Here is a 251,336-nt window from a genome sequence, read left to right as displayed (position 1 = left end):
GTGTGGCATGTATGTGCATGTGTATGTGTGGTGTGTATATAATGTGTATGTGTGTGTGGTGTGGTATGTGTGCATGTGTGTGTATGTATGTGGTGTGTGTATAGTGTATATGTGTGTGTGGTATGTGTGTGTAGTGTGTGGTGTGTGTGCATGTGGTATGTGTGTGTGGTGTATTTGTATGTATAGTACATGTGCATGTGTGTGTGGTGTGTGTGTATATGTATGTGTGTGGTGTGTATATATGTGCATGTGTGTAGTGTGTGTAGTGTGTGTGTATGTGTGTGGTGTGTGTGCACGCATGTGGTATGTGTATCTATGTGTAGTGTATTCTCAGAGGCCAGGGGTTGACATCAGGTGTCAATCACTCTGTGTTTGGTTCTTGCTCTCCCGCTGACCTAGAACTCTCTGATTTGGGGGGCTGACTGGCCAGCAAGCTTCAGGGGTTGTCTGGCAGCTTCCCCAGGGCTGGGACTATAGGTGTGTGCTGTTTCACTCAGCCCTGTTCCTCACGCCTGCACGCTGAGCACACTTAGCTGGTGGAGCCCTCTCCCTAGCCTCCCAGTTATCTTTCGGCCGTCGTCTTTACCCCGCAGCTTGGTCCTCCATTCTCTCTGGTCCACTCCAGGTGCCAGCCCTGTCTCTCCTGATCCTGCACCACACAGGCTCTCCCAGCCTCCCAGCCACCCTCTGCCCAGCTTCCAACCTTCTCTAACTGCCTCGCCAGAGAGGGCTTTGCCACACTTATGGTGGTGTGTGCCACTCTCTTGTCCCCCACCACAGGCTGATGACCACGGCTCCTCCAGCTCCACCCCCCCCCCCCGAGAATCGCCACAACGCCTCTTAGAGGCAGAGCAGCATGAGAAGACGTGGCCCCAGTGCCAGCTCTGTCACCTGTTTTCTGGCTGACCTTGGATGAGGGACTTAACTTCTCTGTACTCAGTTTTCCTGTCTAGAAAATAGGGGTAAATATCTGGGTGTGGGGGCTCACATTTGCAATCTCAGCATTTGGGAGTTAGAGACAGGAAAATCTAGAGTTCAAAGTCAGCCTAGGCTACTTAGTGAGTTTAAGGCTAGCCTGTGCTAGATGAGACCCTGTCTCTGAGGAGTAGGAGAAGGAGGAGAGGAATCAGGATGGGGAGGAGGATGAACAGGAGGAGGGGGATCAGGACGGGGAGGATGAGGGGGAGAAGGAGGGGGATGAGGATGGGGAGGATGAGGAAGAGGAGGGGGATCAGGATGGGAAGGGGAGGGGGATCCGGATGGGGAGGGGGAGAGAGTGCAATAATAGCCTCCAAATCCTTGTGACCGAAGGTTAAATGAGATGGTTGTGGAGAGTGCTTAGCACAGTGATTGGGTGCTTAGCACAGTGATTGGGTGCTTAGCACAGTGACTGGGTGCTTAGCACAGTGACTGGGTGCTTAGCATGGCGCTTCTTTACCCGTCAGAGACTGGTCGGGAAAGACTGAGAGACCGATCCACCCTCCTCGTAATTGCTCAGCAACACACAGCAGCGTCTGTTTGACATTCCCCTGTCTGCACCCTGCCTTTGCCACCTCGGCCCAATATTTTGACATCTTAACAAGCACCCTTAACTATTTCCAGTGTCCCGAGGGTCCATCAAAACTTCTCAGCACAACCCTGTGTTGTCTGTCCACTATTAGGTAACAAATCAAACGACCTTGAGGTCTGTTGCCTGAAACAGTTGTCTATTCTGAACCAGTTCCTGTGGCTTGGGAGCCCGTCACCATGCTAACAGGCCTTTTCTACTCCTTGGCAGAGAGTTAAGGTGTCCAGCAAGCTCGGTCTGAAGCTCCCCTGGGGAAGGGTAGGCTCAGGGCTCCCACGGCTGCAGACAGTTAAGTTCTGTGTGGCTGAGGACTCATGGCCTCATTTTGGTGCCAGCTGCGGACTGACAGCTGGGGACTCCTGAGCTCCTTGTTATGTGGGGTTCCCCAACATGGCTGCATGCTTCCTTATGGCCAGGAAGGGCAGGAGCTGCTAGCAAGAGGATCCAGTCTCATACAATGAGCACACAGTCACATTTGCACACACCCATTTACCTGCTCGCCTTCCTGTATTCTGTTCGTCAGAAGCAAGGGGCAGACACTGCCCAAGCTCAGGAGGATGGACCAAATGAGGGCTCAGCTCACACTGAAGGATTGGGCCACACGAAGTAGGGATACTAGGTAGCAGGGCTGGTGGGTGACCGGCCCAGCTCTTTATTTCTGCCTGGGAGGCCCTCTGTGTTCCAAGATCTCCCCTCTTCCTCCTCTTCTCTCTCCTCCTCATTTTCTTCCTCTTTCTCCTCTTCCTTTCCCTCTTTCCTCTTCTTCTGGTTTCTCCTTCTGCCTCTTCCCCTCCTCTTCCTCTCCTCTCCTCTCCTCTCCTCTCCTCTCCTCTCCTCTCCTCTCCTCTCCTCTCCTCTCCTCTATCTCCCTCTCCCTTCTCACCCCCTTCATCCTCTTCTTTGTTCTTTTTGTGTTTTGGAAACACTGTCTTACTATGTTGCCTGGGCTTGACGGTCCTCCCGAGCCTCTCCAGTCCTGGGATTACATGCTCAGCATTCAGGTTCCACTGTGCATGCCCCCCCTTATGCTTCTAGAGCTTGTTGCACCCCAGTCCTGTGTTGGGCTCTGGGGTAACTAAAATGCATAGCACAGTCCAGTCCGCCGAGTCAACGCCTCCAAAGAGCTTTTGTTCATCCGTATAACCTGCCACCTCGTTCTGTTGTCCCCACAAAGCACTGTTTATACAAACACTTCTGTCTCAATAGGATCCCAGCTTCCACAGTGCCAGGTAACTCTGGGTCAAGGTCAGCTCTTGCTTTGAGTCTAGGCGTGAGAACAGAACTCTGACTACCTGCTGGGTCCAAACTGGACTGTTTTTGTTTTGTTTTGTTTAGGTTCATCAGTGAGGAGTAATCAATTTGTTTCCAGAAGCAGGCACAGGTCTTTAGGTCAATGAATCTAGGTGACTAGGCCCTGCTTCTCTCTGTGATAGGGCAGCTTTTCCTGGGCGCAAGGAGCAACCGTCGACAGCAGGGTTTTATTTTCCCACTCAGAGTCTGGAATTGCCATCTGCAGCTGCTCAGCCCCACTTCCCTTTTGGTCCAGAGGGAGGCATCCTGGTCTCTTGGGCTGGGCCTCCACTGGCTAGGCTGCATCTGGGCCTGAAGTGGGATGACTGGACAGACAGATCTAACGTGAGACAGCGCGATTTCCCTGAAGGGGGAGGGGAGTGGGCCGGGACTTCCTGGCAGTGTGACACTAAGTGCAGAAAGGCAGAAGAGTGATGTGCAGGCAGGGGACAGACCCAAGCGGACTCTGCGGGCCCACTCGTGTGCTCATCATGTTGAAGGGGGGAATCTGGGGAAAGTCACACGGTAAATCGGGGTAGATGGTCCTCAGAGTCTGCCTCTCTCGTGCTGCTGTATCGCCATCTTAAGGCTCTGCAATGTATGATTCCTGGTTTTACGTCATCCTTGGGAAATGAGATGGAGCTGAAAGAGCTTGGGTGGGGGCAGGCCTTAGTTCAGTTGCCTTCTGGAGTTGCCAGGTGTCTATGCTTGGACAGGTTGGGACTTTAGGTACCTAGTGGAGGTGGATGCCGATGATGCAGTGGGATGGTGTGTGGGAGCTACCAGGTTACATTCTAGTTAAAAACAAGAGACAGTGAGTCCCTGTGATAGGTTAGGGTCAAAGCCCGGGCTCTGGCTAGGCCCAGCCTTTCATCCTCCAAAGGTCAGTTAAAGCACTAGTTAAAGGCTGAGAGAGATTCCCTCTATGTAGCTACATTGGGAAGAGGAATCCTCATCTGTAGATCTTCAAATCTTGAGGATATTCAAGAGCCAGACAATACTTAAGAGTGTGACTAGGCTGGCTTGTGGGGTCCTTCTCTACTTCTGATGGTCTCTCCAGAAGTGCAGGGATTCAGGACAAACCCACAAGCCCTGTCTTCCTGAGAAGGTGCTCCCTGCAAAAGCCAGAGGGTCTTCTTGGTAGCCGACGTCTCATTAACAGAGACTATTGCTTAAGTTACAGCTATACTTAAACCCCACACCACCCTGTGGCCCTGGAGGAGGGCTGAGATGGTGAGGGTCCCCATGGCACCTGAGATCCCATAATGAGGCATCTGGATGACATGTTGGGGCAGAGGTAGATCCTTACCTCTTGGGTTGGGGACAATGGACGTCCATATTTGGCCTTGCTGAGCAGTGTCCCAGCTTGTCACCTACCCAAGAACACAATGCTTGGTGTTGCATAACAGACTTTCCTTGGAGCCCGAGGGAGCTGGCTGGTCTGATTCAGGTGTGTCATGGGATGAGGGACTGTGCCCTGCTGCCAAAGACCTGTCTTGGAGGAGGGAGAGGTAGACCTACCCTCCAGGAGCAGAATACTCCCAAGGTCAGAATGCTCCTCACTGCCAGGGAGGAGTCAACAGCCTCTTTGTATTCCACAATGGGAAAGAGGATAGTGACTGGTGGGGGTGGCTGCCCCGGATGATACCCGTAACAGGTTCCTCGTAGAAACAGGATAACAGTGGTTTGTCTAGGGGCAGAGAGGGTCGAGCCCTGTTCTGAGAATTGGGGTGCAAGTTAATGGACCAGATTCCCAGGCATGTTGAACTCCTGAGTCTGAGGCAGCTCAGAGTTTGCAGCACAGCTCCCAACAACCAGCCAGATCCCGAAGCAGGTGGAAGATTTCGTTCAAGGACTGCGGGAGAGAACCGGAGCTCACAGTTGAAAGACACCCTCTACCCAGCAGACCTTGGGGCCCAGTTTTCACTGGGACTGGATCATGGGCATCTGGCCTTTCATGTTATTGCAGGCATCTCCAGGGGCTGCCTCTCCTCCACCCCGATTTCCATAGCTGTGTTTATCATGGCACCACTGATGTTACCATAGATGTCAAAGTCAGAGCATGACCCTGGCAGCCCAAACATGCCAGGCTCAGCCACCCTCCTCAACAGGCCAGTTAGACAGATAACTGTGAAAGCAGAGGAGATTTGTGTGGTCATACTGAGAAGAGGAACACATAGAGGGCTAATGGATGATCCCCCACATGTCCATCTTTGGGGTCCTGATAGGAGGTTCCTGTTTAAGTAGAAGGCAGAAGGCGAACATAATTCAGAGCGGGTCAGAGTGTGTTCCCACCAGTCACTGATCTGTCTCAGTGAGTTTGCCAGACGTCAGAACTGTGTGAGGTCTCTCCTGGGAGACACACCCTCCTCTGGCTGTCACCCAGTTCCCAGGCCTATTCTACCCTCAGCAAGAGATTCTTGGGAAGATTAATTTCTTGGGGTTCATTGTTTCAAAGGTCTGGTAGCCCCAGGCAGGAGCACACATATCTCTCCTTAATTATCTTTGCTTCAGCTAGGATAGTTACTCCATGCGTGCGTGTGAGAATGTGTGTGAACATTATAATATTATAAAAAAGAGATTATATAGAGCCCAAAGTCATTGCCAGTGTCAGCCAGGCTTTGGAACCAGATGGAGTCAATCTAGAGCTCCGTTAAGTGTTAGGGGGTGTTGGTATCGGTGATCTACAGCTGGGAGCACCTGCCTTCAGACAAGACAGTGGGACCCTGACATCCCCTTGACTACCACATAAAACCTTTGGAATATGTTAGCAGGCAGCTAGCTGTCACCAACCCCAAAGCTTAGAACGCCACCACCTGACCTCATCTGAAACCAGAACCGTTTCCCTCTGTGCTGTGGCTCACCTACTTCATGTCCCCACCGATGTATTTGTTAAAATGCCTTGATTTACGGCTTTTGTGCTGTGACTATAGATGCTAATGCCATCCATTCTGTGCTGAACGTGCCTGTCATGTTGGGCAGCCCTAGAGTGCATTCCCAGGTTTCAGAACCAACTGGACTGCTGTGTGGATGCCGGAAACCAAAGACAGGCTCACTGATAGAGCAGCCAGGGCTGTGACTGCTGAGCCATCTCTCCGGCTCCCTTACTGAACTCAGATCTGGTGGCAAGCTCTTATATTTGAGCCGTCTCTCTGGCCCTGAGACTCTGGATACACGCATTCTCTCTCTCTCTCTGTCTCTCTCTGTCTCTCTGTCTTTGTCTCTGTCTCTGTCTCTCTCTGTCTCTGTCTCTCTCTCTCTCTCTCTCCCCCTCCGTCTCTCTCTCTCTCTCCCCCTCCGTCTCTCTCTCTCTCTCTCTCTCTCTCTCTCTCTCTCTCTGTCTCTCTCTGTCTCTCTGTTGTCTGTCTGTCTCTCATCAGCAGTTCCTGTGTTTGAATGTAGCATAAGCCAGTATGACTTTGTCTGTTTAGCTTCTTGCTGGGTCTCAGTGTACCCCCTTCTCTCCTGGAACAGGAGAGCACTGACTTTTTATATAGAGATGGAGTTGTAGTTGATTTTGTTTTGCTGTAACAATGAAAGAAGAAGTTCCGTTAGCTCCTAATTTTGTTGGCTGGAATAGCCGAACAGCCTGGGACTGGTGTCTGGTGTAACATGGAGGGCGGTGAGGAGGAAACAGCCGTGTGGAGGAGGGTCGGTGCCTGTGAGTGGCCTCCCTTTGTATAAACTCAGTCTTGTGAGAGCTAACCCAGGCCCGAGAGGACTTTCTCAATCCTGTCACCTTCCCCTGTGCCCTACTTCTTAAAGTCCTCTGCCTCTCAGTATTGTCATATGGAGAGTCACACAAATCTTTGGGGGAAGCACAGGCAAGCCACATCCCCACACTAGCCAAGGCCGGGGGAACCTTTAGCTCACTGGACCCTAGCCAAGAGTAGGTTTGGTGTTGTGATTTGAGTGAGGGTTGTCCTCCAGAGGCGCATGCATCTAACCACGTGCTCCCCAGTTACTGGCACTTGGGGTGATCGGGAGGATAATGGCTCCCATAGGCTCATATGTTTGTACACATGGTCCCCAGTTAGTGAAAGTTTTTGGGAAGGATTAGGAGGTGTGGCCTTGTTGGAGGAGGTGTGTCACTGGAAGTGGGCTTTGAGAGTTTGAAAGCCTACGGCCTACGTCAGGCCCACTCTCTCTCTCTCTCTCTCTCTCTCTCTCTCTCTCTCTCTCTCTCTCTCTCCCTCTCTCTCTCTCTCCCTCTCTCTCCATGCTGCTTGAGGATCAGGATGTCTGTTTTCCACCATGATGATAATGGGCTAGCCCTCTGAAACTGTGAGCAAGCCCCCAGTTAAATGCTTTCTTTTGTAAGAGTTGCCTTGTTCATGGTGGCTCTTCACAGCAACAGCAGTGGTTAAGACAGTGGTAGCTCGGGGGACGTTTGGGTGTGGCCTTGCTGGAGGAAGCATGTCACTGGGGAAAGGATTTCTGAGCTAAAAGATTCCCGCCGTTCCCAATGGCTTTCCCTCTGCCTCCTAGGATGTGAGCTCTCTGTATCCTGCTCCAGCTGCTATGTCTCTGCCACCTCACCTGGCCGTCATGATCTCCCGGGACCAAATGCTGAAACAAACACTTTTTTTATAAGTTGCCTTTGTCATGGTGTTTTACCCTAGCAATAGTTAAGTAACTAGTACAGGTATCAGCACACACTGTGCTGCTCAGGGCGAGAGTTTGAGCTCGACTCCCCATTGATAACAGAACAGACCGGTTTTCTCTCTCTCTTCCCCTTGTCTCTCTTCATGCTTCATTACTATGCACGTGTGCATGTGCACGTGTGTGATCATTATAGTATTATAAAAAAGAGATTATAAAGAACCCAATTGAACCCAGGGCCTTGCAATGTGAAACAGGCATCCTAACACTGCATTACACCTTGACCCCACTGGTAATATTGGGGGTGAAGCTTTCTCTTCGCTGGGCTCCATGACGCCAACAGTGACAAGATACTCCACTTGCTCTCCTCACAGCCTCAGTCGGTCTCATTGCTGCTGGGCACAAGCGGACATTCCTTTCTCAGGGAGGCCTCATTGTCACCAGAGATGGAAGAGAAACCAAATAGTGACTACTCCTTCTTGCAATGCCCTTTTGGGTTTCAGTGATGCTGACTGGGACTGGAGGTTCAGTGTCCCTCTGCACCCAGCTGACATCTGAAGAGGAAGTGGAACTCTCTGGTGTCAAGTCTCTCACTTCGTACCGTCTCATAAGCTGTGGCTGTGTGGCAGCTGAGGTTCAGGTCCCTGCTCCGTGCTGCTACCTTTTAGGGAAGTTGGAGTGCTGCCTGCTTCTGCCAGGCAGAGAGGGGACTGTTAGCGCCCTGCTCTGTCTTACCAATCTCACCTAGCATGATGACCCGACTATGCCTGACTTCAATGAAAGGAGAGGGTGGGTAGAGCACTCCTCTCAACCCTAAGTGGTTCTGCAGAAACCGCCAAGGGCAGGCTGTGTTTGGCTGGAGTAAGGAGAAGGTTGCTAACATTTTCTATTGTTAGGCCATTTGCCCCCTGATCCTTAGGCCACAGGGACAGGCTTTTCTTAGAATTGCCTGCCTGTTCCTGTTAGCAGCTTTGGTTGGAAATTTCTGTAGTTTTCTGCCTAGGAGATCTAAGAGGCAATGAGAGGCACCAGCGGACTTACTGTGGGAGTGTGTTTCTTAAGTTCACCTTTTGGGGTCTTCCTAGTCTTGCATTCTGTTCAGGTTTTCTGTTATTAAGGAGAAGACGACAGGGCTGGAGAGATGGCTCAGCAGTTAAGAGCACTGGCTGCCTTTCCAGGGACCCTGGGTTCAATCCCAGCATCCATAAGGTGGTCCACAATTGTCTCTAACTCTAGTCCCTTCTTCTGGCTTCCATGGATACCAGGCATGCATGTGGTACACAGACAAACATGCAGGCAAAACACCCATGCACATGAATATAATTAAATACATAATTAGCCTGGAGAGGCGATGACGACTCCATCAGGTGGAACTAGAAAGCCACGCAGTTGTTTGCCGATGAAGCAGCTTTCTCAACCTTGGCAAGAGAAGCTCCTCAATGCAGAGACTCAGAACTGGTGAGAAAGGGTGGTGAACCTCCTCCAAGGCTCATCTCACACCGTGGAAGGTGGGGCAGAAAGAACATAAAAGCTGGAGGATGGGGAGCCGGCCTGTGAACTGCTGTGTTCTGGACCTGACATGTCTATCACACGCGTGAACTCACCAGCGGCTGTGGTTAACTGCACACGAGCAAGGCAGCAAGACCAGCGAGCATTCCGACAGGCAGCACTGAGTGGACTCAGTGGGATACCAAAATGAATGAATAGGAGCAATAAATAAAGAGGATGGCAGCAGGAGAAGGCATGCTGAGGTTCCTGGGTGGGGGGGAGAGGGGAGGTGGAGTCACAGGTGGATGTGATCAAGCTACACGGCCATTCCCAGGTTCAATCATTGGGTGGGAGGATCCACAAACCTGTTCTGTGCATGGCTGTGCTTTGTGAAGAGATACAGGTTACAACCAGGCATAAGGAGAGATGTACACACAGAGCTAAGTCTGGGGAAAGCCAGGTGGGAGTGGGGACTGGGGGCTCTCGCTGCTCTCTTCCAGGTGAGTCTTGCGGGCAGTGCTCGCTTCTAACAACCACCCGCAATAACGCACAAGAAGCAATCCAACCACCCGCCTTGCCTTGGCGTGGCAGCTAGCATTGGTCACCAACTTAAGTTTCAGCCACTCAACCAGCAGATACTACGTGACCCAAGTCACTTAGGGAGTCAGACAATGCGGTGATCGAAAGATCCCAGGGTGAACAAAGACACTCAGGCGGGACCTTTCAAAGTCTCCAAGGGAACTTTCCAGAAGACGGAGGCAGAGGGCCAGCTCCCTCTTGGGGCAAGGCTGACCCTTGCTTGGCAATGCTGTTCAGCTTGACATTAGGTGGAGCTGTTTGGGAACGGGTAACCTCAACGGAGAAAACCGCCTCCACCAGATTGGCTTGTGGGCAAGCCTGTCGTAGATTGTCTTGATTGATGGCTGACAGGGGAGGGCCTACCTTCCTGTGGGCGGTGCCATCCATGGGCTGGTGGTCCTGGGTGCTATAAGAAAGCAGGCTGAGCAAGCTATGAGGCGCAGACCAGTAGGTAATCAGCTCCAGGTTCCCTCAGTGCCTGAGTTCCTGTCCTGACTTCCCTGGATTGACTACAAACTGTGGTGATATAAAACCCTTTCCTCCCCAGCTGCTAGAGTCACGGTGTTTATCACAGTCATAGAAACACAGACTGAGGCATTTTCCCGGCGTCTATAACATCCTTTGTGTTGCTTGTTTGTGTACACCAGGGCAAGCTCAAGTCACACCTAATGCAGTTTGTGCCCAGCTTGCAGCCCAACACAATGAAGCGCACAGCGGCCTTGGGTGTAGAAACAGTACCACAGGCACGCTCCACAAGGAAGTGGGTGTCACTTTACCTCGTGCGTGCGTTTGCCCAACTTTGCTGTCCGATCTGGGGCCGCCATGCGTCTACTTAGCTGTTATCCCAAGATGTCGTCAGTAACCCGTGGGGGAGAAGCTGCGGCCCTGGACCTGGCTGACTTGTACAGTACATACATGTACAGCAATACATGCACAGCAATACATGTACAGTACATACATGTACAGTACATACGCGTACAGTACATACATGTACCGTTGTCTTAGTTAAGGCTTCTGTTGCTGTGATGAAGCACCATAACCAATGGCAACCTGGGGCGGAAAGGGTTTGGTCTGGTTTTCCCGGTACAGTTACATATACATTACATATTTATCATATACAGATATATTTATACATATACATATATTTCCTGATACAGTTACAGATACATATATTTATCATCCAGAGAAGTCAGGCAGGAACTCAAGGCAGGAACTGAAACAGGCCACGGTTACTGGCTTGCTACCTACCCATGGCTTGTTCAACTTGGTTTTTTATCCCCAGGACCACCTGCCTAGAGGAGACACTGCCCAAAGTTGGCTGGGCCCCTCCCACACCAATCATTACTCAAGAAAACATCCTACAGATTTGTCTACAGGTAATCTGATGAAGGCATTTTCTCAACTGAGGTTCCTCTTTCCAGATAACTCTAGCTTGTATCAGGTTGACAAAAACCAAACACACACGCACACGCGTGCACACACACACACACACACACACACAACCAGGACAATTAGATATACTCCACTCTTATTTATCATATGCATTGATTACACCTAACGGTCCTGGTGGCTTTCCTGGTTCCAAGGAGAGCTCATAGCCACAGGGAGACTGAGAAGTCATTGTGAGTGTATGGGGGAGGTGACCTAGCTTAGCCAGGGTGGAGACCACAGTGGAGGTCTCAGGTCCTCTCCGACAGCTCACAAAGAACCCGCCAGCCTTCACCGACTGCCAGTTTCGCAACGCCACGGTGCTTCCTTGAGCATTTTCAGTCATCCGTCCAACCCGAGACAGAAAAATCAACACTCTTTGCACATTTTACCTTGGTCCTATTCAGAGCAGCAGCTCACACATGTTTATTGCGTGACTTTCTGGGGGAACGTGGTGGGCTGGACCCTCTCAATTAGCAATTAGGAAAATGCCCCATAGACATGCCTGCAGGCCAACCTGATGGAGGCAATTTCGCAATTGAGAGTCCCTCTTTTAAGGTGTGTCTAGGTTTGTGTAAATGCAACAAAAACCAATTACAACACAGTTCAAAGCACAGCCCTGCATGTGAGGGAGGCCCAGCGGCAGGACTGTGAGGTGGCTAGGCAGTCACGTTGTGCCCACATTCGGTGAGAGACTGATGTCCACTGCTGCTCAGCATCCCCCTTCTCAGCAGCCCAGGGTCCCAACCCGGGGGATAGGACCACTCACTGTTACTTTGAATCTTCCCAACTCATTTAACCTAATCACGATGATTCCCACAGGCATACACAGAGGCTAGCTTCGTCTAGATAATCCAACATGGTCATGCCCAGAAGACTGTCTCCCAGCTGTTGCTGGCCAATATTAACTGTCACCAGCTCTTCCTTGGGCTGGTGGAGGGCTGAGGAGTATGAATTGCTTCTGAGCTGTCTTGAGGACGGGTTTTAGGTCCCTCAGTGACAGTGGACAGGACATGTGAGAGCTGGGTTGACCGGAAGGGACTCTGTGCTGTAGATTTTGCAGGGAAGGGGCAGCCTGGGCGTAGTAGCATAGAGCCTGGAGGATTGATGCACCCATCCTGCAAGGGGATCAGGCCAGGGCACCCACAGATATATATGACCCTGATCCTGAACCCTGTACATGTTCAGCCTTCTCATCTGGCTTAAAATTGTTTAATTCAGCTTCATCTCTGGAGGGTGGAAACTAATTAGCTATGTACAATTTTAAATCTATATCAGTCTTGTTAACTTTGGCCTGGAGGCTAGGCCCATCTGCCAATTATGTGGGTGACAGATGAAAAAGTAGGTGTTTTGCCAAGTTGTACAGCCCCCCAGAGGCACCATCCAAGCAGCCATCTGCGGGCTGTGCCCCAGGGATGCCATTTGTACAAGGGCTGGACTAGAAGCTTGTTTGCAGCAGGTACCCCAGGGGCAAGAAAAGGGTAAAGGGAAGTGAGATGAAAACCAAGTACCCCAGTGTGGCATTGCCCCAAGTCTGAGGTGGGCATGGGAGGTGGGAGTCTGTGGCAGGATCCAGAAGGTCATGTCACCCCTTACACGCTCCCTCCCACTTTATCACGGGTCAGAGAGTTGGCACAGAAGAGCCAGAGGTGACAGCATGACAGAGGGGTTGTCACTTCAGTGCGCTGAGATAGCTACTCTTCATTACTAACGGGGCTGGATATGGGCTCACCTAGGAGACACGTCCCATGATGGTGCTTGGCTGAGGAAAAAGACTCATCCCGTATGTGGGTGGCACCACCCCTGGGTTAGGGCCTGCGTAAAAAGCAGAAGCTGGCGGGAAACCGTAAGGCCGCTGCCTCACAGGCCTGCCTCCGTGGCTTCCCCAACAAGACAGACTTTACACCCAAACCGTGAGCCAAACAAACCCATCTTTCCTTCAGTTTTTTTTCCAGGCATTTTGTCATAACCGTGAGCAAAGTGATTAGTACAGGAGCTGTATCTCAAGTCCCTCTGGTCCACTTTCTCCACACTCGCCCTTCTCATCCCCATCTCTACACAGGAGCTCCTGATGAACAGCTACATGTACAACCTTTTGCAAATGTTGCTCTCAAGGGTCTTCTCTTTGAAGGGGACGGCATTCTGGGCTCCCTGGGTTTCCAGAGAGGGTTGGGGAGCTTTAGGTATTCTATTAGTGGTCCTGGGTTCTAGAGGCTGTCCCTAGTGGAAGCCCTGGGCAGTGTGACAAAGCCCCCACCAGGTGGCAGTGGCACATTGCTTAAGTCCCCAGGAAGCCACTCCACTGGTTCCTCTGAACACAGAAAAGCCAAGCTCGCAGCCATCAGGAAGTGTCATTGACTCGGTGACTCTGAGCCCTGGGAAAGCACCGGATTTGTGGATTTCCTCCTGTACAATGCAGCTGTGTCTCTGGTGGGTCTCCAAATACAAAACTAACTGGGTCACCACTATTGCAGCCAAGCTGTCTGGTACCCTTGGGGGTCATACTGTGTTTTTCTTTATATTTCTTTAAAATTAAGACTTTATTAAGAACTTAAAAATGAAAAATGTCACACAGCAAGATTAGCCAGGTCCAAACTTTAAATATCGCAACAACTTCCTCTGAAGTTAGAGTAGACGTGTTGGAGGTATGGAGCTTCATGTCGTATTTCACATGTCCGTTATCAATTCTGTCTTATGCACTTATCCACAGCCAGAAAATGAAAATTCCAGTGCAAAGTCAAAATCAGGAAACCATTATCTCTGTATCCTGTTCCATGACTAAGTACCCATCGCCTGCAGCCAGCCTTTCAGCACCTAGTATTTCTCTTTACGTTATCTGCACCCATGTGCACATTAGCTCACATAGATACAAACATTATGTGTACATTATATTTATATACAGATATGTATACATTGCATATTCAGGTTCATACTTTATTGAGGGCCTGTTATGGTTTAATTTATACCAAAGATTTTTAAATTGTGTGTATATGTGTGCGGGTTTGTGCATATGGCAGCCATGACCGAAGAGTCCAGAAGAGAGTGTTGGATAGCTCAGAACTGGAGTTACAGGTGGTTGTGAGCCACGCAGTGTGGATGCTGGGAACTGAACTGGGGTTTTCTGCAAGGGCGATGTGGGTTATTAACCACTGAGCCGCCCTTCCAGCCTGTCTAGACTTGTGCTAAGGACTCGGAAGACAGCTCAGCCAGTAAAGTGCTTGACACAGAAGCATGGCTGGATGAGGACACGATCTCTTCAGGGTGTGATTGAGGAAGTGCACAGCCAGAGGTATCTGAAAGAGTCCAGAGCAGGGAGAGAAAGCAGTAGGACTAAAAACCATGGCCAGTAGACTGAACTGGGTCATGGCATGCAGGTGGGGAGTGAGAGCAAAGGACCAAAAGAGAGGGGCAAGAGAGAGGAGGGCAAGTGGACCCAGAGAAAGAGGATCATGAGTGGAGGATCATGAGAGCAAAGAGAGCAAAAACAGAATGCATGGCCAAAATGGCAGTGTTATATCTGAATGAGGAGCTGGTGGAAGGGAAACCCATGAGAGGGAGAAGCTTGGGGTAAGGGGGCTGGTGAGAAGAGCTGAAGGGATCAGGTACTGGGTGAGCCCTGAGGCCCCATGCTCTTTGGTGTGCTAATAGGCACCACAGTTATCCATTTGCCCCAGGCTTCTTTCAGACCCAACAATGAAGACCTGAGTTTGACCCCCAGAAGCCACATTAGAATCTGGGTGTGATGGTGCACACTTACAATCCCAGGGCAGGGGCCAGGCAGGTGGAGGAGAAACTGTCTCATAAAACAAGGTGGTGGCTCCTGGGGAACAACAGCACCTGCCTTGTGCTGCACAGCTTAGCCCTGGAAACTTGCCAGGGGTAATGAGCAACTGAAGAAAGGACAGACGCACAGACATGTGCAGAGAAGCAAGGATCAGGTGAGCTGTGCCTGTCCTGATGGAGAAGCACCCACTACAGAATACCACAGCACACCCAGGACCTGAGTGCACAGCACCCACTACAGAATACCACAGCACACCCGGGACCTCAGTGCACAGCACCCACTACACAATACCACAGCACACCCAGGACCTCAGTGCACAGCACCCACTACAGAATACCACAGAACACCAAGGGACCTGAGTGCACAGCACCCACTACAGAACACCCAGGATCTCAGTGCACAGCACCCACTGCAGAATACCACAGAACACCTGGGACCTCAGTGCACAGCACCCACTACAGAATACCACAGAACACCAGGGACCTGAGTGCACAGCACCCACTACAGAACACCCAGGATCTCAGTGCACAGCACCCACTGCAGAATACCACAGAACACCTGGGACCTCAGTGCACAGCACCCACTACAGAACACCCAGTGTAGTGATTGGAACTGCGGGCTGCGTTCCTGCCGCCCAGCTCCTGGCCGCCCGGCTAGCTTATGCCTCAAAATAACAACACACAAATTGTATTCTTTTAAATACTGCCTGGCCCATTACTTCCAGCCTCTTACTCACATCTTGACTAACCCATATCTAATAATCTGTATAGCACCACAAAGTGGTGCCTTACCAGGTAGATTCTAGCGTACGTCCATCTTGGGCTGGAGCTTCATCGCGTCTGGCTTCTCTCTCTTAGGAGAGGTATGGCAATCTGCCTCAGAGAGGAGAGGCGTAGCATCTGACTGACCCTTCTAACTCACTTCCTCTTCCTGTTCTGTCTACTCCACCCACCTAAGGGGCGGTCTATCAAATGGGCCAGGCAGTTTCTTTATTAGCCAATGAAATCAACTCAAACAGAAGACCCTCCCACATCATTTCCCCTTTTTCTGTTTAAACAATAAAAAGAAGGCTTTAACTTTAACATAGTAAAATTACATATAACAAAACAGTTATCAAGTAAGAATTACAGGTACAATATTTATATCTACTTTATCTTTTATCATAACAAAGGAAAACAACTATAACTATCTATCTATTCTTCAACTCCATCAGAGACTCCAGAAGGACACAATATTACCTAGGTGAACAAGAAGTAAGCTACTTCCAAAACTCTAGAAATGACAGAGACATCTCACTGCCTGGACAGTCACCCAAAGTTCTTTTGTACTGTTGGGGCATCCATCTTCAGCCTACAGGCCCATAGTTTCCAGCAGACATTTCCATGATCAGGAAATTTCAAAGGTAGTTCAGTCACTATCTGCTGTGTCCTTCAGAATGTCTCGCAGACTCTTTCTTGAATTAGGAACCCCAAAGAATCATCTCACATTTAGGCAAGTTCAGCAGTCCTCTCTCATTGGGTTCTTTGTGTCCAGTTTCTGCCAACAGTCCAGGCAAGAGCAGTTTCTTGCCCAAGTGGCTATCAAACTCCATAAGGATCCTCTTCGATGCCCATCTTCCTCTTGAAGTAGATTGGTGCTGCCAGGAGCTGATGTGTCTCATTGTCATGAAAAGCCTTAAGTTATTAAAACATCTAAAATGCGATATTCTGTAGTCTTTGAAAGATATGAAGAATGCCTATGTAACTTAAATAAATCTCTATATAGCTAGAAAATCTAACTTACATGACTATAAGCTTTACTATTATCAATGATTATCCATTAACAACCTATATTTCTTAATTATACATTACATTTTTTAAATGAACTACACAATCACAATACCTTAATCAGTATCAGAAATATATATACATATAACAAAACTGACCTTAAATTTAAATCACTAAATCAAAATCCATATCAGTGCAAATTACTCATCTCCACATTATATCCCCCTTTAAATGTAAAAGAACACTTATAAACAATATTTGGGAATATGGACGTAGATATTTCTCCCCAAACTGCTTCCTGCTGAATGGGGACGCTGTTAATCAGATCTTTCATGGTGTAACCTGTGTGCCAGGTTCATCTCAGTCATCAGTTGGGTAAAGTAATTTTCTGAAGGTGTTCACAGCAACCTTTCAGGAGGGCGTGGTCTATCATACCATATTGGGATAGAAGCAATCCAACGGGTCTCATTTTCTGTAAAAATAAAAGAAGAAACTCTTTTCCAAAGTATCATATCCTTAGATCCAAATTCTGAAGTCAAGGTATTTTTAAAATGTCTATCTTGGATTAGTTCAGCAGCATTTATAAACAAATATCTTTTAGCAGCTGTTGCTCCTTCCTCAGCATTCAAACAATTCAAAGAGAGCATAATAGTATACAGCATCAAGATTCTTTGTGTATTTTCCATCTTTGTACGGCTTTATTTTCACCTCTATTTCGTTTATTTTTACTTTTTTTTTATTTTTTGACAAGTTCTCTGTATATCTTTGTCCTGGAATAACTCTGCAGACCAGGCTGTCCTTGAACTCTCAGAGATCCACTGGCCTTTGCATCCCAAGTGCTGGGATTAAAGGCGTATGCTACCACACCTAGAACTCACAGAGATCTGTCTGTCTCTGCCTCCCAGGCATTGGGATTAAAGGTGTGTGCTGCCACACCTTGAAGTCACAGAGGTCAATCTACCTCTGCCTCCCAAGTGTTGGGATTAAAGGTGTGTACCACCACAACAAACTACTTCCTTTTTCTTTCTCTTTTTTTTTAACTGTAAGAACTTTAACTTTTAGCCTGCATGTATTTTTAACTCACTGCAAACCATTTAGAGGTTTTCTTTGTCTTTGAATCTCTCTTTACTGTATATCTCTCTTTTTCTGACCACATGGGTCTTTAATTTACCAAGCAATATAGGTAGGATTAAAGCCATGACTTTGGTGGCTGGATCCAGCCCATTCCTTAGCTTTCCAGCCTCTGGCAGAGGTACTGCCTGTAGCCATGTTTATCACCACAACTCTGTGGCGGTTCAAGGTCCCTGCCAGCAAGCAAGCTGCAACAGTGTTAAACAACACTCAAAAGCTCCATAGTCAGGACCGCCTGCTTGAAAGAGTCAGAGTTTGCCCTGGTGGGATGGCCCAGAAAGCTGGCATTTTAAAACGGCACAGCTTTTTTCCTGCTACGGCTGAAAACCAAAAAACATTCAGCTTTTCATCAACACCATTTAAGTGTTTCGTGGCAGGACCTCTTAAAAGAGCTGCAAGATTTTGCAGCTAAAGCTGAGTCAGGAAGCCTCTCTTAGATGAGAGTGCTTTCTTACCTCTAGCAAGCAAAGCCAAACCTGAGAAATAGTTGCTACCAAGAAAACATGCTTTACTCTATTCTTTCCCAAGCTTTCTCAGGCTTTCTGTGGCTACAATTATCCACGTGGGCGCCATTCTGTAGTGATTGGAACTGCGGGCTGCGTTCCTGCCGCCCAGCTCCTGGCCGCCCGGCTAGCTTATGCCTCAAAATAACAACACACAAATTGTATTCTTTTAAATACTGCCTGGCCCATTACTTCCAGCCTCTTACTCACATCTTGACTAACCCATATCTAATAATCTGTATAGCACCACAAAGTGGTGCCTTACCAGGTAGATTCTAGCGTACGTCCATCTTGGGCTGGAGCTTCATCGCGTCTGGCTTCTCTCTCTTAGGAGAGGTATGGCAATCTGCCTCAGAGAGGAGAGGCGTAGCATCTGACTGACCCTTCTAACTCACTTCCTCTTCCTGTTCTGTCTACTCCACCCACCTAAGGGGCGGTCTATCAAATGGGCCAGGCAGTTTCTTTATTAGCCAATGAAATCAACTCAAACAGAAGACCCTCCCACATCAACCCAGGACCTGAGTGCACAGCACCCACTACAGAACACCCAGGATCTCAGTGCACAGCACCCACTACAGAATACCACTGCACACTCAGGACCTCAGTGCATTTATTACATTTATTGAGAAGGAGGGGTTAGCTAGTCTTTGAGGTCACTGCAAGGAAACAGTCTCAGGCTGCAGTCATCTTGGCAGGGCTAGGTTTTTTTTTTTTTTTTTTTTTTTTTTTTTTTTGGTTTTTCGAGACAGGGTTTCTCTGAAGCTTTTTTAGAGCCTGTCCTGGAACTAGCTCTTGTAGACCAGGCTGGCCTCGAACTCACAGAGATCCGCCTGCCTCTGCCTCCCGAGTGCTGGGATTAAAGGCGTGCGCCACCACTGCCCGGCTGGCAGGGCTAGTTTTGACACACATTGGTTAAATGTTAGTAAACTCTTGCACTTGGACCAGGGGAAGGCTGTTCCATGTCACTGAACCTCACCCAGAAGAAGGCTTTGCTATTTCCCGTGAGCTTGAAGCACTGACATCCTTGTCACGGCTGTGCCCATTCACTCAGGGCTTCCTCTGATCCCCACAAGCACCCAAGCATGACCTCTGTCCTCCACATGGGTGCACATACACACATACATGGGCACCTATACACACATATGTATCCATGCATACGCACATATACATATTTTTTAAAAATTGCTCTAAAATCTTTACACTGCATTCAGAAAGCACTGTGAACAGCTTTTGTGAGCATCCCAATATTCCAGATGGGGAGGCGGGGCCACAGAGAATTTCAGAACCATGTTCAACACCACACAGATGAGCAGAGCTGGAATCCAAACCAGGTGGACTGGCTTCAGAACCCCTCTCTTCTAAGCATCGGTGTCATCCATGGGAGTGACGCTGTCTCCAGCCTGCTGATGTCATTAGCAACAGCCGATGGCAGAGGCCCCTTTCCTGAGGACAAGACCACAAATTCAGAAGAAACATAAGGACAGATGCTTCTTCCTCAGGCCCTCCACAAACAGGCTGTCACCTTTCCACAGTCCCTGACATAGAGACTTGATGTCTACAGGCAGGCTTCTGTGAGACTCCGCTGTCTTGTGCCTGGGAAAACTGGCTGCCATCACTCCTGCTGGGTACACCCCCCGCAGGGTACACCTGGGAGAACTGGCTCCTACCATCCCTGCAGGGTACACTTGGGAGAACTGGCTCCTACCATCCCTGCAGGATACACTTGGGAGAACTGGCTCTCATCACCCCTGCAAGGTACACTTGGGAGAACTGGCTCTCACCACCCCTGCAAGGTACACCTGGGAGAACTGGCTCCCACCACCCCTGCAGGGTACACCTGGGAGAACTGGTTCCTCCCCCTCTGTAGGGCACTTCCACTCCAGACAGAGGGGGTTCCTACTGCTTCTCGTCCTGGGATATGAGAACTTGAGACCAGCATGGTTGACTCTCTTCTGAGGTTATTTTTTCTCTCTGTTCCCATCCTTCTACAGTGTAGCGCCTTCTCCTGGTGTGTTCCTGCCTCCTCCGGAGTCAGCTATTGCTGTGTGAAGGGGGGCAGAGTCCTGGTATCTTCAGCGCTGGGCTTGTCCTCTCCACAGGGGAGAGTCTTTCCAATCCAGGGCCTGCTCCACACTGCTCTGCATCTCTCTGGGTTCTGAGGCTGCTGATCTTGCCAAGGCCTGGGCTCTGGAGGCACAGGGGATGTGCCTAGTTTCTTTTCTGTTTCTGTGATAAACACCGTGACTCAAGGCAACCTGGCAACCTGGGGAGGAAAGGGTTTACCTTAGCTTGTAGGTTTTACATCCATTGTTGAGTGAAACCAGGGTAGGAACGCAAGACAGGAGTTTGCAGAAGAAACCACAGAGGAATGCTTACTGGATTCCCTGACTCGCCTCCCACTCCACCCCCAGGTTCCTCCTCAGATAAATCCCAGGACTACCTGCCTAGGGGTGACACTGCCCACAGTTGTCAGGACCCTCCCACACCAGTCATTAATCAAGAAAATGCCCTACAGACAATACAATGGAAGCAATTTCTTTAATGGAGGCACCTTCCCAGGTGATTCTGGGTTGGGTCAAGTTGACCCAGGGGTATAGGAGGATATGGTGCCACCCACGAACTCCTACCCAGAACTTGAGTGGTACCCCATGGGCTCCTCCACCTCCCAGAGCCTTTCACATAAAGACTGGAGTTCAACTTCCTCATCTTTCCAGGCCTGGACCCCCCAGGTCCAGAGGAGGACAGGCCTGTCCCAGAGCTCCTCATGTGAGCAACGACACATCTGGGTATTGCCTTTGGGGATGAGAAATGCAGAGCCACTTTAGAAAATGGCTTTGCGATGACGCAGACAGTTGACCGTCTGTGTGATCCACGGCTCAGGTCTGTCCGTCCTGTGGCTCTAGTTGTGACTTCATCAGGAGAGGTGAAGAGCCATGGGTACCACACAAGAAAGCCTGAGACTGGAGAGGGTGCAGGGACCCCTCAGGAGATGAATGGATCTGCAAATGGGGGCTTAGGGGCAACAGGCAGCAGGCTGCGGGCACAGGGACTGAACGCTGAGGGGGAGGACTGTTCCTTTGTAGTCCGAGAACACGGCAAACCCAATCTATGCTGATGGAAGCCATACAATGGACCATTGGGTAAAGGCACTTGTCCCCAAGCCTGAGAACACAAGTTCAACCCCAGATGTAGGTGGTGGAAGAGAACCAGACCCCTGCAAGTTGCCCCCACGTCTGTGTGCGCGCCATGGCTCACTTGTGTTCCCACCCACAATAAGTAAATGTAAAAAGCGGTTGCTTCAGGGCTGGAGAGATGGCTCAGAGGTTAAGAGCATTGCCTGCTCTTCCAAAGGTCCTGAGTTCAATTCCCAGCAACCACATGGTGGCTCACAACCATCTGTAAAGAGGTCTGGTGCCCTCTTCTGGCGTGCGGGCATACATGGAGGCAGAATGTTGTATACATAATAAATAAATAAATATTTTTTTAAAAAAGCGGTTGCTTCAAAGTGGGGAGAAGCGGTGGAAGGAGACTTGCAGCTCCCCCCACCCCGAGACAGGTTTTCACTGTGTAACTCAGACTGACTCAGACGTTTAAGATCAAGATTCCCCTGCCTCAGATTCCTGCCTTCTGGGATTGGAGGCATGCACTTGGCATCTGGCTCCTGACAATTCGACTAAACCTCAACCTTAGCCTTACCACTTCTTCGTCTGTCTCCCTCCCTCCCTTCCTCATTCCCTCTCTCCCTGTATCCCTCCCTCCTTCTCTCTCCCCTATTTCCCTCCTTGCCTCCTTCTCCCTCCCTCCCTCATTCCCTCCCTACTGCTTTCAGACAGTCTCATGGAGCCCAGGATGACCTTCGAACTTTCTACATTAGCCAGAGATGACCTTGAAACCTTGAATCCCTGATCCTCAGCTTCAGCTCCTGGATGCTGGGATGATAGACTTGGGCCATCACACCTGATTTTACTTCATACTAGGGATCAAACCCAGGGGCCTGTGTGCATTAGGCAAGCGCTCTACCAGTCGGGCCACATCCCCAGTCCCCGGGTCAGCTTTCTGAGGAAGCCTTGAGAAGCCACGCTTATTCCTTTGCTTGCTCTACCCATGGAAAGCCCAGTGGGAGGGTTGCTTCAGTGAACCTAGCAGAAGCTTGCTTTGCAATGATGAGGCATTCTGGAGCTGTCACATCAGCCCTGGCTGGCTTGCCTCAAAATCAAACATCCAGCTGTCTCAGCCACTAACTGGAGTTTTCTAGTGCTCACAGCCACACCCTGCAGGTATAGGCTGGGGATTCCGAGTATAGATTCAGTGATTGCCTAGCACACACGGAGCACCTGGGTTTGATCCCCAGTACCAAGTAAAACTGGGCGTGCTGATACAAATCTCTGATCTCAGTGCTTGGGAGGTTGACTAGGGAGGAGAAGAAATTTAAGGCCATCCTTGGCTACATATCAAGTTTGAGGTCATCCTGGGCTTCATGAGATACTGGCAGAATAAAATTTAAAATTATTCAAAAGCCAACTCAGGCTTTGGCTCCTGGTCCTGCTCAGATTCTCCCCAGGGTTTCCCAACTGTTGGAGCTGAGGGAGAACTCAGATAGGAGAGGAAATGTCCCAAACATGTCCCAGCATGTTCCCCAGCTGCCCACGGCACGGTTCTGTGATATCGCCAACACTCGTCCTTCTTCCTGTCCAGGCTTCATGTTTCCATGGCCACTGGGGCATTGCTTGTCACCGCTGTCAGATTGCAAAGGACAGGGGAACCTGGACCATCATCTGCCAGAAACTTGGCTTCCCAGAAGGGGGCCTGTCATCCTGTCAGTTCCACCTGTCCATGCCAAGTGTGGGCGTTGGAGAATCCCAGTCTGTCCTCCAAATGCTGGCGATCAGAACTGAGATGTGGCTGAGACGCTGGAGCTGGGAAGCTTGCTTTGCTCCAGCACGCTCACTTCTGGTAAATTGTGCTGCAATGTTCCTGCGTCTTCGTAAGGGAGCAGCTTCTGAGTTAATTGGAACTCACAGCCTGGTCTGTGCAGACATGGTCAGGGGACTGCAGAGACCCAAGGATGCTGTCACCATTTAACGTACCTCGAGCCTGTGAGGCAAGTGCTTTCCCTCAGCCACCAGGCTAAAAATGTACCAATTTGTCTAAAACACGGGTCTTAGTCACGAAAGAAAGTGAAGGAGTGATGGAGAGGAGCGTCCCACACTTGGCAAACTTGCGATGAGTTTGCACTTCCTGATTCAAAGTCACTGACATTTTTGGAAAATCCAAATTTAATTAAGGCGTTTAAAAAGATCCGAACTGAATCAGAGAGACTCGAGGCCCATTAGCATAAATCTCAACTAGATGGAATGCATTTTTCTGGGAAGATGGCTTTCGCTGGAGGCGGTGCGAGCGTGGGTTGGGGGAAGGGGCTAGTTTAAAGTCAAGTCACTAAGGTTGAACTGGGAAAGAACAATAACACTCTGCCTGCCGCATTCACCCCAACGTGGAGCTCACAGTCTGGGGACCAGAGTGGGTTTGGAGGCGTGGTGGGAGCCTTGAGGGCTGTGAGAGCAAAGCAAATCTTACTTAAAAGTCAAGTGAGCAGCACGTCAGAGCTTTGCTCCAGAGTCTGTGGCTGCCTGAGCCCTGCCCTGTTTGCCCGGGTGCAGTTCTTCTCTCTGGACTTAATGGACCCTCACTGCCATTCCCCCTGCTCTGAGTACAGTCAGGTGCTGTGGCCTTTGGTGTGCACTGGCTGTGGAAACAGTGTTTGGTTAGGTGTTTGGCTTGGGGAGGGACAGGATGCAGGGTGCAGCGAGGAACTCCTGGTTCTACATCCTTCAGCTCAGAACCTTGTGAAAGTCACAGGGGCTGAAGGAAGAAGCTTCAAGAGGAAGTCTGCTCTTTAAACAACAGCAAAAGATGTATCTGTATGTGTGTGTCTCTGTGTGCGCATCTTTGTGTGTAGACTGTGGGTACACATGTGCCATGCTATGTATGTGTGGTCAGAGCACAGTCTGAGATTTGGGTCCTCATTGTCCATCTTGTTGATACTGCAGTGTGGACCAGGCAAGTTGGCCTGACTCTCTGTCTCCCATCTTCCTCTAAGAATGTTCTGGTTACAGGTGTGTGTGTGTGTGTGTGATCATGTCTGGCTTTAGGTGAGTTCTAGGAACCTGGATTCAGGTCTTCACGCATTTGGAGCAAGCCTGTAATCCACTGACCCATCTCCCTACCCTCTGGTATATATTCTTAGAGATTTCCAAGGGAAGCTAGTGTCCTGCACCCCTGAAAGAAGCTGTCTTAGTGAACATGTGACCTGTGCCGCATGGCTGCAATTGCCAGATGTCAGGAGTGGTGAACACTTGCTGTTCATGAAAGCTATGAGCAAGGAAGGTTGCAGAAGGTGGGCGTGCCTGTCAACACTGCACAGCAGCCTCTAAACATCTATCCTAACAGCTGGGACCTGCATCTGAACATCTATCCTAACAGCTGGGACCTGCATCTGAACATCTGTCCTAACAGCTGGGACCTGCGTCTGAACATCTGTCCTAACAGCTGGGATCTGCATCTGAACATCTGTCCTAACAGCTAGGACCTGCATCTGAACATCTTCTATCTTAACATCTGGGACCTGCATATGAACATCTGTCCTAACAGCTGGACTTTCCTCTTTCTGCCACATCTCTGCCTTGGACTCACAAACATGTCAATGTCAGTCACCACAGTTGTGCACAGTAGGGACCAGACTGTCTAGATCCCGACTGTCCTCAGTGATTTCTGGCTTCCTGGTCCTTCAACTTGTTATCAAAGATGCTTTCTGTGTTTGAGGAGTGCCCACAGGACTAGAGGCTGGCAGAGGGAAAACATGTCTCAGCTGCCTCTGGGGTCGAGGCTCACGGCTAGAACTGAGATCTGGTTTCTCTGTTACCCACACCTGGTGTCAGCCTGGGCTGGAAGCTACCCATCTTCCCTCCCTCCTCTCTTTCTCTCTCTCCCCCCTTACCTGCTATCTGTGTGTATGTATGTGTTTATTTAGCATTCCTGGGGATTGAACCAAGACCTTGTGCATGCCCGGCTGGTGGTCATCACCGAGCTGTAGCCCCAGCCATCCTTTCTTTTCTTTTCTTTTTTTTTAATTTTTGAAACAGAGTCACACTCAATTGCCCAGGCTGCCCTTGGACTTTCTGCCTTCCTGTGCCCAGGAGTCTAGGATTACAGGTCTGTCCAGCAACCTGGCTAGTAGCCTGCAAATCCACAAAGATGGGTCTGGTTGTCTTGTCTAATGTGCCCAGGGCCTGTAGGGAGAAAAAACAAGCAGGATTTAAAAGGGATGTTTGTTAACTCACAGTCCCTAGGAAGGCTTATTTCTAAAAAGTCTACTTTGTAAAGAGTTTATGACCCTTTATACCTGTCATGTACACACATGCACACACACACATACACATGTGCACACATACACAATGCACAAATACAAACAGTGCACACACATGCATACATACTATACACATGCACACACAGTGCCTGCGCACAAACATGTACATACACTTGCATGTGGTGTGGGAAGTCCTTCTGTCTATGTGTTGCTTTTATTGGTTAATGAATAAAGAACTGCTTTGAGCCTGTGGCAAGGGCAGCACAGAACCAGGTGGGGAAAGTTAGGCTGTATGCTGGCAGAAGGAGGGCAGAGTCAGAGAGATGCCATGGAGCTGATGCCAGAGTCAGATATGCCAAAATTTTGCCAGTAAGCCACTGTCACGTGGCGATACACAGATTAATGAAGATGGGTTAAATTAATATGTAAGAGTTAGCCAATAAGAAGCTAAAGCTAATGGGTCAAGCAGTGATTTAAATAATATGGTTTCTGTGTGATTATTTTGGGCTAAGCAGCTGGGAACTAACAAGCAGCCCTCCTCCAACATGCATGTACAAATACATGCACACACATGCATAGACATGTATACACAAACACACACACGCATGCACACACACATATGTATGCACATATATGTGTTTTCACACATATGCACACTGCACAAACACAGACACATATGCATGCGTGCGCAAATACATGTACATACATGCATGCACAAACATATTGACACACATGCACATGTGTTTTCACACATACACAATACAACACACAATCTCTGAGGTGATTGATGTTCCTAAACCCAGAACCTTCAGTATGGTTCCAGCTGTGATTACAGCTACCCTAAGCTCTAAAGGGGCTGGGCTTCTGCTGGGCATTTCGTGATACATTTATCAAAGCCAGAGCTGGCATGTGACATCACTGTTGGCCACCAACCTGTTAGGGTCAGCTAGCGTCCACAAGGAGAGGACTTCCAGCAACATCATCAAATCCCAGCTCTTCGGTGATTCGTTCTCACAGACCCAACTCCCTATTAGACTGGAGGTGTTAGAGGCTTTTTAACTGAACTGTGTGGTGCAGCTTAGTTAGACAAAGCAGCTGAGAGGGGAACCAGGACTCAGCTCAGTGTCTTCCACTCTTCTTTATTCCCTTTACTTTGCAGGGACCCCCATCCCATAGCCTGGGATCATCCAGTCCATTCCAGTTAATTCTCTTTGGACATCTAAAAGTGTTCATCCACAACACCACAGATGCTTCTTACTGGCTTCACATGGACAGTGAAGTCCGGCCATTGCACCAGGCAATAGTCTTCTTCTGATGGTTAACGCAAACTTGACAGTCTCTGGAGTCATGAAAGAGACAAGCTTCTGGGCTTGCATGTGAAGGGTTATCCCAACTGGGTTAACTGAAGTGGAAATACCCTAAAAGTGAACAGTACTGTTCTCTGTGCTGGGGTTCTGGATTTAAGGGAGGGGAAGGATGAGGAAAGGTATGAGTATCCCCATCTCAGGTTTCCACTTCCCAAGTGCAGGTGCCTCAAACTGTGAGCCACATGACCCTTCCTTCCTTCCTTCCTTCCTTCCTTCCTTCCTTCCTTCCTTCCTTCCTTCTGATGCCTTTGTAGGCTATTCTCTCACAGCAACAGAAAAAGCACTTAATACAGTCTTCTGAGCCCAGCACAGTGGGACCCAAAGAGTTAAAGCTACAGATCAGGGGCACAGGGGAGATGCTGAAGGAGTTGTGGTCAGATTTCCTTGAAAGCAGCAACTAGGCCGTTCCCAGACTATCAGGCCTGGTTCCTTGATGTGGGAGTCCTCTCTGTGTGCTTTGATTACCATTAATGAATAAAGAAACTGCTTTGGGCCTGTAGCAGGGCAGAACTTAGGTAGGCAGAAAAAGCTAGACTGAATGTGGAGAGGAAGAAGGGCAGAGTTGGAGAGAAGCCATAGAGAGGCCTGAGGTAGATGCTGGAAACTTTAGCCGGTAAGCCACAGCCACGTGGCAATACACAGATTAAAAGAAATGGTTAAATTAATGTAAGAGCTAGTCAATAAGAAACTAGAGCTAAGGGGCCAAGCAGTGATTTAAATAATATAGTTTCTGTGTGATTATTTCAGGTCTAAGCTAGCCAGGTGGCTGGGAAGAATAAGCAGCCTTCACCAACAGTTCCTCTCACTTCTGGGCTCTCTTATTTTGTTGAGATGATGTGGGATTTGTAGTGAGGAGCTGTGGGCGGCTTCCTGCCGCCCTGCTCTCAGCCACCGGCTAGCTTAAAACCCGAAATAACAACACACAAATTGTATTCTTTTAAGCACTGCCTGGCCCATTAATTTCAGCCTCTTATTGGCTAATTTCTCACATCTTGCTTTAACCCATATTTAGTAATCTGTGTAGCACCATGAGGTGGATCACTTACCAGGAGAGATCTTAACCTGCATCCATCTCGGAGAGGAGAAGCATGGCAACTCACTATGGCGACTGCCTGAAGTGTCTGTCCCACTGCCTTCTACCCAGCATTCTGTTCTGTTTACTCCGCCTACCTAATTTTCTGTCTCTGAAAGGGCCAAGGCAGTTTCTTTATTAATTAACCAATGAAAGTAACATAGATAACTCTCCTCCATCAGGGATTCCCCTCTGTATGCTATGAATATGTTTTATTACCATTGGCTATTAAAGAAGCTGTTTTGGCCAATGGCTGGTAGAGTAAAGCCAGGCAGGAAATCCAAATAGAGATATATAGAGAGAGCAGGCAGAGTCAAGGAGATGCCATGTAGCTGCCAAAGGAGAAGGACATGCTAGAACTTTAGTAACCTTACCAGTAGGCCACAGTCTCGTAGCAATACACAGATTGATAGAAATTGGTTAATTTAAGATATAAGAGTTAGCCAGGAATATGCCAAAGCTATTGGCCAAACAGTGTTGTAATTAATCTAGTTTTGGTATTATTATTCAGGTCTGGACAGCCAGGAAATGAAAGAGCAGTCTCTGCCTATATTTTGTGTTAAATACAATCTCACAGACTCATCCCAAGATGGCAAGTCCCACTTCTTAATCCCACAAGTATAGCATTACAGGCTGGCAGGAGCAGAATGGATCAGAGAGCTCTCCTGGAATTCTCATTGAGGCTTATTGGTCCCAGGTAGATGCATCCCTGTCTGAAAACCAACCCCTGTAACTAAGGTAATGCCGTGTGCTGATTGGCTCAGCTAGAGGTCACATGCTCCAACTTTGAGCACAGAAGCTAAATGAGGGCAGATTGTGGAAGAAATGAGGGCTATGTCACCAGGGGAAGAATGAGGGGCCCATGAGGAGCCAGGCCAACAAAATTCCACCTCAGTCTCATCAAGGAAAGGGTGAAGACACAGGTTCTCATGTTTATATCCATCTCCAAAGAAGATCCATGTCTTTGAACAGATCCAGATCCACAATCCAAGGAACTGCTTGTTCTGAGATAATGGCAGAGAGACCAAACTAAATTGCTTTTCTCAAACTGAAATCTTGTATTCCTATTATCATTCTTGGTGTTTTCCATATGGAATGTAAGATTTTCTGTTTAAATGCCCCCCCCCACGCCTCTACCTGCTCAGTGCTGGGCTTACCGATAGACATGTACCACCACACTAGTGCTGTATTTGTGCTGGTTCTCAAGGGTCCCCAGAATTCCATACAGTGTGGAATCAGCATCCATCTGTGTCCCACAGCTTCTTGATTTGACCACAAAGGGCTGCATGTCCGGCTGGCTCCCGGCTCAGCTCTCACCCATCCGGCAGCCCTAGTTTGTCCACGCCGTAGGCAAGGCAAGGCCTTTTGGGAGCTACTTCCTCACAGTGACTCGAGGCCTCACACAGGCTCATATCTTCCTGCTGATCCCCAGCCAGGACTCAGTGTGGGCACTGTTGACACCAGATAATGTCAGTCTGCTGCTGCGGTGACCGGTGAGTAAACACAGGTGGCTGAACCACCGACTTCCTGAGCATCCACAATCAGAGATGCACGGAAGTTGAAACACGAGGAGACCTATGCCCTTGCCCTTTGCATGTGCTGGGAGATGAGGTGATGCCTGATCCATCCATGGTGGTAATCAGCCACCCCTCATTTCCCCTTCAGCTTGCACTGTGCATTTTAATAGGGTCCAAAACCTGTGTGGCATTTTGCTCCTTTTCCTCATCTATAGGGCTCAAAGGCTCGTCCAGGGTTGCTTAGAATTCTGTGTGCACACAAATCACTCTGATCACTCGCGTGAGAGAGAGAGAGAGAGAGAGAGAGAGAGAGAGAGAGAGAGAGAGAGAGAGAGAGGAGAGAGAGAGAGGAGAGAGAGAGGAAAGAGAGAGAGAGAGAGAAAAGAGAGGAGAGAGAGATATATTAACTATTTTATCAGCTCTGTCAGAGAGCTCTAGGACTGCCTGTCTTCATCTCCGGCACAGGGTTTTAGATAGGTGGTACCATGCCCAGCTATCACATGGTACTGGAGATCCCAAATCATGTCCTCATGTTTGCAAGGCGAGCATTTTACTGAGTGAGCACAAAGCAGCAGTAGGTGTGTACTTAAGGGGATACCCTCCGGGATCAGGAGGAAGGCCCCACCGCTTATGGTCTGGGTGACCTGGGTGGGTGACTGGATCCTGAAAGTATTATGTCCCCTATAAAACGGGGTAGAGGGAGGACCCTCAGGAAAGATGGTCACCGTCCCAGTGCCGTACAGCATGCCCCAAGATGTCAGCTTTCCAGATGTAGAGATACAAACATGAAATGGTGTAAATATGACTTCTAAAATTATTTTATATTTGAGTGGGGTGGGTGATTACACGTATGGCACACACAGAGATCAGAAGACAATCTCGGTCTTGGTCTTCAAGCCCCTTCCACCCCTTGCTTGAGACAGCTGTCTCTCATCGGCTTGGACTTCGCCATGTAAGCCAGTCTCATTGGCCCACGAGCTTCCATAGAGCTGTGTGTCCCACCATGGAGAGCTGGAACGAGAGGTGTGCCCTGACTTTCTTTGTCCTCAAAGACTCCTTTCTTCATGTTTGTAAGGTAAGTGCTGGACTGACTGAGAGTTCTCCTCAGTCCTAAATATGTTTGTTTTGTTTTGTTTTTTTTTTTACTCATGGTCTGTGGCCAGCAGTTTCTTTCCTCTTATGGGGTGTCACCATAGGAGGTAGTGGATTCTTGTTGGGTGTCACCATGGGAGGTAGTGGATTCTTGTGTTGGTCAATTAACTGAATTTACACTTTAGTCCTTGGAAGACTGTGTTAGAATAGAGCCATCAGGTAAAGTGTAGAATATTATTCTAAGATGTGTTGCGTTTGTTTACATTGTGGAACATTTGCTTAATGATGCAAAGATGTGCTGCATTCTTTTATGTTGCATTTGTTTAACTCTGTGAAGCTGTGTTATTTTACCTGTCTAAAACACCTGCTTGGTCTAATAAAGAGCTGAACAGCCAATAGTAAGAAAGGATAAAGGATGGGCAGGGAGAATGAATAAGAGGAGGAAAAGAGAGAAAAGAAGATAAAGGAATGAAAAAGAATCGATCACCCAGCCACATAGCCAGACACAGAATAAGAAGGAAAGAAAAGATGTACAGAAACAGAGAAAGTTTCCCCCAAACTGAAAAACTTAAGGGAAATGGACAATTTTCTAGATAAATACCAATACCAAAATTAAATCAAGACCAGATAAGCAAATTAAATAGACCTAGGAAAGAGAAACAATCATCAAAAGTCTCCCAACCAAAAAAAGTTCAGAGCCAGGTGGTTTCAGTGCAGAATTTTACCAGAATTTCAAAAAAGAACGAATACCAATACCCCTCAAATTATTCCACACAATAGAAACAGAAGGAACATTGTCAAACTCTTTTTATGAGACCACAGTTACTCTGATACCCAAACCACACAAATACACTACTGGGGAAGAGAATTACAGACCAATCTCACTCATGAACATTAATGCAAAAATACTCAATAAAATACTGGCAAATGAAATCCAAGAACAGATCAGAAAAATTATACACCATGACCAAATAGGCTTCAACCCAGACATGCAGGCATGGTTCAACATACGGAAATCTGACAATGTAATCCATCATATAAACAAACTGAAAGAAAAACCCCACATGATCACCTCATTATATGCTGAAAAAGCCTTTGACAAAATTCAACATCCCTCCATGATAAAGGTCTTGGGGAGAACAGAGATACAAAGAACATACCCAAACATAATAAAGACAATATACAGCAAGCCAACAGCCAACATCAAACTAAATGGAGAGAAATGTAGGCAGAGACTGTTCGTTCATTTCCTGGCCACCCAGATGCAAATAATCACACAAAACTATATTAATTATAACTCTGCTTGACCAATGATTTGGGTGTATTTCTAGCTAGCTCTTACATCTTGAATTAACCCATTTCTATTAATTTGTGTATTGAGACGAGGATGTGGCTTACTGGTAAGGGTCCAGCATCTGTCTCCTTCAGCAGCTACATGGTGTCTCCTGACTCGGCCTATTCTCTGTCTCTATCTCTTCCAGCCTCTCTATATTCTGCCCTGCCATAGGCCAAAACAGCTTTATTTGTTAGCCAATAAAAGCAACACATTATAGAAGGACATCCCACATAAGAGAAACTCAAAGCAATCTCACTGAAATTAAGAACAGGACAAGGCTTCAATATAGTACTTGACGTTCTAGCTAGAGCAGTAAGACAGCAAAGGGAAATAAAAGAGATACAAATTGGACAGAACTAGAAAAGACCATACCGAGTGAGGTAATCCAGACCCAGAAAGACAAATAAAATATGTACTCACTCATAAGTGAATATGAGACTTAAAACAAAGGAGAACCAGCACACAGTCCACAACCCCAGACAACCTAGACAACAAAGAGAGACATACACGGATCCACCTAGGAAGGAGAAAAAGACAAGATCTCCTGAGTAAATCTGGGGCATGGGGAACAGGGGAGATGATGGAAGGGGAGGGGAGAAGAAGGGAAGGGAGTGGGAAAATTGTATAGCTCAATAAAAACAATAAAAAAGAGGAAAAAAGTAATAAAGAAAGGTAAAAGCCCAGAGGCAAAAGGTAGGTGGACAATTTAAGTTAAGAAAAGCTGGCAAGAAACAAGCCAAGCTAAGGACAGGCATTTATAAGTAATAAAAAGCCTCTGTGTATGATTTACTTCTGAGCTGGATGATAGCCCTTCCCCCAGAGCAAAGAGGCAATAAAGTAAACAAAAACCAAAAACCAAACCAACAAGAGTCAAGCCTTTGCTCACCCAGAGCTAGTTCATTCATTTATGCAATCACACATCATCCTCTGTTTTAGGGCGTATGGGAAACTGAAAGCTCCTGCCTGATGCTTGTTTCTTCCATGAGAGGGGTGTAAGAGTTGAGGAGTCGGGGCCCCACCAGTCCATCTCACGTGGATACAGGACTCCTTTTCAGAGACACCACAACCAAGGCACGTCCTGTCTTCCTGTTTCCCAACGCCTCAAGCCTTCCAATGGACCGATCAATGTACCTTGGCGGGCTCTCCAGGTGAGGTGGCCCTGTGGTTTTTGTTTCCCCTCATCCCCTTTGTGATGTGGGCTCACAAGGCTTAAGGGATCGGAATGGCACTTCGACCTCCCACCATGCCAAATCGTGACAGGAATCCTGCCTCTTCCCTGGGCAGCATTTCTCTTGGCACAGCCTGATGTCTTTCTCCTTCCTGGCACTGTATTGTGGGTAGCTGAGGGAAGCTTTGTCCCCACATGGGTAGCGAGAAGTGTTCATAAAAGAGGGCATGTCCACCTCCCTCTGCCTTTCTTCAGGCTGCGAACACGCTTTCCTGCAGATGACCCTTAACAAGTGCTCAGAAGCAGTGGTGTCCCGATGCCAGGTCGATTCGATATTCTCAGCTCAGAAGCAGCACCACGGCTAAGAACGTTTCGATTTGAAGAGGAACGTGTGGCAGCCACGCGAGTCTCTTGGAGCTGCTGGGAGCCTTCAGCCAAAAGGGGTTTAGTCTGGAAGTGGTGGCTGCAGCATTGACTCTGGGGCCAGCGATGTCAGACTCTGATGTGGCTGTTGCTGTCATTTCCTCTTCCCTGGTGTCCTGTGCTCTCCAGCCCCCTCCATTCCTCCTGGTTCCAAATCTTCTGTTTTCAGGACATTCATATTCGGTGCGTGTGTCTTCGTGATCACTTAGGTTAAATATCCTTGGGGAGTCTAAGAATGGCCCTGGGGGATGCTGTTTGCTCATTAGGGTTGTGCAGTGTTAGGCTGTATCCCAGCACTGTGAATGCCACAGTTTGTACCATGGTGAGGACGGTTTTCCTCTGTCCCAGAGAGCAGATCTAGAGGGAAGGAAATGGCACCAGCACTTTCTCTGATTCCAAGGGAACCAGACTGAATCAGAATAGCCCCCCACACAAATGGGGATTTATTGTCTCACATAGCCAGCAAGTGATTTTTTTCTAGATTTAATTTGCCGGGGCTGGGGTTGGATATCATGTCATCACATACAGGTTTGGTAGCTTGTTTCTCAAAGTCAAAGACGATCTCAAACTGCTGATTCTCCTATCTCCTGCGTGCCCGGTGGAACCCTACGCCCTCCCCATTTCCTCGGCCCTTTGCTATGCCCCCTTCTGTGGGATTTATTCACCAGAAACTGTTTTAGCTGAAGGCTCACTGACCTTAGAGTCAACCGCACCCCACAGGAAACACTCATCTTGAAGGACAATTTTGCGTCCAAGGCCCAGGGATGACCCCATTGTTTCTTTCTGCTGCAGACTGTCAAGGTCTGAAGTGCTCCCTCTTGAAGCTGAAGTGTTCGCATGTGGCCTCCTCCCTCCATCTTCCTTGAACTCTGCTTACAAGAAAGGACGACCTCAAAAGGCCTGTATTGAAGCAGAGTCTTGGCACAGACACCTGTGGTGGGAAACCTAGGGCCCAGGACCAGGGTGTGTGTGCTGCTTGCTCCTTCAGAGGCCATGGAGCCATCAAGTCCCCTCCTATGGTGCTTGGACACCGTCATCCTGGCAGGCAGGGGATGGAGGTGGGTGTCAGGTTGACTGTCCCTATTTTGGCTGGTGATGGTTTTGCCCATTTTCTGAGACTTGCTGTGCCCATCCATTCCTGGTTTAGACTCAGAGACTTGTGCACACTGCCTCTACAGAGAAACTGAAGCATGCAGGGGAGAGCTAGCTGTCCTGAGGCCACACAGGCTGTTAGGGGCAAATGTAAAACCAAGTTGGCCCAGTCAAATCCATGCTCGGGGGGGGGGGGTTAGCATATTATTCTGAGTAATAAGCACTTCAGATTTCAAAGATCATTTTAGCTCAGCCCCTTTCTGCCACGACAGCCCAAAGCAGCCGTTAGACAATATTGTAAATGATTGGACATAGTTTTGCTCCAGAACCGTTACAGAACCATTGCAGAACCGTGGCAGGAACAGCTGGCTGTGTGCAGCTCCCGGGCTGGGTCTCCAGTCCTTGCCCTCAGCCAGGAGCAATAATGGTAGCATGGGGGCATGCTTCCCAGGATGCCCCAGTGACCTCTCTGTCCTCACCCAAGTAGATGAGGAAGTCTGCACAAACAGCAATGGGCTGTAGAGGAGGCAGAGGTTCTGGAAGCCAAGCCAACTAGAAGACTCTGCTCTCTCCTGAAGAGCTGTGGCCTCCTGACTAGAGGCTCTAGGGGTGTGCTAACCCAAAGCTGTTTAGAAGCATTGCAAGTTGCATACTGCTCTCTGATGTGGGTAGCAATGGATGCTCCTTCACCTTGGCTGTGGGGTTAATGGCACCAGACATCCCCTCAGTGCTGGCATGACAGCCAAGATGAGTGTAAGACTGAGGCAGGTGACTACTCACACGGGACACAGGCTGGTCTCTCTAGTTTAAGGTAGCACTGAAAACAAGTTAAGTGCTTTGAGAAACCTGAAAAATGCAGCTTATCAAGGAGTGCTTTGTGGGGCTGGAGAGATGGCTCAGCAGTTAAGAGCACTGACTGCGCTTCCAGAGGTCCTGAGTTCAATCCCAGCACCCACACGGAGACTCACAACCATCTGTAGCTGTAGATGGGATCAGATGTCCTCTTCTGGTGTGCAGACTGATGCACATGCGGACAAAGCATCCATATATATAAAATAATAAATCTTACATTTTAAAAAAATATTTTGTTGGAGGAGCAGATGTAGAATAAGTTTGAAACGTCTTGACAGCTCAGAAGGGAGGGTTAGGAGACGTGGATTGTCCTGTCTTTAAGTCACTGCTCCGCTTTAAAGCAATAGAAACTCCAACTCCAAGCGAGACACAGTATAGTATATAGTACACTCACTTGCACATACATGTACACACACATACACACATGTACTCACACATGTACATGCACACATGCACACTCATACAGCACTGTGGTTGGTAATGCCTGAAAAGAGACCAATGCTGAGAGCAGCTGATGTGCTTCTGGGTCTAAGCAGAAGCACTTGTGGCTGCTCTGTCTCTACCATCTCATTTTAAATCAATTGTGCAATTACCAGTCTTAACCGAGCCAGCCAAAACCACTTCCATGTTTCCAAGAGACCAGCTTTCCCTCTCTCATCTTAAGGTCGTTTATCTTTTGAAACCTAATGATAGCTCGAGCACTTTTTCATGTCTCAGGTTAGGTTGCCTAGGTCCCAAGAGAGAGCCTCCTTGATCCTGGGCCTTGTGAGCAGACATGTTCTACCCATGGGAATGCCATGGTTGGCAGAGTACTGTCCTGGAAAATGTGTCCCTGTCATAAGCCTTGGAACATCAAAATGTGTTACTAGTAAAAGGGATTTCAGGTATGATTAAGGCCAAGGGCCTCAAGATGAGGAGATGTCCCTGGAGTCTGAAGAGACCAGTCTAGTGGCATAAGTCCTCAGGACAGTGGAAGAGAAGGAGGGAGATGACCCGAGGGCTGAAGATAGCATCGTGTCATGGTGGGAGGGTGATGGAGGACTCTCATTGGTTAATAAAGAAACTGCCTTGGCTTTTTGATAGGGCAGGATTTAGATAGGTGGAGTAGACAGAACAGAATGCTGGGAAGGGAAGTTAGTAAAACACCATGCCTCTCCTCTCTGAGACAGTCGCCATGAAGCCAGCCACCAGGTCAGACATGCTGAATCTTTCCCGGTAAGCCACCACCTTGTGGTGTTACACAGATTATTAGAAATGCGTTAATCAAAATGTGAGGGTTAGCCAGTAAGGAGGCTAGAAACTAATGGGCCAGACAGTGTTTAAAAGAATACAATTTGTGTGTTCTTTTATAAGCTAGCTATAAGCTAACTTATAAGCTAGCTAGCCAAGTGGCTGGGATCCAGGCGGGAACGCAGCCTGCAGCTCATTCTACAGGAGGGCATATGGACTCACCCTTCATGGCTTTGGTGACCAAGCAGAGTGAGGAGTGGGGCAGCCCTCACCACTTACGGTGGCCTTCAGGGCAACAGCCCTCACCTGGTAACAACCATATTTTCAGGACACCACATTTACTGCCTCCAGAAGGATCTTGGCCTTGCCAGCACCCTGCTCTGAGTCTTCTGGGGCCCACGCTAGGTAACCATGACAAAAAGCTGGTACCGTTTCAGTGGCAATGGATCCCTTCCGTTTTCAGAACATTCTGGTTCACAGATGTCATAGAGAAGGTTCTAGAAGAGCTGCTCATGGAGCAGGATCGATGGTATAGAAGCTCTTGGGTGAAGACAAATGAGTTACTAAGGAATTGGCATCTGAGAAAGCCCAGGGGACTCAGTGCAGGCAGAGCACCTAGCCTGCAAGCAACGTGGAAGCTGCTGCTGAGCCCTTGGACACCCTGCTGGGCTGGTAGGTGGGCCTTGGTGGGTGGGACCAGGGACAGGCAGAGGACACCCAGCTGCAGAGCATGCTGGACAGCAAAGTCCCTTCTTGATCATCTGGGACAAGTTTGGAAGGATAGGCTTACTCGTTCTTTAAACAAGAGCTTTGAGAACTAGTGTGTATCAGGCACTAACCTCTGCGGAGAATGCAGCATCAGGCAAACTCTCTGCTTACCCAGCGCTTGCGTTCTGGTCTGAGAGTGAAGTCATAAGCAAGAGAGCAAATTAACCAGTGATTGCTGTTAGTGCGTATTCCAAAGTCAACTAAAGCTGCTTTTCATGATGGGTCAGCAACCAGGGTTGAAACCATGGTGGTTGGAGGAGTCGTGTCCTAGGTAGAAGGAGCAGCTGGTGCAAAGGACATGTGGTATGAGTGGCATGGTCGTGATGGAGTGGCATGGTTATGGCGGTAGTGGTGTGGTCATGTTGGAGTAGCATGGTCATGGTGGGGATGGCATGGTCATGGTGGGGGTGGCATGGTCATGGTGGGGGTGGCATGGTCATGGTGGGGATGGCATGGTCATGGTGGGGTGGAATGGTCATGGTGGGGATGGCATGGTCATGGTGGGGGTGGCATGGTCATGGTGGGGGTGGCATGGTCATGGTGGGGTGGCATGGTCATGGTGGGGTGACATGGTCATGGTGGGGTGGAATGGTCATGGTGGGGTGGAATGGTCATGGTGGGGTGGCATGGTCATGGTGGGAGTGACATGGTTGTGTTGGTAGCGGTGTGGCCGTGTTGGAGTGGTGTGGTCAAGGGAAAGTGTGCACAGAGCCTGTGGAAGAACAGGTGAAGAGTCTGGAGTGCCCTGGGGTCAGATTGCAGAGGTGCTCAGGAACCAGATCAGGGAACGGAACAAACCGTGTGTTGGGGGTGCTGTTGGAAACCCGTAATTAGTTAGACCTGGTGGTGACCTGCAGACAGGCATGTGAGGGCTGGGTGGGCTTCAGAACAACGTCCATGTTCCTGCCGAATCGGCTGCTGGAGGGAGGGAAATAAGAGCCTGTCTTTTACAGGTTGAGACGGGGCCTGGCCTGGGAAAGACTGACATTTCCTGAAATACTGTTTGCTCAACTGGAAAATGTCAACACAGGCTTTCTCTGCATACGAAGAAATTCAGTAATTAATGAGGACCCAGGGCAGGCAACCAGAACGCAGAACACGGCTATCTCCAGAGCTTGTAGGGCTTGCTGCATTGAAGTCATTTTCTCACAGTCAGGCCAAAAGTGTTTTCCTTTGTGCGACAGGCAAGGAGGCAAACACAGAGAAGTTGAGTGACTGGGCTAAGGTCACTGCTGGGGTTTCTGACACCCCAGCTCCCGAGTGGCAGAGCAGCGACTGGGGCCCAGGCTATCTGAGTACCAAGGCTGAACTTTCAATTGGCGTTCCAGATACTACGTCTTTCTTCGGAGACAGTGGACGCATTTATATCTAACTATACAGCTGGATTAAACAGATGTTTGCCACCTTTGCCCCAATTAAAGATTTCATCCGAGCTCTTAGTTCGTGATAGACGGCAATTTTATTCTCCAGAGGGCATTTTGCTTGTTACAGAGGGGACCAAGCCCTGTACCTACCTGGCCACATAGAGATGGAAAGAGTCATCTGTGGCTCTGGCTTGGGGTCACTGCCATCACGATGACAAGAACATGGGGGGACTAGTCTAGTCACGTTTGTAAAGCCACAAGGTGACTGCAGTCAGGAAGCAGAGAAGAGCTAGAAAGCAGGGCTGGTGTCACCTTGTAAAGGCTCTTTAACCCTCCAGAAATGGCACCACCAGGTGTTCCAAGGCTCCAATCCCCAAAGAGCTTTTTAGCCCAAGCCATGGCTGCGAGCCCCTAGTGTCAGAGAATGTAACCTGGAGGACGTACTTAGACACGTGAAGGGTGACACACAGCAGTGTGAGGGTGACTGTGCACTGGTCTGTAGTGACAGAGTGTGGGGACCCTGGGAAGAGGCTAGTCCCCGCTTTCCAGTCATATCTTCTGTTCTCAAGCACGGGAAACAGAATTCACTCTCTAGTGGTCAAGGAAAGGATGGTGAGCAGCAAGAGCTGGGTGGGAGAGGGAAGATCTCATGAGGACCGGTCAGCCTTCAGGGGGTCACCAGGGCTGGAGGCTAGAGAGCACCATGTGGGTGGAGCCCTGTGGATGGGGGAGGCCCGTGTTTGAGGGCACCAAGGTGAGACTCTAGTGGGCGTGTGGTGTAAGGGCGTGGTTCTTACAGACAGGCCTGGGCAGGGTGAACTGCGAGAGCTCTCAAGGGCTAAGTTGTTTCCTCTTGATGGAAGTTCAGTGGGGTAAAGCCAGGTCCTAGAGGGCTTGTACAACAAGGCCTGAGTGTGGCAAGGAGTGGAATACCAGCAGTGTCTCAAGGTGGCATCTTGTCCATGTTTGGGGCCATTGCTCAGTTGTGCTTGAAGATGGAAACATGGACCCCAGCGGGTGAAAGGTTAAGGGGGTCACCGCGGAAGTGGAGAAGGTGAGGTCAAGAACCAATTATTCAAGTGACCACCCCACCACTACGGACTTGGAAATAGAGGCACTGTGAGGCCAGTGTCTAGTCCTCTGGAGCTGTCTCCTGTATGGACAGCCTGGGACAAGGTCAGTGGAGGCTGTAAGACATTGTGAAAGGGTGAGGCCGATGGGGCTGTTGTGGGCTAGACGGCAGCGGCAGCGGAGGAACTAAGTCAACAAGGGGGCATGGTGGTGCTCCATGACGCACACACAGCGAGTTGTCCTCCTTCTCTCCCTCCTCCCCTTCCTCCTCTCTTCTCCCTCCTCCTCTCCCTCCTTCTCTCCCTCCCCTCTTTCTTCCTCTTTCTCTTCCTCTCCCTTCTTCTCTCTCTCCTCTTCCTCTTTCTCTCCCTCCTCCTCTCCTTCCTCTTTCTCTTCCTCTCCCTCCTCCTCTCCCTCCTCTCCTTCCTCTTCCTCTTCCTCCTTCTCTTCCTCCTCTCCTCCTCCTCTCCCTCATCTTCTCCCTCTGCTCTTTCTCATCCTCCTCTTTTCTCCTTTTCCTTTTCCTCCTCTTCTTCCTCTTTCTCTTCCCCCTTTCCTTCCTTCTCTTCCTTCTCGTCTCCCTCCTCATCCTCTCCTCCTTCTCCCCAAAATGTCCATAGTGAGTTTTCCTTTCGCAATAGACTGTACTGAATCGAGCGGCAGGAAAGGACTTGAGCATCCACATCAACTGATGGAACAAAATGGTAGGGCTAGAATCCAAGAAGCTACTGGGTCCTTCTGGAAGGCAGAGAACTTCTGGAGTGTAGTTTCCTCTGGAAATGGGATGTCTGAGTGAGATGATCTCAGGAGCCCATGCTGCAGGAGCAAAGAATCAAGGTGGGGGAGATCCCTTCATCACAGGCAGTCAGGTCATGCTGTTTTTCCCTAGAGGCCTTGAATCCCTCCTTCTCCAGTGCCTCTCTTTTCCCCGGGAAGTCCAGTGTCCCTGTGACCTTGGAAGGAGCTGCCCGAGACTGTCCATGCAGCTGGCATCCACAGCCCTGAGCCACCAGAGCGTGGAGAAGATGCAGGTGTACCTGACACTTCTGCTCATCAGCTACTTGCTGACTCCCATTGGGGCTTCCATCTTGGGGCGCTGTGTAGTGGCTAAGAGGCTTCGTGACGGAGGCTTGAATTATTTTGAGGGCTACAGCCTTGAGAACTGTGAGTAGGACCCTTGCAGCCCATCTCTCCTCACCTTGATCCCCGCTCCCCACCCTGCCACCCCTACCCTGCACCCAGCATTTTCTTACAACCCTTGCTGTTTCCCCTCTTAGGGGTGTGCCTGGCTTATTTTGAGAGCAAGTTCAACCCCTCAGCTGTCTATGAGAACTCAAAAGACGGCTACATTGGCTTTGGCCTCTTTCAGATCCGAAACAGTGACTGGTGTGACCATGGCAAGAACCTCTGCAGTGTGTCCTGCTCTGGTGGGTCCTTTCCTTTCCATCCCTCGGGGCACTGGAGGCTGCAGAGTCTACTGTTGGAGGGAACTGGCCTGGGCTGTCTCTAAAGCTTGTCCCTAGGAGGTAGGGACCTTGACAGGAGCATGCTGAGAAAGAGCCTGCTAGCCTGAGAAGAAAGAATGATGGGAACCAAGGCCAGACAGGCCCAGAAGGTGCTGGGATGGCTGGGATGTTGGAAGCAGGAGCAAGCCGTAGAACACACGCTGCTCGAGAGTGGGGAAAGATTGCTCTTTCTGGTCACCCATGCTGCAGCATTAGCTTCACAGGGGACCCATACTGTCACCATGACAGTCAGTAGTTGTAAGGAGGAGACAGGTACTGGCCAGCCCAAAAGGAGTGTATCTGCCGCCCTTAAAGGGACCTAAGAACCAGTGGCCTTGAGGAAGCAGCTGGCTAGGATCCACTCCTGTGCTCTGTGAGCTTCTAGGGACTTTGTTAGGTACTTCCCTAACTCCTTTGCAGGTATCAGTTCACTCAATGCTCACAGTGGCCTCTCGGGAGTAGGTATTGCTTCTCTTCCTGTTCTATAAACGGGCAAACTGGGGCCCAGAAGCAGTAAGTCCACACCCAAGGCCACATGGCTGGTGAGTGGAGCTGGAGCAGACACAATTGAAGTGGCTCCTAAGTCAGGGTTACACCAAGAGGCCAGGTGTGGTCTCCCTAATATCAGGTGTTTCTGCTGCCGAGGGTCTAAGTGTTATTCCCAGCACCCCCAGGCTTCATTAAAGAGAGAGCATTTCCCCCACCCTGGTTAATAGCGGTGGTCCAGGGTCTTCAGCTTCTGAGGGGCCTTCACCCACCCGCCTACAAGTCACTCTCCTCCCATGCCGCACCAGAAGGTCCAGAAGCCTCTGTCACCTCTCCACGCTGCCCTCTAAAGTCCCAGATTGGAAACCACAGGCCTTGGGTCCCCTGCCTGTGTCTTCAATGGCCGGCTGCGTGGGCCATCAATGAGAAGCGAAGTTGTGTGGTAGAAAGGCATGCTAACCGTCACCAAACACCACAGCATCATTCTGCTTCCTTCTCTTTGCAGCGTTACTGAATCCAAACTTAAAGGATACGATTGAATGTGCCAAGAAAATCGTGAAAGGAAAAGAAGGGATGGGCGCATGGTAAGTGTTGTGTCCTCTGCAGCTCGTGCTGGAGGCTCAACAAGGCTGTTTGGGGCCCTTCTCTGGCTGTGACCAGGTTCCCGACAGAAGCAGCCGAGGGCAGGAAGAGAGCCAATGCATCTGGCTCTCAGTTTGATGAGTTCAGGCTCTCGTGGCAGGACAGTCACGGTGGCAGGAGTGTGGGAGGTGGCCGGTCACGTCGTAGTCACACTCAGGAAGTAACAAGAGGTGAATGCCAGTTCTCAGCTTTATTTTCCTTTTGGTCAACCCAGGGCCTTTAGTCCATGGGATGGTGCTGCCCACACTCAGGGTCCCTGCTCAGTGGAAGCTCCGTGGAACACTATTCTGAAGACACTTAGAGGTGTGTGCTCTCGGTGAGCTTACGTGAGGGTGACCATGATGACTCAACACCGTGGCTACTGTGTGTGTGTGTGGTGTATGTATGGTGTGTATGTGTGGTGTGTGTATGTGTGTGTGTGGTGTGTGGTACATGTGCGTGTGTGTAGTGTGTGTGGTATGGTGTGGCGTGTGTATGGCATGTGTGTGATATTATGGTATGTATGTATGTATGGTGTGTGTGGTGTCTGTAGAGTATGTGGTGTGTGTGTTATATGTGTGTGGTATGTATGATATGTATGTGTTGTGTGGGTGTGGTATATGGGTGTGTGTGTGTGTGTGTGTGTGGTGTGTGGTACATGTGCGTGTGTGTAGTGTGTGTGGGATGGTGTGGCGTGTGTATGGCATGTGTGTGATATTATGGTATGTATGTATGTATGGTGTGTGTGGTGTCTGTAGAGTATGTGGTGTGTGTGTTATGTGTGTGTGGTATGTATGATATGTATGTGTTGTGTGGGTGTGGTATATGGGGGTATGGTGTGTGTGTGTGTGTGTGTGTGTGTGTGTGTGCAGTGCTAGAAGAGGCCAATGTGCTCCCTAGAGCTGGAGTTAGAGGCAACTGTGAGCTCTTGTGGTTGTAGGGAAATGAACTCTGGTCCAGTTTATGTTTTAACTGCTGAGCCAGCTCTCCAGCCCCTTCTTATTTATTTTTAATGCTTCCTTTATAAACCAGGGCTATTAAATGCTCATAATCACATCTGTGGGGGTTGTTTTCTTAGGATAGTCATTTGTGTTCTGACTTTGTTGACGGCATCTTCATCCTAGATGAGACCTAACAGTTTCTTAGAATCAAATCCCTCTGCCTTCTCTCTTGTGGCTTCTGGGTCTATGTAAACCCCCTTCTTAGAAATGTCTTTAAGAACCGAGGAGATGGCTCAGATGGTACAGTACTTGCCTTGAAAGAACAAGGACCCAAGTTTGATCCCCAGAACCCATGTTTTAAAAAATGTTAAGTATGTGACACACACTCATAATCCCAGCACTGGGAGGTAAAGATGGGTGGGTCCCTGGAACTCAATGGTCAGCCAGTTCCGGACCAATGGGAGACCCTGTCTCAAAAAATAAGGTGGACGATGACTGAGGAACAACACCTGATTTTATCCTCTGATTTCCATGTGCATACATACACACGTGCATGCACACTCACACACATGTACTTCTGCACACTCGTGAAAAACAGATGCACATGAATTTAAGGGATTTATAGCAGAGGCTTGACAAGAACTCCATGCATGTTTTCTCAGTATCAGAACACTGATGACACCAAGTAAGCCCTTGATACTTTGGCTAAGTATTTTTAAAATAGAATTTTTATGATTTTATCCTTTTAAGCTTAAATTTTGGATTCCTTTGTAATTAATTTTGGTATCAAAGCAATATAGGTGCTATGGAGCTTTAACTTCTGCTAAGACTGCTTATTGTTGTCAACATCATGAATCCGATTATGCAGTTTCATTGCTAACAGAGCAGATTGCACCGATGCTGGAATCTCCTTGTTAATGATAACCGTCTCCCTTCATACGTGGTCTGGGCTTTCCGATTAATTAGTGAGCTTGGCTGAGTCTGGGATTAACGCTAATGAGTTGAAGTTATCTTTGTTGTGTGGCACCGTGAAGCAGTAAGCTGGGCTGCGCTGGCTGTGATGCCTTATTGTCCAGACTCCTGGTAAGGCAGGCTCTAAGTAAGCTGACAGGAAGCCGTGGTTCCGCCACAGCTCAGACAGAGTCACCCTGCTGTGACATGTGAACAAAAGGAGAGGCAATCCAAAGTCCTGGAGAGCCCCCTCTACACCATTTGCCTCTGAGCTGTGAAGAGCCATGGGATTTCTGAGAATGTGGATGTGTGTGTTTCTGCTACTTCTTAGCTACAACAGGCCAGGGATCATGGCCTACTGCGGTTTCCCCTGCTGAAGATGAGTGGAGCCACGCAAGGCTGAGGAGCAGGAGTAGATGTGGGTAGGGACTTGGGTCCATATGTGGCCTTGCATTCGGGACTGGAATGCAAGGGGAAGGACCACTGAGAAATATCAGGAGATAAGGTTAAAGGATCAGTCAGATGCCCAGGAAGAATGACAAGGGGAAGATGTTTTAGAATCTGTGGAGTGAAGTAGGTACAGAGACAGGTAGAAGGAGCCCAGGGTTAGGACACACCCAGGACCTTGGCCTAGGCAAACTCTCTGAAGCTCTCTCAGAGGAATACCTAATATATCACAAGGCTGTGGTGCCCCAACTGGGTGGGGTTCCCATGTGAAGCAAGGGTAGTGTGGGCACACCATGGAGTAAGCACCTGCATCCACACCAGGGTGAGTACCAAAACCCACAAAAGCCTGAGGAAATGTGTCCACACTGGGGAGACACAAGTGTCCCAGGGCTAGGTATGAACTGTGTGTCTCTGGGGCCCCCAAGCCCTGGCTCTAAGGAGCCACCACTGACAACTCTCTGGCCTTCTGCCTGCAGGCCCGTCTGGTCCAGGAACTGCCAGTTGTCTGACACCTTGGAGAGGTGGCTGGATGGCTGTGATCTGTAGCCACCTGGGTGGACTTGCCCTACTTGCTGGCCATGTCTCGTGACCACGGATGTTTTCCTGTTTGCTGCTTCAATCCTCCAGTTATCTCACTGCTCGACAGCTCCGGATGGCAAAGGACAAACGTCCACTTCATCCAGGGGGGGCGAGGTGCAGAATAAACCAGCTCAATCTGGCCCGAGGTCTCTGCTGGCATTGTTTCATTTGAGTACTACGGCCACCGTCATTACTTACCGCTCACATGACTTCCCATTTCTGATTCTTAGAGTGTGAAGGCAGGGGTGTCCATCTTCAGCAGGGAAAGGAGGAAGAGGCACGGTGGAAACTGAGAGGAGCCGCAGAAGCAGGGGTGAGGGGCTGGGCAGACAGGGCTGCTTTTTTATAGCCAGCTTGGCCGGCCTTAGAATCAGTTGGGAGACACAGCTCTGCATGGGCCTTCAAGGGGTTTCCAGATTGGATTAACCGAGGAAGGGAGACCCCCCACTGAGTGTGTGGGCACCATTCACAGTGATTTCCAGGCTGAATAAGGGAAAAACAGGAGGGAACCCCTCTCTGGTCCACTAAGACGTGAAGAGCACCCACCTCACGGTCCCACCGTGTGGTGGACACTATACAATCAAACTCTTTTTCTCGGGTCACCATGATGAAATGGACGACCTTCCCATTGCAACTCCAAGGGGAGTCCTCCCCGGAACCTACGTGGCAAGCCAGCAGAGCCCAAGACACTCATGCCCTTCTATGGAAAGAACCAGTGTCAGTCATTCTTCTCTTGATGTCATTTCTAGAGTTAGAAATAACACATATGCTAATACGAGCAACAGGCATGCAGGTATTTACAGCTATAGCAATGTCAAGTCCTCCATGATTTCTGCACTACCGGTAGCTCTCTAACTACGTCTCTGTCGTAGTCGGTGTGGTGTGTCTGAGACGAGGCACCTCCATGACAATTCTGGTAAAGGAAAACATTTCATTGGTGCTGGCTTATGGTTTCAGAGGCTTAGCCCATTGTCATGGTGGTAGGAAGCAGGGTGCCATGCAGGCAGACACGGTAGTTGGGAGTTCTACATCCAGATCTACCGGCAGCAGGAAGAGAGACACTAGGGCCGGCTTGGACTTTTGCAGTCTCAAAGCACAGCCCCAGTGACACGATTCCTCCAAAAAGGCCACACCTAATCCCTCTCCAATAGTAGTGTCATTCCCTGATGGCCAAATGTTCAAATCTGATAGCCTATGGAGGCCATTCCCCTTCAAATCTGTGAGCCTATGGAGGTCATTCCTCTTCAAATCACCACAACCTCCTCCCCATGGGCCGTCTCTCTGGCCCTGAGACTCTGGATACACGCATTCTCTCTCTCTCTCTCTCTCTCTCTCTCTCTCTCTCTCTCTCTCTCTCTCTCTCTCTCTCTCTCTCTCCCCTCTCTCCTCCCCCCCTCTCTGTGTGTGTGTATTAGAGTTTTCTGTTTTCAACAATGCTATAGATAGGGTTCTGTGATTCACTTTTATAGAAAGAAATCAAACCAGAGGGTGTGGTGGCCCTAATAGTCCTGGTACCTGGAGGCTTGTGGAGAAAGATTGCTATGACTTGGAGGCCATCTTGAGCTCCCAAGAGATCAGGCCTCATGAAACAAACTGGCTGGGCTGTAGCTCAGTTTGTAACATGTTGGCTCGGCCTGCACAGAGCCTTGGGTGGAATCCCTACCACTGCGTAAAACCAGACGTGGTGGCTCCTAATGGGAATCCCAGCATGGCGGAGGTAGAGGCATGAGGGTCAGAGGCCAAGGTCAGCCTTTGCTACGTAACGGAGTTTAAGGGCAGCCTGGGCTGTGTGAGACCCTGACTCAAACAGGCCAATGAAAAAAAACACACACACAACAAAACACGGGTCCCCATGTTTATAACAGTGTCATGCACAAAGGGGTTTGTTTCCGAAGCGCGGTGGCTTATTGAGTTCTTCTAGAAGGCAGCGCGTGTGAGGCCTGGGGTTCTGAGATCCTGGGCTCATCTGGTGGGGATTTGGGCTTGGAGCCTCAGAGATATCTGCGTAACTAAAGTCCGGTTACTGTGGGATCCAAGCCATTAGGAGCTTGGGGAGAGGCAGTGGGGTTGAGGGGGGGCATCGGCTTCAGCGTGAAAGCCTCGGGCTGGTGAATGCTGCCTGTGTGAATGTGCACAGTTCATCTATCCTGCCCCTACTGTTTGAGCTCTCGGTTTTGTCCACTTTAAAACAGTCCAGGTTCGACTGTGCCTGCTCTGGGCACTCCCTTTTTCAAGTTTAAAAATGACACAAAAGGCACACATTAGATAAAGAAAGCTGGAAATATAGATTAAAAGGTTATTGAAAGTACCCCGCCCCCCCCCCTCGCACAGTAAACAGGTTTTCATTCCTGCACATTGGTCTGTAGCCCATGTTGAGAGAGCCTGGAGGTGTCTCTTTCCTGACTTTGGGGTACATACACACAAGCCCCTGTGTTTTTTTTCACTTGTAAGCACGGGCCACTATTAAATATTCTGTATAATATCTTGCTTTTCCGGTTAACAATTTGTAGAGTGATATTTCCAGTCTACATCAGAAACCTCAGCCCAGCTTTTAATGACCTCCCCCTATTCCATTTGATGGGCAATGTGCATAATCCTTTATTTCTATCCATTTAACCTACATATTAATTAAGCAGGCTGAGCAGACCACGGCCACTTCAAAGGCAGGTAGCATACAGCAGCCCGGCTTTTGTAGACAACCAGCTGCTTGTTTTCCCGAGAGAAGCAGCAACAAGTCAGAACTCTGGGGCAAACTTCCAGACAGGTTCAACGCTGATGGGCTGTCCTGGTCCTGCGTTTTCCTCAGACAGCATGATCCGTGCGGCCCACTGATGTCAGTGATGCTGGTTCCTGGGTTCCGTAGAAGCCTTTGAGACCTCGTGGGAAACTTTAGTGTTAGGCTTTGGACCTGGCACTGTTTCCAAGGGTGGGCTCAGGAGCGATAGGGTACCTGATCCCAACCCAACGCTGCTGCAGATGTCGGTGACCTTCGTGACAGCCTGAGATTGGCCATAACACTATCATCTCAAGAGGAAATCCAGCTGCCACCTCCTTCCAGGCCATTACTTCCAAGGCTGCCCGCTGTTCCCTAATGGCCTCTGTGTCAACAAGGGTGTGAGGCTCAAGGACAGAGCAAATGTTAGGGTATTGATGGGAACGGCGTTTCCCAACATCAGCTCCTGGCTTGGTGCCCTCAAGTTCTCCGATTCCCGGCCCTGGCTTACCACCATCAAAGCTCAATGTCACTGTCACAGAGTTCTGTCATTATGACTTCTAGTACCAACCATTACGAGAGCAATCCCAATTCACACACTGCGTGGGACTCTTCCCTCACCCATATCTCCAAACTCTCAAAACCTTAGATGCTGGATATGAATTATAACCATCTTACAGGTGGCAAAACAGCCTTGGAGATGTGGGATAACTTGGCTTTAGTCCAGTAGTGATGGATGAGTTGGGCATCTCCTTAGAACTCATGCCCCAATACACCTCTCCCCAAACCCTGCGACTGTTATCGGTGCTAATTCTCTCTTTCCCCATTTCTCTTTCTGTGTGTGCCTATCAGTGTTTATGTGAGTGCACAGGTGTGCATGTGAAAGTTCACGAGCGTATACATGTGTGCCTGTGCATGGGATGTGCACGTGTGTGCCTGTTCATGGGATGTGTGTGTGCCTATTCATGGGATGTGCATGTGTGTGCCTGTGCATGGGATGTGCATGTGTTCCTGTTCATGGGATGTGCATGTGTACATGTATATGTTACAGACAGCCTTGGGTACTGTTCTTGAGGCATGGTCATCCTTTTTTTAGAGGGTTTCTCAGTAGCTTAGAACCTGTCAAGTAGGCTAGGCTGGATAGCCACTTTGGCCCCAATTCTCAGTCAGAGCAGATGGTATGGCGACACCATTTTGAAGGAAGATGTGAGTTCTACCTTTAGGTTTCACCGTCAACAGAGCAGATTGTCACTTTTTATGAGATACCCCATTTATGTGTCTACACCTCAAAAATAAGAGTTCACACAGCTTGGAAGTGCTCATAGCTCCAGTGTGTGCTGGTTCGTAGGAAGCTGCCCCTCTCCAGCCTTGTCAGGAGCCATCGAGGGACTGGTGTGGTCCCAGCAGTGGCTCCCTGGGGCAGCCTCCGCTCACAGTGATGACTGGGTGTCAGCCTGGAGATCAGCTGAGTCCTGTGTCCCCTGCACAGAAGCCAGGCTCCCAGCGGAGGCAGCTTATTTCTTTTTATTTCTCTTCGTCACTTACAGAGTAGTCTGAACTGAGATGCACAAATTTCTTTGTATGAGATCCATACTGGGTGGTTTATGAAATTTATGTCATGAAGTCCATCATCAGGTCCGTGTGAAGCAGACATTTGGAGCCCAGCATTTCCCCACCTGGGGCAGAGTAATTAATCTGAGTCTCACTTACACAGTCTGCAAAATGAGAATCATAGTCACAACCTCCCATTTGGGTGTGCAGATTTGATGAAGCACTGTGCTGTGCCCCCCCCCCAAACTCCTGAGACTCCCATCTTGTCAATTTGACTGGATTTAGAACCACCCAGAAGACAGAGCTCCGGGCATGTCTGTGAGGGTGTTTCTAGAGAGGTTAACTGCCCTCTGTGAAGGCTGCACCATCCCATGAACTGCAGTCCAGAACTGAACAGACAGGACGGGGAAGCAGTGAGCACAAAATTCCTTCCTCCCTGCTTCCTGGTTCCTCAAGAAGTGAAGTGAGGGGTCAGCGAGAGCCATGCCTGCCCTCCATGCCCACCTCACCACCATGGGCTGGCTGCACCATCAAACCATGAGCCCAAACAAACCTTCCTACTGTGAGTTTCCGTCAGGTGTGTGGTCACAGTGATGGGGAAGTAATTAGCACAGTGAGGAAAAGGAGACTTTGGAGATACAACACAGGGACCTCATGGGCACTCTAGAAGGACCACGGCTGAGTGGCAAGGGCAGTCATGTGCCTGTGGCAGCAGAGATCAGAGTGGTCCCCTCTTGGGCAGACTGGAAGAGGGGGAGAGTGTGCAGAAAGGCTCAAAGTCCAATGAGCCAAGGCTCCTGGATTCTCATCCCCAATGGAAGATAGTGCTTTCCTGACGCTGATGGGGGCTTCTTATGGAGCAACAGAAGGTGTGCACACCCATGCTTGTTCTCAGTACTTCATAACTGTGACTTCCTGGGCACCTGCTGTGGTCAGACTCCAAATACACCCTTTGGCAATACGACCCTTCCACGGCACCAAGGCCTCCCTAGGATCCGCGTGCTCTGGGAACTCAGCTTCCAAAGCGGCAGAGATGAGAGGTGGGGCCTTGTAGAGGCTCTGTTGCCATGAATGGACAGGGCGTTTCCCTGAAAGTGGGCGTGTGATGAAAGCAAGCTCTCCTCCACTTCCACACATGGCCTCTTGCTCCCCTTCCTTCTCAGTGAGAAGGCCCTGGGCAGGCTGACCATCTCTCCCCCCCCCCCCAATAAATCCCTAGTGGTTGAAACACCACATCTCAAGCATTGTGTCAGAGCAGAGGAAACAGGCTGAGCTGTCTTCAAAAGCGGAGGGCTTTGAATGAAAAATGTCCCCATGCTTGGTCCTCAGCTGGCTGTGCTCTTCTGGGAGTTGCTGGGGATGTTACCGGAGGCCTTAATTGGTACAGGTAGGTCTCTCAGATGGTCTCTTGGAAAGTTACAAAGGGTCCCTTCCTCTATCCATCACGAGGTGGGTGGGCCCCTGCCACACCTGCTACCCTGTCGTGGTATTTGGCCTCACTGTTAACCTGTAACCAATGGCGCCTTGCGCTATGGGCTGACACCCCGAAACCATAAGCTTAAGTGATCCCCCCCTTAAATTGCATATGTCAGGTATTCTGTCACAGTAACGTGGCAGCTTGATGGACATGACATCATGGTAAAACTGGGAAGACACGGGTTCAGAGTTCTGACAACAGAGCCCACACAGCTAGCGGGTTGTGAGGGGAGACTTGAGGCCCAGGTCTCTCCATGCCTCCTTCCCATCCCTTTCCCCAGACCTCCCACAGAGCCAGAGAAGATCAAAATCTCTTCCCTGCCAGGAAGAGGATTCATATACCCGAAAAGAGAAAAACAAAACAAAACTGTGCAAACCCAGGGAGAAACCAGTTTAATTAAGTTAATTTGTTAAGGACTTGTAGTGAGGGACATTTAAATTAGTACAGTTCATTTTCTTTAATTATTCATTTTTCCCCACTGAGTTATAGAAGCTCATACTCTAAAGAACAGAACAGGGTTAGCTGTGAAAATCAGAACCTCTTCATTCTCCTCCTCTCAGGAAAACAACAGCCCCATCTGACTCTTCTGCAGCTGCAGAAGGAGCTTGTTTCCAGCTGCAGCCGTCAGCTTGGTCGGATTAACAAGAGTTAAAAGCACACACTGCTCTTGCAGGGGGACAGTCTGAGCTTGATTCTCAGCCTCCACACCGGACCCCTTGCCTCACACTGGGCCACTCGCAACTGCCTGTAACTCCAGCTCCAGGGGATCTGACGGCCTCTTCTGGCCTCCATGGGCTCCCGTGTTTATATACATGCCCACACATACACATAAATATAGTCTAGAAAGAAGCACTGAAGTCCTTAATGAGAGTGTTTCTCAGTGACTCTGAAGCCACTTGGCCTGAGTATTAACTGAGCAGGAAAGAATTTCCTTGGACGTGAGTGGTCCCATCCACGAAAGGAGGAGAGGAAGCCCGCTCAGCACTCAGCACCCCCCTTTCTCTGCTTCTTGATTCCCTGTGTATGCATCTGCCACCTGTTCCCCATGTCACACGTCCCCTTCCCTGTCCCTGAGCCAGAACAGCCCTTCACAGCTCAGGTAACAGCTGTGACAGGAGAAACTACAACAGTTGGGAACAGAAGTCACTTGAAGAACCTCCTGTCTCTCTCCAGGGGACTGACCATCCTCTTAGGGTCCCCACATCAGAGGAGACAGATCATACCCTTAGGGTGCCCACATCAGAGGAGACAGATCATACCCTTAGGGTGTCCACATCAGGTTTTCTTTCACTTTCTGCTTGGAGAAATCTTCATGGTGCCTCTGCCCCTCAGGTCTGCACTGTATCCTTTCCTTGCCCACACCTGCCATGCTAGAGATGCTCTCTGTTCCCATGCCCTGTCCCATACCAGAGGCGACCTCTGTCCCCATGCCCTCACCCTCTGTTTCCAGACCTTGTGTCTTGTTCCTTCTGGATTGGCTCTCTCATGTTTATTTATTTATTTTTTTTGTTTTTGAAACAGGGTATTTCAAAATATGTAGCCCTGGCTGTCCTAGAACTCGCTTTGTAGACCAGGGTGGTGTAACTGGAGGTTTCTTTCCTGCCCTCCAGTTCCCAAATAACCATTCTGAGGCTTAATATTAGTTACAAACTGTTTGGCTTATTAGCTCAGGCTTATTATTAACTAGCTTTTACATCTTAAATTAATTCATCTCTATTAGTCTGTATTTTATTATGAGGCTCACATTTTGCTGCTGGCATTTATTTCCCTGACTCTGCCTTCTTTCTCCCTGTCTCTCTGCTTGGATTTCCCTCCTAGCTGAATTCTGACCTGCCATAGGCCAAAGTGGATTCTTTATTAACCAATGGTAATAAAACATACTCACAGCACACAGAAGGGTACCCCACATCAAGATGGTTTTGAGCTTACAGAGATCCTCTTGTCTCTGCCTCCCAACTGGTGAGACTAAAGGCAGGTGGCATGTGTTTTCCTTGCACTTAGGAATGGTGGTGCCTGCCTATGATCCCACTGTGCTTTATTTTCTTTGAGTTTACATAGTTTGATGGAGACAAATTAATAATTAAAGGAAACGAACTGCACCAATATACCTTTTCTGCAATAATGCTTAACAAATGAACTTAATTAAATTTCTCTCTCGGGATTTCTGTAATTTTTTTTTCTCATTTTAAGTAAATCAATTCTGCTTCCTATTAAGGAAAAGATACTGAACAGGGGACAAAAGCATCACTAGTTCCAAGCCAGCCTGAGAGACAGTGAATTGAAGGTCAGTATGAATTTACATAATGAGAAAAACAACTCCATGAGACAGGGAACAGGGACTATGGCTCACCTACAGAGCACTTGCTCGGTGTGTACAAAACCCACAGGTCAAACTCCATTGCCACATAAGCAACCAAATGACAACACCAATTGTCCTGTAGCATGAGGGCCTGATTGTTGGGGCTTCTGTCCTACCCAGTTCCCACAGCCAGCAAGTCCTAAAGAAATCACACAGAGAGTCTGCATTAGATATAAACTGATTGGCTTATTGGTTCAGGCTTTGTATTAGCTCTTATAACTTATATAGCCCATTATTCTTATCTATGTTAGCCACATGGCTCGGTACCTTTTTCAGCAGAGCAGATCACATCTTGCTTTTTAGGTTGTTGAGATAGGACTGCAAAAAGAGCTTCCTTCTTCCCAGAATACTCCTGTTCTCATCGCCCCACCTCTACTTCCTGTCTGGTTGACTCACCTATACTTCCTGCCTGGCCAATCAGTGTTTATTTAAAACATGATTGACAGAATACAGACAATTCTCCCACACCATTGTCCTAAGTTATTTCTGGCATTGCCCCTCCCCCCCCCCCCTTCAGAGATGCCTGGCTAGGACTTCCAAAGTAGGCGAACACATCTGGCTTTACAGAGCGGCAAAGAGGGCTAGGTCTAGACTTTGAGCCATTTAACTCTTAGCCACACCATCAAATACAATTGCTGTTAGCGTCCTGGAGCCCCTGTAGGCTCCAAGGTTTAATTCAGGCTGCATCTGGGTGACGGCTACCAGCTAGCAGAGAGGTAGCTTGGCACACAGCTGTCATTTCCCCAGGTGTGGTCATCACTGCACCTTTTCCTTAAACATCTATGTATTAAAAAGGGTTCTTTATTGCTTAATGGTTAAAAAAACCCTGCTCTTCCAGAGGTCACAGGTTTGATCGCAGCACCTACTTGGTAGCTCACAAACATCTGTAACTATACTTCCAGGAAATCCAGAGGCCTCTTCTGGCCTCCGTGGGCACTACATGCAAGTGTGCATGTTAGGTTTCAAACCTGGGATGAATGGCTGAGGTATCTATTTAACATTTTTTTAGAAATATTTTGTTTATTTATTATGTATACAATATTCTGTCTATCTGTATGCCTGCAGGCCAGAAGAAGGCACCAGACCCCACTACAGATGGTTGTGAGCCACCATGTGGTTGCTGGGAATTGAACTCAGGACCTTTGGAAGAGCAGGCAATGCTCTTAACCTCTGAGTCATCTCTCCAGCCCTCTATTTAACATTTTAAAGCGGACACCAACCACCAGGTTCTCCCAGCATCCCTCAGTCTCTATCTGTTACATGGCCTCCCTGGCTGGAAGACCCCACCCCCACCCTAAACTTGTCCAATAATCAACTGTTTTGGTTGTTTGCTTTCTTTGTACCTTCGGGCCTCCTGGTTGCTGCACCTGGTTTCTCCCTCTCTCCCCTCTCCCTCCCCCGCTCCTCACATGGCCCCAGTTCAGGGTCCTGTCCACTCTGGACTTCCCAGCTGTCCCTGCCTTTCACACACATCTGCAATAAACTTCCTCCTAATAATACCTAGACGCGGTCATGTTTTCTTTCCTTTTTATTTCTTTTTTTCCCATTCGGTACATAGACATACATGCAGGCCCAACACGCATACATGCAACGTTTTTCTCATGACAGGTTTGATGGCAGACGAGTGTGGCGTGTAATCCCGAGAAGAACGAAAGCCTCACAAACGACGACCTGTGGACAGCCATCTCCACTCTGAACCAAGACCCTATGTCTGTAATGACACATGTACATGTGAGTGCACACACGTGAGTCCCATACTGCTGGGATAACATGTCTTAATAGTAGAGTATGGAATCTCTTTCTAAAACTGTTGAGCAGAGGAAGAGAGACAGCAGGATATGGCACAGCCCAAGCCACAGAAGCCAGCCATAAATATTACCTGGCACTGTCAACTGGAGTCTTGGGACATTCAGCACTGGGCATCACACCCAAACACTTGATGTGACTCACTTATGTGTGGGTCATGTATATGATTCAGATGGAGTTGGGTCTGGATGAATGCTTTCATCTTTCTGTTGCTTTTTTTAAAATTAGGTCTGTATTGATATTCCTTTTCCCCTCTAGAATCTAATGGGCCCAGGATATTTTGCTGCATTTAACATTTGGAGAGTTTCAAGTGCTTGTTAGGACAGAGTGTGGTCTCACAGACTCTCCCTTTCCCCATAGAAAGCTCCGTTTTCTTCTCAGGACCTTTTGGCAACTTTGTGCCATTTCAGATTTTCTTCTAGAACACTCCAACTTACCTCATCAGTGAAATCTTGTCCCTTCCAGGTTTGCCGCCATTTTAATGTTGACTTTTTTCTTCTAACTTAATTGGCTTTGAGCACTCTACGGAGTCGGTAAGGAAAAGAGCCTGGCTCGTCCCTTCATTGTGTTGAAATGGAATTCTGAAAAGATTTGCAGGCTTAATTAATCCCTACGAAGGAAAGCTTCTTTAGATGGGTGAATATTAGATGAAAATCTGGCAGAGACTGACCTGGGCTGCACTCGGAGTGCGGATGTGCAAAAGGAAAGGGGCCAAGGAGCACTATGCAAATCAGAAGATCCCAGCATGGCTCATTATATCAGTGAGCACACTCTGAGTATTCTCCTCAAACGGGGCATCCACGTCCGTGTATCCAGGCAGGGGCTGCAAGAACATCCCTGGGGAATGCCATCAGCAACAGCAGCTACGAGTGATGTCTGCAAGGAAACCACCCAGCCAGCCAGCTCCATAGTAAACCTTAGGGCTCCAAAGAAAACCCACCCAGGTGGCTTCTCAGTGTCCCTTTCAGATGCTGATACACAATGACAGGCAGTTGTTGCTGCCTCCCAGGTCTGTGGGCCACCTGATCGGAGGTGTGTTCATCAGGATGTTGGCTGGAAGCTGGGTTCTGGTCTGCTACAAGGAACAAAGTTTTTCCCATGACAAAGGCAGGCAGGTCAGCCAATCACCACATGTGTGTATTGAAGGAAGGCCAGCCATTCACATGTGTGTATTCAAGCCACTGTCTGTGCCACCCCTGATGACATCCCATTGACCAGAGTCAGCAACATGGCTGGATACAGAGCTGAGGGTAGAGCAGTTCATGGGTGAAATACGGCCAAGGTTAGTCGTGTGGACAATCTAGGGTTTGCACCCAGTTGGTCCTGATGTGAAGGCGCTGTAGCAATGGCAGCAGAGAGAGAGATTTGCACAACAAATGCTCTTTTTCACAGTTCTGGAGATGGGCACGAGGAAGATGGTGTCTGCTGCAGGCTTCTGGGCTTGCTGAGAACTCCCTCACATGGAAGGTTTGTGTGTGCCCACCCAGCACAGTGCACCCAACAGAGCCGGGGAGTGGAGAAGGGAGAGAGAATTCATATGGCAGGGTGTGTATGCTTGCCCACTGCAATACACCCTGAAGAAACTAGAGAGAGAAGAGAGAGTTCACATGGCAGATTGTGTGTGCTTATCCACTGCAATATACCCTAGAGAGATAGAAACAGAGCTAGGAGAGAGAGAGAGAGAGAGAGAGAGAGAGAGAGAGAGAGAGAGAGAGAGAGAACTCATATGTCAGGGTATGTGTGTTCACCCAGCACAGACAGCTGAGGGAGACAAAGGGGGAGGGAGAGGAGAGGGAACCAGACTTCACCTTTGTGTTTATGGTGACTAATCCCATCATAGATGCTTCACCTTCATTGCCTAAGTAAACCCTAGAGAGACTCTCTTTCCCAGTACCATCACATGGGAGATTAGAGAGTAAAATCTGGAAGAACACAGAGATTCGATCCATAGCACAGCCTGAGTGGGCCAAACTGGTCTTTCTCTGAAGGGTTTAGGGTTTTGTAATGAGAATCTCAGAGGACAGAAGACAGGAGGGGTGAATCTCTTTACCGGCATGAAGGGGAAACCTTCTGGAATTCACCAAATACCATGTGACTAGAAATAAATCAGTGAAGAATGCTACCAGGAAACTCCAACAGCTCACTAACACCTTCAGCAACGCATCAGGATACAAGGTTAATTCAAAGGAATCAGTAGAGAAACATCACCCTTCACAATAGCCGCAAATAACATAAAACATCTCGGAGTAACTCTAACCAAGCAAGTGGAAGACCTGTATGACAAGAACTTTAAAGCTTTGAAGAAAAAAAATTGAAGAAGACACAGGAAAATGGAAAGATCTGCCATGCTCTAGGGTAGATAGAATTAACACAGAAAAAAATAGAAATCATATAAAAAGCAATCTACAGATTCAATGCAATGCCTATCACAATCCCAGCAAAATTCTTCACAGACCTCAAAAGAGCAGTATTCAACTAAATATGGAAAAGTGAAAAACCCAAGGTAGCGAAGACAATCCTGCACAATACAGAAGCTTCTGGAGGCATCACAATCCCAGATTTCAAACTCTACTACAGAGCTACAGTACTGAAAACAGCCTGGTATTGGCATAGAAACAGACAGGAAGATCAATGGAATATTGAAAACCCAGATATCATCCACGAACACCTGATTTTTGACAAAGAATCGAAAAATATAAAATGAAAAAAGAAAGCATATTCAACAAATGGTGCTGGCATAACTGACTACCAACATGTAGAAGAATGCAAATAGATCTATAATCTGTCACCATGCACAAAACTCAAGTCCAAATGGATCAAAGACCTCAAAATAAAACCAACCACAATGAACCTCATGAAAGAGAAAGTGGGAAGTACACTTGAATGAATTGGCACAGGAGACCACTTCCTAACCCCAGTATCACAGACACTAAGTACAACAATTTAATAAATGGGACCTTCTGAAACTGAAAATCTTCTGTAAATCAAAGGGCACAGTCAACAAGACAAAACAGCAGCCTACAGAATGGGAAAAGTTCTTCACCAACCCCACATCAGACAGGGGTCTGATCTCCAAAATATACAAAGAACTCAAGAAATTGGTTACCAAAAGAAGAAACAATCCAGTAAAAAAAATAAGGTACAGAGAATTCTCAACAGATGAATCTAAAATGACCAAAGACACTTAAAGATATTCTCAACATTCTTATCCATCAGAGAAATGAAAATCAAAATAACTCTGAGATTCCATCTTACACCTATCAGAATAGGTAAGATCAAAAACACAGATGACAGCTTATGCTGGAGAGGATGTGGGGTAAAAGGAGTACTCCTCAATTGCTGGTGGGAGTGCAAACTGATACAGCTGCTTTAGAAATCAGTATGGCAATTTCTCAGAAAATTAGAAAACAACCAACCTCAAGACTCAGCAATACCACTCTTGGGTATATACCCAAAAGATGCTCAATCATACCACAAGGACATGTGCTCAACTATGTTCAAGGCAGTATTATTTGTCATAACCATAACCTGGAAACAAACAACCTAAATGCCATCAACTGAAAAATTGCTAAGGAAAACGTGGTACATTTACACAATGGAGTACTACTACACAGTGGAAAAAATAGTGACATTTTGAAATTTGCGGGCAAATGGATAGATCTAGAAAATATCATATTGAGTGAGGTAACACAGACCCAGAAAGAGAAATATAATATGTACTCACTCATAAGTGGCTTTTAGATATAAAGCAAAGAAAAACTAGCCTACAATTCACAATCCCAAAGAACCTAGACAACAAAGAGGACCCTAAGAGAGACATGTATGGATCAAATCTACATGGGAAGTAGAAAAAGACAAGCTCTCCTGAGTAAATTGGGAGCATGGGGACAATGGGAGAGGGTAGAAGGGGAGTGGGGAGGAAGAGGTGGGACTGGAGAAAAATGTATAGCTCAATAAAAACAATAGAAAATAATAATAAAATAAATGAACTGGTGAGATCACCCAGCAGGTAAAGGCATTTGCCCTAGGGATGAGTTTGATCCCTGGGTCCCCATACAACAGAAAGAAGAGAAAGCAGACTCCTAAAGTTGTCCCATGACTTCCACAGGAACACTGTGGCATGCATGTGAACACCCCCCCCACTCCACAGGCATATCACACATTCACACACACACCCTATACCACACACCACACCACAGGCATATACACATGCATACCTCTCTCTCTCTCTCTCTCTCTCACACACACACATGTACATCACATGTATCACATACACACACATTGGGAAAACGGGGTCTTTGAGAGATGACTTGGTGATTAAGAGAACTTGCTGATCTTATATAGGACCAAGGTTTGACTCCACGGCAGCTCACAACTGCCTGCAAGTCCAGTTTCAAGGGATTTGACTCTTTCCGGTCTCTGTGGGAACCTAAACGTATGTAGTACACATATAAAAAAGCAGGTAAACATACATACACATAAAATAATATTATTTAAATCTTTTTATTAAGTCAAGTGGTGACAGCAGACAATGTATATTTTTTTTTCAGCAAATGCCTTTTGCTAAGCCAGTGGGGCCTCAGGGCATCAGGCATTTGAGTATGGCTAAATTTCAGAGTTCTGCGCTGCCTCTGCATGAGTTATTGTGACAAACACACATGGCCCCAGCAATTGATGCTTGATGGAGCCCAAGGCACTGCTGCTTCTGCACCAATCTCAACACCAGCTTCTGGGATGCTGAGATTCCACCCCCACCAACAGAGCATCTTCCAAGTCTTGTGTTGCTCAGTCCCCCATGTGAACAAGCTCATAAGGGTGGGTTTTTCTACAACCCCCCCGCCCCGAGGCCCTTACCCATCTCTGATAGATCTAAGGGAGAATGCAATCTTGGTCACATGCCTCACATCCTCTGTTCTAAAACAGAGATAAAAGCCAACTGGAGCTGAGTCAGCACAGCAGAGACGGGACCAGCAAATGTGAGGTCCCCCTCCAGCCTCTAGCTGGCCTTGCTGACCTTGTGGGGTTCAGTTGAATTTACCTAATAAACTTACCTCTTTCTTCAAACTTGCCTGGATGGGATTTTTTTCATTTGCCTCCCAAAGAAACCTAATACAGTAGGGCTGGGAAGATGGCTCAGTCAATAAAATGCTTGCTTAACAGACATGGGGACTACAGTTCAATTCCCAAAACCATAGAAAAATGTGTGGCTATGCAACTTGTAATCCCAGGCCTGATGAGGCAGACAGGGAGGGCCTGGGCTTGCTGGACCGCCTGCCTAGCCCACTTGGTGAGCTCCTGGCCAGTGAGGGGCCCTGTATCGAAGAACAGGATGAGTGCTGGAGAGACTGCTCAGTGGTTAAGAGCAGCTGCTAACCTGGGTGCAATTCTCAGCACCTATGTTCACCAGCTCTCAACAGCGTGGAACTCCAGCTCCAGGGGATCTGACACCCTCTTTTAGCCTGCATAGTACCAGTAATAGTAACTTAGACACACACACACACACACACACACACACACACAAACACACACACACATTAAAGTAGAAAACCTCACACTGGTATACATGCATGCTCTTGCACATGTATGAACACACACAAAGAGATCTAATAGTTTTTTTTTAAGCCAGCAAATGGCTTGCCTTAAGGACATACTATGGCTAATGGAGTCTCAGCGCACCCCATTCCATTCTACCCTCTGCCTCTTGGACCACACACTTGCCACTGGAGGCCAGCCTGCTCTGGGAGATGGCCATGCGGCCCCAGGATCCTCCAGCCCTTCACCATCTCATTTACATTCCTAACGCAATTGCTAGGCATGATACACAGGGAGCCATGGCCAAAACCGCCCAAGATTTATTCTATTCCATAGTTCTGGAGATTGGGGGTATTTTTTATACATCCTTACTGTCACTGAACAATTCAATACGCCATTGTCTAGGCAACAAAATTCTCCTCAATTAGATTTTAAAACTAATATGGCAAAGAACTTTCCCCCTTCCTTTCCAATGATATTAGGTAAGTAAGTCCTGACTGAGAGCTTACTGATGCTTCATGGACCTTCAAGTCAGCTTCTCTTTGCAACAGTTCCATGTCCTGCTGTGTGTGTGTGTGTGTGTGTGTGTGTGTGTGTGTGTGTGTTCAGGGGCATGCCTTTGGGAATGTCAGAGGTTAGCAATTGATGTGTCTTCCTCAGTTGCTCTCCATCTTGTTTTAGAGAGAGGGTCTCTCACTGAACTTGGAATTCAGGGTCTCAGCCAGGCAGGCAAATGAGGTTAGAGTTCTGTGTACTTTTCTGCTGTGGGGCAATGGTCTGTACCCTGTAACTTATATTTTAAATAAATGCTGATTGGCCAGTAGCCAGGAAAGAAGTATAGGGTAGGGTGACCAGGCAGGAAGGAGAGGCGGGGCAATGAGAATTCTGGGAAGGGGGAAGCACAGTCTGGAGTTGTCACCCAGATGCAGAGGATGCAAGATGTGACTGCCTTGCCAATAAAGGTACCAAGCCACATGGCTAACATAGAAAAGAATTATGGGCTAATGTAAGTTATAAGAATTAGTTAATAAGAAGCCTGAGCTAATGGGCCAATCAGTTTATAATTAATGCAGACCTCTGTGTGATTTCTTTGGGACTTAATGACTGCAGGAACCAGGCAGGACAGAAACCTCAGCCAACACTTTTTCCTACCCCCTGCACTCCTTCCTAGCTCTGGGGCCCAGGTGTGTGCCCCTGTTCTTAACTTTCCCTTCAGTGCTGGATGCCTGAACTCAAGTCCTCATGCTTGCAAGGAGACATTTAACCGTTCACCTCCCAAGCCCTATGGCACTCCTTGAAATTGCTCATGAGAAGAGCCCACAGCCACAAAGGGCCCACAGCCACAACAGGGTCCATATATGAGCTTTTCAGAAGTGCTCCAGCAACGGATATTGACTCTGTGCATATCCACAGGCTCCTTGACTCATTGGATCCTTTCAACATCTCACCAGGAGAACATCAGTATGTTTTGAAAGCTCAGAAATCAGTCTTTGAAGTCCCAGAAGTTACCAGATGCTTGATTACACATAGCCAGCGAGGGAGCTGAGAGCGAGCTAGAAGGAAATGTAGTCATTTCCAGCATCTTGGCAGTTCTAGTCAGACAGACGAGCTCATCTTACTCCCTGAGGCACCCCATAGCGTCTCAGTAAACACGAACTTAGATGCTGAGTCTCAGTGTGCAGTGTGGCATTTGACAGGGCTGTGTCTCCCACAGGCAGGGCCCCATGATTCCCACAGGCAGCCTCTGCCTCTACCTCCTCTGGTTGCCTGTCCAGGGCTTGTTCATGGGTCTGAGCACTGTCATGAGCAGATTTCATGGCTTAAATCTCAGGATAATTTTTAGTTCCTTCCCATACTCCTGGGGGGCTCATTTAGTCACCTCTGTATGGGTAGGAACTTGACTGTGGCTGTACTTGGGGTGGGAAACAGGGAGGGCCTGGGCTGGCTCAGATGGTGCTTGTGGGTGACAGCTGAATTGTGATACTGTAATGACAGTATCCACTCCTGACTGAGTTCTGCACTCAACCTTAACACTGTGACATCATTAAATCTTTACAACAATCCAATGAGGAAAGCACCTGCTAGTGATAAGGAAATGATTTTTTTTTGTAGAGGGGAACCAACTTCACAAGTTCCTGAGGAATGCTGGCTTTTGTCTGCCAGAATTGAAGAAATAGAGTTTCCTATGGCCCTGACATCTCCTCCTCCTCCACTAGTGGTGTGGCATCATGGGCCCTCTTGCATTCACTACAGGATGTTAAAGGGCCCAATTTTATGCAGACCTCATGTAGGTGGGCCACAGCTGCTTTGTGTCCAAGATGGCAGCATTGTACAGATTCCTCCCCACCTGTGGCCCTTCCGTTCTCTCTATCCCCTCTTCTGGAATGTTCCCTGAGTCCTGGAGAACAGCTCTTTTCCCTTGCTTTACAGCCCCGAGGTTAACAGCATCTTAGGGTCTCTGTCACCACACATGAGTCTTGGTGTGACTTCAGTTCAAAACGACACAAAGAGCAAAATGAGTGGCAGTTGCGTGGCTCTCAAGAAGTGGGACTTGTTAAAATAGCAATAATGAGAATTATCATTATAATAATGATAGCTATTATTATCCGTTAACACATTTCTGAACCCCAGGAAAGCCCTAATGGTAACGTCAGAAGTTCCTCTCCTGAGTGATTCTCTGCTAGCATGATGACAGGCTGGTGTCCCATCTCATTACATGAAGCCACAAAGCCCAGCGTTTTCTTTTTCATAGTTCTGCCTGCAAAGCTGCTATCCATTCAGATCTGACTGCAGCAGGAAGTCCACACTTGCTCAGCCCGAATCCTGCCTGATGTTCTATCCCTGGCCTGTAAGGAAGCCCCTTGTGTCTAGAAAACAGTGAGCAGGTCTCACCCACACAGCCCCAGGTTGGCCAAGGTTATCCCCACAGAGAGAAAGCTCACTTCCCACATGATAGTTTGAACCCAGGGACCCAGGGTCTGAGGGCTCCAGAACAGCTGGTAATGAATGTCTACCACCTGACTCACTTCCTGTCTTCCAAGGGATACTTGTGTAGCTCCCGACTCGGAGGTTTTATGTCCTAGTTCTAGCCCAGAGTCAGGCCAGGAGCATTAGGTCTGGTTATGCTGATGGCACCAAAGACTCCCACCTTCCATCTCCCCATGAACATGGATCCTAGGTGACCCAGTGTCGGAAGAAGTCTTTCCTTTCCCACCTAAGCTCATTGAACAGATGCAAGAAACAAGCTGTTCCAGGAAGTGAAGCTTCATCCAGCTCCATGGTGGACAGGAGTTGGTAGACATACCATCCATCTCCCTGGCCCTTGGCGGGTACCTAACTACAATGCATGTTCCACTCAGTCTTCCAGGGCATCCCGTGGGGTTGGGGAATTAACCACACATCACCACCTCCCTGCTGCAGCTCCACGGTAGACATCTCCTCGCACTTAGGCTAAGACTGTCTCCCTTCTCACCCAATAAGAGACTGTTCACTCAGGTTTCCTGGGCTTCAGCCACAGTCCTGCCTCCTGCCGGCTCACTTAGAGGCCTCGGGGCCACCAAGTGACAGTCAGGATCTGAAGGGCACCAAAAGTCTTGTCCACCTGGTCATATGATCTGCCCTTGATATCTTCTGCCCTGGGTCTCTGCCTTGCCGGATTGAGCTTTGCTACCAGGACAGAACTAAGCAGTTGCTCCATGCTGTGTGTCTTCACATTGGAAATGTGAACAAACGTCTATTTTATTCACCCCAGAGAGCTGTCGGCAACAGAATGAAGAAATCGTTTTACCCGAGTCTAGCTTGGTGACCCAGGGAGTACTGGGGCTACCTCTAAGAGCATGGGTGACTCACAGGCAGATAAATCAGTAAAATCTCCCTCCTCAGCAAGAGTTATGAAAGCTACATGCTGGAGCTCCTGTCCCCTCCAATATTGCGGCGTTGTGGCTTGTATAACGTTTGGGTAGAGGCCTCTTAAGTCTTCTAAGTTTTCAAAGCTTCCTTATTGAGTTTGTTACCTTCCTGGGACTTAAGTTTTATTTACTCTCTGAGTCTTCTGGTCTTCCCGCCTCTCTCCAGGCGGGAGTGTTTCAAGTTGGAGGAAACACCTACCTAACACTACAAGTAAAAGGCAATTACCGCTACATCTATCATCGCTAGAAGAGGCAGGATGCTGTAGCTCAGGGACTGAGTATACCATGACAGCCAGCTCAGCCCACAGAGGCCAGCAGCGCCAGTATTTTAAGAATCCTCCTGAGCACGGGACGAGCAGTCTGTGTGACTGTGGAGGCTGGCAGCAGGGATGGTGTGCAGTCCTCACCTCCAGGCTGTGTAGGAAGGTGAAACATAGTTTTTCAGCCTGGAGGCTGTCCTGCTGGCTATCCACGAGCCCACAAACTGCTGGATCCCTGTGAAGAATAGAAAGCCAGCAAGCTGGAGAGTTGACTTCTAATCCCCATCCCTCCCCTCTTGTGAGCTTATGTATGTGGCTTTCTGTGTTCTCGTGTTAGCACTCAGCTCCGTGGGTTACTGAATCCAGGAGCATGGACTGAAATGGTCCCATCACCTTCACAGAAAGACTGACAGATGCTTATCTTGAAGATTTTTCTAATGATCTTTGGTCTGTGATTGAGCTCAGACCCAGCAAATAAAATGGTTGCCACATCCTGTCACAGATAAAGGAAACACAAGACCAGTCACAAATATTCTATGTATATTTCTATTACATATGAATATTTCTATATATACATATGTATATTTCTATTACATATGAATATTTCTATAAATATACATGTGTATATTTCTATCACATATTCTTCTGGATCAACAGTCTAGAAGAGCTGGCTACTAATTTGTCCACTGAACAGCTAAGAACCCTTTAAAGGTAAGGTTGGGTCTAGACCCCAAGCTCAGTGTCATGGCCATGGAGTACACAGTATGGGAACCTGGATCCTTAATGTCAGGAAATGTCACTTGATGGATACTGGAGAGGGTGACCAACAAAAACTTGGGCTCTCTGCTTACTCTGAGCTGGCCTTGTGGGGTTCCTGGCAGTTGGAGGGAACTGCAGCATCACTGGAGAAATAAAATAAACAGCATCCAACCTTGCAATAGCAACTCCCAGTACCACAGAGGGCTTGTAGAGCCCCAGAGAGAACCAGGCCAGGCTTCCTAGAAGAGGCAGCATTGGGAAGGTAGCCAGGAATTTAGCAGCTGGAGTCAGGGAGCAGTTACTCCAGGCAAAGGATAAATGCACATAGTTCTTCCAGGGAGAGAAATGGGAACAAGAATTTGTGCTGGCCATAGCCAAAGCTACGTGAAGAAGGGGAGGAGGAGGTCTGGGAGAATCTGTTGAGAGCAAAGACTCAGATGAGGAGCAGTGTTGTTCATGAGATGGAGCAGGAAGCTTCACCTGCCGGTGTTCTGTGTTACAGGCAGCAAGACTCAAACAACGTAGAGAAAGGAAAAAGAGACAGCAAGCAGCAATAGTTTACCAGTCTGGAGCTGCTGCAGGGGAGCTGCTTGACCAATAGCTCCCCACCACTCAGTGGTTTGCAACAAACACAGTTTCTCATCCACAGGCTTTCATGCTAGCTGGAATTGCTCTGATTTGGGCTTTATTCAGGTCTGTACTAGGTGTCCGTCTGTCTATCCCTCTGGACCAGGGCACCTGCGGTTTCTAAGAAAGGAGCTACCAACTATACAACCAGGGCAGTAACCCAGGAGGACTGCAGTGTTTGATGTGATCTGCATGTTCCCCTCTCTGAGAACCCTCGGCTGCTCCAGCTCTTTCTCAGCCTGACCCTATACCCTCTCATGATTGACAGAAGCAGAGCCTCCTTTAGGTATAAATATCCTTTTCCAACTTCACACTGTGGGACCTCTTGAGTGGATTTACACATTCCTGTTTAGATCCCATCACCTGTTAGTACAGGGAACAAGGCTTTCTAATGTCCCAGAAGCCACCCCCACTCTGATCTGTATCCAGCCCCTGCTCCCACTGAGAAACTGGGGTTCCCCTGGTAGGACACATGGGCTACCTTAGATCCCAGCATCTCATTTGGGACTGTGCTTTTGGCTGCTCCATGCTTCAAAACTAAAACTTTTTATTCCAACCAGTGATTTTCCTCTTGGCTAGACCTGAGGCTTCTGTTTCTATAAGCAGAGCCCTGGTTGCTAAGCAACAGCTTCACTCTGCATCCTGGAGGCAGCCTAGGCAGCGAGGAGCCGAAGAGACTTGAAGCTTCCACTAGAAAAGTAAAGTATGAAATGCAGGGGAAGTAAGACCCTATGTTAATTGGAGAGTTACATAACATCCAGACACAGTTCTGCCAAGACCAGTAGGATATATTTGAGTGCAGTTATTAAAATAGGGGGGAAAGAGTGGGGCGGGGAGTCAAACAGACAAATATAGCTGGCTCCTTTGATCAGGAGAGGAAACTTTTAATTATGTAGCTCTTCTGGGCCTCATCTATCAGATCTGCACGTTCATTAGCCTCTGGTCATTAGCAGGACTTATTAAAACAATTAGATCTGCCGAGAATTGCAACCCTCAGCATCTCTGACAGCTGCACCAGGAATTTAAACTTTTCAAAAAACTGAACGGACGCTTTTGCAAAACAGCGAGAAATAGATGAACAAGTGAAGAATTCAGAGATGATTCACAAAGGGAAGGAAAAAGGAGAAAAAGATTACTGGGGCAGTTCACTAAAACCACAAGGGAAGGTGTTTCTCGTGTGTCAAACAGTAAACATCTCAAAAGAATATACAGGATAGCAAATAAATACACACGGAAGCTGGTGTTTTTGATGCTCTCACAGGCAGACAGAAGGCCTTTCTAGAAAGAAATTTGTCCCAGCCTAAAAAGTTTTAAACATATCCATACCTTTTATTTGAATAATGTGGTACTTTCATTTACAAAGAGGCCCGCCAAGTTTTTGACAAAAGGAGAGAAATTTACAGAGGGATAAAAAAATAATGTGATATTAGCTAAATAAAAGAAAATAGTTTATTTATATAATATGTGTGTGGTGTGAGTGCCTGTGCATTCATACATTATGTGGGTGTGCATGTGAGTACTCACACCTGTGGAGGCCAGAGCTCAAGGTCACGTGTCTTCTACTGTTACCTGCCACTGTGTCTTTTGAGGCTGGGTCTCTCTCTCCTCTTTCTCCCTCTCTCTAAATCCAGAGTTAACAGATGGTCTAGACTGGCTGGTCAGTGAGCTGAAGGGGTTTGCTTGTCTCTGTACCCAGGGCTAGGGTTACAGATGTGCAAAATTATGCCTGGCTTTTACATTGGTGTGCAAGTTCTGAACACAGGTCATCTTGCTTGTGCTGCAGGCATTCTACCAACTGAGCCACACTTCCTTGCCCGGGAAATCATTCCTCGCAGATAAAAGTGTTCCCAAGGTCATGAAAGGGACTAGGGAGCGGCAGACCTTCTGCAGCTCTTCTCTGTAAATGAAAGAGGAGGGAGATATACTGCAGAGAGCACCATGTACTGGAGGACTTTTGGGGCATGGTCAGTATCTCAGTGCCCCTCTGATGAGGTCCCCAGCCCACACTCCTTCTTCAGGTGCAAACCTGACATCATTAACAAGTGGTCCAGACAAATCAATGGTGGCAGTTTCCACTGCATCCTACAGAAGTTGCGACATTCCCTGTGACCACTGCAGCCAGAAACCAAACAATAGTGGGGTATGAAAGAAGGTTCTAGAACTCAGTGTCTGTGCTAGAATGTGGGGTCTGTCATTTGCTGAAAGTGGCCTTATATGAACTATCTCTTTGGTTCCTCAGTTTTCCTGTATTGTAGATGGAAATGTGCCTGTCTCTTGGGATTCTTGTGAAACCTGTGACATCCTGTGTTCTCCACCTTTGAGGAGGCTCAGTTAACTCTCAGGGACTGTAAGCAAGTTACATTTTTTCTTGTATTTTTTAAATATTATATATTGAACAGGCAGTACTTTTTAAAATTTATTTATTTTTATTATTAAAAATTTCTACCTCCTCCCCACTTCCATTTCCCTCCCCCTCCCTTAGCTCCCCTCCCCCTCCCTTGCCAGTCCAAGGAGCAGTCAGGGTTCCCTGCCCTGTGGGAAGTCCAAGGTCCAACCCACTCCATCTGAGTCCAGGAAGGTGCACATCTAAACAGACTAGGCTCCCCAAAAGCCAGTACATGCGGTAGGATCAAAACCCAGTGCCATTGTTCTTGGCTTCTCAGTCAGCCTTCATTGTCCGACACGTTCAGAGAATCCGGTTTGATCCCATGTTTTTTCAGTCCAGGTCGCGCTGGCCTTGGTGAGCACCCATTAGACCAGCCCCCCAGTCTCAGTGGATGGGCACACTCCTCACGGTCCTGACTTCCTTGCTCATGTTCTCAGGCAGTACTTTTTTGTAAAAATATTTTTATTTTCAAGTCAGAGCTCACCTGTCTTAAGCCCTGAGTGTGAACAGACGACTATCCTAGGAAGCTGTGGGGTAATGTACTAAGGAGTGCTTAGTCTGCCCAGAAAGGGTATTGACTGTTGTGGAATATTGCATTAACTGTGTAAAGATGTGTTACATTTGTTTATGCTGCATTGCTTATGTAGGGATGTGCTGTATTTGTTGTGCTGCATTTGTTTAACTAGGTGAAGGTGTGTTATATTTGTTTGTTTCATTTTTTAACTATGTAAAGATGTGTTACATTTGTTTGTTTCATTTTTTAACTATGTAAAGATGTATTTCATTTGTTTATGCTGCATTTGTTTAACTATGTAAACGTGTGTTACATTTGTTTATGTTTCATTCCTTTAACATGTAAAGATGTGTTACATTTGTTTATGCTGCATTTGTTTAACTGTGTAAAGATGTGTTACATTGTCAATGGAAGAATGGATAAAGAAAGTATGGAATATATACACATTAGAGTACTACTCAGCTGTAAAAAAAACAATGACATCTTGAATTTTGCATGCAAATGGATGGAAATAGAAAACACTTTACTGAGATAACCCAGACCCAAAAAGATGACTATGGTATGTACTCACTCATAAGTGGATTCTAGACATAAATAAAGGACATTGAGTCTATAATTTGTGATCCTAGAGAAGCTAAATAAGAAGGTGAACCCAAAGAAAAACATAGTTATCCTCCTGGATATTGGAAGTAGACAAGATTGCAAGTCAAAAGTTGGGAGCACGGGGGTAGGATGGGGTGGGGGAAAAGAAGATGGGAAGAGAGAAGGGAGAAGGGGAGGACTGGGGAGAGCTTGGGGAATGGGATGGTTGAGATGGAGGAAGTGTGGATATGGGAGCAGGGAAGTAGATATCTTAATTAAGGGAACCATTTTAGGGTTGGCAAGAGACTTGACTCTAGAGGGGTTCCCAGGTGTCCAAGGAGATGTCCTCAGCTTGTTCCTTGGGCAGCAGAGGAGAGGATGCCTAAACTGGCCTTATCCTATAGCCACACTGGTGAATATCTTGCATTTCACCATAGAACATTCATCTGGCGATGGATGGAGATAGAGACAGAGACCCACATTGGAACACTGGACTGAGCTCCTAAAGTCCAAATGAAGAGCAGAAGGAGGGAGAACATGAGCAAGGAAGTCAGGACCGTGAGGGGTGCGGCCAGCTGGACTGGGACTGAACGAGCATGTGATCAAACCGGACTCGCTAGAAATAATGGCTAGAAATAATGGGCCAGGCAGTGTTTAAATGAAGACAGTTTTTGTGTAATTATTTCGGGTGTAAGCTAGCCGGGCAGCGGGACTCGACCTGCTTTTCCCTTTCACAACACAAAACAACTTGTTTTCCTGTGTTTGCAGCTGCTCTGAGCTCGAGACCCTCAGGAGTTCCTGATGGCAGGGGAGTGGTTTCTGGTGGGTTTGGCTGGGGCATGGCTATCAGTTAAGGATCCCTATATAAGCTTCCCTGGAACACAATAAAGAGGACATTCTTGTTTCAAGGATGACCCGTGTCTCTGTCTGTGTGTCTTTGTGTGTTTAAATCTCCAGGCCCCTTGCCCGCTACAGGCGTAGTACACGTAGTACAGGCTCTACAGGACCATATTACACATAGTAGTATGGACTGTACAAGCCTGCACAGTTCAAAAGCCAGCGTTTGTCAACTGTATTCACCGATGTTTATTATACCGTTCTCTTTAGTCTCGGATCCTAAAAACAGAAGTTCTAGGCTAGGGATGTGACCTAGCATGTGCCAGGCTCTGGATGCCCTCCAACACATTTATTGCTAGGCATGGATGGCACTTACTCATGTAAATCCAAGGAGGCGGAGACAGGTGGATCTCTGTGAATTCAAGGCCAACCAGAGTTATATAGTGAGACTCTGAGTCACAAAAAAATAAAACATAAGCAGCAATTCCTCATTATTGTGGAGGATTGGTTCCAGCACCCCACAGGATCCATAGATGCTTTTATATAATCATATAGTATGTGTATAGACCCCACCTTATATATCAGGATCCATGGATGCTTTTATATAATCATACAGTATTTGTATAGATCCCCACCCCTTATATCAGGACCCATGGATGCTTTTATATAATCATACAGTGTTTGTATAGACCCCACCCCATATATCAGGATCCGTGGATGCTCTTATATAATCGTACAGTATTTGTATAGACCCTCCCACTTCTCCTCATGCATCATCTCTGGACTGCTTATAATGCCTACTGTGATGTAATAATAGGTAAATAATTGTTCAACTGTATTGCTTGGGAAATGATGGCAAGGGAAAAGTAAACAGGTATTGTAATATGTATGTTACTTTTCATTGTTACAGCATTGGTACTTAACAAAGTAACAGTGAGAAAGTATGTGCTGAATTTGGTTCATGGCTTTAGGTGCAATCTATTTTGTAGCAATAAGGATGGCAGGAGTAAGATGCAGCTGGTCACATTGTGTCCCAGTCAGGAAGCAGAAAAACATTAGCCATCACATTGCATGTTCACATACATGCATGCTTGTGTGTTCAGTAAGTCACTGTTTTCAAAACACTTTCAATTTGTGTTTTGTTGACTCTTAGGGATACAGGTCACTGACTGTACTCAGGGTTTAAAGACCTGTCTACATGTATGTCATAAGGAGGTAGAGGGAAGAATACGGAAACATTTGATGGTATTGTGAAAACAGATTGGAGATGCATCTAAAGTGTATAGAGGATGAAGGGGAGGAGGAGGCAGAGGAGAAGGAAGAGGACCAGGGGCAGGAAATCAATTCCCAAACTCCCGACTTTCAGTGGACATCTGCAGCAATAATATATTTGTGTATATAATAATATCTTTGTGCATTGCAATAATATATTTGTGTATTGCTTTGAAATGACAGCCATTAGACCACAAAGAAAGAGCGTCATGAGCCAAGCTCAGTCAAAAGGCTTTAAAGTAGACAAAAAAAGGTCTCATTTTCAGAGGGAACCGTGGGATGGATATGAGGTAGAGATTCTGTGGCGGATAAAAGGGAAGGGCCTGTTGGAGAAATAGATGAAGCGGGTTGTAAGCTGGAACCACTTTAAGCTAGAGTTAATATTGCTCATCTCCACCCCACTGCCCAAAGGAACACCTGCCTTAGTGTCTGGGGCTGCTCTCAGTGCTGAGCCCCACAGATTGGAATGAGTTCATCCAGGCAGAGGCTGCTGGAGATGGCAAAAGCAGAGACGAGCCAGACGCCCTATTTCTGAAACCCGAAGAGTTGGGGGAGGAAGGAGGACAGGGTGAGAACATCCTCACCCAGCTTGGATCTGCTGCTGGGCCTATGGTTTGGGGACAGAGATGAAAACATAATCTGCTAATCAAGCCAGCTCTCTGAAAGGCAGAGCTGTTTTTTTCTGGTATAGTCATCAGAAAGAGCACATAATGAGCGCAAAACAAAGGACCTTTATTTTTTCATTCACGCCTTAATCATCGTTTTGAGCACAACGCCTGCTTGATGTAATTACAGGCTCTTGCTACTGAGAAGCTGTTTTCCTGGGGACACTGGATGCCACTTCCCTGCTCAGCCAGAAAGCTGGCCCAGCTCTGTGAGAGACTTCTGAGTGTGGAACGCCTCTCTCCCAGCCTCAGTTTACCCGGATTACTTCCAATCACTTGGCAGCGGGCAGCTATGAGCAACCCAACTTCATCCAGCCACTTTCCAGAGTGTTCTCTCTAGGGGAAGCGCCAGTGACCCACTGCAAGCTCAGCCAGGTGTGTTTCTCCATTGCCTCCCCCATGCCCAGGGATCTCTCCTTTAGCCCCTATGTTTCTTCCAAATAAACCTCTTGTGCTCAAATCTTCTCAGACTCAGACCTACTGTGTAGCTTTGCGCTCAAGCCGCCGGCTCTTTGATCCTCTGAGGCAATCTACTCCACTCCAGCCCTTGCTCAGTCCACGGCCTTCTTGACCTGGCTGCAGGTTGCCCCCTGCTCCCCGCAGGGTTCTGCATTCTTTGAGACTCTGGGGACCTCTACAGAAATAGGGTGTTCAGAAGCCTTTTACCCTGAATCAACTATAACATTTTCTGCTTTCATCTGTGACTTCATTGTTAAAAAGCGTTCTGCTACCAAGCTGGTAGTCACTGAGTGGGCCCTAAACTCCCCTCACGTGGACTTCTAGTTTCAATGAATTGTGCTTGTTGGGATTCTGGGCTTATAGCCTGCACCCTTTAGAGCTTCTTGGGAGATGTCTGCTGGCCTTGTCCCTTAGCCTCAACCCGCGACCCTAAAGCTGCCTTCCCTTCCTGCTGCCTGAGTGAGGAATTAGTGACTGCCATTTATGACCTTTGACCCATAAAGATATGTTTCTCCCCGTTTTTTAATACTACCCTTTCAGAAGCTTTCTGTCTCCTTCCTGGTCAGCCATGGTTCCCTTCTGTTATACCCACTACCATGATGCCTTGCCCAAGCTCGAGGGCCTAGATAACCAGGGCCTGGACCCTCCGAAACTGTGAGCCAAGACACACCCACCATCTCTCCTTTCAGCTGGTCTCTTGGTATTTTGGTCACAATGTCAAAAATCTAATTAAAGGGTGCTAGCGGGCATGACACTGAGGCTCGCCTCTTCCAGACAAAGGCAAATGGGCCTCGGGTCTCTAGGAGGTCTCTGGAGCGCTGGCTGTTCCAACAGTGGTTTTGACTTTTGCTAAGAAACCATTCAGAGTGATAAACCAGGGCAGAGTTTCCACCCTCAGCTTTACCCTTGTCCCGGAAGCCCTGAGATAAGCCTGTGTCTTATCACACCATTTAAAAACCTGTCTCTCCAGTCAGAGGCTAACAGCTGTTGGCAGATAGGGCTTGATCTGAGCAACGATTTTGCTTCAGAAGAACCAAAGTCCCCACAATTTGCATTTTGCCAGGCTTCATCCATAGTGCCTGGGGCTAGAGACCTTAACATAGGCTGCATTTATCAAAGGCCTGTGGGAACTGATTATCTACCCAGGGAACATTCCCTCCCACAAGAATGGACATTTATCATTGACCTTGCCCTAGACTGTTCTAATTCCTACGCAGTTTGTACCCTGAAACAGGCCATGATTAGAAATGTATCAAATTATCTCATCACATCAACTAGGAACAGTGCACACCCAAGGGTTCTGAGGATGGGGGCGCACCGCTCAAGACATGGGGGGGGGGCCCTCGTCTCTAGTCCTCTGTCCATTGCTAGCTCCGTGTTTCATACTGTGTTGTTTGCGTTTCAGACTGTAACATAAACCTCTGGGAAGACAACTCAACTGGTAAAGTTACCATGCAAGCTGGGGGAACATGAGTTCTAGCCGCAGGAGCCATGTTTAAATGTCGGACTTAGTAGTGTATGCACTTGTAAATTCAGCACCGGGGAACTGGAAACAGGTAGATCTCTGGGGCTTTCTGGCCAGCTGGTCTCATCAAACTGGTGAGCTCCTGGCCGACGAAGACACTTGTCTCAAAAGCCAAGCGGCATGGCACTTAAGGTTGATCTCCGGCCTCTCTGTACACGCGCACACATAGATGTTTACACACATGCACTCACACACAGCACAGATTGGACGTCTTTCTTTAGAGTCATGTCTATCCAAGGGCAGAAAACACGTTTACCAACCTAAGGTAATTCTACCTGTCCTCATTTGAATCTTTTTTATATATGTTATCAATTAATTCCAAGTTCTTCTTTCTGTCTGGAGTGATAAGGAGACTCGGGGCCCCCTCCTTCCCATCCCTCATGTTGGTGCTGGAGAAGGCACATATTATATTTTTATGATGTAGCAATGAGGAAGGGTTAGGCCCTGCCAGCCTCCTCAGAACTGCTCCCTGCCCCTCCCACGGGAGTCTGCTGTCTGAGCTATGGCTGCCATTGCCTGGTGTGAGTGCAGGGTTGGGGATGGAGTTCCTGATGGTCAGGAGGCCTCTGGTTAGGAGGTGCTGTGGTTTTTATCTGAAATGTGACCCTGTTTTGTCTGGAGAGTCATTTATGAAAGGCATGCTTCTAGTTTCAAATGAATGGTTTTATTAAGCAGGTAACAAACAAAAGAACAAAGAGCAAGCAGCAGGTAGAGGACGCCATCAAACCGGGCACTTCCAGAAACAACCAGGGAGCTGACATCTGGGGCTGGGGAGATGGCTCATTTGGTAAGGTGCTTATTGTGCAAGCAACAGGAACCAAGTTCTATCCCAGCACCTGCAAAAAACAAAACAAACAAAAAAGGCATGATCCCAGCAGATCCCTGGGGCTCACTGACTAGCCTGGTAGCCTGTTGAGTGAGCTAAAGATGGAAACAGAGACACTGCCTCAAAACAGGTGAGGAGAGCCTGACAGAAACACTGGGCATTGAACTCAGGGACCTCAGGGGTCTACCTGCACCCTGGGGAACATTCTCAGTTCTTAGGGTATGAGTGAGAGGTAGCAACTCTTGGTTAGCTTCTTCTCTGTTCTTCAAGCTACAGAGTCCCTGGAAACACTCCCCTGGTTGCTTGGGTACAGCAGCATCTACACCTGTCTTCCTGGCAGTGTCTGCTTCCTTCCAGGAATGAGGCCTTCAGGTCGTTTGGCCTCTGCTGCTTCCCAGCTGGATAGCAAGAGGCTTTTGCTGTTCTGAATCTTGCAGGTTTTGCATCTCAGTACTTAGAACTGCTTTTGGGCTCTTGATAAACAAAACCCAATGCTGCCTTTTTAAGGAAAAGACCCAGTGTTTCCAGTCCACAGTGAAAATGAACAACGAATACCCTGGAGGGATGTGGAAGTCAGGGCTGGGATCTCAAATGCATTATGACTGTTTTCCTCCCAGCCGGAGGATCTGGGGAGCAGCTCAGAATTCTGCTTACACATAGTAAGCAGCCTCCAATAAGAGAGGAAAGGACCCGAGTCAATGGAGAGAAAACCAGTACATCACCCCTAACTGGAAGGGGATGCTGTGTCTTCAGCAGCTAGTAGCTGAATCTGAGCAGGGGGAGAGGACGGGACCAGGGGTGGGAGCGGGAGGGGGCAGGGGAGAACAGCGGGAAATGCAGTCCTTGGGAACAAGAGAGACACACACACTAGTTCATGATGTTAGATCAATTCTGAGAAATTTGGGGTACAGTAATGGCAGTTTGGCTATGCTGAGATGGTACACACAGTGTGACTGACTAGTGGAGTCATAAGTGTCCCCGAATTTGCTGTAAAATAAGGAACAGATGTGGGTGACGGTGATGAAGACTTAGTCTAATATTGCTTTTTCTGCTTTTATAAATGCTTGAAATTTTCCACAGTGGAAAGTTAAAAGGAACAATAAAATACCCATTAGACTATCTCAGCTGGCTGGCGGCTGTGGCTCATTCTGTAAGTTGGCTTCAAAATTTCACGATGTCGGTCAGGGAGGGCGTCATTCTGCTCTCCTCAGAACAGGGAGGACCAAAACGCTTACGGAGAGACTGACAGACAATGCAGAATGGCTTGATGAGGGGCTAATGGAAACAGGGAAGAGACCCAAAGTCTCTGAAGACAGCCTAGCTCTGGGGTTGGAAATCTCCAGCTTCCGACCTTCTCCTGTTGGCTTCAGAGCTAAAGGCTTGGTCTGTGTCTGTGGTCCAAAGTGGTCTTGCTAGAAAGGGTCAAGAATTTAGCTCAGTATCCAGTGAGAATTTGATTGATTCCAAGACTGATTGATGATCACCTGGTGGCCCCCAGCCAGTGATTGAGGGGCTCGTAGACAGGAGTAGTCTAAAGACGAGCAAGCTCACTAGGTGTGGACCCTTCTCTGCGACACACCCCCCACACCACACCCACCATTTACCTTAGACTCGGTCAGAACTGCCCAGAGCAATGCCTGGGAAGGCCAGTTCTCTGCTCCTTTTAGATTCTGCTCTTAACATTTTACAGCCAAAGTTTTATGAGAGTGGTTTAGAGGAGAAAGTCTTTTATTCTGAAGCTGCCTAGGCCCTGCAATGTCTGTTCTTGCTGCAACCCCCACCACACCCCCTGCCACCACTGCCACCAGAAAAGCAAATCTGTCAAGAGTTTGAGGTCAGGGGCTGGAGAGATGGCTCTGGTTAAGAGCACTGACTGCTCTTCCAGAGGTCCTGAGTTCAATTCCCAGCAACCACATGGTGGCTCACAGCCATCTGTAATGAGACCTGGCGCCCCCTTCTGGCTTGTGAGCACACATGGAAGGAATGCTGTACACATAATAAATAAATATTTAAAAAAAAAGAGTTTGAGGTCAGCCAGAGCTACAGAATAAAAGCAAACAAGAGTTGAGGAAGGAGCTTAGTTGGCAGTGAGACTGCCCAGTATGCATGAAGCCCTGTCTGAGCTCAACCCCAACACCAAATAAAACTGAATGAGGTAGCTTACACCTGTGCTCTCAGTACTCAGTGGAGGCAGGAGGATCAAAAGTTCAAAGTCTCCTTCAGCTGCACAGTGAATGAAAATGAGGACACAACTTCTCCCAGGTATGGTTGGAGAGAAGTTTTTAGTGTGTGTGTGTGTGTGTGTGTGTGTGTGTGTGTGTGTGTGTGTGTGTGTATGGTAGAGTTCAGCCAGTGGTATCTGGGAGGGGCAGAGCAAGAGAAGAGAAGAGAGCCAAGAGTTCAAAGAGGTCAACAGTGAGCCAGCCAAGAGCCAAGAGACTCACAGCTGAAGTGGAAGGTTTATAGGCGCAAGGTTTGGGGAGTGAAAGTCCAACCCCTGTGCTGGAGAGGTTTAGAGTATGGGGTGGGGGGGATGAGGAACCATGGGTACTGAGTGAGACTTTGGGGGGTTTCTTTGGGACCTTACACAGTGAGTTAAAGGCCATCTGGGCCTGCTGGAGCACCTGTTTCAAACAAATCAACAAAACCAAACCAAAAACCAAACAAACAAAAAAGCTAATCGCAATAAAAAGCAAATCAAGCAATGAAAAGAGGCCGCCAGGCTCCTGCCATTTCCTTCCTCCTGAGGAAAACCTCAGCTCGCCTTTGCAAGGGCTGATTCTCAGGCTCACTAAGAGCCAAACACGGTTCTGAGTTCTGGTGGCACAGTCTCTCGCATCGGCCCTTCTCAGAGAAACATGGGAGGCAGCACACTGAGCCACCTTGTCGTCTCCAGCCATTTCCACTCAGTTGCTACTGCACCGTGTAAGCGCCTTACTGATGTACAAATTAACCCGCCCTCTTCCCAAAGCAATGACAGTCAGTTTTCAATTTGCAATCTTCAGGCTTTCCCATGCAGCGTTTAGTGTTATGATGAAAACCTGTTTAAAGACATCTTGGGTAAAGTGGCAATTATTAGACATGTGGCTTGTGACTCAAGATCATTTTACACCTTATAAACAATGGGGTTGGTCTCACCACTGAGCACTGTGACTCTGAGTGTTCCCATGACAACAGTTGCCTTACCAAGTGTGACCAAGTACTTATTGCTATGACGGATGACATATGGAGCCTTGACAAGAATGGGCTCAAGAGGGATCAAGATCTCGATCCCTGTACCCTTTCCTTCCAGCCTCAGCTTTGTTAATGGAAAATAGTTCAAACACTAACTTTATAGTGTCTTTATTTCTCTTCTTGGAACTCAAGAACAGCTTCATAGACACTCTGGTTGTCCACAGAAGCTGTGTAGAAAGTGCCTGTCTGTGATTAGGAGGATCATATACACTTTCTTGTCCCTGCAAAACCTTTGGAAAGGGAGAAAATGCATCTTCTGAGAACCCACAGCTACCTTTGCAAAGCAGGCGAGAAACATTTTTAATTGAAGTTCTGGGGGATTCCCAAAAGCCAGAGAGCAAACAGGACCAGGCTGAGAATGCTAAAGCCCAAATCATGTAGAAGAGGATGTTGCACAGTTTGAGGAGCTGCAAGTTTGAAGAGGAAGCTGAAGATTACAGAGAGGTTCTAGGTGGGACACGGCAAGAGGAGCTGCCCTTCTTCTTATGCCTAGGAAGGTGACGGTGCAGGGGTGTGGATGACTCAGTCAGAGACATGAGCACCCTTTGTGGTTGTGGATCCAGTAACAAATTGTGACCCATGCTGTGGGTTGATCTTTCTGTACACTGTGAATATGTATTTCTCTCATTGGTTAATGATAAAAGCTGTTTGACCAAGAGCCAGGCAAGATAAGGTTAGGTGGAACAATCAAATTCAGGACTCAGGGAAGGAGAGGCAGGAGTTGGGGGAGATGCCAGCCAGCTGCTGGAGGAGTCAGATGTATTAGAGCACAGCTAAAGCCATGAGGCGTGTGGCAAAGCATCAAGTAGTAGAAATGGGTTAGTTTAATGATGAGAGCTAGTTATTAATAAGCCTGAGCCGTTTGGCCAAGCATTTTGTAATTAATATTAAGTCTCTAAGTGACTACTTAGAAGTGTCTGTGGACAGGGTGGGACAGAGAAACCTCTGTTTACAGACCCGTACATCCAGAAACCTAGACATTCCTCACACAGCTACGTGTGCCTCACCAATAGTGATGGGCTGTGGTAACACCAACTGACATATAGACAAACTCCAATGAAAACATGAACACAAAATCACAATCATAATATATCTGAAAAAAATCAAGATTCTAAGAATGATACTGACAAACAGAAGAAGAAACCACCAAGGAGACCAGCCAATCAAATATGCTTCAATTAAGATTGGAGAGTTTCACACCAAGCCTGTGGTGATTTGATGTGGGAGAGTCTTCTGTTTGTGTTGATTTCATTCGTTAATAAAGAAACTGCCTTGGCCCATTTAATAGACCAGCCCTTAGGTGGGTGGAGTGGACAGAACAGGAAGAAGGAAGTGAGGTAGATGGCTCAGACAGTCGCCATGCCTCTCCTCTCCGAGATGGACGCAGGTTAAGATCTCTCCTGGTAAGCGACCACCTCGTGGTGCTACACAGATTACTAAATATGGGTTAATTGGCCAATAAGAGGCTGAAACTAATGGGCCAGGCAGTGTTTAAAAGAATACAGTTTCCGTGTAATTATTTCGGGTGTAAAGCTAGCTGGGTGGCTGGATGCAGCCCTGCTGCTCCTTCTACAGTGATTTGAATGAGAATGGCCCCCATAGGCTCATATGTTTGAATGCTTGGTCCCCAGTTAGTGGAACTTTTTGGAAAGGATTAACAAGAGCTCCCTTGTTGGAGTAGATGTGTCACGAGGGATGGTATTTGAGGGTTCAAAAGCCCACACCGGGTTTAGTGTGCCTCTCAGCCTACACCTTTAAGATTAGGTGTGAGCTCTCTCTGCTATTTCTCCAGCACTATGCCTGCCCCTCTGCCACACTCCTTGCCATGATGAAAACGAACTAATCCTCTGCAACTGTAAACAAACTCCCAATTAAATGATTTATTCTGTATGTTGTCTTGGTCATGATGTTTCATTGCAGCATAGATAGGCGACTAAGACAGAAGTTGGTACCAGGAGTGGGGTATCCATGTGACAGGCCTGACCATGCTATTTGGTATTGGGATGTGGATTTGGGGACTTTGGCTTTGGAAGATGCTGTAAGTGTGGCTTGATGAGCCATCTTATTAGGTACCTGGAAGACAGTATCGCTGAGGGTAATGAGGACTATTCAGACCCAGATCAAGAGTTTTTAGAGGGGCATAATATTAATATTAGTAGCTGGGATACAGACCATTCTTGTGATAGTTTTGCAAAGAATGTGTCTGTTTGTGCTCTTGTCCTAAAAATCTTCCTGAGGCTAAATTAACAGGTTTTGGACTAATATCATTGGCAGAGGAGATTTCAAGGGAGTCTAGTATTGACTGTGTCTTGTGGTTTTTGGTGATGACTTATGCAGGTTTACAATGAAAAGGAGAAAGTGGGGCAAAAAGAAACACAAATGTAGAGTTTGAGGAGAAGAGGGGAACCAGGGAATGTAGTACTGGGGCCAAGTCTTATGCTTGAGAGAAGGAAAAGTTTAAGGAAATGTTGATACTAAATAGAATAAAGGCACAGCCCACCCAGATAATCCTGCAAGAGTCTGAAAGATTTCCTAGGCTCAAATAACAATAGAAAGAGTACACACATACAATTCAAGAGGGGGCCAGTTTCAGCCCAAGCAGGCAGAAGAACTTGACAACTTCAGCATCCATGGTCTGGGTTTAGAGTCAAGAAAGATACAGGAAATGAGGTGTGGGATCTTCCTCCAAGGTTAAGGAAAGCCATGAGGTTAGATAAGTATGTGGCTGGTAAGTCTCTGCATGGAAGCCTGGAGAGGCCATTTTGCAGAATTGTGAGGGTAAAGCCTAGATTGTGCTGGAGACTCCAAGATGTTAGAGATGCCAGAGTCTTGGGATTCCCACCAAGAAGAGCTGCAGACCCTGTGTGGAACTAGCCCAAGGGTTGCAGTCAACAAAGTTGAAAGGAGTTGGAGATCTGAAGAGCGCTTTGACATCAGACATGGAGATGCAGAGTGTAGAGTTTGCCCTGCTAGTTTTAGGTCTTGTTTTGGTGCAATTTCTCATTATTCCCCTTTCTGCCATTTTCGAATGGTAATGTATAGCCTGTACCATTATATGTTAGAAGTATGTAATTTGCTTTGTAATTTTACAGGGGGGTTGCAGTTAAGAGATTGCCTTGATTCTCAGAAGAGGCTTTGAAATTTGAACTTTTAAGCAGTGTTGAGACTGTGAAAGTCTATGGGAACTTGTCTAAGTTGGACTGAATGCATTTTGCATTATGATATGGCCAGGAGCCTATGGTGGTCAGGGAGTGGAATGTGGTGGTTTGAATGAGAATGGCCCCCATGGGCTTGTTTGCTCACATGCTTGGTCCACAGTCAGTGGGACTGTTTGAGAACGACCAGGAGGTGTGGCCTCATTGGAGGAGGTGTGTCACCCAGAAGTAGGCTTTGAGGTCTCAAAAGCTTACACCAGACCCAGACTCTCTCTTGGCCTGCAACTTACAGATCAGATGTGGGCTCTCAGCTACTGCTCCAGTGCCATGACTGTCTGCCCACAGCCACGTTCTTCACCATAATGATCATGGAAGAATTCTCTGTAAGTCTAAGCAAGCTCCCAGTCAAATGCTTTCTTCTATATCTCTATATAGAATATATATCTATATCGCAATAGAGCAGTAGCTAAGATGAAGCCCAAACAAGTTACTAAAAATAAGAGCTAATTATGCAATACCCCAATGGTAATGGTATATCCTAATGCTGAGCAGAGGAGAAACAAGGCTGAAAAAGCAGATCATTGAAGAAAGAAATTAGGCAGAGGGAATCCACCGTTATAAAGGGCAAAATGACTCGGAGATTAAACGTGAAAGAGAAATTGAGATGTGAATCATGATGCTATGGGTTAGCAGCATTTTATGTGGGTGCTGGTGCTTGGCATCTGTACTGCCAAGTGTCTTTGTGTGTCAACTTGACACAAATTAGAGTCATCAGAGGAAGGAGAGGAGCCTCAGTTGAGGAAATGTCTCCATGAGATCCAGCTGATCAATGGGGGAGGGCCCAGCCCATGGTGGGTGGTGCCATTCTGGAGTTCTGTAAGAAAGTGGGCTAAGCAAGCCAGCAAACAGAACTCCTCCATGGCCTCTGCATCAGCTCCCGTCTCCAGGATCCTGCCCCGTTTGAGTTCCTGTCCTGACTTCCTTCAGTGATGAACAGCAATGTGGAAGTGTAAGACTAATAAACACTTTCCTTCCCAGCCTGCTTTTTGGTCCTGGTGTTTCATCTCAGCAATGGAAACCCTAACCAGAACAGCATTCTAGGAAACAAAGTAAGGGCAGCCCTGTCTATTCTTACTCAGTGTCATGGTGCCACTGAAACTGAGGAAGAAGCAGGGGCATGGCTGTGACTAAACCCGACCTTGAGTTCTTGCGTGTTTGGAACTGGTCTGTGGGAGGGATTTGGGAGGCTTTAATGTTGGGTAAAGATGCCCTATATTAGCTTAGAATACCAGAACGCAGACAGGAGTGTGTTTTATAGTGTCCTCTCAGCTGCTTTGACAAAACATTCTCAACAAAAGTGACTTAGGGAAGGAAAGGGCTTATTCAGTGTGTAATTCTAGGTCATGGTCCATCATAGAGGGAAGTAGTCAGGGCAGAAACCTGAAGGAAGACCTGTATGCTATTCTTCTGACCAGGGAACTCACAGCCAAAGAAGCATGGCAGGAAGCATAGAGGATGCTGCTTGCTAACTGGCTCAAGGAAGCTCACACCCAGTTATACATTCTAGGACCACCTGCCTCGGGAATGGGGCTGCCCCTAATGGCCTGAGTTCTTCCACGTCAGTTAACAGCCATGACAATTCTCATAGACAAATCCACAGGCTAATTTTTATCTAGGGAATTCTTCAACTAAGGCTCACCTCTAGAGCAATTTCTAGGTTGTATCACATTGACAATTTAAGATAGATGGGAGAGAACGAGAATACTAAAGACTGCATTCATGCAGATGCAGATGGGAGCCAGGACTGTACCGGAAGCAGAACTAGATGGCATTTATGTTACATGTTGTCAAAGAACTTGTCTATATTTTGGCCTGTGTCCTGAAAATTTGAGTGAAGCTGAGTTGAAAAAAAAAATAATGGGTAAGTTAATTTTGCAAAACAATATCACAGCAGTTGGGTTGTGGTGTGGTTGTTGCTGGCTGCTTTTATCTGGGTTTACAGTGACAATTGGGAGTAAAGAGCAGAGCGGGATTTGGAAAAACACCAGTCTGACTACTGAAGAAATGAGTCAGTGTGTGAGTGTGTTCGTCACAGAGACTGGTGCCATTAAAAAGAAACCTAGCACTTTCTATAGAGGCAACAGGAAACTGGCCAGACCCACCCAGCATAGGCTCAGGGCTGTGATATGAAACTCACTGTTGCCCAGGCTAGCCTTGAACTCACGATCTGCCTGCTCCAGGCTCCTGAGGGATGGGGTTACAGATGTCCACCACCGCATTCTATCTTGTCAGGTGGGAACTTGGGGGAAATTGTGTGAAAGGCCATCGTCTGCTACGAGAGACAGGAGCAGACTCACAGGAGGGTGGATCACAAATCCCTCACTGGGGAGATCAGAGGAGAAGCCACAGGAAGGTTTCGGGTGGAGGGGTTGAATTATACATTATTACAATTCTGAGGCAATGGCTGATGAATGTCACTGAAAAAGCATTTCAAACACAGCTGAGGTTCAACCCAAATGCCACCCAACCAAATCAGCCCAGGGAAGAGCAATTCCAACCACGCTACCTCCCATTTCGTTGTTAAGTGGCTTAAAATGTGTGGAGCCAGTGTATTTATTTCTAACTACATGGAAGACCTCTGTGTCACCCTTTGCTTACAAAACCTGAGAGTGCTCCTTGGGGTGTAGGGACTTCTTAGAGCAAACACCACAGTGGCTTCGAGTCTGCCTTCTCTTCATTCCTGTTTCCGTGGGCAGAGTGCTGGGGAGAAGCAAGCACAAAGCCGAGTCTAGTGGACAAAGGAAATAACGTTGATGCTCATGAAAAATTCAGTCCTAATTATACCCTGCATGTCAGCGGGCTTTGTGAGATTGCGTGCCCAGGGTGTTCATCTTGTTAATAGTTGCTGGCCGTGGGGACTTATTTCCGTGCCATTCGTAAAGCCTTTGTGACGGACCAGCCGCTTACGTCAGCCCATAAAATTATAAAACAGAAAGAACATTATGGTAATTCTTTGGGATTATTTCCATGTAGTGTTTGGTCATAAGACTAAGACTGCCTCTCCTCTTGCTAGCCCTGAGCCCTAGCACAGAAATGAAACAGCGAGCTCAGCAGGCAATCTTAGAAGCATCTGAACCAGGGCTGAGAAACAGCTTAACCCCAAGCCAAGGTGTCTGCAGAGCCGAGCTCTTTGGAAGACTCTGGGGGGAGGGAAGAATCTTTCTTTGCTTCTTTAAGCCTCTGGCACCTCCCAGAACCCCCTGGCTGCTGGAGAGATGCTCACCTCCTGTTTTCACACGTACCCCCTCCCCTCACCTCTGTGCTGTGGTGTCCTCTCCTCTTCCTATAAAGATGTCGATCACGGGAAGGCTTGAACTTGGGACTCTTATTATGTTCCGGGGGTTCCCAGTGGGCATGAACTTTGAGGGACACTATCCAGTCGGGAGGCATCTCCTGCCCCAAACTTGCCCCTCCCCACTGTGTTTTACTCAGTGTCACACTCTCAAATGTCATCTGGAGTCTGGGTTTCTGGATTCTATGAGCCCAGAGATTTGTTTGTTTGTTTGTTTCCTGGATTCTTCCATTTTCCTCACTGTGCACACACAGTGAGCTCTGAGTTCCACAGGCACCGTCTCCTGGACACTGCTCACTCATCCCACCATTCATCCCATCTTGTCCATCCCTGATGTGGGAGAGTCTTCTGTTTGTGTTGATTTCATTCGTTAATAAAGAAAGTTCCTTGGCCCATTTAATAGGCCAGCCCTTAGGTGGGTGGAGTAGACAGAACAGGAAGAAGGGAAGTGAGGTAGATGCCTCGGGCAGTCGCCATGTCTCTGCTCTCTGGGATGGATGCAGGCTAGAATCTTCCCGGTAAGCCACCTCTTGTGGTGCTACACAGATTATTCGATATGGGTTAATCAAGATGTGAGAGAATTAGCTAATAAGAGGCTGAAACTAATGGGCCAGGCAGTGTTTAAAAGAATACAGTTTCCGTGTAATTATTTTGGGTGGAAAGCTAGCCGGGTGGCGGGACGCAGCCCGGCCACTCCATCGACACATCCCAGCGGTCACTGCTGAAGTTCACGCTGTCTTCCCCACCACGAGATCACTGAAGGTTTCCTCACTACCAACCCTCAGCACCTAGAGCGTTCTCTGTGAGTCTTTCACGTCTTTCTTGGGCTCACAGACCTTTAATGGCTCTGAGTTTTCTCTTAATCAGCTCTAAACTTCACTGTGACCTAAACTTTTCAACGTCATCTTCCAAAACATCAGCGTTGCCTTCGGACGGCAGATCCGCTGTGACGACCAGGAAGGTGCTGGGTCCAAAGAGACCATCTAGGATGTTAGGGCTCCCAGCCCGTCTGTAAGTGCAGAGCTCTGAAAATATGTCTTAAGACTGGACTGATCTGAGTGGATCAGCATGAAGGCCACCTGGATGAGATGTCAATTAGTCGTCTCAAATGGTGCTGTGATTGGCCTATGGTTTGTGTCACTCAGCACTGATATCCAATCAGCACAAGGCTATGATCAGGTGGCCTCTGGACTTTGGAGGAAAAGTGAGACAGAGTGGGATGGACTGACTGATGACAGTTGTCCCCCACAGGGCAGCTACAGTTTCTGCAGTTTGCACAAACATCAAAAGGTTTCCCAGGGGCAGCAGTCAGCAGAGGCTGTCCTTCCTGCACGAGGGCTCCATGTCACTGTGAGTGTGCTGTAACAGAAGCAGAGACAAGCGTGCTTGTGACATGCGTCAGAATTTATTGAACAGCAATAAATTCACAAGCTTTGTTGGCTTAGATGTAGTCCTGGCTATTGGCAATCACAGATTCTAATCTTAATTACTTAATTCTAATCTTACTTGCTAGATTTGGCTCTCAGGTCAGCACGACATCTCTTACTGTAGTATTTGCTGCCTATATAATATGCATTGCTAAATATATAAATGGTACTACGAATCACCATATATGTACATATATCTCAACTTCTAGGAGTCTTGACCAGGTTAATTTTCTCTGCTAGTTAAAGAATTAAATGTCAGGAAAATTCTCAGTAGCAATGGAGAAATACAGCAGACAAAATCAGCCGGCAAAGAAAAACTTTTATTAGGTGTGAGGACAGACACACACACACACACACACACACAGAGAGAGAGAGAGAGAGAGAGAGAGAGACAGAGCGAACGCTGGATTTTTCATTGTCCTCTAAACGAAGCCAAATGCTGCCCTATAAAATGAGTCCCCGAGCCACACAGTACGAAATGACTTGGTGGGGGTGTCAAAGACTGAGCCCATCAGTAACTGAACTGTTCAAGAAGGGGGGACCTTTAGCTCCCCACATCGGCTGCCAACTAGGGCCTCTATCCAGAAGACTAAGTAAGAGTGGCTGAAGATTGTGGGCAGGAGAATGCCGTGACCAGGGATTCTGAAAGGGACACTACAGCAGAAACAGCACCAGTCCTTACTTGAAAGCCAGTTCACTGGGACAGTTGGATGTCCTCTGGATTAGCTGGGTGACAGTCTTGACATGAGGGGCCCTTCTCTCCAAACACCAGACCTCTGTTTGGAGAAGGTGGGGGTGTCTTCTCTTCCAGCAGGGGGGCAGGCCTTCTGTCCTCTGGGGCATTTCCAGGTCGTGCCTAGTTCCCACAGCTGCAGCTGGGGCTGCCTTTCCAGCCAGGTAAGCTGCCAGCTGGCCCCATGCAGCAGCCACGTCCCCTTCAGAGACAGCACAGAGCACAGCCCTCAGGCTGGAGTGAAGATAAGGCTAAAGAGGTGCTCCTTCATTGGTCAGCAGACTGTGGAAGCAAAGGACCCAGGAAATTAGGATTTGCCGTGAAATCTGTGCTGGCAGAAAGAAAAGGCAGAAATGCTAACAGCTGGTGCCGACTGGAGGGGGATCCTGTCCTCCAGAGAGTTCCTGCGGTTTGACAACTTGTCAGACACCTAGCAGGAAGGAAACGAGCTGAGACAAGGATGGTGGGCTGGGAGGAGCCCTCCTCCTTCCAGGATCTCTTCGCTTTTCATTCCCCTTGTTCTCGATTTGAGACCTGAACCACGCACTCGTATCCCTGAGGACTTGGAGGCGGTGGCTCTGGGCCTCTTTGGTCATCTTCCCCATGAATCAAATAAACATTGAACAAATGTCCTCCCTCTGATTTTCATAAGTAACTCTCTTGCTAATTGACTTTGAGGATGGGTGGACAGGCTACCGGGGTCCAGGTTCTGACTCAGACCCCCAGGAATGAATGAAGGGGCTGGTGGAGTCTGGGGGATCAGCAGAAGGACCCACAAGTGAGCCTGAGGCTGAGGCGGGGACTCAGATGCCAGCCTAGGGAGCACCGTCAAAGAAAGGGCACCGTGGCACGGAGAACAGGAAAGTCAACGTTTCCAACACGCTGGGATTGTGGGGCGGGTACCGACAGGGAAAAGCTGGGCCACACAGAAGTCAAATGTTTCCAGTGTCTCAGCCCCTGTCCCTGGGACTCATGGCGGTGAGCGTTTCCCTGTGACCCCAATAAGGATGACCACAATGGCAGATCTTATGTTTTCTGAGCAGGGAAGGGGGAGGTCAGGCCTCTAGGTGGATCTGCAGCTTTGACCTTCTATCGTAGCGGAAGGAGATCTTCAGAGGGGTTCCTGAGCAATTTTCCACGACTCCTAATGACACTAACTTGTGACTTACCAAGTGTTCTCATGAGGAAGATCTGCAGTCCCCACGATGGAAGCCAAGGCTCCCCTTTGCCTTGTAGTCTAGCTACTATTTTTGTCTTTTTCATTATGTATCTCCCCTACGTTGCTAACTTCAACCAGACAATAGATCACACGCTTATAAAATTAATTCCTGGGCACCGCTGTTCTGCTGGTCTAGGATAGCACCTAAGATCTTGAACAGCTGTGTGAAAATAGGAATGACCTCTGGTCAGGAACGAGTATTAATGTTAAAGTGGCCAATGCCAGCCCCCCTGAGCTCCTGCCCTGGGCTTTCCCAGATCCTATAAAAATCCTGTGTGTGCTTTGATTCGGAGGCTTCCTGACCTCATGCTCTCTCTGATCTACCTCAGTTGACTGAAGTCTTTATATTCTCTATTGCAGTGTTCCCAAAATAACTTCCCTTTGATACCTGATTCTCAGGAGGAAACGTAAAAAGAAAAAATATCTGGAATGCCATTTGGGTTGTCTACTCTTAAAACATCCTTTGTGTAGCTGGCTAGGAAGGCTAGGCATGGATATATATATATATATATATATATATATATATATAGATAGCCAAAGATAGCCTTGAACTACCAATCCTCCTGCCTCCACCTCCCCGGGGTCTAGGATTATAGGTGTGTGCTGCTATGCCCAGCATGATCTGCTTTCTTTGAAGCAGTGCACGCACCTCCAACTTAACGAGGAGAACAGGGGTGGGGGAAGGGGACACACAGGTAGTAGATATTTCTCTCCTTCCTTCGTTTTCTCCCATGTGCTCCATGCTGAGGTGAGCAGCCTGGGGTTTGAATTTACCGATTGGTTTCCATTCCCTGTGGCCAATGGTGGGGTCAGTACCTACCCCATGGCTTTGATAGGAGTGGAGGACAGGTTGCTGTTGGTATCAGGGAGAACATGGCAGCTTTTTGTGACGTTCTTGTCAGCCCCTAATGATTGTACCTTTCTTCTCCGGGCTCCCAGAACACATTCTGCTCCGTGGTCCTTCTCCATAGACCGAAAACTTCTGAGCTGAGGAGCCTGACTCATTCATCCCTGCACCCCCGTGCCTGAGAGACAGCGCTAAAGGAAGAGAGATCGAGCGAGTCTCTCCTAGGAACATCATGGATTCTCTGTACCTGTCATGGGTGAACTGCACACCGATGGTGACCGAGGCCTGTGCACAGAAATGGAGTAGAACTGACCTGTGCACCTCAGCAAAATCAGAGCCATTCATTGAGATGCATGAGTCAAAGCAAATTGGAAACCACCAACGCTCAGCATGTAAAACCGTGGACTTGAGCTGCAGAATTGGCCAAGACTCAATAAAGCAAAATCACAATTGAAGCCATCCCAGAGAAGTAAAAACCGGTGTGCCCTGTGATGCGTGTGTGACCCCCTCACCAGCCGCTTTCCCCTTATAAGCAAATGACTTGTGAGAGGAAGGATTTATGTCTGCTCATGATTTCAGAGTGTATAGTCCATCGTGGCGGGAAGGCTTGGCGGGGGACAAGACTCTTCAACTCCTTCATCTTGGTGGATCAGGAAGCAGGAGGGGGAATCTGGTGCTCAATTCTTTCTTCTTTTCCTATTTTATTCAGCCCAGGACCCAGCACAAGGGACAGTGACGCCAACACCCAGAGTGGGTCTTCCCTCCTCAGTTCAAACTCTCTAAGAACACCCTCCCAGGCACACCCCGAAGTGTGTCTCCCAGGTGACTCCCTCAAATTCAATCAAGTTGACAATGAAAGCTACCATCACAAGGTCCCTCCTTGTTACCACCCAACATAATTTAGAAATCATCTTAAACTTTCAAGTAGAGACCTGGAAAGATAGCTCAGTGGCTAAGAGCACTGCCACTCTTCCAGAGAACCCAAGCTTGGGTCCCAACACCCACAATCACCTGTAACTCAGGCTCCAGGGGATCCTGTACCCCCATGGCCTCCCCCAAGCACCCACACAACAAGTGGCATATACTCACACAAACATATATATGTACACGTACACACACACACACACACACACACACACACACACACACGTTTATCAGTACGCCATCCCACACCCTGAGCCAGAAAGAACCCAGAACAGCAAATGCTGACTTGTCTAGGGTGGGTTGTTGTGGGGTATTCACCAGAGAATTCTGTTCAGACATGGATTTGAGCCAATAGAAAGCCTTTATTAGCCAGATGGTGATTCTATTGGGTGTTTGGGATCCCAGTGTGGCACTAAGCCTTTCTCAGGATGAGCTTTTAAGCACAAAAACCATGTTCTAGGTTTACATACTTCTGTTAACAAGAACAGTTAGCCAGAAGTGAAGTTACAGAAGCCAAAAAGCAAGGTTAGTACATCTAGACACTTTCCCATAACTATGGACTTTAATGGAGTATGTCCTTTTGTTTCCATTTTGGCTGGTGGTGCTGTCTGCGTGCTGAGTTCTACAGCCTGAATGGCACTTCCATCACGGAGTCAGTTGTGTTAAGGTCTGGGGCCCTGTGCATGGATGAAGGGGCCAGAGACAGGCTCCAGGAACTTGGCAACCAAATCTCTAGTTCATCCAACTTGTTGTTAAAAAAATTCATTACTATTAATAATATGAAACTTCTTGAATATTTAAACCAATAACACAGCAAAATGGAAGCAGTGTTAATTAGATACAATTAGGTAGTAATTAGCATTTCTATAATGACGTCTCCAGAGATGAGGTGGTAAGAAACGCAAGAGGGTAATGAACTCGTCTGCTGAATTACTTGGCGCTCTTGGCATCATCCCGGTGGGCAGGGTGTTAGACACGTGGGAAGAACACTGATGCTGGTCCAAACAGAAACATCAGAACCAACCTAAAAATGCCAGCATATCATTAGACAGCGTGAGATGTTCCATATCTACTTTTTTCAAAATGGGGTGGGGCTTATTGTGCCCAAGAGGGCAGCCACAGGTCTTCATGCCTGGCACACAGACAGCATCAATATAAGGGCAGTTGTGGAATGAGGAAGTGGGTACATTGTTAAGTGTTCAGAAGTAAAGAATACATGGAACAGAATTGTGCTTCTTGTCTAAAAGGTGATATAATGACTTCAGATATATTTATTTTAATATCTGTATAAATGAAAAAAATATTTGAATGTGTCTTATGTAACTGCAACCATGGTTACTGCCAACAAAGAGACAAGAGGATGTCCATGGTCACTGCTGACAAGAGATGGAAGGATGGCCGTGGTCACTGCTGACAAGAGATGGAAGGATGGCCGTGGTCACTGCTGACAAGAGATGGAAGGATGGCCGTGGTCACTGCTGACAAGGGGATGGAGATGATGGCCAGGAGATTTTTCACTCCAGAAAAGAGTGAACCAGGTTACCAAAGAATAGGGGCTCAGAGCACAAATGGTACAGTCAACACATGGAGCCCTACATCAGCACAATCACTCTCTTAGAAGACAATTAACTTACATGTTCATTTCAAAGATGAGATGATTATGCAGCTGATAAGCTCCTGCCCCTAGGTCCTGCTACTCATTCAGTAGGAGGAGAGCAAAGACTCTGGTTGGTTGTCTTCTGGCTTCCATATGTGTTGCACAATTTCTAATTGGTTTTAATAATAAAACCTGGCATCAGATACTAGGGGGTGAAAGCTGAAAAATCAGAGAATCAGTGCAGCCAGCCACCAGTTCTCACCTCTATGAAATCCTCAGACCAAATGGGGTACCCTGTCTCAGACTGCACTGAGCTCCTGCCTCCTCCTGCCTCCTCCTGCCTTATATTCTTCGCTCTGCCCAGTCATAGCCTCCCTAGTGCTGGGATCAAAGGAATGAGATACCAAGTGCTGGGATTAAAGGTGTGTGCCACCTCAGCCTGGCCTCTACGGCTGACTAGTGGCTCGCTCCACACTCTGATCCTCAGGCAAGCTTTATTTGTTAAAACACAAAATATCTCCACACATATGTGTGCGATGGCATGTGTGCTCCCCAACACAAGTATGGTCATAAGAAAATAAATAAAATGTGTGTTTTTTAAAGTAAAAGAAACCTTCAAATGGGTTGTAGCTGATTTTTGTTGTTTTGCTTGTTCGTTCGTGACAAGCTCTCATATGTACCATGCAGACCTCAAGAGTGCTATGTAGCTACAGATGACCTCACCCTCCTGCCTCCAGGATGAGATGCCAGGTGTGTGCTACACACCCAGAATTGAGGCTGTTACTTTCTCGGACACTTTCTTTTCATTTTCTAAGATATCAACAATGCAGACGTGTTACTTTATCTTGTGTAGACCTACAGTGGACTTGACCCTTCTACACACATATGTCCATAGGACAATCCAATGCAGGTACTTCTCCAGCTGAGGTTCCCCCTTCCTGGGTGGCTCAATTGTCAACTGAAGCTAGCTATGGCATTACAAGTAAACAGGGTCCCTTTGGAGAGAGAAATTCTAATCTTGTTTAACACATAAATGGGCATTTTATCCAAATGCAGCTAAATCCTCAAGTAGCATGAACAACTCATCAGAGACAAGATCTTCTAATCTCTCTAGAGCATCTGAAGGCCATGGGGTCACTTCTCTGTTTCTCTGTTGCTTGGGAGGACCCGGAGGGGGCATTTACCAACATGGAAGCCGACAATTTTGTCTTTTGTTAGCAGAGAGAGAGAGAGAGAGAGAGAGAGAGAGAGAGAGAGAGAGAGAGAGAGAGAGCCATTCTCATCAAAGTTTGAATCGACAGCAGACAGGGAGGGAAGGTAGATGTTGGGTGCCAGGTGTTGCAAGAAGTCCAAGGGTGCTTAGGAAGGGAACTTATTAAGGGATGAACTAGGGAACACCCACACTCACGGATACAGTGGGAAGTGACGTCATTGCCTCTTTGTCTACCATGAAAAGATGGAGAAGGCTCTGGACAAGGTCACCGACCAGCAAATCAGAAGTCTTCCACGTCCAAGCAAGAGAGGGCACCACCCACCCACCCCCCGCCTCCCCGCCTCCCCCCGTTCCCCGTGCCCCCCCTCCCCTGTCCCCCATCCCCCACCCTGCGCTCTATGTGCTAGAACCCAGTTTGCGAGCTTCGGGCAAGGGGCTGGAGGTTGAGGAAACACGCAGAGACAGACCTTCGCTGGTACAAAAGCCCTTCTTTAATAGCACCATGAAGGCTTAAATACCCTGCAGTCAGTGGCCAACAGGTGAAAATCCCATCCTCTGATCCTCTAGGCAAAGCACAGCTTTTAGTAACTTCAATTAGAAGGCTCTAGACAGGGAAGAGCAGCTGAAGGCCAGGACTCAATTGGTCCCAACAACCCCCCACCCCCACCTCCATTGTTATCCTGCCAGGTATCAGAGAAAACCATGCCCACAGCAGGTCACCCACAGCAGGTCACCTCCAAATGTCACTGGCTAAAGGGATTGAGCTCCCACACCAGCTATCCTCATGAAGTTTGAATCTACAGCAGACAGGGCAGGAAGGGACTGGCGGTGGCTATTCTTCCAGAGGATCCAGGTTCAATTCCCAGTACCGACATGGTGGCTCAAGCCATCTGTAACTCCAGTCTCGAGGCTTTTGATGCCTTTTTCTGGCTGCCTTGGGCATCAGGTACGAAGGTGGTGCCCAGACCTACACATGAAGACAAAACACCCAAACAAATTAAATAAATATTTGAAAAGATCTGGGCTACCAGCCAGCCTTTCCCTGAGCCGTGCTCGGTGCTTTCAGTGAGTCTTGGAGTTTAGATAGTGTATTTCACATACAGAGAGGGTACGAGCAGAACAAACCTTAATGGAATGAGACACTACTGTAGAACAGGCTTTAAAAATATATATATGATCTATACAATATGTACACACATATTCTATTTATATGTATTATACATAAATGATCTCAGTGACAAGGAGTCCCAGGCATGAGCTGGGCAGACGGCTCAGTGGGTCAAGGCCTGCTTCACAAGGGTGAGGACCTGAGGTTGAGCCCCCATTCCCCGTCAAAGCCAGGCACAGTGGTGCATGCTCACGACCTCCAGTGTTGAGGTGGAGGGAATCCAGGTGGCCAATGAGATTCCTGGGATTCTCCCGTTTCTGCTCAGCTCACTGAAGAGGGTCAGGATTGCAGATATGTGCCACCAAATCCCGCTTTAGGAAGATTCTGGAGATCTGCACTCTGGGGCACCTGACCCACAGAGCCATCTCCCAGCCTCCAGATATGTTTGTTTGTTTTGTTTTTATTGTGCTGGTCCCCTCGATTATATAAAGCTCTGTGGTGTTTATAGATATGGAGTCTTTGTCATTCCTAACGCTGTTCATGGTTGTATTCTCTCATTTACTCTTGACTGAACTCGTCGCAGCTTCTCTATTCTATGCTCCTCCAAAAGAAGAACCAAGCGAGAATTCTGGGAACGTCGCTTCCCAGGAGGGTGCTTGCCTAGCAGAGTGTGCGAAGTCCCAGACTCAATGCCAGTGTCTCGGGGAAGGTGCTGGGAGCACGGAGTAAGAAAAACGTGTTTACACGGATCCTGGCTCTGGGTATTTGTGTCTCCTTTATATTCATTTGATTTACTTCTGGGATCCTTTTGATACTCGCTTCTAAAATTTTGATTTGAAAGCTGAGTTCATTTAAAAAAACACAAATCCTAATAAACATATCAAAGTGATGAGGTTTTTACGACATTGGCTCAATCACATGGATTTTTTTTTATATATAGTACCTCTTGTTCATTTATGGGCAGCCCATAAAACCTATTTCCTTAGAGCACTAGGCAGAGTGCCCGTCTCACAATTAATCCATAAGTCCACTGTAATTTTTTTCACTTCAGTTGGGGGATTTTGGAAGGACTATTTTCATCCTGAATGAACGAGCAGGCCTGGGCAGCTGGAATTTTTGTTTCTCATCATTTACTCCCTGTGAGGTTTTCCTTCTCTCGAGTTAACATTCGCTTTGAAGTCGAAAACCGCTCTTTCTTTTCCCACAGCTGTTTAGAGGAAATGCCTCTTTTTAAGTTGGCTGCAAAATCTTTATATAACTGTTAATTAATCAGGCTTGATGACTATGATTCAAATGCTTCCAGACTTTATGGTTTGCGTATTAATACCAGATAGAGATAAGCTAATCTCTGTTTCAAAGCTATCACTAAAAAGCAAACGACCTTCCAATCCCTGGGCTTGTCACAGCTGCTCTTCACCTTTTCCCCCTTATCTGTGGTCAACAAAGGTTGTATTGATCTAGGAAGGGCTTGGCCAGGGCACTCTGGAGGCCCTGTTTCTAGCTATAGGTCTGTAGGTCAGCTGAAGTGACTAGTTGACTCTGGACCCTGAAAGGTTTTGGAATTCAAGGAAGACACTGAGGCAGATTAATTTATTGGAAGAGTTTTTAGCACTGTGGACAGACAGACAACAGACAGACAGACATCAGTACACTGGGGGCTCTGATAAGAGTTAGTTTAGGCCCACAGGCAGAGTGGGGCCCTTCTTACAGATCTCAGAGGCAGTGAGAAGGAGCATGCCTCGGTGAGGTGCACACACTATATGGAGAAGGTGTGCCCATCCGCAGCGCTCTGACGTCCTGGAATCCAGCAGCCTGAGATCTGTGAACCTTCTTGAGGAAGCAGGAGGGGGACCCCTCATTCTGTCAGCATATGGGCACCTGAGGGATCTCCTAGGAGTCAGAGAGTCACAGGTGGGTTCTCCCTTCAGAGGGGGCTGTAGAGCAGATCACACGGCAGGGCTACAGCCCACACTGTGGTCCAGGAAAGCACTGAGTCCTTGTCTGTCTCCTCCTGTCTCCATCTTCACTTTCAAACCTTAACTGTGAATATAAACAAGTCCTGGCCCTCCTAGGCCACGCCATCTAACTCCTTGCCAATCACTGGAGAGGTCTGGTCTCATTTCGAAGGGTGGCAGAGCTGGGTGCAAGGGAAGTGACCCGGTGGGGTTCTCAAGTTTGGTGTCCCACACAAGCGGGGGAACCCGTGGACACAGGAAGTCGTGGTAGGATTGACACCAATCTAAAGGGAGAGGCCAGGAGAATCCAGCTCAGACTGTCTTCGGAGAGGGCTGGGAGGTGTGGAGGAAGAGACGCCACAGGGAGAGGACAATCCAAGTCAGCAGGAGAGAGGAAGCTGGTCGTGGGCTCCAAAGAAGAGCAGAAGGAGGAAGAAGGCCTGTGATGGCCAGACAGGAGAGTCAGGATGGTGCCATCCTGCCTGGCAATGAGGAAGCCAGCCATAACTCTGCTCTAACAGGAATGTGGGCACATAGATCAGACCTCAGTGGGCGAGGAATCAGCAGAGGCGAAGCAGTACCAGCTCTACAGACAGGGAGAGAAGGACTCGAGAGACGAGAGACAGGGAGAAGAAGCCGAGGGTGAAATGGTAGATATTGGCCTGGGCAAACGCCCTCGCTAACTGCCCGCAGGCTGAGGAGAGAAGACTCTCCTTGATGGGACTCCAGTTTCAGTGAAGCTTATAGTGCAGGGTCACAAGCCTGCTCAGGGGTGGGGTCTGCATGCACACTGGTACCCAGGGACCTTGCGTTCTGTTGCTTCACACCCTGAAGAAGAGGGGAGAATCCCAGAAGGGCGTGCAAGGCTGAGAAGGACTGGAATCCCTGTCCAGGGGGAGAGGAAGCCAGAGTCGAGGAAGAAGTGGAGGATGAAGGCAGGGTGCTGGGGTAGAGAAGGCCTGGGAGGCAAGGGGAGGTGGTGGGGATGCCTTAGGACAACTTCAGCCAGGAATACACCTGGGGACACGGCTGGGGACACCTGTAGCTCAGGCTTCTCTTTATATCCAATGTCTAAAGTAACAAACAGCTCTCAGGCTGCTTTCCCCAGAAACTGGGTCATGCTGCTCACTAAAATAGCGTCAGCCTGGAGGAGCACGGGCAGGGGGGTGCAGGGGCCTCGTATTCACAGGTCCCGGCCCAAAATATTTCTCTCTAGGGATAAGAACTTATATAAGAAACAGAAAATAGGAGCACAGCTGTACAAGTGGTAAAAGAATGTGAAAAAGTTTCCTTCCCTTTTCTATAGTTTAACTTTGTGTTTTGGAAGAACACGAGTTCATAAGAATGCAAATGCATAAAATCTTTAAGTAAGACAACATCTCCCCACCAATAGTTTAGGGAAAAAAATGTTGCTGGACCAGATGGCTCAGGAGGTTGAGGAAAAGGATCGCTGTGAGTTCAAGACCAGCCTGCTCCACAAAGTGAGGTTTTCTCTAAAACAACAACAACAAAACAAGGGGCTGGGAAGAATGGCCAGCCAGTAAAGCGCTTGCTGAGCAGGCCTAAAGACCTGAGTTTGAGCCCGCAGAATCACATTCAAAACAAAAGGCTGGATATGTCGGTGCACATTTGTAATTCCAATGTCGAGGAGGCTCCCTGGAGCAGGGGATGAGCATGGAGGCCACACTGGGCTGTGTCTTCATGACTGTACACAAATGTATTTGACCTGGTCGTTCCACATGTGGGAGAAACACACATCTGACAAAGGGAAGAGCTGCCCAGTGATGGGGACATGATACACTGGTAAACAGAATTCCATCGGACTACAAAATAAAGTGGATAAACATGTGTTCCCCCAATCATGCTGCTAAACATGTGTTCCCCCAACCACATGGATAAACATGTGTGTTCCCCCAAATCACGTGGATAAACATGTGTGTTATCCCAATCACATGGATAAACATGTGTGTTTTCCCAATCATGTGGATACCATGTGTGTTCCCCCAATTACGTGAATAAGCATGTGTTCCCCCAATCACATGGATGAACATGTGTGTTTCCCTCAATCACATGGATAAACATGTGTGTTCCCCCCAATAACATGGATAAATATATGTGTTTGCCCAATCACGTGGATAAACATGTGTGTTCCCCCAACACAGAAAGCTGAGAGTGACCAGGTTGAGAGCCAGGATTGTTGCATACTCTGGGACATCATCAGTAAACATCAAAGCAAACCCAGAGTCACTTACTTGCATGCTTATAGCTGCACCCAAGGTGCAGGAAGGAAAGGAGTCATAGGTTAAGAGAGCCAGCTTGCAATTTGGCTTGATTGGTATCTCTGACTCTGTGGTGAGACTAGATTACGTGTGTCACTTGTGTGCAAGGGGTTCCTCCACTATAACAAAATCCTTGAAGTGGCCAACTGGTAAAGACAAAAGGTAAATTCTGGTCTGGTTCTCATGAGGTTCCAGCCTGTAACTGGTGAACCCTCTTGCTTTGGCTCTGAGACCAGTCAACACATCCCTCACAGTCAACACTGTGAGGTTCTCACATCACAAGCCATGGAGCACAGGGAACACAGAGGGGGCATGGGGTGTGTAGACCATTTTGAAAGCAGGATTGGCCCCCAGTGACCTGAGAATGTCCCCTGAGGTTCTGTCTCTCACAGGTTCTATCTCCTGATCTCATCATCTTGGGGACTTTGGGGCTTTGGGGACTTCAAGACCCAAACTGTAACAACTTTGTGTATGTAACAGGTTTTTGTTTTTTTTTAAGAGAATGACTGAGAATTTCATTTCTTTTTGAGACAGGGTCACTCATTAAATCTGGAGCTTGCTGATTGGCTAGATGTGCTTGCTGGCCAACAGGCTCTTTGACCTACCTTCCCTGTGTTCCCCCCACAGCTGCCTTTGACTGGAGGCTGGGTCCCAGATCAGGCTGTCATGCTGGTGTATGAGGCACTTTCCCAACTAAAGCTCCTCTCCAGCCCCCTCAAATGTTCCCTTATGGCATCTGTGTTTCAACTTCTGCCCAAGGAAGTTCTGCCTTGCTCTAAATTTAAGAATAATTTGTGTGTGTGTGTGTGTGTGTGTGTGTGTGTGTGTGTGTGTGTGTGATTGATCATTTAGGTTTAAATTTCCTAGTCATTTGAGTTATTTTGGTAAGAACTCAGCCTTTTCTTTCCCAAACTCTTAGACAAGTATTCTTACATGGCCACATGGTTCATTTTCGCGTTGCTTCATGATACCAAGTGTCCGACCCAGGATTAAGGGGGGGCTACAGAGCAAGCTCCAGTGGGAGTAATGAATGCTGTGGGGTCAGCTGGCCCACGCTGACACAGATGGCGGCCAGCTTGTGGCAACAGTGTGACATCCAGTATCTTGTAGCCTGTATCAGTCCAGCCTCCTAGCTCTCTGCAGAAGGAAAGTGGGGCCACCTTCTCCACCCTCTTTCTCTTCCCCTTCCCCTTCCCCTTCCTCTTCCTCTTCCTCTTCTTCCTCTTCCTCTTCCTCTTCTTCCTCTTCTTTCTCTTGTGAGAAATTTCTCTTGAGCCAACTTGCAACTCTGCTGAAAAGGAAATTCTTCGGTTGGCTGACAACATAGGGTTTGAAATGAGGAAGACATGATCTGGCTTAGGAAGCATCATGGCAGCAGTGGTGGCAGTGGTGGAGATGGCAGCCGTGGTGGTGGTGGTGTCTGTGTGTATTTGTATAGCCCAGAGGCCAACCTCACCTCTCATTCCTCAGGTACAAAACATTTATGTTGGGACCAATTAAGTCCTGGCCTTCGGCTGCTCTTCCCTCTCTAGAGCCTTCTAATTGAAGTTACTAGAAGCTGTGCCTAGCTTAGAGGATCAGAGGATGGGATTTTCATCTGTTGGCCATTGACTGCAGGGTATTTAAGCCTCCATGGTGCTATTAAAGAAGGGCTTTTGGTACCAGTGATTGAAGGTCTGTGTGTCGGTCTGTCTGCGTGTTTCCTCAACCTCCAGCCCCTTGCCCAAAGCTCGTGAACTGGGTTCTAGTACATAGAGCACAGACGGGGGCCACAGTGTGCAGCACATTTATAAACTTATACAGGGTCTCCGCTGTCCTTAAGCTCTGCCCGCGAGTCCCAGGAATCTACCAGTCCCTTCTCTCTAGCTCTGGGACTGCCACCATGTGCCACCATGTGTGACTTTTAGAACTGAGACTTGAACCCAGGTCCTTATGCTTGTGCAGCAAGCACTTGTCCAACTTTTGCTGAGCCTTCTCCTCAGCCTGCTCCTCCCACCCTGATGGGGGAAGCCCTCCTGTATATGTGTTGCTTTTACTGGTTAATAAATAAACTGCTTTGGGCCTATAGCAGGGCAGAACAGAGCTAGGTGGGAAAAACTAAACTGAATGCTGGAGAAAAAAGGCGAAGTCAGAGAGTAGCCTGCCAGAGACAGACACCAGACAGAACCTTGCTGGTAAGCCACAGCCATGTGGCAATACACAGATTAATAGAAATGGGTTAAATTAAGATGTAAGAGTTAGCCAATATGAAGCTAGAGCTAATAGGCCAAGCAGTGATTTAATTAATACAGTTTCTGTGTGTTTATTTCAGGGCTGAGCAGCCCGGAACAAATAAGTGGTCTCCTACAATACCACCTCATCTTTTTTCAATACTTAATTTCAGACTAGAGAGATGGCTCAGTGGTTAAGAGTGTTTGTTGCGTTCCCAGAGGACCCAGATTTGGTTCCCAGCACTCACACTAGGCAGCTTACAACAGTCTGTAACTCCAGCTCCAGAGGCATCTGATGGCCTCTTCTGGACTTCATCAAGGGCACAGGCACTCGTGCGTGAATACCCTCTCCTCACAGCTACCCTCCTCTGACTGCCACAGAGAGGCACGCACGTTAGGGCTGATGGACTTTCATTATTGTTCTAGAACACTCTGCTTCTGACACTGTGTGCATTGAGTGTTTTCTGTGTCCTGAAGGTCCCTGTGCGCGGCCTGCTTGTCCCACTCCTGAGGCCTGCCACAGTCACTGACCATCTTGCTGCCTCTGAATTCTGATTCCCCAGCGTACAGCTTCCTCGGGCCTTTGCCTTATGAATGTGGGGTGCGTCTTCTCCGTGTCTTTTCAATAGTTTAAGGAAAGATCCTCTCAGGGTCCCACGTTGTCTTTGTTGTTGGTGGTGTATGTGTGTGTGCACGCACACACACACCTGTCAGTGGAGGCCAGAGGCTTCAATCGTTCTCTCTCTCCTTCTCCCTCTCCCTCTCTCCCTCTCCCTCTCCTCTCTCTCCCTCTCCCTCTCCCTCTCCCTCTCCCTCTCCCTCTCTCTCTCTCTCTCTCTCTCTCTCTCCCTCACTCCCTCCCTCTCTCCCTCCCTCTCCCTCCCTCCCTCCCCCCCCCCCTCTCTGTGTGTGTGTACATGCTGGTGGTGTGAATTTATTTTACCAGCTGAGCCATCTCCCCAGTCCCTGGTGCTACATCTTTTAAATCTTTCTTCATCTGGGGTCTCTACTCCTTTTTATCCTTTTATGACACTTTCCAAAAAAAGACCCAACAGGGTGTCTTTCTGGAGTGTCCATCCTCTGAGATTAGGTAAAATTAGGTAAAAATCTTAGCAAGATCCTGCTGTTGACATCATTATTTCAAATTGCACAGTGCCAGAAGGGCCATAAAATCTTGTGCTGTGGTTGTTGTTGTTCAAAGTGTGAGCTTACTTTTAAATCATTTTTAAAGCATGTAAGACCTAGAAGGAAAATGTTAAAAGGATATTAATGCTCTATGATCTAAACTTTCAACTCCAGGAATTACACTTTAAGGAAATAATAAGCCCAGTTATGAATATTTTTGTCACTCAGATGTCCAGCAGTCATGATGTGGGTCTTCCACTCTGTTTCATGAGCATTTGAGTAGCTCTTGAGTGTGTGAAATCCTATGATCGGTATGGGAACCCACAGACCTACCTGATGTTTGCCTCTCCTGCCCACTTCCCATCATTAATGATTCCCATTTCTCCCCCAGTACCAGTCACCTCCCCAGATGAAGACGCACCCATAAATTGATTTCCAGTTCATTTGACATTAATTTCTGATACAATTGCCATGTGACATTATGAAGGATAAGCACAGAGGGGCAATATATATTGATCCTTGTAGGCCTGAAACATGGAAAAGTCCCAAGATATGAAAGATGGTATTTGTTTAATGACAGAATTATATCTACCACATTTTATTGCCTGGGAGAGGATTTAGTGGCATTGAACATGCTTTATTTGAGCCTGTAAATAGCACCAGTATTGATGAAGCCTTCTTGCAATAGAGATAGCCTAAGATTACGGTAACAGTAGATTGTATTGGTCCAGATGTTACTCTCAGACTACTGTTGAGCAAAGGAAAGTGTGTGACACAGACCGGTGTCAACCACAGCTGACCCCTGTCAGCACAGACACCCTGAAACAAGACAGACCTTGGCTGGTTAAGTTCAATCGTATGGTTAAGTCCTTACGATTGGCCTCTCTTCAACCGTTACACCTTCTTCACAACTGAGGCAGACCTGGAGGAGAGTTTAAGTTGCCTTTTGTCCATTGATCTACCATTAGACCAAACCACAGCCAATTCAAGCCACAATGCTAAGAATTTGTCTTTGTGTCTTGAGGGAATGCCTCAAGAGCTAATCCTACCATCTCTACCATTCATTTACTTCACCAGCTGGAAGCATTAATGTTTAAAAACATTCTTAAATGCTTGGTGGCTCCATTTAAACTTAGTCTCCCTCTTTCTTGTCTTGCTGATGGTCTGTCCAAGATCAAGCCCTGTCCCTTCTCTGCCTTTGCTTCACACCTTCTTACCTCCATAATGCATTCAGCTCTCGTTGGCTAGCTGTTTTTCCTCCCAGTTTCCCTGTGGCTCACTCCTCAAGGAAGCAGTGAGGGACGCGTCTAGGAAGTTACAGCTGGGCAAAGGGGCTTTCGCCCCAGCTCAGCGGGCTCAAGGGAGCTTCCCCGCCCACTTGCAAGAGGCGGCAGCACTGTCCCAAGCTCCTGCTAACATTCTCATTAACGAAGTAGGAAAAGAAAGCCCACAGCGAAGGAAGAGTGAGTTACTGCAGACAGCAGTGTTGGAGAGAGAAGAGGCGCGCCAAAGGAGTTTGGGGAGATGCAGTACTTCTCATCTTCACTGTGGTGATGGCTTCGATGGCATATGCAAATACCAGAGACAGCCAAGTGGAGCATCTTAAATTATGAGCGATTCACTGCGCTTTAAAACTTGATGAAGTGTGTTTTAAGAACGATGAACTCTTAAATTTCATCAGGGCTGCCATGGCCTCAGAACCCTTGGGCTTCTCATTTGCAAAGCAAATTGCTCTGGAAGCCATGGGGCGGGGATCCTCACACAAGTCTCCCTCTGTAACTCCGTTCCTTGTCAGAAGCCTGTTCACCACCAGTGATGCTTGGAGAAATGAACTTGATTGCAATTCATTCTGCCATGTGGGGATCACACCGTGACCTCGGTGATGCAGTGTGCTCAGGACAATGGACGCTCCTCAGTGAATGTACCAACAAGGCCATTGTTCACTCTAAGTGTTTATTGAGGTGAACTGGGATTACCAACTGTTTCCTTCTTGATAGAACCCCAGCTGAGACCTAGAGCTCTCTCCCCAAAGTTAACCCTCATCAGTCTTCTTCCTCCATCCTCTTCCAGGGACAGTGCTGGAGAGACGGTAAGATATTACACGGTCAGCTTCCAGAGACAGTGCTGGAGAGACGGTAAGATATTACATGGACAGCTTCCAGGACCTCCAGAGCAAGGACTCAGATGGCATTCAGCTCCAGGAGCTGAGGGTGAACACAGTGTTCACATCTGAGGTGCTTCTCTGACCGAGTGTAGGGCTCTGGTTGTCATCATAACCCCTCTCCGCACCCGGGAAAGGGATTCTTCTGCTGGCCAGCTGTCAGAACAAGGCGGTGCAGACCTCAGAGAAGTCTGGCTTCAGATGCGATTGAATGCAGTGGGAATCTGGTCTAAACAAGAAGCACGGTATTAGAATTTATTGACCACTGAGAATAGGAAATCCAGCTGTGGCTCTGCATTCAGGCATCCTGACTCTGTCCCTGCCTCTCCCCATCCTTCACCCTCTGTGATGTCCACTTTGATGGAGAGATGATTACAATTGCCTCTGTTTCCCTCCCCTCAGGGTTAATCTATGAAACCTTACTGAAAAATTCTGATTGGCTCTGCTCTGGTTATGAGCTGATTCTGATTGGCTCTGCTCCAGTTATGGGCTGATTCTGATTGGCTCTGTGCTGGTCATGGGTTGATTTTGATTGGCTCTGCTCTGGTTATGAACTGATCTGTGACCTAGACCACAGAAACCAGGAGAATGGATGCTATGGTTGGATAGACCCAAGTTCTAGCCTTCCCTTGTGTCTAGGACTGAGAAGGTTACTAAGGGGAAGTGGATAGGGCAGCAAACCCTAGTCACATAGATGGGTTTTCCCAGATTGAAAGAGACTCTAGCAGAAAAATGGCAAGCAGGGCTGGAGCAGGATGGCTCAGTGAGCAACATGTGAAGACCTGAATTCAAGTCTCAGAAGCCATATAAGAAGGGGATAAAGCCCCAGATATCTGCTTATGATCCCACACTGGGAAGGCAGATATAGGTGGATCCCTGAGGCTCACGGTCCTGCCAGCCTCACCTAGTTGGTGAACTCTAGACCAATGAGAGACCCTGCCTTAAACAAAAACAAGATACAACACAAAACAAAACACAACCCAAGATGGATAGCAGCAGAGGAACATATGCCTCTGGCTTCCACACATATCTACACACAGACATGTACCCACGCGCACACACTCATACACACACACACACACACACACACACACACCTCTTTAAAAAGGAAAAAAACAGAATGCATGCTGGGAAGTTGTCACAGTCCCCCTTGAAGAAGAGAAAAAGCAACTCTAACCAGCAAGGCCGCTGTTTGAAGAAAAGGTGGTTTTGCTGTCACGGGCTGGTCACAGGGCTGGCCTTCCCTCTCCTGGGTGGTTGTGACTGCTCTGCTGGAGGTCACTGCCTGGCCTCTGCCACACTATCTTGTTTAGGCAGCAGGAGAAAAGGCCTGAAGGCCATTGGCAGCCAAGTCACTGGGCCAGCTTTTAATATATTCAAAGTGGTCAGAAACTGACCTTCATGGGAATAAAAAAATAAATCTCACTCACAGTGGGGAGGAGCATTGGTGAGTGGGAAGCCATTATCCTGTCCTTGGCCTGTGAAGCCTTTGTGTACGGGGACACGGGGACACAGGGAATAGTCAGGATGGAGAAGGGCACCCTCTTCACCTTCCGTCAGGTGACAAGTCTCCGTCCTCTGAAAGTTCACAGTCTTGAGGTTCCTGCTCCTCCTTCCTTTTTTGCTCTTTTGCCCAAGGGAAAGGACATTTTATCAACTCCCCTGGGATTCAAAAGCAGGTCTGGCCATCCCTTCAAGAAAGCCTGACTTTTAGCACCAAACTTCACATTGCCATGGTCCTCGGTCTGCCTTGTACTGCTGCTTGCGGCTCTGTGCAAGCATTTTAATTTCTTGGAGTCTCTTTTCTGAAGGGCGAGCAAAGATAACCAGACTTGAAGCTGTTGAGAAACACTCCAGAAAATGACCTCAGATTTTATTACCCACCCACAAAAATCTGAGCCTTGTGTTCAATGGTTTTTCAGTGGTAACCCTTACCAGCGAGAGCATGTGGACTGTCTATCTGAGGCTGTTCTGACACCACACACAGGAGTAGCCCATTTCTCCGCACTCTGATGCATGTCCTGCCTGGTTCCTTGTCAATGGCATCGAGATGATAACGAACGAAGAAAAAGAGAACAGCGGTTGTGTGCCTTGACGGGAGAGATGGCTCAGTGGGCAGCGTCACCTTGGTGAACTCTGTTTCGATTCCCAGAACCCACAATTGGAAGAAAACAATCAACTCCTAAAAGTAAGTTGTCCTCTGACCTCTCTCTATGCCTCCCCCCAAAATGAACATCATCATCATCATCCTCATCCTCATCATCATCTTCACAATAATAATAATAATAATAATAATAATAACATTTCTCAAAGAGCCTGGAGAGATGGTTCAGAGCACTTCCTACGCTTGAGGAGGACCGGAGTGGGGGTCTATTACCCGTCAGGTCGGGAACTCACAGCCCCGGGGAATCAGGCACCTGTCCACGGGGGTCCATTACCACCTGTGCACATTAAGAAGTCCTGGGAAGTGCACACGCTGGGGTTTGTGTGTGTATTCCGCCCCCAATGGACTTGTTCTCCATCCACACTCACATAGAAGGTATATTCTCATTCCTCACGGTGATTCACCGCTGGTTTGTGGGGACATTCAGTCACGCTTCGCCCCTTACCTAGGGGATAAGGACATGACTTCCTGAAGTTAATTCTACTGTAAAAAGTAGGAAAGGACACCCACATGCAGGGTCCTTCCCTCTGCCTCCTCAGCGTCCTGATTGCAAGTTGAGCCATGAATTCACCTCTGGGTTGCTGACTGGATTCAATTAGTTTTCCTTGAGTTTCCAAGCCTATTGTTAAGATTATTCTGAACTGACCTCTGTACTGGAGGCCTCAGGCTGGGGCCTTCAGCCTAAGTTTACTGATACATATTGCTGGTCTGTAAATATGCAGCCTTTCTGGGTAAATCTTAGTTTCAGTTATATATTTTAAATTTCCCTTTTATATTTTACCTATCACTCTTTGGAGAGGAAGGAAATTAGTAAAGGGACATTTTATAAAAGAAAATAGAAACCTGATGTCCCTAACATCATACAACTCAAGAACCGTAATGAAAATGCCAGGAGCATGAAGTGGAGGCCCCAAGCCACAGCAAATAATGCCCTTCCTTTCAAAAAAGTTTTATTTATTTGTTTATTTATATGTGTGTGTGCATGTGCGTGTGCACATGTGTGCATGCTATAGGCATGTAGGTACCCATGAAGAGGCCAGAAGAGGATGTCGGATGAGCTTCCAGACACAGGTCCTAGGCACTGAAATCAGGTCCTCTGCAAGAACAGCGGTAGGCTGTCTCCCCGGTCCAGACAATAGCCCCTTTTATACTTGGCAGACTCTAGAGGTTCTTTTACGGCTACCTAAACAAAGACAGTCTCATCCTGTGTATATAAAACAAATCTACAGTTGGGGTAACAGTTAATCAGGAACTGAATTGAAGGCAAATTATCCTTCTCAGGGGATGGCCTGTAGCATGTATCCTTTATGTGAATGACATTGATTTTGGGTAAATGTTGACAACATTGGCCAAGAGCTTTTGAGATGCCCAAGTCACCAAAGATGTAAGCTACACACCACTGTCTGTTTCAGGAACAAGACAGAAAGGAACTCAGGGATGCACAGCACAGCCCCTGCGCTGAGCTGGCTCCAGCGCATCTGCTTTTAAAAATACAATGCAGTAAAAAGATAGCCCAAGGGGAACTGGGGCTGTTGCAGGATGCAACAGTCTTCCAAGCTCGCAGCCGTCACCTTCATCAGAGCAAGCATGACTCCTGGCAAGAGACCGTTGGCTGCTGTGGTTACCCCACAGAAGAAAGGGGTGCAGAGGGTCCGTTGGACCCTCACCTGAAATTCCAGCCACTGCCTCTTACACTCCCAGCCAGTTGTATGCAATCCTGCCCTAGTGGGTCATGGTCTTACAAGGAGTATAGTAGTAGGTGGAAGGTTAACTGGAGGGAGGACTCCTTTTGTTGAGGAAGTCATTGTCCATGCTGGGGCAGGACTATTCAGTGGTGCAGCTGCTTTGGGGTCACCCAAACTCCTGCAATTAACCGCCTATGCATTGGTGTGTGTGTTTGTTGGGGAGGGGGGCAACTCCAGGGATCTTTCTTTAACTACCCTTTACCTTTCCTTTGAGATGAGGTTCTCTCTTTTAGGCCTGGATCTTCTCTGTGTAGGCTGTCTGCTCTGTGAATCTACCTGCCGCTGCCTCCCCAGCACTATGACTGTGTGTGCCACCACATCAAGCATACATAGATACCTAGATAGATAGTAGAGATAGATAGATAGATAGATAGATAGATAGATAGATAGATAGATAGATAGATAGATGGATGGATGGATGGATGGACGGACGGACAGATAGATAGATAGTTTGATCAGTTTGTTCCTCTAAAGAGCCCTGACTAACTCAAGCCCCATCTGAAAGGATACCAGAGTGAATGACCAAGACCAAGACAATCATGGGTCAGCCAGTCTCAGCAACTGTGAAGGGTCATAAATTGGAGCACATGCCCTTGCTTCAAAATGCGAAAATGTGATATTTTTACAATGATAAAAATCTGATAAATGCGTCACATCCACACATGCACACATGTGCACACACACACACTCCTATGCCATAAAATTGTTTCCAGAGGAAACGGTGTCCTCACAAAAGGCCTTGTAATTGCTGTCCCCCCCTGACAACTTCAAGCACACTTCACAGGCCCATCTCCATCCGTCTGCTACTTGACCTAGTTTTGCAAACTGTGCTGTCCCCAAAGCACGCGTCTCATAAATGGAAGTAATTAAAGTGTGGGCACTCTGAAGGACTCCCTCTCCACTTAGCTCACACCCTGCTGGGGGTCGAGAGCATCCTGGTCCCGTGTCCTTTCCGTCAGGAATGATGTGGCAAGGTTCACGATCTCAGACTATGTCTGCTGGAACTGTCTGCACTGCCAGGATGAAGGGAGAAAATACCATTCTGAGCTCTCTTGAAATCAGGACCAGGGCAATTCCAGGACCTTAAGCTGGGTCCTGTGGGAGCCACACTGGCTATGATGTTGTATTTCCTGACTCTCAGTCCTGCAAACATACTGCTGAAGAAGGCTGCTTGTTGGTTCCTGGCTGATCAGCCCCGAAATAATCACACAGAAACTGTATTATTTAAATCACTGCCTGGCACATTAGTCTTAGCTTCTTATTGACTAACTCTTGCATATTAATTTAATCCATTTCCATTAATCTGTGTATGGCCACATGGCTGTGGCTTACCAGCTAAAGTTCCAGTGTCTGGCTCTGTTGGGGCTCCATGGCTTCTCTCTAACTCCACCTCCTTTCTCCCAGCATTCTGTTTAGTTTTCCCTGCCTAGCTTTGTTCCCCTATAGCTCTGCTATAGGCCCAAAGCAGTTCCTTTATTAACCAATGATATTCACAGTATACAGAGGGGAATCCCACATCAACGTACAGAAGTGATCCAGTCAGAGCTGAGGATGTCAGCTAGCACATCTGATGGCTTTAGAGACCCCATTCTGACCTTAACCCAGCACTCAGGCCCCAACACCTGCCGAAATGCGAACAAAGGCCTAATCCATCAAAGACCTTGTCCATAGTTCCAGAATCCAGGAAAGCCACTACATGTATTAGCCTTGCCTTTTGGCTTCTGTAATTTCGCTTCTCACTAACTGCTCTTATTAACTGGGGTGGTTAACCAGGATGTGATTTTGTGTCTAAAAGACAAAGGACAGTGGGACCCAGGGCTGAATGACTTGGGCAAGTTCCCCGAGCAGTTGCTGGCCACCAATACAGACTTTCTATTCGGCCGCAAGAGTGTCGGTGTGTTCTCTTACATGTTAAATTTGAGGACAGTCTGGATTACATCAGATCCTGCCTAAAAACAAAACAAAAAACAACAAAAAGCAAATTAACCTGCTTTTTAGTTTAATTTTTCTAACGTGCCACCAGTTGGGGACCAAGTGTTCAAACGCATTAGCCTAGGAAGGACATTTCTCGTTCAGAATTCAAGACCAGCCTACAGTGTAGCCTCAGGTCAACCCCATGGAGGAAACGGGGGTGGGATGGGAGCTGGTACCTCAAGTCTCATCAGGCACTGGTGGAGGGCAATTCTGGGGGTAGGGGAGAGGAATCAATTCCCCAAACTTGGAATTTCCCTCTGTGAGCCACAGCAGGTTCCTCCAAACAAAGAGAGCACGGGCAGAGTCATGAGGTCATGGGAGTTGGGTGGACCCACAGGGGAGAGAGCTGTGATAGGTCACACATAGGCCCCAAGACCTCTAGAGTTCTGAAATATGTCTGCGTGTGGAAGGCAGCTCCCCCCCACTCACAGTGTGCTGAGGTTCTTTCCAAAAGCTGGCGGCAAATATTCATGGGTGGAGAAAGAAATGTAGCCACATCTCTGAAGCCAGCAGCACCTCTCTCAGGATCCTTTGGGCCCATCTGCGACCGCTCGAGGCAGGCAGACTGCCTGTAAATCCTAGGGCTCCGGCTGCAAACTCGCCTACTCCTGGCTCTGGATCTTCTCGGCGGTGGCGCAGCACATGCGTCTCCTTTAGCAGCCTGGCTCCTCTTGCCGGGATGAGACTTGCCAAAGAGGAGCTACGCTCTCACTTCTGCTCTTTGCATCCGTAATTTCGAGTTAAAATTAGTATCTTATTATACAAAGGGTCGTCCACCAGGAGCCTGAAGTAGCCAGAGACTGGGGAATGTTAGTGGACTTGAGGGGCTGTGTGCAGTGTCCCCCTCTTCGTTTGCCTCAAAAAAGTCCGAATGGAGAATGAGTAATTGGGAACCCTGGGATGCGTTTGTAAACCTGAGACCTTCCCAAGACCTGAGTTCTTCTCCATCCCCTGAGCGTTGTTTTTTTTTTTTAAAAAAAATATTTATTTATTTTTATATATGCAATATTCTGTCTGTGTGTATGTCTGCAGGCCAGAAGAGGGCACCAGACCTCATTACAGATGGTTGTGAGCCACCATGTGGTTGCTGGGAATTGAACTCAGGGCCTTTGGAAGGGCAGGCAATGCTCTTAAGCACTGAGCCATCTCTCCAGCCCCCCTGAGCATTGTTTTGACATCAGACTTTCTTCAGATGACCGAACTTGGGAAAATGGCTAAAATGCAAACTCTCTCATCCCCCAAAGCCCACCATTTCTTGTCATTGATAACATAGTTCTCACCTCATGAGTGACCATGGCTTTGGAACATGGATTCAGGTTGCCCTAATTCTCTCAGTATGAGACTCTGGGAACATTCGGATTTCTTGGGGTCCATTATATCAAAGTTTAATAGCCAAAGAGGGGCCTGTGTCCCCCTTTAGAGTATCGTCATCCCTGCCAACACCCATCCCCACGAGGTCCTCAGTAAAGCTCCCTAGGATCCTGTCTCCAACCATTAGTCGTAGGGTCTGTTTGGCAAACTAAGGCAAGGACCAAAACTATAAAAACAACAGTCTTGTTCAAAGACTGAGTTTCTGTTTTTTTTCCTTTTGACTCCAAGCTCTAAGCCCTTACATAAGAAACACAATCTGGCAGACAAAAAACAATTCTCTCCCTCCTCTGCAAGTCCTTGGCAGCCCTGGGCATGGCAGCCAAGAGCGCCTCACCCATCTGGAGCCAGGATGCTTCCGCCATCCCCACCAGCTGGTGAACCCTTCCTCTATGGCTGCCAGCTTGTAGCAGTGTGTGGTGCTCAAAGCAGGTTCAGTCCTGCCCTAAAGAGGAGCCTAGCTTGCTAGGTATAGGACTAGGGTCTAATCAGGCCACGCCCACCTACCGTGGTCTTTCTCTGGTGCTGTAAAAATCAATGGAAAATCCCCTATCAGCGAGACTCAGACACCCTAACATTTCCCCAGGTGCCCAAGTTCTAGGAGAATGGAAGACACACTTATTTAATTTTCGCTTCCTTAAGGAAGTTTATAGGCTGGGGCTTCCAGCCTCCAGGATATCTGAGTGGCATCTTAGTTGCTGTTCTATGGCTGTGAAGAGACACCAAGACCAAAGCAACTCTTATAAAAGAGAGCGTTTAATTGGGGGCTGGCTCACGTTCCAGCGGTTCAGTCCATTGTCATCATGGCGTGGAACACGGCAGCACCCAGGCGGGGGTTGGAGTAATACTTAAGAGTTACATCATGGTGCACAGACAGAGAAAGAGACTGAGCCTGGCATGGGTTTTGAAACCTCAAAGTCCACCCCTAGTGACACGCTTCCTCCAGCAATGCCACACCTCATAATCCTTGTTATCCTTTCAAATAGTGCCACTTCCTATGGTGACCAAGAACTCAATTATATAAGACTATGGGGATCATTCTTATTCAAACCAGCACAAATGGGGACATCTCTTCCTCACTTCCCCACATCCTCAAAGCCAAGTATTTGTTCCCAGAATGGAGACACCTCACCACCTATGAGTAGAAACAGCCTGGCTCATGCAGTCCTGACCTCGAGCCTCCCCCCTCCCCCCCACTTCCTTTAGTTACAGAAACCTGTAACTAAAAACCCTTATTCTGCACTGGGTCCCAAGCTCTCCTCAGAGCCCCTGCCCTGCCTGTCTGTTGGTGGCATTAATAATTCTTCTAATAAATGTCCTACTCACAAGGACATTCTGTCTGAGTGTCCCCTTCAGTCCCAAACCTGAAGCATTTCAGAAATGACAATCCAAACAGTTTTACTTTACTGTGAAATTCCCTCCATCCAAACACTATGCCATGTGTGTATGCGCACACCAAGACAAGAAAACCTCAATCATGTTCCTCTAAGTTCCATCTGCCCTTGCTTTGTTTGTTTTTGTGAGTATGTTTTTCCTCAAAAATTCCCCAAAACATCACCAGCTGCACAGAAAGGTGTTGCCCGTCCTTGCCCCTCCTGCCACAGGCTGCCAGAATTCACACAGAAAGGGATAAAACCCCAGGTTAAATCCTGCCTGCTCCGCCAGTCAGCTTTCCGTGATTCTGAGCGCTGGTTCTCAGGCACCAGCTCTGCCGAGCAAAGCATTAATGAGCAAGAAAGGGTACGAGGGTGTTTCGGCAATGGCTGTCTGCATTGAAAACGAATATCCCCTTTAATCCAGTAACCCCACACCTAAGTTTTCATCCCAATAGTAAGCTCGTGCACACGGGGACTGGGTCAGCATGTGGCTTCCAATTTACACCACGTGTTGTACAAATCCAGCCAGTGAGACAGACAAATGGCTCCCCTGGTGCACACCAACCGACTCGTCATCAAACAGCACCCAGCACAAGCCTTCCCCTGGGCGACCACTGTTTCATTTCTGATCTGTTGCTATGATAACATAGCCTAACAAGTGACTCAGGGTGGGGGAGGGGCTTATTTGGCTTGCAGCTCCGTGCCATGGTCCATTATGGGAGGGAAGTTAAGGCAGGAGCTTAAAGCCAGTCACGGCTCAGTCACAGTCAAGAGCAGCCATGTGTGCAAGCATCTTTGCAGCTCTGCTCAGCTAAACGTGATGGATCGGGTGTGGTGCAAAGTTCTATTAAGAACTATTTTTTGAGCATCTTTTATACATTAAACACTATGGTGGGGCATTACTCTAATAAATGCTGAGTTCATGGTGACAGGGTGGTAAGGCTGTTCTGTCTCTGTCCCGTGGATGCCCCTCTGTTCCTGTCCCATGGATGCCCCTCTGTCCCTGTCCGTGGATGCCCCTCTGTCCCTGTCCGTGGATGCCCCTCTGTCCCTGTCCGTGGATGCCCCTCTGTTCCTGTCCCATGGATGCCCCTCTGTCCCTGTCCGTGGATGCCCCTCTATTCCTGTCCCATGGATGCCCCTCTGTCCCTGTCCGTAGATGCCCCTCTGTTCCTGTCCGTGGATGCCCCTCTGTCCCTGTCCGTGGATGCCCCTCAGTCCCTGTCCGTGGACGCCCCTCTTTCCACGTCCCGTAGATGCCCCTCAGTCCCCGTCCCATGGATGTCCCTCTGTCCCCGCCCCGTGGATGCACCGCTGTCCCAGTCCTGTGGATGCCCCTCTGACCTCAGCATGGCAATGCCTGTGCCCAGCTCCCAGCTGTCTGCAGCCATAGCTCCCTCAGAAGAGCTGGAGATCCTGTGCTCTGCATACCCAGCTGGATCATGGATACACCAGGAACTACTCTCAGAGGGGGCAGGCTGAAGATGATGTATACCCCAGCTCTTTCCTTCCCTCAAGGACGTAAGCAAATAATTAAGTGTCAGCCCTTCCAGGGTCCCAGCACAGTAGCCCAGGATAGCCACAGACTGGCCACGTAGCCAAGGATGACCTTGAACTCCTGATCCTTCTGCCTCCACCTCCCAAATGTTGGGTTTATCAGTGTACGTCGGCTTACCTGGCATGAAAAGATAGAATCTTTACTAATCTGTGTGTTTTCTCTCTCTGTCTGGAACTATCCTTGCTGTTTCAAAATTCCCTCTCCACTGGGGTACTCACAGTGGTCACTTTGGAAGTAATTAGGTAATAGACGTTGCCACTGTGACCTGTCTTTTAAGAAGAGACCACCTTGGGCTGGAGACATGGCCCATCTGTCGAGAGCACCAGCTGCTCTTGCAGAGGACCTGGATTTGAGTCCAGGCTGAGCATACGTAAGTGTGACCATCTCCAAGCAGGGCATCATCTGTGCCAGGGTTGTGCGAGGACCACATCTACCACTATGACCCCAGCAACTCTCTGTACTCGGGTTTGTCTCAGCTCGGCTACAGATGGTAGACTAGGATAAAACAGGAGCCTGCTGGGCAAAGTCATGCAGACACCCTCAGGCCACCTGCACTCTTAATAAACCCAATTTGGCCACACTGGACTGGTGGGAGTCTTTCTTCAGTCTGTCTTCACCCGCCTCTTTTGGGGTGACTATGAGACCCATCAGACAGGGTTAGAAGTGACTAACTAAGGCTAATTGCATTTTAGCAGTGGTCTCTCCCAGTGGTCAGGACATCCCTCTCTTAAACACCCTTAAAGCTGCGATTAAGTTGTAACTATGCCAATAGAAAGTAAGGGACCAGTTGTGCAGTTGCCACACCCACGTGGGTGTGCAAACAGAAGGGCGCCACTCTCATTATAATATTATTTGCAATGTGGTTTAGACCCCATCTCTTGTGAGATTTTCTAGCAAATTGTGATAGGAGATCTTGTTAAGGGATCATTTTCTCCCATGCATAAATATTCACTAAAAAAATCTTTAAAACCCACAGTGAAAAAGTCACGGAGCCTCATCAACTCTTGGAACATCCCAGTCCACTCTCTTGCTGGAGGAAACACTTTGCTCAGCTTCACCAAATAAACTTCTTTCACTGTCTCTGTCTCTCAACCGAATTCTTTCCATTTGGAAGAAGACACGTGTAGTAAGCCGTTGCAGAATAGATGCACACTGTGTGAAGATGTGCTTGTGTGTTTGGTGTAATAAAACCGGAATGGCCAATAGCTAGGCAGGATAGGTGGGATTTTCAGGGAGAGAGAGGAAGAGGAAGAGGAAGAGGAAGAGGAAGAGGAAGAGGAAGAGGAAGAGGAATCTAGGCGTGTGGATTTCACCAGCAGACCTGGAACCAGTCAGTTGTGCTGTACAAAAAGAGACCACTGAGCTATGTGGTAGAACGTAGATTTAAAAAATTGGTTAATTTAAGTTATAAGAGCTAGTGGTGGGGGGAACCCCTAAGCTAAGGCTAAGCTTTTGTAATTAATAGTAAGTCTCCGTGTGGTTATTTGCGGGCTGGCGGGCAGATGAGGAAGTACAGCTACAGCAAACAGACATTTTATGACCCAGGAAAACCATACAACAAATGGAATTTCTAAAATATGTCCAGAAGAAAAGCCCTCGAGACCTAAAACAGAAGCATCAAAACTATGCCTCCTCGGCCTCTCTCGACCTCCATTAAACAAGGGTGAGAGGTGACAAGCAGAACCCCAGTGAATAATAAACCAGCCTCCTGCTTGTCCCCGGCTATCCCGGTGAGCTTTCTACACTATCAAATGGACCAGTGTTGTTGAGATGCTTCTCAGGACTGAAAGTGTCCTTTGTTGAAAATGTCACACAGTTTCCAGGACTTTGAGATGTCTCCCTAAGTCTGGATGAGAGATCATTTGACTTTAATTTTTTTAGGTTCATTTATTTTATTTTATGGATATGAGTGTTGCACATGCATGTATGTATATGTACCACATATGTGCAGCTCCTGGGAGTCAGAAGAAGGTGTCATGTCCCCTGGACCTGGAGTGACAGGTGGTTGTGAACCCATGTTCTCTGCAAGAGCAACAAGTTCCCTTAACTGCTGAGCCACCTCTCCAGCTTGTCATTTAACATTTTCATCACCAAAATCAGGGGAAAAAAATCTCAAATCAGGCAACAGCCATAGATTTCTTCTCTCCACTGTTTCCTTTCAAATATAACACCTGGCCATGATGGTATCAACCCTCCACAGGGGAAAGGAAGGGCCCACCTATGAGAAATTCTGGGCTCCTGAGGAGTGTCAGAGGAGAGGGGAGTGGAGACCATGGAAATTTTATTCCATTCCTGTTTGATCCCATTCCTGAGAGCAACTTGAGGGGAGATTTATTTTGGCTTGTGTTTTATAAGGATACAGCCCATCATGGTGGGGAAGGCATGACAGCACCAGATCAGGGCTGGGATGCCTCACCTGCTCCCAGTGGGACAGGAAGTGGGGTCTGGTCATCAACCTCCAGGCCTGTCCCCGTGAGCCACTTCCTCCTACGAGGCTGTACCTTCTAAAGGTTCCACAACATCTCAAATATGCCACCAGCTGGGATGTGTCCTCACACATTATATCTGTCTCACAACAGCCACAGCACAATGCAGCCCACAGAGAGAAACCCCTCCTTCTTCATTTGGACAGGAAGGCAAACCCCTTCCTGTCATACACACAGTAAGCTCACACGCCAAAGATCCGAGCAGAGGGTTCTCTAGCAGGCCTTCGCATGCATTTGAGCAAACCTGCCACCTGGCCATCTCCATCCCCTCCCCGCTTCTGTGTACCCATCCATGACCAGCCTGCACGCAACAAACTTTCCCATTTGCTCCCTTTCTCCCCACACTACAATGGAAGCATCACCATCCAGGGATATGAGTTCTATCTGCTGTGTTAAGGCCACAATGCCTGGCTGGCTGCTGGTGTTTTCGGCGTGATTATACTGAGATGAGAAAGGGTAGGAGGTGAGAAGTTATCTCAGGGAGCAGGAGCAAGTGAAGATCAGGAGAAGCTAATAAGAGATACTATCAGGGTTAGAGCTATTAGCCAAGGACTTTTGAGAAGTTTCCAGAAGTTTCTAGAATGTCCCTTGGAGAGCTGAGTTTTCCATACTGGCTTAGGTTAGCCCTCTGGGGAGCAGCATCCTCACCTACAGACAAGGGGCTCTGAGGACGAGAAGAGGAGCTGGGGGAGGTTAAGTGGGGAGAGTAGTGTAAAACAAGGACACTGGTCCAAATGCATCCACCTCAGGAGGCATTAACAAATGCAGGAGAAATGCCAGCCTTGGGCTCTCTCACTGTTCTCTGCACTCAGAGTCTGGGGACATACCTCCAGTGTCCCTCTGCCCAGGACCCAGGGTCCCAATCTCCTCCTTTCTGTCCGTCCATCTACAGCCTGGATTCATCACCCACCCCTGCCTTACACACACCGGTGGGTGTGCCTTCCTCCCGAGCGCCCTACATCAGTGATACACACCCACACACCCTTGTCTCTCAACCCCGAACTTCCGGGTCAACCGATTTATCCCTCGGTGTCTTCAGGAGCAAGAGGCTGTGCCCATGACTAGAAGTCTTTACCATGTCTGCTGCTCTATTCTCTGCTCTGTCACAGGCAGTTAGGACGTGTATAGTGTCTGCTGCATTTCATGATAGCACATAGTACATACCATTAAGGTGTAGTAGACTAAAACCAAGCCTGTCTTCATTCCTCATCGCCCTCCCACCTCCTGTCCTCCTAAAATGTCCTGGTCTCCCATGGGTGCTCTAGGAACTGTTTGGTTGGAACTGTCCGTCACCTCAGCTCCCTGGCACCCCTTTATCCAAGTAGTCTGGGATGTTTGTTTGGAAGCGTCACCCCAGCCCCCTGGCACCCACTTTGGAATGTTGGGTGGAAAGCTCCGGGAGTTGCCTCAGTCCAAACTCCACCTCTGAGAAAGCCTACCAAACAGTGACCCTCTCCCCAGGGAGGGTCAAGACCACTCCTACAGGCTATTTAAACTGCCCCCCAGAGAATCAACATGTGGTCTCTCTGGTTCTCCTTCCCCTTCTCCATGTTTTTCAGGAGGGCTTCCAGGGGGGCGCTGGCATCCATTAAACCTAGGCCTTTTTTAATTCGGTTTGATTTGGTCTGATTTGGATTATTGTGTCAGTGGAGAGGCTTATCGGGCCAGAAAAACTTTACAGAACCCTTCCATGTCACTACCAGACCCAAGAACCCTTATCTCAATCCTTCCCAGACCTGATAAGAACATTTTTTCTCAGATTATCCACCTCAACCTTGGCTCCAGAGTTGCTCCCAATATCAGACTCTTTCAAATTCATCAGGTGTGCATGTCACATGTGGTATACGTGTTTGTATGTGTGAACCTGTGTGTACAGATGTGCGGGCCAGAGGGTCACATGTGTATACAGATGTGCGGGCCAGAGGGTCACACGTGTATACAGATGTGCGGGCCACAGGGTCACACGTGTATATACAGATGTGCGGGCCACAGGGTCACACGTGTATATACAGATGTGCGGGCCAGAGGGTCACACGTGTATACAGATGTGCAGATCAGAGGTTCACACCAGATGTCTCCACTGTGCTCCACATTGAATGGTAAAAGATAGACTCTCACTAAACCCGGAACTCACCATTTGGATAGACTAGCTGGTCACTGAGCTCAGGGGATCCTCCTCCCTTCCTTGGCTTTTAGTGGGGATTGAACTCAGGTCCCTGCGCTTCCAATGCAAGCACTTGATGGACTGAGCCATCCTCCAGCCCTCAGCCCCCATCTCCAGACCCCACCTCACAGCCCCCAGAGGTGTTTATTTACTTGGGTTTTTATTTTGTCAGATCTTGGTCACACTGCATCCCCAGGGACTGGGCATGGTTCCTAAATCGGCAGGGAAGGAGTCAACTAAATGTCCGAGTCTCAGTCCACAGGCCAAGGAAAGCACAGGTAGAATCAGGCTGGAGTGGATTTTGCCATCCTGCTTTAGGTCAAATCCAGGCTTCTAGATGTGCTTGGTTCCTTCATGGATAAAGGTAATGTCTCCAACCTGAGCTGCCTGTGGGGAAGATCAACCCACAGCGTTTAGTCTGTAGTTTAGAGCATGTTTCTTCTGGATTTCAGAGACCCCTAGAGCCACCACCAGGGACCTGACTCCCCTGCACCTGCATTCCCATGGTCTCCTCAGCAGGAGGGCTCCAGGACTGGGTGCATTTTCTATTCAGAAAGTGTTTCCAAACCTTTCTCCGGGAAGGGAGGGGTGAGGCCGCGGTTGGGCATGGCTGGCTGGTGACCCCAGGTTACAGGATAGCAGTGACGGGCTGATGTGGAGCTTCTTAGGTCCCCAGTCTGAGCTCTGTTCTTTGAAATGGGGCGGAGGGACCCAGCAAACAATAGCACTTCGGGATGCAAAAGATCGCTGTGCTCTGCTGGGACTGGGGGGGTCTAGGGGATGTGAGAGCTACACCACCGGGCGCCTCCCTTCCCTCTTGATCGGTGAGAATCCTTATCCCAACCAACATCCTCATCACCAGCGGAGCCGCCTGTAACTCTAGAGGGACTTGCCTGGAAAGGGTGATCACAAACTCCCTGGAAAGGTGCAAACCAAGCCAGGATGGCTCAGCCAGCCAGAGCTTAGGGGTGCCTAAGAAACTCTCTGGCGCCACATGGTGACCAGTAGCTGCAGCCGATGTGGACAGGTGGGCAAGGAGGTCCTGGGAAGAAATTAGAGCTTTTTCCCAGGGGATTTTTCAGCGTGCAGTCAGGAGGTATACCCAAATTTTACAGTTGTGTAAAAACAGACCCAGGACACCAACTGAGATTGGGTTCTGAGAAACTGAGAGTCCTAATCTCCTCTCTCACGAGTGGGAGCCCACTCAGGACCGAAGGTGGTCCCAGAAAACACACCAGAATTACACTTGCTGACACCCAAGCCTGTGTAGGTGCCCCAGTTTCCTTGAAGGACCACTTCATTCCCAAAGCTCACTGAACATGGTCACCTTCTTCATTCCAGATAAATTGTTTCCCACTCAGGAGGGGACGGCCTGCCTGAAGAGACTGGGGAAAGCGCTGGACAGGTGGGAAGGAAGCTCTTTAGATAACGAGGAAATCCCCTATGAGGTACCCAGTCTGGGAGGGGCTATCTGAGCCTCTTCCCTTCTCTCCGGGCCACTTCCATAGGTGGTCGCTCCAGGGGCCATCTTCTGAGCACGTGTCCTGCTGGACTGCGTCAGCACTGGGTAAACAGATGACTGGCTGCGCGCCCGGGCAGGGCTATTTAAGAGGCAGCCGCCCTCCCGCCTGCCCTGAACTTGGCTGGACCGCAGCCTGCTCTGCTGGAAGCCGCCAAGCCAGCTGATTCCCCGGCAAAGGTAAGTCGGCATCTCTGCTGGCCGATCCAAGAATTAGGAGTGTGAAGAATATTGGCCCATAGCTTTGCACCCTTGCCGTATCGTCTTTCTGTTTTCTATGCCTTCCCTCCTTTGACAGTTGGGGAGATTTCCTGAAGTCAGAAATACCGGCGCCCGATTCTAAAATGCATCTGGGTGGGTACGCTGCTAGGATACTTGTTCCTCTGTGCTGTCTCTTTTCGTGACAAGGCTGGGATAGCCGTTTCTTAGGGTTCCCATGATGCTCGGATCACATTGCAATCATTTAAAAGAAAATACCAAGAGGTTTAAAGATATTCCCATTTTCTAAATGCTACAGAGAAAAAAAAAGGATTTGGGAATAGAAATACATGGTTGTGATGCAAGTCCCATCAGCTCAGTTCTCAAATGCGGGGCTTTGGCCACAACTCAGGACTGGGCGCAGATTTCTGGGTTTTGTTTTACATAGTGACTTTTTGTTCGTTCCGGTATAAACGCCTAGGAACCTCTATAAAAACAGATTCTATTTATGTGCCCGTACTTTAAACGGTGCCTCCCATTGTTGCCACGTCCAGAAATGTAGCGACAGCTTTTAATCTCCTGCATTTCTCTCCTGGAGTATCACACCTTCACTCCCCATCCCTCACCACCGTCCTATCCCCCCCTCTCTCTCTCACGCGCACACACACACACACACACACACACACACACACGCTCTGTGCTTTTCTGGTTAGAAGAGAGATGAGCTACAAGGCTCTAACTTGAGGAAAGCAGGAGGCACTGCTCCTGGACCGGGTAGAAAATCGGGTCTCTGCGGGATTCCTGGGCCCTGGGTGTGGATAACACAAAAGCCTGGCAGAAGTGTCCCGAGGCGCGCAGTAGCCAGGGCGCAGCTAGGGACTGCGCTTGGCTAGCTCTATGGCATGAGCCAGTTTGATGCAGCTGCAGCCCCCGCCTTCGACCTCGGCGGACTTCGGTGTGCGGTACGGGACTTCGTCTGGAGCCGGCCGAGGTCAGCCTTTGGTTCACGCTCTTCGCCTCCGCACCCCACAGCCATGAAGATCGGCGTGTGTCTGTGCGTGCTGATGGCAGTCCTGGTCGCGGGCGTCCTGACGCAGCCAGTGGCCCCGGCAGAAGCGGTGGACTCCGCGGTGCAGCGGGCGGAGGAGGCTCCCCGAAGACAGCTGAGGGCCGCCGTGCTCAGGACCGACGGCGAGCCCCGAGCGCGCCTGGGCGCACTGATAGCGCGCTACATCCAGCAGGCCCGCAAAGGTAAGAATATCCGCTCTCCCTCACACTGCAGCTGCGGCTCCTGGCTTCCAATTCTGATCCCCCAAAACACCTCCCTGGGAAGGAAGTAAGGGACATAACAACAGCAAGATTTTCTCTTCCTTCCCTGAGGCACGCTGCACCGCAATGTGCTGTTGGCAGGTGGTGTTTGCAGCCCCCAAGAGAGAAGATGGGTGGAGGGCTTTATCATCTCCTCTGTATCTGCAACAGGATTGGGGACCACCCAGACACTGACCATGGGAACCCTTCTGGCAGAAAGTGGGTCGGTCCTGAGAAAGCCTGATATCTGAGAAAAGAGGTTGTCATTGTGTGTGTATACACACACAGACACACACACACACACACACAGTACACAGCAGGAGGCAAGGGTCAAAGGGCCAGGAGCAGTTGGAGTTCCCTTGGCTGTCCAGTCAGGATGGCCACACAGGGAAAGCTTTATCTTATATTTCTGTAGCTGCCAGAAAGATGGCCATGATGCTGACCACTGCAGGGCTTCTGACATTGGAAGACTTTCCCCCACGAACCCTGTGGACGATTGAGCTTCTTGCCAGTTGAGGGTTCCTTTCCTGTCCCTGAATCTCTCATCTTCAGATGGGGACAGAGCCACCCAGATCCCCTCCCAACCCAGGAGTCATGGCTGGCACCAAGACAGCCCTTCATCTCTGACTTGATCCGCAGGCAGGGAGGTGAATGGTGACCTCTGGCTGGGGTGTGTCAAACTGGACCAGTAGAGCTGGATTCGGGAGGTGGACACTCTTTCTGTAGAGCTCACTTACCCAATTTGTCTTGTCTGCATTTGAGCAGCCCAGAGCACTGGGCTTGACTAGTGCGGGGAAGCTGGTGAGCCTGTTGAGTCTCCTAGAGTTCCCCATGAAGTTGAGACCCGGGGGACTTCAGGAGCATCAAGAGATTTCTTACTTTTCTTCCTGTGTGGAAGCTCACCCTACAGCCATCTGTAGGCTGTTTTCCTGGTAATACATATTATTCTTAAAGATTCCAATCCCAACACTCAGGGGTGCAGAGGCAGGCAGATCTCTGCTAGTTCAGAGCCAGACTGGTCTACAGAATGAGTTCCAGGACAACCAGAGATACACAGAGAAACTCTGTCTCAAAAAAAAAAAAAAATCTAGACAAGATACTTTTTGGGTGGTTCGGGTTTGGCTTTAACTGGTAGACTGGCCTAGAATGCACACAGTCCTGAGACCAACTCTGGTACAACATGGCACCGGGTGTGGCGGTGCACACCTTTAATCTTAGCACTCAGGAGGTGGGCAGGTCGGTTCAAGGCTAGCCTCTGCTGTGCAGCAAGTTTGAGGGTAGTCTGGGCTACGTGAGATCTTGTATTTAAAAAACACTAAAATATAAAATGAAACAAAGCTTCTTCTTAGGGTTTGTCCACCCGGCCCTCAAGGGTCCTCGAGCAAGCTTATTTCTGGGGAGGCAGGCGAGGGAGGCATCAGTGGTCCAGGAAGAAGTGTGTTCCAGCAGAAAGTGGGGCGGCATCAACAGCGTTAGCATCAGAGGCTATCTCCATGTGTCTCCCTCAGACCTTAAAACCGTTCTGCACAGCGAGCATCTCACTCATTTTTCTTTTATGCAAGCCCATGCTAAAGAAAGCAAGTAACGTCTGAGCACGCGTTGGCTTGTCTAGGAGGCAGCAGAGTGAATCTATACCTGTTTGACTTCCACTGAGGTCTGGAGGACATTCGGCTTCCCAGCTCACCTGTCTGCTCTGGGTGTAAGAGTTGAAAAGAGCCAGATCCCTTTGTCTCAGCCCAGGACTTGGTTCTAAGTCCCTTCACGGAGTAGTGCTGGGACAGATGGAGTGTGATAACGCCAGGCCTGATGACGGATCTGTGTGGGGTGCGAGAGCCAAGGCCAGTTCCAAACACAGCTCCCACGACTGGTTAAATGCCCAGCCACTGGCCAGACGGCTGGCTTGATAGAAGCATGGGTTGTGCCCAGCCCTCACAGTGGACACTAATCCCTGAGCCTGCTGGAGGATGGGCTGTATTTTCATGTGATGGTACTGGGAACCAGGCTGCATATATTGCTGACTATGTTTGTTTTACCTGAGAGAAACTGGGTACTGAAGCAGCCGGGCCTGTTCAGCACAAGCTAGGACCGTCTACCCAGTGTGTGGGCTCTCAGTTCCCAAACGGACATGGGATCAGAGAGAAGAAACATGGGCAGCTATTCATTTTGATTATTTCTATTTTAAGTTTAGCTGGTTAAATTCATTATGCAGTAAGGGTAACTGCCTCTGTGGTGCCATTTAAAAAACGTTTTACTAATATGTATTAATTATGCCATAATGGTGAGTTTCATTACCACATCTAATGCATTTATAGCACATTCAGATCACACTCACCCCACTGCCCTCACTCGTTCTCCCCTCCCCCTCCTAATCCTCTTCCCAACCAACCGTCTTCTACCAAGGGGTCTCATTAGCGTTGCTTACTGGAGCATGGGTCAAGTAATCCTCCTTCTGGCTGTGTTAGCCTGGGGCAGGAGCTGGCAGGGAAGCTGCCTGCAAACTCTCCGAAGGTGGGAACACTGTGGTCCCAGAGCAGTGGGCTCCCCAGGGGCCTCTCTTTACCCTAGTGGCGTCAAGGGAGGCACTACACTGGTTCCATGTAAGGAGGCCACTGCCCACCGTTTGTTAGCTGGGACCATGTCATCTGCCCGCAGAGGAAGGAACTCGTGTCCCGCACCCCCTCTTGCCCAGGTCACACAGCTGCCGCAGGCCGGACCCCGTTGCAGGTTACAAAGCTGTGTTTTGTTTCAAATGGCTTGTTTAAATTTCACTTTTTTTTCTGACTTTTTATTGGGTTTCTATGAATGTTACCAAGATGCCAGTATTTTAATCCGACAGGGGTGTATTTTTTGGTTATTATTATATTTAAAAGACTGTTGCTTTCAAATGAATAATTTGGAAGCGTGCTCATGTAGAAAGAGAACTTGATTTCATTTTTTTAGCATTTACTTATGAGGGGGAATGCCATGGGAGGACTGTAGAGTTCAGAGGAGAACAGTCCTCTCTTCTTCCACTGCGTGGGTCCAGGGCTCAAACTCACATTGCCAAGCTTGGCAAAAACCGTACTTACCCATCACGCTGTCTGACTCGTCCTTGTTCTAAAAAAACTTATGTTTGTGTGTATTATGTGCATGTGTGCATTATGTGTGTGTTTATGTATTGTGTGTGTGTGTGTGTGTGTGTGTGTGTACAGTGGGAGTCAGAAGACAACCTCAGGTGCTGGTTTGTCCTTACCTTCTACCTAGTTTTAGGCGGGGTCTTTTTGTGGTTTGTACCGCACTTCATACTCCAGCTGCCTGGCCCATGAGCATCTGGGAGACTTTCCTGTCTCCGCCTCCCATCTCGGGACATGCAATAGTTGGTCCAGTGTGGATTCCAGGAATCTGAACTTGAGTTGTCAGGCTTATGCAGCAAGCTGTTTACCTGTTGAGCCATCTATCTCCCTGGTTCCTTGATTTCATTTCTAAAAATCTATCCTTGAATCACGGAGCTGTAGTCCCAGAAAGCTCCCAATGAGCTAAGCATGCTGGGACTTAAGTCACGACATTTAGAAGTAGTGCATTCTGGGAAGATCTTTGCATGGCTTCTGATGAGCGTCAGGTGTGCTATGGAATGATGTTTTGGATAGGAAACCCTGGGCAGCTCCTAGGCTGAACAAGGCAGGGAGAAGCCAAGCCATCTAAACACTGGCACAGGGGTTCTTCCTCCTTTGTTTGCTCTTAGCCTCGCAGATTTAATGCTCCAAGACCTGGTGGGATGACTCTGATGGTCAATGCTCACTGCACAGCAGAAAGACCCCCAAGAACCCATATGGAAGAACTGGGTGTGCAGTGTGCCCACAATCCCAGTGCTGGGGGTGCAGATACAGGAGGATCCCGGAGGCTTGCTGGTCAGCTGGTCAGCCAGTAGTGAGCTCCAGGTACAGTAGAGGCTCTGTCTCAATGAGAGGGAGAAGAGATAGAGGAAGACGCAGCTGTCCATATACTTGTGTATGTATGTGTACGTACACTGAACACACACGCACACACACACACACACACACACACCCTGGCTTTCCTCACGGCTTTAGCCACACTTTCAGATCGGCAGCCCTTGTCTTCTTCCTCTTTTCTACCCGCAGCTCCTTCTGGCCGCATGTCTGTTCTTAAGTCACTGCAGAACCTGGACCCCAGCCACAGGATAAGTGACCGGGACTACACGGGCTGGATGGATTTTGGCCGGCGCAGCGCCGAGGACTACGAATACCCATCCTAGTGGGCCAGCTTCTCAGTCCTGCTCGGAGGAGGTGGAACGAGAAAACAGTCACGCACACAACCCCTTGCCTCTGCTGTTCGACACTTTGAGTATCTATTTATTAAGTTCCCAATGTGAAATCTGTTAAGAGTGTGCAATACGGCCACACGCCTCAGCCCCGACGGCGGTTAGAAGGCAGTGTTTCCTCCAGTGACTCCCAGACCTAATGTTGCTATGCTATTAAAAAGTTTTCCTTCTGCCACTCACTCATTGTGTCCAGCGAGGGTCTGCAGGATGGACAGGAGGGGAGACTGGTACGGGGTGTCCACAGGCGAATCCTTGCAGTGGATGGTCCCAGAGGGGCTCAGGACCTGAGTGTAGGGTACGGAGCTGCCCTCCCCACTGAAGCAAGGTGGTTTGTGGAAGGGCTCTTGGACTCAGCCCTAGGGCCTAGTCCTGGCTACACCCATCCCCAGTCCCTTCTTTCAGGCTGTCCCTCCCCAAGATTTCTTTAAGGTCCTCTCAACCTTTAATAAGTTACAGGGCAGTGATGGCCACAGCTTGTCCTCTACAGACAAGTAGATGAGCCCTGAAAGGTGGAAGTGGCTGACCCTAGTGCCCCAGGAAGCGAGTCCCAGACTTGAAGGCTGATGCACCTCGATGAGGAGGAATCCATTACCTAAAACCCCCTCAAACTAGGGAGTGTAGGGAATCATGGGAAGCCGCGTGTTTCAAACCAGAAAATTGGGGCTCCAGCCCAAGCATACTCCTAGGTGCTGCTGGTGCTGCTGGCCCAGCCATTCCTGGACATTCACTGACAGAGCACAGAGTCCATGTCTTCATCCTGGGGAATCTATTTCTGTTCTGCCCCAGGTAGAGGGGGCACCAATTGACCAAAAAAAAAGATGCTTCCATCAACACCTAGCTTGGTGAGTTTATCAGGGTTACTTGTGGAAGTATGGGTGAGTCAGACAGCTGCATCACCAAAAAGCACACCCCAACATTGGGGGGCAACTCATGAAAGCTGCATCCCTGCACAACCTGTAGGCCCACTTCATGGAAGAGTCTCTTCTCTTCCCCTAGAGGAAGCAGTTACTCAGCAGGCAGTGACAGCTTTCCCTGGGCCCTGTCACAGAGCTGTCAATCAGAGGGCATGCTGGAGGGGGGGGGGAGCATCACAGTGCTGTCAATCAGAGGGCATGCTGGGGGGGCTGTCACAGTGCTGTCAATCTGAGGGCATGCTGGGGGATTCCTGTCATCCAGCACAGGAGCTGATCTGTTCATTCTCTGTGGGCATCAGAGACATCCAGAGGTGACCAAGGAATGGCCACTCACAACGCAGCTTCCCAGATATCCTGACTGAGTCCTCCAGGACAGGGTGGCACAGAGAGATGGACATCGAAGGCCACATCATCCCATCTGTGCCATACCTCGGCAGACCCACTCAGTTCACCATGGCCCACTGGGATACCCAGTGTTCCTTCAGTGGCAGAAAAGGGACTCTTAGCTCTTCTGGTGATCTCAGGAAGACATGCTGAGCAGAAGTTAGAATTCAGAATAGAATTAAGACCCAACCAGATAACACAATACGCTGTCACCCTAGGGTTCCCACCTCATTCAGTCCCAACAATTTGCTCTTCGTGACTGCCTCATAGATTAAGCCTCCAATTCCATGGGCCACAGTCTGTCTTCATTGGTAACGTGACTGAATTTGAAATCACTAGGAGACACACCTCTGGGGAATGTCTGCGAGGTCATTTCCAGAGATTAACCGAAGAGGGAGCACCATTAACTAAACACAGGGAGCACCATCCCATGGGCTGGGATCCCAAACTAAATCAAAGGATAAAGCTAGTTGAGCACCAGTGTCCACGTCTACTTTCTGATGTTCTCATCGCCAGCATCTGTTTCTCACCGTGACGGACTATGCTCCTTTAAACCACGAGCCACAATAAATCCTCTCTCCCTGAAGTTGCTTTGGTCACAGAGAGGGGAATGGTGACTAACACACCTTAACTCATTCAGAAATATGTGTAGTTCTGTGTTTCTAGCACACCACCAAGCATGGGGTGGGGTGGGATGAGATCACACCCAGTGTGCAAATATGTGTGTCATGGGGGTGGATGAAGGACTAGGAATTAAACAAAAAGCTTACAATAGCCAGTGAGTAAAGAACTGATCTGAATTAGTGCCTTTTGAAAACGCATGTGAACACTAAGTTTTGAAAGATAAAGCCACACATGACTCTTAGAACTGTAAGACCAAGACACTTCAAGATGTCGTTTAACTCCCTCCTTACCAGAGACCCTTGAGGAAGTGCAGTCATCTCAGAGTACAGTGAGGTTTGTCAGGAGAACTTTGGCCTGGGGAGGACTCACAAGTGGCTCCTGTGTCAATAAGAACAACGAAGCCAATGCTTGGAATAATCTGCCCCAGATCAGCAATCAGTTGACTTTAGGATATTTTCCCTGTGATTCTATAGACGCATCAGTAGGGCCTAAAGAACTGACAGAGAGTATGATCTCAAAGACAGGCGCCAAGCGCCAAACACAGGGCGAGGCACCAGAGAGGGGCCTCATTCTATTGACTGTTTCTCTCCCAGTTCGAGGACCCAGCCCTGGGTGGAGCGGCCATGGTGGTGACCATAGACGGGAAGCAGAGAGGGATGAAGGCTGCTCTTCAGTTTGCTTTTCTACTTTCCGTTCAGTTCGGGGCGTGGTCTGCTGGGTGATGCTCACAGTTAGGGTGAATCTTCTCTCCTTAGTTAAATATTTCCAAACTCACCCTCACAGACATACCCAGAGTTGTCTCTTCTAAACGGTGGTTCTAAATCTCATCAAACTGATAAGACCAGACGTAACATGTGCCAAAGGAAAGAATCTTAATATCTCGCCTTCTAAATGAATGTTCAATATCAGTATGTTCAATATCTTTTCCTGGTACCTTCAAGTTATTGCTCATCCTGGAGGTAAATACAGCAGAAGCCAAGCAAAGAGAGAGCTGTGGCCTCACTAATTTCCCCTGGGCTCTAAGTTCTGCACATTTTTTTTTTTATTGAATGTGAAAAAGATTTTCTGCGTCAGCCTGGGGCTACAGCATCTGCCCCAGATCCCCAATCACTTCCTGAGCCCACAGGACAGATCCCCTCTCCCTGGCAGCACGGCCTCCACTCCACTCATCTCTGACTCCCCTCCCCACACTCTAGCCTCCCTGCCCTCTTCATTATCGCCCCCCAACACTGCCCTCAGTCCCGCCTCAGGACTTGTCTTTGGCTCATCCCCCCCCCCCCCCACACACACAAAGCATGGCAGGACCTTCCAGATCCTTCAGCCCTGCCTCAGCTCAGATCATCCTCTATACACAACTCCCCCCGCCCGTGCTTTCTTCTGTTCTGTTTCCTTCCCCCTCGGGATCACTCTGTATATTAATTGATTGCTTGTTTCATCTTGCCTACTAGGGTACCAGTCCCATAAGAGCAGGGATTTTTCATCTGTTTTATCTAATTTACATCCCTTATCATAGTCTGGACTCACTAAATATTTGTATAATGGGTTAGTCAGCAAAGAGAAGTTCTCAGGGTCCCATCCACTAAGGTTATGGATTGGCCTGAGAAGCAATTTTATCAGAAAAGTAAACACACACAGGGATGTGATCAAGTCCTCCCAACCAAGCCCAGGAAGTTGGGTGACAGAGCACTCCAAAGTGCACACTCTCCTTCCACTCCAGAGTGCACCCTCCCCTTCCACTCCAGAGTGCACCCTCCCCTTCCACTCCAGAGTGCACCCTCCCCTTCGCCTCCAAAGTGCACATTCCCCTTCCTCTCCAGAGTGCACACTCCCCTTCCACTCCAGAGTGCGCGCTCCCCTTTCTCTCCAGAGTGCACCCTCCCCTTACACTCCAGAGTGCACCCTCCCCTTACACTCCAGAGTGCACGCTCCCCTTCCCCTCCAGAGTGCACCCTCTCCTTACACTCCAGAGTGCACGCTCCCCTTCCACTCCAGAGTGCACGTTCCCCTTCCACTCCAGAGTGCATGCTCCCCTTCCCCTCCAAAGTGCACACTCCCCTTCCCCTCCAGACTGCATGCTCCCCTTCCTCTCCAGAGTGTGCCCTCCCCTTACACTCCAGAATGCGCCCTCCCCTTCCCCTCCAGAGTGCATGCTCCCCTTCCACTCCAGAGTGCACCCTCCCCTCCCCTCCACTCCAGAGTGCAGGCTCCCCTTCCCCTCCAGGGTGCACCCTCCCCTTCCACTCCAGAGTGCACCCTCCCTTTCCACTCCAGAGTGCATGCTCCCCTTCCACTCCAGAGTGCACCCTCCCCTCCCCTCCACTCCAGAGTGCAGGCTCCCCTTCCCCTCCAGAGTGCACCCTCCCCTTCCACTCCAGAGTGCACCCTCCCCTTCCCCTCCAGAGTGCATGCTCCCCTTCCACTCTAGAGTGCACGCTCCCCTCCCTCCACTCCAGAGTGCACCCTCCCCTTCCCCACCAGAGTGCACACTCCCCTTCCACTCCAGAGTGCACGCTCCCCTTACACTCCAGAGTGCACGTTCCCCTTACACTTAAGAGTGCATGCTCCCCTTTCTCTCCAGAGTGCACGCTCCCCTTACACTCCAGAGTGCACCCTCCCCTTACACTCCAGAGTGCACCCTCCCCTTACACTCCAGAGTGCATCCTCCCCTTTCACTCCAGAGTGCATGCTCCTCTTCCACTCCAGAGTGGACCCTCCCGTCCCCCATCACACACTCAGTCCATTTCTTCTGCTCTAGTCAAACCCAGAAAGGGGCCTGTGGGATGGCTCAGGGAGTAAGGTTGCTTACCACCAAACCAGATGATGTGAATTCTGTCTCTGGGGCCGCCCACAGTGCACAGAGAGAATTGACTCTTGTGGTCTGGTCTCCACAGACTCTGCACCATGTGCACATCCCAACACAATAAGCAAATGGATTAATATTTTTCTATTGATTTTCTAAAGCTGAAAGTATTGACACTATCATAGGAAAAAAAGAATTCACTGGTGATTTTTAGTGGGCTTACTCAGTGTTAAAGATGCAGAACTGTCCAATAGATGCTGGCACAGGTCTGAAATCCAAGCTACTTGGGAGGCTGAGGCAGGAAGACTGTGAGTTCAAGGCATCTTAGTGGTACTGTGTCTCAGAATAAAAAGTAAAGAGAAAGCCAGAGATGTAGCTAAGTAACAGAGCATTTGTCTAGTATGTGTGAGGTCCTGGGTTCCATCCTCAGCAACAGACACATACACACACATGGACACACGTTGACACACACAGACACATACACACACATGGACACACATTGACACACACAGACACATACACACACACATGAACACACATTGACACACACAGACACATACACACACGCATGAACACACATTGACACACACAGACACATACACACATGGACACACATTGACACAGAGACACACACACACATGGATACACATTAACACACACAGACACATACACACATGGACACACATTGACACAGAGACACATACACACACATGGACACACATTAACACACACAGACACATACACACATGGACACACATTAACACACACAGACACGTACACACACATGGACACACATTAACACACAGAGACACATACACACATGGATACACATTAACACACACAGACACATACACACACATGGATACACATTAACACACAGACACATACACACATGGACACACATTAACACACACAGACACATATATACACGGACACACATTAACACACACAGACACATACACACACATGGACACACATTGACACACACACACATACACACACTGACACACATTGACACACACAGACACATACACACACACATGGACACACATTGATACACACAGACACATATACACACATAGACACACATTGACACACACAGACACACACACATGAACACATACATACACAGACATGTACATACACAGACACATACACACTCATACACGGCACACACAGTCACATACCCCCCCCACTCACACATATGTACACATACAGACACATACACACACATGCATGCATGCATCGACATGAGGGGTACATTTACTCATTCAATCCCTTTAAAGATCTTTAAAGGCCCCAAGAGTTCTGGCATCTGTGAAATCTGACCAGCAGCATCTACTGATTGTCTTTTCCAAGGAGAATTGAATGTCTCACGGTACCTTGTATGCTGGCGACATGGTGGGCCCCCTGAACAACATGAACAGTACATTTCGAGGCCCTGAATCTTGTTGACATCTTAGAATGTGTCGGTACTTTTGCGTTAGTGGGTTACCAGCCTGGTAAAGTCTCCACAAGTTTCAACACACCTCTTTTGGCCTTGCATACATCATTCTGCTTGCGAAGAATAAAAACAGACCCTTGGCCTCCTTTCTGGCACGTGTCCCAGTGACCAGCCAAGAAATGGTAGGGCTTATCCAAGACCACAGTCACCAAAATCTTTGGTGGGGGAGTGAGAATCAGTACACACTGTGCACACATGCAAAATCATCTAGAAACAAACTTATATGGCAATGATATCAATAAAAGAGGTGCCTAGGGTTTTAGGGAAGCTCATCTGTGGGTGTTTCCAAAGCATACTAACTCGGGGAGACCCATCCTGAATGTTGTGGTATCAGCACATGGACTGGGATTCCAGGCTGCATAAAAGGGGGAAGGGAGGAAGCTGGGAAGACACTTCATTCCTCCTCAGCTTCTCAGTCCACTAAGATGAAGCCTCCCCCCACCCCTCCCCCAACACCTTGCTTTCTTCACTGTGACAGACCACCACCAAATATATCCTTGTTGGTGGATATTTGCTTACAGCCATGAGAAATGCAACTCTGGAAGTTTGAATAGGAATGGCTCCCATAGGCTCATGTATTTGAATGCTTAGTCACCCAAGGAAAGGAGTGGGTGTGGCCTTGTTGGAGGAAGTGTGTCACTGGGGGATGGGCTTTGAGGTTTCGAAAGCTCGAGCCAGGCCCAGTTCCAGATGTAGAACTCTGAGCTACTGTCTGCCTGTGTGTGCCACCGTGCTCCCCACCATGCTCCCTACCATGAGGGTGGCCAACCCAACCTCTGAAACTGTAAGCCAGCCCCCAATGAAATGTTTTCTTCGTAAGAGTTGCAGTGGTCACAGTGCCTCTTCACAGAATTGGAGCACTGATTAAGACAGTGACCAGCGTAGAATCCAGTAACTGCTGCCGTGAATCACAACCCTACAGTGAAGCTCTGTAACTTACAATGCAGAGAAGAAGACAGCGCCCTGAGGGGATGCTTACTTGTACTTCCCAGGTTGCTGATGTTTCTTTGTTGAGGCCATGTTGGGGGTCTATAGATCTCCCCCTCTGTTATCCAAGCAACTAAAATTTTAAGATAATTCTGTACATGAAATTATATTTTTAATGAGTCATTTTTTCATTTTATTTTTGAACTTTTAACACAATCGCTAAAAGACCCGTGAACTTGGGAAGATCATCCAATCACTGGAAAGAAAACAAAGATTGCTGTTAAATAAAATGCTTTCTGTAGAATTAAAACCAAGAGGGGAAAAAGAAAAAACCCAAACAACTGTTCAAGATATTTTGAAGACAACTTGGTAACCATGGTTACCCCTAATTAGCGAACCAGTATCTTCTGCCTTCCAGATCTGAGCGGAGGAAACGTGAAAGGGAAAACAACTCCAAAAAAGTGAAAATGTTAAGTTCTGTTCAGCGCATAGAATCTTGTGTTTAAAGCATAAAAGCAGGGTAGAGAGTTTGCTGCTCGCGAGCTGCCCCCCATTCTCCTTCACTTTGTGTGCTACTCCCTGCCCCACAGGGAGCTGTCACCCCAACCTGGGGCATCTAGAAAGTCTTCTTGGAAGAGGTGACACCAGGAGTCGGGGTGTGGGAGGAGAGGTGATGATCTCAGAACCCTGACTGCCAAAATCGGGCTGTGCCATAATCTGCGTCAACTTGACGCAATCCTAGAGTCACCTGGGAAGAGGGACACTCGACAATCAGGCTGGTCTGAGAGGCACTTTCTTGATTGATGTGGGAGGGCCCAGCCCACTGTGGTTGGTGCTGATTTGTATAAAAATGGTAACAAAGCAAGCTGTGATCGAGTAAGCGGTTTCTGCTCATGGCCTCTGCTTCAGCCCTGCCTCCAGGCTCCTGCCTCAGTTTCTCTCAGTGATGGACTGTAAAGGAAAACAGAGCCCTTCCTCCCCACGGTGCTTTGGTCATGGTGTCTACCACCCCACTAGAAAGGAAACTAAGCCAGGACAGAAGTCTGAACAGCTCAAACTCCTGTTCTGTGCTGGACAGAAGGAAGAGGGCACTCCTGATTGTCACACTGGTCACAAGCACCCAGCAGGAACTTAATTACCTGGATTGGGACTTGAGCAGAAAGGAATTCTGCAAGAGAAACTGTCAGGGTCTAATCTAATTTTTTAAGAGATGGAGAATACACACATGCACACACACACAAGCATGCACACACATGCAAGCAAGTGTGCACACACATGCACACACATGCACACACACATGCAAAAACGTGTGCGCACACACAAGCACACATACACACACACAAGCACACATGCACTCACATGCATGGATACACACATGCGTGCACACACAAGCGAACATGCACACCATGTCCACACATGAGCTAACACGCACACCTGCCCCTGGAGTCTTCCTGTCCCTCCCTCAGACCATCTTCCACCTGAACAAGCCTGCAGCTGAGTCCAGGAAGGTGAAGACTTCTGAGTCTCTGGGGCTTTCTCTGTTTCCAGGAAGAAAGTTTGCATCTACAGCTACTGAAAGAACAAGCTGGCTTTCTAGTCCTCTCTGGCCACAGCAGACAGACAACGTGGTAATTGTTTGACTCTATCTGGGAAACAAACATGGATGTGGAAGCCGGGTGACCTGATCTTTGACCTGCACTAGAACCCTCTGAAGCTGTTGTTTATTTTTTCCATGTGTTTATTAAAATACTATTTACTGGTCTGGGAACATGGCTCCATGGGTACAGTGCCTGCGGCATTAGCACAAGGACCAGAGTTCAAGTCCGCAGTACCTGTATAAAAGTGGAGTGAGGTGGCCTGAATCTGTGACCACGTGCTCAGAGGATGGGGACGGGCAGAGCCCATAGCTCTCTGGTCAGTCAGTGCAGAGCACTGGTGGGCGTTAGGGCCAGTGAAGAGACCAGGCACCAAAGTCCAAGGTGGAAACTAAAGGTGATGACCTCTGACCTCCACAGGTATGTGCTCATGCTCCAACATGTAATAACACATGTGTATATCACATGCACAATAACAAAAAACACAGCTGTTTCCTAGGATGCCTGTGGTCCAGGCACACACTAGGATGCTGAAGCGAGCCAGAGCCTCTGTGTCTGAGCAGGTCTTGAGCCGACAATCCTGACTTCCCTGCTTCCCTGTGCATCCGCGTCATGCTAGGAAGGACACATGGCTTGGGTCTTTTTGAAATGAAAACTTCTCCACCCCCAACAAGGAAAGAGGTCAGGTCACCTGAGGTAGTATGTGGTGGGTGAGTGTGACCTGGGTGGCAGAGAAATTAAATCATAACCCACAACAAGGCTCTGATTTCAAAGGAGGGACTATAGAGAATTGTGGGTTCTTACTGGGGATTGGACCTAGGACCTCGTGCATGCTAGGCGAGCTTGCTAGCACTGAGAGACCCCCCCAAGCTAGAGAACACGGGTGCTGTAAGACTGACAAGGAAAAGGGGACATTGGGATAGCACAGTGCAAATAATGGCAGGAATCAGAACCCTACTTCTGTGGGGCTCCGGGAGCAAGGGACCAGGTAGGGAGCTGATAAAACTGAGATGGGTGATGATGCAGGTGTCACGGGTGATGCAGGTGTCATGGGCGATGCAGGTGTCACGGGTGATGCAGGTGTCATGTGTTGTCATGGGAGATGCAGGTGTCATGGGTGATGCAGGTGTCATGGGTGATGCAGGTGTCACTGGTGATGCAGATGTCATGGGTGATGCAGGTGTCATGTGTTGTCATGGAAGATGCAGGTGTCATGGGTGATGCAGGTGTCATGGGCGATGCAGGTGTCATGGGTGATGCCAGTGTCATGGGTGATGCAGGTGTCATGTGTTGTCATGGAAGATGCAGGTGTCATGGGTGATGCAGGTGTCGTGGGCGATGCAGGTGTCATGGGCGATGCCGGTGTCACGGGTGATGCCGGTGTCATGTGTTGTCATGGGAGATGCAGATGTCACGGGTGATACAGGTATCATGTGTTGTCATGGAAGATGCAGATGTCATGGGTGATGCAGGTGTCATGGGTGATGCAGGTGTCACTGGTGATGCAGATGTCATGGGTGATGCCAGTGTCATAGGTGATGATGATGCTGGTGTCATGGGTGATGCAGGTGTCATGGGTGATGCAGGTGTCACTGGTGATGCAGATGTCACGGGTGATGCCGGTGTCACGGGTGATGCCGGTGTCATGGGAGATGCAGATGTCATGGGAGATGCAGATGTCATGGGCGATGCCGGTGTCATGGGTGATGCCGGTGTCATGGGTGATGCAGGTGTCATGTGTTGTCATGGAAGATGCAGATGTCATGGGTGATGCAGGTGTCATGGGTGATGCAGGTGTCATGGGCGATGCCGGTGTCATGGGTGATGCCGGTGTCATGGGAGATGCAGATGTCATGGGAGATGCAGGTGTCATGGGTGATGCAGGTGTCACTGGTGATGCAGATGTCACGGGTGATGCAGGTGTCATGGGTGATGCCGGTGTCATGGGAGATGCAGATGTCATGGGTGATGCCAGTGTCATAGGTGATGAAGATGCAGGTGTCATGGGTGATGCAGGTGTCACTGGTGATGCAGATGTCACGGGTGATGCAGGTGTCATGGGTGATGCCAATGTCATGGGTGATGCCGGTGTCATGGGAGATGCAGATGTCATGGGTGATGCCGGTGTCATAGGTGATGAAGATGCAGGTGTCATGGGTGATGCCGGTGTCATGGGAGATGCAGATGTCATGGGTGATGCCAGTGTCATAGGTGATGAAGATGCAGGTGTCATGGGTGATGCAGGTGTCACTGGTGATGCAGATGTCATGGGTGATGCAGATGTCATGGGAGATGCAGATGTCATGGGTGATGCAGGTGTCATGGGAGATGCAGATGTCATGGGTGATGCAGATGTCTTGAGAAGGGGCAGCCTAGAGCTCCAAAAAGAATGCACCGCCTGGATGTTATTCCTGCAACGAGGGTTGTGGTGGCTGTTGTATGCCACTACTCCGGGAGAGACACAAACAATTGTCTACTCATCTCCAATAGGAGATAGGGAACCAACAACAGACGGAATAGCACCGCAGTCCAACTTGGAGAACCAATGAATTTTATTGGTCAGTTACAGAAGCTTAAATGACTCAATGGCAGTGCATCACCAAAGCTTCACCCCAGCATGGTGGTGACAGCTCCCAAAAGCTGGGAGCCTGGAGCACACTGCACAGCCCACAGGCCGCTCAGCAGTTGGCGAGTGTCCTCTCCAGGTGGCTCAATTGGCCTGAGCGTCTTCTAGCCAACTAATCTTGTCAGAGAGCGACTTTCAGCACTCTGGAATTGTAGAAATTTGATCTGATAAGCCAATGGTTTTGCGGATTGGGGAGGCTTGACCCCATGGGCGTGGTCTGCTCCAGAGGTACTGACTGGATAAAATCAGGAGAGAAGAGGTGTACCACTCTCTTGGGAGGTGGAAGAATTGGGAGCAAGTGCTCGTGGCTTGGCTGAGGTCCCCCATCCCTCCTTTTTTGTGAGCGAGGAGGTGAGGTCCCTCACCCCCTATTTTTGGGAATGAGGAGGCTGGAATGGGAACAAAGGCAGTGTAGCAGTCGGGCCTGTGGCAGCGTTGCAGCCTCGGTCTTTATTGTGAGCGTACTTTATTGATTGGCACCTATTAATAAACCTGGCTTGATCACAGAGATCCCCCTCTTCAGTCTTTCCTACTTACATACTGGGGAGGGCAGGTGTCTAGTGAATCTGTTCAGCTTCAGGGACTTCCTGAAGCTATTGGGAACTTCCTGTTCTTCGCCTCCTTTTAGAAGCCCCATTGTTTTACCTCCATATAAACATCCCATGCTGAAGCTGAAATATCTGTTGCTTCCCTTCTGAAATATCTTGTTGTCTCCCAGGTGGGAACCGCAATGCAACAGTGACATCCTGTGGTGAGAGCCACAGTGGAAAACCGCGCCCCAGCAGGGTCTAGAGGGCTAATGAGCCAGTGGCTGAGGCAAGAGACCAGCTTCAATGATGCCCAGCGGAGGTAGAGGCTGTAGGCTGAGTGCCTACAGCCAGCTTGATTTTCTCCACTCTTAATCAGTTCAGGGCCCCTGCTTAGGAAATGGAATGGTGCTGCCCATAGTGGGTGGGTCATTCCATATAGATTAGCTTAATTAAGACACCACCTCTTCACGTACAACACGCACACGGGCGCGCACACACACACACACACACACACACATGCACACAGGCACGCACGCAGGCACGCATGTACGCACGCACATAGGCCAACCAACTAGATAATCCCTCAATGAGATTGTCCTCCCAGGTGATTCCAGGTGTTGTCAAGTTGACAATTAAAGCCTGGCTTTAGGTTGGCTCATGTCCAAGGTGGGGTGATGTCTTAATAACACATAGCATTTTCGAAACTAATTTTAAGGTGCTTTCTGGATGATCTAGGTGTGGCAGGAAGGTGCGTGACGTGTTTCCTCCCGATTGTATTCTGCTACGCTATTTTTCGCTGTTGTGCTTCTCCTGAGCTCACTTGGAGAATTTACACTGGCCTCGTGATGCTCCAAGCAGGAGACTCACTTAGCTGTACTCATGAGCACATCTGCTGCCCCCTCCCACCTGCGCTAGAAGTCATCTGGATCCCCAGGGCAGCCTGGGGCTGAGAGAGCTCAGAACACCTTTCAAGAGCTGGAGGGAGAAAGCCCACTGATGAGAGGTTCCCCAGCCTTGAACCCAGGCAGAACAGGCGCCTGTCCTTAACTGCTTTTCAGTGGCAGTGGAAAGCAGTCAATCTTGCGCTAGGTCTCCAGAGCCCGGGTCCGCGGGTCGTTTTTTATCTCTGAGCGCCCTCTACCGGCAAGGAAGACAAACTCCCCTTAGGCTATGATGGCCCCCAAGAGCTCAGAAATACACATCATTTTCTCGTCCCGCCCTTTATCTTAAATTAATCCCTCTTATACACTTCCCGGAATTCGTATTGACGCGTCCCTCTGCCGGCCTTCCCCCAGACGGTTCCAGGCTCTGAGTGCGGGACTGCCGGAGCTGTGGGGAGGCCTGTGACTATTTTCTTTGATCTCATCCTCAAGGCCTGCAATACACCTGCCTTCCCGCTCCCGGGCAGTACATGGTACCGAGTCCTGACTTCTCTGTGGGACCAGACACGCTTTTGTTGAGATTCATCTGCTGTCATCTCTCCTTCCCCACTGCTCGGTGGAGTCCTGTGTGGGGCTGTGTAATATCCTCCTTACCCGCCCCAGTAAAACTAGACCATCTGTCCATAGATCCTAAGATTCATCCCCCAGGCTATTCCCATAACCTGGGCCTCAGACTGCCGGAAAGATGAGGTGTATCGGTACCCAACGAATAACATGTATCGGGACCTCTCTTGCTCCTCCCTTTCCTTGTCTGCTACACGAACCTCTACTCAGTTCCTGTCGTGGTGACCGGCTAGTGAGCCTAGGAGGGAACTGGACAGGGTAAGCATGGACTGGCAGGGAAATGGGGAAAGTGACCCAGCAAGCTTCCCCTCCAGGTCTGGTTACACAGCAAACTGTGTGCCTAGTCTTTTCTTTCCTCATAGCTAAAAACCAAGAACTTGACGTCTTTGTTTCCTGATTCTGGTACGGACTCTTCAGGGTCATTTGTCCTCAGGCGGAACAATCTCAGCTGGGGGCAGAACATGAATTTGGGACAGGTGGGGAGATGGGAGTGGGAGAAGTTATGGAGTTGCCAGTGAATGGTTAAAATATATTGTATGCAATTCTCAGAGGATTGAGAATTACTTTTTTTTTTCCAATACAGACCTGTGGGCCCTACTCCGAGGGTCCCTGTGCTACCCAAAAAGCACACTGACTTACCATGAGCGCTTCCTTTCCCTCCAGGCTGCAGGTGACAGGGGGTTCCTGTCCCACAGCTGGGGGCTCTGATAACGAACCCCCTCTTCTTGCATCAGTATGTGGCTCAGTGTTTAACGCTAGGGAAGAGAGGAGCCCAGGGCGGCACCCATGTGGCACCAGGGCCCCTGCCATCCCCCCATGGTTAGTCTCTGTGTGGTTTAAATGTGAGCTGTCCCCAGTCGGTCTGTGTGCTTGAACACTTGGTCCCCAGCTTGTGACTCTCTGTGGGAAGGTTGTGAAGGAGTCTTTAGCAGGCGATGCCTCGCTGGAGGAAGTATGTCACTGGGTACTGCTCGTGTGGCTTGCTAGTTCAGTCTCCTTGTCTGCCAGCACAGTGACCAAATGCCCCCAACAGTCCTGCCATGTCCTTCCCTTCTGTGATAGGCAGACTGTATTCTCCTGAGGTGCAGACCACAGTAAGCTCACCCCACCTTAAACTGCTTCCTGTCACTACTCAAACACACCCTGCCCCTCACCAGCTGCTCCCTCTGCTCAAACAAACGTTCCTGCCTGCCTCGGATCTCACATGCGAAAGCCTCTCCCTCCCTGGAGAGGCTTCTGAGTACTGCTAATCCAAAGCAGCCCTCTCACCAGCTGGGCCCCTCCTGTTCTGTGGGAGCGACTACCTTCCCTAGACAGATAACTCCAATAGAACAGGGGCGTTTCTCAGCAGCACCCAAGATGTTGCCTGTCTTAGTTAGGGTTTCTATTGCTGCAGTGAAACACCGTGACCACAAATTAAGCTGGGGGAACGGTTTACGTGGCTCACACTTCTCCATCACTCTTCATCACTGAAGGGAGTCAGGACAGGAACTCAAAAACAGGGCAGGATCCTGGGGGCAGGAGCTGATGCATCAGCTGTGGAGGGCGCTGCTTCCTGGCTTGATCCTCTGTCTGCTTTCTTGTAGAACCCAGGACCACCAGCCCACGGATGGCACCACCTGCCATAGGCTGGGCCCTCTCCCATCAATCACTAATTAAGAAAATGCCCTACAGGCTTTCCTAAAGACCCATCTAATGGAGCCGTTTTCTCAATTAAGGTTCCCTCCTTTCAGATAATTTTAGCTTGTGTCAAGTTGACATAAAAATGTCCAGCTCATTGCCCAACACTGGTAAGTGCTCTAAACCAACCCCAGAGTGTCTACTGTCCCTCCTCACAGATTCAAAAGGTAAAGACCCCCAAAGACAGTTAAGTGGCTTTCCCCAGGGTCATCACTACCAAATGGTGGGAACTGACATTCATGATGCCAAACCCTCAGTGTCCCTGACTAGCACTCATGATACCACACCCCAAATGTTCTCCACAGTGTCCCTGAACTCATGACTCCCGTGTTTACCTCCCTAGTTTATCCTTCCTCCTTGTACTTCCTCCATCTCGATTGGTTCTTATGTCTTTTGGCAGAACTCCATGCAAGGAGACTTGACACTACCCACCTGGTGATTCTCTTCGTGATGTGCACACCAGTGTGGGAAATCACCTACAGGCAAGGTTTCTTTTCGTTCTATGCTTTACTCGTAAAAGATGAGAATCAGCTCTGTGACCGACTATGGGGGGCTGGCTTGTGGAAGGATGTGTGTGTCACAAGGTGCACACAATGGAGCAGCAGCAGGCAGTCCTGAAGAGCGCACTGGGGTCTGGCTGGGAAATTGTCGGGAAAGGATGGGAGGGAGGGAGTGTGTGAAGTATATGCCTTTCATTTGCTGTCCCCAAAGAGCCAAACACCGTCAACTCTTCAAGAGGCTAATCTCAGAGAAAAGCTACGAATCAAGGCAAAGAGCGTTCACTGCTCCAGCAGAGGCCCTGAGTTTGGTTCCTAGTACCCGTGTCAGGGGGCTCACAACCACCCAAGACTCTAGCTCCAGGGGATCCACTCCCCTTCTGGCCGCTAAGGGCAACCATATTTAGGTACACATCACACACAGACACGCTAAGTGAAAGACAAGTCTCCAGACTTTGAGCTTGTTTTATTGATATCCATTAGCGAATAAAATTCTGTTGTTGATCTTGATGCATGACAACTCACTGTTTGGTAGTGGTTGTTTAATGTTGATCTCCGGTTTGTTAACTACACTAAGCATCATAACCTCTAATGGGCCGGTTTTCACACTGGTGTTGCCAGTGCCGATAGGTGGTTCCTCTGCATACATGACGTGGTCCGTCCAAAGGCGTGGTTGTCATCCTCCTTTGCTCGTCTGCCTACTGCTTCACAATACATTCAAATGGAAAGGTCAGCTACGTGGAGTGACCGCACACCCACAGCAGCCAGGAAAGCAGAAAGCATGACGATCGGCACTCCCGTGTTTGAAATAGTGGGACTGAAGCTTGCTGCTTGGGGACCTTCTCGAAGCATCCTTGGTGGATATAAGGCGACCCTCACTCCATCCAAGAACACATCTTTTGCTGGGGGGGGGGGGTCCATGTGACAATTGCTTGTCACAGGTGATCATGTGACACACAAACATACAGTCATACTCAGATAAAAGTAAATAAATATGATGCCTGGGGTGGGGATCTCTCTCTCTCTCTCTCACACACACACACACTCTCTCTCTCTCTCTCTCTCTCTCTCTCTCTGGATGGAGCGGGAAGGGGAGGAGGCATCTGATTAAAATATAGCACACACAGATAATAAATAATCGTCCGTAACCGAGTGGGTGACAGCAACAGGCCTAGGCCGCTCGATTCCTCTTGCTCCTTCCATTCATAAGCACCTCTGAGTTTTTTCCTATGGGCAGAAATGGGATGAGGAGACAAAGGGCTTGGGGGCCGGGAAGAAACTTATTCGTGTTTTCAAACAAGAGGATAAAAAAAAAATGTGGTGCATGCCTTTAATCCCGGCACTTGGGAGGCAGATGTAGGATCTCTGAATTCAAGGCAGCCTGGTCTACAGAGTGAGTTCAGGACAGCCAAGGCTACACAGAGAAACCCTGTCTCAAAAGACCAAAAACAAACAAACAAAAAGAAACCATTGAATGACTACAGAGCTCAAACATCCTGCCTGAGCTCCCTTCAGAGTGGAGAGGGGCCAGCAGTCATCAAACCTGACCAACCTTGACCCAGGATGTGATGTTTCCTCCACTGTGTACAGACTTAACAATCTTGTCCCCTGTCCCTTTGTTCCTACTGTTTACAGTGATAACTGGTCATATATCAACCTGGCTGCGACACTGGGTCCCAGAAATAAGCTACATTATTAGCAAGTTAGTGTGTGTGCCATTTGCATTTTGGCGTCATAGAACCACCAAGAGAAATTGTCAGTACTGAGACTTCCCTGCTAATAAAATTTTTTAAAATGGAAAAAAAATCAGTCACATAGAACATAGAGGGGCTGCCCGATGGCGCATCGGAGTGTCAATACATTCTTTTCTGGTCAGGTTCTGAGCCTGACAGCTGATAACAAAACACAGGGTGACTTCGAGTCACATCCAAGAATGGATATTCCATCAGAGCGGAATAGTGCAGATCTTGAAGAAGTTGGACCACCTACAAACAGAAGAGCAATTCTCTGACGGTGAGCAGCACTGTCGGTTGGCACAGGTGGACTAGGAGGCCAGTGACACCCAGAATGGGGATGCATTGTGACCTGTGCCACGTGGCGGCTATGGTGTGCAACTCAACAGTCTTATGCAGAATTCACCAGATTCCTATCCATGGGATAAGAACACACTTGGGAATCTCAGTGCTTCTTAAGAGTGAAGAAGAAAGGAAGGACGCCACCTTCCCCGGGGTGAGCTCGGGTGACATCATGAGAGCATAACCTTGTAGGCAGATTGGAAGAGAGCAGATGCAAGGTCCCCAAGGCCCGTGTACAAACAGTATGAAGTTCTACTCTCCACCCCCCACGAGGCACAAGGTTGATTTGTCTAGCTCAGGAGAAGTGGACCTCAGAGGAGAAAGGGTGCCAGTGCTCCGTGGGGGACAGGAGACGAAGAGCAGACAGAGGGCACTGCTGGTCTCCTGGGGGGCAGCGGTCCCTGGCCTCACCGCAAGCTAGTCTGTTTGGGGAGCTTAGCACCCATCAAGATGCCCGAGGTGAGGATCACGGGGGCTCTCATCTGGACACTGGATCCAACCATGGTGGGGAAGCTGCGGTTCCGCCGGATGCCACTGGGGCACCCCAGAGGCAGGCCCTCAGGGACCAGGCCCCCAGGAACAAGAGCCTGTGCTGGCCCTGTGGCTCCACAGAGGAGAGGTGCCTGCTCCTCAGTCAACGTGGGGATATGTGCGCGTCCTGAGTTCACCACTCTGGCCACCCCGAACCTCCTGACTTTGTCCACAAGGTTAAGGTTGGAGACAGACACGTCCGTCTGGCTCTCGCTGCTCCTCACAGGTCTCTTCGCCCGCACGTCCCTCAGGATGGAGCTGGCCGGCTTGGAAGCCAGGAAGTTGTAGGGAGGGCTCGTGCACTTGAACTCGAAGGAGGGCGGTGAGGCCACGGGTGTCTGCATAGGGGAGTTTGGCGGGGTGGATGGGATCACAGCCATTCTAGGGGTATAGGGGTAGAGGAGGGAGCCCCTGCCAGCTCTGTCCCAGCTCTGGGGGTCGTACACGGCTGCGGAGATGCCTCGTTCCTTCAGTAACCACACCAGCCCCAGGGACGTGCTCATGGTGGTCGTGGATTCCCGGGTGTTTGTGAAGGACTCGGCCAGGCTCAGTCTCCGGGGGGTGCACGGCGTGGCCACTGGTGTGGATTTCAAGTGGCCAGTGCTGCTACAAGCCGGAGCTGGGGCTGAGTTAAGGCTGAAAGAGAAAGGGGCTCGTCATTCATCAGAAAGGTCACAGGTGTCTGTAGAAGGGTCAGTGGCCCTGCCTCCTGCAGTGTGTGCAGGAGTCTGGGGCAGGAGAAGGCACTCCGTGCCCTCAGGTCCTGTCTGCATCTGCTCCTCATTTCTTACGGAAGGGGTCTGCCTTACACAAGACTGTGCTTCAAGTTCACAGGAAGCTGCCCCCTTTGCTTATCCCTGGAAGGTGCACAGTGCTGTCTCCTCTGTAGATAAAGACATGGCTCCAAGGCCAGCTGTGGGCTTACTCAGTGTCTCGCTGGGCTAGTAAGTAGACCGTCCTGGATTTGATTCCATGAGTAAAGTGGCCTCACTGTGTCAGGACTGGCAGCAGACCCTTCAACAACTAAAGCACCCCAAACAGTTCTTTCTGCAAGCCTTGATCTTCCTGAGGTGCAAATCAGAACTGCAAGTGTGTGCTTGCTGCTGGACAGGAGAACCGGCCACAGCACAGCGCAGCACAGCGCAGCGAAGCACAGCGCAGCACAGCACAGCTGGTCCTCCACCCCTTGCTGCTCTAGCCCCGTTTCCTATTGCCCAAACCCCTGGGGATATAGCAGCGTGGCAAGGGCAGAAGACAAAGCCACACCTCACATGGTCAATCTGTCCAGGCTCTGTAACGACACCTGAATGACTGCAACAGGAAGCTATGCTCATTCACCATGGCCTGTGGATTGGAGACTTTGAGATCACAGCATCTGCCACACAGCTCGGAGAGCCACCAGGACACAGGGGAGCGGGGGGCAGTGCGCTGCTCACAAGGCTGGCTTTTAGGGAGCTCTGCCCTGCTTCTGAGGGCAGAGGGACAGAGGACAACCTGCTGCCACTACCTCGTGGCACCCACGTCGGTGGCTGCCTGCTCTGGGCTTCAGCTGGAGTAACAGGCCAACTGAGGAGTCTCCAGGACTTAGACACAGCGACCTCTCCCCAGGAGACCCCACCTGTGGGTGGTCTACCCTACGGCTGATGGGCACAGGGTGGGAGTCACAGAACAGGTCATCTCACACTAGCTCAGGAGGGGACTCTGGGAAGTGGGGGACACTTGCTGAGACCGCAGCAACTCCTGGGGCTGAAGAGGTGGGTTGTGCAGAAGGCACAGGGAAGGTTTTTGCAAACGCTGATTGCTGCTAGAAGGTGAGGATGTTCTAGCTAGAAGGCTTATTGGCACAGCCATCCCCAGAAAGGGTTTAGGGTTTTTACTCCACTGCATCTCTTCCTGACTCAGGCCGTCAGCGCCCTCTTACTCCGCACTTCCAAGGCTTTTCCGGTCCCCAGGGCGACCACATGGGACTTCTCGGGGAAGATATACTTGAAGGCAGTCTGAGGCCTATAGCGTCAGCCAGAAATACACATCTAGTCCCTCAGCTGCACTGAAGACATCCTGTGACTTTGAAAATAACCTTTCCTAAACAAAGTCAGGCCTGGAAGCCAGCATCTCCCGGGGCAGCAAGGGAGACAGAAACAAAGCAGAAATCCAGGGATCCCATTGGGTGAGACCTTTGGTTAGGCCTTCGTTAGCGCCGACACTCAGCTGGGTTAGAAGTGATGATGGCCAAGGCCATGTTAACCCGGCACAACCACAGAAACACATCGAAGCCTCTGTCCCCGGGTTAGTGGCAGCCACACTTGCACACACAGCTCCTTCGGCGTGGCCCTGCAGGAGCAGGCTCCGTTGGCCGTGTGCTCACCCCCTGCCTTGCCCGTGGGCTCAGACTCTCTGCCCTACATCTCCTCTCAGTTCAACGGGGCATATGGCTGCTTCGTCGTCATCCTCACCAGACCTGCGGAGAATTATCATAGTTTAAGGTGCTCCTCAGGGTGCTTGCTCTCTTTGATCTGGCCCATCTCGCCTCCCTCCCTGCCACTATCCATTAACTCTGTGATCTTGTTAGACTGTGTCACACAGAAAGTATGTGTGTGGGGGGGGTCACTCTCCTGTGTTGTGGAAACCATTCTCCCGTAAGGCAGGGAGGGGAGCCATGAGGCTGAAACCAAGTCCGACAGACCAACATCTCTCCAGATGGTGTGCCGAGGAAACCAGCCAGAGCAGGCATGTGACTCTACGATAGAGGTTTTTGACGCTGGCCATTAGGGTTTGGCTGCGGTGAGTGCTTCCTGGAGTCTGTTCCAGAGCGGGTGAGGGCTTCCACAGAACTCAGCAACTCTGCCGTGAAGGAACTCCACGCTCCACTGGCAAGCTTTGGGACAACCATGCTGGTTCATCCCTGGGGCCTGCAGGAATGTTGGCTTCAGCCAGGAAAGTCCTAAGAACCCACACTGAGGACGGTGACAGTGGCTTTCCCAAGTCCCCTGCTCGATCTGAACAAACAAGGTTCAGAAAGAAAGAAGGGACCCAGAATGGGCAGCTACAAGCGCTTATACTGGCTGGACTTGACTCTGTCTGTGATTTTGCGGGTACAGGAGTACATAGAAGCCAGAGGTCAACCTCAGGTATTGTTCCTTAGGCACCCTCTACCTTGTGTGTGAGGCAGGGTATGTCTCTCTGGCCAGGACCTCATCAAGCACCCCGGGGTTCCACCCACCTCGGATCACAAACATGTAGGTGATGGGGATCGAATTCAGGTCCCTGTGTTGTAACTGGCTTATTTTTCCTTCACAGGGTCTTAGTATACACCTCTGTCTGAGCTGAAACTCACTAAGTAGACCAGACTGGTCTTAGACTCACAAGAGATCCACCTGCCTCTGTCTCCTGAAGAATGGGATTAAAGGTGTGTGCCACCACACCTGGCTTGGAGTTGGCCTTCAAATGAACCTCTTAACTTTATCATCATACCTTGTGACAAAGGTCATTCCCCAACCAGCCCCACTCCCACCCGCCCCAGAGCTATGACCCCTTACCTTGGCGTGACCCGCGTGAGCTCATCTGAGGGGTGCAGGATGCGGCAGGTGGTGAAGGTGAATGTGGAGTTGGTCTGGGACATGCACTTCCCAGGGTAGTGCGCTAGATCGGGAGAGGAAGGAAGGAGAATAAACACATTCCTTACACCCAAACCAACCATGACGAAAGATAAAATCCAGCACGACCCTCCACAGGCGGGAGAGGCAATGAGCTACCTTGTGAACTGGATCTGGGCGAGGAAGTGGAGACACCGATGTTCTGAACTGAAGGCGGTGGTCCCTCACAAATAACCATGTTTTTGAGCACTGGTCTGCAGAGCATCGAATCCCAGCTTCCGGCCCAATCCAGACAGGGTTCCTCATCAGAGTTCTTGGGGCAGTAGTGGATCCAGCTCCCAGGGGGTGGGGGAGGGCCAATGGGCCTTCATGGACACCTCGGGGCTCAGGTCAGTTTCTTCCAGCACTGTGTGCTGTGTATTTCTTTTCATTGGCAGGTAGGTGCCCAGAGCTCTGCCCAGAGGGACAGTGGAGAGGGCAGGGAGAGGTGCTGGGTACCGGGAAGCAGGGCAAGGTTAACGAAGCTCCCTTTTCTGCTCACACAAAAAAGGGCTCGGGGAAGCTGGCTCCACTACTGTCCACCTGCGATGGTCATGGTAGGAGGTGGCCTTAGCAGCCCCAACAACAACGTCAGGGACTTCCAGAACCCACTCTGGTCTGGCACGCCCATCCCTGCCCCCTACTCTGGCAGCTTCTTTCCCACGGTCTCTAGGATTCCCATCCGAGACAAGGTGCTTGCCTCTGGCTTCTCTAAGCGTTGTTGTCAGGGCAGCTGACGGCCAAAGTTGGAGCAAAGCAAATCATGGGCGTGTAAGGATCATGGGCGTGTAAGGATCATGAGCGTGTCAGGATCATGGGCGTGTCAGGATCATGGGCGTGTAAGGATCATGGACGTGTAAGGATCATGAGCGTGTCAGGATCATGCACCAGAAGCCAGCGAAGGAACAGGGAGCCGTCTACCAAAGACATCATGATTGTCAAGGTCATCCTAACTCATAACTTGAACATGGTGGGGAGGGGGGAGAAAAAAAACAAGTATGTGGGGGGGTGCATGAAAACACATGCATGACGGCGTCATGAGATGAGCACCCGCCCCACTGCCCAGCCAGCCCTGCAGCAGCTCAGCCCCTAGAGGCCTCCTGGGAAGACTCTAGACTTCAGAGACCAATAAACTCAAAGGCTGTGAAACTACTAGAATCTTCTTGTGGCAAGTTTTCTCTTGGATTTGAAAAGGAAAAAAAATCTGGCTGTGTCTTAAAAGAAAACCAGAAACCAAATGAAGCAAACAAAATAATAATAATAATAATAATAATAATAATAATAATAATAATAATAGAGAATGGTTTGGAGACACAGACCGAAGGCGGGGGACAAATCCAGAGAACAGAAATCGCGACGATGGTCAGAGAGAGCAATGCTGGCAGCGTGACCTGGCTCTGTGTCCACAAGGGCCAAGTGACACCGGGTGGTACCCAGCACCAGGACCTCAGGCAGAGCTTTAGTGGCAGGCACAGAAGGAAACACAGCAAATGAGACATGAAAATGGCCTTCATGGGGACCGGAGAGACAGCTCAGCAGTTAAAAGCACTGCTTGCTCTACCAGAGGTCCTGGGATCAACTCCCACACCCACATGGCAGCTCACAGCTGTCTGTAGCTCCAGTCCCAAGGTACCTGACACCCTCATGCAGGCAAAACATCAATGCACATAATTTTTTAAAAAAAAAATTAAAAAAAAGAAAAGAAAAAGAAAAAAAGAAATGGTGTTCGTGAAGCAATGGCTTTAGCACCGGACGTGCGCAGCGGTTCCTGGGCTCAGGCAACTGAGAACATGCTACAGAGCACCAACAAAAATGGACCAAGCTATGGAGAGCAGGCAACCGAACAATCACAAGTCTTGGACAGTGACAAAGTCCAGGAATAAAAACAACAGGAGGCCTGAGAGGAGGGAAGACAGAGACGGAAAGGAGCACACAGATCGTTAAAACACAGTGACAGTAGGTGGCAAGGCGGGATCAAATCATACGTGCAGCCCCCTTTGCACATGTGGTCAGAATGTGCACCTGCCCCTCCCCACCGCTAGGGGTGCAGTCTCCGAGAAGAACGTTTTAAAGATGGAGCTGAGCCATTGGGAGTAAAGCCCATCACATCCACGTGGATTTGGGAGGTAAGAGAAGGCTGCTAAAAATCCACATCCCCACTCCCCAGGAGCAACGGACAGCGCTGGAGGCCAGGAAAATTGATTATCTGAAGAGCCAAGCCAGAGGTTTGTCCCCTCCACAATACCACTGGGATGACGGGTGCTCGGCTCTCGGTGTCACCATGGACTGCCGGGACGCAGCTGCGCCTCCCTTCCTTGGGGCACAACATAGAGACAGTGAGTTTCCCCACGTAGGGCTTTCCGGAGCCCTCCTGTTTGTCCCAGATGACTTTAGGAAGAGAACAAGCTAGACATGGAAACAGGCTCGTCAGAGTCAGGGCTTGGGTTCAAAACTGAGCTGCCAAGACCACACTGCACACCAGAGCCCAACTCAACTGCAAGTTCAAACTCTGTTTTACCTCATGGGCTTCCTTTTGAGGGTACACAGGGAGGGCTGTCTTGGGGTGACTATTCCAACTTCCCAGTGAACGCCTTATTCGTGTCTTGGCCCGACTGGAGGGCTTCGAGCACCAGGGGGGACGGACAGATGATGACCACAGCCAAAGGTTGAGTGGCGGTGGCGGGTTGCAAGCATTGTTCGAGGTTACTTGCTAGCAGCTAAGCAAGTTAGGCCCTTCCAGCGGAGGATTCCTGTGCTAACTTGGGCTTTGTGCTCACTAAGATGATGGCCCACTCTGGTTACCTGACCGCACTTTATATGGAAATGGATTTTCCTTTCATTCAACAATCCTAATCCTTACGCTTAGGTTGTCTCTCGCTATAGGTTTTGATGCTGATACAAGAACTGGTAAGTGCCATGCTTTGTGTAAGCCCATTGGAAACCTGTCCTTTTCTGAATGGGGATGGAGGAGGAGAGGGTGGGGAGGAGGACAGGTGGAGAGGACCAAGGGTAAACTGGTTGGTATGTAAGATAAATGAAAAAAAATGTTATTTAAATAAATAAATAAATAAACTGGTAAGGTTTAAAATTAAACTAAACCTTGGCTGTCACAGACTACAGGTGACTGCAGGTGACAGGTATGCCACAGGCAAACACCCCCATGGCCAGCTGTGTTAGTGGGCAGGGTAAGCTGAGGCTAGCCTGCTCTGCTCCTGCTTGCTCATGTGACCTGTGTGCTTCTGTTTGGAGAGGAGGCACTTGGGAAAGGGCACTACCTGCTTGCCTACCGCTAGGACCCATGGTAGGCCATCCTGATACAGCCCTGCATCTCCACAGAGTTGGGTGGTTGGGGAGGGGAGATGCTGCATAAACCAGGGTGGCTGTTGCCCTGCAGAGTGAAGCCGCCCAGGGCTGTTGTCTCCCACAGCTCAAAGTACTGAGAACCATGGCCAGATGCTCTGCTGAACCAGGGGCCCTGTAGGGACTTCAAGATGACTGGGCAGCCACATTTGGACATAGGCTTCATTCAGCCCTTTCTTTAATCTATCCCCTGGGGAGGGCAAGCTGGGTGCACTGGAGTAGCCATTTCCCTCCTGAACAACACCCTGGAAGCCAATGCGCACATGCAAAGGCATCGAAACCTGTTGTTGCAACTAGAGTCTTATGCTACAAACCCAGGCAATTTCAGACCTTTGAGAAACTCTGGCCAAGCCACCACTCAGCGATGCCTTGTTTTGTTTGGAGACAGGGGCTCGTGTATCCCGGGCTGCCTGGATCTCACTTCTGATTCTTCTGACTCTACCTACCAAGTGCTGGGATCACAAGTGTGCCCCACGACCCCTGGTTTATACAGTGCTGGGGACAGAACCTAGGGCGTCATGCATGCTAAACAAGTGTTCTATCCACCAAACCACGTCTTCAACCCAAGATGGGTTTGTTAAAGATCGCATAAATAACTTCTAAAATGTCAAAACCTTTTTTTAAAAAAATGTATCTGAGAATCTTGAAAAAGGGACCCCATTTTTGCAGGGCACAGAGTTCCTTCTATACTCACGTTGTGGGAAGCATGCATGCAGCTGGGCTGAAAGAAATAGTGAACCCCCACTTTCTTTTTTTCCCCTCCATTGGGGACATTGTCACACTGGTTTCAAGTGAGACTCTGCAAAACTTATTTTGACATACAGGCTAGCCTTTGAATTCCTCCTGCCTCAGCCACCTGAGTGCTGGGATGACAGAAGACCCCACCTTGCCAAGATAAAAGTGGTTCTAAACTATTAATTGTACTTTATTGGCAAAAGCTTCTAAGCTCTTAGCTTCTGGCTTCCCTTCGTTTCCATTTTCTGTGCTTCTTGAATGTTTCTTTTACACAGCCCTAGTCTGGTCCTGTAGCTCTGTGAAGACCCCTGGCTCCCAGTCCATTACACCCCAGTCTGGTAGGTTTTCTGGAAAGCTCCATTGTGGAGACTGAAAAGAATTATAAGATCTTTTTCTGATTCTATACAACTGACTTGGAACTTAACAATTCTATTCTCACCATAGTAAACTGTTGTCTGTTTCGTCACAAACGTATGTCTGAATTAGGAGATGAACCACTTCACAACATCCTGCAGAGAGGGCAGGGATAGCTTTTCAGTGGCTCTGAGGTATCTTCTGGAGGAAAGGACAATTCTAGAACATGGTCAAACTGTCAGGTGGGTAAATGCAAAACTCTCTCCAGATCTTTTTCTACCAACGAGGCCAGATCCCACGCCGCTGGCTCCTCCTCCCTTCTGGGGCTGACCCAGAGAGGCCAGGAAGGATCCTTGCCTGCGTGGGCGGGTTAGAAAGTATGTCTCCCATTCTCCTCAAGGGGGAGGTTGTCGTCTGTCTGAACATCCCTGTGTGCTCATCTAGACCCCTCCACGTGAGCAGAGCCACCAAGATGCCTCAGCAAGCCAGGCACAGTGCTAGCGTCCTGGAATGGAGGCAACTCCCGCAGCGTGGAGGTTGGACACAGTTGGCTCTGCTCTGCAAGCTGTAGTGAGGGACCAGCCTGCACCGACCATTTTCTAGGAATCGGCCCTTCCATCCTAAGTCACAGCTCTCCCTCCAGGTTGCAGATGACCGGTTCTGCTCAGTTCACCGAACGCTCTTAGAAAGAGCCCAGGACTGTTTTTTTCTTAGCACGTCCTGACATGTGGGTGTGAGCAGCACTCAAGGAGGCAGAGCCAGAGCTGGTAAAATGTCCCATCCCGTGGGAGGCATGGAAAGCACTTCCCTCTATGGGCCAACTGTACCGACCTTCCTTTCCGAACTCAGTGGCCATCTTCGTCATACGAGCTATGTGGCCCCTCTTCTGTGGAAAGCCGTGGGCTGAGTGCATCACAGACTCGGGGAGAGGCTTGCTCCCAGGGGGCGCCCGCTCTGTGGCTGAGCTAAGGAATGCTGCACTGGCCAGACTTCTTCCTCTCTGCCGTGGGCTATTCCTTTGGTTCCTCCACTCCACAGAAACCCCAGAGCACAGCTCAGACCTGTGCTTTGGATAAGGAAGCAGCAGAAAGGCTGTGTCCTGTCCTCTCTGCCTCTGGTGGTCCTGGGGATTGAGGTGTGGGAGAACTTCTGGGGTCTGTTTTGAATGGGTGGGGTTTTCAGGGTCTACACTGAGGCCAGGATCTCGGGGTCCAACTGTGACTCGTGTGCACTGTGGGGACACAGGTGGATTAGGCGTGAGCCAGTCTCGGGGTACGAGCTCCATGTATGCAAGTGACAGACAGATAAAATGACTTGTGACTTCATCTCTGGTGCTGGTTTTAATTCCACCTTTACCCGCCCCCTCTGGGTCCTCAGGAGAATTCATCTGAGCTTCATCTTGTAGCACATGCCACCCAGCCAGCTGCACGTGGGCGTAATTAACCCTTTCCATCACGCAGGTTGTCCCCAACCATAAATTAAAGGAGTAATGGTAGGACCAGGTGATGTCTATCCTGAAAAAAAATGTGCTCCCTATGTTAATTCGGAACATCAAACAATCATTAAAATAAAGTAAAACTATGACCTAAAGGTTTTTTGCAATAGTCCATTTAATCTTCTAGATCATTTACAACACAACAACATGGAACCAGCCTTCTGAAGACACGGGATTAAGGAAAAGAATCAAAGGATGCTTCAAAAGACACATTAAAGTTACACTAATAAAAATGTCTACTAGGTGAGTCTTTCCACTCTTCCCCCCCCCCCCCCCGTACCAATTGTAAGGAAGACTGTCAACTGCCTTCTGCCCGCTGGGAGCTCAGGGGTCAGTGCTGGGCCAGCAGGGGCCAGGCCAGCGGGACACAGATCCCAAGACTGTGGAGCTCCAGGTCCTCCCATGGAGACCCATCAGCCTCTAACCACCGTCCCCCACCCCTGACTGTGTATCATTTGGGGTATCCAGCATGACTCGGGGGGGGGGGGTAAACAGAATCTCACACTCCCATGCCTGACAGCAGAACAGTACTGTCATCTCAGTGGAGAAAGCCATTGTTCTGCATGGCTCTGCATGGCTCTGCACGCCTTCCCTCTGCATGGTGCTTCCAGAGAAGAGCTTCCCGCAAAGAAAACAAGCTCTAGGGAATTTGCCCCTAAGCAGGGACGCTGTTCCTGACTGACACCGAGCAACTGCTTAGCTATGCTCGGGGACACACCTTGAGCTTGACCCTTCTATAGTTTCTGCTCTGCGTGTGTCTGGCTACCTTCAAATCAAGTCGCTGGGCGAATGTACTGGAAGGCTCAGCAAGGGGTAGAGCATTAAGCCAGAAAGGCCACTGTCACAGGAAGGGCAGAGGCCGCTGTCACAGGAAGGGCAGAGGCCACTGTCACAGGGAGGGCAGAGGCCGCTGTCACAGGGAGGGCAGAGGCCGCTGTCACAGGAGGGGAAAGGCTGGGCCTTCAGTCCTTATAACCAAGGCTCTCACCCTCTGACCTTGCCCAGCTCTTGGTGCAATGATTTTATTCCTTTCTGAACAACTTCCCCCAAAGCAGCTGGAGTGCATCGTTCATCTTCCAGGACGGGCACCCCAGCTCTGGGAAGGCTCTGTGTGGCCTGACTCCTTTCCTCTTACCATGACATTAGCCAGACGCTGGTGCTGCCTGCCTTCACATGGGGCCCAGCGTGGACAACAAAGGGAGACTCGGCTGCACTTGCTGTCCTGTCCTTTGGTTTTATGTTCTTGAAATAGAACCGCACTATATAGCCCAGACTGGCCTTGAACTTGAGATCCTCCCACCTCGGGTTCCTGGGAGTTGTAGCGCCCCAGGCCTAACTGTGCGGCTCTCACAGGATGAGTGCTCCCATTCCCCTATACCCTGCACTTGGTAGACATTTTTGTGATGACGCCTCTAAAGCTGGTCCAGGCCATGCCTCCTTGACCACAGCTGTCTGCAATTAATCTGGGGAAAGACGACACCACCCAAATCCTGCCTTGGACTTCATGGCAATGCTGTGGCTTCTACAAATTAAAATTATGAACCAGAAAGATAAATACCCTTTCTTTCCATTTAGTGACCGAGGGATGTCATGAGGATGATGATATTGGGGTCATTCATCTTTTCTCTTAACCCTGAGTTCTTTGTCTTTCCGTGACAATGAGTTAGGAGGCCCAAGTACAAAGTAATTGGAACATACGGGTACCTACACAAGGCCCCAGAGGTCCTAGGAGCCCTGAGCACAAACTTCCCATCCCAGTGCAAGAGGTTTGTGGGATACCCAGTACACCCGAGGTCATTGCTGGTACCTGTGGTGGGACAGGGCCAGAGCACCTAGCATCCTCTTTGTAAGAGCTGAATGACATCTCTTAGGGTGTATCTGGTTAAAGAGTATCACTAAACACTTATAAAAAAACCCATTTTGAATACATGAAAGTAGCAATACCCTTTGCTGAAGTTGAGCCAGGTCACAGAGCTGACAGGACCTACCAGGCACCATCTAAGTAATCCCTGGGCTTCTGTCCGAGTTTCACAGTGCCTGCTGCCTCTCACTATCAGCATGCCCCAAAACTGCTCGGCTTGCTCACTCTGGGAACCCCATCAGAGTCAGGGCAGGATGGCCACTACAGTACCTGGGAGCACCTATTCTCAGGGCACCGTATCCCACTTTTTAGCAGCCTCTCCCGCTCCCACACAGGGCCCTACTGGGCCCTGCACCTCCGAGATGGACAAAGGCGCCCATCTGTCACAAAGTGGAGGATTTGGTCTCTATTCAAAAAACAGAGCCTGACGATGGGATGGCTTTTTGCTCTCACCCACACAGACGAGCGGAAGCTACAGACACAGAGTTGCTACGGATGGTGCCAGGGACAGAGATGAGCAAAGCCCAGAGCTCTGTCTCCGGTACAGGTGTCAGGTTTACAGGACTAATTGAGGTGCCCTCACCAGACCCCTCCTCCTCCTCCTCCTCCAGGCCCGCTGGCGCTGGCGGCTTGTGCATCTCCTCTGGGGAAGCCTGAGGCTGGCTGGAGTAACTTCTGCTGCCTGAGACAGTCACACGTGCTCGGGACCTCTCACCTGAGGTCTCCGGGTGCTGAACTGGCGTGGAGGTAGCTAGGCCCGGGAGAGAAATGTGGTCACCTGTATCGTCTTCCTCAAAGTCATTAAGGCAGTACACTTCATCCAAGTCAACGTCCAGCGTCCGGAAGCCCTTGGTGACCACACCAGGACGGGGGTCTAGGATGCCCCCAAGATGAGGCTGGGCTAATTGCTGCCAGTGGTGAAGCGTGGCTGAACCTTGTGGGGAGAAATGAAGAGAGGGGTGGAGAAGCGGAGAAGGGAGGGTTAGGATGCCAACTACAGCAAATGCTTCCCACCCTCCCACCCGAGCTTGCATGGGACTGTGGGAGGAGAGCTGACGTGACCCTTGTAACTGGACAGCAGTGCTATCCCCTGCTGTACCAGGAGGGAATGCCACTGTAAAGAACCAACAATTTCTAAAGTAAAATACATGCTCCATACTGTGTGCCGATGACGTCCGGTTACAAAGCGTGTTAAAGGACCCAATGGCAAACTTAGCACACTATCACTCCTCTGACACAAGGGGGTGAAAACGGTCAGACATGAGCCATGGCAACAGCATGAGGACAACCACGGACCAGGAAGCCATGGGATGGGTACTCGGGTACCAGCCTGCAGACTGAAGCTATAAAGACTGGAGAAGCCATGGAGGGAGGTAAGTAAGGGCAGGGATTCGAGGACAAGGTAAGAAGTCACAGAGCCCTAAAGCTATGGAGCCATCTCCAAGGTGACACCAGACCCTAGGACTCAGGTGACAGCCTGTGAGGTTTGTAATAACACCAGAGAGTATGTCCCTGATGACCCCAGGTGTCCCGGGCATTCTACCAAGAAGGTGTGCAAGGCCAGGAATGTCTGAAATCCTGGGTGCCAAGGAGCTAAGTGATATCCCAGACAGAAAGGTGGCTGGAGTGGGTGAGGAGCAGCTCGGGCCTCTGTGCTTCCAAACACCTGGGTCAGGGACAACTTATCATGGAGGTCTTAGAAGGGTTCTGAAAACTGGACAGTTTCAATCTCGCTTAAAATGACAAAGAAAAGAAGACACTTTGAGCCCTAACACCCTCAAGGCCTCTTTGAGGTCCACACCAGTTTTAAGGATACACATTGCATCCTCCTTAACACACCTGGGACTACTGAACAGAGTGAAAAATCTCTCTCTATGCACAAAAGGAAGAAAACAAAACAAAGCAAACACACAAAGAAAATGATATTCATACCTGTAAGGACTTCAGAAGTCCTCAGCTTGAAACAAAACACAAGTTAATTTTAGTGGTCTCAACTGTGGGAGAAGACAAGGATGCTAATGCCATCTAGTGGCAAGAATCGGGGTGGAGCTAAGCATTCCAGTGAAGCTCTGGGTCCTCGCAGACCAAAGACTGAGCTTCAAATGGCACCTGGCCTTGAGACCCGGAAACCATGCTCAAGGCCCCAGTCTGCTGGGAATTGGGAGGAAATCACTGCCCATAAAGGGGAACGCGTGCGCCAGGAGCACGCAGGATCTGGAGGATTCCAAGCCCCAACACGCCACTGTTTTGTAAGTCCAGCTCATGTCAGACGTGGCAGCATGGCGTGTGTATGTGTGATTTACATGCTTGGTGTTGACAGAGGATGGCAGGAACAGAAGTCTATACCGTAGACTTCTTTTGTCTGTTTTTATTTCTCTGTGTAGTCTGGCTCTCCTGGAACTTACTTTGTAGACCAAGCTGACCTTCTAGCTTGCCTCCCAGCGCTGGGGCAAGCTACATCCCATCTTTATAATCTGCAAGGTACATTGTAAGTAGCCCTGCACGCACACAGAAGGGTTTCTTTGACCTAGCTACAATCTAATGGAACTTGGGAGGCACTCAAGATGCGGTGGTCGTGGTGTATTCAAGACCTCCATTACGCAGAGAGGAGGCTGGAAGGATATCACAAGCAATGGGGAAACACCACGGCACTGTGAAACTCAGACAAGGCTGACTCTGACCAGAGGGGCCATGCTAACTACGGAATGACTGGATGCCTCAGTTTCTCCTCCCCGTATGACTTGCTGGCTGGGGATGAGATGGAAGACAGATCTCTGGTGGGTTAACCTATTGTCTTCTCCACCATCAGCTCGCTGAATAAAGACGACGGCTTAAAGCCTCCACTCCTGCCTCCGCTTACTGCTCCAATAGAAACTCACCGTGCTCTATGTGCGAGCACAGCAACGCATGCCTCAAACTCACTGTACAAATGGGGGAATGGAAGGTTCCTGAAGCTAAGTGATTTACCTGTGGTGTACGAGTCAGAACGAGGATGCTCGGGCCAGGAATGTGGGCTCAGTGGGCAGCAGTGGCCCAGGGAGGTGTCCGGGGCCCAGCAGGAGGGCTAGACACTCCCTCGCCACCTGTGACAGTCCCCACCAGGCTATCCCTGTGCTTCCGACAGGTCACAGGGAGAGCCCTGCACACGCCATCATTGTGGCCAACTCTGACATCCCCCATGTCCGCACCCACTCTATCTGATGACTCAAGTGTCCACGGCTCTACACCCAACTCCTTGGGTTTTCAGGCCCACCCCGCAGTCTCCATTTTACAGGCCAGGATGTGAGTCTGGGGAAAGGGAGACAGTCTCCAGAGGTCGTGTTAAGTAGCAAGCAGCCCATCCAGGATTAACGATGGCCTCTGGCATCCACTCCCTAAAGCTCTCAGCAGAGAGACACGGCCCCCGATGAGCCTCGTGAATCCAACCAACAGCAGCTCCAGATGTGGCTGCGACCACGGAACAGTTGCTTTAATTCCACAGACCTGAGTGCTGTCTCGGCCTTAGCTGTGGCTTTAGTTAACAGTGGGTCTCGGGAGCGGTTTCTCTTCCTGGCTGGTTCTGAGGCTCCGGGTATTCAAAGAGCCCAGCACCTGAGCAGGGGAATGCTCACTTCCTCTTCACCCTGCCATTCCCATGCCCCAAGCCATCTATCTGCTGGCTTCAACACCTGGAGGTCTTTGCTTTGATACAGGGAAAGAGTTAAAAGGCACTATGAAGCTGACCTTACCCAGAGGTGCGCACAGGCTGCCTCTCCCTCTCCCGCTCCTGTATCTCAGTCTTACTCTCCTGGCTTCCTTTCCTGGTCCATGGGAAGCAGCAAAAGCATTGTGCTACTTTCCCTCGCTCACTCCAGCTAAGACTACAGCACTCCTCCCACCCACGTGAGAACAGTCTGGGCCAGGAAGGGCTCAGGAGGAGGACTACTGCACACATCAGTCTTTTTAAGACAGACACCTCTTTTTCTATCTCGAATATTCTGTTCTTTACTGGCAAGATGGTTGAAATGGGGAAGGGGGAAGGAGATGGCAGACACAGACTGGCTTCTGTGATCCCAGACAACGGTCTCCAAGGACCTCACCCCAGGTTCCTTTATCTGGACTACTGGGGTCAAGGATATTCTATCGGCGTCTCATTGGGCCATTGGAAACGCATGTGAGAATGACCCCAGCATAATGATGGGCCAGGTGTCAACAGCTGTAACTGGGCCCTTTAGACCCTGGGAGCTGAATCAGGGACAGGTTGGATATTCTTGTTGGACAGCTATCTGCCCAGGGTACAGATCAGGGAGACGGCTCCAGAGGAGGGCTAGGTCAACCAGCACAAGGACAGAGGCTGTCACTGGGGACAACTACTCTACCTCCCATCTTAGAGCAAACGCAGGGGTGCAAATGCTGATTGTGGGGGAAGGAGGGAAGAACATATCAGTTGCCTTCTAAACAGCCAAGAAAGAAGTCTGAGAAATACAAAAGGAAGCCAAAAGGATCTGTATCACAGGGTGTGTTACAGGCCAATGACTTTTAATGGTGTCAAGACAGCTTCCTGGGAAGCAGGACACCGCATGTGAAATTCATCTTACAAATGAGTGGGGTTTCTTCTTGCTTTTGTCATAAAACAAAGGCGCAAAGTTAGAAGAAATAAAGATGAATTGGTCAAAATAAATTCAAAATCTTATCCTGCAATGCACTTGAAAAATGAACCCAAAACATATCATAGGTGACCCAATGAAACACAGCCTAGTATGGGAAGCAGATTGATGGTCTGTCCAATGAACTTTGAGAGACAAAAGAAGAAAAGAAAAGAAAGGCGGAAATAAAATTGCAGAAATGGAAGGTTTTATTGAAAGAAAACCAGACATAATTGAAGGTCAGAAAACAATCACCGAGCTCACAACCGAATAAGCAATTAAAAAGGAGTGAGCCGCCCCTTCCCTGGTGGCTAGGACTGAGCCCCCACGCCTGAAGACTAGGAAGAATCTATTGTACAATTAGTTCATCATTATTAAAGTGAAAAACCAAAAGCAGCCCAGGCTCTTTCTTTGGAAGTACAGGGACCGTGGCACATCGTACGCCTTTACTAAGCATGGCCACGGCTTGCAGGCTACATGTTCTGTAAGGGCTGACATCGGGGGCAGCAAAGGCGGAGACCTTCAGAGACGAAAATAACTGTTGTCCTCTAAGGTACGAGTGTGTACCCACGTGACAAAACTACCTGTGGGTCGTGATGAGTGTGGAGCGCAATGGGACTGGGGTGCTCAGACATGCTCTATGATGATGGGGTGACGATGAGAGCTGAGAAAATGCAGATGTGCGGACATCTGGCTTGACATCAAAAACACGGTATGTGGTTCTAAAGCAGGTGTTCCAACTCACACGGGCTTCAGACTAAGATGGGGGCAGCAAAATTAGCGCACGCCCGGTGGCTCCTGACAAGGCAGTGGGGTGCCGGGGAAAACATTTGTGACACACAAAGCAACAAAAGGAGAAAGGAAACGATGAGGTTCCCGAGGAACTCAGTTTCTCAGGGCAGCCGCTGCACAGGGGGCTCACTGGGGTGTACACAGGTGAGCCTCCGGCTCTGTCTCCTTCCTGCCTCCACGCTGCAGAGTGCGGGGGCCTGGCCCACCACAGAGCACACTTCCAAAAAGCCACAAATCGGAACACGTGAACACACACAACACTTCCACGTGGCTAGGGGGCAGTGCTCACAAACCTGGGTTTGACGGTGAACGTTCTGAGACGCCAAAGCGTTCCTTCTTTCCCTTTTCCAGACCTTTGGGTTGACCCTGAGTGAGGACAAATGGCCTCAGCAGCCATCAGGGAAGGGATACTGCTACTAGGCTTGGCCCCTAAGGCACTAAGGACAAAAGAGAGACCTGAGGGACACCTGAGGTCTTTCCAGGCGGGTTCACACCAGGAGTGCACCATTCAACCCACAACAGAGGCCACCTCAGAGGAACTCAAACCAGCAGCGTGGGTGGCTATCTCGAAAGAAAAACGAATAGGTGTGACAGAGGTGGCTGGCTTTCCCGTGGTGGATCAGGGCCCAGAGCGAGTCACAGAGGAGGACAGAGAGGGGCCGCGGCCCCTGGTGGTCACCTTCGAGTGGCTTCACGATCTGCAGCTTCTCGGGCAGGTAGGAGCGACTGCTGAAGGACATGCCGGAGAAGCCCGTGAACTCAGAGAAGCGTGAGTGTGTGCCCAGGGACATGATGCTCTCGGTGGGCGTGAGGGAGCCACTGTGCAGCTCGCCCTTCTCGGCCAGCTCCCGCAGCTTCCTCTCCTGCTCCTCCTCGAAGAACCTCCGCTCAGACAGGTAGTTCTCCCGGCGCAGGGACAGCCGCCTAAGCGCTGTCTCCAGGTCATGGGAGCCAGGGGTGCCTGGGGTGCCTGGCTTCTTATTGCGTTCCTCATTCCTGGAGAAGACGGGGGTAAGCACCTAAGGCCAGCGAAGGGCACCGAGGACCCCCCCCCCCCCAGCAAGGCCACTGCTTGGACGGGAGATGGTCTAAGGAGACCCGGCCAGCAGGGTGGGGAGCAGACAGCTGAAGGAGCTCCTTCTGGGGGTCTGAGCTGACTTTTCTTAGAGACAGATGGTTGCACCAGGACAGACTGAAAATTTGCACATAAGCAAATACGTGTTTTCATAAACATCTCCCTCCTGGTTGTTTTGGAAGACCTTTTTCAGGTGGCTATTCCTGAGCGCCAGAGGGGAATTGATTCAAGGGGGCTCCCTTTTGGCTCTTAGATGAAAGGCCATGGGTTTTCAGTTCTGAGTGAAATCAGCTCTGACCTTGGGAAACCCTCGGTAAGGCGTAACTGGTCCAAAGTACCGGTTTTAGTAAGTCAGAGGGCCAGGGTGCACAGAACAGATGATGGGGTGGGGGCTGGGTTCTACAGGGCTTTAGGGTGGAGAGAAAACTGGCCATGACTAAGGAGCCCACAGCTGACAGCCCTCTGTTTTTCAATTTCTAATTACCAAATTTTATTCTTTTTTTCCTTTTTATTAAAAATTTCCACCTTCTCCTCTCCTCCCCCTCTCCCTCCAGTCCAAAGAGCAGTCAGGGTTCCCTGCCCAGTGGGAAGTCCAAGGTCCTCCCCCACCCATCCAGGTCTAGGAAGGTGAGCGTCCAAACAGACTAGGCTCCCATAAAGCCAGTACATGCAGTAGAATCAAAACCCAGTGCCATTGTCCTTGGCTTCCTGACAGACCTCTTTACCCTACCTTCTGAAGCAAAACAGAGAGCCTGGGGCCTCCTCACCCTTCCCAGCACCCAAGCTCCCAAGGGGTCACAGTGATGATCTGGCATGTTATAGAAAAGCACACTTTGGGCATCAGCTTGAGATATCCCTTCAGAAAACACCAGTGCCGTAGATAAGAGGGGTAATGGGATGTGGAGAAGTCTAACCCTCACCCGCCTCTCTCTGATGGTAGCTGAGCCCCCGTTCATGGGGGCTTTCCTCTCCCTTCCCTGCAACAGAAGGCGAAAAGCCCACTGCTCACCCCAGGTCGGCTGCCTCAGTTTCCAGGAGGATGCTGTTGGTCTTATTGTCAAGGACCACGTTGCCAACATCACTGCCGTAGAAGCTGGAGCGGGGGGTGCTGACGCAGCTGGACAGGAGGGAGTTCATGGCGGACGACTGGTTGGAGCCGGGGATGTTCATAGGTGAAGGGGTCAGCGATCTCCGCTTGACCACTTGATTCATGTTTCTCACGGTCTCAAAGACACGCTTCTGGTGACTGGGAAGAACATGGCAGCATAAGCAGCATGTCAGGAAGAACCTGGAGCTAGTCCCTACACAAACGGCCACCTCCAAAGAAACACCTCAGGGAGCCTGAGTGGCCTGCTGTCTGAGGGTTTCTCATGTTCCTGAGGGTGTGGGCGCCTCCATCAAAGTATGGACTAGGGAGATGCAGTCTCCAAAGACTCTAGAATAGCTCAGCACGAGGTTCAGCCGGCCCGAATACACTGGCTATCACAGACCCAGCCTGCCCTAGAAACCACAGTCCTGGAGCGTGGCTTCTGTCTTCAGCATGCTTGCTTCTTTCTGATCTACACCGGAATGCGACCTCCACGAGGGCAGTGCTGGCTCATAGACATTTGCAGAATGAGTACGGGTAACTATTCACATAAAAGAAAAAGCAAAACTTCAAACTAGTCTGAAGTTTCTACCTTGAGACAATAAACACCCCACAAGGCTATTCTTAGAAACTACCATTTCTAAGAACCTACAGTTTGATTTGAATGTGTCTCCTTTTAAGGAGCAAAGAGAGGGCCCATTTCTGGACTGGCTACTTCCTCTGGAGTGTGAGGCCCGCACCAGGACACTAGTCACACAGTCTCATACAAATTCTGCCTGAGGAGTTTGGGGAGGGAGAAAACATGGCCCCCAGATTCCTTCTAAATGCTCCAGGGAAGTCAAGCCTGAGTCTGGAGTTAGGAGGGGAGCTGTAGGGGCAGAGACCCCAGGAGTCCCCAGAAGGAAACAGAAGCCTGACTCATACCACAGAGGAGCTGTCTCTTTACCAGTGGTGTTTTTCTTTCTTTAGAGTAATCCTTTCCATTAGGGGAAAAGTGAGGTCGGCAGTGACAGGAAACACAGCACCCTTCCCCTCCCTGGAAGCTCATCACGTAGTTTCTGTTGGTTTGCTTTGCTTTTGAGACAGGGACTCACTCACACAGGCAGTAGTTAAAGACAGCCTTGGACTTCTGAGCCTCCTCCCTCCACTTTACCATGGCAGGGGACTTCATGCACGCTAGCTAAGTCCTCTACCAGCTGAGCCATAGCCCAAGCCATTATCACGAGAAAAGAGCAGAGAGGCCAGCTGTTTCCTTTCCCTTAACCCGACAGGGAAGGACCACAGTTGTGGCTGGTGGTGTCTGAGGTCCACACATGTTAGGTTACAAACAGAACCAGTCCTGAGACAGTTTGTGGGAACTTGAAATATAGAAGCCATGCATCCATACGTGATGTCTGGAGACTCCGGCTCTTCCAGCTGCAGCTCCTTACGCATAGTCCCCTCGATCTCTGCAGCCAGGGAGTCCTGGGAGAAGACAAGACGTGAGTCGAGTGAGCAGGGCATCCATTTCTGAGGTGTGGGGCCAGAGGAACAACAAGAGAAGAAACAGGGGGTCCAGCAGTCTCCAGACTTCCTGCCACACAAGTCAAGGCTAAACGCAGTCTCTATAGAGAGAATCTGTCAAGCCATGGCCAAGGCAGGTCCTGAGCACCCAGCACCTTTGGGTGAGAGCGAACAACTCCTAACACTCATGTGGCTGTGTGTTTAAGAGTCAGTCAGTTCCAGGCTCTCTTGGCCAAACCACAGAGCTAAAATGTTCTACAGTGCAGGATGGGGAACTCAGGGGGCACAGAGAGCATGTTCAGAACAGTGGGAACAAACATAGCCTCAAACATCTCCAAGGCTTCTGAAAGGCCCTCCGTGGCCTCAGAGCCCCACGGGTCACACTAAGCCACCAGGTTTGCAGTCCCGGGCCCTCAGGATTGTGACACCAGGAGGCCAAGGCTGCACCCCTGACTCCTAGGCAAGCACCCACCTGCCAGGGGCAGCTCTGCTGGGAAGGTCCCTGCCTGCATGAACTGAGTCACATACGCTGCCACCCCGTCTTTCTCTGGGAGCTCCTCACCCCACCAGCTGACCACAACACCCACCTTCACCACGTGCTCAGGACAGAGCCCTGCTGCTCCCAGGAAGAATCCGTACTTCCTCTCTGTAAGACTCCCCGCCCAGCCTCCACTCCTGACCCCACTGCACCCCATCCTCAACACTTTAATGCCTTTCTCTGAAGACACTGCTGCCCTTTGGGGGGCAGGGGAGGGTGGCATGAGCTTTAGGGTCAGGAAGAGGCTGGTTCTTGAGACTTCCCAGGGGTACTCAGAGGGGTTACCCCACACGTGCCCCACCCAGCCCTCCAATCTGAGGAAGATTTATGAAAACAGAAGGCATAGTTCCCCCAACAATGTTCATGGGTCCCCAGGTTCTATCCGTGGTTTACAGATGAAAAACTCCCACCACAAGGCAAAAGAATCGTTGCTTGGTGAAACCTCCTAGTGACCGCTGGAACGGCAGAGAGCAGGGGGCAGATCTGGAGCTCAGCTCCAGACTCTGGAACGGCAGAGAGAGCAGGAGGCAGATCTGGAGCTCAGCTCCAGACTCGCGGGCACACAGGCACGCTGTGACCTTTAGACAGCTTTAACTGCCTTTAATGCATGCACCGCACCGTTTCAAAACAAACACCCTCAACGCCTGGGCTTGCCAAGAGCCTCAGAAGAGGCAAGCAAAGGATTTCTGCAAACATGGAAGCTAAGGCTCCTTCCAGACGAAGCAGAGACGCGTGTGCGCCATTCAGCTTTCCTTGAGCCATGGTTTAATTCTCTCTTCTTTATAAATCATATTTATTTGTGTGCACGTGCAGACACACCGGGACATGTGGAGGTGCTCGTGTGCCATGGTATACTCATGTGCCATGGCCTACTCGGGTGCCACGGTAAACTTGTGTGCCATTGTATACTCGTGTGTCACGGTATACTCAGGTGCCACAGTATATTCGTGTGCCACAGTATACTCAGGTGCCACAATATACTCATGTGCCATGGTATACTCGTGTGCCATGGTATACTCGGGTGCCGCGGTATACTTGTGTGCCATGGTATACTCGCTGAGGTCAAAAGACAACTTTTGAGGGTGAGTTCTTCCCTTGTGCCTTGTTGAGATGGGGATCCTTCTTATTCCTGCCACTTCTCAGTGTACTGCAGGCCTGTAAACGTCTAGCCAATTATCCCGTCTCCACCTCCCATCTCATAACAACGAATTCAGAATTACAGACGTAACACCACCAGGTCCTGTTTTCATGTGGTTTCTGGAAACCAAACTCAGTTGAGGAGGCTTGCACGGTCAGTGTTTTTACATGCTGAGCCATCTCCCCAGCCCTGGTTTTGCAAGATAGCTTTAAGCCCTCAGTCATGCTCCACTGATTTACCCAGTAAAGTCCTCGGTTCTCTGAGCTGGACTTGGCAGAACTGTCCCTCTGAGCTGTGCCTGCCCTCTCTGGGGTGAACAGAAACAGACTTTCCAGCAAAGTATCGCAGCAAGAGCTTCCTCCATAAATCCCCTCTCGGCAGAGATGGCTAAGCTAGGGTTAATCCCTGGGGCCCATGTCAAGGTGGAAGAAGAGAACCTACTGCAGAGTTACCCTTTGACCTCCACACATGTACCATATACTATGCTCCCTCTCCCACCATCACCCACAAACACGATGACAATAAATAAACATTTTAAAATAAAAAAAAATGACTCTTCTCGCCTAAGAGAGAATTTGTTTTTCTGCCAGACCACTGGAAAAAAGCCTGAATATACAGGAGCTCTCGGAGGCCTGTTCTCGAGCCATCTGTCTGTCACCCACCATGCGGTCCCTGCTGAGTGGTACAGCTCTACACAGCCATGTGCAAACATGCATAGTACTGCGGGACGCAGTTAATGCGTGGTCCCTCTTCCAGACGCTACGGTCTGCTAGAAGACAGAATGGGCAAGCTTGCTTCCTTGCAAGCAGATGTCACAGGGAAACAACTGGCTAAGAGGCCCAACTCTCGTGTGGCCCAGTGTCCACGGGAGGTCTAACTGGAGGGCCCCTTTGTCTTTCATGCTCCCTTTGAAGCCCTGAAATTAAGCAAGTCAGGACTAAAGAAATAAGAGAAGGGTTAAAACACACACACAAACCAGGAAAAGTGCAGGCTCTTTGAGACTTGGGGAAGGGGCTTCAGGGCACAACAGTACACACAGAAATAGCAGCCATAGTACCATCTAACTAAACCAAATTCCCCATAAAATTATAAAGGGCCAGTCCTAGGGAATTAGGGAAATTATCCCTTAACAGCAGGAGTAGACAGAACAGATGACGATAAAGAGTCAGTTCTAGGGAATTAGGAAGCTTCCAGCTGGGCAGGCCCAGGTCCAAACAGGACAGATGCATGCCCAGTGGTCAGCAAGGGACACAAAGCCCCGGCAATGAACCCACTTACCATGGGGAACAGGCCCAGTGAGTGGTAGCGCCGGGACGTGGTGTTGGGCATCGTCTTGTTCCGAAGGTTCTTCAGCTCTTCCTGTGCCTCGTGAAGCATCTCCATGCACTCTGCGTACTTGTCCTCCAGCTCCCGCAACTGCAGAAGGCAGAGGGTGAGCACCCCGGTGTGACACACCCCCAGTCCCACAGCCATCTAACCAGCACCTCATGGAACCACGGCAAAGCAGGCTGGACCCACAAGGCTGGCTTTGCCTTCCACCCAAGAAAGGTTTCTAGATCTCACAGTGGGCAAGCGGATAGACACTAGCTGGAAAAGGGCAAACCGGTTACCCTAGTTTCTGGCTGCATCTTTCATTTCTGTTTGATACAGGGGCTTTCTGTGTAGCCTACGCTGGCCTAAACTCATAGCAATCCTCCTGCCTCAACCACTCATGGACTGGGATTGCAGGCATGTGCCATAATGCCCACATTCAAGACATATCTTTGAAGAGCTCTTCACCCGTGTCTGTGGTTATTTTATTCACCTACTTGGTGTCTGTCAGGAATTAGAATATGCCAAGCCCTGAGCTAGCACTGAATCCAGCCTCCTTGGCTGATAAGACCCACAAGAGGCAGTAGGCATAGAACCCAGGTAAAACAGTATCATGCTAATTTGATATTAAAATGTTTGCTTTGAGGGGAATGATTGTGGGCAATGACTATGCCTTCACTGGAACCCGAGGCCCTAGAGCATGCAGGCGGGGCACCTACCTCTGCTGTGAGTTGCCGCTGGGCATCCTTGGCAGCGCCTAGGTGCTGGACGAGCTCCTCATTTTCCACCGCACACTAAACATGGTAAAGAGAAGTCACCTCTGTTAAGACATGCAGAGGAGCCCAGCTTTCCCTTCTGGTTACCTGTCAACAGTTCTGCCACCTGGTTACCTGCGAACAGCCCTGTCTGTGAGGGTTAGGCACCTGCTTACCTGTCCCAACAGCCCTGTCTGTAAGAGTTCAGCACCTGGTTACCTGTCAACAGCCCTGTCTGTGAGGGTTAGGCACCTGGTTACCTGTCAACAGCCCTGTCTGTGAGAGTTTTGTCCACAGAGGAGCGTGCACCTGACCCTGGAGCAGAACATCGTCTTTCATATGATTTAAAAAGATACTGTCCTTATAAAATGTTTTCATGGGGGGGGGGGTGCACGTGCGTGTGTGTGTGTGTGTGTGTGTGTGTGTGTGTGTGTGTCTGCCTATAGCGTGGAGGTCAGGGGCCAACTTATGTGGATTGGTTCTCTGGAGATGGAACTCAGGCTGTCAGCTTGGCAGCAGGTCCCCTTTCATGTAACTTTGAAGGCAAAATCTTTCTTCTTTGCTTATCTATTCTCCATGGTCCAACCCCCACCTCCAGAGCATGGCTGCTCTCTGGAGCTGGTCCTCTCCTTTCCCCTTTCTGTCTCTTCTTCTTCCTCTCCTCATCAGCGGCATTTCCTCTCCTCCTTCCAATCAAAGCTCCACACAGGAAACCAATCAATCAGGCAGGCACACCGTTCTCCCATGGACTACATCTGATGGGAGGAGTAAAAACCAACAGTGTGTGCCATGATTTGTAAGATAAAGCCCAAGACTCCACATCGATGGCACTGCTTTATGTAGGTCACTAATTTACAGATCATAAAGCCTCTGCTGATTCGGGGCAGTGGGGTCGGTTCCTGAGCCCAGTAAGCCAGAAGAACCATAGGCGTGGCTCAGGTAGAGAACCACCCTCTCCAGTAGCCACTAGCGCCATCTCAGCCTGGCCACTGTCATGCAGCCAGGACACAGAAGCCTTACAGCTTTTGCCTTCTTCTGTAGGTCCACGATCTGCGACAGCAGGTGCGTGATCTCCTCCTGCTGGCGAGCGGCATCTTCCGTCTTCTTGGCCAGCTCCTCGGAGATGCTGGCAATCTGGACGTTGGCGTCCCCTGTAACGAAGGAATGACAAGCGTGTGGCTGTGTTGGAAACGCACACCCAGAGCAGAGTGAGCACGTTCTTAACGGGGAGGAATAGAGATGGGCACGAAGGGAGTCACAGTGGGCATCTTTCCAAGTGGTGATGTGGCTCCTTCGGGCTACAAAGAGAAGGGCCCAGCCTTCACGTGGGCCGTCCCTCCTAGAATGGCTGACTCTAATGATGAAGGCTGTCCCCAAAGCAGGTCAGGCCGGCCCCAGGAGGGAGCTGGAAGTGGCACACACTGCACTTGGCTGAACTCCAACATTCCACCATGAACAGATCCACACCATGACAGACACTCTGTGGGGCATGGAAGCCCATTTTACTATACGTGAATGTGGACTGTGTTTCATTTCACCGAAATGCCCTTTCTCTTAGCTTACCTGGAAACTTACACCAGAGGGATGGGGAACATCACTGATTTGAATAGCAAAGCTGAGAACTCTGCCCTTCCTTTTCCAAATCAAACCACTGATTTGGGCCTAACCTGAGTATCAATAATTCCAATATTCCAATACAAAGTCCACATTAAAATTAAATATCCTCTTCATTGTGAACATGGCTCTCGATTCACAAATGGGGCAAAGCTTGCCACACAGTCTGGCAGAGGCCTCCCGCTTTCAGAGAAAAGCCACTGAGCAATGGGCTGGTGGGGACGGGGATGGGAGCATCTGAGAAGAGGAGAGAGGCGGGAGGGGCAGACATACTCAGCTCCTTCACGCAGTCGTTCACCAGCTGCTGTTCCTTCTCCTCGTAGGTGATGGTCTCCGTCTTCAGCTGGCAGGCCTATGGAAGGAGGCTCAGTCAGGGAACAGATCACACAATCAGGACTGGCAGGTGGACCGGGGCCATGCACAGAGCTGGGCAAGCCCAGTTTCTGGGATGCTCCCCTTCAATTTCTCTGCGCCTGCCACCATCGCCCGGTCCAAGACAGACACCTCATAGGCAATCTCTGCCGAGGTCATGGGAATGTTCCCAAAGGAGAGACCTGAAGGCTACGGACCACCAGAGGGCGTTGCAGAGACATGAGCAACTCCACTGCTCATGCTCCACTGCAAGGCCTCCAGAGGGCGCTGCACAGAGAAGTGAGCACAAGCGCTCCCCTGCAAGGCCAAGGCGTGTTGGTTTGCTGCTTGCTTGTGTGTGTTCAGCAGGACAGTCAGAGCTACACAGTGAGACCTTGTCTCAAAACAAATGTGAGACACACACACACACAAGAGAGAGAGCACATAACTAACTATTCATACTAGATAGTTTGCTCAGCCTGAACACAAGGGAAGAGAATGGTCTAGCCGGCTATGTAAATGCTCAGTGAAGGAGGTAATGACAGGTGGCTCCAAGGGCTAGGGCCACAGGCAGACATGAAAATTCTGTGGGCAGACATGGGCCACCGGGAATCCATACCTGAATCAGAGTCTTTCAGCTAGCTCTTGGGAGAGAGGGGCTGGGTGCCTCGGACCGGGGCAGTCCCCTGGACCAGATGCCAGGAGACTGCAGCTGAAAGGCATGGGCTCAGCATTCAGAGCCTCAGAGCCATGGGGTAGCAGACTAAACCGGGGTGACCTTATTGGTTGTCCTGCTTCATAGTTCCCATTTGCAAGAAATAAAGGGCTGGCAGGTGTGGGGTCTACAAGGACAGGTCATGCAAGAGTTCCTTATAAGGTCCAGACAGGAAGTTCTTTCCAGCGTGTGGAGATGGCCTGCCCCTCTGGAGGGGCTCTGGGGAGTCTGGAGCCAGTTTAGGGAGGCTCACGGTTCCAATCTGACAGACAAGGGCCTGGCAGACAGGGTGGTGTCCTCTCTTGCCTGCAGATGAGCCCAATGCTAAGTAAGACAGAAAGCAGCAGATCTGGTCTCCTCAGAGGTTTTAGAGGAGAAAAAGCTGAGCTTCGAGCCGGGGGCACAAATCCGGCCTCTGTCATCATTAACCCTGACATCTTCAAACGCCCTGCAGCCTGGTGCAAACGGGATTCAGAGTAACCAGCTCCTGGCCTTGTTGTGAAGACTAACCACATTCACAACAACAACCATAGCAGCAGCAATAACACAGACGGTGCCTGGCACAGCTCCTTCCTCTCCTTACAGGCTGCCTCGGCTCAGCCTTTCTCAATGTAAAACCCCGTCTCCACGTTCTGGTACATGGTCTTCTTGGAGCAAATATGGGCCTCGTAATGGAACAGCTGGTGTCAGTCCAGCCTTCAGGCCCTTGCTCAGGTTCTATTATTGAAGCCTGGGGAAAGGCCTGTACTCCTCACTCTTCACCCAGCCCAGAAGCAACACCCACATGCAGCCAAGCCTGCCTCAGGACACCCTGGCTGGGGAGGACACGGCCGAGCCTGACTCAGGACACCCCGGCTGGGGAGAACATGGCCGAGCCTGCCTCAGGACACCCTGGCTGGGGAGGACACGGCCGAGCCTGCCTCAGGACACCCTGGCTGGGGAGGATAAGCTCAGGCAGGAGTTGTGCAGATGGTACTGCCACCGCAACTTCTGCTGCCAGGGAGACACCCCACCCTTCCAAGGGAACAACAGCACGGGGTGCGAGTCACCTCAGATCGAAGCACAACGTTCTCCTCTTCGAGGTCCTTCAGCTTCTTCTGCAGGGAGTCCAGGTGGAAGTAGCTCTGGACGGAGGAGGATGACTCGTTCCTCTTCAGTCTGGGAGAGAAGCGCACTGCGTCAGGGGGGAGACCAGGAGGGGCACCCCAAAGGTGCAGGAGCTCAGTGGGGTGGGGGGTTGGCTTCATTTAACCAATGCAACTCTGAGGGTTTGTGTAACTCTTAAGATGCACACAGTCACAAGGGATGTTTTACGGGACGGTGAGATGGTCCAATGCCCGGGACCAAGACCAACATGGGGGAAGGGGAAAATTGACTCCTCAAAGCTCCACATGCAAGCCATAAGTCACGGTCTGTGACATCCCCCAATGTATACAGATAAATTAATTAAATCCAAAAGTAAGCGCTCTATGTAGGCCGCGTGTATAAACTCGGGTCTCTTGACCCTGAGACCTGAGCATTCTTAGCAGCTCCATTCTGCAGTGAGGAGAGGGTGAAGTCACAACAGAGCTGGGAACCCAAAGTGAGGGTCTGCGGACTCTCAGAGAAGCACCCAGGCCTTCTGTCCCATGGACTGGAGGCTCCAGGATCTGTGTGTTAGTCTGCTCTGTTCCCAGGGATGTGCTAGGGCACATGGCTGCTCTGACAAGCCAGCAATGGAGCCTGTAAGGAGACAGAGCTCTCTGCCCTGCAGCTCCCACTGAAGCGTGAGAAGGCTGCATCTGAGGCCTTTGAAGGGGAAGCCAAGCTGCTGGTGACCCTGCCTAGAGGCCTCCACGGACATCTGCCTCGGGCTCCAGGGACCGTGCTGGTGACTTACGGGGTGGAGCAGACGGACTCGGGCTCACTCTCCTCGGCCGCGCTGGTGTAGAACTGGAGCAGCTCATCCTTCATTGACAGCTCGTGTCGGAGCTGAGACACCTATGTGGACAGGAAAGAGAGGGCTGAAGCTTTCTGGAAGGTGGCAATGTCCCTTCTGTGCTCAGACACTTCCTGGTGAGGCATGACTTCCCACATGGGGACTGATTCACTACTTGAAATTTCAAGGCATTAAGTTTGACCCCATTTAACAAAAACCTAATCAATGCCGTCTAGGTGGGCGTCTGGCTGGACGCCTAGGTGGCCGTCTGGATGGCTGTCTAAGTGGGAAACTCTATGCTCATCATATTTATTTAGAAGAGCAGATAGAGGAGCAGAAGGTTCTGGAATGATCACCGGGGTGGGGGTGAGACTGTCTATTGGCTTTGGAAGTGGCCAGATGACCAGCTGGACAAGTGGCTAAAACAATGAGCCATAATACAAACCAGAGAGGCCACTGGTTTTGTCAGATGCCCTCTCAGAGCAGATCTGAGCACATGCCCACTCCAGGTGGGCTGCCACTTAGGAAACCACAGCTCCTCCGTGTGACCAGGAAACCACAGCTCGTCCGTGTGACCAGCACACCTCACAGTGTCCCTGGCCAAGCTGGTCAGGTACTACTCTGCACACAATGGTTACCAGGCAGAAACTTGGAGTATGGGAGGAAACGATGAGCCGGGAGGGAAGCCAAGCTGCTGACTGCTGAGGGGACTTTGCAAATGTTGCTGATGCGGGCTCAAGGCTTTCAGATACGCAGTGGATACTGTGAAACTTCTCTTCCACCCGTCCAGCACCCAATACTGATAAACACAGGACCAGGGCCATGAAGGAGAATGGGAAGTCTGTTTTCTGATGCAGCTTGGGGCTTGTTCCAGCTTTCCTACACCACACAGGGAGTGGACTCTGTCTTCTTGGAGGATCTACTTGGATTATATACTGTATAAGGGCTCTCCTACCTAGAGGGATCACTCAATAATTCTCCAAAGAGAAGCATGGCCTCAGAGTTTTCCCATTCAGAGTTTCTCCCAGGAAGCAGGGCATCTGCATCCTACAGGCTGGGACATCCTTCATGCAGGCCGAGGGGGGTTCACACAGATGGCCATGGGAGGAGGCCAGTGGGAGAATCCTAGGTGGCATGTCCCTCTGCTCAGAAGGACATCCTAGCCCATCTGGGCCAGTGAAGGCAAGAATACCTTCATGTCCCCAATACTACAGCATTACCATCTCAGACAGCAAGCTGGGGATGAGACCCTTTCTTACAGGTTGACTTAAAACAGTAAATTCAACCTAGAAATAGCTTTAATGAGAAAAAGAAAAAAGGACTGGCTACACTGTAGGTCAAGGAAAAGCACAGCACCCTTTCCCACCGAGGAAGTCACTGCGGGACAGGGAGAAAGGGTGAGAAGGAGTCCTCAGGGCTAAAATTTACTGTGAGGAAAACAGGCCGAGGGGAGAGGAGCCACAGAGGATGCTGGGCTCTAAGCCCAGGACCCGTTCCTTCAGCTCCATCTGATCTAACAGTCCCCACGCAGTCCACACCTCAGTCCAGGAAAGGAGCATCCGTCCTCCTTGCAGTGATATTTCATTTGTATTTCAATAAATAAAGCTGGCCTGAAGTTCAGAGAGTAAAACAGCCCCACTGGTCAGCCTTACAGACCAGGCAGCGGTGACACACACCTTTAATTCCAGTAGCCACACTGGTTGCCATAGAAACCAGGCGGCGGTGGTACACAGCTCTAATCCCAGCCCTAGAGAGGAATATAGACAGGAGGAGACAGGTCTCACACACAGACTCACTCTGAGATTCCTATAGGCAGGATCACCATTTCAGACTGAGGCAGAGGTAAGAGCCAGTGACTGGCTGTTTTGCTTTTCTGATCTGCAGGCTGAACCCCAAAGTCTATCTCTGGGTTTTTATTAATAATTCTACACCTCGTGACTGTAGGTTCCCTTTGGGGATGCGGAGACAGTCTGTCCCCTCTCCCTGACAGCCGTGAGTTAAGATGAAAGCAGTGAGTTTGTGCAATGGAAACCGCAGGCTGTGGTGTGCACTGTTCTCACACGGTTGTGTGTACAATGGAAACCGCAGGCTGTGGTGTGCACTGTTCTCACACTTACACGGTTGTGTGTACAATGGAAACCGCAGGCTGTGGTGTGCACTGTTCTCACACTTACACGGTTGTGTGTACAATGGAAACCGCAGGCTGTGGTGTGCACTGTTCTCACACTTACACGGTTGTGTGTACAATGGAAACCGCAGGCTGTGGTGTGCACTGTTCTCACACTTACACGGTTGTGTGTACAATGGAAACCGCAGGCTGGGGTGTGCACTGTTCTCACACTTACAAGGTTGTGTGTACAATGGAAACCGCAGGCTGGGGTGTGCACTGTTCTCACACTTACACGGTTGTGTGTACAATGGAAACTGCAGGCTGTGGTGTGCACTGTTCTCACACTTACACTGTTATATCAGTGTAAGGAGTGAGTGGTGTAAGAGCCACTGGCTCCTCACCTGCTCGCTCTATGGCAGTGTGTGCTTCCTCCCAGCATTGGGGGTTTACACTTAAGAGTCCGGGCTCTCTGAAGACTAAGCCATTCCTATGCCTGCACATATGCTCCCACCCCTCCCGACAACTCCCAGGCTGGGTCCTCACCTCCTCCCGGATGTGTTCCACCTGCTCTTCCAGTAGTTCGTTCCTCTCAGTTAGGGTCTTGTTCTTCTTCAACAATGACTGGCCAATCCGCGCGGCCAACTCCAAATCCCGCTCTTTCTGTGATGGACAAGAGGGAGAATGGAGTCTTAACCTTATGCGTCCTGGGGGAGCCAAGAGGACTCAGTGTCAGATGGGTGTACCCCCAAACTGTGGGATAATTAATAACTCTCCATCAGGTATCTGGTGCCTAATCAAGATGACCAAAGTCGTACAATGTGTACAGGAAGAGTGGATGGAAACCAAGGACACGGAATGAAAAATTATTTGTTTAGTCACTGATAACACTTCCCCCACTTGAGAGCCAGGACATTGACTTGGATGGATGGACAGGTGGATGGATGGACGGGAGTGTGGATGGGTGGGTGGGTGGGTGGGTGGGTGGATGGATAGGTGAGTGGGTGGGTGGGTGGATGGGTGGATGGGTAGGTGGGTGGGTGGGTGGGTGGGTGGGTGGATGGGTGAGTGGATGGGTGGGTGGGTGGATGGATGGATGGGTGGGTGGGTGGATGGATGGGTGGGTGGGTGGGTGGATGGATAGGTGAGTGGGTGGGTGGATGGGTGGGTGGGTAGGTGGGTGGATGAGTGGATGGTAGATACATGAATCAATAAATGTATGGACAGGGTGGGGGTGTCGACGGATGGATGGGTGGGTGGATAGATGGATGGGTAGGTGTGTGGGTGGTCCTCAATAGAGCAAAGGGCTGACATAGGAAGGCAGGCCTCTTTAGCTCTCATCAGGCGGGACTACATGAGAATACATTGCGACCTTCACTCTGACCATGAAATGAAAATGTGTAAAGTAACTCAGATGCAATTGCATCTGTTCTGCTTGTTTCACTTTCTTATTTGAATTTTATTTAACTTTATTTTTAGAGGAGAATTTTCAAAATGCAGAGAAACTGTTCATTGGAAATAAGATAATAAAGGTTCAAGAGATAATAGAGAAAATGGATCAGTTTCTCGCACACCATTATACAGATAGGGACACCAGCATGGAGCAAGACAAACATGGACAGTGTGCTGATTTGGTGCAAATCAATCATTTTTACAATTCTGGATTATGAGAAATTCCTGTCCTCTTCTCCCATAAACTGGGACTTTTTTGCAAATTCCCCCAACTCACTGGTCTGGGTCACCTGGCCTTATGTAATGAAAAATTTGGAGTTTGAGATGCCCCCCCCCCATTTTTCTGACCCCGGGCTCAGTCATGTAGCAGAATGTATTAAGAGCACTGACTGGCCGGGCCGTGGTGGCACACGCCTTTAATCCCAGCACTCGGGAGGCAGAGGCAGGCGGATCTCTGTGAGTTCGAGACCAGCCTGGTCTACAAGAGCTAGTTCCAGGACAGGCTTTAAAGCTGCAGAGAAACCCTGCTCGAAACAAAAAACCAAAAAAAAACCAAAAAAAAACCAAAAAAAAAAAAAAAAAAAAAAAAAGCACTGACTGCTCTGCTCTTCCAGAGAGTCCGGGTTCGGGTCCCTGCACTCACATGGCTGCCCACAACCTTTTGGAACTCCTGTCCCAGGGGATCCGACGCTCTCTTCTGGCCTCTGTGGGCACCAGGCACAGTGCACAGACAGGCACAACACACACATAAAAATAAGCCTTTCTGGTACTCAGGAACTTGAGTTCCGCCTGCCTGCACTTGCTCCCACGCTTTCGCCATGCAGGTCACCTTGCCAGCACGTCTCAGGCTGAATTCGACAAAGCTGCCGAGGAGGTGAAGCGCCTCAAGACTCAGCCAAGTGATGAAGAGATGCTCTTCATCTATAGCCACTTCAAACAAGCCACTGTGGGCGACGTAAATACAGATCGGCCAGGGCTTTTGGACCTCAAAGGCAAGGCCAAGTGGGATTCCTGGAATAAGCTGAAAGGAACTTCCAAGGAAAGTGCCATGATAACCTACGTGGAAAAAGTGGAAGAGCTAAAGAAGAAATACGGGATATAGAAGACCAGATTTGGTGGCCAGCCACACGTGTGACCTGTGACAACATAATGCCTTGTTTTTTTTCCTAATGTAGATGATACGGTTCTGATAAATTAGGGCCAGAATTAATCGCTGATCCTCCTCCCTGTGTAGTTTTTACCTGAAATCAATTAAAAGTACATTTGTTACTTTAAAAAAAAGCCTTTTTTTTTAAAAAAAAAAGAAAAAGAAAATGCTCATCACAAAGGGGGTTATTTGTTAACTTTCTAACTCTGTTTTGAGAGGAGCAGGCCGCAGTTAGAGGCCTAGTGTGACCTGCTCCTGAGAGACTCGGACGGACTCTAAGCCTCACACTGAAAACAGAGCATGCAGACTGACTCCTCACACTGCTTTAAATGAAAAACAATGACTCAAAAATAAAATATCAAAACGTCCCCCCCCCAGTTCCAGCAGCATTTCATGCTCAAGCTTGGTCATACGTGTATGGAAGCTGAGCCACAAACGCCCTATACGCTCCCCTACCTGGCTTCCTCGTGGCCAAGGGACACAGTGACAGCCCAGCCAATCAGACAGGCTCAGCCCTGCCACACAGGGGCCACTGGGAGATGAGAAGATTCCTCACTCCCTGTCATCTCTCAGACTCAGGGCTTCGCTTAGCTGAGGGAAGGACATGGAGGATGTGTGACCCAGACTCAGCCCAGAGCTGAGTCCCTTGAGGCAGACTCAAGAGGAGCATAAATCAGAATGGCTTCAGCCCTCTTGCTGGCAGCTAAAGCCGCAACCACAATGTCCACTTCTCCACAGAAGTGTGGCCTCCCTAAGTCCAACTCAGGCCTGCTAAATTCTCTGATAGGACAACTGCCCAGCCCAGACGGGATGGTCAGCGGGTGCTGAGAACTCCTTATACTCCCTTCGTGACCCCATTCCTCATCACCCTCACCCCACCCAAGCTGCAAACTTCCTACAAGCACAGATGTGAATCCTCAATGAAAGGAGCACAGCAGGCAGTGGAGCGGGGAGCACGGCAGGCAGTGAAGTGGGGAGCACTACAGGCAGTGAAGTGGGGAGCACTACAGGCAGTGGAGCAGGGAGCACTACAGGCAGTGGGGCAGGGAGCACTACAGGCAGTGGGGCAGGGAGCACGGCAGGCAGTGGGGCAGGGAGCACTACAGGCAGTGGGGCAGGGAGCACTACAGGCAGTGGAGCAGGGAGCACAGCAGGCAGTGGGGCAGGGAGCACTACAGGTACTGGGGCAGGAAGCACTACAGGCAGTGGGGCAGGAAGCACTACAGGCAGTGGGGCAGGGAGCACTACAGGCAGTGGGGCAGGGAGCACTACAGGCAGTGGGGCAGGGAGCACTACAGGCAGTGGGGCAGGGAGCACTACAGGCAGTGGGGCAGGGAGCACTACAGGCAGTGGGGCAGGGAGCACGGCAGGCAGTGGGGCAGGGAGCACGGCAGGCAGTGGGGCAGGGAGCACTACAGGCAGTGGGGCAGGGAGCACGGCAGGCAGTGGGGCAGGGAGCACGGCAGGCAGAAATGCAAGGAGCACTGGAGGACACGAAGGACAAGGCTTCCCAAGGGACAGAGAGGGTTGGCGCCTAGGAGAGATGAGGACAGAGAACAAGAGGGCAGTGAGCTCACACTGGAAGCCTTTGCCCCACTGACCACACCTCACACCGAGGGCCTCTGTCCTCTTGCTCTCCACCCTGAGGAGAGCAGCCATCACAGGCCTACACTGGAAATCTAATCTGTATGGTAATTACCCAGGGCACGCTGTCTGCAGGCTGAAAAGCAAGGGACAGAGAACTGCCCCTGGGTGACAGGAACACCTGAAGCTGCAGTCCACCTCCAGTCTTCTTGTCCAGCTTGTCTTTGGGTGTCTGTTATTGTTGTTTAGAGACAGGGTATGGGTGTGCATACATGTGTGTGCAGGGGTGAATGTGTGAGAGTGTGTACATGGGCGTGTAGCGGTGTGTGTGTGGAGGGGGGGTAAGGAGTCACTTCCTAAACATTTAGTTCTAAAATCAAGAAAACAGCCAGGAAAAAGGGCTTGACTTTAACCTTGGTGACAACTGGAGACTATAAACAGCTAACTCAGGCCCTGGAACAAGCCAGTCAAAATGTAGTTCTTTATTCTCTGAGAAATGAATCAAGGTAGTTTGAAAGCCCACAACCTGACCCTGGCGCTGGTTAGCACCACACAGCGGCTGGCTGGCACTCTCCCTGCAGGCTTAGCCAGCGCCCACGCTTCGCAGTGACTCATCCCATTCACCAGTTTCAGGATAAAAAGAAAACCTACAGGCCACTGGGAAGCGCGCTGCTCCTGGGGCAGAGACGGTTCAGGGACATTCCTAATACAGCCAGCCCGTCAGGACAAGCTTCAGGATCTCCTTCCAGTAAGGAGCCTCCCCAACTCACATACACACACATCCACAGATAGACACACAACACAGACACTGACAGACACACAGCTTGCAGCTGCGCTTGTACAGCCTGGGCAAACCCTGTGCACCCCTGAACACGGCAGGTCAGGTGTGCAAAGCAGCTTCCTGAACAGAGGCGCGGAGCCCAGCAGGAACAGCCTGGGGTGACTGTCACATGACTGGTGGTGGCAGTCAGACTCTAAGACGCCCAGGTCCAGAGGAAGGCGGGGACTTCCCTGTGATGTCTCATCAGGAGCAAGGACAAAGGGGGCAGTTGCTATTTATAGAACACAGGGGTGCAGACGTGAATGCCCATCAAAATAAAGCAGGAAGGCACTAAGGGGAGCCACGGGGAGAAACTGCCCCAATGAGATATGACATTCTTCTCTCTAATTCAAATACTTCTAAAGGTGGGCTCATATTTTATACAGCCATGCTTAGTCAGAAAATTAACCAGGGAAAAGTAAATTCTTTTAAAGAAAATTTGTTTGAGAGTTTCCTGTAGCCCAGTCTAGCCTCAAACTCACTAGGTAGCTGAAGATGACCTTGAACTCCTTACCCTCCTCTATCTGGGCCTTCCCAGTGCTGAGATCACAGGCCTTCACTACCAAGCCTGGCCAAAAAGAGAGTTCTTCACACAGGGCCTCTGCACAAAGGACAAGATACCCAGGTCCTCTGGAAGTGGCCTTTGGCTGTCACAGCAGAGAGGAGGGCAGTACCCCATGGAACACCCCACAGTGAGACCTCAGATGCACCACAGCCAAGGATGTACCACATCTCTATAGATAGGGCGATAGATGCCCAGGGCAGCAGGACAGCAGGGCAGCAGGGCCCAGGAGACTCTGAAAGTGGAAATGTCCTCCTAGCAATCAACAGGCGGTATTACCAGAGACTCAAGAACAGCAAAGACAACAGGCAAAGAAGCTGAGTCCCATCCGGGAGGGAGTGGTTATGAGCAGGGAGGAAGCCTTTGGGATCTTGGGACCGGGCCCTCTACTCTAGCAGCATCTGCTGTCAAGAGCGCCCGTAGAATCACTGTCAATAAGACAAAAAGGCAGCCTGCTGAACGGGAGAAGATCTTCACCAACCCCACATCAATCAAAGGACTGACCTCCAGAATATATAAAGAACTCAAGAAATCAGACATTAAAATTCTAAATAACCCAATTAAAAATGGAGTACTGAACTAAACGGAGAATTCTCAACAGAAGAACTTCAAATGGTCAAAAGATACTTAAGGACAAGTTCAACTTCCTTAGCTATCAGGGAAATGCAAATCAAAACAACTTTGAGATACCATCTTACACCTGTCAGAATGGCTAAAATCAAAAACACCAATGATAGCTTATGCTGGAGAGAATACGGAGTAAGGGGAACACTCATCCATTGCTGGTGGGAATGCAAACTTGTGTAACCACTTTGGAAATCAGTGTGGCGGTTTCTCAGAAAATTGGTAGTCAACCTACCTCAGGATCCAGCAATACCATTCTTGGGAATACACTCAAAAGATGCCCAATCATACTACAAACGCATTTGTTCAACTATGTTCATAGCAGCATTATTTGTAATAGCCAGAACCTGGAAACAACCTAGATGCCCCTCAATGGAAGAATGGATAAAGAAAGTGTGGCACATCTACACATTAGAGTACTACTCAATGGTAAAAAACAATGACATCTTGAAATTTGCATGCAAATGGATGGAATTAGAAAACACTATCCTGAGTGAGATAACTCAGACCCAAAAATATGAATATGGTATGTACTCTCTCATAAGTGGATACTCTCCATAAACAAAGGACATTGAGCCTATAGTTCGTGATCCTAGAAAAGCTAAGTAATAAGGTGAACCCAAAGAAAAACATATATAGATCCACCTAGAAATTGGAAGCAGACAAGATCACCTGACAAAATTTGGGAGCATGGGGACAGGGGTAGAAGAAAGGGCAGAAGGGGAAGAGGAAGGTAGAAGGGGAGGGTTGGGGAGAGCTTGAGGGAATGGGATAGTTGAGATGGAGAAAGGACAAATATGAGAGCAAGGAAAGAGATATCTTGATTGAGGGAGCTATTAGCAAGAAACCTGACTCTAGAAAAATTCCCAGGAATCCACAAGGATGACCCTGGCTAAGACCCTAAGCAATAGAGAGGGTGCCTGAACTGGCTTTGCCCTGTAGTCAGACTGATGATTATCTTAAATATCACCATAGAAACTTCGTCCAACAACAGATGGAAACAGAGACAAAGACCCACATCAGAGCACTGGGCTGAGCTCCCAAGGTCCAGTTGAAGAGCGGAAGGAGGGAGAGTATGAGCAGGGAAGTCAAGACCATGAGGGGTTCACCCACTGAGACAGTGTGCCTGAGATAATGGGAGCTCACCAACTCCAGCTGGACTGGGAATGAACAAGCATGGGATCAAACTAGTCCCTCTGAATGTGGTTGACAGTTGGGGCAGACTGAGGGGTCAATGACAATGGCACTGGGATTTGTCTCTACTGCATGTACTGGCCTTTTGGGATCCTATTCTCTTTGGATGTACACCTTGCTCAACCTGGATGTAGTGGGAAGGGCCTTGGACTTCCCACAGGGCAGGGTGCCTTGCCCTCTCTTAAGACTGTGGGGGGTTGGGGGGAGAGTGTGTGGAGGGAGTGGGAGGGGAGTGGGAGGAGGGGAGGAAGTGGGAATTTGGATTAGTATTTTTTTAAAGTAATAAAATAATAATAATAAGAATTAATGCAACAGCAGGAGGACAACATTAGCTGCACGTCAAACGCCACTCCTAGAAGTGCAACAGGAGACGGATATCCCACTGAGGTCCGTGAAACTGTGCAGCAGGGGCTCTGCCCTGGCGGTTTCTAAGAGGTCACAGGTCACAGGACTATCACAAGAGCAGGCGCACAGACTATCTTGCAGGTCCTGCAGGCCTGCAGTATGAGAGCGGGAAATCACGAAGCACTGGGGATCTCAAGTTGGGAGGAGTGTCTCCGATGACAGCAAGTCACTGGGGACTGAGAGTGTGCACTGTGGGCCCCTCTGAATGCCACCCAGAAACTGTGGGCCAGGAACGGGGTAACCATGGAGAGTATGGGATGGTGGCAGGGGCCAGGGACCTAGAATAGGGTGAGGCCAACCCCAGCAAGACCCAGAATAGAGATGAGGGTATAGATGGATAATCCCCCCAAAGATCTGGCGGCTGCAAGAACCTGGGGCTAGGGGCGGATATCAGAAACATGTCCCCCATCGTGACCCTGCTGGAGAAATGAACCACACAGGGAAGGGTCAGCAAGGCCATTTCCAAAAAAATCCGATGTGCAGCCAAGTGGGCCCGCCGCTGGCCCACATCAGACGGCGGGGCAACTGTAGTGTCATCAGAAGGCAGGAAGCCAGCATCTGAAAACGCTGTCCCTAGTGACTGTCACATAGTCTTAACCCTGGTGCCACCTATGTGGAGCTGAGGGGTTCTTGTCTCCTTCAGAGTAGAACAGATGTGTTCCAGGGTAAGTGGAAATATCACTAAAGGAAGGAACAAGGCGAGAGAGACAGACAGGAGGGGTAGATAGTGGGGGGCTGCAGGAGCCCGAATTCACCATACTGCCAGGTGTGTGACGCCAGGACCCGCCTGTTTCAGTCCCATCTGCCACTACCTGCAGCAGTCACGGTGCCTTCTGGGTCTCCCCCAAGACACTACCCTCTTCCTGGGGAGGTGCTAAAGGGGACCGAGTCACTGAGATTCCAAAGACACGGCCCCACGCTGCCTGTGCACTGAAGGTCAGGGCTCTGGTGAGGACCAGTGTCGAAAAGACAGGCACGTTAGGGTCCGACCTGAACAACAGACCCCCCCCCCCCCCCCAGCTCTGGTGAGGACCAGTGTGGAAAAGGCAGGCACGTAAGGGTCCGACCTGAACAACAGATCCACCCCCCACAGCTCTTGTGTTTTGAACACATACCCCCCAGCTGGTGCTACTGTTTTTAGAGGATGTAGCAAGTTGAGGAGGCAGGGCCTGGCCCGAGGCAGCAGGTCACTAAGAGCTGGCTTTTGAAGGTTGTAATCTAGGCCTAGGCTCTAGCCACCCCCATGAACAACCACCGCCAGCCAGCTCGCTTCCACAGGTGAAGCCTCTCAGCCAAACCTTCCTCTGACAGGCTGCGCTGAGATTCCTTGAAACTGAGCACAAATTACAGCCTCTGCCCCTCCCGCTTGAGCCGTTTCTGTCGAGTTTGGTCACAGTGGGGAAAAATTATCAACACTTCTTCCCGAGTCAGGTTCACCCTGGCTGCTGATACACAGGGTGTAGCCATGTGTCCTTTTGGAATGTCACAGCCCCTACTCCCAAATGAAAACAAACACTGAGACCACTGAGAGCATCACAGTCTCTCAAGGGCGTGCAGCCTGACTGACCAGAGTGACCTCCCAAAGTTAGCCATCACACGCCTGCTGCTTTGTGCTTCCACACGGACACTGCATTCTGCCCCATCAGCCAAACTAAGCAAAGGCATGAACTACATTCAGAAGCCACAGGTAAGGACATATTCCTCTCCAGCACAGTTTAGGTTTCTCTAATCAGAAACTGGGTGATCCAATGAGTACTTAAATGGCATTGTGTTTTTGTGTCATAAATTCATAACACTGAAAATCTAGAAAGGGGTATCTAAGCTGCAGCCTGCCGAGTGACTACACATCCCAGGGTAGCTATAGATGTGGGCTAATGTACCTGTATGGCAATGTCATACTGCAATGTCAGAAGGCTGGACAACCCAATCTAAAGTACCAGCTGGGCCGTGACGGTACATTCCTGTAATCTCGGCTAGGAGGTCAGAGGTCAGAGTACAAGGGGTTCAAGACCAACCTCAGCTATACAGCAAGTGTGAGGCCAGCCTTGGCTTCACAAGATTCTCTTTTTGAACAATATCAACAAATCTAATACATGTTCCCCAAATCAACAGCTGCAAAGGCCTAGGCACATAGTCACTAGTGAAAAGACAGAGCTACCGGGCACGGCGGGAGGCAGAGGCAGGCGGATCTCTATGAGTTCTAGGTCAGCTTGGTCTACACAGCAAGCTCCAGGCCAGCCAGGGCTACGTAGTGAAAGCCTGTCTCAGAATAGGTAAATAACAAAACGAAACTATTGGATTATATCCTGCAAGGGCCCAATGGGAGATTCCTTCCTGAAACAGACAAGGAGCCCCTGAGAATCCACCCCCTCTAAACAGCCCTTCCCCTTCCCCGGACACTCACCTCCTCAAGAAGCCTCGTGACAGCATCTATGTCATTGTATGTCCTGGTCATCTGGCCAACTCTTTCAGCGCAGAGAACTGCAAAAACAGAAAGGGCAGTGAGAGTTGGCAACAGGTGGACCACGGACCAAGGCTCCTCAACTGTGTCTGGGTGTCAGACACCAGAGATTCTACCCACACTGTCCTGAACTGTGAACTATGAGAGGCCTGAGGAGCCACTGGCCACACAGGCATGAATGGTAGCCGCTTTCAGAAGGCAGCCGTCCATGTAATTATTCAACAACAGCCTTCAGCCGATGAGTTCACGGGGACACATGCAGCCTTCTTCCTGCCTGGCCTACATTCTAAAGCTATGCAGCTTCCGTACCAGCAGCAATAGGGTACCACAAACATGACCACCACGGCTGCTGCACACGCATGCACACGTGTACCCACACATGGATGCATGCACACAGAGCACAGTTTCATCCCACAGATAGCTCACTGAAGCATGAGAGGCCGCTCAGGAACACGTTAGGCCTGTGCCTTCTCAGGCCCCTTCTGGTGGAGGACGGCTTTAGTCGGCTAATGTGTCTAGTGTTGTTCACTTCAGCTCAGTGGCAAGGTCAGGGCACACCGAGGAAGGCCCAGGACTTTTCCTCTATGGGCAAAGTGATTGCATTTGGATTTAGGACCAATGGGAAATTTTTTTGAACCTGTCACTTTGGATTAAACAGAAGTGTCCTAGGACTGGAAGCTTTTTGGTTGATAAAGTAGCAAACACAAGGGCCAGGTTAGAATCCCAGAACCCATGTGAAAAACAAACAAACAAACAAAACAAAAGAATCCAGGAATAGTGGTATCAGTTTGTAATTCCTGTGCTGAAGAGATGGAGGACACTGGAATTGATCTCTTACCTCCACAAGCATCCCCCCCCCCACACACACACACACAACTCCATACTGATGTGATATGATGTATGTAGTACAGACCCTGGAGAAGAGTTCTATTAGGAGCGAAAGCTTTCATCATGACCCACATCCAGCACTAGCTTGTGAGAGGCACCTGGGACCCAAAGCCTCGCACACTGGAGCCTTGCTGGGGAAGCTGTCGCTGGAATCCAGTAGTCTCTAAATATTTTAGCAATGCAAGCAGAGCTGATCCTAGAGATGAGCTCAGAGAAACCTGATCTGCTGGAATGATTTCCTAGCTCAGGAGAGCCTGAAATCTGGTTTGCAATCTGAGGTAGGTATCAGCACGTTGGAAGCAGAAGCCAGGTCTTCCTCACCCTCTCAGCGCGGCCAGCCCTTCCCCCTCAGATCCCTCTCCCTTCTGAGGCGCAGACACTGCCTGGCTCCAGACCCTTTCCCAGCAAGGAGACAGCAGGGGGATGCGTAACTGGGGGTTAAACCCATCTACCGTGCCGCCCACGGAGTCCAGCTCAAACTGCTCCGGGCAGTTCAGGAGTTCAAGTCGGCAAGCGCTCTGTTTGAAGACTGCTGTGCCTGCCATTAGCACCGCTTCTCCTGAGCAGCTGTGAGGTCCACAGAGAGGAACAGCCCAGTGCGTGGAGTCCCACCGCTCGCCCATTTGTACTGGGGGCACCAGGGACATTCCACAAGACTCAGGGCCATTGACTGAGCCCAACTACCCAAGTAAAAGCCACTGCTTGCTCTAAGCAAAGATTGTATGAAACACACACACACACACACACACACACACGCACACGCACACGCACACGCACACACACACACACACAATAGTACACAGAAAGGAAAAAAAGCAGAGCAACCACAAAAATGCCAACATTTGAATAGATCACAGGTTTAATTCTCTTGTTTGTGCTTTAAAAATGACTCTAAAATAGCTACAGTAAAGCTACACTAGTGAGGGAAATTTATTAAATATTATTCAGGAAATATACAGTTGGCTAATATAAGGACATGGGACCTGAGTTGAGTTTTAAGAAAAATTAATAACAGCAGCAAGCTTTTTCTTAATTAACAGATAACAAAAATGCATCTTTCTGGTGTGCAGTGAGATGCTGACCACATTTGACCACGGTGCACAGATGGGTACAGGCGGCTCTGCAGCCCTTTACTGAGCATGCTCACTGAGGTACTGAGCACGTCTGTGTGGCTCATGCAGTCCTCAGCACAGTTCAGAGAGGCGGCTCCTCACACCAGTGCACAAATCAGAAAACCAGGCCTGGAGAATCGTCACACAGCTGGGAGGTGCAGGGGTCAACGTGAGATGGACCCAGTAGGACAGCAGTTAACCTCCGTGTCTACAAAGTCAGACCCTTTCCCATCGGCCCTTCCCAGCAACCCTGCAGGTGGCACTTCTTCAGGGAGAGCAGGACGCCAAGGGCACCACGAAGGTCTGTTGTATGGTCTGGAGAAGGATCTTCAACAGTTGTCCTTGGGTTTTGCTCGGGTGAGTTTATTAAGTGTATACCAAGGCAAAGTATGAGTGTAAGCAGCAGATAGCATCGCCAAACTGTGCTTACAGCACCCAGCAGAAAACAGGCGGGGACGCTGAGGCACTCGGCTGGAGCTCCTATTGACCTTTCCCTCCACGGTGACCTTCCCGTGGCATTGCATTGCCATGGTTGGTAGGCGTAGGCATTTTTACATCACAGGACAAATGACAGCCACTTCTGTTGGAAATGGCTTGCCTCCTAACTGTCTGCAATGACACAAGGCATCCACTCTTGAGCTATTCACCTTTTCTCTCCCCTCCGCCCCATCACAGAGCTGGGAGGTCAACACCTGCCCAGACAAGGGGTCTTGGGGGACACGTCACCCAAGCGTGCTTAGTCTGAAAGTGGGATGGGGCAGCCTGGCTTCCAGAACCAGCTTCTCTGTGAGCTCCAGCAGCACAGAATGATGAGCCCACATGGTGGACATCACAGGCCAAACAGAATGAGGCTGTACTGTAGGAGCCGAACCTCGGCCAGTCTGGCTCCTAAACTCAGAGGGGCACCGACAGGGCAATGCTCGGGGCGCTGTTCAGAACCTGTGCAACGGAGCAGAGGGCATCCTGACCTTGGGGGAGGTCTTCACAGAACATTGGGGCAGGGAACCCCAGGTCCCAGGCAGGCTCCTTAATCTCTGGGTCTTAGGATCCCTGGGTTGATCAAGACTGAGGAGCTAGAAAAGAGCGAACCAACCTTTAAACTGCCGGTGACTAAACAAGGCCTCTGCTTTTCAGGTTCCACTTTCCACACAGGAAACACCATCAACTTCGGCCAAGTTCTCTCTTCGCAGGGACTCGGACCATGCTATCAGATAATGCATTTCCACCCCAAAAAAATGTGCCCAAAGAAAAAGTACAAGGGCAGCTATGACTCTCTATAATAATGACTATAGGAAAACTAGGTCCAGAAACTAACCAAGACATTAACTGCTTCCTGCGCCAGACAGCCAGCTAGACACACAGTACACATCCTCGGCCTTTTTAAGTGATGCCGTCATCCTGTGCCAGCCTCATGAACTGCTTGGGGCACATAGGAGAGACCTTACAGACGGTTTTGAAGAGTCCAGGGGTGCGAGCTCCTTCCAAGAGCTGGGATTCTTATCTAGGCACAGAAGCGTGCAGGTCAGCCAGGCCTACACAGTGAGAGCCTAGCTTCCATTTGTCCCCCAAAGCTAAAGATCCTGGGCTTAGGGACCAACAGGAAACCACTAGAGGGTCCGCACAGGGAAGCATCAGCGCGTGGTTGCATATCACAAAACATTTAGCTCGGTATGGAATGACCGGGTGTGAGGCGCACACTAAGCCCAGTGACCCGTGCTAAACCTGCTGGATTCTTCTAGCAGGCTCCTTCCAGGGTGACAGCAAATGGGCTCCTACGCGGGGAGACTGAGATAAGGCTGAGTAGGTAGAGCAGGGTAGGCTCTTCCTTCTGGCTGGGACACAGCCAGCAAGAGCAATCCATCCCCGCTGATCAGCTGCAAGATAGGCTGCCAATGAAACCGATGGTCTTGGGATGGTCACGGCACTGTGGAGTGAGGTTCTGAGCACACTCCCAGAGCAGGGGAAGTCCAGTGACAGAGATGCCTTCCAAGGAGCTGGCTGGGCTGTAGTGCATTTGGGAGATTCCACTCTGTAAGGCTGGGAGGGAGCAAGGCTTTCTTCCTGGGGGCTAGCCCTGGGCAGTCTGTTCCAAGGGACACCTTGGACTAGGTTAGGGTTCTAAAGGGTACCTAGATCCAAAAAAAAATCAATGTACAATGTTTATGCAAATTTAGCCACCCCCAAATGATTTTGAGAATACATGCTGGTGGATCCCAGCTCCCCACCAAACCCCAGGTATCTGTGTGGGCAGGACTTGATGATGAGATCTAACTTGTAGGAAACACAGGAGTGACCTTGGCTGAGACCCAGACATGAACCGTTCTAGGGAAGGAAGCAATGGCTGTTGGGGTCACTGGGTCAGAAACAGGCTGGCAGGACCGGGATGAACGAAGAGGAGGTGCAAACTAATGCTGACCGACAAAGGCTAGAGCAGGCAGCAAAGTTGGGGTGCTGAGCAGCAGGAGCAGAGGGGGTGCACGGAAGGCGGGATTGTGAGGAACTCCCACCTGCCCTTGCAAGGCACCCTGTCACCATGTCACACATCACATTAACAAGCTGGAGAAGCTCTTGACCCTGGCCTGATTGGTCGTCTTAGAGCTGGGAGACCTCACTCTTCATCTGTTTCGGTGGAATAAATACATAGCTGCTGTCGCTCCTCAGCCCGGCTCTGGAAATGTCCCTCCCGCCAGCGTCAGCATCCTGTGTCTTCATGTATTTTTGGCATGAACACATAAATGAGCATTTTACACATGTGCATATATGTGTGTATATGTATGAGTGCACTTGTGGGTGTGTATATCAACAAAGATGTTCCTAACCCTCAAGAAAATGCTGTTTCCACATAACTCAAAGACCACGCAGCCAGCATCCGTGAATGTGGAGCCCCCCATCCAATGTGGAGCGGCCTGCGCTCTGCCCTACCTTCAAGTCACTTCATTAAAGCAGGTTTTTGACAACGTGTGCTTTGATAGCCAGGATTCATCCCCGGAATTTCTCCTCCTATCACTTATACCTTATCATCCACTTCTTACAAAAATAAGTTTCATCTTTTCTAACTTGTATTATCAGGCATGCAGGCCAAGCAGCAAGACAGGTCAATGGGTAAAGACGCTCGCTGCCAAGCCTGATGAACTGAGTTCAATCCCCAGGACAGAGGTGGAAGGAGAGAGCCAATTCCAGGAAGTTGTCCCTGACCTGCATGTGCATGCTGGGGCATATGTGTGTGCACACACAAAAATATGTGAGTGTAAGAAAAAATTTAACCGAGACATCCGGAATATGCATTTAAAGCAGACATGTACCCCAAAAGTTCCAATGTGCCCTGCAGAAGCAGAGCAGGTAACTGTGTGTGAGACAAGAGCCGTCCGTATGTGGGTGGCTTCACCCCTCTCAGTGAGAAGTATCGCCATGGTGCAGCTCTTCATCTACAGGAAGCAAGCACAGTAAAGTCTGCCCTGTTCACACGGGTGCTGGGTGGAGGCCCAGAACCTGTGGGCCTCAGCCTACAGCTCCATTAAATCCTGGCTGAGTCACCACACACACCAAGTCCCCAAGCCTCACAAAACAAGCGTCCTGTAAAGTTTGTCGACATGCCTTTGATTTAACATGTCCATGTTCTGCTTTCAAACGTCCGCAGCTCGGCCACTGCCTGTCACAAGCAGAGTCCACACACAGAACACCCAGGACCGACCTCCCCAGTGCAGTCAACTCTTCCCACCTCCGGGCCAGGCACTCATGCCCACCCTCCACCTGAGCACCTGGTGATGCCATCCTTGGCCTGCCCGGGCCTCCACACTCCACACCTGTTATCTCCTTCGGGGAGACTGTCTTTCTCTCAAGTCTCCACTGGGGAATTTGTTTCCTGCTCTTTCCGTAGCCCAGCAAGAAGGAAGTCCCTCTGGCTATCTGACACCATGTCTTACCTCTCATGCCCACTTTTGTGAAATAAACCAGAAAGGTCTGGCAAAGAACCACTGGCCACAAGGGCATCTCTGCGTGGGTACTGTGAGTGGGTGAAGAGACGCAACCCCAGAGACACCGGGTGAGTGAGCTGAACATATTGCAAGCCAGGGAAACCAAAACCAAGGCTCTAAGAAGTTAGGTTAGCTAAGGTCACAGTCATTGAAGTTTCTTGAGTATCTACCGGTGGGAAATGAAGGCATGTCTCTACCTAAACTTGAACAATAATCATTACAAGCAAAAAGTAGAAACAACACTCAATAGCTGGCGAGTGAACAAGTGTGGAGTTTCCACACAGTGGAATATTGCTGAGCTGTACAAAGGATGTGGAATGAATACATTCAACAACATAATTAAACCTCAAAATCCAAAAAAGACATAAATGTTACTTTGTTCCAGGGTTCTATTCATATAGGAAGTGTGTTAGCGTTTGCTTAGACCTGAGACTGAGTGTAAACAGGTTCTTACTAGGGAGGAAAGAGTGCAAAGTCTAAGTGTGGATGAGATGAGAATGAAGGTTGCACAAACCAGGGCATTTATAAAAACCATGAAACTGCCTCGTAACAATGGGTGAATTTTACAGGATGCAAATTCCACCTTAGTATTTTCAGTAACCAAATACATGCAAACACGGGCCCTAAACCGCGCCATCTCCCTACCACTTCCCTATAGCAATATAGTAATATAAAAGCATTCTTTTGTTCCTTCAGCCCTGACTAAGCCTTGCTGGGGTTAAATGCTGTTGCCAGGCAGGGAACCGTCCAGAAACATCAGCAAAGGAACCCACAGGAGGTCCTGCCCCAACCAGAGTGACATCAGAAGAAAACTGAAAAGATCCTGTTGCTTGTGTAGAACATCTGTTCCCACCCAGAGCTCCAGAGAGGGGTGAAGACACCTCATTACGCAGAGGAAGACGCATGCAGCCGCAAACAAGCGCAAGTCAAACGTGGCAGAAATGAAGATGGGCAAGAAGGCTGCAAGGAAAGACATATTCTCAAGAGGGCTTCAGGGAGCGTCTGTGACCTCAGCAAGCAGGAGGTGGTGGACATCCCCACACCACAGGAGCTTCGAGCCTGCTGGCTTCCAGGCAAAGGCACGCTGTGTCCCTGGGATAGCAGCATAGGCAGAGGCTATCTAGAGCCAGGGCCACCACAACAGCGACCCACAACACACTGACCCGGTCTGTGTGGTGACCAAGTGTGTGTGTGATGTCAAGATTGCTCCCCAGTGTCATCAGCTCTGAAGTGGTACAACTACTCTGTTGGCTCGCTCCCTCCCATCTCTGCAGGCCAAGAGGCCGAGGGTACCAAGCAAGTAATTAGAGTCAGAGAAGAGGGGCTGGGGAGGTGACTCAGTCAGTGATGTGCCTGTCCCGCAAGCTTGTGGACCTGAGTTGGATACCCCAGAAGCCAGGTGAAAGCTGGGTAACCCATGCTGGGAGTGTCTGAGTGTTTCTGGGCAGATTGTCTAGGCAAATCAGTGAGCCCCAGGTTCAGAGAGAGACCCTGTCTCAAAACATAAGGTGGAAACTGGTTGATAAAGACACTTGAAGTCAACTTCTGGCATCCAGGTACACAAGTATATAAGCATTTTCACCTGTGTACACACACACACACACACACACACACACACACACCACAGCAGGGAGGAAAAACAAGAGCTGGCCATTACTGAGACTGACAACATGCCCTCAGTGACGTGGGCACATTATAAACACTATTCCACCTTTAACCAGAACAAACCCTACAGTACAAACAGGAGCCCAGCGCAGCCAGAGTGTGGAGCCAAGGTTCTAGTTCAAGGACAGGTGGGGTGTAACTCTGCGCCAGTGCAGTAATCACAGGCCTCACCCCAGACTGGAACGCTCAGTGTTGACCTATTGTGGCCGCATATCACCGAGACGTTTAGCAAGGAGATAACCAAATTGCTCTTTCCTGGGAAGGCACCCTGGTCCTGCCACTGGCCAAGTGTGTGTGCACACCTTCTCCTCTGCAGCTGGTGCCCATCCCAGAAGAAGAGCCCACCCCAGTGTCTTCAGAACTGTTATGGGGTGGTGGGGGCTGCTCTGTCGGCCCCCGCAAGCTGCCAGAGAGCACTATCTTTTGAGCAAATAAATGGGCCCCTTAAGGAGTTCTTGACCTACTTGAGGAGGTAAGATGTGCATATATTAGCACAACACAGAGTGGCTGGCAGACAGGCAGTGTCAGGCAGAGATGCTACCGGGAGTTTGGAGGGACCGGGACCCCAGAAGTGGGTGGATCAGCCAAAGGACCTTACTACAGAGACCTTGGGTGATCTCCACACAGGGCTGGCCTTGGGGTGATGCTGTGTCCACAACTGTTCTGATAAACCAGTTACTTTTCCACTTGTGACTCCACAGGGACGTCCAAGAAGCACCGGAGTCCTGCTGTACAAACAATGTTACATTCCACAGCCAGCAGGGCCTACGTCTTCTCAGCTTTGCACACAGAAACATTTGTTCTCCGTGGGGGCTGAGCAATCCCCCTGCAGCCCACGAGGCTCTCTGAACTGGAAGAACATGGTCACTTTATACCATACCACCTCCCGAGCTCCACCTGGGCACCAACTGGAGGCCTCGGCTAGCCAGGAGATGCTGCTCTGGATGCTGTCGTGGGGGCTAGCTCAAGGTGCTCCACAGGGCTCTGGGCTTCCAGTGTGGCTACCACATTTTCCCAACTCTGTTCAGATCCTAACCGCTGACTAGTGCTCACAAGTGCAAGCAGCTGACACCACCTGTTCTGACTCAGTGGCCACCGTGAGGACGGCGGGATACATGGGCTGTGGCTTCAGGGCCCCTGAACCTGATTGTTACCAGAGCTATAAGTATCCAAGTCTGGACCCTAGAAGACTTGATTGATACACCAGGTGCAGCTGTAGGTTCTCAGTAGGTCTGGCAGACAAACAAGGAACAGCAAAAACCAGAACGGATCATTATTCAGTGTGGCCACACTGCGGAGAAGAGCGAAGGGTCCTGTGGCCTCCGAATCCATCTTCAGGACCCTGATATGAAGCTGAGATTTAAACAGGAGGGAGGATCATGATCAGCTGCACAGGCAGGTCAAGGCGTGGTCCCAGCCGTCACCCCTGTCGGTGCCACTCTCCCTGGAGGCTCGACATGCTATCGACCTCCATCCTCTGGCCAAGCTCCGCCCTTTCTTTATCCCCACACACGACTGCAGAGGAATCCCCACTTCTTGGGGCCTGTAGTCTCCACCCACAAGAAGAGCCACAGCCCCTCTTTAGAATGTCTTCCTGCTTGTCAATATGGCTGCATGCTCGTCTGAGTTCTCAGGATACTCCGGCCCACTCCATGGGCTCGTTCCAAATCCTGACTTCTGAGCAGTCCCGGAAGACACCTGTCTAAACTTTCACAACTCGTTTTGCAACTGGAGACAGGCCTGGAGGAGCAGCCAGGCGAGAAGGGGCAAAGACACCAGGCTTCTGCAGGTGTTTTCTTGAGAAAGCCATGGGGACTGCCAAGCAATCCACCGGTCTCTGCTCTCCCCCAAGTCTCCCTCACACCAGTGTGATTCTCAAGCTGAGAGAGGTGTGAACACTTCCCTCAAACTGCTCAGCCCTGCCCGATGTCATCCCAGGAGAGGATGGGATGGGGTGGGAGGTGGGGTGTTGGCAGAACAAACAGAGCCCCTTTGAACAGGTCACACAGCGCTGTATACCAGCTGGGTGTGCTGCAGCTTCACAGTGGCCCGAGCTATGGTGCCCTGGTCCTCCTTCCCACTAGGACGTAGGAGGACAGCAACAGTGGCCTCTACTAGATGGGCTGGGAGTCACGGAGACAATGTGAGGAAAGGGTCTGGGTGAGCAGCAGGATTCACAGGGCCCTGCTTGGTTGGCCTCGCTGGGGTCTGTGGTGCAGCACAGACAGACAGAGAGACAGCAGACAGACTCCATCTTCAGGAGTTCAGCTGTGCCTGTTAGCAAGACATTACCGCAGATGGGCCTGCTGGCTGTGGATGTTCCCCACACAGGGGACGGGGGAGCGGGTGGCGGGACCCTCGCCTGACAATCTGGCCTCTTCCTAACAAGTTGTGTGTAATTCCGTCCTAACTGCATGTAGCCATGGGGTCTCAGGGAAGGGCTAGAGTATACTGGCTGGGGAGGACAGGGGAATGGGGCACCTTCTATGCAGTCATGAGCCATCATCCATGCTGTGTGCGGACCTCCTCATGCAGCTGTGTTGGGGACACCATGCTTCTGTCAAGAAGCCCCCATCTATGCCCTCAGTACACTCAGTGGAGCCCCAGGATGAACTCTGGGGGAACTGAACATTGGTTTGTCATTGGGACCTTACAAAGAAAGGGCAGGAGGATCATGCCCCTCAGGCAATCTGACCTGTGACCACAGAACAGGAGTCTCACCCCAGGTTTACAACTGGGGAAACCCCATGACAGGACCAACCTGGTTGAGCCGCCTGTGTTTTGACTGCAAAACGGGACTATCTATCTCAACCTCTGTTTTTTTTTTCTTTACCATGATTAAATCAACATATTTCATATGCATGCATTGAAATATCACACTGCACACCAGACCTCTGCATTGAAGATTAAATAGCCCAGGTCAGAAAGTGGGCCTTGTAGCCACAGGTGGCTCGGAGGGAACCATGAACTAAGGCACACAGCATCCATCATTATGTGAGCAACCAGTGCATAAAGCACCCAGACTGCCGGCCTCAAACCTGAGTTCTGAGCAGCAAGTGTGAGGTCCGGGGTAGGAAGCTCAGGCTGTAGAAGCTCCTGGGAGATGCCTGGCCTGGAGAAGCAGCCAGCCAGCAGCACAGGTGGGAGCAGAGGGCTGTTCTGCGTCGTGGAGCTATCTATACACGTGTGCCTCGGGCAGGTGGTTGTCTGCCCTCCTATAAACCTACGGATGCAAACTATAGCACCCTTAACCCTACAGGGTTGTTCAAAGGGCTGACTCTAAGAATCCACACAGGGCTGGAGGGATGCTCCAGCATTAGGAGAGCTTCCAATCTTGTGAGGGCCTGAGTTCCCAGCACCCACAGGGTGTTTCACAGCTGTCTGTAACTCCGGCTGCAGGGCATCTAACATCCTTTTCTTTTCTGACTTCTATGAGCACACGCGCACGCGCACGCGCGCGCACACACACACACACACACGAGAAAGAAACCCCAAAACAAAAATAAATCTTTTAAGTTGGTTGTGGTGTCACACTCCTTTAATCCCACTACATGGGAGGCAGAGGCAGGGGGATCACTGTGAGTTCAAGCCCAGCCTGGTCTACAGGGTGAGGGCCATGATAGCCAGGGCTACAGAATGACACCCTGCCTCAACAAACAAAAACAGCTGGGTAGTGGTGGCACAAGGATCTCTATGAGTTCGAGGTCAGCCTGGTCTACAGAGCAAGTTCCATGACAGCCAAGGCTATACTAAGAAACCCTGTCTCAAAAAACAACAACAACAACAACAAAAACCAGAACAAAGAAACTGTGTGGTTGTGAATATGTGTACACATATATGTGTATGTCTGTTTCTATATGTGAATATGTATTTATATTTGAATGCATGCGTGTCCATCTGTGTGTTAATGTGCATGGGTGCATGAACACGTGTGTTATGCATGTGTGTGGATGTGTGTATGCCTGTTTGCATATGTACATGTGTGTGTGTGTGTGTGTGTGTGTGTGTGTGTGAGGTGTTCCATGACCCTGTCCTCCACTCTGAGAACATATGAAACCACCTCACAGTCCTACATGCCCTTTGATTTAGAACCACATAGCTCACGACTGGATGAAAAATCATCTCCTTGTGCTTTGAAGTTGACTCCCTGATGCACACAGAACTCTTCACATCTTGTTAAAATGCAGATTCAGGGTCACTGACTCTTGACCTGTGCCTGGGCTTCTGCATCAGCTCACAGGTAATGCTGGCATTGGCCACACTGGAGCAGCGGGCTTTAAAGGACAGCAAAAAGAGCCAGTGATGTCTGAGCTGGAGCTAGTTCCATAGCACAGACTGTGTCTTTCTTCAGATCATCCCTAGGGGCTCAACAACTGTTTACTCCATTAGAATCTAGACACAAGCCTGTCGATCCTTCCCCCACCCTACCATCTTTTTCATCCGGCCACTCCTTCCCTACCCACTGTCCCAGGACACCACATAAGCTCTCGCTCTCTCTGGCTCGCCCCGTTTCCCTGCTCTGCCATTAAGAACGTGGTGCTCTCGGGGGTAATGCGGTGATGGTACTTTCTGGACACCGACTTCAAAAGAAGAGAACTTTACCTTCAGAGTTGTTTGGGTAATTGTGAAAAGTGAGCCTGATGCCCGAAAACAGCATTCCAAGGCGTTCTGACGGCTGCCACTCAAGAGGCTCAACAACCTGTTTCACTTCCAAAACTATTTCTCTTAGACTGGAGTTAACGTGCATCAATATCTGGGCATACTTCACCGAGTCTGCCTTCCCCGCCCAAGAAAGCTCGGGGTCAGGCAGTTACTATGCTAGCCAGTGATATCTTTGGGTACACACTCCCGTAACCCCAGCACTCAGGAGGCTGAAGCCTGGGCCACCTAGGCAAGACTCTCTCCCAAAAGGAGAATAAAATCTACATTTCAAATGAGTGATTAGTGCTCAATACACTCTGCTTGGTGGGAAGGATGACCGATTCTCTCGAGCGGTTGACTCACTACCGACCGGCTAAACCAGTGCTGGAATCCACAGAGACAAACAGACCCAGACCCGGTGTTTTCAAAACCAAAAGCATAAGCCACAAAGGCGGGATGAGGAACGGCACACGGTGCTTGCCGATGCGAACACCTGCATAGAGACCCTAGTGGGCAAAAGGCCAGAGTCATGGTTTCTGGGGATGCCGAGACATCCCAGGGAGCCCAGGGTGCTGCTTTACCTGGTGTCCCACCTGGACAGCAAGCCATTTGCACACCTGCTCCATTAAGAACTTATTTGAAAAGTAAAAGAATGCGGTCACATCCGTGACCAGCCGGGCCCCTCTGAACACTAACAGGAAAGGCTGAGACGGGAGTAGAGCGCAGAATTTACCCTCCTCCAAGATGTCCAGGGCATCGAACTGCTCAGCGGCGGCCTTCTCGTCATCCTGGCAGTCGTATTCAAAACATTCCTCCTCCCCTCCCACATCTCTCAGGGACATTGTTGAAGTCACCCCAAGTTTGAAACATTGTCCTAAGGGGCTGTCCTTGGGAAAGTCTTTGGCCACCTGTCCAGAGGAGCCGTCCGGGCCCGTGCCCAAGGGGCACATGCTGGATTCCAGACAGGGTCGCAGACATGCCCTGGCTGAGCAAGAGTGGGCGGGTGTGCACAGGGCCACCCGCCCAGCATCACTGAGAGAACGAAGGACAGGGTGGCTCACAGCACCCTGGAGGAGGGGCCCCACAGAGCACCTGTCGGAATGGCAGCGCCCTACCAAATGCCCTTGGCACAGAGGGAAGCCAGGAAGGAAAGTATGTACCATGGGGGAACTTTTGGCCTTCCTCCCCCCACGAGAAGAACAGGAATGGTAGCTTCCTGGAAGTTTCGTAGCAACTGAGAAAACACCAGCCACGCCTCAAGCAGGTACACCTGTCTGCAGGAAGGCGCTGGTGGAGTTGCCCAGGTGAAGCATTGCCCAACACCTCTGAGCTGAGGGACTTCCTGTGGGTGTGCTTAGGAATCTGAGGAGAATGTGCTGGGCCAAGGACCGTGGGAACCAGGGAAGGCAGAGACCCTGACTTCTCGCAAAAGGAGAAGGATGTGTGGGAACCACTCATCGTCCGAGCCCTCCTTTGGTATAACGAGTGGCACCTGTTTTCCTCATTACACTGTGTTCTATAAACCCCACATTCCTCTTAAAGTTGTGTCCACAAACCCAAAGAGAGTTCTCTCACTGCTAGGACAAGAGAAAACTCAAAAGCTTAGCAGCTTGCAGTGGTGCCCTAAGGAAGAACGCACAGTCTAAGCTGTGCCTGGACAGCAGTTCCTCTGCATTGCTTGACTCTGTCGGCCACAGTCCCTGACACAGACACTTGGATCAGATTCCCTCTGAGGCAGCCCCAGCCAACAGCAGCCCCTTGGAGCGTCCCATCTTGTAACTCCCAGGCTTCAGCTATTCCTCCTGACCTCTTCCTAGCTGTGACTCTCTGCCAAGTAACCAGGAGGGATGCCTGAGCAGCAGAAACGCTCTGTGCAGGCTGAGATCTGGGTTTCACTCAGCCTGGAGGCTGAGGGACTGTGTGAGGACTCCGCATCGCTGACGAGGCTGCCCGCCTGCCACATGGAATTTCTGCCTTCACGAGTGCCAGGCAGGAAGCCACGAGGATCATGATTTCATCTAAAAATTCTAACTAGGGGTAGGTTGTACCTCGGTTAAATTTTTAGAACTTCAAAATGACTGCTCCATCGTAACACATTAAAATCGCGTTGTTCAGAAAAGATTTCACAGAAAACCACGGGCAGATTTCAAAATTAGAATTTCAAATTTTTTGAAAAATTATGTACACAAGCTTTAAAGACAATGCTTTTAAAACAAAAGTCGGGCGTGGTGGCACATGCCTGTATTCCTCCACACCTAGGAGGCTAAGACATGAGGATTGCCCTGAGTTCAAGGCCAGCATCAGTTACCCAGCAAGACTATATTTCAAACACATACACACTCAGAAAAAAAAAAAACAGTTTAATCTCAATAAGCATCACCAAGTCATGCTTACTAAGTTCTAAAGATAGTGAGCATGGGTATCTGGTCGGTTACTCAAAAGAGTGGGGAGGAGCACAGGATGGGGAGACCTCCCCACCTGGTGACTCATCTCGTGACCACTGGGTGCACAGGATGCTGTGCCCAGGAGATAAACGACAGCAAAGGCTCCCTCCACACACTCAGAAAAACTCAAGAGACTGCACCCATGGTCGACCTGCTCACAGTCATCTTTTGGTCTAAGTTGGTATTTTTAGCAACGCTGTCTGAGTCACCCACCTATCTACCTAGCTACACATACGCACACATAATAAACACTTAGGATAGCAAATGTCCGCAAACCCAGCGCCCGGCGGGGCCCACCTGGCAGGAGTGAAACGGGAGGATTACTTCAAGTGGGCTCAAGCAAGACCCTACCTAAAAACAAAACAATCAGGAAAGCGCTTACAGGCACGGAACACCTCCACAGAGCCAAATGGCGGCTGCTCCGTACTTCTCTGGGCAAAGCTGGCACTTACAGAAAAGCCATAACGTGTCGCTCATCTGGAACCCCCAGACGCCAACCCTTTACCCATGTGTCTGTCCCTCTCAACAGAGGTGCTGTCCTCCACATCTCCTCGGGGTCTCCCTCTTTCTCACAGTGACATCACTCTAGTGGGAGACCCAGAGGCTGTGTGAACAGACAAGACTCCTGTCTCCTCTAGCCTGGGTCACTGGTTCTCACGGAGCACGTCTGGCCCTTCTGATGGTCGTCTCCCCGAGGATTCTGCTCATGCTATTTAAACTGCACTCCTAGCACTCTGTAGGTGGAGGCAGGAGGATCAGAAGGTCAAGGTCTTCATGACTACAACGCATGCTTAAGGCTAGCCTGGGCTACGAGAGAATCTGTCTCAAAAAAAAAAATGCTACTAATAAGACTTTACCCGACATAAGCTACTAGACTATTTGGCTCCGAGTTAGACTGTAGATTCTGAGCACATGTGGATGGATTCTCCAGCGGCTCAGCTATGTTTGCTGGATGGCGACAAATCGTTCTAAGGCCCCGAGCAACGAACTACGATAAGCTGCCACCCGGAGCCCCGTCACACCCTTTAATATCTGACTGTGTCTGAGCAAAACCAACAGATCTGAAACAGAGGAGGGGACAGTCACAGTAACTCGGCACCAGCAGAGACGCTCCTGGACCACAGCGGTCAGGAGAATACAGCTGGCCCCAAGTTCCGACTTGTAGAGAAGCATCCCCGGTGCCCCAAGTGGCATCTTCCCATCTACAGTGCAGATCTGCCCATCGGGTGTGAGTCAGGACCCCGACATAAATGATGACCTCGCGTCTTGTTCAGAACACTGACGCAGCTTGTACTGTTGTCATGGGAAGTTCCTTGACGCTTCCCTCAGTATTGACTCAAAGGACAAATGATAAGGACAGATAAAGGGAGCTCTCACGATTTTCAGTGCGAGAGAAGTCGTGCAAAAGAAGGAAAAACCTGCCTGAAGCCAGGAAGAACCCAACTCATTAGAAACAACACACCAGGGGATGGCGCCGTGAATGCAAACACTCACTCTGCAAGTCTGGCAACCTGAATTCAACCCCTAGGAGCCACACTGTGGTGGAAGGAGAGAACCAACTCCATAACACTGCCCTTTGACCTCCTCAAGGGCACTTGGCATATGGCACTTGGCATGCCCATACACATACAAGAAGGAGAAGGAATAAAAAATAGTTAAACGACCCCAAATCAGCATTTGTGGGGTTCCTGAACAGGTACTTTCTAGGCCCCAGACCCTTTGGTCCTATTTTTGCTCTTTTTAAATAGGATGAAGAACATGCCGCTTGTTCCAGTCCCAGCAACCTCCTCCCCTTCACCTGACAACACAGCCAAAGTCAAAAAGTCAAAGACCTTGGCTCTCCAGATGCTCAGACGCCGATGCCAATCAACTGGCAATCAGTATTTATTGATCCTGGGGTGGTGAGCCAACCCCTCTTCTACTTCCCCAACTCTTGGAAAGGACCCCACCAGGATGGCTAGAGCCCAGAGGCTCCACTTGATGAAAGTCCTGGTGGACAGCAGGTAAGAACGGCCCTCCCGTGCCTCTCCACAGGCACCAAGCAGCTGGCTTCACTGAGAACTGGGCAGCGTGGTCACTAGTCCAGACACTAAGCCCTCCTCCCCAACTCCTAGGATGGCTCAGGGTCACTCAGTTCACCCACTGAAACCCAAGCTCTTTAAACCAATGGGACACTGGGGAACGAAATGAATGGCATTCTTAAAAGTTATGGTGCATCTGGTGACCCATAAATCAGGAAAACTAGAAGGGGTCAGTGGCGGCTTCCAAAACACAGAACTCCAAACTGTCTCTTGCAGGATAGTAACAGGATAGTACCTTGATTTTTAGAAAATTATATAGTCAGGAAAAGAATACATCCATCCTTTCCAGCAGACTACAGGCACCTCACTCTCCTCGTTATGCAGAATGCTTTGCAGATCAGACAGACCCACGTGCCAGCTCCACCCACTGCCAGGGGACAGGGTAAAGTTTCTCTATGCTTTTTAAAAGCATGGCCCAAGAAAGCCTTCTGGCCTCTGTGGCAGTCCACAGCTCGGCGTCAGAAGACGCCGATAATCACACAGCTCTTAGCTTACTAACTAGGCCAGTTCCTGGCCTGTGACGTCACACAGGGTCTTCAAACGTAGCCGCGCCTGGAGCAATCAGAAACTTGTGAGTCAATTAGTAAGCACTCAACCTTGCCTCCTGATGGGCTTGAGGGACCTGAGAAGACTTCACTACTGAAGAACAGGTTCCAAAGTGGGCACACTTACTGTCTCTTTTGGTACAGGCTTGTGGCTTAAGGGCCATTTATTTGCAAGGAGAGACTAACGACAAGAGGACCTTACAATTCACAATATTGCCTCCCAGCAAGGCCCTTCCTTCGCAGTCCCTCCCAGAATGACTCTCAACACTGTCTCCCCTGTACTTGAAACCTGCTGACACCTGTCCAGCCACACACTTCAGCTACCAAGCAGCCTCCCCAAAAATGGGCCACGCCCTCCACACAAACCTAGACAGCCCCAGAGGGTGATTTCTCTCTTTGCCCCCCTTCTGTCCTCTCCTGGGCTCCATCTGTGCTGAACGCGGCCAGCGAAATTCATTTGAATCACCCGCTGCTGGGGAAGCTGTTTCTGCCTTCCTCCAGCCTCCCCACACCCCCAGCCCCAAGGTCTGAGCTTTAAAAAAGGAAGAGTCTACTAGGCCTACCTACAGCTGACCTCCTGAATACAGCTTCCAGCCGCCAGTGCCCTGGGCCAGCCGCCTGAGTAGAGCAGAGGGGACACACTTTCACTATACACACAACACACACGGACACCAGATCCATTCCGACAGCAGCCCTGCACTTGCAAACCCAGGACCCAGCACCAAAACCCATTTACCTCCCCATTCCGAGCAAATGACTATGCACGGCAAGAAACACCCACCGTCAAGAGCGAGCCCTGCCCACCTGCCATCCCCTCTGTCACGCTTGCTGTGCCTTCTGGTGATGCCAATTCCTGTGCCCCCATCTCCCCGGGAAAGACTCGGCACCCCCACCCCACCCCTAGAGATACAATGCCGCTGCCCTCCCTCGGGGGCCTTAATTACCGTCTGAGCATTCTTCATAATACCAATCCAGCTCATAATAATCCGTGTCAGTGAATTTCTGCATAGTCAGTATTCTTGCAGAGGAAGAAACGGACTTCACGGCGCCATGAATTGTCAAGTCAAACGCTGCCATGCCTCCCGGCCCTTCCAGAACACCCGGCAAAAGAGCATCCCCAAACACCGCAGAATTTGGCTGTGCATTCTTAATGATAGTCTGGAGCCAGGATGGGCGAGGGGGCAGAGGCAAGGAAGATTCTACAGGGGCGGGGGATGGGGAGCGGAGGCTGTTGGCAGAGCAGTGGAGAGACCCTGCAAGCCCGGCGGACGAAGCACACTGGACAGCGGCCCTGAAAGGGAGTAGCTGGGATCGTCCTATCCCGACGCACCGAGGGTGACGTCAGAGACACACACCACCACCCGCTGGCTCCCTCAAGCCTCGCCCCCCTCCCCAAGCTTGCTGCTCAGCTTTCAATCTAACCGTTGCCATAGAAATTGGCCAGCTCTGAAAAATGATACAGAAATGAAGGAAATGTCTTCCAGGGATGCTGGGAGCAGAGGTGCCGAGAAAAGAAGAATGTGGGCGGGGTTTAGAGCCACCACCCTCTTTCAGGTGGGAGGCCAGGCTCCAGTGCCTAAACCTGGGTCACTCCGGTGAGCTGTTTTTCTGCATCTGAAAATGGCCACCTTTTAAGGTGCAAAGGATTGGTTTTTGTTTTCTTTCTCGACTTAATTTAAAATATTTAACAGCCCTTCCTATCTTTTTCTTTATTTTAAAACTTACAAACACCAGTCAAAGAAGACTCGAATGAAAACACGTTCACCTATATTCAGTATTATTTATTATTTATGCTTGTGTCTTTATTCAAACTTCTGGCCAAGTAGCAACATACAAGCAGAGGGGGCCGCCATTACAAGGGGCCTGCCGCTTAGGTGTGCGACCAAGAACGGCCACCAGGAGGCGGATGCCCTGTGGAAGGAGTGAGGCAGTGGGGTTTCGAGACTCCATAAGGGCGTAGAATGGTTTGCATCCATGAAAAAAAAAAGTGAATGAGCTTAGTTCTAAATGTTTGGCATGCTTAGAATGTTTCATTATAAAAATGAAACCCTGGATACTGGGACAGATCTCTTCAGACTTACTGGAGGGTGAGAGGGACAGTGAGAGGAACCCACCCTGGCTCTGAGACCCGGGCAAGTGAAAGAAATACTTTAGCCCCAAACCCAGAACCAATGAAATACACCCTGACTCTGAAACCAGTGCCAAAGAAACACACTTTAGCCCTAGAATCAGAGCCAGTGAAAGAAATATGCCCTGCTCCCAAAACTCGAGTCAAAAGCTAAAAAGGACCAGTGAGAGAGAAACACAGTTTGGCCCTGAAATCAACCACCTCTGTCCCTGATCAATTGAACTAACCAATCCCTGAGCAGGGAAAACTGACCAATCCCGCCTCTCCCTGGGAAAGCTCCGCCCCTAAGGAGCCCCACATCTCCCACCCTGGTAGAGGCAGCCACTCTCCTGGGCTCTTCCCTCCCAATACAGCTCTGGAATGAGGTTTGGGTGAAGACCTTTCCCTGCAGCTGAGATGGAGCAGAGCGAGCAGAGCGGGGCTGTAACACTTTCTCCAGGGAAACCTCTCCCTAGAGCAGGACTGTAAACTACTTCCCTTACTGTGACCTGTGCTATCCCCTGGCCCCAGGCTGCCAGAATGTTTCCATCCGAGCTGTAGCACTTCGTATCCTTTGGCTCCCGACTGCCGGGATCCCTTTTCACCTGAGCCACAATGCTTACACTGACTGTAGGTTAAACTCCAGCCCAGAAGCATATTTTTTTTCCAGCACTCAGAGAATTCTTTATGGAAGACAGCCCTTGGCATTCCAGAACATTCTGCAGCCCCCTGACCTAATAAATGCCAGGAGCTCCATACTCTGACCTCCAAATATGTCTCTACTTCTTATCCTACAACAAATGCTTTTTCATGGAAATTCTGAAATTGATAATCTTTATTTTAACACCCAAATATGAGAGATTCTGTGAATATATGTTTAATAAATTTTATTGCTTTTTTAAAAGTCTCTAGAGAGGCTGGATAGGGTTTGTTTCCCAGTCTCCACACCAGGCAGCTTGCTACCACCAATGACTCCAGCTCCAGGGGTCTGTGTGGTGCCTTCCTCTGGCCTCCGTGGGCACTTGCACACATGTGACACCTTCCTCTGGCCTCCGTGGGCACTTGTGCACATGTGACGCCTTCCTCTGGCCTCCGTGGGTACTTGCACACATGTGATATACATAAACTCACACAAACATATACACATAGATACAAATAATTGCAATATGAACAATAAGTACAAAATGGGTAAACCTGGGAGAACATCATAGCATATTTATACTGTGATTCGTGGCATCACGCTTGGTTCCAGACCCCATGGATGCCAATGTCCGGTATGCTCCAGTTCCTTACATTAAACACTATAGCAACTGTATATGTGGCACACCCTCACCCTACCCTCACATAAATAAAAAGCTTCTTACAAAAGATGACAGGCTTTATAATTAAATAAACCGTTGATAGACTCCCTAAAAACCAACAAAATCATCTCATTCTATCAGCTTGGGAAGCTCCAACAAAGGGGGGTGGTTTGGTAAAAGATCAAGAGGGTATGGGGAGCCAGACAGATTAAAGACAAGCCTTTAATCCCAGCACTCAGGAGGCAGAGGCAGGTGATCTCTATGAGTTCAAGGCCAGCCTGGTCTACAGAGTGAATCCCAGGATAGCCAGGGCTGTACAGAGAAACCCTGTCTCGAAAACCAGAGGGTATGGAAAGATGGCTCCGTGAGCAAAGTGTGGCTGCACCTGCGTAAGGACCTGAGTTCAGATCCCCACGGCACCCAAACCTGTAACTGCAGCACTGCGGGGTAGATGGGGGATCACTGGTGCTCACTGAATAGCTAGTCCCTGGTCCGCCTGAAACGGTTCAGAGAGAAACCCTGGCCCCAAAATAAAATGGAGAGCAAGAAAAGGAGGGTCCAGTGCTGATCCCTGGACTCAGAGGAACAAAGGTGGACACAGCTGCATACATGTGCGCCATGTGCACATGTGTAGTTGCATACATGTACAGCACACGCGCATATGTGCACTTGCATACATGTGTGCCACATGCACATGCATACAAATAAATTAAAAATGAGAAACAAGGGAAAGAAGTTCCTTAGAGTGCCGTAGAAATCTCCAGTGAAGATGCAAGTCCTTCCAACTACAGCTGAGCAATGGGCCTTACAGTGCTATGAATTTCACTAATATTTATCTATGCCCTGTCACGTATACAAACAAAAGTTAATCAGTGGGTGGGTGACAGCATTATTTCACAGATAAGATCCTGGGCTGGTGGGCTCAGGTGGAGGTTTGATTCACACACCTTGATCAATGTCTCTGACCTTGCTAGAAACACCAGTGACGTCTGTTAAATGGAGGTGGTGCCAGTACCTGCTCCAGGAATGGGGCGGGGCTTGAGCTGATTGACATCAGCATGGACTCAGGACAAGGCAAGTGAGCAATGCTAGTTAAGAGCATCCTCATCACTAACCTTTGTAGAAAGGAGATGGCCCAGCATGAGCAACTGAAGGTACAAACCCTCAGCTATGATCAGGGAGAGGGGACAGACGTACCGCCATTCGTAAGGAGCATCCGTGGCGCACACTGCAGCAGAGATGAAGTCACGGGCTGGCGGGGGCAGCAAAGCAGGGTGGTTTTGACCACAACTTGCACCAATTCCAAAGACTGCGCATACTCACTACAATGTTTAAGACTGGGAAAGGGGGTTGTAGAGATGGCCCTGTGGCTAAAGCATCCGCTGTGCAGACGTGAGGACCAGAGCTTGGATTCCCAGCACCCAGCTGAAACCAGATGGAGTGGCTCCCCTGTAACCCCAGCACTCTGTCTAGACTAGCCAAACAGACCAGCTCCAGGCTCAGTGAAAGACATCATAACCACAGAAACTCTTATAAATGAAAGCATTTAATTAGGGTGGATTACATTTTTAGAGGTTAAGACCATTATCATCATGGTGGGACATGGTAGCAAGCAGACATGGTGCTGGAGAAGGAGCTGAGTCCTACATCTTGATCCACAGGCAACAGGAAGTGGTCTGAGTGTCACACTGAGCAAAGGTGTAGCAAAGGAGACCTCACAGCCCACCCCCAGACACACTTCCTCCAACAAGGCCACACCAACTCCAAAAAAAGCCGCACCTCCTAATAGTGCCACTCCCTATGAGCTTTTGGAGGCCAATTACATTCAAACCACCACAGACACTGAAATCAGTAATAAAGTGGAGTCTGATCAAAGACAACCAAGGCCAACCTCTGCTCTCCACATGCATGCACACACATATGTTTGTGCACCTATACACACATGCCCACACATGTTAGCATACCATACCACACAGAGAAAGAGAACACGCGCGCACACACATGGGGTGGGGAGACAGACAAGAATGCATCAGTGAGCATAAGCGAATGGCCTCCCAATGGGAGCAGCACAGCCAACGGGCTCTGAAGGAGAAAATGATCCACATACATCTCTGCAAGGATGATTAAAAGATCAAAATACAGCACAGGGGCTGGAGAGACGGCCCAGGGTTCAAGAGCACTTGTTACTCTTGCAGAGGATACAAATTCAGTTCCCAGCACCCACACAATGGTTCAAAGACATCTGTAATTCCAGTCACAGGGACTCCAATCCCCTGCCTCCCTGGGCACCACATACAACACATGATGCGCAGACAACACAAAACAGTCATATAACAGACACACCTAAAATAAAATTTGGAAGTGGGAACTTTCTGCTACACTTCACCCTCAGACCCCACTGTGTGCACATGGACTTCTTTGGTGTGTGTGTGTGTGTGTGTGTGTGTGTGTGTGTGTGCGCGCGCGCGCGCGCGCGCACATGCTCACAGGTGTGCACGGGTACACACACCCATGTGTGCAAGTACACGTGGAGGTCAGAAGTTACATCAGGTGTCTTACTCAGTCACTCTCCACCTCATGTATATTGAGGGTATATTTCAGGGTCTCCCATTAAAACCAGAACCTGTGATTCTGCTGGCCTAGCCAGCCAGTTTGTTCCTCAGGGATCCCTGGTTTCCACCTGCCGAGAACTGGGGCCACAGGTTTGCTACAACTGCCTGGCATTGTATTTGGGTTCTGAGGTTCCTAATTTAGGTCATCATGCATGAGCAGAAAGCATGTCACCCATGAGCCACCTGCCACGTCCTTGTTGTGACTTGTTAATATTGATAAAAAAAAAAAACACTGCTCCCAGCTTTGCCATGGTGAGGCCTGGCAAGGACACCCCTCTCCTACAACAGGGCATGGGCACTTCAACACCCACGCTGTAATCGGGGAATGCTCAGGTTCCCTGCAGAGCTGCTGAGTCCACAGCCTGAAGCAGGGAGGAATCATGACGGGTCTGTGAGCCCAGTCAGAGGAAGCAAAGGCCTCAGGAAGAGAGGACGGACAAAGCCAACTTAAAAGAACTGGACCAAACTGTGACAATTGAAATACTGCAGGGAAAATACAGTTAATTATTTTTAAAGGGAACAGGTGGCATCAGTGAAAGCCAGGACACTACAGAGACTATCCAGAAAAAGGCAAGCAGGGAACACGCCAGCTCAAATACGCAGGACAGAAGACTAACAGAGAGCTATTTTAATCCATTTTAGGAAGTTGGGTAGGTGTACCTCACTGCTCCGTTCCTGCCACCCAACCTTCTGGAAGACTGTCTACTGCGCCTCTGTGCCGGGTGGCTTTGAATACACCAGCCGGATGTGGATGAGGACACGGGTACCAAAACCAAAGACCTGGCACTGTGGGCGTAGTTGACACCTAGACCGGAGGAGGGTCAGACCCAGGGCAGCAGGTGATGGAGCCTCAGAAGGCTCTAGAGGAGAGCAGACGGCGCCACGTGGGGTGGGTGGGGGTAAACTCTTGAGGCCAAAGTGTAAAAGACCCAGTTAACAGTCACAGAAAGACACATTATGAGGATCCCAGGATGATGAGCCGGAAGCTGGGATACTGGGGTATGTCATGGCATTTAGGCGCACAAACACAAATCCAGTCTCCCTGCAGAGAAGACCAGATCGAGGATTGAAGACGCGTGTGAAGGCTGACCTCCGGGGCCGTCAAGACAGTCCAGTGGGGAAAAGCACTTGCCACTTAGCCAGACAGCCCAGAGTTCAGTCCACGAGACGCACACGGCGAAGGGAGAGGACCGGTTCTCACTGGTGTCCTCTGACCTCCACATGTGTGCATGCACCCCATCCCACCCCCAGGAGAGAAAGACAGAGAAAATGTGATTTAAAAGAAAAAAATTACCAATGAAAGCTATGGGTCTAAGTTAATTTTCCAGATGACATCATCCTAAATTAAAGGGGACCAAATCCAATGGCAGGTGTCCTTCAAAGAGAAAGTGGCAGGTCACAGGACAGACTGGAGCAGGGTGGCAGGAGCAGCAGAATGTTTCCTCAGAGAGCCCTGAAAGAGCAATCACGGCCCCCGGGACTCCCGGCCCCCCACCTTCAGAACCAGAAGGAACTGCACATCACCAGCTGTGTGGCCATCGTCCCAATCTGAGAGCTAATGCAGCTGGTGGTGGGAATGGGCTGGTGGGAACTCAGCTTTTAAAGTGAGGACCTGAACTTGATTCCCAGAATCTTTGTTTAAAAAGCAGGGTGTGTGGGCTGTCCAGAGGCTCCCAGAGGATCAGGGTTCAATTCCCTGCACTCACATGGTGGCTCACAAATGCCTGTGACTCCAGTTTCAGGGGATCTGATGACCTCTGTTGGACTCCAGGGCACCAGGTATTCACATGGTGCACAGACAGACATGCAGGTACAACACCAGACACACGAAACAATGCTTTTAAAGCCAGGTGTGGTGGCCTAGCCCTGGGGAAAAGGATATAGGCAGATCCTGAGACTCACTGGCCAGCTAGCCTCATGTATTTGGTGAGTTCCAGGCCAATCAGAGATCCTGTCCCAAACAAAAAACATGAACAGAGTCTTGAGGAAAGATAGCTAAAGTTGCCTTCTTAGCCTCCCCGACACCCACAGGTGTTGCAACACATATGTAAACACATGTATACACACACATGTAAACACACACAGAGGGAGAAAATCACTACTGGAAAAGAGAAAACACAAGTGGCCAAGCGAAGAATGATACTTGGAGGACATGCTTAAACCCAAGTACCAGGAGCCCTGTTGCAGATCTTCTCAGGATCCCAAGTCCTCTCTGAAACACATTCCCAGGCTCTAGACCTTCCGTCCCTTAGACAGCATGACCGCCTTTGCCCACACCCAGCTGGAGCCCGGAGGCTGGAGGCAGAAGAGAGAGAGCTCGCCACGGCTCAGCACAACGGTCCAGCTCTCTCCAATGCTCAGTGCTGAAATGTCACTGCCAGCCAGAGAGTCCTCATGGCAGAAGGGGGGCTGCAGGGAACAGCTTGCTGCCAACCGCTCCTTCTTACTTCAGGCACAGGCCACCCCACCGACACCAGGGAAGGCAGGGGTGGAGCAGCCACTCATAGAAACACCTGCAAGCAGAGAGAAAGGCAAAACACAGAGTCTGGGTCTCTGAGCAGCTGTCATTAGCATCAGCCCCTCGCTGGAAAGGTAGGGAAGAGAACGTGTCTTGGCAGCAGTAAGAAGTCTAAGCGGGTCTGAGCTCACCGCCTGTCAGCACAGAAGGTCTGGGGGAGAAAGCTCACGCCCGTGGCCAGCACAGCTCACAGCTGTTGCCGTCACTTCAACACACACACAAGCCACAGGCTCAAGAGACCCCAGGTGCCTCTCCTGTCCAAACCCTGCTGAACAATGGGTGCCTGGGAAGAGTGGCAGTGAGGGCGGAGCTGTTGTGTCGGTTTCCCGCCCGAGCCCGGCCCGCTGTCTCCAACTTGCAGAATTAGCTCAAGAAGAAAGCCATCTGCACATAACAGCTTGCCAACCATGTTGTTCTTGAGAGAAAGACGCATTGCCGGAACCTGGTTTGATCAGATGACAGACGTGGGGACACGAGTGTGGGCAACTGGCTCCGAGGACAGGCGGGCATTCTCACACGGAGCAGATTTGTCACCTCCCTCAGAATCCACTCTTCCAGCACCGTGCCCAGGCCACGGCTGGGCGGCTGCCGTGAGGACCGTAAGGGTGGCGAGCCCACACTGCCTCACCTTCCATTCCCACAGACATCCGAGCCAGCTAATATGGAGGAATGTGGGCCCAGGGGAGAGGACTTGCTAATGGGAGGAGGGAGGTTTGCAAGATGGAAGGCACAGGTCCTGGACCCCCCATCAGGTCATCACCTATGAGCAAAACGGCAGAAAGGGCGCTCTGCTTACAATGGGGAAGTCAAGGATATTCAGGAAGATACTGTCATGGTGCATTTTGGCAAATCCCTTGGCAACTTGATTCCCTTTTGATGCTCAATACACTCTCCCCCACCTTCTTGTCTGTTCTGTCCTTCCTTCCTTCCTTCCTTCCTTCCTTCCTTCCTTCCTTCCTTCCTTCCTCCCTCCCTCCCTCCCTCCCTCCCTCCCTCCCTCCCTCCCTCCTGTCCAGCTCAGCCTGGGTAAGATCAGCTTCTTCACTGACCACCACCCCCAAATGTGTGTGTGTGTACATGCACATGTGAGTACACACTCGTGTGCACATGCATTCTTGGCTAGCTGTACCCACACACATCCTGAAATGACCGGTCACACTCTTGGACCATCTATCTTTACCCCCTGTAAGCACCCCTTCCTGGGTAACGGTCACCTGTACCAACAATGGTAAAGTGAAGATTTCCTGACTCAGACATCTCATAAGAATCTTGGGGTATACTCAGACTTCTGAAAACTCCAAATCTGGTGGTTGGAGGAGCAAACTGCTCATATATACATTACCGCTAGGCCTGATATCTAGACGTTAGAGGATCTGATGGTGGTTGAGAGGGAGGAGGAGGAGAGGAGAAGAAGGAGACCCTAGACTTTATTAAGCAATGTGCTAACCTAAAACAAACTTAAATAATAACTCATATTCAGTTTTGAAAAAGGATGAGAAGAGCCTGCCAGGGGAACTGCAAAGTCTAAGTATGGCATGCACATGTATGGCAGGTGTGGTGCAGATGCCTGGAGTCCCAGCTCAGGTGCACATGTATGGCAGGTGTGGTGCACACGCCTGGAGCCCCAGCTCAGATGCACGTGTGTGCAGGTGTGGTGCACACGCCTGGAGTCCCAGCTTAGGTGCACATGTGTGCAGGTGTGGTGCACATGCCTGGAGTCCCAGCTCAGGGGACACTGAGTTGAAGGCCAGCCTAGGCTACAGTGGGTTCAAGGAGCAGCAGGACTCTGAAGAGGCAGAGCAGGTGTGGGAGGAGAGGATGAGAAAAGGGAGAATGAGGAGGAGCATGGAGAGGAGGAGGAAGGGAGAGGAAGAAATGGAGATGGAGGGGGACTGAAAACAGGAGGTGAGGAAGGGGGAGGAGCCACCACGGCAAACAATTTAATTGCACAATAGATTAAACTCCCAGTGGGAACTCTTTGAAGAAGGCTCTTCAGATTTAATCAGCACCCTGGTGCCCTACCCAGTAAGAGCTCTCTTGAGGTGAAGAGGGCCCTGTAAGCATAGCAGACCTGCGTTCCCATATCCAGCCAGCCCAGGGCCAGCCGCTGCCCCCACCTGTCAGGACAGCCAAAGCTTAGGGCCTGCGCCAAAGCGCTCTCTACTGGAAGATCACAGCGGTGCAGTCAGGTCGTCAGAACAGGCCTCCACACAGGGGAAAGACTATGTCCTGGAGAGGAGGCCACTGTTCTCACCACCCCCACCTGGAACCTGCGCGTTCCACAGTCCTAGCTGAGGACACGAAGAAGATCAGAACAGCAGAGATGTGCCCACCTCCTTTGCCAATAAAACCTCAGCAGGAGCTCAGCACTGGAAGGACCGCCATGCCTGCCCTACCCGGAACATACTCGCCGGTAGGATTACTTCCAGAGAAAGCAAACAGACACTCTGAAACCTGTTTGTTTGGGAACCTGCTCTTGTCCAGGTCACCTCGGAGGCGGGGTGGTCAGAGAATTCCTTCTTGGATCAATGTGTGCTAACCTAAGAGGCCAGGGGGATGCGAACCACTGGAGCATGGCCACTTAACAAGAAACATGGTGACCTTTCCGCCTGGTGCCTGCTGAGTGGCGCATGATTGTCTACTGCACACAGGACACCATCAGACCACACGGGACAGCTGCAAATCACAGAGCAAGGACATGAAGCCATGTCCGGCTACCTATCACATGCTTTGTGACCATAGCCATGGAAAATGAATTCTGTTGAATGAATAATTTATAAATAAACATGTTTTAACATATCCTGACACGGAGGTCTGGGGGAGCAGAGCTCTGTCTTTTGTGTTTTGCCAGGTGAGCGTTAACCTTGAGTTTCCCTCTTGGTTCGGCCGCTCAGAGAGCGAGCTGGACATGACCAGGTAACTGATATCTGCTGTGTCCCTTTATGCTGTGTCTCTTTGGGGACGCTTCCTAGTGTCTCTGGTCCCCAGGATTCTCAGCTATGGAATAAGGAACAGCAGGAGTGAGGGTGGCAAGGCCCGGCACCCAGAAAGTGCTAAGCATGAGCCATTCTTACTTCCTGTCCAGCCATCTGACTTCGCATGCCCCATACTCGTGGGCATGTGCTTTGTAAGCCATTGTTATTCCCTGCATTTCTCAGGCTCATCAGGAGTCAGCTTGGGAAGTGCTGGAGCCTCAGAGAGGAAGAAGGGGAAACTTCCCTCTCACCAGCCGGAGGGGGCGGAGTCGTCTAACCCTGAACACCACAGCCAGGAAGAATCTACTCTGGTCATACAGTAAGATGTAACTACCCACTTCTGGTTTCTCACCTTAGGGAGCCCTGCACCCCCAACTCCACGGCAATAGAGGACATCGCCCTACACAGTGCCACCTACACAGGGAACCTAGGATGGAAGCAGAGGATACTGGCTCCACAGCCAGCGCACAAGTGGCCTGACACTGTGACTCACTGTGCTGAGTGGTATCGCCTAGGTTACAGATGTGTAAACAGACACACAAAACCCAAACAAGGCCAGGATGAAGGCTGGGTCGATACAGTGCCTGCTGTGCAAACAGGAAGCCTGAGTGAGCTGGGCATGTTGGCATGCACTTACAATGCCAGCTCTGTGAAAGAGGAGAGAGGAGGAGCTCAGCGGCCCCTGACCAGATGATGTCAAGCTGCCCTGGCGATCTCCAAGGGCCATGAGAGAGCCTGTCCCAAAACGCAAGGTGGGCTGGGCATGGTGGCTCATGCATTTAATCCCAGCACTTTGGAGGCAGAGGCAGGTGAATCTCATTGAGTTCCAGGACAGCCAGGGACAGTGTCTTCTTTAGAATTTCTATTGCTAAGAATAGACACTATGACCATAGCAACTCTTATAAAGGGAAACATTTCATTGGGGCTAGCTTACAGGTCAGAAGTTTAGTCCATTATCATCATGGCAGGAAGCATGGTGTCACACAGGCAGACACAGAGCTGGAGAGGTAGCTGAGAGTTCTACATCTGGATCCACAAACAGCAGGAAGAACAGTGAGACCTCAAAGCCCATGCCCAGGGACACTCTTCCTCTAACAAGACCACACCTACTCCAGAAAGGCCACTCATCCTAATAGTGCCCCCACCATGAGCCTATGGGGGCTATTTTCATCCAAACCACCACACATAGTGAGACCCTATCTCAGTAATAACAAAGACCCAAACAACATATGTTTGAGATGGATAGACAAAGACAACACTAATCTCTGGCCTGTACATGCACATACATGTATGTACATACACATATGAATGTAAGATACTACGTATACACACACACACAAACACACACACACACACACACACACACACACACAAAAGCAGGGCCAGGCATGATGGTTCATGCCTTTAACCCCAGGTCTCAGGGGGCAGAGACAAGCAGATCTTTGAGTTCTGGAGCAGCCATGTTACATAGTGAAGCCCTGCCTAGAGAATAAACAAACAAATAAATAAAAAACTGGAATACCAGACAGAGCAGGGCCCCTACACACCTCCTGCACGTCTGTGCAAAGGGGAACAGCTGTGTCTGCAGAGTTACTAGAACACAAAGACAGCCAAAGCCATGGCACAAGAACTGCCTAAGAAACACATTAAATAACACGGTCCACTGCGCTGGGACCCAGTGATGGGCAGGGCATTTCACAGCATCTGCCCACCTCTGTACACCTCTGACCTCCCTTGGTGACGAGGTTGAAGATCCTGCTGCTGACACACTGCTTTGTCTGCCAGGATAATGCTACATTTCAGATAATGGAAATAACTAAATACACAAAACCCTAAATTCTCGTTACAGATCATCTGGGGGTCCTGGGGCTTCAGTTTAAGTCCTGTACTTCAAAGTCAATGTCTGGCTGTTCAATTAAGATACTTTTTATAAAAGGATTTTTTTTATTTTTAATTTACACGTTGTTTGTGCACTTGTGGGTATAAGCACATGTGAGTGCAGTGCCTACAGAGTCCAGAAGAGGGCACCCATCCTGTGGAGCAGTTGTGAGTCACCTGATGTGGGTGCTGGGAACTGAACTCAGGTCCTCTGCAAGAAAAGTAAGTGCTCTTAACTGCTGAGCCGTCTCTCCAGATCTTAACAAACAGCCATCTAGTAGAGAATCCACAAGAAGAACTAATCAACAAGACTTGGACACACCCCACCATAAACAGCTTTAAGATCTGCTCTGTGCCCATTCAGCTCCTCCAGTGGTCTCATGCACTGCAGGACCCTGGTGACTAACGTGGTTTCTTACACACAGAACTGAAACCAAACGAGAGACTTACTTTTGAGTCCACTATTCAAGTCTCCTGATACAAAGGCCTTCAGAACTGTGTGCTGCTCAATCAAAGCAGCCTTGGCTGCCTGTTTCTTAGGACGCAGCCAGTCAGTCTTGTGACATGGTCTGGTGCTGCCATGAACGACGCTCTAATTACACTGCGCATGTCCAAGGCCAATCAATGCATGTGAGGAGGGATCAGGAGCCTCCCATGGCAGACAGCGGCAAGGCTCTGACAGAAGAGCCAGTCACACCACAGACTTTCTCAAAAATAACTGTTTCAAATTATACTGTGGGAAAAAATTATACAGTAGAAAAAAACATACAGAACGTTGAAGGGAAGAGACCTGGCTTCCTGTGCACAATCCACATTCCCTGCTAGTGCAGGTGCCCTGGCTAATAAACAGACTGACTCATGCAGAACGTCTGACCCACTGTGAGGCACATGAGACACTCCAGGCTGGGAGTAGTCCATTTTTGTTCTCACTGACACCAGTTATCAGCAACGCTCAAAAGACACTGTGTGGGCTGCACCAAGGATAAGCGCACAGGTCAATGCAAACATAATTTCTCTGTCATTAGTATCCAATATAAGAACCCTGAAGCAGAGGATCTTAGTTCCGATTTGGAAATTGGAAAGACTGGGCTCTGCTAGAGACTAGTAACTGCAGAAAGCTCAGCGATGTGCTACAAGCTGGCTCTCAGTGACATTACCACCAGGGAAGCAGGACTGCTGTATGTCTTTAAAAGGGGATAGCATGATGACATATGGGGTTACAAATGAGAAGTAAACAGATGTGTAAATGACACATATGTGTGTATCTGTGTGTAGACCTGCATGTAGACATGTGGATGAGTGCCATGATATGTAAATGACACACGTGTGTATCTGTGTGAGGCCTGCGTGTAGACATGTGGATGACTGCAGTGCTCACATATGCCAGAAGAGCATCAGGCTTCCTGGAGCTGGAGTTACAGACGGATGTGAGCTGCCTAACATCAGGACTGGGAACTGAGCTCTGGTCTCCTAGAAGAGCAGCTTTCTCCTAACTGCTCGGCCATCTCTCCAGACCCAGGACATGTTTCTACAGATGGAACTACAGGGATGGAGGATTCATCTTACTGTGGGAAAAACAAAGTGGCGTTTACGGGCTGGTGTGGTGGTGCCTGCCTATGCTCTCAGCCTTTGGGAGGCTGGGGCAGGAGGATTGCCTTTTTAAAAAACTGGGAGCACTGCAAATGGCAGAGCACTTGCTTAGTGCCTAGCATTTACAAGACACTTGGAATAAGAGGAGGAGGAGAGGGGAAGAAGGAATGAAAAGCAGTTGTCACTCAAATAAGCATTAGTAATGTTAAATATTAACTTTATAATCATTATTCTCCGTCAGCAGTACTGTGACATCACACTGTGTTCTCTCTCTCTCTCTCTCTCTCTCTCTCTCTCTCTCTCTCTCTCTCTCTCTCTCTCTCTCTCTCTCCCTCCCTCCCTCCCTGAGGCCCCTCCTTTAGTGTAAGGTCTTCCAGGTAGCAACTCTGCCACCCAGTGGCATAACTTTACGCTGCAATGGTTTGACTCGTAGAATTCCAGCTTAGCCAGTCCATCTTGGCTCATGTCTTGTTATTCCTAAATCAAGGGAAACTGCCTAGATTTCCTTGTGACATTTGTTGTTAAACGGAGTTTATACGGGCTAATGATGGGGCTGGAGAAAGGGCTCAGCAGTCAAGAGCATTAACTGCTCTTATAGAGGACCCAGGTTCAATTCCTAGCACCCACAAGGTGGTTCACAATCATCTGTAACTCCAGTTCTAGAGCATCCAACGCCCTCTTCTGGCCTTCTCAGGCACTGCATGCAGCATGATGCACATACTAAGAGGCAGGCAAACACACACATAAAATAATGCACAATAAATATAACAAATAATTATTTTTAAAAAAACCAGAAAAGGGAGATGAGAATAGTTTTGTTATTCTGCATGGTGCAAACGAAAATGCTCGGTCCCCACTACTCATCCAGAACAAGAAGACCCTTAACATGGCTAACCCACTCCTAAGGCCACATACCCCTTGGCCACCCTTCCACAGAAAACAGTGACTCACGGCAGACCTGACCTGGGGCCCTGGCAAGGGAGAATGAGCCATCACACTGCTGTGCCCACAGAGGGGCTGTCTACTTACGGAAGTATTTCAGGGTCTCTTCAATCTGCTCGGTTGTGAGGTCGATGTTGGCGTCTGGGGAAATGAGAGGTGTGTGCAGCCAGTCATCGTGGTCGTAGCCATAGATGGTGTCGGCTCTTAGCTTGTAATGGGGCAGCTGCTCCTCCAGCAGGCTGATGATCTCGACTTCGGGGAGGTTGGTGCTGTTGCACACATCTAGAGAGAGGAAGATGAGGAAAAGCGTGGCCTTAGAGACTGAGGTGCTGTTGCTCGGGTCTCGCCATCCACCTGCAGCATGCAGGCCCAGGCAAGGACACGCAGGGGTCTTTTCTGATTTGAATCTACCCTCCAGGCTAGAATGGCTGGGGTGGACATGCCCAATGGGCACAGGGGTGCGGGCAGATACTGAGCGTAGTTGGAACATGGTAGGTACAGCCGAGTACGGTGTCCTAGTCAGGACGACTGTTGCTGGGATGATACACCATGACCAAAGCAGCCTGGGGAGGACAGGGTTTGTGTCCCTCGCAGTCCCACATCACAGTTTGCCATCAAAAGCAGTGAGGCAGGAACTCACACAGGGCAGGAACCTGGGGGCGGGAGCTGATGCAGAGGCCAAGGAGGGGCGATGCTTACTGGCTTCCTTCCCATGGTTTGCTAAGCCTGCTTTCTGTAGAACCCAAGACTACCTGCCCAGGGATGACCCCACCCACAGTGGATGCTCCCTCCCACCAATCACTAAAGGAAATGCTCTGTAGGCCTGTCTACAGTCTGATCTACAGAGGCATTTTCTTAATCGAGGTTTCCTCCTCTCAGATGACTTTAGTTTGTGTCGAGTAGACAGAAAACTGTCAGGTACATATGGTGACCGTGACTGACAGCCACTAAGTGTACATTTCAAAATAACCAGTAAAGAGAATTTTGAAGGATCCCAATACCATGAAATAAAGGGCGCATATTTAAAATGATGGATAAGCCAACAGTGTGACTGGACCACTGCACACTACATGCATATACTAAACTGTGACACTGTGCCCATAAACATGCATAATTATTATGAGTCAACAAAAACCAGTATTTTTGTTTTGTCTTGATTTTGAGACAGGGTTTCTCTTTGTAGCTATGGTTGTCCTGGAACTCACTCTGTAGACCAGGCTGGCCTCAAACTCTCAGAAATCTGCCTGCCTCTGTCTCCTGAGTGCTGGGATTAAAGGTATGCACCACCATGCCTGGCAGAGACTTATTAATCCACCTATCCACCCACCCACCCATCCGCCCGTCTTTGTCCTGAATAACAGAGGCACAGAAGACACAGGCGAGCACAACCACCACAGTGCTGTCCTCACACAGCCGTGCTCCCTCCCATGGCTCATCCTCCCAGGCACAACTGGAGCATAACTCTGTCCTACATCTCTGATGGTCATGCACGCAATGGCGCTCTCTCGCAGAGGTGTCCTCAACTCGCCCTGGGCCCCCCAGCGCCAGGTCACTGTCCTCAGATGGGGGTGTAGCAAAGCCTAGGGTAGTATGGGACATCTCCTGCTGCTGTGACCAGTACCGGATGAGAGCCAAGCTGAGGAGGAAGGGTTTACTTTAGTTCAGTCTGAGGGGACGCAGTCCACTGTGGCGGGGAAGACGTAGTGGTCAGAGCCCAGTGTGGCTGGCGGCACTGCAGCCCCAGTCAGAAGCCCAGCCAGAACAGGAACACTGGAGCGAGGCTCACTTTCTGCTTTTCACTCAGCTCAGGAGTCCAGCCGGTGGACTGGGGTCACCCACACCCAGAGCTGGTCTCCAGCCGGTGGACTGGGGTCACCCACACCCAGAGCTGGTCTCCAGCCGGTGGACTGGGGTCACCCACACCCAGAGCTGGTCTCCAGCCGGTGGACCGGGGTCACCCACACCCAGAGCTTGTCTCCAGCCGGTGGACCGGGGTCACCCACACCCAGAGCTGGTCTCCAGCCGGTGGACCGGGGTCACCAACACCCAGAGCTGGTCTCCAGCCGGTGGACCGGGGTCACCCACACCCAGAGCTGGTCTCCAGCCGGTGGACCGGGGTCACCCACACCCAGAGCTGGTCTCCAGCCGGTGGACCGGGGTCACCCACACCCAGAGCTGGTCTCCAGCCGGTGGACCGGGGTCACCCACACCCAGAGCTGGTCTCCAGCCGGTGGACCGGGGTCACCCACACCCAGAGCTGGTCTCCAGCCGGTGGACCGGGGTCACCCACACCCAGAGCTGGTCTCCAGCCGATGGATGAGTGCCGCTCACACCCAGGGTTGGTTTCCGGTGGGTGGACTGGGGTCACCCACATCTAGGGCTGGTCTCCAGCCGTTGGACGGGTGCCGCTCACACCCAGAGCTGGTCTCCGGTGGGTGGATTGGTACTGCTCACACCCAGAGCTGGTGTCCAGCCCATGGATGGGTGCCACTCGCATCCAGAGCTGGTCCCCAGTGAATGGATTGTTGCAGCCTACATCCAGCGCTGGTTTTCCCACTTCCGTGAGACTTCTCTGGAAAGACCCTCACAGACACACCTGGAGGTGTGTTTCCACGGAGATTCTAAATACAGTCAACTGACGGTGAACCTCCCACACAGCCCACCCAAGCAATCTTTAATTAGTTAAACAGCAGCTCAGGCGTGTGACACACGGAATGAGGACACAGACCACAGCACCCTGCAGACTTTTCTACCCCACGCTTACACACAAGGACGGAATTCTGTATCCGCCGGGAGCTCGGCCCACTTAGCAGGGAGCCTCCAACAGTAACCTGCCAGGGCTGCAGCAGGGGTCTTGTCAGTGTCGACCACGCTGGATGGAGAGGGTGAGGAACTCGGGCTTTTACACTAACAATGTCTTCAGCTGGGAAAAACCCATCAGACGTAAGCAAACACTTGGAGTGGGCGGTCGAGGAACGTAGGAACCTGGATGAAGGTGAGGACAAGGCCCGTTCGTCTTCCAGCACGCTACAGGTGGAAGGGCAGGAGTGAGAGAACACTCTGGAATACGGAGCCACCTGCCACATGGGGACGTGGAGATGCTGAAACAGGGAAGACAGGGAGGGTCCAACCAAAGCGGACCAGCCAGCTCCAGACCACACCCCCAGGTTGGGGAGTCCAACCAAAGCGGACCAGCCAGCTCCAGACCACACCCTCAGATGGGGGAGTCCAACCAAAGCGGACCAGACAGCTCCAGACCACACCCTCAGATGGGGGGAGTCCAACCAAAGCGGACCAGCCAGCTCCAGACCACACCCCCAGATGGGGGAGTCCAATCAAAGCGGACCAGACAGCTCCAGACCACACCCCCAGATGGGGGAGTCCAACCAAAGCGGACCAGCCAGCTCCAGACCACACCCCCAGATAGGGGAGTCCAACCAAAGCGGACCAGCCAGCTCCAGACCACACCCTCAGATGGGGGAGTCCAATCAAAGCGGACCAGACAGCTCCAGACCACACCCCCAGATGGGGGAGTCCAATCAAAGCGGACCAGCCAGGTCCAGACCACACTCCCAGGAGATGCACCCGTGGCAGGAAGGGGAGGGAGGGCCTAAGGCAGGGCTTTGCTGGAGACCCACATGAGAAGAGCAGATAGAGCCGGGCCTCCCCTCCTCCCCCTGGAGGAGCCAAGGCAGGAAGGCAGAAGACAGTGGTATGGGTGGGGAGGCAGGTGCCTGTACAGACAGGTAAGGAGACCGCAAATCCTGCTCCTCTGTACCTGATAAGGTGACCCCACAGAACCCTCAAAATGTGTGAAATCATTCAAGAAAACACACTGCCACTCTGAGCAGGAACCAGCTATCCACACCCACCCAAGATTCCCCTCAGTTCAATTTGTAAAGTCTCACTGAAGAACACTGCCAGGCAGGGAGCCAGCGTGGTTTCTTGAAGTACTCAGAGAAGAGTTAATGACTGGAAAGTAAGGCCGTGGGGTGCTACAGTGCTCAAGGGCTGAGGTTCAGCCCTGCAGTGGGGATGTCCACATCTGGGTGAGGGGCTTCTCTGCCTAACATGGGAAGGTCTGGCCCAGCATATTCTGCATCTCAGCTCGCAAAGCCATGACCAGACCGCCCTCAGAGAGCGACAGCCCACCGTCCCCAAAACAAGGACCCTCCCTTCCTTCTCAGCTCCCAGAGAAGCATCATCCACAACAGGCCCACAGTGGGGGGCCTCCTCTTCTCACGATGGTGTAAGGGCTCAACCGCCACTGGTGTGAGACTCCGCTCAGCTACTGCACGAACATTATGAGGAACGGGACCCGGGATCAAGGCAGCTGCTGCCAGTCAGTGGCATCTTCCGGCTAAGCAGAGCTCTGACCAAACCAGCTCTGCACAGCTGCCCCTAAAAAGGCAGGGGCAGTCTGTGTGCAGGAGGGCGGGCAGGGGACCGCATTCCCACAGGATCATCCACATCAAGCTGCCGTCCATGGTGTCTCCATGACTGGCAGTGGGGAAGGAAACAGAGCCGGGGTGAGTGGGGAGCAGAAATCACTTCTGAGAATAACACGACACTGTGAGCTGTCAGCTGCTCGTTCAGCGGGACTTGATCTGTCCTTCCAGGACTGGGCCAGCATCAGGCATTTGCTCTTCCTGCAGTGTGGCCAACCATCTAGACACAAGCAAGGTTTCAGCTGCCTTCAAAACACAGGAGAGTGATGTGGGGGCAGCCAGAGTTCCCCTTGCCCTCGGGGTCAAAGGCTCTGGGGACACTGGAAATGGACACGGGTGTGGTGCTGGATGGAGAAAGCACACCAAGCCTGAGGCCGGGTAAGTGCAGCATAAAGAATCATCAAGAAGCCTAGGATTGAGGCTGGAGGAGACGGCTCAGTCAGCAAAGTGACTGCCATGCATGCATGAGGAGACCCCAGTTCAATCAACGGAAACCATATAAGAAAGTTGGGTATCGGGGTGCACACTTGTGATTCCAGCACTGGGGAGGCACAGACAGGAGCATCCTTGAGGCTTGCTGGACAGCCGGCCTGGCCTGCTTGGTGACCTCTAGGCCACTGAGAGACCCTGCCTCAACAAACAGGGCAATGGTGTCCAAGGAATGACACCCAGGGATCTTCTCTGGTCTCCATACACATTTTCACACACGCATGCACCTATACATGCATGAAGGGACACAGAAAGCATCCACAGAGTGTTGCCAACACTCGACACCCACGGCCAGGTACGTGCAGACTGTCCCACCTGGAAAGTGAGGGCAAGCGTCATAGGTGAGGAAGCTGAGATTCCCAGGAACGTGGATGACCTTGTGAGTCAAGGTCAGGAGACTAACCAGGTGGCAGTCCAGTCTAGAAGCCTCAGTAGCTAACAGGAGATCCTTCCGCCACCACTGCCCAACTCTGGAAGCACACGCATGAAACCTGGGATTTCCCATGACATCACACCAAGAGACGGGTGGAGGGCTCCACCATGGGCCAAGGAAGCATTGTTAGGCACATGGACAAGACTCCCAAGCTATGTCCTTGCCACCTGCCCAGCTGCAGGCGCTAGCCATCTTTAGCCACATAGGCAATGCCAAGGGCATGGTCATAGCTGCCCTGTGTGCCTGGACAGGATGAGAAGAGCTCACATGGCACCTTCCATGTGGACTTAAGAGAGAAGCACATGACGGACTGCCTTACGGGACACGATCCACAAACAGCTCTGCTTCCAAGAAAGTGCCAAGCCTACGCCTGAACCACCCTCCCCAGCTCAGTCTCCGCTGCTTTCTCTAGCTTCCCTTCAGGTGAGACACGCCAACCTCTCGGCATTCTTCAGGGCTCCTCACCCCAACACACACACACACACACACACACGCATGCACCTTTTTTTTTAATCGGCTATTTTAGACACCTCTAGAATGTTCACTGCCCATATGACTGTACCCTAAAATGTCACTCAAATGTCAGCTTATACTTGTGAAGTCCTGCCTGGCCGATTCCCCCAGGCTCCCACAGTACTCAGCACATACACAATTATACAATTCCAGGCAGGGCTTTCTCTGTATCCCCTACCCCATTAACCAAAAGCTGTTCAGGAAAAAGGGCTCAAGTCACAGCCCAATCTCAAACCAGGCTCTGAGGACATCACTTCAAAACTAAAAAGGATTGGAAGTATTTGGATAAACAAAGAGAACCCAGGGCAGCTGGCGTAGCAGGCCTCATCACCCACCAGTTGGCCCAGGATGAAGTGCCAGCTTCAACATGCGGGAGATGCAGCCATCCGCTGAAGAGGTTCCCAGAGTTTTCTTTAGGACAAAAGAAAGTGTCACAGGGCAGTGGAAGTGCCCCGAATCTTAGGGAAATGCTGACATTATGTCTGCCATGAACATCTACTCCCAAGATCCTTAGGGAGTCCCCAAGCCCTAAGGCCCAGAGTGACCCACCTTCTAAGATAAAAGCACCTCTCAGAGCTGCCCAAGAGAGAGAGAAAAGGGTGCAGGGCACCCCAGGGATCTCAGTCTACAGAGGTGGGTCTCTCCATTCCCAGGGACTCAGAACTCATAGGGGGTTCAGGGAGGTCCCTCCACCCAGGGATTTGCTCTGTGCTGAGGTGACCTACCAGGTACCTCTCTCTAACAGCAGGGACTATGGTTCTAAATTAGCATTCAAATTTAAAACTCAGAGAAACTTGGAAGTCAGGTTCTCATAACTGGGCAGTGGTGGTGCACACCTTTAATCCCAGTACTTGGGAGACAGAGGCAGGTGTATCCCTGTGAGTTTCAAGGCCAGCCTGAACTACAAAGTGAGTTTCAAAACAGCCAGGCCTGTTACACATAAAAACCCCATCTCAAAAACAAAAGAAAACAAAGCAAAAGTCAGGCTCTCAAGGAGGGGGAGCTCCTTCTCTGCAGGGCACATCACTAACTGCTCTGAGGTAGCATCCCCTAGGAGGAGAAGGGATGCATCCCCAGGGTGACCACCCCCAGAAGGAGAAGGGAAGCATCCCCAGGGTGGCCACCCCCAGATGGAGAAGGGATGGATCCCCAGGGTGACCTCCCCCAGATACAGAAGGAAAGCATCCCCAGGGTGACCACCCCCAGATGGAGAAGGGATGCGTTCCCAGGGTGACCTCCCCCAGATGGAGAAGGGATGCGTTCCCAGGGTTTGGGGCCTGCTGCTTCTGTGCCAGGCAGGAACTGAGGGTTTTGGGGCCCTGAGAACGGGACACTAGCTGCACAGCTGTCCGGGGGGGCAAGGTACACAAACACTTCTGACCACTCCACAGATCTGCAGGCATGGGGAAACATCAGGGAAGGAAGGGATAAAAGTGGACAAAACAGAAAGTCAGGGAGGACAAAGGGGAGGAAGACGGTACCACACTGCCTCCTGCTGGACAGCCAGCCTATAGCAAGGCTTCAAGAATACAGTCTGGAGGACACACACACACACACACACACACACACACACACCAACCATATGACCAGCTTTGCCCACTCCTGGGTGTTCAGGTCAGAACAGCCCAGAGACCCCCGCACACCAGTGTCTACTGCGGCACCACTCACAATAGCTGAGCTAGGGGACCAGCCCAGCTGCCCAGCATCCGAGGACTGGACGCGGAAAGTGCACTTTCTCTGCACAGCCACAAGGGAGGATGACGTCATACCATCTGCAGGAGACGATCTCACTGAACGAGTTAAGAGAGCCTCAGGGAGGCGATGCCGTGCGTCTGCGCCCATTCTCAGCGCCTCGATTTTGTGCAGACCCTTACACTGGGGAGGTACAGGTGACACAAACCCCAACTAGAGCCGTCCAGACCCGGACTGTAAGGACAAAGCTGGTGGGTGGAGGTGGGAAGACTGAGAAGGGGCTCTGGGGGCTCTGGGGTGCAGAGCAAACTACTTATGTAATCCTCCAGATGTGGGTAAAAGCGTCTGGGGAAAGGGGCTCCAGCCCTGTTCTGTCCACACTGTGTCTTGTAACCCCATCCAAGCTTCATCTTCATCTATCCGGACTCAGTTTCCCTATCTGTAGAACAACTGCATGAGGAAGTTGCTCTCTGTCCACCAGAAAACCCTCTGAACAGCTCCAGAAAGGCCACAGGCTTACAGAGCGGCCTCTGGGGCAGCCACCACCTACCGCCCTTCTCTGTCCTCCAAATGCTGACTTCTGTTGAGACTCAGGATCTGAGTTTTTATACAAAATAAATATAATCACATACACGCCACAGTGCACATGTGTGGGAATCCCCTCTACCACATGGGTCATGGTGATCAAACTTGTCCTCAGGCTTGGTGTCAGGTGGGTGCCCAATGAGCCAGCTCTCCAGCCCTCAAGTCCCTTGATTTTTAAGTGCTAAACTAATTTACACGTTTTAAGTCCCCAAGGGCCAAATGAGACCAGTCCATATGCAGGAGCTGCCACCCTGCATGTGGCTGCAGGCCTTGGGAACATGTCATGAGTACACTAACAGAGACAAGCAAGGGCCAAGAAAAGAGCCACCCATCAAACAGGACCAAACTGCAGGCTCCTGTCTGTCCCGGTCTTTCCTCCCAGTCCCTCCCCATTCCACTGCTTACCCACCAAGTTTCCCTTTGGCCATACTGGTGAGGAACGAGCAGCCTGGCCCCAGTCCCAGTCCCAGGAGGAGCTGACTAGAGGCAGCAACCCTCTTTGTGGCCTGTCACCCTCGGCAGTGACTGTGACCAGCCCCACTGGGTCCCTAATCCCTGCACAGACCTCGAAACCACTGCACTTTCTTGACACATCAGGACGAAGGATGCAGACCCAAAGACACACAACGACCCATGCAGCACAGGAACTGCTGTGACTTTGCAATCGGTCTCTGATGACCTAGAACATTCTTATCTCGGGAGCCTTTGGAGACTTGCCTAAGCTTCTTTGGGGAACTCTGTCGTCTCAACCCTTTATTTACCTGTTGTGAAGACAGACGTCTCCTTATGTAACATAGCGCAGGTTAGTCTGGAACACACCATCCCCCGTGCCTGGCTCTGGGGTCCTGGGATCACACATTGAGGCCACTGGCATGTATCTTCTATAGCACAGACATGGTGACTCCGCAGATTACAGGGGCTATCAGCGCCATCTGCTGTTTCAATCACTTCAGTCAGTGACAGAAAACAGCCCAGAAAGGCAGCAAAACACAGGCCGTGAGCACAGCCTTCCAGACACTGACTCCTGCACCATCTGAGTGGCGTCTGCAAGGCTCTGCGGGACCCGTGGCCAGAACACACAGCACAGGCGCTAATGGACCTCCGAGACTGCAGGAGACTCAGAAGCACGCGATGTAGGCTAGGAATCAAGAGTGGACAGAGGGGGAGCGAGACCTCAGAGCTCCGGGGTGCTGGGCAAGCTGTGGGCTGAGCAGCTACCACAGAAGGCAGGACTCTTTATCTGAGGCACTCCATGCTCTCAGTAGCCAGAAGTCTCCAGATCACAGGACAGACAGACGTGTAGGAAACCAAAAGTAAAGGCCAACAGAGCTAAGCTGTAGATAAACAGATGACTCTGGAGAATTCTCTAGAACGGCTGCAGCAAGAAGCACCCGAAGAACTCAGTATCCAAAACTACAACAGAGGCCTCAGTCTAGGCACGCAGATCTGCCCACCACCTCCAACACACACACACACACACACACACACACACACACACACACACACACAGAGGGAGATCACACATGCACACACGCGCACACACACACAGAGATCACACACACGCGCACACACACACAGAGATCACACACACACACACAACACACAGAGATCGCACACACACACACACACACACAGGCCCTCACTCAGGAGGCCTAAGATACATACCCCTGCCAAGCGACGGAGCCGAGACCGTCAGTCCACCCACTCAGTCACATTTAGAAACAGGTTCTCCAATGTGAGGCTAAAGGTCGACCTTGGGCAACTGAGTGTTGCATGGTGCATGCCAATTTGTTGTGCAACAGAGCAGGCAGGAAGAGCAGAGCAAAGGGAAGGAGAAGGGACCTGCCGAAAGCCTCCTCCAAAATGCCCAGAGCAAAGCAGATGGTGTCATGCTGGTGACGTGGCTGCCTCAGTGTGGGCAAGCATGCCCTGGAAATGCCGGTTGCATCGATGCATGAGCATTTCCCTGGATGCCATCCTGTCGCTAGGTGAGAGGTGATGCATGGCTGGTTATGGGTGATGAAAATGTCCGGCAACCTGGCAGTGGTGGGTGTGCAGCATTTTAAAGGCACTAATGGCATAGAATTAAGGGTTGAGGCTGTAGCTCAATGGTAGAGTGCTTGCCTAGCATCCATGAGGCCTTAGGTTCAACCCTCAGAACTGCCAGTTTAAGGCGGGGGGTGGGAGGCAGTACAGAATGATACTCTTTAAAAGTGTTCATTGACAAATTTGTAAAAAAAATCCTTGTTCAAAGATGATAATGAGACACTATACATACAAACAGAATAGCTAGAACACAATGGCAAATAAGAGGTGGGGAGACCTTAGGCTCAGGGGCAAAGGAAGACAGGGGATCCTGGAGCAAGCTGCTTAGTAATACTAGCGGTATCAATGAGCTCTGGGTTTGACTGAGAGACCTGCCTCAGTAAAGAAGGTGGAAGAGCAACAGAGGACAATTCCTTACATCAGCCTTGGGCCTCCACATGAACGTGAACGTATGAGCAAGAGCACCTATACACACGTGTGCCCACACATACAAACATGCAAATACACATAAATATACACTACATCAAACATACACAAATACACACTGTAACTCTCTCTTCTTCCCTCTCTCCCCCCACCCAAACCATGCACACACGCACACGCATGCACGCACGCACACACAGGAGGCAAATGCCAGGAGCCGGGGAGGGCATGAAGAAGTACACACTGGCCACGGAAATGCGAGATGACAATGGCTTTGACAGCAGCAGTGTATAATCTACTTAATATCTTCACTGCAGTCTACACTCTAGATGGGTGTGCTCGTGATAAGCATATCAGACCCAGTTAAGCTATGTGGGTCTGGTTTGGTCGAGGGAGCCTAGCTCTGTCCAATTATGAGAGAATCTGAAATCAAAGCTAAAGGTGGCCCCACTGACATGGAAAAGAGTTCCCCCCCAGCCACAGGAGCCCCTTCCAACCCAGGCAAGCAGGGTCCCCCCACACTACAAGCAAGCAAGCCTCAGCCCACATCAGGCTGGGTCCCTGGATTTAGTTCAAGTTTCCACTCTGCCTAGAGACGATGTTAGATCCCACAGACCACAGGCTTGGTCCCCAGAAAGCCCCCTCACCTCCAGAAACCAGCAGCCCCCGAGTCCTACCTGTGCTTCTGGCCGAGGGCCTATGAACCTGGTTCCCCAGTTTGTGGGTTCGACAAATCTGCCTGAATGGCTCACAGAACTCACAGGAACGCACCTTGGCTTACGCCAGACAGATGGAGCTACACACAGAGCAAGCTCAGCGGTGGCCTCATGCCGTGCCTCCAGTGCCACCAGCCGGGAACCTCCTGTCCACAGCTACCAGGAAGTGTGGAAACACGGACAGGACAGTAGGTCAGTGGAGACCGGTCTGCTAGGATTCCTCAACCTTTGCTCCCTGGGGCCGAGGGCGGAGTCCCTTATGAAAGAGGGTATCCCTTCTACCGTTCACCAGGTACAGGATGGAGAGGCTTTGGTCACGGGCCAGGTGAGGAGTGAGGGTTGGGGGTGCCCGGAGAAGGCAAATGCACTTGCTGCCAAGCCTGTCGCCTGAACTCAATCCCTAGACCCCACACTGTGGAGGGAGAAGCCTGGATGCCTCCAGTGTCCTCTGGCCTCCAATCACAGGCACGGAACACATGTGCACATGCACACACGCATACACCCAAGAAATACACAGTACATACACAAGTGTTCGCATGTATAATAAATTCATTTTTAAAAGAAGAGAGGGTGGCTCACTTCAGAGAGCAGCAGGCAGAGGTGATGCTGCAGGAGCCCTTGTGAAGGAAGGCATCCAAAGGCTCAGGAAGGAAAAGTCAGATCCACAGATGATTATGCGCATTATAAACAAAGGGACCTTTGGCGCATGTGTGTGTATGCTTGCATGCGTGTGAGTATGTGTGTGATAGTGTCTTACGTAGTCCAGGCTAGCCTTGAATTCCCAATGCATGCAGCCAAAGCTGATCATGAACTCCTGCTGCTACCTTGACACGCTGGGATAAGAGGTGTGGGCCATCACGTCTGGTTCATGTGAGAGACTGACCCCAGTTACTCCCGTGTGCTGGGCGAGCACGCACTCCAGCCACGGGCTGCATGCTTGTGGAAGTGGGCTGTCCTATTAAATCCAATTACAGCAACTGATAAAAATTGCTCTATACTAAGTTAAGATTCTGAAGAATTCTGCAAAATCTTGAGGACATTTCTCTAACTTTTTTGGTTTAATTATGCTGGGCTAAGAGCGGCCCTGGGAATCATTATAAGAATTTTGAATGCATTGCTGGCTGGGTTTAGGGTATACATCTGGAGTTCCAGCACTTGGGAAACTGAGGCAGAAGGCTGCTAAGTCTATACCAGCTGGGCTATACCTGTGCACCACCCTGTCTCCCTGGGAAGGATGCTCACTAATGACTCCTGAGGATGTATGGGAGATGCCTTGAAAGCCTGGGATACTTGGGTCAAGTGTCATGAAACAAAGAGATTAGCTCAGAAGTAGAAGCCTTCGCTAAGTGGCCTGGAAAATCACAGACATGCTGTAAGCAGCTAATGCATCGTATCCCCCTGCTTTCCTTTCTGTGCTGGGCTGCATTGTGAAAGCACACCACGTGGCCAAGCACAAGACCATCCATAGAGTCCACAGTCCCTAAGAGCAATGCCTGAGGGAGAGGGGACTCTCAGGCTGCTGCCCAGACAGGTTTCACAACAGCCTGCAGCAGGATTTCCCAGGGCAGTGTAGGATAAGAGCGCATTTCCCAACAAAGCTGCCAGTTTGCTGTCTGTCTATTTTGAGACGTGGTCTTACTATATAGCCCTGGCTGGCTTGGAACTCGGTATGTAGACTCCTTGAACTCACAGAGATCCTCCTGCCTCTACCTCCTAAGTGCTGGAATTAAAGACATGTGCCACCATGCTTGAGTTGTCATGCTTTTTTATCTGCCTGCCTTATCTATTCATCCATCTATTTATCTCTATCTGTCTGTCCGTCTGTCCATCCATCCATCCATCTAATTGGGGGCACAGTTTGGTCCACAGCACCAACAAAAGTTATTTCATTAGATTATACTGTGAGTGATCATACTTTGGTCACAGAATCAAGAGAGACAAAGAGTGAGGCAGTGGAGTTGGCAGGTGCATTGGCCCAAGATGCTAGGGTTCTTCTGCAGCCTTGGCCCTGCTAGGGCTATCGCTCATTATCTACCGATCAGTCAATCTAACATACCATCATCTATCCCTCTATTATCTAACAGTCAATCCAGCACACCATCGTCTACCGTGTATTATGTACCGACCAGTCAATCCAGCACACCATGGTCGATCTACTTGTCATCTCTGCACTCTAACACCAGCAATGCAGACGAGGGCTTCGCTCTCACTTCTGGCCCTGCTCTTGATGTCTGCACTGGTGCCCATCCATTCCCTTCCACATCCTCATTCTCTGTCCTGAGACAAAAAATCATGGAGTCAAGGACCTCACGTCCTTCCTTCCAGTTCTAGACCCTTCACAGACAGGGGATCGGCCACAGCACTGGGCCCACGAGACCCACATGTGACAAGGCAGCTGGGACCTTCCCAGACCGCTCTGAGTCCTGGAACCAGCTACACACCCAAGGACAACTTGGAATTCTTGATAGTCCCACCTTGGCCTTTTACACAGCTGAGATTATCAACATGGGTCACCACACCCGGTCCCTGTACTGTTCTGTTTTTACATAGGGTATCATGTATGCTAGGCAGCCCTGAACTCTGGAGACTCCTGTCTCTGCCTGCTGAGATGGCAAGCCTGTGCTAACATAGCTGCTATCTTATAAAGACATTTAAAGGAAGCCCTGTCCCTTGGGGCTCTACTTGAAGAGAGGTGCCTGGTGTGGACCGGCCCTGACTTCTGGAAGATCAGCCTTCCTGTATCCCTGATCTCTGTGTGTGTCCAGAACTGCTGCAGCTCCAAGAGGAAGGCTGCCTTCCCTATCTGTATGCATTCTGGCTACCATGCTGTATGATTCCTGTAAGTCTGGGTGTCCAATCTGTAGACTGCACACATTCTTCAGGAACAATAAACACCACTGTGGTGAAGCTTAACTCTGTACGCTCACATTGATCAGTTTTCCTGCCTGTGTTATTGGGGGTGGGATTCGAGGTCCCTGCATGCCATGCATCCCCTGCCCCCACTGTGTTACTGGTAGTGGTATTCGGGGTCCCTGCATGCCATGATTGTTTACTGTGGGGCTCGGGAGTGGAGGGAGCTTCCATGATTACCAAGAGCGAGCCTGCTTCCTGTAGTCCTGCAGCCCGTCTCCTCCCTACCGTCACCCAGCTGCCTCTGTCTCCTACCAACCATCACCCCGCTGCCTATCTCTGTGAAGTCCTGAGGCCATCAAGGCTTTAACTTTTTCCTAATTTCCAGGGTCTGGGTCTCTGAGAGTCCCTTACACAATACACACAGTAAAGTCCCTCCGGTGCCATTGTGAGACTGTCTCCACCAGGAGCCCCATAGTCGCCTCCGACATGGTGGGGCTGGTGATGTTTCCTGGTGCCCCAGGTTGTGGTGGCTGTGACCCTGGGTTTGTGAAGGCATGTCCCTTCTGGCACCTCAGCCTGTAGAGGCTGTACCCCTTGGCTGTCCTTTGCCTCATAAAATATGGCTTCCAGATTCCAGAACTCTCCCACACTATGGCCAGAATACAAGGTGCCAGCCAGGCTCCAAAGCAGCCTCCAGCTATGAATGGCCTCCGCCACTTACCCATCATGCTTTGCAAGCACCATTATTATTTCCGTGACCAGGTCATGATGGGAAAGACGAAGAGGCACTGGTGCAGAAGGTCCCTATGTCACGCTTTGAACCCTGGTCGCGGTGGCCCAGCAGACAGCGCGACCTGCACTCTGCCATCAAGTCCCGGAACCTCACAGAGGGACTTCTTAGCCACCCACTTCCACCTCAAGAGCAAACCATGACCACGAGGCTTGCGTTCAGCCAATATGACAAGAGAGATGGCCTACAGCTACAGACTGTGACCTGCTGGGGTGGGTGGGAGCTTTTGAAGCTTCATTACATACGGGTAACCTTAAGGATGGAGCCATGGTTTACGATAATAAAACCAATAGTGAAGAGGAGCCTGGGGCCTGGAGAACGGCAGGACCACACTGGCTCTGCCAGCCTCTTTCTGATGGAGGATGGTCATCTATGTGTTACTTTCACTGGTTAATAAAGAAACTGCCTTGGCCCTTTAATAGGACAGAAAATTAGGTAGGCAGAGAAGACAGAACAGAATTGTGGGAGAAAAAAAGCAGAGTCAGGCAGACGCTTCGGCAGTGGCCATTCCTCTCCTCTCTGAGTCGGATGCAGGTTAAGAGCTCTCCTGGTAAGCGACCACCTCGTGGTGCTACACAGATTACTAAATATGGGTTAGTCAAGATGTTAGCCAATAAGAGGCTGAAATTAATGGGCCAAGCAGTATTTAAATGTATACAGTTTACGTGTAATTATTTTGTGTAAAGCTAGCTGGGTGGCGGCACACAGCCCGCCGTTCCATCAACATCTTTACAGGCGCGCGTGCGTGCGTGCGTGCGTGCGTGCGTGTGTGTGTGTGTGTGTGTATGTGTATACGTGTGCATGTGTGTGTATGCATATGTGTGCACATGCTTATGGAGACCAGAGGTCAACCTTGGGTGTCTTCCTCATTTGCTCTTCTTATTTTTTAAGACAGACCCTCTCCCTATTCCCTGGCTCCCCGCAGGCTAAGCTAGCCCGGCTGGCCAGCACTCTCCAAGGGTCTGCTTGCCTCTACCCTTCAAGCCAAGATTACAGGCAGATACTAGCACCCCTGGATATTTTTATGTGGGTTCTCGGGCTCGAGCCCAGGTCTGCTCGCTGAGGCAGCCCATCTCCCAGCCTGGAGGTTCTTTTACTTCAGAGAAAAATAAGGTGGACCAGATGAAGCTGTTGTTCAAAACCATCCACCTTCACTTTTGCTAATAGCCATTAAATGACTAGATGTGATTAAATAACCGTGTTTCCCTAGCAACCCAGAACAAAACAGGACAAGCATCTGGGAGGCACTTCGCCATCCCAGCCCTCTGGGCAGCGGTAATGTGATAATGTGGGGCGTTAGGCCGAGTTTCCCATCCCCAAATCACTGCGGCTCTGTACAGAATCCTCCAGACCTGGCATCTGTGGCATGACCACAGCTGGTATGAGCAGGCTGAGACGGCTCAGTGGGTACGGCTGCCCGACGTGCGTGAAGACCTGGAGTGGCCCGGTACTCATGCTCTGGATGTGGTGGCCTTGGTGGCAAGTCCCTGCAATCCCAGCACCTGGGAGGTGGAGGAAGGGCGATCAGGAGGCCTAGCTCATTCTGCACTGCATGGAGAGCTGGAGGCCAACCAGGGCTACAGAAGACCCTGCCACAGAGCAAAACAACTTCCTGGCATCTGGCAGAGTTCAGGCCCACCCACACCCCTTCCCAAACTCTCCTCCAGTGTGAACTCGACTGGGAGACAATGGATGTCAGCCACCATCAAGGGGTAGCTCTGAGAAAAAGAGCTGAATTCCAAATTTGGAGACGTTTATTTTATTAATAGAACAAAACCCTGAGAGGCCACAGCACAGTGTCCTCATCTGCTACACTGTTTACCCACATTTTTACTAGGCTCTGCTGAAAGAACCATGGCGGTATTCTCAGAACAGCAAAGTGAGGTCGCCTGCACAGCAGGACACTCCCACACCCGAGAGACCCACAGAGAGAGCTGAACCTCCGTGACCCGAGTCCCCGGTACTTAAACCCAGCTTCAAAGCAACCTCTGAACATAGAACATGGCGGAGGAAGGCGTGTTACCAGCAGAACAGGAGGTTAGGAAGGGAGAAATTGTGGAGGCCAGAGGCCACCTCAGCTGTCATTCCTGTGTGCACATGCGTGTGGAGGCCAGAGGACTGACTCCTCAGCTGTCATCCTGCGTGCGCATGCGTGTGGAGGACAGGGCTCAGCTGTCATTCCCACATGCGCATGCGTGTGGAGGACAGAGGACTCCTCCGCTGTCATCCTGCAGGAGTCATCTGCCTTTTGTGAGACAGGGTCTCTCGCTGGCCTGGAACTCTCCCGAGCAGGCTAGGCTGGCTACCCAGAGAACCCCAGGAAACTGCCGTCTCTGCTTTCCCCGCACCGAGACAGCAAGTGTGCGCCACATGCCCAGCTTTGGGGTCTGGAGACCACACTTAGGTCCTTGTCCTTGCTGCAACGCTCTGCCAGTGACTAAGCCCACGTTCCCAGCCCTGGGGCAAATCCTGAAATCACTGCTCAGCGCCACAGTCACTCCCTGTGCCAAGAAAGCCATGCCGCATACACCCAAACAGCCCCACTCAGCTCTGCCAGCCCAGGCAGACAGTCAGCCCATCAGCCTTAAAAACAATACAGACAGTGGGTAGTAGTGGAACGTGGCTTTAATCCCAGGACTTGGGAGGCAGAGGTAGATGATTCTCTGTGAGTTCAAGGCCATCCTGGTCTATAGAGTGAGTTCCAGGACAGCCAGGGCTACACAAAGAAACCCTATTTCTAAAACCAAACAAACAGAACAATGCAGAGGAACTCAGAGGCCCTGAGAACACAGGCAGTATGCAGTCATCCTGCAGGGCAGATTTGGGATGGCTAACGGCTATGTAGTTTCTCTGTGGGGATGCTAAAAATGCCCTAACACTGCGAAAGTGATGGCCCAATCCCAAAACATACTAAAAGCTACTCAATGCTATACATCCCATGCATGGAGTGTCTGGATATAAACTGTTCCTGTGTGACAATTCCAACACAGACAGTCAGGAAAAAAGAAAAAATCTTGCGAGGGCTGCTTGGTGCACCCCCAGCCCTCCTGAAGCAAGATTTCTGGGACAGAGCTGTGCTGGCCACAGAAATCAGGGTGACTCGCCCCGAAGGCCAAGCTGCCACCCAGGCCAGCCACATGCGATGCCAGGCAGCTTCCCAAATGCCTGTGTCACGGTTCTGCAGAGGGCGCGGGGAGCCAGGTGACGCACACCTGAGGACCAAGTGCTCGGTCATCTTGTCATCAGGCACGTGACTGTGGCTTCAGTTTTGAGTGGCTGGGGCTAGAACCTCATCTGGCTCCAACACAGATTTCCCTCTTGTTAAGTGTGGGGTCTGGGATCAGTGGAGGACTCTCATTGGTTAATAAAGAAACTGCCTTGGCTTTTTGATAGGGCAGGATTTAGATAGGTGGAGTAGACAGAGCAGATGCTGGGAAGAAAGGAAGTGAGGCAGATGCCTCAAGCAGTCGCCAAGATTCTCTGACCCGAGACAGATGCCATGGAGCCAGCCGCCAGGTCAGACATGCTGAATCTTTCCCGTAAGCCACGATCTTGTGGTGGCATACAGATTATTAAATATGGGTTAGTCAAGATGTGAGAGATAGCCAATAAGAGGCTGAAACTAATGGGCCAGGCAGTGTTTAAATGAATACAGTTTGTGTGTTGTTATTTCCGGGGCTAAGCTAGCTATGTGGGAGCCGGGCGGGATGAAAAACAGGCCTGCTCACCTCCGCACTACATAGGATGGTTCATTTGGCCAGGCTGACTGGGTTAGCAGAGCCTGGAGAGTCACTGAGGCCTTCCTACAGTACCTCAGTGAGGATGTTTCCAGAAAGGATTAACTCAGGGGGGATGATCCACCCTGAATGTAGGCAGCACTATCCCATCAGGAAGGGTCCTGGGCTCAATAAACAGGAACAGGAGAAAGCCAGCTGGGCGCCTGAGCCAGCGAAGGTGAACAACCAGCCACGCGCTTCCAGCACCACCGCCATGCCCTCCCGACCGCAACAGACTGCACCTCATGAACCGTGAGCCAGAATTGACCCTTCCTCCCTGTCAGAGTACTGTTGTCCGGCATTTGGACACAGAAAAGGAGTGGGTGCCAGGGGCAGATGTGCCGTTCACAGGCCAGGCTGGAGGTCTGCAAGCCACCGCCCCCCTCCCCTGGAATCCAGCCTGCTCTGATGGCCAGCGGCAGATGCACCGTGCACTTGGGCTGCACACCTCAAATGTTTGCCCTCTGCTGATCCCGGCTCAAGGCCGTCAAAGCTGTGCCCTCTTCACTTCTCCCAGCTTCTCCGGCCCAGCGGAGCTGAGAGAAGAAAGGGCTTGAAGGTGTCTGTCCCTGGGAAAGGAATCCAGGCTGCGTGCTGTTCACAGCCCTCCCTTCGCTCCCTGCCCCGGCGAGCTGCACTCATTCACTGCAGGGAAGCACCACACCACACATGACACATCGTGCATGGCCCGGGTAAGCGTGCTTCTGTGACCCAGGGTGTCCTGAGTGAACAGATCCTAAACTGACCACCACGAGCACGGAAGAAATGTCACAGAGCCTCTGGGACTGGGGAGGCGTCAGTCAGCACTTCTGCAGTGACATCCAGAAATCCAGAGGCAGGCAGAGCACACCACCAACAGACAAGGAACCAGGGTCGCCACCATCCTTCCCAGGGAACGTAAGCAAGAAAGACGAGGTCACCCTCCTTTCCAGAACTGACTTCCAGTATGGGCTCCAGCACCCGGAATGTCCAGGAGGCCAGTCCGAGAAGGGGTGTAAGGAAGGCTCCCTGCATTCCGCACATCTATGGTCACTGCCTCACAACAGACCCGTTCTTGGGAGATGCAGAGTGTGGGAGAGCAGGCTGCTGCTGTAGTGCTTCACGGATCCACTAGGTGGCGCTGCAGCATCACGCTCACAGCCGCCCCCCCCCCCCCCCCCCCCGGGGACCCTCCCATCCTACAGCCTGACTGCCAATCACGGGCCTGGGAAGGAAGCGAGAACAAAAAACTTCCAGCCTGGCTACCAGGCGTGCTTGGCTCTGTTCATGTCTCCTCCGTGCACAAACGCCAAAAATAAAGAAAACCGGCCTACCAACTGTCAGGTTCAAAAGACACTCGGGGCAAATGTCTGTCTGCGGCGCCTATCAGCGTACCAAAGCACACGGTGGCCTCCAGGTCCACCCAGCATTGCAAGTACCTGTTAGAGTTCACGCTGGCATCCTGGCTTCTCTCAGCTCTTATCCCCGACCCTGCGCTAAACTTCTCCAGCTCACAGCCTTCCCTTCCTGCAGCTTCTCAGCCCTAGAGAACCCTGCCATCTAGGCCTCGCGGGCTCCTGGTTCTGCTGTGCCTTCCCCTGCCTTGCCCTCTCATGTCCTCTCCTCCTCTTCCTCTTCCACCCCCAGCCACATCCAGTCGGCTCACCACGCTCAGTCCACTCCTTTCTCTCCCTGCTCTGGACTCTTCCACCAGATGCCTCCGGCTGTATTCTCCTCCTATCTATGATAAAACTTCCCTTCCACCACCTTGGAGGGGTCCTGTCCTTGCTTTACACACTGAGAGCTGTTAATGCTGAGCCAAGGAATACAAACCAGAAGCGATGTCTGCCAGGTGGGCAGCCTTGGCAAAGCTGCCTTTCCATAGGCTCAGGCTGTGGGAGGGGATGCGGGAAGGACCCTGGGCTGGGGGTGTGGCTCACTCACAGAGCACACACCAGTTCCAGAAAGTATTAGAAATAAGCCCGTCTGCCTGCCCTCCCTCCTGGGAGCTTAGTCTACCCAGGTTCCTATGGAGGCACCTGGGTCAGTCAAGCTGGGACTGAGCCAGAGAGTCAGGTGTGGCCCTGAGTGGCTCCCTTGGTCTCATCTAATTGGCCCACAGAACGTCTTACTTGCTAGAGGCTCTCATCATGTTGCAGACCCAGATCCCGGGCTCCCTGGCGTCTACTCGTAGTTCTCCACAGTCAGTCAAATAACTCCACCTCTCATGGCCCTCCTGGCAGCAACAGGATCACATCTGGCCTCTGCCAGCCACACACTGACCAGCTCTGAAATCTGAACCTCCATACCATAAGACTGTGTCTCTGTTTCTCCCAGGATTCCACATCCAGACCAATGGCTGGACAATCTGCTCAGCCTTGGTTTGCAATGGATCCAGGCATGATGATGTCCCTCATACCAGGATATTTACAGAGCTCCCAGAGGACGGAAACCAAAAGTCTGGAGAAACCTGTTTGAATTTGCTTCCTATTGCTCTGAGAAAACGCTATTTAAAAGCAACTTTCAGGAGGATAGGATTTAGTGGCTCACACTTCCACACCGCAGTCCATCAGGGAAGTGAGGGCAGGAACCTGAAGGCAGAGGCTGAAGCAGAGACCACGGAGGAGCATTGCCTCCTGGCTGCTGGCTGTGATTTGTCCAGTTTGCTTTATAAACAATTCAGAACCGTAAGCCCAGGGGTGACTCTGTCTGAAGCGAGCTGCACCCTCCCTTAATTAATTTAATTAATCATGAATGCCCCCACAGACTTGTGCACAGGCCAATCGGAGGCAGGCATTGCTCAAAAAGGCTGGCTCTTCCCAGATGACTCTAGTTTGTGTCCAACTGACAATAGCAATGGCAGCAGCAACAACAGACAGAACAACTCCTATCCCCAAACCCTCCTTGAAAGTGGGGCTCAGAGCCCTGGGATGCTGTGCCTGACCGCATTTTCTCAGAGAAAGGGAGGTGGAAAAGATGGATGGCGGTGGGGAGTAGGAGGAAGATGAAGGGAAACAGGAAGGAGGGGCGGAAGGGTGGGAAGGAGGAGAAGGCAGGGGAGAGGGAGAGGGAGCTGGACCCCATCTGTAAACAGTGCCCTAGAGCTCAGAGCGGCTGTTGCTGCAGTGGCCACTATAAAACCTTCACTGCTCGTCTCTACACATCAGCAAAGGGCCAGGCACTGAACAGGCGCCATGGGAACCCCAAGGATGCCACCACCAAAACTGCTCTAGAGAAAGGGAACCGCCTAGGGTGGACAGTAAGAGCCACAGCCACCACTTTAAACCGTTCAAGCTCCTAAGGCTGTGAAGCCCCTCCTGTGGAAACGCTGACAGGCTGTTCCCACAGGAGGTGAGGCAGCTTCATAGGGAAAATGCACGACAGCTCCCTGAAGGACGGACAGTCAATGCTCCCACATACATTGGACGAAGATCTCACAGAACCCTTAAAATCAATATGAAAAGAGATCAGTCTGCACACTCATTAAAAAGGCAGGGCTGCACAGAGGAGTTTACCAGAGTAATTGCAGAACAAATACCAAGAACTGAAGGGAGAGGAGTGGGAGGGGACACCAGAGCGGAAATCATGCTTCCTTAAGAAGCTTCTGTCCAGCCTCGCCTCAGCCCCGCCCAGCCCCTCCTCGGCCCCGCCCAGTCCACCAGCCCCTCCTCGGTCCCGCCCAGTCCTCTCAGGGAACTACAGCCAGAGCTGCCTCCTCTCAGGCAGGACCCTCGGGAAGAGTAGCTGCCCCCCCCCCCGCCCCCCCCCCCCCCGCAGAAGAACAACTTCTCACAGCAGGCGAGAGGAACTGTGGGCAGAGGACGGTTGTAACTGGGAGTTAAGCACAGTTCTCAGCGTCACGGACAGGTGTGCTGATGAAGGACAAAGCCACCTCTGTGACTTAGAACTCAAAGCAGCTGGTCTTGGGATCCAGGTTAAGGTCCCCACGGGGGCAGGAGCTGGGAAGGGGCCTGCAAAGGGGTCTAGCAGGGTCGTGTCTGAACAGCTCTGCCTGCCCTCAGCTTCCCCACAGCCCAGCAGCAGCCACCAGGGTTTCCTCTACGCCAAGCAGACCCGGATAAACAGACAAACGGGCAAGCAGATAGACAGACAGACAATGAAGGGGCGGGCAGACACATGAGTAGACAGGAAGTGAGAGGGTGAACGGGTTAAATGTGGCTGTAACACTGAAGAAGCACACTGCGTGAGCGCTGACTGCACACTAAGCCTTCCTAGTCTGTACCGTACCGTGTGAGCTCACTTCCTAGTCTGTATGTGTGAGCTCATTCCTCGTCTGTACCGTATGTGTGAGCTCACTTCCTAGTTTGTACATATGTGTGAGCTCACTTCCTCATCTGTACCATATGTGTGAGCTCACTTCCTAGTCTGTATGTGTGAGCTCACTTCCTCGTCTGTATGTGTGAGCTCACTTCCTCGTCTGTATGTGTGAGCTCACTTCCTAGTCTGTATGTGTGAGCTCACTCAATGCTTTCAGCAGTCGACAAGCCAACGGTAAAGAAGGAGAGGGGTTGTATGCCATCACAAAACTGAAGGGAGCCACTGCTCGAGCTACAGGCAGAACCAATATCAATACAGAAAAGACAATGCTGTTGAAGTCCACCAAAACTCAAGTCAGACTCCCAGCCATCCCACTCAACATCAGGGACATTGCTGGGTGGAAGCAGGGATCTCTCAGCCCTGGGGAATGGATGTGTGAAGCCAGAAGTAGCCGACAGCCTATGGAAGGGAACTAGTGATGTCAATGGTGGCTCTGGAGACAGCGAGGGCCGGCTACGGACAAAGACTGTGCCATGAGTTTGCTCGTAAGAAAAGGTCTCCAACACAGATGACTTCAAGAAGAAAAGGCTGGTGGGGGTGACAAGGTGTCCTGAGAAAAGGGGACAACAGCAGCGGTTCTCAACCTTCCGAACGCTGCGACCATTGAACACAGTTCCTCATGCTGTGGGGACCACAACCATACAATTATTTTTGTTGCTACTTCAAATTTTGTTTTGTTGTGAATCATAATGTAATGGGCTGGAGAGACGGCTCAGAGGCTAAGAGCACTAACTGCTCTTCCAAAGGTCCTGAGTTCAGCTCCCCCTAGCCACAGGGTTGCTCACAACCATCTACAGTGAGATCTGGTGCCCTCTTCTGGCCAGCAGATGGACATGCAGGCCGAGTGCTGTATGCATAATAAATAAATCATAATGTAAATAGTTTTGGAGATAGAGGTTTGTCAAAGGGGCTGTGACCCAGAGGTTGAGAACCACTGGGCTCGAGGGTCACATATCTGCTATAGTGGGAACTCACTCCAAGCTGTAACTTTTTTCTGCTTTTCCACACTCTTCTATGTGAGGCACCTCAGGGTGAGCTCCAGAAAGTGGGACTGGCTATAGCAGAAGCAGCCAGTCCCCATTTTCGTACAGACTGGCTATAGCAGAAGCAGCCGGTCTCCATTTCCGTACAGACTGGCTATAGCAGAAGCAGCCGGTCTCCGTTTCCGTACAGACTGGCTATAGTGGAAGCGGAAGCGGCAGGTCTACAGAAGAGAATGCTGCGAAACGTACCCAACGACAAGGAGGTGGGAAAGCGGCTGGTGAATCGCGGCTCTCCTTGTTGTCTAGGACAGAAAACACCCCAGGGACTCCCGGTGGCTGGTGAAGGGAGTCCTGTGGTGCCCTGAGGAAGTCACTACACCTCACGACCTTCTTCCCAGGTCACTCAGGGTAGAGAAGACAGCAGAGCCCGAGGCAGCTGGCCTAGACTAAAGCCTGGCTTCACTGGGAATCTGTGTGTTTTTGCTCACACTCTGTACCTCAGTCTCTTCATGCGTTTATAGAGAGGATGTGAGACACGCTGTATGACTGATGACTGCAGGCCCTGGTGACCCTGGCCTGCCTGAGTAATGCCCATCACCAGCCACACGGCACCATGGCCGGCCCATGAGGCACTGGGATATGAAGGTGGCCCAGTGACTTCTGAGGATCCAACAGAGAAACAGGGAGTGTCTCCCTGTTCTTGCTCTGGGCCGCCCACTCCTGTGACATGGTGCACCCTGACCTCCCCCCCCACCCCACTGTCCCAGGCACAGGCCCCCAACAGCACACCCCAGCGGAGCAGGAAGAACCAGGTGCCAGGGCTGGAGTCCAGGCCCACCCGACTCTCAGTTTAATTTCCCTCCTCCTTTATAACTTCTTGCTTGCTTGTCTCCCCATATGGCTGGTGGGTGAAGGCGGTAACAGGCGACGTGCTAATGAGGTCACTGACTACGCTGAAGCCTGTCTCCAGGAACTGACACGGGCTGGGAGGCGGGTACAAACGTGAAGAGCACCTGAGAGCTGCAGCCCTAGTTACAGGTCAAGGATCTGATTTCTGGGGTCACCTAGGGGGCTCAGAGCACCAAGGTGTCTGCTGCAAACCTGACGGCCTGAGTTCAATCCCGGGACCCACACAGGGGCTGACGAGAACTGACTCCCGCAGGCTGGCCTCTGCACTCACGTGCTCACGCACGTATATGCAGAAATACAAAAATGTAATTTAAAAACTTTTCTTTAAAAACCCTGTGTGGCCAGCGCCAGGTCCATCATCCGAGGGCCGGAACAGGAGGCAGTGGCTCCGGAACAGCAGTATCCAGTCTTTGCAAAGATCCAGAAATCAGCACGCGACTCACAGAGGGATTTCTGTTATCTGCTCCACCTGCAGAACCTGACCGCTGCTAGGCCAGGGCAATCCACGGAGGGAAAGGGCAGAAACGGCTCCTAATTTATGACCTCAAGAGATGTCCCACTGTCCATTCTTCTCATTCATGGCCAAGGAAGTATCATTTAGATGATAACTTTTCTAAGGGAAGCATTAAAATTAAACTTCTGGAATTACTAAACAACACCTGAGCTCAATTAATAAACCATGCAGGAAGGCCACAATGTTTTATCTGAGCAAGTCTGAGGGGGTAAGATGCCACTTTTGTTGAGTTAGGTTAGTGACAAGGGACAAGTTCCTTATGTGTCTGCTTCGGGGTAGGGGGCCAGATTGTGGCTTTTGTTTTGTTTTAATGTGTTCATGTGTATACATACATTATGTACATGTTCCCATGTGGCCAGATGTCAGCCTGTGTCTTTTGCTCCCCATGCTGGCTTTTGAGACAGGGCCTCTCACTGGCCTGGGGCAAGCCCTAGGGATACTCCTGTCTGCCTCCCCAGTGCTGAGGACACACATCCTGTCTGCCTCCCCAGTGTTGAGGACACACGTCCTGTCTGCCTCCCCAGTGCTGAGGACACACGCATGTACCATCACATCTGGTTTTTACATGTGGGGTCTATAGAGCAAACTCACGCCCTGGTGCCTGCACGGCAAGCACTTTCCTGACTAAGCCATCCACCTCCCAGACCAAGCGTGCTCTCTTTCAGGCAGGACGGATATCAGAAGCTTCCCATCCCCGAGAAGTTCTTGCCTGTTTTCAGAGGTTTACGGCTGCTCTCACACACACAGCCATGCTCACCTCTGGGCTTTGAGCAGGACCATTTCTTACTGAGAAACCCCAGAAATTAACAGACACCCCAGCAAGAAGCTGGTCCTGAGCATCTGAGGGTTCCGTGTATTGGCATCAGTAAGACTGTGTGGCTTTAATGGGTCACCAGGCTTAATATGATTTAAAGATCTACAAACTTGAAACTGTTGGTAAGGGACAAGAAGAGGTCACACCTTCCTAGAATTCAGCAGGATTTGGAGTGGGGGTAGGAAACAAGATGGGTCATCCTGCTGTCAGACTTGAGTCTGATCCATTCAGGAAGTGAGAAGCCGCAGCAAGCAACAAGCCAGAGCAGGCCAGCCTAAAGCTCTGTCAGGGGTGTGGGGACCACAATCACAGGGCCAAGCTTCGGGTAGAGAAGACACAAGAATGTGGGGGAAGGAGGGAAGAATGCTGAGTGGCTCTGTTCTTCACATTTGAAAAATCCTTTGCTGACCTAGGACACGAGCCCGGGCTCTAAGAAACTGCTGAAATGTAGAGGCTGAGGCAGGGTAATATAAATTCAGGGCCTGCTTGAGCTACCACAAGTTCAAGGTCAGCCTGAAAGTATTCTGAGACTCTGTCAGAAAATTAAACAGCTTAAAAACGGGAGGGTGGGCTAGGGATGGAACTCTGTGGCAGAGCACCGATCTAGAACATGTGATTCTGAGTAGTGAAAAAAGAAGAGGAAGAAGCCAGCGGTGGTGGCGCAGCCTTTAATCCCAGCACCTGGGAGGGAGAGGCAGGTGGATCTCCGCAAGTTTGAGACCATCCTGGTCTACAGAGTAAGTTCCAGGACAGTCGGGACTACACAGAGAAACTCTGTCTCAAAACAAAACAAAACCAAAATAAGAGGGAGAGGAAGAGAAGAAGGAAAAGAAGGAGGAGGAGGGTGGCAGATGTAGCACAGACCCTACTGGCCAGCAAAGACCCGGTCTGTATCTTGCACCTGGCTTGAATTGCCAGTCTCCCCTGAATACAGTAAAGGGGGTGAGGGAACAGGTAGCTTCCGGTGCCCCTACTCTCCACTGGCCCTCAAGCCAACAGCACCTGACCAATAGCTCAGAGCAAGGGTGAAGCCAGGTCCCCCTACTCTTTCTTCTCTTCTGGCCATGCCACAAAGCAAATTTACAGCGGACGCGCACACAAACACACTTACCACACGAGTTTGTCCCAGCCAGTTTGTGGCAGAGTCCTGGCAGAGGCTGGGCCCTGGAGGGCTGCCTGAGCTGAAAGGCCAATGCCATGGGCAGACGCAAACTCCAAAGAGGACCCAGAGAAAGAGCGGTCCTCCATGCAAGCTTGGCCACGGCTCTGTGCCTCCTCAGCAATTTTCTGAGTTTGCTTGTTGGGGCAGAGCAGGGGATCCTGCACTGCCCAGAACGCGCCGCGCGGTGGTTGTTACGTAACTCCAGCAGCCCAGGCACCCGATCACCTCCCCTTATAAAACCGTCCCAAACAGAAAAGGGCGCACCCACAACGCGACACCTCCAGGGTGGGGTGACTAGAGGAGCAGGTAGAGAAGGCTTGGTGACGGGCAGATAGTTTTGCCTAAAATGTAGAGGAGAACAGAAAGCCACTGTTCTTCTCAGGACTCCCTGGGAAGCGAGGGTGGAGGCACGATGCCAGGCAGTGTCCCAGGGCTGTGTTTGGCAAAGCCCTCAGAATCTGCAAAGCGCTCTCAAGCATATTCAAGGTCTCTGGGGAACGCGTTTGCATTTTATGTCTTTGTTGCACTGACCGCTTGATAGGACGTTCATTTGGCAGGGAGGGACAGCAGGGGCTGAGTGCCCGGCTCCTCAAATGCACTGTGGTGCCTGAATTGGCACGCTATGTATGGGGCCGCTGCTGGGCATCACGGGCACGAACTGCGGCTCTCAGTGGTCCCCTGGGGCTCGCTACAGGCATCCCAACAAAGGTCCTCGGGTTTCCACATCCCACGGGGCTGGAAGCTCCATAATCTCTCTCTGCCATCTCTTTGCCCTCAGCCGTCACGCTTCAAGAACATGAAACTGGTCGAACAGGCTGAAGTTCCCAGGATTCTGTCAGGTGGAGTCAGCGCTGGAATCAGCTTGGATGTTTGGAAGTGTTCTGGTCTCCCTCATCTTTTTCCCTCCAAAGCATGGAGCTGTCGGTCCTCGATGTCCTCCCATGTGCCCTGTACCGACTGCTCTGTCTCCGCAGCCAGCTTCCCTTCCTAGGTGTTAAAGAGCAGGGACCCCAGGTCCCCTCCAGATGCCACTTCCCCACTCAGGGCTTGGAGCTGGACAACCATTCCCTTTCATTCAGAACTCAGACCCAGACAACCATCTCCAACTCAGGGCTCGGAGCTGGACAACACTCCCTACTACGCTCAAGGACTTGAAAGGAGGTCCCACAAGGAGGCGCATGTCCCAGAGTGAAGAACATACGAAGCAGATGCACCAAAGGGGTCAAGGAGGGAATCCTATTTGAGGCCTTTAGAGGCAAGGTGAGGAACCTCAAGAAGCTTAATGGAGTGAACGTCCCCGTCCTGTTCCTCACCTAACAAGAGTTAGCTCTCACAGGAACTGGAGTAAGCTAGCTGAGCTGCGCTGTAGAGACAAGAGCATGGGCCTGTAGGTCTCACTGGAATTCTCCCAAGAAGGAGTTCCCAGCATGCTCCTGCACTGAAGAGAAAGATGGATCACATGGGGTGTTTCTGGCACTGTGTCCTGCAGGAAGCAGACAGTGAGAGAGGGATTGGGGGCACGGGAGGGCAGCATAGGTGCTACACCAGAGGGGCCAGAGAGGAGTGCAGAAGCCCAGGACAGGGACGGAGCAACGCGTGCACTGAGAAGCCGCAGGGGTCTCTGTGCCCCTCAGGAGCCAGGCAACTCCTAACACATAGTAGGTTGTGTGTGTATCTCAGCTGATAACCAGGACAAAGGAATCTACCGGAAGCCAACGTGTACACGTGAAGTATCCTGGGATATTTGGAAGTGGAGGAGGGGGACAAAAAGCAAGGAAAGACAAAATGAAAGCCAGGACAAACTGGACCCAAGTCCTAGCTCACAATTTCCTGGGCGCAGAGCTAGAGTACAAAGTGCCCACACTCAGACATCCTCAGTGGGCTCCCTGCTCCTGGGACCCTGGAAAACACCACAGTGATAGCCTCAGCTGACAGTGTTAATGAGCACCAAGGCACACACAGAGTGTGGAGCCCTTTCTGTATCCAGCAACGACACTGCATGCCACCTCCATTACACCCACGCACGTCTGGAGCAGCAGAGTCCGAGAGAGAAGAGTGCGGGACCCAACAACCCTGAGCACCCACGATGGGCTGTGCATGGGGCTCGGGGCACAAGCTGCTGTCCTCAGCCTCGGTGACAATCCTGTGACAGGTGACCCAAGCCACAGGATGGCCCTCTGGTGAAGCAGGCTCTGAATGAAAGGTCCCTGCTCTCAGGTCCTTCTGTACTGTGGTGACTGCACCCTCCCTGCAATGGCTGGTTCATACTGTCATCTTGACAGGCTCCAGAGTCACCCAGGATTAGTCTGATTAGTCTGCCAGGGTTTTTCAACGGGGTTAACTCAGGTGGGAAAACCAAACCTGAATGTGGGCAGCGCTACCCCATGGACTGGGATCCTGGTCCAAATAAAAAGGAAAAAGTGATGAACTGAACGCCGATATTCATTTCTCTCCTTACCGACTGTGGATGCAAAATGACCTCACAATTCTGAGCTAAGCTTTCCAAACCGCTGTGGACTGCACCCTCAAAACTGTGAGCCAAAACAAACCTTCCTTCCCCAGTGGCCTTCCTCAGTTACTTTGTTACATGAACCAGAACAGTTAGGAAAAGTTACTAACACACTCCCAGACCTGCTCCTGGAGCTGTATCCCTTTCCCAGGCTTGACGGCGGAAGCCCCTCCTCCCGCCCCGGCGTACCGGTGATGGTGCAGGCATCCCGGTACCCTCTGCAGTTGGGGGCATCTTCCGCAGCCTCGCTCACGTAGTATTCTTCAGGGATGCCTGGGCTGCAGGCTAGGACTGCATGGCTGCAAGCCTCAGAGGTGGGCGCGGAGCTGGCCGAGGTGTCGTCGTGCAGGTCTGTGGAGTCCAGCTTGGCAGGTTTCAAGGGGATGTGCCCACTGCCATCGAGGGCCCCGCTGCCGTGGTCGGGAGCGGTCGGGCAGATGGCCCCCGGGTGCTTCAGTGGACCAGTAGCGGTGGCTCACTGAAAATCTGCGGAGCAATCCAGAGAGGACACCGTTACGTGAGGTCTGTGAATGCATCCAGACAAAATCTTTAAAATCAAGGCAGATGTGATAAGCCCTGCAGAGACGGCTCAGGAGCTAACCAAGCCCCAGTCCAGATCTGGCTTTGTATACTTCATACAACTCCGCCTTGGGCAGTACTAGGAAATAAACAAACCGCCTCAGCCAGGAGGACGGCAGCCATCCTGAAAGGGAGATGCTACAGCATGTACCAAGTCACAGTGGGAAGAGCATCAAGTGTACATTCTGAGGAAGATGCAAGCTGGTACGAGATGCCATGTGTATGGTTATCTGTGCATTCTGCTCTATACGACAAGATGGTTCTCTGAACTCTTCTAAACACAGTTTAATGAAGGACTTCAAGTCTGGCCGCCACCTTAAGCTACAGTGAGAGATGAGTGGACTCCTTTGAGAACCTGGTTAAGTCTAGACCTTATTTCTAAAAAAACCAAAAGCCACAGGAGGCCCATTCACAGGCTCCTGGTGAGACCCAAGGACAATGGGTTAAGACCCCTGGAAGGATGACCTGGGGCCAGTGCACCAGCATCAGCCCCACCAGGCAGCTCGGGCCACCCCTGAAATGTGACAACAGCAGGAAAGGACCAGTGTGTGACACAAGCAACCCAAGATTCCTCCGTTTCAAGAGCTGATGGATGAGAGTTATCTGTCTATGTTACTTTCATTGGTTAATTAATAAAGAAAACTGCCTTGGCCCTTTAAGAGACAGAAAATTAGGTAGGCGGAGTAGACAGAACAGAATTGTGGGAACAAGGAAGTAGAGTTGGGGAGACGCTTCAGGCAGTCACCATAGTGAGTCACCATGATTCTCCTCTCTGAGATGGACGCAGGTTAAGATCTCTCCTGGTAAGCCACACTTCGTGGTGCTACACGGATTACTAAATATGGGTTAAAGGAAGATGTGAGAATTAACCAATAAGAGGCTACAGATAATGGGCCAGGCAGTGTTTAAAAGAATACAGTTTCCGTGTAATTATTTTGGGCAAAGCTAGCCGGGTGGCGGGACACAGCCCGCCGCTCCTTCTACAAAAAGCAGCCCCGCATGTGCCCTCTCAGGACAGTGCGGGCCCCTGAGAATTAGTCCTCCATCCAGTAAGGGTCCCTCACCTCCGCGCACCCCCTCCACATGCATCTCAGGTGTGCATACACGCTCAAATACATACATGCCAAAAACGTCTATCCAATGGGAGTGTGACGAATGAGGTCTACAAAACCCACTTTAGTGCCTGGAGAGATGTCACTGGATCAAGTGCTTGCCATTCAAGGACCTTAGTTCAAATCCCCAGCGCTCATGTAAAAGTCAGGCACGGTAGTTCACGTCTGCAGTCCGGACATTTTTAGTGAGATGGAAGGTGGCAGAGGCTCAGACGGCCCGGCACACAGAGCAGAGCACAACAAACAAGGTGGGGGGTGGGGACTCACATTCAGGACTGACCTTTAACCTCTACCCTGGGCCGTGGCACACACACCTGCACATGCATACATACACACAAAGGTTCAAAATGGATCGTTATGCAGCTTAAGAGTGTGTACTGCTCTTCCCGACACAGGCCACGCCCTCCTGTGACCCAGCTCCGGGGGATCTGACATGGCTTCCCCACTGCATGCACACGGCACACATAAACTTACATGGGCACACATGCGTAAACAGGATTTATAGGACAAGAAGTCCACAGTGAAAAGAGAGACGCTTCTACACACAGGGAGGAAACAATAGCAAGTGAAGTCTGGAACCCGGGTGCTTCTGTGGGGTGACACGTGAATCCCAGCTGGACTGTCACACCTGGTCAGAGGCGGAGGACCTTCTGGGTGAGAAGCACAAGCTGGCCGGGTGCCGGGGCTTGAGGTGGGCAGGCCGGAAGTCCTCCACTCGATGCCAGCCATGCCCAGTGTGTTAGGATGGGAACCTCTGCGTGTGAGGAGCACTGGTGCTGCCCTGGCTGCTGGTGCCGCCCTGGCTGTGTCCTGACTCTGAGCAGGGACACTGAGT

General features: G+C 50.1%; 4 protein-coding genes and 1 long non-coding RNA gene across 11 annotated transcripts; 4 read left to right on the top strand and 1 right to left on the bottom strand.

Annotated features, from left to right (window-relative positions):
* The first annotated feature begins 40,878 nt into the window (after positions 1-40,878).
* Lyzl4 (lysozyme like 4) lies at positions 40,879-45,350 on the top strand. Its single transcript, XM_038321171.1, has 4 exons — positions 40,879-41,017; positions 41,131-41,280; positions 42,350-42,428; positions 45,281-45,350. The coding sequence occupies exons 1-4, from the start codon at positions 40,879-40,881 to the stop codon at positions 45,348-45,350; spliced, it is 438 nt and encodes a 145-aa protein (XP_038177099.1).
* A 76,216-nt stretch (positions 45,351-121,566) lies between these two features.
* Positions 121,567-126,092, top strand: Cck (cholecystokinin). Its single transcript, XM_038321189.1, has 2 exons — positions 121,567-121,783; positions 125,959-126,092. The coding sequence occupies exons 1-2, from the start codon at positions 121,567-121,569 to the stop codon at positions 126,090-126,092; spliced, it is 351 nt and encodes a 116-aa protein (XP_038177117.1).
* A 17,917-nt stretch (positions 126,093-144,009) lies between these two features.
* Trak1 (trafficking kinesin protein 1) lies at positions 144,010-249,263 on the bottom strand. 7 transcript variants are annotated; one of them, XM_038322408.1, is made up of 16 exons: positions 249,000-249,263; positions 218,926-219,120; positions 185,509-185,585; positions 175,863-175,979; positions 173,171-173,271; positions 172,341-172,449; positions 170,499-170,577; positions 169,632-169,762; positions 168,576-168,650; positions 167,824-167,961; positions 164,754-164,830; positions 163,289-163,525; positions 161,884-162,200; positions 156,371-156,721; positions 147,887-147,989; positions 144,010-144,986 (listed from the first exon to the last, which is right to left on the bottom strand). In XM_038322408.1, exons 3-16 carry the CDS (start codon positions 185,557-185,559, stop codon positions 144,227-144,229), a joined length of 2,646 nt encoding a protein of 881 aa, XP_038178336.1. In that variant the 5' UTR covers positions 185,560-185,585; positions 218,926-219,120; positions 249,000-249,263; the 3' UTR covers positions 144,010-144,226. The 7 variants fall into 7 exon arrangements, with proteins under 7 accessions (XP_038178336.1, XP_038178335.1, XP_038178334.1 ...); XM_038322407.1 differs by lacking the exon at positions 249,000-249,263 and adding an exon at positions 230,239-230,380; XM_038322406.1 differs by lacking the exon at positions 249,000-249,263 and adding an exon at positions 230,145-230,376.
* On the top strand, positions 177,596-178,049 carry LOC119809537 (acyl-CoA-binding protein-like). The gene has a single exon (XM_038322409.1). It carries the CDS (start codon positions 177,679-177,681, stop codon positions 177,868-177,870), a length of 192 nt encoding a protein of 63 aa, XP_038178337.1. The 5' UTR covers positions 177,596-177,678; the 3' UTR covers positions 177,871-178,049.
* LOC119809538 lies at positions 228,810-233,096 on the top strand. The gene is made up of 2 exons (XR_005284644.1): positions 228,810-228,986; positions 232,268-233,096. It is a non-coding gene; the product is annotated as an uncharacterized LOC119809538 (long non-coding RNA).
* Positions 249,264-251,336: the final 2,073 nt, after the last annotated feature.

The sequence above is a fragment of the Arvicola amphibius genome, chromosome 3 (assembly GCF_903992535.2).
Source record: "Arvicola amphibius chromosome 3, mArvAmp1.2, whole genome shotgun sequence".
NCBI classification, from domain to species: Eukaryota; Metazoa; Chordata; class Mammalia; order Rodentia; family Cricetidae; genus Arvicola; species Arvicola amphibius.
The sequence above is the reverse complement of the archived record's forward strand: the minus strand, read 5'-3'. Positions and strand labels throughout refer to the sequence as shown.

Excerpts from the sequence above, each read along its gene's own strand:
- Trak1 (XM_038322402.1), bottom strand. The coding sequence starts at position 227,820 with ATGGTGTGTTCCAGACTAACCTGCGCTATGTTACATAAGGAGACGTCT. Across the intron at positions 169,763-170,498 it reads CGACTGCGTGAAGGAGCTGA|GGGACGCCAACGTCCAGATT; the intron begins GTATGTCTGCCC and ends CCTTCGTTACAG. Across the intron at positions 164,831-167,823 it reads CACTGGGCCTGTTCCCCATG|GACTCCCTGGCTGCAGAGAT; the intron begins GTAAGTGGGTTC and ends GTCTTCTCCCAG.
- Cck (XM_038321189.1), top strand. The coding sequence starts at position 121,567 with ATGAAGATCGGCGTGTGTCTGTGCGTGCTGATGGCAGTCCTGGTCGCG. Across the intron at positions 121,784-125,958 it reads CATCCAGCAGGCCCGCAAAG|CTCCTTCTGGCCGCATGTCT; the intron begins GTAAGAATATCC and ends TTCTACCCGCAG.
- Lyzl4 (XM_038321171.1), top strand. The coding sequence starts at position 40,879 with ATGCAGGTGTACCTGACACTTCTGCTCATCAGCTACTTGCTGACTCCC. Across the intron at positions 41,281-42,349 it reads CTGCAGTGTGTCCTGCTCTG|CGTTACTGAATCCAAACTTA; the intron begins GTGGGTCCTTTC and ends TTCTCTTTGCAG. Across the intron at positions 42,429-45,280 it reads AAAGAAGGGATGGGCGCATG|GCCCGTCTGGTCCAGGAACT; the intron begins GTAAGTGTTGTG and ends TTCTGCCTGCAG.
- LOC119809537 (XM_038322409.1), top strand. The coding sequence starts at position 177,679 with ATGCTCTTCATCTATAGCCACTTCAAACAAGCCACTGTGGGCGACGTA.